At 44.3% G+C, this 241996-nt stretch overlaps 1 protein-coding gene, 1 non-coding gene and 1 pseudogene across 6 annotated transcripts; all 3 read right to left on the bottom strand.

Annotated features, from left to right (window-relative positions):
* Window positions 1–58580: 58580 nt before the first annotated feature.
* LOC134362139 (cytochrome c-like) lies at window positions 58581–59206 on the bottom strand (annotated as a pseudogene).
* A 14034-nt stretch (window positions 59207–73240) lies between these two features.
* On the bottom strand, window positions 73241–190813 carry MTCL1 (microtubule crosslinking factor 1). 5 transcript variants are annotated; one of them, XM_063077036.1, is made up of 16 exons: window positions 189824–190813; window positions 180143–180367; window positions 178666–178824; window positions 125861–125920; window positions 119411–120706; window positions 118129–118284; window positions 109585–109707; window positions 106271–106501; window positions 104891–105088; window positions 97669–97836; window positions 92145–92399; window positions 87057–87353; window positions 85386–85417; window positions 80464–82039; window positions 77798–77853; window positions 75491–75563 (listed from the first exon to the last, which is right to left on the bottom strand). In XM_063077036.1, the coding sequence occupies exons 1-15, from the start codon at window positions 190811–190813 to the stop codon at window positions 77815–77817; spliced, it is 5805 nt and encodes a 1934-aa protein (XP_062933106.1). In that variant the 3' UTR covers window positions 75491–75563; window positions 77798–77814. The 5 variants fall into 5 exon arrangements, with proteins under 5 accessions (XP_062933103.1, XP_062933105.1, XP_062933108.1 ...); XM_063077033.1 differs by lacking the exon at window positions 77798–77853 and having other exon boundaries at window positions 73241–75563; XM_063077037.1 differs by lacking the exon at window positions 109585–109707.
* Window positions 190814–237802: 46989 nt separating this feature from the next.
* LOC134362320 (small nucleolar RNA SNORD37) lies at window positions 237803–237867 on the bottom strand. Its single transcript, XR_010021596.1, has one exon. It is a non-coding gene; the product is annotated as a small nucleolar RNA SNORD37 (small nucleolar RNA).
* Window positions 237868–241996: the final 4129 nt, after the last annotated feature.

The raw sequence follows: 241996 nt of genomic DNA, 5'->3' as shown, positions 1-241996 counted from the left end.
AATCCAAATTAGCAGGACAACATCCCTCATTTACATAAGAGGACCTGAATGGGAACTTGGGCGGGGAAAAGGGCGGGAATTTAGGCTATATAAGGGGGTCTTTTCCTTTGTTCTGGGAGACACCGGTTTAGGGGTTTTTGCTCCCCAGTGCTCTCCTTGCTTGCAAGCAAAAAGAGGCCTTGGAACACTGGACAAAGATCTGCAACACTAAAATAAAGAGCTATAAAACCACAACACTGATGACGGTCTTGGATTCCTCTGTACATTTGCCCCACAACATCTCGGGGCTCATCTGGGATCTCTTTGCTCAGGGGAACCGTTTAAACCCACAGCTACGGACAGCAGGCAACGTGCCAAGAATTCCTCTAGGGGAATCCACCGAGAAGACTTTCCTTGGCCTCAAAGCTGATCTCCTGCAGACTCTAGGGGAAATTACCGACGTTCCTTGGCCCCAGGGTCCTTTTGGCCCCCTTCCCAGGAGCTTCAATTGCTTCATTTAGCATCAGAATCTTTGTTCAGTCATTCATTTTAGTAAACCTCCTGAGGTAAGATTTGGTTTGAGATCTCAATAACTTATTTTGCATTTGGGTATCACAGTTTTGATTTAGGGACTTTGTGGCAGGCTGGACGCAACACTACTTCCCAAGTCCAGGACTCCCACGAGACGTCATTGGGTCCTTTGGTTTGGAATTATTTGGAAATTTGTTGTGGCCACTTGTCTGTCTTTTGTGTGTTGCTGGGTGTGCATATGTGTTTTGTAGCTTGGTATGTCTTTAACTGTGGTCATATGTAATGTAATAGTGAGGCATGACAAGTATACGCCATCCTGTGTCTCTGACTTTTATTGTGCTAGTTATCCATTTCTATGACTTTGGAATCTGAGAGCCTAATTTAATCACTGGCAAAAATTGGAAAGCTTTGGGCACCGGAGAGGACTCTTAACTGCAAGAGGCAAGTGGCCACTGGGACTATTTTGCTACCATGTCTCTGCTTCTGGTAGATCTCTCCTGGAGTCCCTGACCTAAATTCTGACAAGGCAGTGCTTTATTCTCTTTACCTTTCTCTGATTTTCTGAGCCTTCTTCTGAGCCTTCTGTTTGGTTGGATTGTATCCACTTCTGTATAAGGGCACCCTGGAGGGCTCCTGGCTATGCTTTGTTTTCCTGATTTAAATCTAGTTGGTACTTTTCTTTATGCTGAAAACAGTGGGGACAACTGCTTTTATCCATTACTGTTAATGGAATAAGTTGGCTCAGCTGATTGGGACTAAGCTGAACTGGACCCCACTGCTCCTCTTTTCTCTGTTTGTTTGCTTGGTTAGACATTTAGTTGAGTACTGGCAATCTGAATAAACCTTCCAATCTTGTTGGCATGCATGCCACAGATGCCCCTCTATTCCATGCTGTTGATTGGTACCATAGGTGTCGAGTATGACAAGTTACAACTGAGACCAACTAATTTGGTTGAGATGTCTCGTTGGGATGTATGTGTGTGCATATGCATGAGTGTTTTGTCTGTATATGTGGCAACTATTTCTACCTGCTTTTCAAGCTACTACTTAGGGGTCACAAGATCCAATTTGTGCCTTTTGGCCTTAAGATCACTGGGAAAAGGCAATGTCAAGGTGCAACAAATCAAATGCCCAGCTAAATAACAGCAAAATATTTGGGAAGATTTGCTCTATTTGATCTGGCTAGAGAAGGAACTATATAAAGTGGTAAATTGGTTTTTTCCTCAATGCTTTAAATCCCTCCTTGGGTATATTTTAGGTAACTGGAAGGACTTTAAATTGAATAAACTAACGCAACCTGTTTAACTACAAGGTCTCAAGCTTTCTGGCATCCAGCTGGTTATTTTGGACAGACTTCTAAATTTTCTCCTAGGCTCATCTATGTATTTCTTCACAAAATCCTATGGTAGAGTCCTATGCCACTTTTTAAGAAGAAAACTTTCTCTGCATTTCTTTGAAAAGGCTTGCATACTTTGCCTTGCAATGTAAATTTGTCTCCTTGAAAAGTCCTACAAACTTTGCTTTGCAATGTAAATTTGTTACCTTGCTTTCTCTAAAAGAGATAAACTTTGGCATTTTTTAGAAATGCAATTTAAAATTAACTGTCCTTTTTAAATTAGTAAGTTTTCTATTTTATCTGTCTCATTAACATTGTAAACAAAACCTATATTAATTAATGAAGGTGTAGCTTGATGTAAGAAAAATATTAGACAAATGTAAATGGGTTAAATGTTTATAAAATCATAATTTCAAAATTGCTTCTCAGTAATTTGAAATCTTAAAGTTGTGTTATATTAATAAAATACTAAAACATTCGTTATTATATAAGTTTATGTTTATATTTTAATGTTTTGTTTATACAATACAAAAAAACTAAATATATTTGAATCTGTTAAAATTAAAAACGTCTCTAAAGAAGTTAGAAATAGTTTTTTTATCTATAAATATTAATATAAAACAATTCAAAATTGCTTGCTTCATAGGTTTGTTACTGGAAAATTGGAGCAAATAAGTCAATTATAGTCAATACACAATTCAAACTGCTAGGTATAAAAACTTTTTTTTTACCAAAATGTTTTTTTTTGAAGTATGTAAAAACAAAAGTGTTTTTTTTAAAAAAGCTGTAAATATAAAGATGTAGGTATGGTTTAAAAGGCTAATAAGGAAAAAAATATGTAAGAAAGCATCTTGTACAGTGTATTTTTGTCCTAGAGTAAAATGGCTGGCTGTTTAAAAAGTAAAAAATATAGGACAAAAACAGAAAGTCTGAATAAGTCATAATAATGGTTTGTATGGGTTAAATTTATAAAAGAAACTTTTAAAATTGGCTAAAATTAAAAGCAAATCATGTATAAGTTTTTCTAAAAATTAAACATTAATGTCAAAAGTATTCTGATGCAGGGTTAGAGTTTGTCCTCCTGCATTGGGACAACCAGATTTCCTTAAAGCACTTAACTGCTCTTAATAGAAAATTGTAAAAAGTTTCTTTATCTTTTAGGTAACTGGCCTGGGAAACTTATTTCATGTTTTATCATGATAATTTCTTGTGCTCTCTGCCTCTGTAATCCTTTGTCACTTTGGTTTTATTTTTATAATAGTTTGTGATCCAATCTAATTGAATGTTTCAAACCTTTGGTTGACAAACTTCCCCCCCACAAAATTCTAAAATTAAGTCTTTTTTGACTTAAACTAGCTTTGAGATGTTCCAAGGACCCTGGAACTTCTCAATGGATCTATACAAAAAAGATATCAAAACTAACTGAACTTGTCTAATAAACTGAATTAAGTGGGAAATATTGTCAAAACAAAAAACAAAGTTTAACCTCTTATATATAGATACATTATATAGCTACATTAATATATCTTCCAAAATTGTGTAAAGTTCCTTGAAATCTGTGTCTTAATATAAATGCTATCAGTCATAATCTTAATTCAATTATAAAATTTATTGTGTCTTCAGAAAAATTCATGGAGAAACTGACAAGTACAGGTTTCTGACAACTTTAAGTTCATACCATTGGACTGAATTTCCAAAATTTTAATGAAAAAACTGATGGGTTTATAAAATTGTTAACTGAGGTAAAAAAAAAAAGGGGGGGGGGTTTAATTACATAAAACTGAATTAACTGATAAAAAGTTATAGGTTTTTACAATTTCTTTATTTTAAAGCACTACTGGTTCTCTTAATGTTTTGTTTTCCAGATTTAAAAAATCTTTTAAGGTATAACAGCTTGCTGAAGTATATGTTTATAAACAAAAATTAAAACATTTACCTTTCTCTCTACTTGATCCCTCCAAGATTTTAAAACTATTCACAAGTTATTTTTATGACAATACAGTTATTTGCATAAGTTCAATAAGAATCTGTTCTTCTTGTAACAGGACACAATTGAAAACACTGGTTATTTTACCAAAGCTTTGACTGGAATATCATGTTTTCAGACATGACCAGACTGCCTTAAAGAATTAAGGTTGACCCTTTTATGGAGCCAATAAAAAGCCCTTTGGAGAGACTGGCCTGATACCTTGTCCACATGATTACAAGGTTCCTGGCCTTCTGGTAAGTAAAGAATGTAACTTTCTAACAGGCCGGAACCTTGATATTTTGGGGACCTTCAGAAGAGAGGAATTCACCCAACTCACACAGGTAATCAGAGAGTAAGTCAAATCCTTGGTTTGGCTTCCTAAGACCCAAAAGGCTTTTGAAGGTCTGACCTGAGATTCCTTATAAATGTCCCAGCAAAGCCAACTCAAAAAGAGCTTATATGATAAGCCATTACTCTTGCTGCACTTTATGCAATAATCTGGCCAAAAACTAAACTTATTCTGCAAATAAATTAGTCTTGTCATAGATATCTTTGGTAAATTTGGGAAACTTGGAGAAAAAAAATTATTTTTCAGAAGGAAACACTAACACACCTGTTATTTGATTCTAGCCCTGGGTTTTTAATCTGTGTGTAAAGCTTGTATCTTCCAGGCTACAGTTCCACGTCAAGATGGTGATCACCCAAGGATTCCAACCCAACCTCTCCTAAGAGGAACTAAGTCCCTATGAATCACTAGATCAGCCAATGAGAGATTTTGTACCTCCAAAATGCAGGCAGGGACTCTGAAGAAGAAAGAGACCTCCAGCCCCCTTCACCTTAAGAATAAGGAGGATAAAATCTCTCAGGGGGGAATGAAACAATAAGGCTAGGCCTGTGAACCAAACTGTTAGGTCTCTGAATCTGATTGAAATCACCGAGGACAGACTGCCCATGGGGATGAAAGCCCAAACATACGCTTGGTGGTGTGCAAAACCAAGGACTTTATATAAAAACTAATCATTATCACCCTAAAATGTCCCCCTATAAGACCGCATGTACATATGCAGTAACCATTAATAGTACAACCCACGGGTCACAAGCTTCTAACTACCTTGTCACCCCTACTTATGCTTGGTTTGCTTGTTTGACAGGGTTGACTCCATGCATAGCTATTCAATATTTCCTTACACCTAATAGGACTGAATTTTGTGTACTTGTCTATTGTTCCCCAAATTTATTACTATGAAGGAGCAGCAGGAAGGCAACACCTCCTTGAGAAACAAGCAGTTCCTGTCTTGATTCCTCTGTTTATAGGTCTTGGCATTGCAGGCTCTGCAGCTATTAGCACCACAGCTCTCATAATGAGCAACCAACATTTTAAAGCCCTAAGTCAACAAATTGATCTAGACCTAGGGGGAAAAAATCTGTTAGCCAATTAGAAACTTCCTTAGATTCCCTAGCGGAGGTAGTGCTACAAAATAGGAGGGGCCTTGATCTTTTATTCCTAAAACAAGGTGGTCTATGTGTAGCTCTAGGAGAAAATTGTTGCTTTAATGCAAATCATTCAGAAATAATAAAGGATAGCCTCTCCCTAGTTAAAAAAAGGGTTAAAAAAAGGGAAGAAATAATAAACAAAAACCACAATTGGTATGACGATTTATTCTCCTGGTCTCCCTGGTTAATAGCTCTCCTCACTGCTTTAACGGGTCCCCTACTCATAATCCTATTACTCTTTACTATAGGCCCCTGTATACTCACCGGCCTCACAAGATACATTAGGAAAAGGGTACAATCAATAAAGTTTATGGTTTTAAGAACCCATTATGCCAGACAAAACGTTAATGATGAGTCTAGGATTTGACTCATGTATGTAAAACCAGTGGGGAATGTTGCAGGGAACCCTGAGCATTTTCTGTTAAGCTTTCCCTTTTCCACTTGAGAAACTGTTTCAGAAACTCTATGTTCCACTGTAGACTCTGGCCCCTGCCATTTACCCCGCTTGCTTCCTGGGCCCACCCTCTAGGAGGTAACAGCAGTCTCACACCCCTCAGGGGCCAGAGGCAAATTAGGCTCCTAAAGTGACCAACAAACTGTGTCCCATAATCAGCCAATCCAAATTAGCAGGATAGCATCCCTCACTTACATAAGAGGACCTGAATGGGAACCTGTGATGGAAAAGGGCGGGAATTCAGGCTATATAAGGGGGTCTTTTCCTTTGTTCTGGGAGACACTGGCTAGGCATTCTTGCTCCCCAGTGCTCTCCTTGCTTGCAAGCAAAAAGAGGCCTTGGAACACTGGACAAAGAGCACCAAAAACCGCAACACTGATGGTGGTCTTGGATTCCTCTGTGCACTTGCCCCACAACAATATCCCTCATATCCGGCTGGGTATGATTTAGCAGATCCGTTGTAAACAAGTGACGTAAGAGTAGAGTGAGTGTGCATGCACCCGTGTACCCCTGACTTGTCTGCCATTGTGCACTTCAGTATGGAAGGAGCGGCTCTGAAGCCCTGGTTGGTGGAGCTCACGTCTGAAGAATAAAGCATGTCCACTTTGCCTTGGGCTGCTCTGTTTTTCTTTCACTTACTTGACTCAGGACCTGTACAGGAGGAGGTAGAGGGGTCTGTGATCCAGCCTGACACCTTGCCACGTGTCTACAGGAGATTCTGATTTCGCCCATTGGATGCCCTCTGCAAGACTTGTCATTTGAGACAGGGACAGGGGCAGTGTGGCCCTGAAGCCTGCCAGCACCATCCTCCCATTGCCCAGCCCTGAGGATGGCACAGGCAGGCTGCTCAGGAGTCATTCCCAGAGGCTCAGCCTGGCGTCTGTTTCCTTGCCTTTCCTAACAATTCCGTAAGTTGCTAATGGCTCTTAATAAATGTCTCATTAAATTAGCTAGAGTGGATTCTGTCATTTGAGACTAAGAACACTGAGCCAAACTGACCACAACACACACTATCTGGCTTTCCTTGTGCCGCATGGCTCCTCCTCCTGTTCCTTCTGTGGCTTTCCATTGGGCCGTCAAACGCAGCACCCCTGGCTCAGTCCGATCTCCTGCATCTTCCTGCCCTTCCCCCTCTCGTGATGCTCTTCCATGTCCATGGCTGCGGCCAGCTCCTTGACAAAGTGAGGCACAGGTGGTATGCCCAGCCAATCCACCCTTCTGTGTATCATCAATAGATTAGTTTTCTGTTGCCACAAATTTAGTGGCTTAAACAATATCCATTTATTATCTCACAGCTCTATAGGTGAAAAGTGTGTTGCTATGGTTCCAATGTGGAAGCTTAATCTCTGATGTGGCCGTGTTGAGAGGTGGGGTCTTTAGGAGGTGACTGGATCCTGAGGGCCCTGCCCTCATGAGTGAATTAGTGGGCTGTCATAGTGGGAGTGGAATTGGTGACTTTGTAAGAAAAGGAAGAGACCTGAGCTAGCAAGTGAGCCCACTCAGACCCCTCACCATGTGATGCCCTGTGTGCCTCAGGACTCTGCAGAGTCTCCACCAAGAAGGCCCTCACCAGATGCGCCACCTCAACCTTGGGCTTCCCAGCCTCCAGAGTTGTAAGAAATAAATTTTTTTTCTTTCTAAATTACCCAGTTTCAGGTATTCTGTTACAAGTGACAGAAAATGAACATGTGGGCCCAGTGTGGCTCAGCCAGTTCCTCTGCTCCAAGTCTGAGGAAGCTGAAATCCAGGTCTCACAGAGCAGCTTTCCATTTGGAGGCACCGGGGATGAATCCACTCCCAAGCTCATTCAGGTTGTTGGTAGAATTGAGTTCCTGTGGCTGCAGGACCGAGGGCCCTGTTGCCTTGCAGGACGTCAGCTGGGAGCCTCTCTGATCCTCCTTACCTTGCCCGCTTCCTCTTCAGGCCAACAAGGGTGTGGTCAGCACTTTCTCATGCTGCCAATCTTTGGCTTCTCCTACAACCTCATTTTTTCTGATTGCACTCAGGAAAGTTTTCTGATTTTTTTGTTTTTGTTTGTGAAAATTTTTTATTGAGATAAAATTCACATAACATAAAATTCACCACAATAAAGTTTCTAATTCAGTAGCTTTTGGCATATTCACAATGCCATGCAACTATCACCACCAGCTATGTCCAAACCGTTCCCATCACCCCAGAAGGGAGCCAGGGACCTGTTAGCAGTCACTTCCCGTTCTTCCCCTTCCGTAGCCCTGGCAACCACTGACCTCTTTTCTGTCTGTATGGATTTGTCTGTTTTGGACATTTTATATGAATGGAACCATATACTATGAGATCTCTTGTGCCTGGTTTCTCTCACTCAGCACAATGTTTTCAAGGTCCATCCACGTTGTAGCATGTCTCAGTACTTCAATCCTTTTTATGGCTGAATAACACTCCATTGTATGGTTGTACCACATCTGTATCCATTCATTGGCTGATGGATATTTGGGTTGTTTATACTTTTGGCTATTGCAAATAATGCTGCTATGAACATTCGTGTACAGAGTTTTGTGTGAACAGATGTTTTCAGTCGTTTGGATTATATACTTAGGAGGTAACTGGGTGATATGGTAACTCCATGTTTAACTTTTTGAGGAGCTGCCAGACTGTTTCTCACAGCAGCTGTACCATTACTCACTCTTATCAGCAATGTATGAGAGTGCCACTTTCTCCACATCCTTGCAAATATTTGTTACTTTCCTTTAAAAAAAATTATGGTCATTCTAGTGGCATCTTATTGTGGTTTTAATTTGCATTTCCCTAAGACTAATTAAGTGAACATCTTTTTCTGTACTTATTGACCATTTTGTTTAGCTTCTTTGGAGAAACATCTACTCAAGTCTTTTGTCCTGTTTTTATTTACATTTTTGTCTTTTTGTTGTTGATATGTAAGAATTCTTTATATACTCAGGATACCAGATGTATGATTAGCAGATATTTTCTCTCACACTGTGGGTTGTCTTTGCACTTTCTTGATAGAATCCTATGCACAAAAGCTGTCAACTTTGATTAAGTCCATTTAATCTATTTTTGCTTTGGTTCCTTGTGTTTTTGGTGTTATATTTAAGAAAAGCTCTCTGCTTTTTAAGGGCTCATGTGATTATACTGGTCCCATTTAGAAAATCCAGGAATGTCTCTTAAGGCTCTTAACCTTAACCACAGCTGCAAAGTCCCTTTTAACACGTAAGGTTCATTTAGTCCACTTTTGTGTTGCCATGACAAAATACCTGAGACTGGGTAATTTATAAAGAATAGAGGTTTAATTGGTGTATGATTCTGGGACAGCTGCATCTGGCGTTGGCCTCAGGCTGTATCTACTCATGGCAGGCAGCTGGTAGGTACAAGGAGATCACATGGTGACAGAAAGCACGAGAGAGAGAGAGAGAGAGAGAGAGAGAGAGAGAGAGAGAGAGAGGAAGTGCCAGGCTCCTTCTAACAATCAGCTCTTGTGGGAACTAACAGAGCGAGAACTCACTCACTCACCCTCTCCCCGCTAGGGAGAGCTTTAATCTATTCATGAGGCATCTGCCCCATGACACAAACCCCTCTCATCACTGGCACATTAGGGATCAGATTTCGACATGAACTTTGGGGAGACAGACATACCCAAACATGTCAGCAACATATCCACAGGACTCAGAATGAGGATGTGGACATCTTTGGCAGGCCATTCTGCCTACCAAAACCAACTTACAGTCTGACATCTCCTTTGGGTGCCTCACGCTTTTTTGATTCAACGTACCTGCATATGTTCTCTTCTGATGTTCATGATTCTAATGAAGTATATCATCTATTCATTTCAAAAGCCAAAAATTTCAGTCGTCCTTGAAATCTCCTTTCTCACTTTCTACACCCTACTCATTGCCAAGTCCTCTGATTTTTACCTTCTAAATTTCACACCTGCTGTCCACTTTCTTCCACTTCCACCAATCTTTTCCACCTCTTATTAGTTTTTTAAAATTTTTAATAATTAACAGATTCACTGTGACTTTAACATATTTCTAAATTCTTCATAAGTGTGCCCGATGCACAGTTAGCCTTCAGGAAATGTTAGCTGTTATATTGCTGTTGTTAGTTTTGGATAGAAACAAAATTCCTTAACTATGCCTATGAGACCCTACAAGGCTGGTCCCTTGCTCTCTCTCTCCAGCTTCATCTGTCACTGTCCCCTTGTTCTGTGAGCTCCACCCAGGCTGGCCTTCCTCTAGCTCCTCGTGCTCTCTGTACTTCCTCCCACCCCATGACCATGGTCTGGACCTCATTTCTCTTTCCTCGTTTTCACCTATAAATGCTCATCACTGTCCAGCTGTCAGTGTTAGTGCCACTTCCTCCCTGGCCTCTTTGGCTAGACCAGCTACTTTGGCCTCTGCTAACATAGAGCATGGCTTCTTGTCACAGTTGCAATTTTATGTTTGTTTGTGCATTTATTTGATGTATGACATTCTCCCTCACTAGACTGGAAGCTCACCAAATGTCTCTAGCATCTAGCACAGTGATTGGCATTAACTGGTTGCTCAGTAAATACTAGTTGGATAAATGTAAATCTTTATAGAATCAAACATTAGGGCCATAGATTGATCATCTGGTTTACCCCTTTCTCATGTGGAAATAAATGAAGACCACCCAAATGAAAACAAGCAAAGGCTCTTTAGTCAGAGCTTGCAAGAAAGTCAGATATCACTTGCATCTTGGCAGAGACTCAAAGACAGAGGTGGAAAAGCTCATTAGTGGAAAAGGGAAGGCTTCAGATAGGCTCTGACTGACGGATGTTGCATGGGGAAGCTGTAAAAGCAGCTCACTAGAAACAAGGCAGCCTATATGATTAGTTAGGGGGTATATTTTGCTTCCTCTATTTGGTCCTAAATTGCAAGCAGGGACAAAAATTAGGGAAGGTGTCATTTATTAATCAAGTTTTGGATGTTTGGCGTCGATTGTTACAAGAGTTATTGTTTGGCTTCCTGGGCTGGTTACTGTAGATAAGGGGTTGGCTTCCTGGGCTGGTGCTGCAGGCTGTGGGTCAGAGTTCTGTTTTTATACATGGTCTGGCCATTGTCCATTTGTAATTCAGTCTCTCACTCAATATACAGGAAAGGGGATCCAGGAGCGTTGTGACTAGTCCAAGTTCACACAGCTTGCTAAGGATCAGTTTGGGACTTCTATCTAGTGGTGTATTCCTTACCTCACCGACCCCTCCCACGCACCGAGAAAGCAGTCTGTGCCTGTGACGCAAGTAATGAAGTTCTGTCCTGTAATCTGTGAACCAAGGGCTGAGAGTCTTTCACAGTAGCCTTAAGGAGATTGACGAGAGACTATAAAATAAGAATTTTCAAGTTGAGGTTGATAATGTAGTTCTACTGTTATGAAAAGCTCTGTCTTCTCTTGACAAGTGAGCTGGGGTTCGCTTTCCCCTGGTGTGGTAGGAAGGTGCAGGCCACCTCTTCCATGCACTCTTTTCCTTAAAGCATTTACAGCCTGAGCTGGCTGGTGCAGAGGGCACGTGGGGCACGTGTACCACTTAGGAATGTGATTGCATCAGACGCAGGAACAGAGAACTGTAATTTCTCAGACCCAGGAAAGGATCATGTTTAGCTTCAGGGCATTTGTCAAGGAAGCTCTTGTCTGGAATTAGGCTGACTGAAAGATGAGTATTTGAAAATCTGCATCCCCATCAGTTATCATCAGAATACAAGTGTCTCAGCAGTAGTCCCCATGGAGTGGGTCCCCTATGTGAATCACATCACTGAACGCATCCTTGGGCCGTGTTACGGAGCTCAGGGAGGAACAGGAAGGTGTCAAGGGAAGAGGCCCTCCAGGACCCGCACAGCTCACTAGAAAGAGTGTGCCCAGGACCGTCCAGCTTTGGTGGCAACTTCAGCCCAGTTTGGCTTGCACTAAGGTCTAATAGAGATAAAACACCTCCAGAATTATCGATATTCTTATTAAAAAAAAAATCCTGTAGAATTTCATTTTAAATTATAACTTAATTTATTATATATTATATAAATACATAAACACATAATATATAAATCTAAAATATTTTAAGTAAAAATACTATTGTTGTGAGACACCCTCCCACAAGAAATGCACTTACACGCCACTCGTGCAGAAAAGGGCAGTTTATTCACTCCAGCTGGCCAGCGTCCGTCTCCCAAGGAGCAACCAAGGAAGAGCGGCATTGGGCCTTGGTCTTGTGGGGGTTTTAAAGGCAAAAACTACATCCCGTTGGCACACGGGTTTGTCCAGGTGCACAAAGCAAGCTAGGGAGCTAGGTCACAGAAGCCAAGAACGAGCCATTCCAGCAATGAAGCATAAACTTTTCATTGTGTATGGGTCCTGTTTCCATGTGATAGATCACTGTGCATGGCTCATGCAACGGCTTTTGTTTTTATGAAAAGGTCAACGGTTTCTCATGCAGAAGTGGGGGGTAGTCTGCAGGTCAGGGGGTGAAGTGGAGTTAATTAGGTTAAGCAAGCAATTCTATAGAAGCAGATAGCGTACATTATGAGGGTGTGGGGAGCTTTATTTCACTATCAGCTAACCTATTAATATATTTAAATAAATTGTGCTATTTAAGAGTTTTCCAGCACAAAAAAAGTAGTTGGTAATATTGCAGGGGGGTTGATCTGTAGCAGTTTTGGGGTAGCAAAGACAACAGAGGAGAAAAGAAACCAAATTCTACTTTGAATGATAATGGGTTCGCAGAGGCTTAGGTGAGGGTAGATGCTGTTTTTTTAAACCATTTATTGTGGAAAATTTTCAAAAGTGCACATTCTTTAGCATATATTTGAGAAACTGCAAAAATCATGTCTTTTCATCTGTATGTCATTGTGCACAGCGAGCGGCAGGCCCGCGGAGCAGAGCACGCCCCTGACAGCCGCCTGGACTGCGGGGCCCCGGCCGTGGGTCGTGCTTTTTGCATGAAACTACTTGGAGTTTTGTTGTTACTGGTCTCAGAAGTACACTTTACCAAATTGTTACAAAGCTATAAATAGCCCACAAAAAGGAAAAAAAAAATTTTTTTTAATCTGGAAAATAAAACATAAAAAGAACAGCAATGTTTCAAACAAAAAGCCAAAAAAAGAAAGAAAGAAAAAAAAAGAACCCCCATTTCAATCCTTCATTAGTTCAATCCCATGTGATTGCTGTTCTTCTTGATGTTAGGTTAGCAATTTTGAGTCTAGTTTCTCCATTCGAGTTTTGAATTTTTTACCCGATACAATTGGAGAATCTCAAAGTCATTAGCAGAGATCTGTTTTTCAGCATACCTGTTAGAGTCTTTTTCATCCTTTCCATGAACCTCCTTGAAGACACAACAATTGAGGACTTGCAAAGAGTTTTCAGAAAGAAAAGTGTCAAAATAAAGCAATTTACTGTGGACAATTCAGACATAATTGACAAAGAAATTTTGTTATTTCTATGGTCCACAACAACTTTGCATAACAGCCATAATTATGACTGATAACATATACTTAGACATATCAGAATTTTAGGAATTTCATGCAATTTTGGAACATATATTAACATATTTGTACAAATATAAAGTTACATATTTTTGAAAGAAATCTTACATCTTTAACTCAGTTTTCCTAAGTAATCAAAAAGATCTAAAAATGACACAGAATTTGTTATTCATTCTCTCCCCCCTTTTTTTCAATTACTCAAAAGGTAAACATAAATTTTTACCATCTTTTGTCAATACTACATGAAAAACCTTGTTTAAAAGGGAAACCCAAATCTTATTTTTGTAGCAGTCTACTCTAAATACTAAAGCTAATTTTAATAAACCCTTATAAATAAATTTATTCACTTTTAGTTAGTTTTGACCACACGAGACAAGATTTTCATAAACATTTTATGAACTCTTACACGTTTTTAAAAAAACTATATCCATTTAGTTTTGTCTATAACATTTTTAAGTTCGAAACTACCTTTGAATACCCTTTAAATTAGACAAGTTTTTTCAATAAAAATCATATTCTCAATGTTTATGACTTTTTAAAATTAAAAATACACTTTTCTTATATTCTACTTTTTAAATGCATTCTGTATATAGAATTTTTTAAAATACCTGGTAGACTTAATCACATATATTAACTACAATTTTAAGTCTTCATAACCCTAATCTCCACTGAAAAACCTAGGAAACAAGCCATTTTGAACTTTTTGGAAGACAAAGTTAGCCATGAAAATTATTTGATACTAGTTTGTTGTAGTAAAAACAGACCCCTCGGTTGCTTGGGGCAGTTTGTCTTCTTTTGAAAGATCTGGTTTGACCAGTTAGCTGCTAAAACTCATGACTTTAGAGGACTTGGGGTTTTTTGTTTGTTTGTTTGGTTTTTTGTTGAGTTTTAGAGAGCCCATTAGCCCAACAAACAAGATCTTCTGAGCAGTTGTCCGATTAATCTGTAACCAAGGCCTTTGAGATATTGCATATAGGTACCATGTTTCTCCCTTTGGCCATTCCGGTCCCAAGTACCTAGTGGCATCCAGGGCTGCTATGAATGGCAGGGCCCATTTGGGTCTCTTGGATTTATATAACTGGAGCAGATGTCAGGACAGACGGCAGAACTACAAAGATAATGTATTATTCCAGCATGGCCCAACAGTCAGTTTTTACAGCTTTAGCTTACAAATAAATCAAGTCAGCATGAAAAATATAATAGAAGCAACAGTTTTGTGATTTTTAAAATATCTAGCAGGGACAGCATAAAATTTTATCTGACCGATAGGGCTAGGCAAAAGTGTATAAATTAAATTTGAAAACATTTTTATTTATTTTATTAACAACCTTAAAACTAACTTTATTTACCAAAGATTATTAAAGTCTTGTGAACTTGAAAAGCATTTAAGCTTATCTACTTAATTTATGAGTGTGCATTATTTATAAGCCAATGTGTTACCATGTAGACAATGTACAAACACAAGTATAGACATATAAATGTAGACACAACATACCACAAACGTATACATACATGTACACATGAAAATATGGACAGAAACCAATAAATATCCTATAGCTCACATTAAGATTTTTGGTTAGTTCTTTTTTCCCTCTCAGACTATCCATATTTAATACCTGTTTTATTGTCCTAAGCAATTGTTAATTAGGCCACCCTAAATTTGTATTTCCAGTGCTGGCCAGTTAGCTCAGTTGGTTGGAGTGCAGCCTTATAATACCAAGGTCATGGGTTTGGATCCCATACCAGCCAGCTGCCAGAAACAAGCAAACAACCCCCCCTCCCCCCATAAATTTATATTTCCAAAGGGAATAACTCCTAGGTTGGACAAGGTAAAAGGTCTATATCTCAAGGCACAGAGAAGGAATATAAGTTCTTCCAAGAAAAAGCTAAAGGTATATTGTCTTTTAGGACTGGATATTTTCAAAGCTCATTTGGATGGACAAAACATCCATTTCTTTTAAAGCTGGATTTGCTGTATTTTTTTTTTTTAAACTGGTCTTGAGGATTCTGTCTGGAAGTGGCTATAAACTCTAGTTTGGGCCTGACAGGTGTATCAGCCATTCTCTAGGAGTGCCCTGATGGGAGCACAATTAGGTTTAGGTATGTTATTTAGATAAGACACAGAGAAGGATTTTAAGATAGATGTTTAGGCAGCATAAAATCACAAGAATTTACTACAGGATTTTACAAGGGAATACACAGAAGCTTTAGAATTCTGTTCAGAGTAACCAGTTGAATACCAGAAAGTCCTATTTTTGGAGGCTAATCCAGTTAGGTGACTTTTTCAACTTAGTTTTTTGTTCCTTAACTAAATTACTGAGATAAGAGTGAAACCCATTAATGAAGAGAAAGACAAAAAAAGGTTTAGCTGACTAAAAAAATAATAATAAATATAGCTTGAATTATTAGCTTTTAATTAAGCCCAACTTAATCATAGAGCTCTGAAATGTCTTTTAAAATATTGACTTATCTAATATTTTTAAGGCCAGAAATGGTAAATGTTTTTGGCTTTTAAATTTTAAGGTTATTACCATGAAACTCAAACAAAGCCAAGGGGTTGTACAAAAGCCCTGTCAGCATTCAGCACCATTCCCAAATACAAAGCGCCCAAAGGCCTGAGGGCTAGCAGCAGTCAGTACGCTAGCTGCAATGTGCCTATTTACCTGGCTTAGGAGAGAAATTAAACAAACAACAAAGGTGGCTAACTATTATAAACCAAATTTTAAATTAAAAACATATCTGAACAGATGACTCAAAAATCCTAAACAAATAAGAATTTTGTACCCTTTCACGATCTAGACTCTTTCCAATGACAAAGAGAAAAGTTTACAAGTTTTATGGGCTATAAATGGGTGCAACCCACACTTTTGTTTGGCAGTAGTTTCTAGGTTCTCACCTTCTTAGCTGACTGACTGTACCAGGATTCCTGTGTGTCTCACAGACAGAAAATCAAAACCATTGGTGAGATAAACAGAAAATCAAAACTGTTTGTGGGGGTAGAAGGATCACAAATGTGTACCACAAAAGGTTAAAAGTCATAAGTTGAAAACAACGATTTAAATTAATTTTCATAAATATTTCTTTACTAAGTTAAGGGAATTTTGTGGTAGGTCTGAAGAACTTTAAGTCTAATCTCTGTTTAAAAGGCAGTTAATTAACTTTTTCCTAAACATAGATTTATTTTAAAGGCTCTATGTTTGATCGTTGTAATTTTGAGGTCATCTTGAGTTATATGAGCCCCTTTTTAAGTATTTGCAAAATGAAGTACCATAAGAAGCCGCTTATTTCAAAACATGCTGTGTAATTTTCCCTCGGCCAAAAAACAAAAGTGGAAGTCACCAGCACTGTATCTGTCATTACTGTGACCCAGCAGACACACCTCACAGCAGAAATAGGAATGACAGAATTCCCCTTATCCTTGACCTCCTAACCAAAAGTGGAGACAGCTCCCAAACCATAACCTAGAATCTTCCACCATTCAGGGGGAGTGGAAATTAGCAGTATTTTTATCTGAAACTCCCATGGATAGAGTCAGAAACCCTCATTCTCCAAGGGAAAAGAGGTTAGCAAAAAACCCCAGCGCAATAGATCTGATCTTAACCAAAAGAGGGAGATCTGGAATCCAGGAGAAACTTACCTTTTCCACACCAACAAAGACCCTGGAGTCAGAGGGCACAATGGGCCCCTCTTTTTGCCAGTACCAAAAGCTAAAACTTAAGACGAAATACTGGGTGGTTAGGGAAGTTGCTCTGGAGTCCTTGTTTGTGGTTACCAAAATGTTGACCTAAAAAAGAAACTGAGGCAAAATACATATAGCAAGGATTTATTGAACCAATATGATGATTGCAACTGGGGCGACACATAGATCAGGTGGCCCTGAAAATTGTGTTCCTAAGAGGGCCAGCAGAGCTTAGCATTTTATAATCACAAGAAGAGGGAAGGGTCAAAGGAGAGAGAGAGGACAGCCCTGCCTAACCACTTCATCAGGCTTTCTATTTATAGTACATGACATACAGATTTGGAATTGTCACTTGTTGCTTTGTGTTGCTTCGCCCCCCATGGATTGGTCACCCCACTTCCCCTGGGTGATGGAGATGAAAGGATTACTCAAAGCCCATCTCTACTGAGCAGTGAGAGGCCCCGAAGTGGTTAATATCCCTTTGGGATGCTCAAGCGAGAGCCATCCCTTCCTTGGGAAATTAACACCGAATTGGGGTTTTCTTCCTGCATTTATTTTCCAGACCAGGAAGTTACAGGAAGAGAACATAGGTGGGGTTATAGTTTAACAGTATAGGCTGGTAACTTTCAGTGAAACAAGCCAGATGACATTCCAGTAAGGAAACTAAGTGGTCCTATCAACAACAGTTTGATCTTAGCAAACATTCCTTCTTAACAGCAATTTCTCAGTATCTTTACATAACAATCAATAACTAGTCTGTCTTTGAGCCAGAAACCTGCTGTGCCACAATCCTTATCTTGCAACAGAGACTTATAGCCTGAGGGAAATTTCCTGTCCTTGCAAGGTCAATATTTGAAACTGCAAGGCTTTGGAAAACCAGGCCCTGTGAAGTACATATGCTTTTTAGTATATTCCACAGTCACTAAGTTACATCCTACATGTAGGGATCTAGGGGAAGGGTAATAAGAATTCTAAGTTATTCTATGGCTCTCTGGTGCTTTTTTGGCAGCTTCTAAGTAAAATGGTCTTATGATAACGTTTTCCAGGATAGGTGGATGTGATTATTGACTTATCCCAGATCCCCCAAGACACTATAATTCAGCTGACTTGGTCAGAGCAGACTCGTTTGGTAATCAAAATAAATTTCTTTGCTCTAATCCTTTCCACTCAAAATGTGTCCATAAACTAGACGCATTGGCGGGCCTAACCCAGGAGCTTATCAGAAATACCAAGACTCAAACTCCGCTCTAAGACCTACAGAATCGGAATCTACATTTGAACAGGATCCCAGGTGGTCATATGCACATTAAATCTGGAGGAAGTCTGCACTAAACAACCAGATGAGATGATGTTTTTGATGACGGGACAGAGAAGCAAGGCAGGTAAGAAATTAAGAGAATTTTGCAGCCTTTTAGGAAGCTGCCCCAATCCTCCTCATCCTGAATTGCACTAGCCCTTTAGCAAGTGATATCTCAGCAAAGCCATGGATTTCAAAGTCTCACATATCCAGGCCCAGCTTTGGGGTTGTGGGTTTTGCTGGATGGGACAAGAGCAGACTTCAATACTCTCATGTTGAAAATTTTCTTTGAATTAGTTCTTAATCCTCAAATGACTCTAAACTGACCTTGATGGAGCAAATATTTAATTCTGACAACATCAGTATTTTGCCCTACATTGCCCATAGAACACGCTCCTGTGTGATTCTGGTTCTTTGGGAGCTATTTTACAGTTCTGTGCACTGTAGAGATGCAAATTATGTCCTGTCTGGTAGAGGTTCAATCTACTTCCCTCCCCCACTATGGGAAACCAGTTTGCTTTGATTTGCATATTAATTTCAACACACCTGATCTATAAATTTGTCCTTTGGATTCTGTTTTGAACTGTCTATTCTAGTTGCCTAATTCCCTCATGAGTTAAATAAAATCTTTACCATGGGTTCATTTTTATATCTGTATGACATGATTTTATCATTTCTTGAAATTATCTTTTAACAGCGACTACCTTTCTTCTCTTACTTTGGTTTATTGCAGGGTTCCTCAACGTTGGCACTACTGACATTTTGAGCAGATAACTCTTCACTGGGGAGCTGTGCTATGCACTATGGCGTGCTTAGCAGCCTCCCCGGTGTCTACCCACGAGAGGCTTTGAGCACTCTCCTAATTCCCCAGTGTCTCTAGACATTATTAAATGTCCCTTGGGGGCAAAATCATCCACCCACTCCCCCGGTGAGAACCACTGTTTTATAATTAATAAACGAGAGAACATGTCTTACCACTATTGAACTGACAGAGAAAGCGCAGTTACAGTAGAAGTAGCACATTCTTCTTTTGGTATTTTCCTAAAAGTAGGAGGGATGAGCAAATCTGCTGGGAATATCACATTTCAGGCTTTATGAAAAGTCGTGAGTGCTTCGGGAAAAAACAAACATCACTGAAATCCAAAACATAAGCCAAGAGATGTCTTTTTTTTTGGCAGAGAGCCTTTGGCTTAAGATGACTTGGGAGGTTTCAGCACCCTGAAGTCCCCAGGAACTGGCTTTGGGAGGCTCCTGGCTGCCAAGAGATGGTGAGTGTTTGCTTTGCAATTAAGGACACTGAACAGCTGAGGTTGGGGCGGTGGGTGATCTACCCAAGCTCTCTGTGGCCATCCCTACTCTAGGAGGACCTTGACAACAGGTCAATTTAACATGCATTCATTCATTCACACATTTGCTCACTCATTCATTCACCGATACTCTACCATGAGCCAGGAGCTGTGCGTCCTGGGTGAGGTGAGATGGGGTTAATGAGAGAGGGGCAAACATGCTGAGATACATTCCCTCCAGGGAGGATTCAGTCTACTTCTAGTAGAGTAAAGACGTGGTCGTCACAGCCACAATAACAGCATCTATTTATTAAGTGCTTTGTGCTCATTGTGTACACCCTGTTTTATAATGCTCATGGCACGTCTAAGAGGTAGGAATGACTGCTCTGCTTTCCAAGTGAGGAAACTCGGAAAGGCTAAGTATCACACAGCCTTGTCCAGAATCACATAGCTTATGGCAGAGCAGGGACTGAGAATCCAGCCCGTTCCTGGTCCACTGTAAGACCATGCTGCCTCCCCTACCCCATCCTCCGCTAAGTACAGGAATAGACGTGCAGTCATACACAGGGCAGGCAGGCTGAGAGAGGATGTCTTCTCAAAGGAGGTGACGTGGAGCTGGCCTCGAAGCATTAGTTGCGTGCTTGTACCCATTCATTGAACAGCTATGGGGCATCTGCATGGGCTCAAGGACCCTGCACTGTGAATTTAAATCTAGGCTTCACCTCTTTCAGATTTTTGCCATTTAAGAGTCTATTTTTTTGTCCTTCTCCATTTTATGTGTAATTTGTATAACTCAAAGTTCTCGGCGGTAGAATGGGTGCTATCGTGAGTCATGCTGCGGTGGACATCAATGTACAGGTGTCTGTCTGAGTTCCTGCACCCAGGCCTTCTGGGTGTTCCTCAAGAGTTGAATTGCTGGATCATCTGGAATTTCTATGTTTAGCCTTTTGAGTAACCACCAAACAGCTTTCTTCCACAGCAGCTGCACCGTTTTACATTTTCACCAGCAATGCACTTGGGTTCCAGTTTCTCTACATCCTAGCCAACACCTGTTTCCCACGTTTTTTATAATAGCTACTCTAACGGGTGTGAACTGGTATCTCATAGTAGTTTTGATTTGCATTTCCCTAGTGATTAGTGGTGTTGAACATCTTCTCATGTGCTTCTTGGCCATCTGTATATCTTTGGAGAAATGTCCAGTCAATCCTTTGCCTACTTTTTAATTGAGTTTATTTATTTTTTTGTTATTGTTCAGTTGTAGGAGTACTTTATATATTCTAGATATTAATCCCTTATTGGCTAGATGATTTGCAGATATTTTCCCTCATTCTGTGGGTTGTGTTTTCACTCTTTTTGATAGTGTTCTTCGATGCACAAAAGTTTTTAATTTTGATGTAGTTCTATTTGTTATTTTTCTTTTGTTGCCTGTGCTTTTGGAATCACATCCATCAAATCACTGCCAAATCTAATGTCATGAAGATTTTCCCCAATGTTTTTTCTAAGAGTTTTATAGTTTTAGCTCATATGTTTAGGTCTTTAATCCACTTTTAGTTATTTTTTGTTTTTATTTTTATTTTGTGTGTGTGTGTGTGTGTGTGTGTGTGTGTGTGTGTGTGTGTGTGTGTGTTTGGCAACTAGCCAGTTTGGGGATTGGAATCCTTAACTGTGGTGTTACAAGGCAGTACCCTAACCTTTAGTTAGTTTTTATGTATGGTATAAAGTAAGGGTCCAACTTCATTCTTTTTAGTGTAAATGCTGTAGGGGAGAAAAAAAATCTTCCTCAACCTATTTTAGGTCCTCTAGCTGGGGCCCTGCAGATTAGACTGGCCAAAGATGGATAAACAAGAGAAAAGCAAACAGAGGTTTATTAACCTGTGCATCGTGCAGGTACACACGGGAGCACCCAGAAGTGAATAACCCAAAGCTGTGATCCGAACTTGGGTTCGTGTATCATCTTAGGCTAAAACAAAGCAAAAGGGGGTTGGGGCTTCTGGGTTGGGGAGGCAAGTTATGAAAAGATGACCAGGAAACATATGGTAAATAAGGGTTGCTTAGTAAGGGTCGTTATGCAGATTTAAGCCATTTCCTTCTCCGTTTATACGAGTTGTTAAGAGTCTTCCTGTTCCTGGTATGGAAAAGAGAGACATCTCTACAAATGAAAATTTCCTTTATAAAAGGAAAACTTGTCCTCTGTTTTTAGAGCTTTTCCTGTGTCTGCTTGTTCTCAATGGCTTTAGTTCAAAGTAATCCATGGGCCAAAAAGGCACATTTTGTGGGGACATCTTCTATACTCTCCAATATCCAGTTTTCCCAGCACCATTTGCGGAAAAGATTGTCCTCCCTCCATTGAATGATCTTTGCGTCCTTGTCAAGAGTCGGTTGACCGTGGGTTTGTTTCTGGGCTCTCATTTCTGTTCCATTGGTCTGTGTGTCTGTCTTTATGCCAGTATCATACTGTTTTAAAACGGTAATCACTGTAGATTCGTAACAAATTTTGAAATCGGGAATTGTGAGACCTCCAACTTTTTCCTGCTTTTTTGAGATTGTTTTGGCTATTTGGGGTCTCTTGGGATTCCATCTGAATTTTAGGATGGGTGCCAATATTGGCTTTAATGGCACAATTCCTTGTGTACTTTCTAGTTTTCAAAAGTTCAATTTCCATTTGATATTTTGAATTCTCTTTACTAAATTATTGTCAGGGCTTAGAAAACACTACCCCAAAGTACTTTGAACTGAAGGAGATTGGAACGGCCTCAGATGCAAGCAGTGACCTTCACCTGCATTTCTGTGGGAGAGCTGGCCACAAAGGAATGCTCTGACCTACCTCTCTGAGAATCTCATAAGATTCTCCTGTGATAGGGGTCCTGCCCTATACCCGGAGGGAAGGAATACTACACAGAGAAGCCAATGAAAACCTGAACACACAGGCCTTGCTGCCTTCCTCCTGGTCTATTAACATTAGGCCATTGCCCCTTTTGCCCTTTCATTCAGTCACATTTCTACAGGGATGTCTACTTCTCAAAGAAGCAAGTTGTCCCTGGGTCTTTGGGAAGGCTCTCGTGTCACATAAAACACTGTTAAGTGAATTTGTTATGCTTTTCTCTTGTTCATCTGTCTTTTGTTACAAGAGCATCAGCCATAATCTTGAAACGGGTGGAGAAAGGTGCTGCTTTCCCTCCCTGCGTTGTGTGAGTAGCATCCCGCCTCCTGGCTCCTGCTTCCTCGCCCTTCTGAGTGACACGGAAATTCCCAGGCCCCAGACATCACGCCGTGCCCTCCTGACTGACAGTCGTTGTGTCTGCATATCTCTAGAACCGGGAAGGTTTTTGTGGATTTTTTCTTTTATCCCTATCTTGAAAATACTTTTCTGATTTCTAAATAGAAAACTATGTTACAATAATGAATAGGTTTTTAAAAACAACATCCCTTCGGTTCTGACTCTGTGAGACAGTGACTCAGTGACTCTCTGGCCGGCGTAGGCTGGCTTGAGGCCCTTCCATCTGTCCCAGCACCAGGGCAAGCTGTGCCTCCTGTGAGTATCTGGTCTGCTTTAGCTTCTGGAAGAAATAATTATCTTGCAGTGTGGCTTTTTTTCCCACAGCGAGTGCACAGAACGATATGGCTCACACATCTTTGTGCTGTTTACATCGTGGTTTTATTCTTCCCTTACCCTTTGTTTTTCTGCCATTAATCCCTTGACTACTTATTCATCTTTCAATATTATATGGTTTTTTTTTTTTTTTTTTTATTGTATGCTGCCTCAAACCTGTATGGAAAAAAGTTAATATAAGTAGAAGTCAAAAAATGGGTTGAGATGCTCACTTCTGCCCTCCTGAGTCAACCCATCCAGTCCTGCGTAGGTTTGGGAGCTGGCTACACACTGACCCTAAGCTTCCTGGGATGAATCTTGATGAGTAAAAAACCTTTAATATATAAATGGGAAAAGCTGAGCTTCCAAAAATAACCCCCTATTGATCTACTTGGCAGAGGGGTGGATAGAGAGGCCTGTTAAGTATTTCTCATTGTAAGTGTAAAAGTGGCCTGTTCTCCCTGGTACATATGTTTAAACACTAATTTGGTTAATGCCCCTGGGCCTGCCTTTTATTTCCACAGAAGAGTGTTTGTTTATAGAGAATTTAGAGGCATCTGAGCTCTTACAATAAAATGTGAAAACCAAGTGTTCTTAAGCCTGTCAGTGTTTTAAAAAAGAAACAACCAAACACAACTGTGGTCTTTGGCTAACTTTCTAGAGGGAAGAAAACAAGCCATCTGCCGGTGACAGGCTGCTCTGGGGACGGCTGCTCACAGGCCGAATGAAACAGTCACAGTAATTGGCGGCGGGGCACCACAACAAAGACCTGAGCGATGCTTTTCCTGTTGTGATGGTGACAGCCCCAGCAGCCCACCTCCTCCCTGCCACAGGCGCTCACTGGCACTTTCTGTGGACTTCCATCTGCTGTGCTTTCTGTCGAAGGCAGTGAAATTGAACTGACTGCTCATTTGTTGGTGTGTGCTGGGGTGGGGGAGAAGGGCGTGGATTGGAAGGAGAGCTGGGCGAAGGCCGTGCCCTGTGCTCAGCAAGACAGTCAAGAGAGCAGCTGGCACATCGGTCCAGGTCACCAGACAAGAGCTGTCAAGGGGCCGAAAACTCACTGATGACAGGGGATGGCGCCTGGGCGGTGATGGGTGAGAACTGGCCTTGTGACAAGCAGGTTCTTAACCTGCAAGGAGGAATGTGCTCCCCAGGCCCTTGATCTACTGAGACATGCTCCATGTTCACCCTCTGTTTCTAGGTTGTTGAATAATTTCCATGGGCTCTTTATAAGTTAAATGTTGAAATTCTTGTTGCTCTGCTAAATATCTAAGGATTTGGCCAGAAAGCCTGGTTTGCTCCTGTTCAAAGATTGAAGAAGTAGAAATTGGGCTGCTTATTTTCCTTAGGGTCTTGTTCATTTGGGGCCTCAATGTTAGAAACATGGACTTGAGCACCACCGTTGTGTGCCCTCGTCAACAACACTGTCTCTCCAGAAGCCCCAGGGACTGCAAATGACATGGCTGCTTAGATGTATCTTTTCCATCATGGCATCAGGAATTATGGAAATGGCACATGGAGTGCTTTGGAAAAAATGTGTGCTGCATTCAGGAAAAGGGTTTGATTTGTTCGTGGTTTGTAGTTTTTGGATATTTACTTCCTTAATAAATCCTCCTTATCTTTTGCTGCCCTGTGGACTGGAGTATTTGTGTAATGGCTAGAGTCGGCATTATTTGTCTGCTGCTTATACAAGAGACCTCCTGAGATTTCTGGGTGGAAGCTGGGCCGATAAAAGCGGGACTGCTGGTAGGGCACACATGCTGTCATGTCATATCCGAGAGCCAGACTCTGCCATTCATCACACACCCGACCCCATTCCTAGAAACTGCAGCCCCAGGATCAGCTTTTGCCATGTTTGTGTGGGGGCCAAGGGAAGGCTTCCCCTTCAACCCCCTGAAGGGTCAATGAAAAGTCAGCTGTCAAGATTCAATTAATATGAAGAAAAGGCATAAAAGGTTTCATTTTAACGTGCTGGGGAGGAGCAATGCATCGGGGAATTGCAAGACAGTGATTTCCCAGTAACCCCTTGGGTTGCAGATGCTTTTACCCCTGTCCTCATGGGGGAGGGGGAGGGGTGCAGGAGCAAATGGTTCTCAGGGGCTCAGTGGCCTGGAGAACACGCAATGGCCTGGGACAGTCCGTTGGGCCCACAGAGCAGACAGTTACTGGTAAATGATTCTCTTCAAAATGCTGAATGGGACCAAAATAGAAGACAATGGTTTGTGACCAAAGTCTGTACTGGGCTGTTGACAGACTCCAGTCTTTCTTCCTGTGGTATGAGTTGCATTAATGAAAACTCAGGGAAAGGAGCAGAGGTCATTGTCTTCTTTGGTGGGTTGAGTCTGGACTTCAGAGTAAAGGAACAGCCTCATTGGAAGGAGATAGATTGAGAGATGGGGGGTGGGGGTGGGAAGGTCAGAGAGACTTGGAGGCTGCTTCTTTATTCCAGCCTGTCACAGCTCTGTGTTTTTGAGGTAACGGTCTCTGAACCCCAACACTGGTATCCTTTGAGGATACGTTGAGGTTCCCTCGACGTAGCCATGTTTGTTTAATATTTCCATATCTGAGAGCCAGACTCTGCCATTCATCACACACGCTTATTTCCAGGGACACCTTTCTAGCACGTGGAGTTGATCATTTCCACGTAGGCTGGATACAGTCCTGTGAGATGGAATCATTTGGGGTAGCAATTTGCTGAATCAGGCTGTTAGAAGCACTTAGGGGTCCATCTAGCCACATTTGGCAGAAAAACAAGCTCAGGTCAGCTCGGGTCAGCCGCCGCTTAGTGGGAGAGCTCGGCCTGGAGTGCTGGTAGCATCTTCTGTCCCAAAGCCCTCTATAGTCTAATTTGATTAGAGATGTTTGCACATGTACAGTGTGTTGGCAGGGGGTTGGGGTGGGGCGGCTAAAAAGAGAGAAGGTGTGGCAGCTTCTGATCTAGTTGGAAGGATGAGACGCAGGATTATGTCTCCACTGGGAGCTTCTGAGGCTGCTGAGAAGCGCCTGTGACACGTGTGCCCCCCTCTCTGGGTGGTAGGGGGAGCTGAAGGGGAAAAGTTATAACCTTCCTCCTAGGTTCTTAGTTGGAACAGACAACTAAGAACTGTTTCAAAAGACAGATTAACAAGAAAAAAACAGAAGTTGTGTCCTTCGTTTATGCCTGGGAGACACGCAGATGAGTAGTTCTCAAAGAGGTGGCTTTGAATTCCAGCGTGTATAGACTCTTCATCAAGAATAGTAAATCTTTAGAGACAAGACAAAGGAAGAGGACTTTGGGTCTCTATAGGCGGCAACTTGAGGGGAGGCAAATAACCGGCAGATGAAGGCTGCTTAGCAAAGCTTGTTTGTGCAGGTTCCTCTGGTGCCATCTCCAGTCCCTGAGGGGTCCAATGTTGTCTTCAGAGGTTAAGCTTTGTTCTCCCTGGTGTGGAAGGGCTGGATACCTTTTGTCTTTGTAAATCTATGTCCTGCTTTTAGGCAAATAGAAGGAGGGCAGAGAGTGTTCCTGCTTCTTATCAATTGCCTTCAGCAACACTCCCTCCAGCTTTGGGGTGGCACATTCTGTTCTCCCACGGTGTGCAGTCAGACTGCACGGGTCCAAATCCCCATCCCACCTCTTGCTAGCTCTATGACCCTGGGAAAGTACCTTGAGTTCTCTGTGACTTTCATTTTCTCAGTTGTAAATTGGGATTGGTAAGAGATTTGGAGAGCTGCTTTGAAGATTCAATGAGGTCCTGCATAGAGAGTCTGCCACGCTGCCTGGCACAGAGTACACGCGCAGCAGCCTTAGTTATTCTCGTTACAAGCAAATCCCTGCTGCTCTTCCCACCCGGCTTTCTACCCGTCATTTCTCAGACCTGAAGCTTCCCCTCCCAGCTGTCAGTAGAAGATGGCAGCATCTCCCTGCCAGGCAGCTGTTCAGTTCCACTGGCAGATGGCCAGCGTCCTCCTGTCATTAACATCTGATGGGTTTTGTGAACGGCAGTGGCTCAGGCCTGTCTTGATCAGCATGATACACAGCATCAGCCCAGGGTTTCTGTCGGTGGCTCCTGCACTATGGGCGGCCCAGTTGTGCATTACTGGGGAGGAGAAGGCTTGAGGCGACAGGGCCATGACGACTTTCCAGAGCCTTGTTCTCTATTCTGTCTGCCAGCCCTTCCAGAGGCTCCTAGCCTGGATCCTGCCTTACCTCTATCTTTCAGGACAAATTCAGTCAACAACATGTTTGAGCACCTGCCACGTGCCCTGCACTATGCTTGGTGCTAAAGACAGAAACTGAAAAAGATAGCGTCCCTGTCCTCGAGTTGCTCGTAGTCTAATGAGCTGGATGCCTGGACAGTGAGACTGGGAAGACCATCATTGGTGGAAATATGGTGGTACAGGTGTTGTCACAGAGGGGATGGGAATATCTGCCACTTCCAGCACCGTTCCTGGAAGATCTTTTGTCATCGAGCCCTCCCCACATGGCTCTGATGTGGGTGTCAGTATCCTCGCTGTGCTGATGGGGATGCCTAGGCCTGGAGGGGTTAACTGCCTGATCAAGGTCACCCAGCCTGCATGTGTGTAGTGGGAGTGAAATTTACACACCACACTCAGATGTGTAAAACCAACACACCTCTGTCATCCATGACTGCGCTCATCTGGTACTGGATGAGATTCCCACTGACTGTAGCACAGACTTGAATATGTCCCTTAAATATATCTCTACTTCTTCTAGCCCTTTGCAGATTAAAATAGTCCATCTGATGTGTGAGTCCCTACATTGGCTCTTTTCCCCATCCTCCTCCTCCTTCCTAAGACGTGTCTGAGTTCAGCAAAGAGTTTGCGCTTCCTCCTGCCTGTAGGCTCTTCCCCTCTTCTCTGCTGGCCCCGCTGGCCCTGGCATTGGGTGATGGCCCGCCATCTCTGTCTGTGTGCGGGTGGCTCCACTTGATTCTTTTTGGTAGCTGCTGAGGCCCTGGGTACTGACATGTCTGAAGCTGATCTAATTTGAGGTCTCCTTTCTCAGCAGGGTCTGGGGACTCTAATACTCACCCCCCCCCATGACATGGCTGACTTTATCCCACCTCAGCTCTGGGGATGCCTTTGCTCTGACCTCCACCTGGCCCTGGGGGTGCTCACCATCCTGTCCTGCTCTGGGTTAGCTCCCCAGGGAGCCCCATGGAAGGCCAGTGGTTCCGAATTCCTGCTCCCTGGGATGATCTCCCACAAGCCACTAGGACTATATGGACCCCAGATTGTCTAGTTCAAGTCAGCCACGTACGACTATTGATCCACAAGGGGAGTTTTGGGACCTTAGGAAACTCTCCACAAGTCTGAATTGTTTGGCTGTAATCACATGACTGCTACGGCCTCCAGAAAGTCAGCCTAGAGGCTCGAAGCAGATCGGGGACTTCTTTGTTCCAGGCAGTAGCTGCTCGTTCTGCTTAGCTGGGTGACAACCCTTGCAGCTGAGCTTCAATGGTGGGAAGCCTGCAGGGGAACAATCCTGCTGGTGACGAGGGAGAGAAACTCCAGGAGGCACACCAGAGACACTGCTCCCCGTGACCCAGCAGAGACAGGGCTTGCATCTGGGTTTTATGGGTTTTACATGCTGCTTTGAAGTGCTGGAGCCCCTGTGTGTATACATGACTCCTCTGGGAACACAGGGGATAGGTGGAGGTGGGGAAGACGCCCAGAAAAGGGGACCTCTAGTTCAGCCTTAAAGGTCAAGAGCTAAGCTAATCAATTACGAGTGGGCTAGTGTTGAGGGTAGAAGAGGCAGAGTGGAAAATGGAAATGTGAGAACACAGAACAATTTGTATCTATTCGTATATTCATTCAACAAGTGGTTTTTGAGCAGGCACGATTGCCAGGCCTGAGCTGAGTACTGGGGATGGAAGACAAACCTAATGAGTCTCCTCTTTGCCACCCCAGGGGCCACTGGACAACTCTGTGGGTGGCGGTGTAGTCACTGCTGTGAGGAACACAGGAGGAAAGAGGGCTTGGGGGAAGGTGGTTAGTCCTGTTGTAGACAAACTGAATCTGTCATGATAGTGGGCAGGAAGGCAGACATGCCTAGTACATTGCTGAGCAATTGGTCTGGATCAGTGTCTCGGTTGTCTATTGCTGGGTAACAAACCACCCCACAACTCAATGGTTTAAAATAACCACTATTTATTATCTCCCGTGATCCTGACGGGGCTCAGCTGGATGCTTCTTCTGCTCCATGTGAGGTCAGCTGGGGCAGTGGTCATCCAGGGCTTGCTTGGGTTGCAGAGACCCAAGACGGTTCACTCACATGCACCCTTGGAGGAAACAGCTAGAAGTCTGAGCTCAGCCAGGACCCTGGAGCAGCCAGGACCTCCTGTCTCTGTCTCTCTGTCTCCGCCTCTGTCTCTGTCTCCCCCCACCACCTCCCAGTCTTGGGGCTTCTCTCTTTTAACACAGCATTACCACATAGTCTCTCCATGTCTCTTCAACAAGGCAGCCAGCTTTCTCATGTGGCAGTTCAAGGTGCCTGAAGGCATGTGATTCAAGAAATGAGTAGCATACACTGCCAGTCCTCTTAAGGCTAGGCCTGAACTTGGCACGGTGTCATTTCTAGCACATTCTTTTGGTTGGTGTGAGTCACAGTCCAGCCCAGATTTAATGACTGAAGGGACTCTCCAAGATGTGAATATCAGAAAGCATGGTTCATTGGGGGTCATCTTTGTGGACTAGCTATGCTGTCAGTTACTGTGGAAATGCACAGAAAACGTGGATCAGGTTGTTATAATATTTTATTTTCAGGGTTAGCTATATACACACACACATATCATATTGAAGGTCTTGGGGTCACATTATGCCTACTGCTTTGTAACCATTTTTCTTTCATTCAACAATATATCCCAAACATTTCTCACAAGTAATTCAGTATTCTTCTACAAAAACACTGAAAAATGTTTTACATATACTATACATACAGTAAAGTCAGAGATCTTAATTGTATCGCTCAGTACATTTTACGTAAGTGTCCACCTGTGATACTGGGGGCTCTCATATGTATTATCCCATTTTGAACTTACAGCAACTTTGTGAGAAAGATAGGAAAGCTTTCACAGATGTGGAAACTCAGGCTCAATGAAATTAAGTGAATTGTAGAGTATAACATGTTAGGCGTCAAATGTGTCAAAATGTCCTTATTCTTGGCCCATCCCGTTGCCTCTTTTAGGCTGACCAGAGTTAGTAATGTATACATACACATACACTCACATGCACCTGCTCACATACAGAAAGAGGGTGGGGAGAGATTGAGAATATTTGGCAAGAGCTTTATATGCAGGATCGTATTGAGCATTGTAACAGCCCTATGGGAGTAAATAATATTATATCACCATTTTACTAATGAGGAAACTGAGGTACAGGGAGGTGATATAACTTTTTTCAAGACCACGCAGGTCATATGTGGCAAGTCAGTCTGACTCTGGAGATAGAGCTTTCCCTATTATCTTACTGCCTTACCATGTAATAATTTTCACTGGTTGTCAATATATATATGTTGAAGAGTTGAATAAATCCATGTTATTAAAATCCTTCAGATACTTTAATCAATGGGTAAGTTCATCAATGTCATTTCCAAAATAAATTACCATAATGCTATATTTGTTATTGACAAGCAAAATGAGGCATAAGTTTAGGACCAAAAACTGAACACACACACACACAGTATCTTAAAAACTCAAAGAGTTCCCTCACTTCCACTGGCAGTCAATTCTCACTCCCTTCCCCAGCCCCTGTAAACCACTGGTTCACTTCCTGTTACTACAGTTTTGCCTTTTGTAGAAATTTTATATAAATGAGATCATATAAACTACAAAAACAAACAAAAAAGCCCAACTCCACTTTCCTGGTATTCAGAAAAGTGTCATCATGTCTGGGTATTAATCATGACTTTCTAGCATGGAAAATAAGATAATCTAAGTAGGTGTGCTCCAGGGTATCTTCTGCTGGCTCTCAGAGATTTGGAGGCTACACAGGAGCTCTTAGAGAAAAGATCAAAGCCATCCACTACTTCAGAGCTTGCATTTGGGCCACGCCTGGAAGTAGAGTTGCTTTGGCTAGTTGATTATGTCCCGAACAGGCTCCTTATCTCTGTCTAGTCCACAGACAACTCAAGTGAATTCCTGCTGGTACAATTACAATCAGATCTTTAAACTGGAACCAAAACAAAAAAAGGGAATATTCTCAATCTGCAAATCCATTTGTTATATTGTGCTAGGGGTACGGGGGGTGAGGACCATGTCAGGTCCTCAGAACCATGGACAGAGGCTGTTCTGACTTCCAGCACTCCACAGAGCTAATCACTGGATAGCTAACTTTTGGGGAAAAAGAAGATCCTTTTCTTGTTTACTCACTATTTGCATTGGTGTTCCATCACATACTTCAATTTTTTGCTTTTTAGGGTATTAGGGTCATCTGTGGATATGTATTGAAGTATTCATAGCATAGGCAGAGAGTAACCCAAGTTTTATATTATTAAAGACATGTTATTAACATACTGCTTCTTTGAGAGTTTGTGGTAATAAGAATCATTCTATGTATTTCTCATGGTAAGGATAAAATGAAATGAGGTATGTGAAAAAGCTTTGCATATTGTGATTGTCACTAACGATCACTCAATAGATAAGTGACCGTGTACTGTGCAGGAAGGCTTGTCTTCTCTTGTGTGTTTTAACTCCAAGTTTAATTCCTGAATCACATCTCTTGGTACTTGGGCAGACCCACTGGCTAATTTGAATATGGTTCGATCTCTGTAATTTGGCATTATTTCTAGGTACAAATACCACACAAACAACCTTTGATTGCATGAGGACTCAGAATTGATGCTGGCCATTTTCCTGCTATACTGCCTCGCATTCTGTCATCTATAAAATATAAGTCAAAACTTACGCTTCAAAGAGTATGTGCAAGGAATAAATGAGCTATGTGTAAAAGCACTTTGCAAATATATAGCAGAAAACAATTGCATCATTTACTAGTTACCATTATTATCCATCAAAATATTCTGAGGTATAGCATTACTAGTCCTATTGTCTTTACTCCACATCTTTTAACTTTTCAAGAGGTATTGGGAAATTCATTCTTAACACTGAGGTTTATTAAGGCACAGCGATTATTTCCCCATCTTGTGGCAATAAAGGACATATGTCATCTATAGCTAACTTATAAAAATGTCAAATTACACATATCTTAGCCTAAGTGAACATACATCCTTATGCTACATTCTTTATTATTTGTAAGATAATTGTCAGCTACAAATACATTATCCTATACATTAGAGTTAGTGATGGGAAAATGCTGTTGTCATAAAAACATGGATTCTGAAAATAGATAAATGACCAGATGCTTATTGTCAAAACAGGAAGCATTCATCTTGTGACAGCATTAGCTTCCAGTAGCTCTGTTTCTGTTACATAAATGCCAGGTAAGCAATTATTGTCCTTGAAGAATGTAAGGACTAGTTACATCATCAGCAGCTAAACTGTCTTCCCGTTAAATGCCAGATGTGATCTAAAGCCCTGAACTCAAATTTAACTTCTTGATTAAAATTTTTTTAATTTGTATGTTTTTAAATGCATAATATAAATAATGATACAAAATTTAAAAGATCCAAAAGGGTATATAATGAAATGTCCTCCTTTCCTTCCTATCCTTAAGCCACACAGTTGCCCTCTTTGGAGGCAAATGGTGTTATTTCTTGGGTATATTCCATAGATATTTTATGCATATATAGACATTATCTATATCTATACCTACCTTCCTTTTTTGACATCTGTCGTAGACTGAATTTGTGTCCCTCTCCCCCAGTTTTATATGCTGAAGTCTTAACCCTCAGTAATCGTAATCGTATTTGGAGATAGGGTCTTTAAAGAGAAAACTAAGGTAAAATGAGGTCCTATGTGTGGGCCCTAATCCATTAGGACTGGTGTCCTTATAAGAAGAGATTAGGACACAGACATGCACAGAGAAGACGAAGATGACCACCTACAAGCCAAGGAAAGAGGTTCAGAAGAAATCAATCTTGCTGATACTTTGATCTTGGATTTCTAGAGATCAGAATGGTGAGAAAATAAATTTCTGTTGTTTAAGCCACCTGATCTGTGGTATTTGCTATGGCAGCTCTAGCAAACCAATACGTCCCCCCTCCTTTTACAAACTGGTAGCATGCCATGCCCACATCACAGCACCCCTCTTTTTCTCTTACTGTATTTTCAAGAAGTACATAAAAGCTTCTACTTCATTTTATTGATATGGATATATAGATTCTTTTTATTGTATGAATGTAGCATAATTTATTTGACCATTCTGCTATTGATGAACATTCAGATTATTTTCAATATCTTACTATTAAAAACAACACTGTAATAAATAAATAATCTCGTACATAAGTAATTTTACAGGATATTTATAAGATCAATTTACAAATGTGGTATCATTGGGCTTAAGAGCATGTGTGGTAAAATTTTGACAGTCATTGCCAAGTTGCTCTTCCTGGAGGTTAAACAGATTTATAGTTCCACCAGAAAGAATGAGGGTACTTACTACCCACTTCTCTCACGAACTGTGTATTATCAAACCTTTTGATTTTTACCAGCCCAGTGGGTAAAAAGATCGTGTTTCAGGAAGTATCATTTTGCATTTCTGTCACTATGAGTGATGTTGAACATATTTTCATAAATTTTAAAAAAAATTGTATTTCATTTTTCGGTTGTTTCTTTTTCTACTGGGTCTCAATCTTTTTCTTATTGTAGGTATTCTTTATTTGTTAGAAAAAGTAGTATTCAGTGACATGAGTTGCAAACATTTCCCTCAGTTTCTACTGGTCTTTTTACATTGCTTCTGAGGAGGTCGTGGGGAAAATTTTGAGTGTAATTTAATCAATCTTTAAAAAAAAAAATTTTTTTTTTAAATGGTGCAATGGCTTCTGACTAAGTTTGGCCAAACTTCACAGGGAGGGGAATAGTCCTCCACAAGACTGCCCTCACTGCAGACACCAGCTGCAAGTTCAGGGGTCCCCAGGTCACCACACTTCTGACCAACCGGTCATAAGTTCAGGGGTTGCCATGATCCCCTCAGTTTCAAAAATTCATTGGAATGACTCACAGAAATCAGGAAAGTTCTGTACAGTTTTTTAAATTTCAGTTTTATTATAGCAAAAAGGGTACAAATCAAAACTAACTAAAAGAGACACATACGGTGAGGTCCGGAGGGTCCAAATGCAAAGTTTCCAGTGTCTGCTCTCTGTGGAGTTAGGATGCATCACTGCTGGCACCTTGAGGTGTAACAATATGTAGAGTATTGTCAACCAGGGATGCATGTCTGAGCTTCAATGTCCAGAGTTCTTATCAGGGTTTCATTACGTGGGCATGACTGATTGGAACATTGGTCATGTGCTGAACTCAATCTCCAGTTCCCTGCCTCCCCTCCCTGGAGGTCAGGCTCATATCACCTGGCTCAAAGCCCCAATTTTAGGATTGAATGGCCGGTCTTTCTGTCATGCCCAGCCCCTATCCTGAGTCATCTCCTTAGTGTACCCTGTCTAGGGGCCCACCATGAGTCACCTCATTAGCATAAACTATCAGGGCCCACCATGAATGACAAAGACATTCCTATCACCTGGGAAATTCCAAGGATTTAGAGCTTGCCTCCCAGGAACTAGGACAAAGGCCAGCCAAATTCTTTATTCCATAGGATATAGATTCAGGATTTTGAATCATACATGGGAAGTTCTTCCCTTTTCTAAGATTACTACAAAAACAGATTTCCCCACGATTTCTTCTAGTACCTGAATGATTCCATTTTTTTCTAACATATATTTCCAATCCATCTGGAACTTATTCTAGATTAAAATGTAAATACACTGGTTTGGGCCAGCTACCAAAAAAGAAAACAAAAAAATCCTGTAAATACAGATTTTTTAAAATCTCAATAGTTGTCCCCAAAAGCCCAGCTTCCTCATCTCATTTGGGCTAACTCTGAAGAGCCATCCCAGCTCCCCTTAGGACTGGCTGAAGTTGCCATTTCCAACCCATTGGGGGTCAGCTTCTCTTTCAGCCTTCAGGTCTGACTTCCTCACTTCTGGAGGTTAGGCTGGGGGAGAGAGAGAGAGAAAGAATGAGAGAGATTCTGTGCCAAGGCCAAAGACCTGCCCAGGACTCAAGGCAGGACAGTAGATCCACCCTCAGAAGATAGAGCGGCATGGACAGTGGCAGATGCAGCTGCGTATCCTGGAGGGTGTCATAGGCAGAGTTCTGAGGTGCCCCCTCCCCCAGCCCTGATTCCTGGTCCCTGGTGCACCTTCTCTCAGTTATTCAAGCAAACACCCATATCTAGGAAGTGCTGTGATGGCATTTTGCAGATGTAACCAAGTTTCCCTATCAGTTAGTGTGAAGACAGGGAGCTTATATGGGGGAGGGGCTAACTTAATCACACAAGCCCTGTAAAAGCAGAGTTTTCTCCATGTGGAAGTCTGAAGTTTGCAGCACATGGAGGATTTGATGCCCCTTGCTGGTTTGAAGATGGAGGGGCCACGTGGCAAGGAGGCGGTGACCCCTGGATGCTGAGAGCCACACCCAGCTAACAGCCAGCAAGGAAAATAGGACCTCAGTCCCACAACCAAAGGGAAATGAATTTTGCCAACAACAAGAATGAGCTTGAAGGTGGACTTTTCCCCAGAGCCTCCAGAGAACTTCGCCTGGATGGCACTTGATTTCAGCCCACAGATCAGGGAACTCAGCCACCCATGCTGGACTTCTAGCATATAGAATTATGCACAAATAAATGAGTGTTGTTTGGGGCTGCTACGTTTGTGGTAGTTTATTATGCAGCAATGGAAAAGTAATGAATAAATTTTCATTAAAAAAAAGAAAAGAAACCCACTTTGGTTCCTTTCTGGTTCTGATGACTGAAGCTGCAGCCAGGCCATGTCCTGCTGGACACAAAGCTCCTCTGCGGGCCCTCCTCCCCCAGAACAGTGTGGTTCAAAGTACTAGAGGCCTTTCCCTCAGTTCCCTTCGATCCTGTGAAGGTTTCTTGGCAAAATTCTCACTGTTCTTCTTTTATGTCATCCCTCTTTTCTATTTCTGAACTCCATTTTATGCTTTTTCTAATTATTCCTAAGAGAAGAACCTTGCAATTCACATACGTTGCAACTGCAAATCTTGTTACTGAAAGGGCCTACAAAAATAACCCAAGGAGTAAAATTCTTCTCAAGGAAAGCAGGACTTCTGCCTTATTTTTCTTTAAAATAAGGTTATTTAACACAGGTCTGAGGAAAGTGTAGGGAGCACATTTCATTTTCCTGTTAATTGCACCTGAGCTGAGAAACGGAAATAAAAAAGCATTTTCTCAAATAAAAAATAAACCCCTTGAAAGTGTAAATTTAATTCGTTAGACTTTATTAGACCAGGACAAAGGAAGATCTTTATTTCCAGTTGATTGTGAAAAAGCTAGGACTTAACCAGAGGAGTACAAACTCCCAGGTAACTGAAATACCTGAGTAAGGTGGAGCTCTTGGCAAGAAAGGGCTTCTGAGTACAGCAAAAAAGAGCAAGAACTTTTCATTACAATAGCATCAGAAAGAATAAGACAGTTGGGTATAAATATAACAAAGGAAGTGCAAAACGTGTACTCTGAAAACTATAAAATGTTGTTGGAAGAAATTAAAGAAGACCTAAATAAATGGAAAGACAGCTCATGTTCAAGGATCAGAAGACTTAATATTCTTAGGATGGCAATACTCTCTAAAGTGATCAACAGAGTCATTCAGTATAATCCCCCCAAAATTCCAGCTGGGTTCTTTGCAGACATTGACAGATCATCCTAAAATTCATACAGAAATATAAAGGACTCTGAGTAGCCAAAATAATCTTGAAAAGGAAGAACAAAGTTGGAGGACTCAATTTCCTGATATCGAAAATTTCCTCTCTATAAAGCTATAGCAATCAAGATAGTGTGTTATTGCCATAAGGATGGATATATATAGATCAATGGAATAGAACTGAGAGTCCAGAAATAAACCCTCACATTTGCAATCAATTGATTTTCAACAAGGGTGCTTAGACCACTCAATAGAGAAAAGAATAGTCTTTTTAACAAATGGTTCTGGGACAACTGTACATTCACATGTAAAAGAATGAAACTGAATGCCCTACCTCACACCATATACTAAAATTAACTCAAAATGGATCAAAACCTAATTGTAAAAGCTAAAACTATAACACTCTTAGAAAAAAAAAAAGATGTAAATCTTCATGACCTTGGATTAGGCAATAGTTTCTTAGAGATGACACCAAAAGCACAAGTAACTGAAGAAAACATAGATAAATTGGACATCATCAAAATTCAAACTTTTGAGGTTCAAAGGACACCATCAAGAAAGTAAAAAAAGGACAACCCACAGAGTGGGAGAAAAGATTTGCAAACCATATATCTGATAAAGGATTGATATCTAGAATATATGAAGAATTGCTACCACTCAATAATAAAAATACGTATAACTCAATTAAAAAATGGGCAAAGGATCTGAATAGACATTTATGACAGAAAGTATGCAAATGGCTAATAAGCACATGAAAAGACGCTCAACATCATTATCCATCAGCGAAATGCAAATCTAAATCACAATGAGAGGGCCGAGCCCATGGCGCACTCGGGAGAGTGTGGTGCTGGAAGCGCGGCGACGCTCCCACCGCAGGTTCGGATCCTATATAGGAATGGCCAGTGCACTCACTGGCTGAGTACCGGTCATGAAAAAGACAAAAATAAAATAAAATAAATAAATAAATAAATAAATCACAATGAGATACCACTTCACACACACTAGGATAGCTGTAATCACAAAAACGGATAGTAGAAGTCTCGTCTAGGATATGGAGAACTAGAATCCTCATACACTGTTAGTGGGAATGTAAAACAGTAGCAGCCACTGTAGCAAACAGGTTGGCAGTTCCTCAAATGGGCAAACACAGACTTACCATATGACTCAGCATTTCCACTCCTAGGAATATACCCAAAAGAAATGAAAACGTATGTCTATACTTGTACATGAATGTTCACAGCAGCATTCGTAGTAGCCCAGGGGCTGGCTGACCACTGCTCAAATGGTTCACTTGCAGGGCTGGCCCATTGGTGCTGGATACTGGCGGGGAGCTCAGCTGGGTCTGAGGGCCTGAGCACCTGGGTCCCCTCTCCATGAGTTATTGAGTTTCCTCACAGCATGGTTGGTAACTGAGTTCTGAGAGGGAGAAGAAACATCCCAAGAGACAGGAAGTAGAAGCTGCTAGTTTCTCAGGGTCGGGTCTGAGTCTGGAAGCTGGCACCAATACTTCTGTGTTGTATTTTATTGGTCAAGTGGTCACAGAGCCCAGATCCAAATGTAGGGACCTAGACCCCCAACTGTTGATGGAAGGAGCATTAAAATTTTGATGACACGTTTTACAACTGCCACATCCTGTAGTAATTTTCAGAGCTGGGATTGAATTAGGGTATAACTGGTTCTAGAATTCAAAGTCTTCAGAATTCTGCTTTGTGATTCAAGTAGGAGTGAGAGACCCTGGGATGGAATAGAGTGGAAAAGCTATTTCGAATATAATTAGCTGGTATTGGAAGGGGTGGGTGTTGCTGCTATATTACCCTGCTCATAATCCAGATCATTTTGAAACAATATTTGCACTATTTATGGTAAAGTTCAGTGATGCCACTTTAATGCTGTTTCTGGAGGTGGGAAGACCAAGTATATTAGAGATGAGGCTATTAAAGAACAAACAGAAGAAAGGGCTTGTTTCTCTTTTAGCAACAGCTCTGTGGGTAGGAACAACCATGAGCAGAAAGAGCTCTGTCCTTGCATTAATTGAGAGAGAAAAGTGCAGTCTCTTTATTGTGGGCATGCCTTAACTCAATAGCAAGTTACTCACTGGGCTTTAATCCTTGGGCTACAATAGAACCACTCACAATCCCATTATTATACCTGACAGGTGAGGCACGTGGCAGCCTGATTCAAACCTGGTGGCACATGAGAATGGGAAGTCAGGACTTCCCTCAGCCATTGGTTTTCAGATGCAGATAGAATCCAGCCTGTTTTCTTTTCTGCTCTGTCATCGTTCCCCGAAGTTGCTGCCCACAGGATGGAGAAATTCCAGCCACTGCCCACATTTGGTTTAGGGATTTTGGATTTTAATACCACTAGAGATGAAGATTTGCATAAATCACAGCTGCTAATGGTGGGCTTAAGTGAATACAGCATGGTAAATAGGACCTTGCTGTCTGGATAATACGGGGTACTCCTGAGTGAAACTCTGCTGCAGGACTGGAGCCTCACTGTGGAGATGACCCGGCGAGTAGGTCCTGGGATACATTATCTTCCAGTGGTACCCGTTAACAAGGAGAAAATAGTCCTCTTTGCTAACCAGAGGGTTTATTTTCCTTACTTGGATTCCCAAGAGCCACGATCCCAGAGCCATACTGGATGACCCTGTCCACACAGCACAACACAGCTGTGTCTACCCGTGTGCTTCCTCCTGGTCCTCGCCCTTGGAGTGGCCTGGGTTCAAGTGCTCTGTGGAGATGACTCATGGAGCAGCCTGCAGTCTTTGGGAGAAGGACGACTGTCTGCACAGACTGTTCTACTGCAGGAACAGCCAAGAAAGCCGCTTCGTGGGTGGCTCTGTGCAAGGGGTTGTCACCTTAGGATCAAGAAGGACCAGGAACCTGGCATAGGACAGAGCTGTCCGTCAGGGGCCCAGTGACAAGATTTTTCTTTCTACCTTGCCCTGTCCTGAGTGCTCAGGAATCTAATAAGGAGCATTCCCAGAATCTTTGCCCAGCAGGGCCAATAAACAATGCTCTGCTGCCTTGCACAGGCTGGAGCCCTTCTGCCGCTAATGCACCAGAAGCCATTAGCACCATCGATCTCCGGCCAGGATGCAGACTGAACCCCTCCTGGGATGATCGATGAGAAGGGTGCCGAGACGGGAGCACCTGGGGCTGGCTCCCGAGGAGTGGTCCAGACTGTAGATCCTTTCATCAGGAGGGGAGAACTAAGGAGTGAACGAGAAATGGCAGGGAAGACGTTGAGGCTGGTGATTTGGTATCAGTCGAAGGTCTGAGGCAAAATACCTGGAAAAGCTGTCTAGAGGTTTGGAGAACAAGGCTGGTGGAATGAATGGGGGCCATCAGAAGAGCAAGTGTTCAGCTGAGCAGCTCGTCTCTAGAGAAATCAGGACCAGGAGAAAAGCCTCCAGGCTTCCTGTCCCCTCTGCCTTCCTGCTGCTCTGGATGAGGCCTGGCCGGTCACCTCTGAGCCAGCCCTGTGGAGTTCCTCACCAGTCCCCACTGAGCAGACTGCATTTCTGCAGCAGCCTTAGCCCCGGGGCCAATGCGCTTTAGCATTAAGTCCCTGACCTGGGATGCGGAGGCCTCAGCACAAGGGCCGGTTCCTGAGGGCCTCGCCGGCTGCCTCCTTCTCTTGGCTGCGACTCTGCTGCTGTCTTGGGTTCTGCAGTGCCAGCATGAGCCCCAGCCGAGGCACGCTTTGTGCTGCTGGATGGGCCCTATCCCTCACCTTGCGCCTTCCTCCGAATGCCTCGGTATGTTACCCCAGGCCTCAGAATCCTGCCCCACCTGCTAGCTCCTATAAGCCTTCCCTCTCTGGGTGCAAGCCTGCCCTGTGATGCCTGGGTAGCCAGAGGTGGAGGTGGCAGTGGTGTACGCTTGCCCCTGATGGTTTCCTAATTTGATCACCATGTGAAATTTTCAGCTGCCAGCTGAATTAGACCTATGGATAATGCCTGAAGCCCCGAGCTTGTGCTGCCCCAGGGGACCTATGCCCCTGGCTGTTCTGCAGACCCTTCTGAGGCCTGGTTTTGCCACCAGGCCAGTTTCTCCAGTCTCTCATCAATGGCCCTGGGTGACCGAGCTCCCCACAGGCTCCAAACCCAAGGCTGCCTAGGCTCAGCAGAATCTAGTTGGAACTGTCCTTTTGAACAAAGATGCGCCGACCCCTACGGAGTGCAGGTGTGGGTGACTTTCGTTAGGCCTGGAGAAGGAGGGTGACAGGTATTCTGAAGCCACTGCCACAGGCCAACCTTGTCTGGGTGTTTTGACTCCGCACAGCTGGGGTCATGCGCAGCTTCAGCTTCAGCTCAGATATGAGCACCAGACAGACCTCGGGCCACAGAGATTTAAGCAGTGTTGGTCCTACCCTGTGGGACTCAATATCCTGGTCATCTCCTCTCTACTCCTGTCCCCTGCCCTGTTCAAATAACTGGGCCTTTACTAGGGCTCGCAGTGGCTGGCTGTGCCCAGAGCCTGGCCTGACCAGCTGCTCTTGTCAACCTGCCCCACTCTGGGGGCTGATGTCCTCCTCCAGCCTGAGGCATCCTCCTCCAGCCTGATGGCTGCCCACCTGCCCCCCTGCCCACCTCTGTGCAGCACCTGCCTGCAGACATCTCATCTCCCACTCCCCCTCTGTGGCCGGCAGAGTTCCAGTCTGGCCCCCAAGGTTCCTGCCCCTGATGTGTTAGTCCTGGACAAACCCCTCTCCTGAGTGTGGTGGGACCTGCGAATAAGATGGGAGGTCACACTGTGATTACCTTACATTGTATGGCCAAAGAGAAGGAATTTGGCAGAAGTCATCAAGGTACAGAATAAGTTCATTGTGAGTTCGTCAAAAGGAAGATTATCCCCACTAGGCCTGACCTAGGCAGGTGAGCCCCTGAAAAGAGGGTGCAGAGGTTAGAGGTGGAAGTTGGAGGGACTGGAAGCAGCAGCAGTGGATGCTGTCCCATTGGCCTTGAAGCAGCCACCATGTGGCGGGCTATGGCGGCAAGGCAGGTGGCCCTGAGCTGAGGGCCTCAGTCTTGCGACCGCAAGGAGCCGAGTTCTGCCAACAGCTGGTGAGCAGCAAGAGGGCCCAGAGCTCCTGATGGACACGCTGCAGGCTGGCTGGCAGCGATTGCATCTGTGATACCCTAAGCCCAGGAACAGGTAAGACAAGTCCCGATTCCCCAGCCATGGGAGCGGCGAGAGGGTAAATGTAGGTGGCTGTGTGTTGCAAGGTCTGTGTCATTTGTGACACAGCAATAGAAAGCTAATCCACCATGTTTGGACTTTCTGTTGCCTCCTCCTGGCCAGGCTGTCCTGTTTGCATGTGGCCCGGCCCCCCCCCATATTGTGTTCTATCCTTCCAGGGCTGAACATGCTACCAGCAGCTACTGCTGAATCTGGGCCGTGGGACTCGCTTTCCTGTTTCTGACACAGGACCCTGCTTCCCAGGCTGCCGCACCCTCGGTCGAGATGTGTCCTTGGGGAATGTGGCAACTCACACCTGTGTGGTGGAAGGGACGCAATAGTGGTTGCCTGGCGATGCTTGGATCTCTGCACCTCCCTCCGCTAGTGTTCTCTCCAGCTACCTGAGTTCTAAGCCAATGGAACAAAGACAAGTGGTTGGCAGGTAGAGACTGACTTTGCACCTTTCTTACTAATGACGTTAGAGAATGAGGCTTAGATCTACAGGCGGGGGCTTCCTAATGCCACAGCCCAGCAGCAGGTATGCAGCAGCCCTGCCCTGCAGGAGTGGAAGGTGGCCTTGGGGTCTTTCCTGGATTAACTGCTCCTGGTGATTTGGCTTCTGGGTGATTGACACTCTTTAGCTCTTGCCTTATTATCTTTTGATGCTTGATTTGCTCTTGGATTAACTTCTTAGCTTGGACCGCTGGACTTTGGGGCTCAGTTCAGCTCAGTGCCTGTCCTGCCCGGGCCCCTGCACATGCCAGGCCTCCTGCTAGCAGGGGCTGTTATTATCCACCCTCACCCTCTCCATTGGAAAGCCCTCCTTCTTTTGGAATCTGCCTCCTAGTTTGGTCCTGGATATTGGTTGGAATCCTGAGTCTGGGGCTGGGCTGCTCTTTCTCTGGGACATCCTGGTCCCTTCTGAGCAAGGAAGGAAATTTTCCATATCATGCTGTAATGTATTCTGAAATCTAGGTTGTCAAGCGTGGATGCTGAAGCATCTCCTTGACTCATCTGCGGATGCTTCATCACTCTTGAGTCCCTGAAAACTATTCTTAATTCTATTTCCCTTTGTTCTTAATTTACCTCAAGTTGTGCTCAAGTTAAGCATTATACTTGGCTCTTCAGGGAAGACTCTTGGGCCTGAACCCAGTAAATGATTAGTCTTTCCCAGCTCTGTCTTGAGGTTCTCTAGGTTGACTGGCATCTTGCTCAGGTAACTCCTAGGGAGAGATTGTCTATGGTCCTATTGCCCCCAGTTTATAATAAGAAATCAGACCAAAAAGATTGAGCCATAATAATGCTTTCCATGCTGAGAGGTCATAATTATTTTTTACCAATGCTAAGAGACTGGACCTTCCATAACATATATTGTCCACTTCTGGAGCTGGTGGGGAGGTCAAAGACACAGCTGGCTGAAACAGGGACTCCTGCCCCAGGGGCTCCAGAGAGAGTCAGGACATCTGTCATCCTTCTCCGTTTCCAGCATCTGCAGACCTGCTGGAGCTTTCAAACAGCGCGCAAGGTGCCATGACTTGAATGCCCGCCTCCACGTCTCGTCACTGTGCTAAAGGCTGTACCTGCCCGGTGGAGGACAGCTCCTCTTCACAGCCCCGGAGGGCAGGCATTAGTCTTCCATCTGTGGTCAGGGGAAACAGAGATCCAGAGAGTTCCAGCAGCTTGCCCTGGGGCAAACCCTGTTCTGCCTGATTCCAAAATTCATATTCTTAACACTCCACCACCTAAGTGCCCAACAAAATTCCAACATAGGTAATCTCATCTTGGCCGCTTTCAGCATCTTTCATCCCTCGAGTGTAGCGTGTACATCGTGAAGCCACAGTTCATTACAGAACCACATTTTGTCCTGGGCTCTTGGGAGGAATCCTAAACTGTAGTTTATTCCTGATTTTTCTTCTCTTTCTCAAATAATTTGCCACGGGGCCATCCCAACCCACTTGGCACTGGGCTGTGTGATTCACAAGGCAGAATGGCTGTGGTGTTAATAGGAGATAATGACTCCATAGTTTTTCTCTTTCATTAAAGATGTTTTACCTCTACAAAACTCTAGGTCACAGGACCAATGGCAGGAATCTGAAGCACGTAGCAACCCTGGAATGGAAAATATTTTTGGATAGGTGTTATGGGCTGACTATTATGCCTCCAAAATTCATATGTTGAGATCCCAAGCCCCAGCACCTCAGAATGTGACTAGACAGACTGTCCCCAACTTGCAATGATTTGCCTTAAGATGTTTTGACTTTACAATGGGTTTGTTGGGGCATTACATGCATTTTCAACTTATGATACTTTCAACTCATGATAGGTGCATCGGGATATAGCCCCATTGTAAGGTGAGCAGCGTCCGTGTTTGTATTTAAAGAGGTAATTAAGACAAGACTCATTACAGCAGGCCGTAATCCAATATGATTTATAAGAAGAGGAGATCAGGACACAGCCTGGCACAGAGGGAAAACCATGTGAAGAAACAGGGAGGAGACAAGCCAAGAAGAGAGGCCTCAGAAGAAACCAGCCCTGCTGACCCCTTGATCTTGAACTTCCTGCCTCTACAACAGTGGGAAAATAAATTTCTGTTTTAAGCTGCCCAGTCTGTGGTACTTTGTTATGATAGCCCCAGGAAACGAATATAATAGGCCTTGTCAATGTACCGCAAATCTCAAATCACACACAGAGGCCAGCACATATGGGCATGGGCCAGAGTCCCCCAGCCCCTAGTGGGGAGGGGAAAGGTACCTCCCCCTTCCCGGCTCCCTTTCAGTATGTGCCGGAAGGAGCCTGCCAGGGCTCTGTGGTCAGCACTTTGAGCACTTTGCTGGGTATGCGAGAGAGGCATTGATCAAGGAGCCAGACAGAAAGGCAGGGTGAGGAGCAGTAAGAGCAGCCTTGAGCCGGGCATATTTAAATCCAGGACCTGCCATCTGTGCTGTGCAACCCCAGGCAAGTCATTGTCCTCTCTGGGCTGTGGTTTTGTGAGACTGGAACAATGCTGCCTGGCTCACAGGGCTGCAAGGATTAAGGGAATGCTTCGTGCTGTTAGCAACTCATGTTTTTGAGGAGCACTCAGAAAATGACATCTCAGAAGGTGCAAAATGACCTGACGCTGATGCTCTGGCTGCCTTTCCTTGTTCTTCCCAGGTTGACATATTTCCCTGGGGTGGCATCTGTCCTTCCTGCACATCCTAGCCACATGTTCAGGGTCGGGGGTTTAGGCCTGTAGGGTCTCCTTTCCTGGAGCAGCAGCTTAGGACTTGTCCAGTCTGGGCCTCATTCTAGTCCCAGCCCATGGAGGCTGGAGGGGCAGCTCTGCTGGGACAGTGGCAGAGTTAATAAAAGGGGTGAAAGTGAGCCTTGCATGGCCCACAGGACAGGGAGGAAGCAGTGCCTGCTCTTGTCAGTCCAGACACCACGAGACCCAGGCGGCCAGTCTGTGAGCTGCCACAGCTGGGCTGCCAGCCGGGGGAGCAGGCCGACTCCTCATCAGGTGAGGTCAGGTGAGCGTCCCCAGGAGACAGCAGATGGGAGAGCACACCAGGGCCAGCAGTCTTCCCATGCTGGCGGCTCTGCTCACACTTGCCTCCTGGTGAAGAATTGACACAAGCCACAGCAGGAGGTGGTACAGAGGCTCCTGGAAAAGAGTTGTGGGGCTCTGATTGAGCCTCAGTGGATGACCCATCCCCAGCCTCAAAGAAGAAAAGCTAATTTGCTGAGGAAGAGTGGAGATCACATCTTCTCCCACAGACGGAGGCCTCGCTGGGATCACAGGACCCTGGCGCCCGACAGCAAGGTCTTAGACAGCAGGGAAAGCAGCCAGGAGACAGAGCTCCTTGCTGAAGCGCCAGCAGAGTGAGAGCAACAGGGCTTTGAGGGACTTTAGGGATTCTGTGAACAATTTGACAGCAGGCAGGAAGCAAGCACAGAAGGTCCGAAGTGCCCTTGAATTCAGGAGAGTCTGCAGGCCAGTTGGATTGCAGTAAAGCAGGGCTTCCATCCCCACCATCAGGGAATTCTTTAAGCTACTGTATGTCCAACATGTGGCAACATGGACATTATGGTGAGTGGAAGAAGCTAGACTAAAGAGAACATTTGAATAATTCCACTTAAATAAAGTTCAAGAAGAGACAAAACCAGTCTGTGGTGGTAGAAATCTGGACATTTATTCTCTGGCTGCTGAGGGGAGCTGTTGTTGGAGGGGATGGGCTGGAAAGACAAATAGAGAGTGTTCTCGGGTGATGGAAATGTTCTCTATCCTGACTGGGTGGTGCTTACCTGGGTACAAAGCTCAATGCACAGTACACTTAAAATCTATGCATTTCACTGATTTAAATTTTATCCCAATAAAGTTCACTGACACACACACGTGCTTACTTCCAAGTGCCTGCCACATGCAAGCTTGGTGATAGGTGTCTACAAGCCACAAGCACAAATCAAACCAGACCCTGCCCTAAGGAAGTATAGAAAGGATAACAGAATAGACAAAACACATGGTCCCGTAGTCATAGCTCGAGATAGATAGTGACAATGTCCCTAAGAGAGGTAGGTACAAAGTGACAGCAGAGGCCAGGGGAAGGAAGATGACTTCTGGCTGGAAGAACTAGTTAAGCTTCATAGAGGAGGCAGTGCTTGGGCTGGACTTTGAAAAGAGTTGGGCAGGAACATTCCCAATAGAAGTAACAGCAGAATGAAGGCAGAGCAGCAACATGTCTGGGACACAGCAAATAGTTCAATTTGGTTGAGCTGCAGATCATGAGAAAAAAGCAAGGAAAAATGAAAAGATTAGAAAGCAAGTAGGACCAGTCTGCACGGGGCCTTGAATGCCAGGCAAAAGAGCCTGGGTTTTATTAGCAGGCAATTGTGGGCTTTTGAGCAGGGACGTGATTTTGCTGTAACGTGCAGGTTAGACTCCAGGAGGCAGACTCTGGAGGGTGGGGCCTGGTTTTTATAGCCGTCTAGTGTCTTGCTATCCAAAGAGTGATCCATGGACGAGGAGCACTGGTGTCACCAGGAGCTTGCTAGAAAGAAAGACTATCGAATCAATCAAACCTAGAGAATCAGAATCTGCACTTGAACAAGATCCCTGGACTATTCTTATGCACATCAAGGTTTAAAAAGCACTGGTCTGGTCTGAAAGTTGGATAACGGAGAGTGGTCTCATGTATGGGCGGCGTTTCTGAATCAACGCTTTGTCATCTGAGACCCTGAGTGCTGCAGGGATCACGTGTGGACGGCGGTCTTGCATTGCTGTTTGGCATGACTGGAAGGACAGTGCACTTCTGGAGGCCTCCTGAAGAGCACACGATATCTTAGGGTAAGGAAGAGGCAGAAACACCAAAGCAGAAACTCTGTCGCTCCTGTATTTCACTGTGGCCCCTCACAGTGAAGGCCTCTGTGGCTTAGTAGCGGCAGAATCAATACTCTTGTGCTATGGTGAGTGGAAGCCGAGATTATTTCGTTTGAATAATTGATCATCCCCCAGCATCAGAAGCTGAAGGCTTTCCAATTACTGCTGAGTTCTTTGAGAGGTTATGGTTCCTTTCTATCATTTCCTGGCTGCCGTTTTAGGCCAGCTCTCCGTATGCTTTGCCAGATTTTGTCGGGATAATTCCAGTTAAAAAAAGAAATAAAAACTGCTTTCGTCTGAACTCTCTGTGAGTTCTCCTGATTTGGGTCTCCACTTGGCCAGCACCATAATCCTGGCTTGTCAATGATGAAGAAGAGGCGAGCAAAGCGTGGGCCTCTCCCGCTCAGAGGTGGGCTCCTTCTGCCCTGGTCTGGGAGCTCAGCTTTGCTGTAATCTCACATCATCTTCCCAAAGAGTGGTGGAGAGACGGCAGATGGGATGGAAGAGTGGACCGTTCTGAATATACTAAAAGCTTAGGGAACATGCAGAATCTATAACTTCTATCCCACCCAGACTCCCAGGGAATATTCAGGAGATAGGTCATGGTTGTCCTTAACCAAAATCTGATATCAGATTTCAAGGAATGCCTGATAGTTCCAAAATAAGTCATGAATCTCAATAGCAACCAGCTAAGATGCTGAGTGCAGACTCCAAGGAGTGCTTCATGGTCGGCACCTGGGTAAAGCAGAAGCCTGAGCACTGTGGCAGGAAGACCACGCTGACATCTACTATACGTAACTACTAGGGCCAGGGATATAATGGCAAATGAGGCAGATGTCGTCCCTCCCCTCATGGAGTGTCATAGGAGAAACAAATGCATATAAAGGAAAAGGAATGTCCACTCACTAGTATCTGCAAATAGCTGAATGGTGGAATTGAACTTCTTACGTCAGTCATTTTTGTTGCCATTTGTAGACTACAAAACATAGTGCTGGTCTCAGAGTTTAATGTTTGCTAATGAGTACACTCTGCTAGGGATAGATCTTGTTTTTATGCAGTATAGAGAAGTTAGGTGAATTTGTACAGGCTAGTAAACACGAAAAAGTTCCTATTATGAGAAAACATGCTTCTAAAAATTTAGATGCTACTCATCTACAAAACACTGATATCAAACAGCTCAAAATTGCCTACTTGGTAGGTTTTCACTGGAAATTAAGTTTACTAAGAATAATAATAATCAAAACTAGAAATAATAACTATGCAAGGAAAGTAAGACATGTTCAGTATGAAAGATGTGTTTTTGTTAAGAAAAAGAATAATTTTGTCTAGTTTTGAGGTTGTTTAAAGGTTATTTCAGAATGAATGAATGCAAGAAGGAATGATAGATAAAGAGAAAGTTGTGGAAGGTTAATGGAAGATGGACTATGTAAAGGGAATTTTGTGTGTGATTAAATTGGCTAAAATTAGAAGGGAACTATTTTTTTCTAAGAATTGGGAATATCAAAAGTGTAACTATGAAAAGTTAGAATTTGGTTTCCTGTATTAAAACAAAGGAGTCTTCTTGGTGAACTGATATGCTCTTAATAAAGTATCTTTAACCTTTATTTTTGACAAACTTCCCAAAATCAAGTTCTAAAATTAAGTCTTTTTGACCCAGAATTGACTTTGGGATTTTCCCATTGGGCCCCCGAAGAGCCTCAAAGGATTCATTCCTCATCTTCTAGAGATGTTAAGCTAATTAGGCTTGTTTGATGTGCTGAATTGTATGAGAGGCATTGTCAAATAATAAAGTGATGTTAAATCTATTTGAGTTGTATTTTTATGGATGTGTTTCAGAAATGGTATGAAACCATTCATAGACATGGTATTCATAGAAATCTAATAATTCTGGTATATCACTGTAAATTCCTTAACACCCCTGCCATTTTTGCCCTTGACGTAAATAGCAAAACTGCTGAGAGTTTAGCTCTTTTAAAAGAAGTTCTTGAGGAACTTTGGACTAAACCCACAACAGACAGTGGATGAATCCATTAGGCTCCTCTGATAAAGATTCAAATGGCCCAAACAAGCCCTTTGCTAGTATCAGACGGTGTCCCTTTGGTTGAGTATTGGTATTCCTTTGGTTAAGGTTGACACTTTTATTTGGAAATTGGGGGAGCATTGTCCCATTTGTGCTGGCGAAGGCTTGTAGCCTGTGTAGGAGTTTTCTATTGGTAAAGAGTTTTCCTATGGTGAGCATTATTATTATTACAGTTACATGATTCTTTAATTCTAAAACTTGTCATGTTTGTTCCCCTTCTGGGACTCCAGCTGGTTATACGCTCGAGAATTATAGGCCTTCCACCTGTATTTATCTGGAAAGTTAGACCTTCTACACCAAAGATACTTTAGGATTACCGTGTCCAAATTGGGTTCCTTTGATGTACCCAGACTAGGGCTGTCAGCAGCCCTGCTTGCTCAATCATAATTCTAGTTACTGTCTTAAAATGTTGTATGCAGTAGAGATAACCAAGTTTCTTTGTCAGTTGCTGGTTATAAGGTTTTAGCATGGCTATTCTATGTCTTTGTCATTGAGTAATTATTTTAATTTTCCTCTAAAAGCATGTGCAATCAGCTATAGTCCAAAAAGTATTTTGTCTTTTAGAAGGTACATGGAAAGGACTTTGACAAGCACAGGTTTTTGATAACTTTAAAATTATACCATTGGATGGGGTGGGAATTCCTTTAATTCTTACCAATTGGTTCATTAAACTAATCCAACATCAAGTAGAATAAGAATTAATTGAATAGCAAGGAAGGGGTTCGGCAGATTTTCATGCTAGGTCAGCCAGTGCTGAAATTATTAATATGTACAATTTGAATGAATTCCTTAAGACTGACCCAAGTCAACTTCCATATATTGATTTATTTAGTGAATAGTGTAATGCACCTGATTTGGAAAAGCAAAATTGTTATCTGAAATGGTGTAAACTCAATGTTAAGCATAGACTCACAAAGGGCCCAGATGGCTGCCTTGGTCCTCCCTGAGTGCTTGAAGCTTCTGTTGTTGGGATCCTTTCATTCATCATGAAACAGGCTAAATGATCCAAAATCTTAGCAAATATCGGTGGGGTGACTATTCTGAACTTGCTAAATTGCTTATGGTCAATGTTTGGTTTGTCAGGCCCATGATCCTGGGAGGACAACCAAACTTCAGGAGGTGCATTTCTGCTACCTGATGGGACCATTTGAACATTTACAAAGGTATTTCATCCAACTGCCACCTTCGATGGGATATAAGTAAGTTCTTCTAATAGTCTATGTTCTGTGGTTGTACAGAAGCTTTCCAGGTAGGAAGGACAATGTTAAAACAGTGGTTAAAATGTTATTGGAAAATGTGTTTTCCTTATGGAACATCTCTGCAGAGATCTTCAACAACAAAGGAACCCATTTTATTGAGCAAATTATAAAATAACAAAACAAGGTGCTACAAACACAATGGCATTGGCACTGTTCCTATCATCTTCAGTCTTTTGGAAAAGTTGAAAAGATAAACAGCATTGTAAAATTAAAATTGGTAAGGTCAACTGGATTGCCTTGGCCAAGGGTACTATCATTAGCTTAACGAATAAAATAGTTACTGGAAGGCCTACGCCTTTAACAATGGAATCTCATGTTTCTCCTGTTTTCCTAAATGCAGGGGGGCTTTGATGTGTCATGCCAGGGTGTGTTTTCACTGGATGAAGGAAGCTTTTTGTGATCCACCAACTGAAAAAACCAGACCTTTTATGATTTAGAAACCAGAGATTGAGTCTTCTGGAAATGATATTTGGAGAACTGCACTTAAACCACATTGGAAAGGGCCAAACCAGGTTCTTTTCACCACCTACACTTCAGTAAACCTTCAGGGCCTTGAACTTTGGGTCCACATTTACAACTTAAAAGTCCTCCCCCACCCCCCACCCCTGATTTTTGGAACTGTAAACCTGTTGGAGACTTTAAGGTAAAAGCTGACCAGGAAAGTTTTTTCCCCCAGAATCAGATGACGTCTTAGATGTTGAACAGTTTTCCCCAAGACGTGGGAACAAGACTCATCATAACGAAACTCTTATTCCTCTTAATTTTTCCGTGTTCATGCCTGGTTTTTTGTTTGACAGCGTAATGTTGTAGCTAGACTTGTGGACCCACTTGTTCTCACTCTATTTGAATTTAACTTGTTTGTGAGGTCTAGATTACTTACTAACTAAACAGGGAGGAGTTTGTGCAGTGCAATACTTTTATTGCACATGGATAAACACATAGGATATTGTAGACACTCAGTACCAAAAAACTAACAAAATAGCTGTTTGGTTCCTGAGGACCCTGGCTAAGGGGCATACTCCAAATTCTTGGTATTATTCTCCTAGAAGTCACAATATAGTCTCCCTGGTGCACTGTATTCTCTCAAAAAGTCTTAAATGTCTGTGTGTGCCCATCTGCTAAATGCTAAACAGTCTCTCTTCGGCTGGAATGGTGAGAATTCAAAGGAATAGGTGATTGGAGGGAACCATAATCTATGAATGATGTGTTGAGACTGCTAATCCAGGGTGATGGTGACTGAGAGTAGTGCTGATGCCCTGACAAGTCTCAAGTAGGTGAGTGTGAGACCAAAAGGGGAAATATGTTAAATAAAATGGTAGGAGGCCATTAATTTGTAGTAGGCTCCTGCACTAAGCCTAACAGACCAAACTGGTATGGAGTTTAACATACTACAGCTGAGCTTTAGTTGCAGGAAGATCTGTAACCAATTAACTAATTAAACTATAACCAATTAAGGTGTCTGTACACTGCACTTCTGTTTCTTGTAAATGCTGTCAGATCCTGTTATTGGTTGGAGTTTTCCGAACCTGCTCTGGTTTGGAGGGCTGCCTGATTCGTGAATAGTTTTTCTGCTTTGCTTTGCTCTATTTTGTTTTTCTCTGCCCAGATAAATTCGGTTAAAATTTAAATTTGTCCATTTAATGTATTTCACTTGGATAAAAGCCTAGAATGAAATTGCTGGACCATAGGTAGGTGGATGTTTAGTCTTACAAAAGATTGCTAGATACCACTGTACACCCACCAACCATGTATGAGTTCCAGTTGCTCCACTTCCTCACCAGCATGTAGTGTTGTCAGTGTTTGTAATCTTAGCCATTTTGGTGGCTGTGTAGTGGTTATGTCTTTTGGTTTTAATTATTTGAATCTCTCTGATGATTAATGACATTGAGCGATGTTTTATGTGCTTATAGGCTGTTTGTATACCTTCTTTGTAAAGTATCTGATCGTACCCTTTGAACATTTTTTAATCGGGTTTTCTTTTTACTGAGTTGTAGGTCTTGTGCATCCTAGGTAAGTCTTCAGCTTTGTGCATGTTTGTCTAAGCCTGTAGCTTGCCTATGTGTTTTTTTAACAGCCACTTGATAAATAAACGCTTTCAGTTTTGATGAAATCTAATTTAGCAATTTTATCCTCTAATGCTTATTTTCTGTTTCCTAAGAAAGGTTTTCCTACTCAAGTCATAAAGATATAGGTTTTCTCTTAAAAGCTTTATTATGTTACATTCACTGTTTAGGTCTATGCCCCATCTCGAGTAACATTTTCTGTATGATGACAGGTAAACGTTGAGGTTTATTTTCTCCATGTGAGAATCCAGTTGTTTCTACACCATCTGTTGAAAAGGCTTTTCTTTTTTTCTGTATTGCTTTGGCACCTTTGCTGAACATCAGATTTTTGCTTCGGCCAAGATGGTATAACAAGGACCAGATTTAGCACTGAGCCTTAAAACATTAAAAACCTGGAGAAAAGCTATAAAGCAATGGTTCCCACACTGAACAACAACAGGAAAGTCATCCCTGTGGGAGGAGTGCCAAGCGAGGAGCCCTTTGATGTCCCCAGCCGACCCTGGAGCGTCTCCGAGCTGCAGCACTGGGAAAGGAGAGCCACACCGAGTCTTGCGGCCTCGCCAGGCGAAGAGTCCGACTGGAACATGGAGGTGGCCACGGCAGGCAGAACTTCCGAGGCACGAGGGACCCGAAAGCGGCCGGAAGCGCATGCGCCGCTTCAGTCAGGCCGTGCGGGGGGCGGATCCGCGCAGCCGCGGTGGGTAGTTTGGGCGGCTGCTCGGCGGCCCTCAGGCGCCCGCGCGTTCCCGTTCCCTCCAGCGTGGGCTGCTGTTCCCCACGCCTCCTGGGGGCCGAGCTGCTGGAGGGGCTTTACCAGTCTTCGTTCGCCACCTTGGCCTCCAGCAGGGCCTGCAGGCCGCAGGGGTGCCTCTCCTGTCTGTGCTGCCTGACACTCTGCTCGTGGTGGCAGTCGGGCGCGGAGGGCCTCCGGTCTTCTGACCCTGCCTCGGTGTCAGTCCCCTGCCGGGCCCCCGTCTTCTCGTGAGTGCCCGATGGAGCCCCTCAGAGAACTTGCCTGTGAGTATAGACCCCCCCACCCCGTGTCTGGGGCTTCTAGTTACTCCGTATTGTTATGCTTTGGCCCTTAAGAATTTTTAAATTTTAGCTGTTTTCTTCCTTCCCCCTGCCTTGGGCAGCCATGTCTTTCTGCACCTCCGCCAAAGGCGAGACAACGGTGTGTGTCCCGTCTTTCCTCAGTGGGGCTTGTCACTCTTTGGAATTACATGCACTTCATTGTCTCACGGGTCACCTCTGAGATAGGCTCTAGAAAGTTAGAATTTTTTAGAACGTTGGGCTTTTGCTGCTGTTACGGTGGAAGCCACGTTCTCTCGCTAAGCAAAGCACAGCTCTGCCTCATTCATTTCAACAAACATTTGCTGAGCGCCTTGCTTGTCAGACTCTGTACACACAGAGATGACAAAACACGGCCTCTGCCGTCTGCTAGCTGAGTATCTAGTGAACCAGACAAGGAGAGATTGCGGAAGGATGTTATGTTTGCTGTTATGGAGGACAATCAGGCCACCTGAGTCTTCTGGGGCGGCCAAGGGAGGCTTCACCTGGGAAGTAAACCTTGCGCCGATGTCTCGCAGAGGAATAAGGATTTCCAGGCAGATGCAGGAAGTGAGGACATCCTAGGCAGAGAAAGCACCATGAGCCTAGACACAGTGGGATGAAAGAGCAAAGCTGTCCTCGTGGGGTCCAGGCCTGGACCCCAAGTTTGCTGCTGGCAGCTAGAGCCCCCTGACAGTCATGAGGTGTCTCAGAGCCTCTTTAGGATGCCCTCCAGTTTTCCAGATTTTCTACCGGACAACTTCCCCTACAAACACAAGCCTAGGCAAGTGGGCCTCCCAGGCTCCCATTGTCCTTGTCATAGCTCTGTGAGGCGTAATCAATCCCTGTGTCTTTCTCAACCCCACAGACTGCGAGCTCCTCAAGGTAGTGATGATTTTCTGCATCTCTGTATTCCCAGCACCCAGCCCAGGGCCTGGATTGGTAGAATTTCAGTAAGATGTATATATCTGAAATCCAATAATGTTCCTGTAGGCCCTGTCAGAGTAGTTAGTCTACTTCCTGGCTGCTGCCTCTCTGGTCTGAATATTCTCCAGCAAAAAAAGTGGGGTGTCTGGGAGGTCAGCTACAGTTCAGCTACAGTCAGTTTGTTTGCTTGATTTTAATTGAATAGAGGGGACCATCTTGTTCCAGGCTGTCACTACCCCCTGGAATTTGCAAGTCTGGTCTTTTCTAAATGTTAACTTTTAGTGAGCTAAATTATTCATTCATTCCTCTAACCCAGTGATATTTTGATTGCTGCATTCACAGTAAGTTTTGAATGATCTTAGATTCTATTTGAGCCTGCCTCGGACATAGTACTAACTGCAACGGAGGATAAGGAATCGCTTGCTCTGCAACACTGATTTCAATGTAATTTCACAGAACAAGGGACTTCCGCTTAAACCAAGGAAACAACAGAGGCATCTGTTTTCAGACGTGACATTCTTTCCCATGGGAAGTGCTTTCACGTGTGTTCTGGTTCTGCCTTTTGCTTTTGCCTGCCTCCTTGCCTCTCACCAGCAGAACAATGTCGCATTTTCCCAGAAAATAGCTCAATCGTGGGTATGTGGGATAAAAGGAAGACTTGAAATATAAAACTGTAAAATTTTCTATCTAGTAGTTAATTGTGGGAAAGTTAAGGTTGTTAGATGAAAATATGAAGTATAGTTTATATATGTATAATTCAGCAATTACTCAGGTGTTTAAAAAGTAAAACACCACACACTTGTGGTTATATTTAGAGTTTTGCTTGAAGAGCAGAGGGAGAAATGAAATCTGGGGATTTGGGGGGCATGGCTTGGGAGCAGCATAAGAGGGGTCACAGTGGAGCTGGCTCTTGAAGGATGAGAGCTACGGGGGAAGGCTTTCCAGGGAAAATGGCACATGCTAGGGTGTCTCACATTTAATCCCCACAGTTGTAACTAAATACATATTTTCTTCATATTTCTCTTTTTATGTACTCTGTATTTTCCCCTTTGTTTCTTAATGAACCACCACCCCACCCAAAGCATGAACTCTTTCCAGATCGTGGATCCCTGTTACTGTCTCCCTCCCTGTTTAAACTGTCAGCCTCATTTCTATTTGTCTTCCATTCCTTCTGTGACATTTGCTTCACTTCCCTTCTCAGAAGCCTCCTGAAATCCTCTTTCCTCTCTGCTGTCATCTGGCCCCTCGGGCTTTCCTTGTCTGCTAATGTGCAGCAAGCTAGCAGTTTGAAGACGGGAGGTGTCCAGGTCTGACAATGGCAGGACAATTAGCAAATAAATGTGCAAACCTGTTTATGTTTTCATTACTAGTACTAGTACACGTTTAGCAAATATTTGTTGACTACTATTGAGACAGACATATGAACAGAAATTCTGGAATGTCTTATGGGACCTCGAGGGGCTTCCCTTTAGGGAGGTCATGGAAAGCTTCACAGGAGTGGTCATTGGGGCAGGACCACAGTCTGAAGGTTACTGAAGGTATTACTGAAACCCCTCCTGTGGTCTTAGTAGTGGCCTGTGCAAATGAGAGGTCTGAAGCTTAAATTTCATCGGCTTCACAGTAAATCAGCCTGTAGAGAAGACATTTGAGTTGGGGTTTGAAGGTTGTCTAGGAGTTTGCCAGACAAAGAAAGAAGGGAATAACCCAGCTGGCAAAGTTGCTAGTATTCAGGAGCCAAAGGCATGAAAAGGATGTGGATCACAGCACTGATTGCATGGGGATGAGTAGTGGAACATGATGTCAGAGAAATGGTCCTGGGGTCAGATTGAAGATGACATTGATGTACTGAGGGGTTCTGATTGCATTCTGCATCCTATTCCATTTAACAAAGGAACAACCAGATTTGTGTAAGATAACTATTCTGGATAAAGTATAGCTTCTCACTGGAGGTGCTTAAACCCCTGATGTCTGATCTCATCTCATGGCAGAGTCTGGAAATACTATACTCCAGTGTCAGTGTATGATTTGGGTCTACATGTTTCAATGTAAATTGATCTTGAAAACATAAAATTAAGTGAATAAAGCAAGTTGCAAAACAGTGGAACAGTATGATATTATTTATGTAAATCATTTATAAACCCTGCAGAACCATGCCACATTCTGTTCATGGATACATACACCAGAGGCTCCCAGGGAGCTAACCCTGTATTTCTCTTAGGAGCAGTGATTTGGTATTTGCTAATTTAGTATTTGAGGCAACCCTAAGAACATAAATATTGCAAGTAATAAGAATCTACTGTAATTTAGTTAACACTTGTTAACATTTATATATTATATATTCATTGTTAGCTTAGGATAACTTAAAGAATTTTTTTCAATTCTCACCAAAAAAAGGGGGGGGGATGGGGGCAGGGGATTCAGAGTCTCGAGGGAGATCACTACGGTGGTTATCTTCAGCACCATATGAACATTGAATGGCTTCTTTAAAATCTCTGTGTTAGCCTCATTAAACCTGGACCTCACTTGCTTTAGGATATGTGTTTAGATTCGTGTGAGGCCATTTCAGTATTCTGACTTTGTCTTGGCTGGCCAAACCTCACCTGCTTGTCTTCCATGCCCTGACACTGAGCATGTAAAAGCCGCTTGGAGTGAGGGGAGAAAGTGTTTAGCTGTTGGAGGGAGGAAGACAAAAGCCAGTCAGAGTGAGCCCCCACCTGTGCACAAGACTCAGCCTGTGGGTCAGTACCCCCCTGCCATTCCCCTGGCAGCCAGGCAAGGGGCCCTCAGTCCCTCTGAGCTGCTGAGATGGGTGCCTTTTATTTTTATTTATTTTTTCATGATCTGTGATTTCGTTTTTAATTATCTTAAGTTTTATACACAAATTTGTAAATTATGTGATTATATCTCCTTTAATCCTTCTAACAAGTTGGCAAAAGCACCGTTACCAATCACACATAGACAGTAGTTCTACAATTTTATGTGTTTTTGAATGCCTGTTTAAAGACAATTCTAAATTATAACTGAGCTTGACTTAATAAAGAATCCAAAGTAAAGTTTAACTTGGTATTATATTTTGCCACCCTGACTTTGAAAAGCATTTGGCCTCATATATCATCTATAAAATGTGAGAAGTGTTAAATATTCTTTATTTGATATTATACATAAACCGCATTAAAATGCCTTTCGATAAGTGAAAAGCATTTTAGATACAAGGAATTCTAATTAGATTGGTGTAGTTAAGACCAAAAATATGAAGCAGACATGAACAGACTTTATCTTCAGCCCTTGCCTTCAATAGGCTAATGAGCACAAGTTAAAACACAGGTGAGTCTCCCTCGGTTTTGAGACAGTGAAGGGATTTCCCCAGGATTCAAATTTATTAGTATAATCAGTTGTATAAATCTAGATATAAACCAATCTCCAATAGGTTTGGAGATAGCATTCCCCATCTTTGTGAAAGGGTGAAGACTACTGATCAAGTCCAATCACATCGTTAGAAGGGAAAACAGTGATAGTATTTACTGAACTGGAATTACTATCAAAATTCAAAAACCCTGTCTTATTCATTTAACCACAGACCAGTCTTCCTTAAATCAGGACTGTCACAACAAAAATATTCTGTGACTCATGATCTGAATTCTAGTGTATGGGATAAATTATGGTACACATAGGAAGTCATGAGACATTTCTCTTTTGTAATAAATAAGGCAGTGGCCAACTACTGCTCATTAGTAGCTTTTTTGAGATCAGCTGTCAAGTCTGCCCTGTCTGCCTTCTTAACGCTAGTGAAGATCATTTTTGTTCCAGGGATGTACTTCTTGGGATTCTCCAAACACTCCGTCAGCATCTCCTCTCCCCAGGTGGTGCCTTTGTTCTTGTTGGTATGTGTGACAGAATCCAGTGGTGACCTGTCTTCTGCCCTCATGAACTGTGGAGCTTGCTCCCGTCTTTTGCTTGCCTCCTTTTCCACAGCGTGGCACTAGGCACACTTCTGAACAAAATCTTCTTGCCTTTCTCAACATCATCCAGTTTTAATACTGTCTTTCATTACTTGCTCTATGAAGTTACTGCTTGGAAGGAAACCAGACGTCCCTCTCCCTGAGTCCGAGGACATGCCTGTCAGCACCTATGTGACGTACCTTTTAAGTGCACTGCTCCTACATGGAGCCTTTCATCTTCACAGGAAGAAGGAGGCAGTTGCTCCGTCCCTCTCTCTGCAAATCAGCGCTTTTCTCCTGGTGTCTAGTAAGGAGCGTGGGAAGAATCCCCCTTCTGTTTGGCTACTTGGGAAACACATGCTGCACTCTAACTCTTGGGCCTACTCTCAATCTGCTGTAGCAACATGGCATACATGAAACTTCCTTTTCCCCTTTTGTTTTATGTATTTTTTTTCCCCTAGACTGTTTTTAGTCTTCCAAAACAGGTAGCACATTTCAGATGGGCTTCCTCTTAAGCTGGAAAGTTCGCCAAAAGGCTGCAGCACACAGAAAGAGTATTTGTCATTTTTCTAATGCTGAGTCAGCAAGAGGTTTGGGGAAGAGCACGGATTTGGTTGTCTTCTGGGATCTAGTGAGTGCTTGTAATTCATTCGCTCAACTTGTATTTTGTGTGTTCAATGTCTCCAGTACTGTGGGAAGTCAAAAGGGATATAGCAGAGAAGGTTCCTGATTCCTTAAGCTGAAATCATCACAGAGTAAACTTAAGTCAGTGGTACACATGGCTGCAAGGTCTACCATGCAGCTACGATTTCATCAGAGGCTCAGAATCTGCTCCTCACCCTAATTCTTCAGTCAACGTGTGCAGCTGCATCTTCTACGTTGTTAATGATCATCCAGTAGATACGCCTCACTGTCCCTTGACTTCAATATGTCAGTGACCTTCACTTTGTCTGCCTTTCAACGACTTATTTCTGGGGTCATAATTGTCACTGTGGCATCACCCAGAAGTGCTCTGTCTCTAAGATCTTAAACTCCAATGTTTTACTCAGGCCATTTTCAGAGTGCTAGAAAACCTTCAATTGCCATTGAAGGGCACAGATTGTTCAGAAGAAAGCCTGTAGTTTTCAGCCTCCTTTCCAGATGGATGTGGTGATGTGACTAAGTTCTAGTTCAATGGGATGTAAACAGGGGTGGTATATGCAGCTTCTGAAAACTGTCTCGATAGGACGGGGGCAATCCATTCTTTACCCCTTCCTCCCTCTTGCTGGGTGGAATAAGGATGTGATGACCAGGGCTTGAGCAGCCGTTTTGGACCGCGAATTAGATGCTGTCATGTTGCGGGTGATGGAGCTGCATTAGTGAAGGAACCTGGGTTCTTTACAATCATGGCACTGCATATAGCCCTGCACTGCCTGCATTCTTGTGAGAGAAAAATAAGCCTCAGTCTTGTTTAAAGCACTGTTCTTCTGGGGTTTCTGTCTCAGCCAATCATGATTCTAATATTTACAGCCACAGCCTCCTATCAAACTCTTTTTCCCATTTTGATTGTATTTCAACCTCATTGAGAGGTTTCTTCCAGATTTTCTTAGTATTTCCTTCTTTATCCCTACTTTTTCCCCAGCCTCTGTGGCTCATGAAATACACATTATGAAGTGATTCAGAGTCACATGGTGACCTGTTATTCTCCAGGGTACACAGAAATTGTTTTGCTGTCCTGTATCTATATATACAATGGGACATCTGTTTGCAGATCAGATTCCAAAGGGACTGCAGCAACAGCCCAGTGGACACTGATTTTACCAAGACCACTGGCTCTGCAGAAGGAGGATGACACTGAGGTCACTTGGGTTTAAGAGAGAGGGGCTGCAGCTTTGTAGGCAGTTCCTAGTACAGCCCCCGAAGGGACACACGCCAGTTCAAATGATGTCTTTGTGGAGTTCCCTTTTGTTTGAGTTTGCTGCCCCTGAGGTAGAATTAGGCCCACCCCCTCTGTGCACCTGCAGTCCCCTGTGAGGTAGAATTATGCCTTTCTCTTCCACTGGACTCTGAGGAGCCCCTTGCAACAGGGTCTCTACTTACACATCGCTACATCCCTGGAACCAAGACTGGGATGTGAGAGAGGGTTAATAGATATTTGTTGATTGACTGATCTTGACTACAGTATGGATTTGTCATTAGACTTTAAACTGAAAGCATAGTCACATAATAATGAGTTGACATGACTGACTGAGAAGGCAGACTATGCAGGTATGATGTGGGCCCAGCATGCACTGCCAGCTCCCTGCGGTGGTTTAGCCGCAGCACGTGATCAGATGTCGGAAGGGAGGTGGGGCTGCTGTTGGCTGTGTGTCCTGTGTAGAACAGATGGCTACATGCGCAATGCGCGTGACCCCCTCTCTTGTGCTTCATGCACAGGAGAAAGAGCATGTAGTATGAAACAGCGGCACTCCTTGCCTGGGAGAGCTTGGAGTCTAGCAATGATTGGGAGGGGACTTGGAGGGAAGAGGAAGTTTTTCCCTAGCTGCTCAGTGAAGGGTAGCTACCTGGCCCAGAGCTATGACTCCTCTGAGGTGGGGCTGGCCCACTTGGGAGAGAAGTGTGACTTTTGGGTGACACAGTTCCTGGGGGACATTTTGGGTGGGGGATGTCTGCTAATGCCCACGGGGAGGTTTACCAAGTGGCTCTTCCTTTGTGGGAGCCATGGATTTATTAGGGCTGTGCAGAAAATGTCCCCTCGCAAGCCATATCACTATTCTTTAGTTACTCATGCAAGCGTCTTCACTACAACCTTTTTTTTTTCTTTGCACAATCATCTCTTATTCTGAGCTGGGAGGATGCCCTGGGGATCTCTTAATAGCCAATGCCCCAGTGTGCACCAGAGAGTGAACACATGGAGGGCTGGGGGAGGCGGGGGACAGAGACAACTGGTCAAGCAGGAGGAACGGAGTAGTCATGGATGAGATTAGCCAGCGGCTGAAGCCGAGGCATTGAATATCTCTTTGCCGTGTGGCAAGGCTAGCAGGATGGGCACCTAGAAGTCCTACAGTAGCTTAAATGTCATGCAGTGTTCTCAGCACTCCCTAGTCCAACCCCTGTAAACTCTTTATGATGGCTTACCCCATGCAATTAATAGTGAGTGGATATTGGAGGGTAGTGATGAGGACAGGAATGAAATATGTGTGTATTATATTTCCTGGGAGATGTTGAGATGCAGGCTTCTTCACATGAATCACCGATTTTTAACACTACTTGGCAAATATCAGCACGGTGACACTCTTGCCTGGGCCACTGCAGACACCTGCCTTGCCTCTGTCCTCACACCACCTTGGCATTGGTGCAACAGTTCTGGTTTAAACCAGCTTTGTTTGCAATGATGCATGTGCCAGCATTTTCAAATTACACCACAATAAATCCCAGTAAAAGCTGATACTGTAGCAAATGCCTGGGTGGGCAGCTTTTGTTGTGTGGCAGAGCTGGTGACAAAGCTGTTGGCTCTTTGAGGGCAGGAGCCTGGTCTCTTCTGGTTCCTGCAGTGTGCCCAGCCCCTAGATGAGCACTGGGCAAGGCAGAGCTCAAATATCTGCTGAATGACTGGATGAAGGGACCACGGTGTGGGGACTGGGATGGGATTTGTCTTTCCAGGACTAAGGGAGGTGTGTGTTTATAAGGTCTCTGGGTGTGAACCCTGACATACCACGCATGGTGCTTGCTCAGGCTTACTTGAAGATGACGACAGAATGTGAATGTCTCATCTTCTCGTGATGCCATTGCTGAACCACCAGCAGAGCAGTCACACCTTTGTCAGAGCCCTGCGCCCTCGACCAGTCCTGTCTTGTCTAATGTGCTCTTCTGCTAGTCAGAATGGATCTGCTGTGTGTGTCTCCTCCTCTTGAGGGTGGGAAGCATGTTCCTCTGCCCAGAGAATAACAGAACGGTCAGCAGGGGCGCGTCCTCACCATGTGCTTGACAAGCGAATGGACACAAGGACACAAAACTCACCACTACCTTTCACAGGTGGCCCCTGAGTGGGGCATGGGAAAGGAATAGAATGCTGAAGATGTGTTTCTGGAGATATTCAGAAATGCTACTGGAGGTTTCTGCATGGAGTCAGGGACAGAGAGGCTAAAGAGGGCAGAAGGAGCGCATGCTAGCTGTGTGCACGGGCTTTGCGGTCTGATGATCCAGGATCTGAGCCTCTGGTTCCACTCTCACTGCCCATAAATGACCTACCTTTTGAGCCTCTGTTTCCTCACCTGTGACATGCCTAGGATGTTGTATTAAATGAGATAGTACCTGGTATATTAAAATACTTGGACATATTAGATCCAGCCAATAATCCTGGGGAACTAGGAGGAGAAAGGTTTACTGGAGACAGAGGGGAGGTTTCTGACACCTCCTCTTTCTGTTACTCCTTCTTTCTGTCACCCTCTTTTTCTGAGCCTGAAATAACTCAAGACCTGCTTCAGTGTCTCCTGGAGGTCCTTCAAGGAAAATCTGAAGGGGGTAGGGGCCTCTGAGAGCCTCCGAGGGAGAGCAGGGAGTTGTGTGGGGAGCACTCAAGTGACTGAAGACCTGTGCAAGGGAGAGCTGTAGAAGGGCTGAGAAAATGACTGACAGAAATACATTCAGACCCCCAAGTCCTAAATACAGTAAAGGAATGATGTGTGTAAAAGCACTCTGTGAAACCATCAGTTAGCAAGTGAACTGCAGCTGTTAGCATTACGTTATGCTTATTATGATGTGTGTGTTTATGTGAGGCAATGAGTCAGGTTATAAGGCTCAGGCTATATTCCTTAGTTTTACTTATTAATTATTTTTGTAATTGACAAATCAAAATTGTATATATTTATGGTCTATAACATGACGTTTTGATACGTACATACATTGTGGAATGACTAAATCAAGCTGACTAACATACCTGTTACCTCACATACTTATCTTTTTTTTTGGTGGTGAGAACATTTAAAATCTACTCTCTCAGCAATTTTCAATTATACAAAAATTGTTATTGACTATAATCACCATGTTAGACAGTAGATCTCCTGAAGTTATTCTTGTCTAACTGAAATTATCTTTTGGCTAACACCTCCCCAAACCCCAGCCCCTGGTAACCATCATTCTGCTCTCTGCTTCTGTGAGTCCAACTATTTAGGATTCCACATGTGAGTGAGATCATGTGGTATTTATCTTTATGATTTGTTGGAAAAATACAAAATTAATTCTTTTAGTAGCTTGTTTTGCCTTTAGAACAGAACTTGCTTATTGTATCAGCTTTACTGATAATCAACTGCTCTACTCCCACTTTTGTAAACGCACTTGCTTATTGCAATGACTACTGTACTGGCTATATGAATGCTGAGAAAACAAAACTTAAAAGAGCTTGGGAAGAGTCCGCCTGTATAAGCCCTGTAAGACCTAAGCTTGAGGCTCAGATTTTGAAGTGCTAGCTCATCTGGGCCCACCAGTGTAATAATATTCTGACTCTCCAACCCTCTGAGTGCCTACTGCTTCTCTGTCAAAGTCCATTCTGTAACAGTTCCTGGTTTATTTCACTTTGTATAATGTCTGCCAGCTTCATCCACGTTGTCAAAAATGACAGGATTTCTTTCTTTTTTTACATATTCCTTAAATTTTAATGCTCCCCCCCACCAAAAAAAAAAAAAAAAAAAAAAATGGAAATGAGAGTACTGGACCCAAAGCATTTATTGAGGGTCTACTCAATTTGTGTAGAGCACTGTGAGGGTACAAGGAAGAGCCCCTTGCTTTCATGGGGCTCACAACCCATTGTAGCTGCAAAGCCATCATTCATTCATTCATGCTTCCAACCCAGCCAGTGAGTCGTCTCGCTTTCCTCTCACTGCCTGAGGCAGAGCAGAATTAGGCTGACGCACAGGGGACCTAGAGAGCAGCCTTCCCTGGCGAGGGTGGAGCAGCCTGCTGACTGCACCATCTGCCAGGACACGCCACGGTGCACTTCTGCCCGGGAAGGGGACACTGCCATTTTACAAGTTCAGGCAGAGGTAGGGGTCCCACCTCCCATGCACATGCCCCATCCGCTGTGTTTTACCTCCCACCTGGGGCAGTGATTTAAAACCCATGTTACATTTTGTTGAAATGCCAGAATAATGTGCTAACCAGTTGCAGTTACTGATGCACCTAAGAGTGATGTTCACATCTGCCTCCCCAGGCAACGAGGTGGGCCCCCCACACCCCCCACCCTGCGCATCACCCTGACTGCAGTGCCCCTGCGCAGACTCTGCACTCAGGTGCAGTCAGCAGCCTTCGCCTTGACTGCCACAGACGCACTCTGCTGCCCATCTGATCCCATGGGCAACAACTTAATATCAGATTGAACCTCAAAACTGGTCATTTGGCTAATGTATGGGGCATCCGTGCCTTGAGCGCAGCATCCCAAATGTCATACGCTTTGTTGTGGCTCCTCCCTTAAGTTGGTCAGAGTAAATTTAGACAACATCTTTAGTGGCTCTGAGAATGCAATTCAATTTGGACTTGATTTTTAAGGACTCAGTATTCTCAAGGGGAACACTCTCCTGCCTTGTTATTTTGAGCTTCTGCTTTAACTAGTGTGGTCTGGAAATGACCTCGTTCAAGTTTGAAGTGGAGCCAACAAGGCAAGAAGTGTCTGGTGAGGTCCCTTCTGTGGCCAGCAGAATAGTGGCTTTTCACAGCAGAAATCCCTTCTGAAGTCTTGGGGGCATCAAAATTGCCTGCACAGGCAGTCGGTCCTATAGCCCCACAGCACATGGCCTCTGCAGGGGAGATTCTTCCTTAGCGAAGTTGTGGCTACTCCAAAATTTCTATGTAGGAGCAATTGGATAGGGACCAGAAAACTTCTGGAAATGGTCAGGTCACTTTACACAGCAGTGTAAAGTCAGTTGTTCGTATCCCAATATGGAAGAGAGAGGATAGTGGAGATGAGAGCAGGGGAGCTGAATGCCTGTGTCCCACCTCCCCAGCCCTCCCAGACCACTCTGGTGCTGCTCCTGTCACCAGTCAGTTTCTGCCAGCACATGGGGCAGGTTGGGGGAACGGGTGCCTGGGGCAGTGCACTGGGCCCCTCCTTAGTGCTGAACACACATTTTAAATAAAGTAAACCTGCAGTCCTATCTGAGGGTGCTGAGTGCCCAGCTAGTCCTATGTTTGTATACTTTTTTCACATGCTGGGTCAAAGGGTTATTAAACTTCAGGCTGTAAAGTGCCTTAGGCACATTCCCTGTCTTCTCCATAATCCATTCAGGAAATAAAAACAACGTGTCACCAGTGCTTGAGTTCATCCTTCTGTGTCAGGAGTTATGTGAGGATTTAACAGGCCATGATCCCTTTAAAATGATACCATATTAATAAAAGAAACGGTGGTAGCTATTGCTTTTCTAAAAGACATCGAGAAAAGGATTCTGCTCAAATAGGTCATTTGAAGCTATTTTACAACCTTGAAAAAGAATGAAATGAAGTCAATGAAATTCAAGACCCAATTGAGTCTGTGCAGTTCCAGGGCAGAAGCAGGTGAGCTGAGCTGGGCCCAGCTCCACCACAACAGCCTATAGGTGTCCCTTAGTGGGGTCAATCCAACAGCTTGGGGCCTGGCTCCATTTGTTCACCAGGGACTCGGTTAATGGAGAGGGTTTGGGGACAGCTGCAAGTGCCTGGTAAGTACAGCCTTGGTGTGAATCGCCACCTTGCCAATTATTACTAGGTAATCTTGAGACAGCCAACAACCTTTCTGATCCTCAGTTCCTTTCACTAGAAAATTAGGAAGGAAATTCAATGAGGTGATAATAACTTATGTTTATTGAGCAATTATACAACAGGCAGTGTGCTAACTCACTATTTCATTCATCCCTACAGGCCACCTTGTGAAGTGTAGGTACTGTCATGTTACAGAATGAGAGAACTGGACTCTAGTGAGGGTGAGGAACATGCCTGGGGTCACACAGTGTGGTAGAGTCAGGATTTGCACCCGTGTCTGTCTGACCACACTTGTAGCTCTTAAGTCTGCTTACTACCATGGCTCCCAAACGTCGCTGCAAAATAGAATCACCTGGGGAGCTTTAAAAAAGTTCAATGTCCAGTCTCACCCCAGACCATTACATCAGAAGGTCTGGGGTAGGAACCAAGCATTTGGGGTTTTTAAAGCTTCCCCAGGTGATTCCAGTGTGCAGTACAATTTGGGAACCACTAGCTTGAGGAATTCTGCTCTACTGGTGGTTCTCAATCCTGGCTGCTCGTTAGAATGACCATGGAAAACATTTAAAATATACTGATGGCTACACCCAAGAGATTCTGATGTATTTGGTCTGGGGTAGGACCTTAAGTCAGTGTAGGGAAAGTGCCAGCAGTAGTGAGCACTTAGAAAACAGTTTGAGGGCTTGGTAAGGGTTCTTAAGGTCCCTTCCGACTTGCCTTTGCAATCCCTGGGAAAATGACTGTCCACCTTTTCTCAGTTTGCTGGCACCAGGGAGGATCTCAATCTGCACTTCCCAACAGGTGTGCAGAAGGAGGAGGAACAAGGTGGGGACAGCATCACTGGGATGTTTGGCCCAGTCAATTGTGTTTCCCACATGTTGTCAGTTAGTTCAGTCACAAGCACAGTTCTTTCATCTACCTTCTTAGCCAAAGGAACTGGAAGTTTCTTTTATTATGAAGTCAAAGAATTCAGTAAGGAAAGAAAATAAATGTTTGCATAGCTTGAATTCTCTTATCTCTTAATATGAAATGGTGTTTTTCTATGCTGTGAAAATTCCATCTTCTGTTTTGATTTCTTTCCTTGATATTATTTACAGATGCATCTCATTTTTTTGAACAGTTACTCTGTTCAAGATGAGCTAAGTTGTGCGGCATTAATGAACAATTCCCAAATCTCAGTAGGGTAAAACAAAGCTCAGTCTTTGCTAATGCTACATATTTAAAATGAGTCTGTAAAGCCCCATCGTTCGAAAACTCATGTTGTGACACTTCCACGGTTTCTGGGGCAGAAAAAGGAACCTGGTAACTGGGCACTGGCTCTTAAAACTTCTAGAAGTGACACACATGGCTATTGTTCCCATTTCATTGGCCTGACTTCAGAGGGGGGCAAGAAAGTGTGATTTTATTGTGTGCTCAAAGGGAGTAAATAGAATATTCTAATGATCAACACAGCAAAATCCATATATATATCATTTTTATTAGCACTATGCTGAGAACTCCAGCACCTGAACATAGTGTCAGTCACAAGTAAACAGGTGCAAACACAATAAGATAGTGCAGATGTGGCTGCTGGTGTCCCTAGGACACACTAGCAATGAACTAGAGGAAGCTAACATGAATTGATGAGGGGGATCTTTTATGGGATAAGATGAAAAATGACTCTTCCTGCAGAATGCCACAGAAGACTGTGTGCCCAGGAAGGAGTAGACTAGTGTTCTGCTGGGGCATCTGCTGCATGGCGTCAGCCATTATTAAGGGGCTATTAAGGGGCTACTATGTTAGGACAAACTGCGGGGTCCTGCTGCCAGGATGAGCTCCTTTTCCTCCCTTTGGTTTTCTTTCCAATAAAGCTTAGCAAGTTGTCACATTTGATAAAAACACCAGTCCAATAGCTAAAAGTAATTGATAAGAACTTTGAATCTATCTTGGAAAATTCCAAAGGAGCATTATATGCATATCCTATGCAGTACTTCCTGAAATTGTCTTTCCCACTCATTCTCTTCCCTCCCCATGTCTATCAGAGAAATCTTATGCATTGGAGACTTACCAAGCAGGTCAGTGTGAGGTCTTCCTAGACCACACCCCTGGCAGAATGAAGTGCTCGTTCTGCACTTTCATATGCTACTACAGCCCTTATCACATTGTATTATAATTTGCCATTTATACAATCATTTTATTTAACAAAACCTAGATAGTACCAGGTACTATTCCTAGTGCTTAACCAGTATTGTCTCCAATCCTCGTAACAGGCCTGTTAGGTGATTACTATTATTATTTCTATTTTGCATATGAGACAACTCAGGTTCAGAGGGTGTAGGTACTTTCCCCTCGGTTATTGAACAAGAATGCTTCGGGGCAGGATCTGAACCCAGATGTTTGGATTCCCTTGAGTCAGTCAGAGCCTCTGGGGAGCAGGTAGGTCATGTTTATCCTTGCATTCCCACAGGTCTAACTCAGTGTCCAGTAATTAGCAATGTTTATTGGGTGAATGAGCACAATATTTAGCTCTGTTGATGGACCAGAACTTGATTAGCCTGTTTCCAAATTTCACTGTATGGTTTGTGCTGCTAGGAATCTGTTTTGCAAATTGATTTCATTGAAGTTATTTGGGGGTAAATCCCCCAAAATGAAATGACTCAAGAAGTATAAATAGTTTTACACATAATTCCTTAATCATTCTCTAGTAATTTGGAATTTATGCCAACAGCAATCATTAATCATTCTCTAGAAATTTGGAATTTATGATTTATAATGCCAACAGCAATTTTTAGGTGTACCTATTCCATCATCATATCCTCAGTGGTTTGTTTTGATTGTAATCAATTTAGAATGATATTTATAGGGACTGAAGTGGGCCGGGGTTGGCCTGTAGACCTGGGGCCATTGGTGAGTGAAGAATTCATTATAGGATTACCAGGAGGATTATGAGGTTTTATTTGGATTCTTGGAGCCCTGCTGGTTTACAGCTCACTGTGAAGTGATAGAAGCTTCTGCCTTTGCAATGGAGTGGGTTCTTTCAATCCAATGGACAGAACTGGTCCTAGGAAAAATAAAGCCAGCACTCTGTGTTCCTGTCCCACCCTGTCAGCTTAGCTGGGCGGCATGAGCCCTGTGCCACCCCAGCTGCCCCTCACCCACACACTGCAGCTGTTTCCTTATGAAAACATTTTAAAGAGCTGAAACTCACTTTTACTAATTGACCCATATTAGCTTATGAGGGCCAACTGCCTTTTGGCAAGGGCCACCTTAAGAAAACAAAGCAAAAAAGGCCTGAGAACCTTGCTGGGTAATCTTGTGTCCTGGAGGGAATGGGGCTCAGAGGGGAACAGGTTCTTCTTGGCCCAAGACCATTGGCAGGAAGGCGGCTGGCCCAAGAGGCAACAGAAGAGTAAGTAAAGGCTTCCTTCAGCTTTTAACTGAGCGGTTGGGGCAGATTCTGGAGTTTGGCAGTGGGGCCTGGGAGTCCTCAGCAGCAGATTCTAATTGTGCAGTTCTGGATGGACAGCCTGGTGGTGGGAAGCCTGGTGACAGCAGCAGCAAACCTGTCCAAGCCACCATGTGCACTTCCTTGGGTCATCAGGACTGCCTTTGTTCCAGAAGCTTTCCAATCTTCCCTTCTTCTCATCCTTACAACAGGGTATTCTTCTAAAAAATGCAAATCACATTATGAAACTCTGTTGCTTATTATCTTCCCATGGCTTTTTTTCCCAACCTAGAATAAAATCCAAACCCTTTACTGTGGACCATTAGGCCTCTCCCAAGCCCCCTGAACTCTCCTCTTGCCCTCTCCAGAGCCCATACCCACCTCGTCTGACCACAATGGCCTTCTTTCACTTCTTAGAACACACCTAGCTCATGTCTGCTTCTCCACCCCAACTCTGCACCAGCGATTACCTCTGCCTGGCCAACAGCGGCTTCCTGTTCAGGCCTCAGAGCAAATGGTATCTCTGTAGGGAAGCCTCTTGGTCTTTTTCAACCTGACTCAGCCCTGTTTGTATGAGTTTCCCATCACTGCTATATAAGCTCCATGAAAGCAGGGAGTGTGTCTTTTCTGTTCATCTGTGGTGTTGGCAACTCTTAGCATAGTTTCGTGCACACTATAGTTACACAACAAACCTTAGTCCTCACAATAGCCCTGGGAAGTAGGTATTATTGCTGCTATTTTCCTAACGAGTCTTGAAAAGATGGCCTGAGGTTGCATTACTTTAAGTGTTTGAACCAGGATTCAAATTCAGATTTTCACTCTCAGTGCCCAGAGTGTATTGAGACCCAGGGTCACCAAATTCATTCAAACAGCCAGCGTGTTTACAACTCAGAGCTCGAGTTCTTGCTGTACTGGATTCTGATGGCACTGCATGCAAAGAATGGTGCTGAAAGGATGAAATGTGACCAAAGAAAAGCATGACAAGTATATCTGCCGATGGCCTCTTGAAACACTAAGATTACGGATTTAAGATTACAGACCCCAAAGTGTCCCAGTCATGTAAACTGATGAGTGTCCTGATTATTCATTGTGAATTGCCTCCTTTGGGGGGAATGCTCAAGGCTGTTCAGAGTAAGGTGATCGAAGATTTTCTTTTGTTTTAAAAATAGACACATACATCAAATGATGACTGGATAAACAAAAGTTGGTGTATCTACACTGTAGAATATTATCCAGCCATAGAAAGGAATGAAGTACGTATACCTGCTCCAACAGGGAGGAACCTTGAAAACACTATGCTGAGTGAAAGAGGCCAGACACAAAAGGCCACGTAGTATATGATTCTATTACATGAAATATTCTGAGTAGGCAAATCCATGGACACAGAAAGTAGATTAGTGGGTACTGGGGGCTGGGGGGGTAGTGACGCTTAACGCTTATGGGGTTTCTCCTTTAGTGTGGTGACAATGTCTTGGAAGCAGACAGAGGTGGTGGTTGTACAACATTGTGAATATACGAAAATGCCATTAACCATTTTGAAATGATTAAAATGCTATTGTAACACCAAGGTCAATGGTTCAGATCCCCATACTGGCCAGCAGCCCAAAACAAAAAAAGGTTAAAACGTTAAATTTTATGTTATTTTATCACAGTTTTAAAAAAATCAATGAATTAGCAAATAGAAAATGGTAATTGTACTTAGTTGCTTTTTGAACAAAAGGAATACGTATAAAATCTGTCAAGCTTAATAAATGTTAAAGATTTTAATGTACAACATGAGGACTGTAGTTAATAATGCATTATGTTTGGGATTGTTGCTAAAAGAGTAGATTTTAGCTCTTCGTGCCACAAGAAAGGGAGTAACTGTGTGAGATGATGGATACATTACTTGGCTTGACTGCAGTAACCATTTCATTATGCATTACACCTTAAATATATACAATAAAAATAAATTTAAAAATAAAATTAGTATTTGTCAACCTCACAGGTCATTCTACTATGGGAAAGGAGTGAAGCAAATGTATTAGATGAGAACTAGAATTACCATGTACACAAATGTATTGAAAACCTCAGCATGTTAGCTCCTGGTAAGCAGGAAAAGGAGTGGCCAGAACGTGGCAGCCACCGCCCCTGACACTGCAGTTTGGTGAGAACCGTCTCCCGGCTCTGGTGCTGGCCTTCACTGGTGAGCAGGGCATGCCTGGTGGGCAAGGGCTGTTAGCTGTATTTAAGGAGTCTGCTGCCTCCTTCTTTAGCCCATAAAAGCACCTGGCACACGAAGGGCAGTTGGTGGCGACAGGGCAGATGCCTGCCATGGGCGCTCCCATGGCAGCTACCCTCCTTCTGCGGTGTGGTACCCATGTGGCTTTCCTCTGGATGCAAGTGTAGGAGACGGTCTCACCTGACTGTCTCCACTTGCCTTTCAAAGGCAGAGGGGGTTCTACGATGAACCCACCTGGGAATGCATATGCTCAACTGTGAGGAAATGGGATGTTGGAAGCGTTCCAAACCGGCCTTCAAGGCACTGGCACCACCTGATGCGGCTCTGCTCTTGGCCCAGTTACTGTGTCCCTGCCGATGGGACCCATGTCTGTCACCTCCTCCCCACACCTCTGCCCGTCCAGCCCTCCCTCCTTCACCTGAAATCCTGCTCATTCCGCCAGGGTCAACTCAACAGGGCCAATCCTTTACTTAGGATTTCCACCACACCAGTTTTGCATTTCCTCGTTTTTGTGCTTGGGAATTTGATCTCTTCTAGCCAGACGGCAACTTCTCTGATGGTGGGGGCCTCCCACAGTGGTACACAGCCTCTACTGCCTTCCAGGCACCCTCTCCCCTCCATTCTAAGGGCACCCTCGTTATTCTTTGCTGGGCCAACCTGTCACTGTGATTGGCTCAGGGTCAGAGGTGAGAATTAATTCAGACCAATGAGAATCACCAGCCCTGGGTTTTTGCTGGAGCTCCTGGAAAGAGACCCTCTTTCTCTAGGAGCTGATAAACTAATAGGAGCTGCCAACCCTTGGGATGCTTGTCTGAGAATAAAGCCACCCAGTCAGGAGACAGAGCAGAGTCCTGATGGCATGGTTTAAGGCTTGAGAAGTCACGAGAGCCAACAACTTCTGTTCTGGTTGCTGGTTGGTTGCTTCCCCAAAAGAATGCTAATGCAGCATTTACCACAGGCACAGAGTAGGCACAAAATAAAGACTTATTGACTTCTTGATAGTTTGTTTGCAGCATGTCTAGGGAGGTTAAGTGAAAGGTTTTTTGTATTAAAAAATTTTTATTGTAAAATATGCGTAGCATTTACCATTTTAACCATTTTTAAGTGTACAACTCATCACAACCATCCATCTCCAGGTCTTTTTCATCTTCCCAAACTGAAACTGCGTTCCCATTACACACCAATTCACCATTCCTTCCTCCCTCGACTCCTGGGAACCATTGTTTTACCTTCTGTCTCTATGAATTTGGCTATTCCAGATGTATAAATGGGATCATACAATAATTGTTTTCATGACTAGCTTATTTCACTTAGAATAACATCCTGAAGGTTCATTCATCCATGTTGTAGCATGTGTCAGAATTTCATTCCTTTTTAAGGCTGAATAATATTCCATTATATGTATATACTACATTTTGTTTACCTGTTGATCTGTCGATGGACATTTGAGGTGTTTCTACCTTTTGGTTTTTATGAATAACGCTGCTATGAACATGGGCGTAGAAATGTCTGTATGAGTCCCTGATTGCAATTCTTTGCGGTATGTACCCAGAAGTGGGATTGCTGAATCATGTGGTAGTCCTATGTCTAACTTGTGAGGAACCGCCACACTGTCCTCCGCAGTGGCCACTCCATTTGACATTCCCACCAGCCGTGCACAAGGGTCCCAATTTCTCCACATCTTCACCAACCCTTGTTTTCTGGTTTTTAAAAATATTTAAGTTTAAAGATGGAACTGTCGTAATGCTGGGAACAGAACTAGATAAGAAGAAAATTGTTGGGTGAGACATTAAAGCCAGAAGCTTTGGCCTAAGATAGTCTTGTGGTCTTCAGCAGCACCACTCCCATGTAAGCTCCATCAGACACTAACCGGTCAGGCTACATCCACATCAGAGATGCAAAGGCCTCTTCTGGAGTTACAGGCCACTCCCTCCTTCCTAATGGTAAACTTTGACTTGTAGGTACCAGTTTCCTCACACCCTGCCCACAGCCCAGTTTTGGCTTTTTCAACATGAACAAAGCTGCCTCTTTTATCCCAGGACCCTTACAGAGCACAGCACCCCTGCAATGTGATCATGGACTCAAGCGTGCGTTCTCCTGAGATAAGCTGGTGGCTGTGACCTTTTTACACGATCTGCCCCTTCCTCCTTCCCCTGGCCATGGGAAACTTTCCGTTTGAGTCCTCTGGAGAAGACGGAGGGCACGTGACACGTGAGATCCGAGGACACGCTGCCGTCTTGTAGAGGTTTTATTTCTACTTCATCATGATCTCACACAGACTCAGAGGCACTGTCTTTTGTTTCAGTTTGGTATCCTTGTGGCTTTCTGTAGTGCTTTTCTTTAAATAAGAACAGTTTGAGTAAACTCTGTACATTGCCAGTTAGTCTTTTAACAATAATTTAAAAATGTTGTTGCTGTAGTATCATCAATGCAAGAGGACTGACAATAAAAGTACAGTACAAGGAAATTCACGACATGTTACAGTGGAACAGACTGACTCACATTTAGGTGACGGCGAGGACACAGTAGCAGTATGTACGTGCACCAAAGATGTGCAAGTCAAGTAGAATAATATGTGGATTACACAGAGAATTTTCTAAGTCCATCTGAGGACTCTGTACCTTTTCAAAAATGTTGACCTGTATCCCCTCCAATTTGTAGAATATCTGTCTTATCTACTGGCTTCATGGCTTTTTTACTATAAAAAGGTCACTGAATCCGACAGTCTAAAGCATTTAAAAATTTCTTTGAAAGTAGTACATAATACTGACAAAATAAAATTAACTTAAAACACTCTAATTCAACATGGAAATAAACCAAACCAAAATGTAACAGTGCAAATTTAACAGAGAGGCAGTCAGTATTGACAGCAGTGGTGTTCAGAATCTCTTAAAATGTACATTTTTAAAACTTTTATTTTTTATCTTTTTATACCTTATTTACCTCTTTTGTTTAATATACTGTGTGTAAAAAAGATGGAGACAAAAATAGTTTTCTGAGCTATGAAAAAAATTAAGTTATTACAGGCACATTTACTGTTTCATTCTAGAAACATCTCAGTTTCACAGGTTGAACATTCAGCAGCTGTGTGTTTTTAAAAAACATTCTTTGACCTTGAGAAAACTAGATCTCTTCTTGTGGGCAGAGTCTGGTTGGTGAAGATGGTGTGGTTATGCAGATTACAGTGAATTATTCGGTGACAATCCATGCAAGCTGGCATCATGGGTGTAGCTTCTCCTCTGGTGGTTCCTCGTCACCATGCTCCTCCAAGGACGTCGGGTCTCCAGGTGACTGAGACTGTGAGGCAGTCGGGGACTGTGGGGCCCACCGGGATGGAGGGCGACGGTTTGCTGGTCTCTCGGGCCTAGAGAAGCAGGACTCTAGGGGCGGAGCAAGTGCAGAACAAGGTAGTTCCTTCAGAGTCGAGAGAGGAAGACAGGGTTACTCAGACTGGCATGTCACCATAGGGCCATTCCCCCAACACACTTCTCAACAGACTCAAGGCAAATGGAATAGACCACGGCAACTTTTGAATATTAATACTTTGCTCATGGAAAATAACTTAAATGATAAGTAAATTCAACATAAATGACCAATGACATGAATGGGATGGTATCAAGCTATGAACAAAGTATGATAATCTCGTGAGATGAACCTGCTCACAGAGCTCCTTCAGTGTTGGGCTGGAACACACGAGGGTGCTGCAAAAAGTTCATGGAAACATGGAATTAAAACGTAGTACAAACCTTCCCATGAACTTTCTGAAGACCCCTCGTATAGACTGGACAGAGTGACTGAACATAGCGCCATAGGCTATAGCATCATATTCCAACCCAGCTTAATCACTTGGCCCTCTTGAATGATCTATTTAGCTTCAGTGAACCCTGGAACTGATCCTACAGGTCCTTGATGTGCTGGGGCCCGTGATTTCATCCAGCTGTGTCAGCAATGAGACTCCTCTTAAAATGAACTCAGCTCCTGTTTATTGCTAACCAACTGGCAGTATGTTAAACTTCCACGATATGGAAAAAATGCTGCAGGCAGAAATTGTAATTTAGGCTTCATTTTCTTTAATAATACTTCATCGTAGCAGCATTTTACTGAGTAGAATCAGAGTGCACGTGTGATTTTATGTTACGGGCGTCTTATTGTTCTAAGAACAGGTAATGTGGGACTCTCTCGACATGGTGTCAATATCCTGTAATCCTTATTCTTAGGGTTCTTTTTGTTTTTTAAGACTGTTGAACTACTTGTCCTTAGACTGCAAGTCAGGGAACAAGGACTCCCACACTTGGAATTCGCTGATTCACAGAAATGTAAAAGCTGTGGCATGAGTGGACCCCGTCTGCCCAAATGACATTCAAACATTGAAAGCCAAGATGGTGAGCCACATCAGTGGAAGGAACAGGATGAATGACATTGAACCAGGACCCACAAAGTGAGTCGGAGGATTTAAAGAGATATGATGAGCAACCGAAAAGACCAGAATGAGAGATTAGCCATTGGAGTAGGGGAATGACAGTGGGGGAAGAGAGAAGGCTGTGTTGAGTGGGCAATGACAGTGGGATGAGAAGCTGGGACACCGCGGGGATGTGTGGAGGTGGGCCATGAGGTGGCATGGCCCGATGGTGGCATAGGACCCACAGGCTTCTGGAAGAGCTATGGGCCAGAGTGGCTCCCTGCCTCCCTGTGGGGTGAGTGGAAAGGAGCATCAGTGCTGGAGGGACTTCTTCCTGCTCCCTGCCTCTTTAGTGGCTGGCACTTTGTATGGCCAGGGCAGAAGCCTCTACTAGAAAGCACTATGCTAATGGTCACCATGACAACCAGAAATACCTGTCCAGCGCCACCATGGCAGGCTATGTGGACATTTTGTCTTGGGATGCTACCCTGTAGCACCTGTCTTGGAAATGACCTTCTCCCTTTGTTGTCATTTTTTCATGGGGACACATCTTTTGTCTTTGACAGCTCGTTATATTTTGCACTTAACACTTCCAAGTTAAGGCTGGTGGTGAATGGGATACTATATCCTTGCTCAAAATCAAAGCACACATTCTCTCGTGTGCCTCAGTTCAGGCTCTGAAGACAATGTTGAGAGAAATTCTCAGTATCTGGGTGGATTTGCTGTCTATTCATTCACTAAATTTTCATCGAGCACTTTGTCACCTACAGTGCTCACCTGGAAGGACAAGATGCATTTAGGTTTATTCCTTCTGGTATGGTTGTTGAAATGGTGAGAAAAGCCTGATCATATTATGGTCACACCTCATCCAGCATGTGGCAATGCACACATGGGACCAAAATACTGGTGAGTAGGAGTGGGTAGCTGGGGACACAGGGCTGATGGAGGCTGGGCTCAGGCAAGACCCTTCCTGGCCAATATCCCTTCACCCTTCTGAAAGCACACTGGCTGCAGACTGCACAAGACGGAAATCTCAGCAGGATCTCTGTAACTAAAGACCTTTCCATGCACTGAGGGGTCAACCCTTGAGTGTCTGGGCTGTCAATCTGTTCCTGGAGATGAGCTAACCCCCTCCAGACCCCGGGGCAAGCATGGGGCACCTGCACTGAGCGGATCTCCCTCAGATGATGACTGTCAGACACAACACGCCCTCTCCAGACAGGTGGGAAATGAGAAAGAAGGCACTTACAGCGTGAGGCAGCAGGGCTAGAGTCCCCAGGGGGCAGTTAGTAAGACAGTTTGGTTCTGGACAGAACAGACAGAGAAAGAAAAGAAAAGCAAGTAGGTTGGAAAGTATTTTGCAAACAGGAGAACAGTAAAGGTTTAAAGGTTTAAAGTCAACAGGCTGGTGGCAGAGGAGTGTCACTGCCACCTGGGAACAGCCACTGGGACAGACTGGAGGTCCCTTAGATGTGGCACATTCACTCCGAGGCAGGCGTGGGGAAGCCGCTGGAGCTCAGCATGTAGGCCTGTCCTCGGCGATTGGCACAGAGCCAAGAAGTGACTGCCTTGGCAGGGCAACACAGACCTTCTGGTGTTCGTGCCTCCCGAGCTGCCCTTTGGCATTTAACCTTGCAAACAGCACTTCGGGAGCTGGAAATCGCATGGCTGCTGTAACTGAAACAGAGGCCACTGTGCGGCCGGGTCATCTGGCCACAGCGATCAAGCTCCCGTTGCTCACACCAGAACTTCCCCTCACACTTTCCGTGTGGATGCGGGAGGGAGGGACAGCGTTCCACCTTCAGATCATCCTCTTTCCCCCAGAACTCCTACTCCCCGCCTCTCTCTGTACTGGTGAGCTGGTGCCACGGCTTCACCAGAAAGAGGCCCCTGCTGCTGGTGGGGTGAGACTGAGGTGGGAAAGGGAGGATTCTTGTTGCTAAGTCGCCCTCTGTCTAGATATCTGTAGATATCTGAGTGCCATCCAGGTTGCTCAGAGTCAGCTGGGAAGTCAGAAGTAGTTCTGGTGATTCTGGAATGAAAATCTAGAATCATTTATGGAGAGATGGGAAGGGGTCTCCAATGGGCCTAATTAATTAAGTCAACTCAAACAAGGAATAATTCCACAGGAATCTAGAACAAGCAGAATTCCAAGAGAGAAGGAGAAAAGAACCCATGGCATTTACATGCTGCCAGTGAATGCTCCAGGCAGGTTCTGAGTCACTGAGACTTCCTTCATTACTCCCTTCCAGTCATCTCTCTGGGGAGCAAACACATGGAGTAAGGAGAAAATCTAAATCCATACTCTGCAGAGGACAAAGCACAGGGCACAGCTTTGTCCTGATAAAACCATTTCATGCCATAGTGCTGTGATACTGTCATGAAACTATTTTCTTTATATTATTACACATTGCTTGCTAACTCAAGACATTTTTTGGTTCCTAAAAATTAATTTCTATTTAGTCTCTAATATAAACAGACACTGTAGACACAGCCAGTTAATGGTTTAGGACAAAGCTCTAATTTCTGTTGATTTCTCCAGAGCCCCAAGGCAGGTCATGTGATCAGCGAGTACTTACCTGAGGGTCTGAGGGCCCCAGAGGGATGGGGATGGGGGATGGGGGTGTAACAGAAGGCCTAGAAGATAACATTTGTTACCCAACCAGCAGTGTCTGTCCTTCTCAGAGCATGTGAACAACTCCATCACAAAGACTCAGCTCTTTGGGATGTGTAGGCTATGTGCTATCAATATCTGTATTAGGTTAAGCCATGTGGAATTGCCATTTCTGCATGTAGGTCTTTGACAATTCCAAATGGTTTGGCCTATTTCAGATTTAAACTCTATTTTGAGTTAAATATTCCTTGGTGGGTCAGACCAGGAACCGAACCACCGTTTCTCCCCCTGTGGAGACGTGGGTCAGGTGACACAGGAGGCAGGCCGTCCTCCTCGCCTCACCTGGGAGGCAGGAAGGGCAGCAGGCACCCAGCCTGTAGCACACTACGGGGTCTGGTGTTTGCAGTGAGGAGTCTGCCCATCCCAGCTCCTGCGAGTCGGGATCACTCGCTGGCCAGATGTGTCCTCTCTGTGCTGCGCAAACCGTGAAGGCGGCAGCACCACAGCTGTCACCACCAGCGTCACCATTGGGCTCTGTTTCACTTTGCTCATTCTTGGAGCGGGAGTGGGATTGTTTCTGACAGTGGTGTGGTACACATATACCACGTGCAGACATGTATCAGGACAGAATTCAAGGTTGGCTGATTTGTGACTAATGTCAGGGGGGATGATTGTCATTGTATCGCTTAGGGCAGGATTTTGACTTGACCTGTTTGTTTCACCTGGTTTTACTGCTGGGGGGGCGGTCCATGGGCACAAAGAGGGTGAAGATGTGTGTGATGCCAGGCTGCTGCTCTGCAGTGAAGCCACCCTGGAATGCACACGTCCTTCTTGTAGTCCCTGCCGGGATGTGCTTCTGCCCACGAGGCCCAAACCGAGACTCTCCCCTTGATGCTGTCACATGTGAAGCTCTGTAGCCTGCAGAAAGCCCAGTCTCAACTCTTAGTCCCCCCCACCCCCCCCACACAGATTCACACAGAAAGAGGGCAAACTATGATCCCAAATTAAAAGGCCAGATAAACAAAGAAGGATCTACCACTTGGACAAGAAGACAGAACCTGAATCAAAACCGTGTCCTCAGTGATTTTCTGCAAACACTAAAGTGAAATCTTCTTTAAGAGGTCACTCTGGGTTTGTGTTTCTGCCTATTCCATTCTGCCATAATCGCAGTGCCTCCCAGCTCACAATCAATCACAGATGATTCCTGAAATCAAATGGCTGAGGGCAACCTGGCCTTGGACACGGGACAGCTAAGTGGAGGTAACTGGAGGGGAGGGTGTGGGATGCTCAGCATTCATTACCTCCATGGTCCCTGGTTCAGTTATGCCCATTTCTCCTGAGTGGCTGTCACCGTTAAGACTTGGGGGGCCGTGGGAGGCCTGCCTCCTCTCCTCCTTTAAGGCATGTTCCAGCAGCTTCTTGTGGAGAATCCGGGCCACATTCTTGGTGAGCGTGTAACCAGGGGGTGCAGATAGATCCTGTTTCACTGGTGTGCCCTCTCCCCCGTCTTCCCTGCATGTCTCTGAGCCCACCCCAATGGGGCTGGGTGACCTTCCTCGGGAGCTGGTGCCTGTCTCCTGGCCCAGGCCCAGCTCTGGCTGGGGCTCTGCCGAACGAGACCGACTTCCAGCCCACGGCCCCTTCTGGAAGGGGTCCTGCACCACAGGGCTGTGGTCAATGATATTGAAGAGGCTGGAGAGCCCATCGTTGATGGTGGTGAGCACAGGACTCTCCCGCGTGGTGGTAGACCGGGCCCAGGCTGACTCACTGTACCCTCTCGGGGCTGTCCCTGGTGCGGTCCTGTTATTGGGCTGGTCAGCTTTGGGGAGAGGTTTCCTCTGTAGCTTGGGAGACCCGTACTTCGGGGAGCAGCATGTGCGTTCAAACTTGGCCTGCACCTTCTCGATGGCAGGGGCCACCTGCCTGCTCCTAAGGCTGCGGGAAGGGGATGACACGGGTGTGGTGCTGCCCCCGGCCTTTGGCGTGAGACACTTATGGGGGCTGCTGGTGACGCCACTGCCACGTAGGGCTTCGGTCTGCAGGCCCACAGTGATGGTCTGGATGGTCTGCGTCCCCATCGTCCGGGACCCATTGGTCTGGCAGGCTGTATCCTTGACTTGTGGCTGGGTGGGACCAGAGCAGATGGCATTCCTGACAGAGAAGGCCACCTCCTTCATGTCATCACTCATGTTCTTGGACATCTCTAGGCTGTGCAGTGGGGAGGCAAAACCTAGGGGGGTGCAAAGGGGACTGTCGAGGGGACAGAGCGCCCCCTCCACAAAGTCTCGAGGGTGTCTGGAGGGAGCACAAGGCCACCTGCTGAGCACGGAGTCCGGAGGATCCCCCTTGGCGTCTGCCAGGCTCCCTCGGGCTCTGCTCATGGGAAAGGGGCCTTCAGGGTCCAGCCGGCCCCTAGCCTCACCACCCGCCGCCGCGATGCTGTCAACCCTGTGGACGGTGGGAGGGCTATGCAGCATGCGCACCCCCAACTGCTCAGCGACCACATGGCTCCTCCGTGGCTGCTTCTGGCAGTGCTCTGGGCTGGTCATGGTGTCTGTGGTCATGGTAACACTTGTGGTCAGATACCAGGAGGAGTTGGGGAAAGGCTCAGCGGTGGCCTCGCGCCCGGCCTGCCCCACCTCAGTCCTGTCTGTCCAGATGTCTGGGGGCCGCTTGGTCCCAGCCCCGCCATGGCCCCTGGTGGGCGCATAGTCCCAACTGTTGCTGTTGAATTCCTCGATGTACTTGAGGTCGTCAGGAGACAGGGGTGGAGTGATGTCCTCCTTGCTGCTGGCACATGGTAGGCCCTTCTCAGGCAGGAAGGGGGAGCCATCCATCAGGCTCTGGAACTCGGACATGGAGGACACAGACACCACCCTGGAAAAGGAGGGAAAGAAGAGGACATCAGCACCACCAGAGAACCCTGACACTATGCACCTGTGCCTGGCCCTGTGTGCAGGGGACCCCTGCAGGTGCCACCTCCCCCGAGACTGTGAATGCTGTCAGCTGCCTGACATTCCATCCATGAGCTGAGCCACGGGAGCCTGTGGGACTTCTTATGGCTCTGGAATTTTTCCTGGAGCCGTGGGCTGGTCAGAATTGAATACAGAGCACCTTAAGGATGTGGAAATGGTGGAAGTGGGCTACATGGCAGTCTCAGATCAACTCCAAACCATGGCTGGGCATCTCCCACCACCAAGGGGCACCTCCAGTGACAGCCCCATGTGGGCTTACTGAGGTCCAGGCATCAGGCAGGTGCTCACCCCATGCAGTGACATCTCACAGTCCCATCTACTGTCACTAATGGCATCTGGGGAGAGACCCCAGCAAAATAGCTACAATCCAAAGTGTACTTTCACCCAATCAGCCTCATCCTCTATTGGCTCAAAGCATTAACAACCTCCAAAGGCCACTTGGAAGATGCAGAAAGGAGGACAGAAGTGGAAACATAACCAGATTGGTGCATAATTCCCAAACACTATTTCAAACAAAAATTCCATCTGGCTCTGCCCAGATTCACCAACGGGGCTCAGTTCTCCCCTCCTCCTCTGCTCCCTTCTTTATGGCCAAGTCTGCTTTTTGCCTGTGATCCTCCTTTGTTCCAAGGTAAGAGAAAAACTCCCTCAGACACAGGAGCACACGGCTGAAGACAGGAGCTCTGAAGCAACAGCCAGAGTCTGGTACGCTGCCACCAGAGACACAGATCTGGGTGCAGATGCCTCAGCACGTTAGTGCTTTAATTCAACACACAGCTGTCCCTCTCCCATGGGAGACTGGGAACACTTTAAATCACCTCTAGATTACTCATAATACCTAATACAGGGTAAATGCCATGTAAATAGTTATATGGTACTGTTTAAGGAATAATAACTTAAGAACAAAAAGTCTGTAAATGTTCAGTACAGTATTTCCCCCAAATATTTTCAATCTGCAATTGGTTGAATCCACCGATGTGGAACCCATGAATATGCAGGGCTGACTGTACTTCGGTTTGATGTGAATTTCCTGAATGCCTCCTCTACGCCTGGGCAGGCGCTGTAGAGGTGCTGAGAGCACAGGCATACTAAGACAGGAGGTAGCCAGGGTGCCCACCCAGCCAGGGCACAGAACTGGTGGTCAGGGAGGAGGCTGGGGGCTGGCTGTGCCCGCCGGCTCAGGCAACAGAACCTGTTTGGCCTGGAATCCCTCTTCTCTTGCTGGGCTGGGGCAGGAAGGTCAGGTATATGTAGACTCACTTCTCTGCAACTGGACTAGCTTCTCACAGGACATATTAACATTCCCCTCCACCTCCCCCAAACAGAGGTTTAAATGCCTAGGGTCCTTCTTAAACCAGCCTGGCCCTGCCAAAGGGGTCCCAGGCAGGATCCATTATGGCGGTGAGGCCAGCAGTGGGTGCTGCTGAGCCAGTCCACGTGCTGCACAGCCACACTCTGGGCAGCTTTGCTGACAGCTGTTTGACCCGGGGCAAGGCACGCACTCTGTGGTAACCACTGTGGGCTAAAAGTGACAGTGTTAGGTTAGAAATAATCTACCAGCAGTTCCATGGCCCTCTGAATAACAGCAAGCTGCTGTAACCTGTGCTAGGAATGAAAGGAAATGGAAGAACAGGTGTATTTGTGGCTAGGTCTTGAGATTTCCAGCAAGTATGATTTCATCTCCTTCCTTCTGGCCAATTCAAGGAATTGCTGAACTTATGATGAGCTGCAGAGCTCTCATCACTGAGGGCTGTTAGCTCTCAACAGCCACCAGACCCTGACCCTTTCTGCGTTTCTGCGGACACTGCTCATTTACATCTCACTTTAGACCACCAGAGAATAGCTCTCAGATTTAAATCGGTGGCACCTGCATGGGTGGAACTTTGTGCCTCTGGGGCTTGGATGGATAGGGTGGAGCAGAGGTGATGAGGACAGAGAAAGGACAGGTGTTGCTTAGCAGTGGTCACCGCAACAGCAGCTACTACAAAACCAGGCTGCACCTGGAGCAGGTGCAGATGTGCAGAGGAGAGCACAGAGGATGCACGCTGAATGGTTACGAGCGAGAGGGAAAGGGGCAGGTGGGGCGGGCACACCATCTTTTTACTTTGGACATTTTGATACTGTTTACATTTTACAACAAGCATGGATTACTTTTGAGATTAACAGAAGCAAGTAAAATAGGTAAATACTCATAGCTAGTGTGCAGGCAGGAGAGAGAAAAGTCGATGGCTTGGGCAGGAGAGGAGGGTGGTTATGACCCTGCCTTGGTATGCTGTGTGGTGCTGCTGGGGAAGGGGGTAGGGGCAGTGATAGCCAAAACTTGTTTACTGTTTATTCCATGCCAGGAGCTGCTTTGTTTCATGTGTATTAACACATTACCTCCAGTTTATACATGGGGAAACTGAGGCACAAAGCAGGTAAATAACCTGCCCAAGGTTAAGTGGCTAGTGAGAAGCAGAGTGATTAGAACCCAGGTTGTTTGGCTCTAGAGCACGCGCTCACAGGCTGCCTGGTACTGCCTGAAATGACCAGAAAAGACAGAATGTGAAGGACAGAGATGTGCCCAGGCAGCCCTGAGCTGCATGGATCTGATGGTGCAGAATGGGGAGAAGACAGTATTTCCAGACTTGAGGTGCTCAGGAAAATCGAGGAGGAAGAAGTCAGCAAATGGCGAACTGCCTGAGAAGAAATTCCTTATAGTGGAAATGGTATGTATTCATCTATAGAATAAAGAAAAAGTAAAACCAGAGGAAACTGGTTTGGGAAGGAAAAAATTGGTACATAAATAACATCAACCACTATATACTTTCTTCAAGGATTACTGCCAGGAAAAATTAATAAATCCTCATAGTAGAGCTTTTAAATATACAGTATATAAAATGTCTCATAGCATATCAAGAGGGATTTTTTTCCAGACTTTAAAATGAGAAGAAAGAGGTTTCCATGGACTTCTCAAAAACCACTGAACTGAACATAAGCATCCCTCTGGATATGTGACATGACTATAATTAAAAAGTCTTTACCATAAAACAATACATGCACAAACATGGCATGTCTGGCTTTTTTGTTGCTAATAATAAACAATGCCATATTTATGAAATAAATCGTAATAAAGCAGCTACTAATTCAGAAGTCTTAATTTTAACTTGTTTTGAAGAGAGTGCTAAAATATTGCTTTGACAAGACAGAATTTTAAGATCAAGAGATTTTTATTTCAGTAATCTATTATTTTCATCAATCTCACTTACCTCTGAAGATTCCCCTTGTGACTTTCTTCTTCCTATAAAGGAGAAATAACATTGTCTGAGTCAGGTCACCTGCGCTGACTGGGAGCCTCACGCGTGCTTAAGTGATCTGTTTCACTTCGGTCTCTTAGAATAGTGCGTGTTTAAGTTGTACACTGAGGCCAAGCTGTGGTCAGGAGAGCTGCTGCCCCTGTGTTCTCTGAAGTATGACAGGAAAAGTAGAATCCACAGTATGATGAGGGGGTGGGAGCTCCTGCAGTCCATGGGGAGCCCACAGGAGTGAAAGCTCTGGCTAGAAACTGTCACGGAGGAAGCTGCTCTTCTGGGCCCCCTCAAAGGACCTCACCAATTACCCAAATCCCAAAGCCAGCTCCTGTAATGACCTATGTAAGTCTGGGTATGAGTGTGTAAGACACAAAGAGAGAAGAGAGAGGAAGGGAGATGATAGAGTCAGTTAGGAAATTCGGTCCCTTGGTCCGAATCTTGCTACAGAAGTTGTGACAGCCTTAGGCTTGGGCCCTTGCTTGGTTTTAAACATTCCCATTTCAAGTCAGAGAAGTTACAGTAACTTCCCCTTAAGGAGGAGGAGGACAGTGGTGCCAACAAATAGCAACATTAATGTAAGGCTGTCTATTGAGAAAACACCCTGGTGCTGACCTGGTTTGAAGAAGGCAGCCTTTGACAGCGATGGAAACATATTCCCGGAAACAGTAACCAGTACGGGGTGCACGTCCCTGTCGCTGCCGTGCAGAGGAGTATGGCATCCCAGCCACTACAGAGCTGAAACTCAGACAGAGCCTCCCGCCCCCTGTCCCATGTTCTCTCTGCTATGAAATTGGACCATACGAGATGGCCAATAGATCAAACAGGTGGAACTGCTACATATTGCTATGTGACATGTCCTACAACCTGCTACATATTGCTGACATGATACACATCACGCTTGACCTCACTGACGTGTGACCGAAGTATGATTTCCCCATATTTCAACAACAGGATTTGACATGAACTCTTCTAATTACCAAGTGTTTGGAAGACCAAATGACAGATACAGCAACTGCTAAGCTGATTCACTAGCTAATGATTCATAATTAATACTATGCCGTGGAAGTTTCAGTACATAGCTTAGCTCACCCATTTGGAAATAATCTAATTTCTGTAAGATTTCTAAGTGTTGGATTTTTTTCCCTTTGCCCAGAATAAAGATATTTATAGTATGTCATTCAGTAATACTTGCTACTTCCAAATGCTAGGAAATTGCTTTAAAACAGAATATTTTCAGTTATTAGTTTTCTGGAATCAGAAGACTGTATGGTGATTTCAAGAAAAGTTAAAAATACACACTTCCCAGAATTATTTACTTCCTCTGTGTGTTTTGTTGGGCACGCTCATTTGTGAGACCTTTCCTTCTACACAGGACACTAGTCCAATATTTCTGAGCCCGAAGCAAGGTGGCAAAGTTAAACTGACCACAGAGCACACTAGGAGTTTAGGGTCAGGGCCACCATGCAAATCCTTAGCACTGTGAAGTTTCCATCTTTACTCCATTCAGAGGCTGCCATATGTTAAAGCCACTGGAACCTGCCAGCAGGGGAATCTGACAGACGCCGGTGGGGTGCAAGGGCAGCTCCCTCGTTCTGCATAGTTAACCAGAGTGGACAACATCAGGCTGACCTCGGGGAGGCGGTTCCTGAACTCCCTCTCGGGCCTGCGGGGCAGCGGCTCCTCCGGCTCATCGTCTAGGCACAAGGCATCCAGGTAGAGGTCCTCACTGGCCGAGCACCTGTCTGATTCCTTTAGCTTCGACAATGGCAGGTCTTCAAATTGGGTGGAGTCAGCATCTGTGCAGGGCCATATTGACACAGGTCGGGACACATGGAGGCTGCCCTGGTGGGAGAAGGGGCGGATGCCGCTTTCTTTCTGATCACATAGGAAACTGCCACTTCTCCGGGGACTGTTCTCTTTCTGCAACTTGAGAGTTTAGAAAATGAAAATAATTAGCCTCACTTTTCTGTCTTATGGTCTCCCTAAGACCATCTTTTCTCCACAATTTTGAATTTCTTCACAGTTTTGAAAGATTTTGTGAGAAGCAAATATTCTTACAGTTCTGACATTAACTTCAAAATGTAACACAATATCATACATGCTTTTAGAAAAAATCACAATTTTATCTGGACTAGAAAATGTGCACTAACCACACACAGGTATGACCAATCCTTTCAGATACAAATACACATTATTGTATATAACTTTGAGTACTGTACCCGTGGGAAATTACACATTTATTTTTAAAAAACCTAATATTGTTAAACATGTTAAAAACTCTCTTTTGGAATTACCTTCAGAACTCAAGCCATACTCAGTGTAACACTATCAGTGAGAGAAAACTTCTGAGGGTGAATTCGATTTTCCTACCTAGACCCAAATCATTTGGAACAGGTCTTATATAGGACCGCGTCATCAAACTGGGCTGTAACCATTGGTATTAAAAACAACTTACACTTTGCTAGAGAGGACTGACCTTAGCTGTAGAGGTAAGCAAAAGTCTGCTATGACTGAGGAGAAGCACATACTTCGTAGTTACACTTGTTTTGCCTGACTTGGTAACTCCAAAAGCAGTAATGGGAAAACAGGACCCCTTGCAGTTGGAAGACCTGAGTTGGAACTGTGATCTGTGGCTTGCTGGTGGGCTGGCAGGTGCAAGTTTCCTCATCTGTGAAATGGGACTACACACCCAGGCACCAGCAGGCCCCATGCCACTCTGCAGGGTCCCGGCCCATGTGAAGCTCACTGGGCCTGGGGCACACAGGAACATGCCTTCCTTGCTCCCTTTACAGCACAAGACTGAGATCTTGCAGAGGCCGTTTGGAAGGCAGCCTCTGCGAAATCACGGGACTGCTGGCATTGCTGGCATGGCTGGCATGGCTGGCAAACGGCTCGTGGGGCTCATGCTCTTGCTCCCCTGAGAAGCCCTCACCTGATTCCCCTCCATTCTCCTGATAGTCCCTCACTGCCTCCCCTTCTAAACATGCACAAAAGCACAATCGAGACCAGGAACTATTTCCACCTACGAATCTTTAACAATGTCTTTATGGGATGGCAAGCTCACATATGCTACTGGCTTGACGGCTCTTTTGAATAAGTAAATTATCTGAATGATGAAAGTGACATTGGATTTGACCTGAAGGAAGATTTTTGGTCTTCAAACACTGAGATGAAGCCAGAAAATTCTAACACTCCTTTGAATGCATCTTTGTGTCCTAACCTGAGGTTCATCCACAAGGTGGATGCAGGTACGGTGTGTGTACTGTCAGGAGGAAAGTCATGGGAGAGAGGGGAGAAAAGGACTTTCACTCATTTTTAGTAATTTCTGAACGGTGGAACAAAGGTTCCAGACTATCATCTTTATTTTATGAGAAAGACGGAGATTTAAGCATCCAGAGCTTAAACGTTGGAGTCTGAGGTGGGTTCGTGGTCAAACCAGGCAACAAGTACATCACTCCACTGGCAGCGCAGCCCCTCGCGCTCCCCTCCCTTCCCTGATGGCACAGTTCTTGGCAGTTCTCTTAAAGATGCTAAATCCTTTCCTTGAAAAAATAAAAAGGAAAACTTTTTTATTATGTTCATCTAATGCATGTCAGCACAATTTAGTTTTAACACATGATCATCTCTCCAAGCTATTTTGGGTGAGGAATTAAAATGCAAGAATCGCACTTGAAGCTGTAAATGTGCGCTGAGGGTGCTAGTGAAGAGGGAACAAAAATGACGAACAAGAAGAGCTATGAGCAAGCTTGTTCTAGCTCAGTAAAGTGGGATTTCAGAAATAAACCCAGGCAGCCAAGAGCAGCTTGCACTAAAGCTGGTAAGTGTTAGGTTTCCTAAAAATGAATTGGAGTGGTTGAGCTGGTGGTATCTGCTGCTAAGATGCCTCTGGGGTGTTGTAAAAGAATCACAGGTCCTTAAAAGGACAGGGTTTCCTAGGGGAGTCATTTCAAATCAGGCTTCAGCACCTATTGTACTTGCCATTTTGCAGAAGAACAACTTTTAATGCAAATAGAAATTTAAAAGATTTGCATTTCAAATAATACAGGAAATAATAAACCCTCAAGAGTGTCACCTTACCCAACTGCCCAAAAGAAAAAAGGTCATTTTGTAACAGGTTTAAAAGCATGGCCTTTCATGTCGTGAAGACAGCTGACTGAAGAAAGTTATTAGAAGGAGAATGGATAACACAAGCTTTCCTTTTCAGCTGAGTCAGTACAGTGAGTATGGTGGCAAGTCCTGCGTTATCTGCGTGCTGAGACTGTAATTCTAAGAAGTGTAGTGTGACGCCATAAAAATTAACCACCCCCAATCAAACTTGGATTGAGACAAGAGATGCTGACAAGATAGATGAAATGTGTTACATGACCTTAACCACAGTCCCACAGTCAGTCATCACACAGAATGCCTCACATGGCACAGAAATTACGTAGGAATTTAATGACACCGGGCAAGTATGAAGCATGTGTTCTGAAAGTGGAAAATGGATTTAGTGCTCCTTGTCTCACCATCTGTATTAGTGTATCACAGTCAAAGTTACATGGCTTGCCAAGGAGTCAAATGTCTAGCATACATTGTGAAGAACGTTATTACATTTCCTCTACATCTATGAAAATGTGTGGCTAAAAGTTAAATGAATGAGCAACCCATTAACTAATAAACAAAATCTATCCAAACCCATACACGCCAAGCCAATTTCCTCTTTTACAGAGAATGCCTATAACTGCTTTACTTAATTTTCAGGACTGGGCCCCGGGATTTATGAAATCTTCTTTCAAAGTGTTGACTATTTGGGGAAAAAGGCCAGATTTATTTTTGAAAGCCACAGTTGCATATCTAAAGCATCAGTTCACTGTTAACGAATCCTCTTCTAAAAACAGCTATGAAATCATTATACAAAAACTGTGGGATCCACCACACAGATGAGTGCCTGAAACTCCTGTGCTGCAGATCCTCAGTGCTCACTTTGAGGTCTGGAGTTCTGAGGCTGTCAGGTGGGTAGAAATGCTGCATTACTGACCACCTAGAAATGGAGTTCAGCTCCTGACCCCTCTTATCTTTCCAAAATTTAGGCACTCTCTCATCCGTAGGTCATTAATGTTTCAAAAGTCCACTATCATCAGATGTGTCTTACTAATTTTTCCTTTGCTAGAAATTCCTCATTCTCAAAAGTAAAATAAAAACCTGAAAAACTTGCCTAACATATCCAAGGTGTAACTTTCAAAACAAATGAAGACTATGACAAGACCAATAAGCCACTATGTCTAACAGGCAAAGGGGATGCTAAGGACCACAATGGCTTTGTTGGGGTATGGGAGGGACATAGAGCAAAGGCTAAGAAGGAAGCCCCTTGTAGCAGTTGCTTGGAGTTACTGTGACACAGGCCAACTAAAGTTGGATATGACAGATTTGTAACCATGCAACTTTTATCCCTAAAATTTCCACCTAACTACTGACCCATTCAATAGAGCACAGACAAGGGATTTAATACAGGAGACTCTTCACAAGTGCTGCATTTCCAAGCCAAACAGGAAATGGCCAACTTTCCTCTTGATAGGATTTGGGGAATTTTGAAACGGAGCCATATCAACTATCAGTAAGGTGACTCATTTGTATGAGTTATCAAATCTAGGAAGAACATCAGCTCCTTTCTATCTGCAGTGAATCTTTTTCTTCTCAATGATTTCTAAGCTAAAGGCTTTTTTTTTTAAAAAAAAAACCACTTAGTTCATTCTCCCTCCCTCCCTATCCGATGCTATGCTTAAGCTGATATTTGTCCTTGTACCTGCATAACACAGACACTGTGTCTGTGGATAATGGAGCACATTTTTAAAGATGCTCCTGACATAAATGCAGACAGCATGGATATTTATAATAAAGTAATGAGGTAATTTTTCCTGAACTCAGTTTTTTATTGATTAATAAATTCTCTTGAGGCCCCATGAATTTATAAGTGTGACAGACTGAAATAAACAAAATGTATACTATGTAAAAATGCAGACGGGTACGAATTCCAAATCTTCATCAATTTAATGTGAAAATTTAATTTGTGCATCACTCAGGAACTACCACAACTATGCAAACTATTCAAAGTCTTGATGCAATGCAGAGTGATTATCTGGGCACTAGAAAAACAACTCCATCCTGTCCCCCCAAATCCACCTGAATTTCTGAATTGTTTAGTTGAAGATGCTGAGGTACCATTACCTCTCTTGACTATGGTCCTCTCTAATCACAGCTCAGCACTATCCACAGCAGGTGCAATCACCAGCAAACAGCCTGACTTCCAACTTAATTCAGCAATTTCTTTACTAATGACAGCAATTCCATTCAAGCTGGAGCAGTCACCATTAGTGGCAAACTTAAAAGTTAGTGTGCTTTTTGGCAGAAATCACTGAATAAGACCTGAAATAACCTCCGCTTTCAAATTTAGTCTTTAAATTCCTTTTAAAAGTTACCACCCCCCACACTCAACAACATACACACATAGGAAAGTTACCTACAGATTTTATAATGAAATATTTGTGTGATGGAAGAGCATGAGCCTAGGTCTCCAGCACTAGAAATTCCAGCATTTCTCTCTCTTCCTTTGGAAGCCAATGCAATATCTTGATGTGCCAGTACCATGAAGCAGCCTGTTTTGTTTTTTTTTTAATCTAAGTGATCTTGGTGTCCAGGTCCATTTAACAGCCTCCCCTCTCTGCTAGTGGGCTTCCTTACCTGCTCTATCCTCCATAAGAGCTCTTTCTTCTGCCGTTCCCACTCTTGCCGCTCTCTGTCCAGGCGCTCAAGAAGCTCCACTTTCTCCCGGTTCCAATTCTTCTCACTGTGATGGATCTGCCAGCGCAGTTCCATGACCAGGCTGTGACTGTCAGCCAGGAGCTTCTGGTGCACCTCTCTCTCCTTCTTCAAGGCCCCTTTGCTCTCGGCAGAGGAGCCTAGTTCTCCCAAGTTTTTCTCGGTCTTCTCTTCCAGCTGTCAAGGAGAAGAAAAGACTTAGCAACTCCCTTCCTGACAAGTCTTACATTAAAGAATGAAGAAAATCTCAGTATATTTACATACAGTCCCTGGAAACTTGTTTAAACCATGAGTTAACCAATTCCATGGAAGAAACAAATTTTATTTTTAAAGTCCTAAGAACATTTGACATTCAGTCATATTTGTCAAACACTCAGGAGGTTAAATACCAAAAACAAACAAAACCCCCAAGTCTTACATCTTATATATCCAAACTGGTAAAAACCAAAGAGAAAATCTGGATGGCAGACAGAGAAAAAAGACATACTTCAAAGAGAGTCACAAAGATGAGAATTACAGAAGACTTCTCATTGAAAACTATGCAAGTCAGAAGATAATGGAGTGACATCTAAGGGGCTGAAAGAAAAAAGATGTCAACCTATGTAGAATTCTATACCCAGCAACGTCTTTCAAAAATGAAGAAATAATACTTTTCAACAAACAAAAACAAAAAATCCCTGATAGCAGACCTCCTGCATTTCAAGAAATGATAGGGGGAAAAAAGGGGTGGGGTGGCTGTTTAGCTCACTTCGATAGTTTGGTGCTGATAACACTGTCAAGGGTTCAGATCCCTATACCAGCCAGCCACCAAAAAAAAAAAAGTTCTTCAGACAGAAGGAATATGATACCAATAGACACTTGGATTTACACAAAAAATGAACACTGGAAATGGTATAAATATATGTAAATATAAAACTCATTTTTTCCTATTTTTAATTGCTTGTAAACATTACTGACTGTCCAAAGCAAAAACAGTTGCAATGTATTGTGTGTTCATAGAATATGTGGAAGTAACTATGACAGCAATGGCACAAAGGATGGGAAGAAAACTGGGGATATACCGTGGTAACATATACGCGGCATGAGGAAGTAGTCCAACACCATTTCAAGATAGACTCATTAATAAAATATGTATATCATAAACCCTAGGACAAACACTAAAATTACAAAAACAGCTTGCTATTTTATGCCCTGTTTTTATCCTAATAAGCAAACTGTCATATTTGTTAAGTGCAGAAGTTTAAAGAATTTTGTTTCTATAGTTTTCAAAGAATGGCCTTTCACATATATTACGTCATTTGGTCTCTTCAGCAATACTTTAAGTACAGATATCCTCATTCCCAATTCATTGATAAAGAAATGGCAGCTCAGAGTGCTTAAGGGATTTGCCTGAGGACATGGTCAGTAATAGTTGGGAATAGAAACCATGTGCGTCTTCTTTAACTACCATTAATCACTAATTAATGTCACCAGTAAACACCCTGCAAATTATACCAACTTCCTTTCATTATTCATATCTAGAGATTAGTTAACTTTCTTAAAATGAGTTATTCAAAGACCTGCTAAAATCATTCATAGTTGGTTATCCATGTCTAATAGATACTTTTAACTTTTTGAAACCAGTTGCTCAAAGACTTAAGCCAGGTGATAGTATTCTATAGTCTGTCTAAATCAGGGAGACTGAAAGTTCCTGCCCATTAGGGACTCATGGGGAGAGAACTCCTGCTGAATCTCACCTCTACAATGAAGTGAAACACTTTTTCAGTGGGAAACTGTTTTGCCCCTGAATCTGGGTGGAACATGGGCCTTCTTGAAGAGGAAGCAGAGGTGATGGCCTGGCTCCAGGGCTGGACTGGGTTATGTGGACACTGAGATTTCAAAATACAGGGCAATACAGGGTGGGGTACTGACATATGGAGGTGAGGAGCAGAACCAGTGGCAACTCTGGATCACTTATATTTTTCTTGAAGTGGAAAGATAATGCAGAGTCTGGGAGACATATCCAGCGTTAACCAGAAAACTAAAATGGCTCCTGGCAATCCATAAAACCCAGAGTGAAGGACATGGTGCTGAGCCTCTTGTGGGCAATCTGTCCACCTGGGGATGCTTTCCAGCAACCAGGACCTCCCTCTCTAGAGTCTCCTCAAACAGCTCATCTGCTGCTGGCTTCTGCTGGCCTGCTTTGTATAGACAGGGATGGCGAATGGTGAATTCCTTCTCCTACCCACAAACTCCTCTGCATCCACAGCTCTTGCTGCCCCTCTAGACTTCCACAATCAGGGACAACCCCCCACCCCATCCCCATGCTTGGAGCTGAACCCCTCCATCTGCCTACTCAGAAATCCTGTGTCAACAGTGACCCCACACGGTCACATCTCACTTATTTCTAAGACAGGACAGAACCCTCCCATGGCCCTGGTGTCCTTTTACTGTGGTGTCTGCATTCTTCTTTCCTTTCCTGATCCAACTCACTTCTTTCACTCTTGGCACATCAGTTTGCTTTAGCTCACAGCCCAATGAAAACTGTTCTTGTCTAGTTTTCCAGGGACTTCCTGATTGCTAAGTGCAACAAAACTTTTTAACCCCTCTCCATCTTGACCTCCGAAGCATCTGATAGTGTTGAACTCCACTTGGAATTCTGTGGTGCCTCTCCCTTTGGCTTCTGAGACAACACAGGCCCTGGATTTTCATTAATTTCTTTTGCTGCTCCTTTTCAATCTCTTCTTCCTCTATTAGTTTCTTGAAAATGAGTATTTCAAGTTCCTTCTTTGAACTCCTCTTATTCTATGCACAGTTCTGGAGATCCCACCCACGGCCCTGGCTTCCACCCCCACCTTCTTGTTCACACTCAGATATATATGTCCTCAGCCCAGCTCTCTATGTCCCCAGGACCTATGATGACAGACACCTAAAACCCAACCCGTTCCTCCTCCATCCTGACGTCTGTGTCTTGGTGAGTGGCACCATCACCCTGGCATCCATTCTAGAAACTAGAGAGTCATGCTAGAGACTTGTCATTCCACAGCACCTAATTATCTGTCATCAGGTCCTACCACTTTCTACCTTTTATGTTTTTTTAGATTTGTACTCTCCTCTCCGTTTCCACTGTTACTGCTTCGCTCAGTAACACCATTTCCAACTTCTTTTCTCCACAATCCAGGGTTCCTAAACCTTTTTACTGTGGACCCCTTGGCTGTCTGGTGAAGCCAGAGTTCTTCTGAGTGTTAATTTTGGGATATCCACAATGATGGCCATGTAAAATGAAAAGATCTGTGATTTCTCCTGGGCTTGTTGCCTACATTTATAATGTGTGCTACATTTTAGTGAAAGGTTAGTGAACATAAACATGCATGTTTTTCTTATTCTAGTTTAGTGCTTCCCTGAGTTCCAGCTATAGACCCCATTCAATTGTAAAGTTTTCCAGTCCATTCTCTACCTTGAAGCCAGAGTCATCTTATAAAAAAGGAATCTGGACTTCCACGATCAAATCAAGACTGAAGCATCAATTCTTTAGACACTCTTCTCCCCCACACCTGAGCTCCTCCAATGCCCTATGTTCCTTCTTTCATGATGTTCCTTTTTCACCTGAAACATCCTGCTCTCTTTCCCCATGTGTCAACTCCTATCCACCCTTTGAAAGTCATTCTCAGCAGGACATTCACAACCAACCTTCCTTGAGCTGTCCAGCTGAGGAGTGTATCCTGCATGCCCTGTGCCCTGAGAGCCCTGTGTGCAAGCCTGGTGGGCACTTTCCACACTAGTATGAATGATAGCCCTGTCTGCATCACCTGTGCACAAAAGCCCCTTCAAGGAATATCTTCTTTGTTGCTGGATCCTCAGCATTTAGAACAAGGTCTGACTTAGGGGTCAGTTGAGCAAATCATAGATTTGGGGAGTGACACAACATGGGCTCCACTAAGAGAAAATATTTATCTTTTAGTAGAATTAACCTGTTTTGCATTTAAGTAGAAAAGGGTAAAGATGGTTCTATCACACATGGACTAGCATCAGCCCAGTTCATTGCTTCCCAAGCTACAAATGTTTAAGAAACTTCCTGAATGATTGGGCAGATGAACTCTTTACCTGTAACTTCTAGGTTTGAAGTCCTAGCTTTATATCTTGTTTAGCGACTCTCCCTGAGGCTTTATTTGTAGCAAACATGGGTGGATACCAGGATCCTCTAAAAGATGAAATGTTTTGTAACTGGCTCCCATCAAAGATTATGCCTTCTTTCTTTAGCTAGTTATGTCTTTGAAAATATTTAACATCTCCTCCTCATAAACATATTACTAATAGAGTTAAAAGTAGCTCACCAGAGACATCCTTACTCCCTTCTCCATGCTGACTTTGCAGGCTGTGTTTCTAGATAAACACAAAATCTAGTTATAACCTCCCCACCAGGCAGGAGAGGTGGGATTCACAACCAGGTCAGCAGTTCTGTCACTTGATGGCCCTGGCCTAGAATGTCCCTGCTTTACCCAGGGCTGTTGTCCTGCCCCCACCCACTGCCCGCTAGGGTCATGTGGCAGTGCAGGTGAAAGCTGTGGGTACCAGAAAGCTGGTTTCTTTGGAGAGGACAGACCCTTTCCATCTTTTATCAAGACCATTTGGAAGATGTCTCTTTTCTGGGCAATTTCTTTTATGGCTGAGCCAATTCATTAAATTTTTATATTACTTTATGGTTTGCCTCAAAATAGAGCCTAGAAATTAGATCATCAAAATACACAGACCTTCCCTCCCTCTACACGACCAAGGGGATGGAAGAAACCTTGAGAGATGATCTGAGCAGCAGACGCTGTGTAGGAAGTCACATTACTTTTAGGGATTCCTGAGGAAAAACACTTAGAAAAGGGTGCTCTGGCTACATCAGATCTGTACTGCTGTGGTGGGCTGCGGGGGGGTGAGTAGGAACCCCGGGTACTCCTCCCACTCTGGCCTAAGTGGCTCTGGGATCTGAGACCAGCAGCTGCTTCTGGGCCTCAGTCTCCTTTGGTGTAAATAAGTAGACTGAAATTGATTGGACTTCTAAGGCATGCGGTGGAGGGTCGACAAGTTCTTTTCAATATTTTGGAAAATCCAGAGAAAAGCTGCGTTTGCCTTTTTCAGAGATCACTGGACCACAGCTGCATCTGCTCTGCTCCCTTCTAGAACTATGTCAGACAAGTAAGATGGGAACCTCACACGGGCCATTCTCGCATGGGGCTCAGTACAACCTCACTTAAAATGAGGAATGGGGACGTAAATACTACTTTTAAATTGCTGCCTGGTGGAGGCGTGATTCAGACTCAGGACAAGAAATACAAGGGTCTGTGGAGAGGTTGGGCGCTTTAAGAAGAGACACAAGGGGCCGCCCCCTCCTTTCTCCTGGACCAGGGCACCGTGGACCTAGATTTAAGTGCGCTGCTCCCCACCTATCCTGGGTGCAGAGAGCCCGTGGGGCAGGTACCTGTTCCAGGCGGCACTTGAGCATGGCCCACTCCACGTCCCAGGTGGCCTTGTCACTGGCATACTGCTGCTGCAGCCGCCGCCGGGCCAACTGGTCTTCCCGCAGCTCCGCGTGCAGGTTCTCCAGCAGGGCCCTGAGGGCAGCGAACAGCTGCTGGTTTTCCACCACCTGCAGGAACACTGAGTCAGGCACTGCCACCGCCTTTTCGGGTATTCTTTGGGTTGGAAGAGGAGGGTCTGGCCATCAAGGTGGTGCCATGCTGTTTCCCAGGTGCCAATGGCAGTGGGGACAGGGCAGGTGGGGGTCTGCAGTTAGTGGGAGAGAGCGAGAGGGTCCCCATTTCTGGCCCTTAGTCACCTGGGGCTGAGACTGAGGGCCTGTCTGATCAGGAGGAATCCACCCTCTCTGCCTCCGCCCCAACACTATAAGTATCCAGGGACAGACAAGCCTGACCCGGCCTCACATTTCCATGTCCGGCACAATCCTTGGCTCATGGTAAGCACGCAACATGTCTGGCAAATGAAGAATGGATTTTTATTACTAATCCTCCTATACTTAAAAGATTTTATATTTTTAAAAACTTGCCCAGCCCTTTGAAGGCAAATTTCAAAACCATGATTTCTATCTTAGTATGTTTCAGCAAGGGAATAATATCAGAAAGATTTGTCCAGATGAATGACACACACTGGATCAATGATGGACCTAGGTAAATGGCTCTCAGGGCATGCCTGTTGTGCATCGATGAAGCAGGAGGAATAAAGGCTCTCTAAGTCATGCTGGATGCAGATAAACTCTACTATGGGAAGACAAAGCCCCCCCACTTGGCAAATGTCTCCTGCCTGGCTCAGTGACCACACTGGGCCTCGGCTCATGTTCCATGCAATCAGTCTTCACTCAGTCACGCTTCTGAAGCCACCTAGTCAACCCACTAACATACACGAATGGTATGTTTATGCATACAGGAAGAATCTAGGATACTGTGGGTATATGTTCGGATATAAATAAAGTTGGATAGAAAAGAAAAGTCTTTAACATGAGCAGATTTGTTATACACCGTCGTTATCCTCATAATTTAAATGTTATAATATTAGATACAGTAGACTTTGGATGGAATAGAAAGTCCTATTTGTTAGCATTTATTGCTCTTTGGTTTCGCTCACCTTGAATACCAATTTTTATTTTAACAACACTGGGACAAAAGGTATTAAGGGTACAATTCTGCTAACATTTTAAAAACTCAGCAGATAACCTATTGTCTACAAATCTTACACATTCTTCACCATTATACTCAAGGAGATGCCCATGAAATGTATGAAGCTGTAGCAAATGCAGAAGTATCTAAAAACTATATAAGTGCAGCTGAGTGAGAAGAGGTGCCACACACTCTTTAGAAATGCACATCTTCATACAGAATATGTTTGCTAAGAAATTACACATATTTTATGGTAATATATTTGGTATTTTCATCTTTGGATTTTAAATGAAAAAAAATCACCACTTTTGAGTCAAGAGTATTTCAAGCATAAAATAACAGTAATACTTTTTGCCCAGTCTTTGGAATACTCATCTAATTTTCACTGAAGAGAAAGCAGAAAACCACATAATGCATTCTATGTGTGATCAACAGCTGTCTCTGAATCCTGTGCTGCTCTTAGCCCATATACCACACAACTGCTAATAATATTAGAGTCAGAATTCTAATTTAGAGTCTCTTTGCAAATTGGAAATTTGGTTTCTCTGGAAGCAAGTACTTTTAGGCATTAGCAGATATCAGATTCAATAAAATTAAGCCTTAATGTTTTTATGCACATTTGGGTCACAGTAATCAACATGATATTCTGTTATACCAGGATAGTATTAATCATCATGAAATGAGCTCCAAAACTGCTTTGGGGTGAAGGTGGCCAGTGGGAGCAAGAGAATCCGGACAGCCACTGCTACTGGTACCAGTTGTCAGAATCACCCAAGAGCAGTGTGTGTGTGGCAGGAAGCCAGAGCAACTTCTGCCATTAGGGCACAACCACCAGAATGAATGTCTGTGTCAGAATTTCTAAAGACCCAGAATGAGCCATAGACTGACATGATTCTTCTATATGACTTTTGTACATATGCAAAAAAAATAGAAACAATAATAACCAGTATTGTTTCCTATGGGCCAGGGGTGTACTAAATTACTCATCTACATGACCATTTGTATTCCACATCAATCCTGTGTTCCCCATTTCCCAGAGGAGGACTACAGCTTGAAGGCAGCTGAGGGGCTGCTGGGGTACTTACTGCCATTAAGGAAGTGAGAGCCCAGACTGCAATCCAGGTCTGTCCCCCTCTCAGGCCAGACAAACCAAGCCAGGAATATTTGAATTCTGACATTGTACCCTGCTGAAGCTTTTTTATAAAACCTTGCCTTTGAGAAGCCATCTAATCTCTTTGAAACTTATTTTGTCTCCTGTATCAAGGTTAGTAAGTCATCCTGAAAGAATGCCTAAAAGTTACTTTTCTCACTTTTTCTACTGGCGGTGGCCCTTGCTGGGCTATGTTCTGGGTAAAAAGATGACCCAAATCAAGAATGAAATTAAGATTCTGGTCCATTTAGAGGTCTTTATGCTACAAGTCTTCTTGGATACAAAGCTTTCTGAACTTTTCATGCCAGAAGCCCAGCTTACAACATTTTAGCTTAGGTCAGTTTCAACTCAAAAACTCAACTTATCAATTTCTTGAGAGATGAGCTGGTTGGTTTTCTAGCAAAGATGCAGGATAAAAATTGCTCCCCTATTTTCTTCTCCTCAGTCTGTTGGCATGTCAGCCCTTCCAAAATTGAGATCTGGAGCTTTTTTGTGCTATAAAGTGTCAAACTTTAAAGCAGGTTCAAGATGATGATCCTTCAGCCAATCAGACTGCTATCCAAGTATACACTAAATAGTATTAACAGAAAATTAAAAGGAAGTTTATGGAAAACATATCAAGATATTTGTGATGTGATGTCAGCTATTTTTCAAAATAATTCTTGCCTAAAAATATTTCTAAGACATGTGCATCAAGGTGAAATCACAACTCTGTGAAAGAGCTAAACCACCATCAACTACTTGGCTTGCATCAGAGCCATTAACTTTGGAGACAGGTTTAATCTAGTCTAAAGCTGGAACAGATATATAGACCTGCTGCTATAGGATGACTTACAGAAAGCCAGCCACAAAATAGAGGTGATGGCTTCCACCTCCTATCTATTCAGGCTGTTTGACATAGGCAGAGAATTCCAGAATGCTCTAGCAGGGGCCCCTGACCCCCAACACATGCAGGCACAGTTCCTGTTTGATACGCATAGGAGGGGCCTCCTGCAGCATTTAATGAAAGTAGCTTTACTTTGAGACAAGTGCTTTACTGTGAGATCAGCCAGAAATGATACATTCACACATCCAGCAACATTTTTCTAAGCCATCTGTCATTCTTCATTGTTACATTCAGATTAATTTTAAGATTCTTTTCTAGAACCATTACCTTCCCTACAGATAAAAGAGAATGTGCCATTGAAGTCTGGCCCTGAAAATATAATCTATGATGGATGTTTATGGGAATGACAGATTCACTTACATACAGAAGTCATTTGCCCTCTGGCTGAGAGTGCGCCAGGTGGTCTGTCCAGGAGGGCTCTGTGCCTTCCGTCTCCATAATTTTCACTGAGAGCTTTCCAAGAACAAATACAATTGTGTGAAAGCATTAATGAGGTATGTATTTAATAAGTTATAAACAGAGTTATCAGCCCAAAGGCTTAAGAAACCAGGGCAGGTCCAATGAAATCAGGCGGCCATTCAGGAAGCAGTCACTCATCAGCGGGGCTGACAGCTGCTTTATGCACTCTGGAAGGGACGTGGAAAACTGCTGTGGTTAACTCTGGGAGGCAGGCTGGGGTGTGGAGAGTCCCTTCATTAAACACCCTCCGATACATGTGAGTTTTTACCTCACACATTTGCTATTTTCAGAATAACCCAAACAACAACAACAAAAACGCAGCAGAGACAAAATGTTTCACAGTCAGAAGCTCTGGTCTGGTTCCTTTTATATTGAGTTGAGTGTCTCAGTTGAGGCTGTAAAGCTGCCAAACCTAAAGCATAAGCCATGGTACGACACACAGATCTAAAATGTCCAAGCTCTGCAGGCTCAGGAGAAGAGCTTTCTTGTTATAGAAAACAATACAAAAAGCCAAGTGGCTTTTTTTCACAGTTTTGATGTGCAAGCCTCATCTGGCCAAGGTGTTCTTTCTAGAAGTGTTTTCATCTTGGGCAAAGCAGAAAGGTGGGCAGCCTGGAAAGCCAGAAAGTAAGACTACTATCCCCTAGGTGAGTCAAAGCCCAGAAAGTCCAGGGAGCCAAAGGCTCTTTAGAGAAGAAAGGCTGACTTGTAGGGCAGCCCCTGAAGCCCCTAATGCTACAGATGAACCCTAGACAAGGGACAAAGGTCTAGGGGAGTAGATAGTCCTGAGACTCCTCAGTGACTGGCAGCAGGTGAAGACTTAAAGACAAATATGACATATCCTTTAGCCCTTGCTATGAATTTTCTAATAGGGTCTTGACACTTATACTCATTTGTTTTAATAAAGAGTATTAGCTTACATCCCTGAATGAAGAAGTACCTTCTCTTTTAGTAATTAATTGAATGCCAGGAAGACTAGCTAATGGAACCACAGGGTCATAATTCCGGCACTGTTAATCACTTGTATTAAAAAAACCTGATGTCGGGTATTACTAATAAGTATAAAATGCTTAAGCAGCCTTAGGAATGCTGGCCTCAAATGCTCACATGGCACTGAGTGTCTTGAAACTGCAGGAGAAGCAGGCAACTCACCAGCCAGCTGGGCAGAATACAAGCACAGGCCATGCTCAAGAATAGCCAGGTCGCTGTCACCAGGTCACATAACTAACAATCAGGAGACAGGGAATGGGGCAGAGCCAAACGTTTGCCAACCTGAAGAGTTTTTATGAACTATCCCCAAGGTTAGTTGGTACATTTTTTTTTTTACCTCTTTGGACATGACACATGTTGCCATCTACTGTGTTTAACTGTGAGAATGTCTAATACGACACAAAACAAAGACCAAGGCCTGAGACACTTTGTTGCTTGAGAATTTATCCTTTGGAAAGCAGTCTGGCCACATTTTGCTGCCACTTATCAGCTGGTGAGGTTCTCAGGGTTTCTGGCAAGGCCCTGGCTCTGAGCACCAGCTCTGGAAGAAACATGCCCTGGCTTTTGCAGCCAGGCTGCCTTGCTAATACCCACACCACTAAAGGAGAGGGGAATCTAATGGAGAATGTCTACTCAGTGAGCCAGCTGTCACTTACAGTAGAGCTCAATCTCTCCTCGGACGGATGACATTGTGCCTACAGAGCTCCACCTTAACTCCTGTGGACACACAGGTGCAGTGAAAGGCTGACCCGGTTCTGTCTGTCTGGACCCTACCCTGTTCCCCCCATGTGCTTCTACTACTCACTGGATGGAGTGGAAACTTACGAAGCCATCTCCACTTTTAAGGGAATCGCTAAAAATTAGTGTTGGAAGGACTGAGAGGCAAAGGAAAATGACATTAGAATATGCTGAATGTGAGGCTGCAGCTGAGGGACTTCACATTAATTCCACCCCAAGGGTAGTATTTTCCATAACTGTTGTTTAGAAAACCAGATGTATTACATTTTTTTCCTTTTCTGAAGCTCTTGGATGCACACATAGGAAACACCCAACACGTGGTCTTATATACAGCATGTTTATGGCTAAATGGCAATCAAGGAATACTATTTTATTTAATCATGGATAGTTTATAGGATTGATTAACATCATCTCTTTTAAAAATAATATATATAATTTATTATAATATAATATTATAAATTTACTAACTTGTAGATTTTAAAGTATTATTGGCAAAGGAACATTTTAGTTTCTAACTAGATTATTGCTGGAAAACTCATTCCATGACTTAAAATCTCCCCATGGACAATAGCCTAATGACACACTTCCTAATGACTGTGAGGAAGAGTTCCTTTGGAAGTATAATCTCCTTCTTGAGTCATACCATTCAGGGAAAATGAAGGATGGATGGATGTACGTAGAAAACAGCTGCTTAGATGTGAAAATCTGATTCATATATATAGAGAAAGCAGCTGGCAGAGGACGCACATCTCCCCTCAGCCGCGCTCGGAATATTGCCACTTCTCTCACCTGGATCTGAGCCAAAGCTCTGATGACAGCCTCTCCCACTTGTGGGGCTGGGCTGAGGCAAGCTGGCAGCTGCAGCGTCCAGCACACAGGGAGTGCCCACAAGTGTCTATGACTGAGAGGCTGGCGCCGCGCCCAGAGGACTGCTGTGCCCGTGTCCACCAGCCCTGTGCCCTCTCCCCAGAGCACAGGCATCCAGCCGGAGGCCTCCGAGAAGTGGAGTGGGGTTAGAAGGGACGCAGAAGGCTAGGAGAGGGAAAGATTTTATTCAGGGTCCCTCTCAGGACCTCAATACTCCAAAATCCACTGTAGCTGCCAATTTGTATAAAAATGCAAAAAAATTGGATGCTATCAGTAGTATATTTTGGTTTATAAAGCAGGACTATTTCTGTGGTGTCTCCCACCTCTCTTCATACATGCTTTCATTTTTTCAAAGTGTCATCCAATATTTTTATTTGAGGCATTATGTTCCAAGTGGGCCAAAGAGAACATAAAATACTTTATATGTGTTTGGGGATTTACAAAAATACTTGTTCTTTTCTCCTTATATATCATGTGGTCAAACTACTGATGGTTGCCTATGGCTATTTGGCTAAACATCACAAAAAAGCCCCAAAGTTCTTTTCCTAGCTCTGATGAGAGCACTGCACTCATTACTCCATCTTCCTTGGACCAATGGTCAACCTTTAAAAGACCACAGATGAGTCTACAGGATACTTTCCTTTTTCCTTCTGAGGTAAACGCACTGGCTCCGAGGGGACACGCTCAATTGATCTGATCCCACTATGGTCCTTACTTAAGTGGCCAAGACAAATGAATTAATGGGCTGACAGTGAAATGAAAAGCTTAATGATGGGATTTCTAGCAAAAATCCAGCATCATAAACAGTAACAGGTGCCCATAGTTAGGCAGAAGGGTTTTCTGCTACCTGGACCACCTGCACTTGAAAGATGACATAAAGGTGGATCGGGAGTCTCCTCTCCCAGGTGTGGGTAGAACGGGCTTGGATCTAGGCACCCACCTGCTTGTGGAGCTGTCCCCCGTCCACAGTCTGCAGCCGTGAGCCGTGGTCGCCGACCTGCACCAAGGAGTGTGGGGAATGCTCCCCCATCAGAAAGCCACAGCCTCGATCACCATCATTTTGGTCTGGTCTGTCCACCTGGTAGCCCCCCTGGACACCAAGCTCACCAAGCCCAGGGGCGGTCTCTGGATGCTCAGCCTGAAACCAGCAGGAGATGAAGGTCACAGCTTCGCCAAATCATTTTGCTGCACAGCCTGATATTTATCGTTTGAGGATAACTACCTGCTCTGTGGATTATCAAGTCCTTTACCTCTCAGTCCTTTCCTCTAATATGCTCATTCTGCCACTTCACTCACTGGTATTTGCTCCATTTAATTAGCAAAGGGTAGATGCTCAATCAATTAAAATGGATTAGTGGGAAATTTTACTATGAATGAACTAGTATTGCTTACTGTGGATTTATAAATTGGAGGTGGAAGAACACCAGAGTATTAATCAACAGGAAACTTTGTAACTATTTCTTGGCTTTGCCTAACAATGGTTTTCTATGTCATGGATAGTTGGAAGCTGGTTGAATGAATTTTTGAAGACTTTCTTTACTCTGAGGAAAGAGAATTACCATATCTTCCTATTCATAGGATGACTTAAAATTACATACACAGTTCAATAGAGTGAAAAGCAGACAAGAGGTCTTTGAGGGCTAAAAGAAAATCAACTATTCACAATGCCTTGAAGCAGTCGACCAGGTAGCCAGGGGTGTGATGTATACCAGTGGCTCCAGCCCTATGCTCCTCAGAAAGCAAGGCCAGGAAGGAGGCTGCAAAGCTAGAGGTCACTCTGACTTAATCAATAAAAACCAATCAGAAAGCAAATAATTCTATCTTGGTTATGAATCTGGGAATTGAGACATAAGAGGAAAAACATATGCAAGTTTCAGAGGTGGCAAAGTGACCCATCCGAAACTTAGGAGAGACCCTTCTAGGACTGTATGAGGAGAACGGGCTCCAGCATCTAGGATCACAAACTAAAATGGAAGGAAGAGCAAAGATTTTAGAAGCAGCTTTTACAAACCAGCAAGGCTAAATGAGATGGTAAAGGACCTCAGTATGATCACTTTAATGAACCAGTAAATCAGCAACAAAGGAGATGGCAGCAAAGCTTTGCTACAGAATTGAGCTGCAGACCAGGATACTCTTCAAGGTCAAGGGACAAGGAACTCTTGGTTTTGTATGTAACTGGACAAGCCATTACATTTCCATTGCTTGGACTGAAACTGATGAAATAATCTAAAATAATAGAACATGACTGTGTGCAGGATTGGGGGGAAAGCAGTGTCTGAACATCAAGAGCAAAACGGATACAAATGAAATGTGTATGTACCTCAGTGAAATCCTCTCCTTCCTCCTCCATCTGCTTCCCTTGCCGCCAGTGTTTCAGCAGCCACCTGAGTTTGACGTAGAAGAGGAAGATGTTCTGCTTCAAGGACCGGAGCTCCTGCTGCATCAGATTCTTCTCATCACTCCAGGTTCGCTCATGGAGGGTGTTTTGCAAAGCCAGGCTGTGCATTTCCAGTTCTTTCCACCTCAAGGCATAGAGGTGCTCCTCCTCCATCTTAAGCAGGATAAAAGAGAAAGTGTGACAAGCAGCAATCCAAATTTGCCACCTAAACCAAACCGAGTCTCTGCAAAATGCCACTTAATCTATAGCACATTGCATGTGGGATGTGAAACGCAGAAGACCCCAAGTTTAGTTTGATTAACAACTTGAGATGTTTACTATTTACAAAACCTCACGAGTTTTGTGCTTCAGAAGCAAGTACTATTTCAAAGTGAGGTATTATAATAACTTTTCATGGTTCAGACTGTCATGGTGTTTTGAGATGTCTCTAAACTTCAGGAAAATTGTTTCTTGGATGTATGGTTTACAGCTGACTTGAATTTCATTTAAGTAAATTCCATTTCCCCCTGTACATGGGCTTGGCACATGACAACTGTAAAGAAAAAATAAGTGGAAATCCTTCCCCTTTACTGCCTGAATCCCCTAGTGCCCCCCATCCCCTGACTGGAAGTGGACCCCAAACTGATGGAGAGTGAGCAGTCGGGCAGAAGGAATTCTTTTCCGATGTGCAGGACTTGGCTGCACACAACGGTAGGTAGTTTGATAACCCATTTCCACCCTGAAGACTGAAAACATTCCTATTAGATATGTGTATCTTTTAGGGAAATAAAAGTGTTGCTGAAAAAGAAATGTCTTCCCTCTTGACATTATGTTTCTGTTATTTAAACACTCGTATAGGCACTATTCCAAGCAACAATTATCATCAATACTAACTAAGCAAAAGAGTGTGAATAAGATCTTATTTTGCAGTTAAGGGCACAAGAATAAAACCTACAGTAGCTAATGAGATATATGGGATCAAAGCTCTGTCTTCCATAGAACAAAAAAAGGGTCAGAATGCCAGCCTCACCGATTCCAACTGAACTCTCCTAATTTAATGCTCCCTCATATGCCAAAAGCCAAGGCAGTAATTTTTTTTTTACCCCTAAAGAACTAGATTAATTCTCAGAAACCATAACAATAGGACCATGGCTGCCTGAGGGCAGTACCAACACGGCCGATGTCCTTGCTAAAGGCCAGTGAAAGGTGCCAGGTGGCTCTGGAGAGGCCTGCGGATCTGAGCAACACCTTGCGTGGCCGCTGTCATGATACCTGATCTGCTTGGACGTCAGGCTGAAATAACAGAACAACAACAGTTTTATTCCTCATCTCAGTGGCCCCAGAGTCCCACCACTGGTTCTCCCCCATGGACACAAGCATGGGACAAGCGGGACAGGGCAGCCTGGCGACTGCAAATCTGACCTCTGTGAGTTGCAGGCAGTGCTGTCTTAGCCAAATGCCGCATGAAGAGACCACGCGGCCCTTGCTGGGCTGCTGCGGATGTGCGACAAGGCACAATGTGCACGCGGGGAGGGGTGTTCTCTTGTCTCTTCATCTGCAGCACCGTGCAGGCCCTCCTGGAAATGCTCCCTCCCGGCTGGCTCTCTGACTTCCCTCCACTGCCTTCTCTGCTTCTTTCTGGTCCATGGCTCCAAGCGCTTCCCAAAGTCTCAGAGCTCAGTCCTCTGCCCTCGGGGGACACGTTCCCTTCCCCTCTGACCAAGCCTGGGGGAATCTCCCCACCTCCAAAGCTTCTTTAACACACTCCTTTCTGTGAGTCCATGTATGAAGACCGTGGAACCCTGCCATTTTGTTATCAGCATCTCCAGCAATGAATTCACTTTTCAAACAATTTTAGGTGTAATGCAAAAATAATTTTTTAATTACTTAGGAATTTATCTTTCAAGTAATATGAAATTATTTTCATTTGGTAATGGCATGTAAAACTAGACCTATAAATGAAACATTTAAGCAGGGTGTGCATCTAGTGGTAGAGGTCAGCAGAGAATAGTTAGGCCCTTGCTTCCAGCTGTGACCTCCCTAAGCTGCAGTGTGCAGAAGGCACGTCCTTAATCAGTTTGTGACCCAGTTAGAGCACATGGCCACAGTCAACATGGGGGCTTATGTACAGCACACACTGCTTGCCCAAAATAAGTCTTGGATATACCCAATATCTTATTTTATCTTATTTTAATATCATGCACTTAAAAATACCATGGTGCCCTATTCAAGGTCAACTGCTTTGTTTGGTTTTAAAGATCCAGCTACCTTCAAGAACAAATATAAGGGGGTTCTATCAGCGATGGCAATTCTGAACCCAGATATCTGTTTGCAACTTAATTAGATGCCTGGTGGCAGGGCCTGGACTGTCCTCAGGGGGCCTGGGGCAAGAAGTGCCTGCATCTGCAAATCCCTTCTACTAGCAACTCTGGGAAAGAATTCTGTGGATAAAAGACAATTAGCCAGTAATAGGTTATGCTAAAATACAGTCCGTGGGTTCCGCATCCATGGATTCAACCAACCGCAGATCAAAAGTACTTGGGGAAAAGAAAGAAGGATGGTTGCGTCCGCATTGAACACATATAGACTTTTTTTCTTGTTACTATGCCCTAAAACAATACAGATTAAAAACTATTTGCATAACATTTACATTGTATTAGGTATTAGAAGCAATCTAGAGATGATTTAAAGTATATGGGACGATGTGGTGGGTTATAGGCAAATACTAGCCATTTATGTCAGGGACTTGAGCATCTGCTGGTTTTGGTATCTGCAGGGGGTCCTGGAACCAATCCCTCTAGATACCGAGGGACGACTGTAACTAGCAGTTAATCAAGCTACAGCTCAATTAGTGGCAGTTTTTTGAAGATAACCGTTTTGACTAAGTTGATGTTTCTATCAGAAAATTCACCTGACATTGACAAAAGTGACCTGCACTTTCCTGTGCAGCTGCATTTAAGGCCTGTATTTTACGTTAGTGTGCTGGTTGGAATGGCTGCAGGAAAGTTCAGATCAGACATGAGGAAGACCTTCCTGAGACCCCAATGCAGATATTGAAAAGCATGCTACAGAGCAGAAAGGCAGACCTCTATCTTTACGGGGCATCTGAGAGGGGCAGCTTGACTGGGGGACTTGCCACATGCCTGTGAATCCAGCCACCTGTACACATACGGAGTTCTTGTCAAACGCATCCTGACATTCTCCTCACAGGCTCTCAGCCCAAGAAGCAGTCGTGGTGAAATCTGTTGAATATTTACCTTACGGATCTTGTCTGTAAAGGTCTCTGTCTCCTCTTGACGCAGTCTGGCCGCCTGCGCGAGCTGACCCTGTAGCTCTTCTATCGATACACTCTGCTCAGGTAAAACGGGGGGGCCCCTGAGCTGATCAGTGGGATAAAGGAAGGGGTTTAGTGGAAATAAGACTTCTGCCTGAGGTGGCAACGCAGGACAGACATCCGCACAAGCCAGGACACACAAGGAGTGACAGAGCACGTGCGGCGGCTGCAGCTGTGGAGACTGTGGCCCTGGGACTCCTGGTAAGGGGAGGCTCACCACCTGAGCCCGGGCTTCTGGGCTCCACAGCTCCCACGCTACCCGGTGAAGGACAGCTCCACCTGCCCTTCCTCTCAGCTAGGAGGCCAGGTGGGGAAGCGAGTGCCAGTCACTGGAACTTCACCCACCACGACGACCACACAGCAGGCTGAGAGAAGGAAGCCAGGGAACACCAGAGCTGGTTTTGCTACCACAGCAGCTTCTGGATGGTTTCAAAATGCACCAGGGGCGACCAGAGCTTGGCGATTACATCTGGGTTGGGCATGATCACCTATCACACCTATCACACAGTGGGCATCTTGGACTCAAACTCTGAGTCATATAGGGTCTTTCTCGGTTGTATAATTAATTGGTTCATATGCTTTCTTATTATGGTTTTTCCTGCCCACCCGAGGGTGCCTCTCTTTTATCCTGGTAGTCTGACCCTGGGTGCTTTGGGAGCCTGGGGTGGAGCCCCTTCAATTAGACCGATGGTTTCAACTGTCTGTGTTGCCTAAGGGGACTCATTCGAAGGCCTACTTATTACACTTTAGGTTAAAAAATAGGTAAAGGAATCCGTATTATTATTTTTATTGGTAAAGTCTATCTTTTATGTCTTTTATGTCCAAATGGCAATGATAGAGGGCTCAGAGTCACTATTTTTGAAGTAAAATGTATTTTTTAGAGATGGAAACGCTGTTATACTAAAAATCTCAGGCATTATTACAATTTAAGCATGGCATTTTACCCACTGGTTTATGCTACTTGAGCATAAGTGATTTATAAAACTGGGAATTAGAGTGGATTTCTGTAATAAAAAATGTGCCATTTCCCTAGTTCATTCTGATGACCTTTGACTAGCTGTTACTTCTTACTGAGAATACTGTTTGTCCTAATCTGAAGTTACCTGCGTTGTCTCATGAGTGAAGATCATACCCCACAACAGGAAATGCAGAAAATAACAGAGCGGAGCCCTTTCCTCGGCATAGGGGATAACAGAGAGAGTTTACAGAAAAATGGAGATAGAGAAAACTAGAGACACTGGGGATTCGCCAACTTTGGTATAACATTTTGAAAACTAGAGATTTAAACTCACCCTTCTTTCAAGAAACTCAAGAACTTCTGGAACATTAAACGCTTCTGTGATTTGCTAGTTCTTAGACACTGTTAACATTATAGGTTTTTTTTTTTTATATGTATTAAGCAGTATTTCAGGCTTACTTTGAAAAGAGGCGTTTCTCTACAAGTTCAATTTACCCAATTTTTCATTTCTGCAAGTTTTAATTTCATTGTTTTTTAAATAAGCATGGTCTTTTACAGTAGCAACTTACTATTTTCTCATGTTTGCTTGCTTTTAATAGTTTTTTTGAACACTTATTTTATAGTGTCTACCTGATATTATCTGAAGGTCCTGGAGTTCAAAACTGCAATTTGCTGTGTCTGCCAACTATTGCTTCTGGTGGATGTTTTTTACTTGTGTTTGAGGTTTTGCACTGTGAATTCATCTTCAAGGGGTGGCTATCAGATCTCTTGTGTGACCTGGGTTGAAAATGTGCCTCCAGATTGGTTCTGTGTTTGCAGAAGCCAGCAACATCACATACATTCCTTTCCTTGAGGATTCCTGGACCAAATAGGTAACATCAATTCAAAAGCCTGCTCTGGTGAGAGGAACAGCTGTAGCTCCTCCTCCTGGACCAGGGCCCATGCTGGGGGGACAAGTATCCTTGTTGCCTCCCTCCCCGCAGGACCAGTAGGCAGATGTTTTTCCTGCTTGTTAATTTCTTTCCCTGCCGGGGTTGGCCCCAAGGCCCTGTCTCCTGTTCCCGTGGAGCTGTTGAAACTCAAGTCTCCTTGAGTTTTGGCAACTATCCCCGTAATCCACCCAACTGAAGGCCACAGATAGTGCTCTGATTTTCAATTCTGAAGTCAATTCCAACCCTTGAAGATTTCCCTAACTTTCTTGGATTCAGCTATATGTTTAAAAGGATATTTTATATTTGATGCAGCATTCTATTCAACAAATATTTATGGAGCACCTACAGTGCTAGGCATAGGCACTGTCCAGAACACTGAGGATATAGCAGTAAATAAAGCTGCCAAAACCCCTGCCCTCAGGGGCTTCCCTTCTGGCGTTTTAGGTGTTTTGTACAGGAATGTTTGCAAGTCACCTAGGCCACTCTACTGCTAGCTTTGCTTTATAGATACACATTACTCTATACACTTAAAATGTGAAAATCTTCCCATATTTTAATTAGGTACTAATTGGATGCTAGCCAAAAGCTTTGTATTATTAGATGTTAAAATGGATGTCCTGATCAAGCTTATATTTAAGAAGAGCGAAGATCTACTTTGGCTTCTATATATTACACTATTTAGTTTGATTTTAATCTTACTAAATTATGTATATATACACACACGTCATTTTTATTGTAAACAAATATATGCGCCTCATACTCCAGCATCATTTGATTAAAAATGTGCTCTTCTGTTTGAACCACACCTTTGAAGTGTCACAGAAAAGGATGCTTGAGGTCCCATGAGTTTGTTCATCTGGGGCTTTGATCTCCTACAGGTGCTCCAGTGTCATCTGCATAGACTATTGCCTGGTCAACAGCAGAAACTTCTAGATCCTCCTGATCTATTAGAAGTTTCGTTTTCTTCTATTGTACATTTTTGCTAATAGAATATTAAAACTCCTACAGACAACTAACTGCTCCTAGCCGGGATGCCAACGTCACTCCAGTGTCACAAAGAACAAAATACACTCTATGGCAAAAGTTTTAGTCTAGAATCATTAGAAGTACTGCCACACAACTGCATACAATCACAGACATTTGGAGAAAGTTGTCACATGACACATACATTTCCTCCAGAAAAATAAGTACTTTCGTTTATCACCAAATCCCCAAAGATTTGACTCTAAAAACCATCCTTTGCTCACTTATCTAAGATTCTTATTATACATCAAACAACTTCATCTTGCTCTCTGTTAAGGCAATTTATTTAAACAAATTCCATCCTCACTGTTTCTGAGGCTGTGGAGACATTCATTTTCACACCTCCACCAACCTTCCCCTGTGTTATTTTTCTGGAGCCATTGCCATGTCTTCCCCCACAGAGTTGTGTCCCATGCTGATTTACGCTGCTAATTTCCTGAATACCTCCAGAGAAAGTAGCTGATAAATTACCTTCCACACCTAAAGAAGATAACTTCACTACCTCAACAAACAAAAAAAGAAATGCTGTTCATCAGACTCACTATACTGCCTAGCAGTGCTTCTTACTCTAGGACTCGATTCTGTCTCCACTATCATGACTCCATTTTCTGGTGAGTTCCATTTGGTCCTGGTCAGTTTTGTCACCACTTCTTTCAAAAGTGGTATAGGACGTCAATACATTGTGTACAAATACTTGGCATAAAACCCCATGTAATTTTATTGTGGCAGTATGTCACAGCTGAGACATAAGGGATCACAAATGCTTTGTGTGCTTCCTTGATTAAAGGATAAGAGGAGGAGCCAGGAAGAAGAGCTCTTTGAGATTTCTGACCCAGAAACTCAATCCTCTGGGCACAGGCTTGGTTTCATTTATATCTGAAATCTGACCGGTGTCCTTGCTTGGCTACTTCTCATTCAGAACTATTTTTAAAGTGCCTTGCACATTCCAAACCAAACATCCTACACGGTGTCCTCTCTTAAATGTGAACCTCTCATTAGATCTGCTGGGAACTCTAAAAGCAGAGTCAGAGGAGGATCCCATGCACAGTGTAAGAATCCTGCTGGCATCTACTGACATGAACAGACAACAAGGATAGTTGTCCTTCTGAAGTCTGTTTTGTAAAGCAGTTAGTTTTTGTGTGGTTGCATTAATGGGTTAGTGGATGTTGGTGGGTTCTAACTTCAGCTTGCTCTGGCTCTGGCTGTTTTTTAAAATGCTGGGCTCAGATATACCATTCCTTTCCTAGGTTTACTGAATGGGGGCATCTGAGCAGCAAGCCTCCTATACTACACAGATTTGTTGTCTGGTGAAAATGCATAACGAGGATGCACTGTTTCTTTTTCTCCTTCTTGTTATTACTGCTGCTGCTGGTACTACAATTACTAGTAATCATAGTTTTTAACCTGACCAAAATACCCCAATATTCAAAAATAACAACTTATCTTCCTTTCCCCAAATATGAAAATCCATAAGGCAAGAAACACAAAAGGCATTCCACAAATGCAACTTGAGAAATTGATCCTTTTGAAACATTTTTGCTTAAATTCAGAAAGCTGTTTCTTCTTTGATGCCACTGATACTAGGTGTCCTATCAGGCTCCCCTCCCGTACTCCAGAGGAAGGAAGGTCAAACATCTAAAGGAGAGTCACATGTGTACAGCAGTAGTTGGCTTGAAGACAAAATTAGTGGGTATTTAAAGGCCAACGTAAGAGGGAGCAAAGAAAACTGCTAGCAGCACATCAACCCCCTCCTTGGCCTCATTCTAGGTATGTGTCCATGTTTTTCTCTTCCCCAGTCCTTCTGCAGAGTCTGTGAGCTTCGGCACAGAGCAGCTTCCTGGTTGGGCTGCCCTGCTAACTTAGGGGAGCTTTGGGTTGTTTCCATTCTGGCCTCATAGGAAAGCAATTGTTGGCAGTAAATTCAGGGACATTTCCATTAAAAGGCTGTTAAGAGTTCTGCTCCCTAGATTGTCCATTGTACAATTCTGTAACACAATGTGACAGTCAAAGACCAAACCAACGAGGTGGTCAGAGTGACATCTGCACCTGGGACAGAGCAGCCTCCCCACCCAGGCTCTATGAGGGATGTACATTCAGCTCCTCTAATAGAAGGAAACACTATGGAGGTATTACAGTGGCTCCAGAACATGCTTTCTTTATATTTTAAAATAGAATGTGTTTGCATAATTCAGTTTTCTCTTCTGTGTGAAATGCCTTCATGAATAAAAACGTTAGAACAAAGAATGTTGAACTCCTGATTAACATTATTTTCCCTTCTAGGAAATAATGTTCCCTAGACCTTGCCCTTCACTATTGAGTTTTTTAGTTTCTCATTAAAATATATGAAATTAAAGGAAACTAGACAGACGTTTACAAGAAGAACCATCCAAGTCAGGCTGATTGTACAACTTGAGTGATGTGTTTCAAAATACATCCCAACAGGAGCCACAGGGTCGGCACTGACCCCCTGCTGCTCAGTGCTGCAGCCCCCAGGGACATGGTGGGGATGTGATGGGAGAGAGGACTGGAGCAGGCTCAGGGAGACTGTTCTAGATGCCATGCTGCCACCAACCAGCTGCAGGTACTGGCAAGCCATGTCACTCCTCGGGCCTCATTTTTTCCATTTGCAGAATGAAAGAATTACTGCCAGCCCTCCGTGTCCATGGTTTCCACACCCATGGATTAAACCAACCTCAGGTTGAAAATATTTGAAAAAAATTATTGTGTCTTTCCTGACCATGTATAGACTTTATTTTCTTGTCATTATTCCCTGAACAATACAGTATAACAACTATTTGCCTGCCATCTACACTATACTAGGTATTTTAAGCAATCAAGAGATGACTTAACGTATACGGAGGATGTGCCTAGGTGATGTGCAGCACTTCACCATTTCATATTAGGGACTTGAGCATTGCGGAATTTGGTAGCTGCAGGAGGTCCTGGAACCAATCCCCCACAGATATGGAGGGATGACTAGTCAGAAGATCTGATGTTCCCTTCTGAGCTGTGTTGTTCCTGTGTGGTCACATGCACCAACTAACTCTGCTAATCTACCTCTTGTGGAGGTTTGTGTCCCTCAATATTCAGTTTGATTCAACTAAGTATTTTTCTTTCTCCATATTACTGCCAGTTCCTGAAGCTATACAATGCTCTCATGAATGTGGCGACTTATCCTAGCTCCAGCATTGTACAGTAAGGACCCAGGAAGAATCTAGAAAGAGAATGCTCTCTGACACAGAGTTTAACTAAACGAGGTTATGTGTGACATGCTTCGAACCATGGAGCCCCTGTGAAGGGAGCTGCCCCTGGGAAGGGAGCAGTGGCTCTGGTAAAACAGTCCATCAAAGGGAAGAGGGCTGCCGTGTGCAGCGGAATTATGCTTCTGGCCCAGGACGGGGGACAGCCAGTAGAAAATAAGAAAGGGCTATAGTGGTCCCAAAGAAACTGGTCCCATGACTAGGCAGCTGCGGTGCCCCTCCCCTCCTGGCACACACTGCCTCTCTTTACTATCTATCCTACTTTACATTGGCACAGCACTTGGCACTTTTTAAGGTACTTCATTCAGCAGCTCATTTACTCTGAGAACATAAGGCAGGCAGGGCAGTATTTTTGCTCCCGTTTTACAGATGAGAAAACAGGCCCAGAGACTTAGCTGAAAAACTGAGCTAGTAATGGCCACAGCTGGGCTAGAGCCCAGGGTCCCCGATGCCTAGGCAGGGCCAATTCCAGAGCAGCATGACCTCCCTGCTAGAAACTGCTTGGTGGTGCGAGTTAACCGCAGGCTGGGAAATGTGTCTTCCAGAGGTTTCCATCCTGCAGGGGGACCACTCAAGCCACTGGTGATATGCATGATTGTGTGTCTGTTGCTGGCCAAGCAATCAGCATGCTCAGATGAAAAGCCCTGTGCCACATGGGCTGACAATGTGCTTCCATGAAAGTTCCACAGTCCTGAGACACTAAATCACTACCTCCATGGGAAACATGGGAGTGCCCTCATCCCTGGCTATTCTGTTTTAGTTTTGATGTAAAACCTAGGAATATCTTATTTGCAATTCTGGAAAGAGAATACTCTGAAGGTGATATGCTGTAATACATATACAACTCTGTCCAAAGATGGTGTTCAGAAAATCTTAAAAAAAAAAAAAAAAAAAAAATGCTTATTCTGGGTACTCTAACTGGCAGGGCCCCAGGCACCATCCTGCTCCCTAGACTGCCCAGCGCTCCACACAGCATGCTGGGATTCAGCTTGCTTTCTAGGAGATTGGCACCAACGTGTGCTTGGTGCTTTGGCATGAAGAATGTGTCCTTGTTACTCCTCCATGTGATCCACATTTCCTTTCCTGTGGGGCATGAACCTGATGCTACCTTCTCAGGTGGCCCGGCCTCTGCCCAGGTCACATAAGGATGGTGGGATTGCACAGGATGTTTCAGAAACCTTTTTTTTGTTTCTATTTAAGCTTTTTAGGGGCTGTTTTCATATTGTGTGCCCAATCTCGAGGGTAGAGATATGACCCACTCTCATACAAGGCAAGGAAAAAAGCCCCAAACTAAAGGTATTTGAACTCATATGGATAAGGGGCAATCTCACTGCACCTCATCTGACAATGGGACCCGCAGCCTAACTGAGTCAGCAGCAGCAGATGGAGCTGCAAGCCCCAGCCTGCCCCAGCCTGCCCCAGCCCGCGTGCTCTGTTCACTTCATTTCCTGGCTTTGCTGCTGCGGGAGCTTGTTTGCTTCTGGCTGTTAGTCCTCCCCACCTCGCTCATTCCTGCCCTGTGGGAGCCTCTCCCATGCCTCGGAGCTAAGGGCTAACAGCCCCACGGGGACTGGGACATTAAGAATCTTCATCAATATCTGGGAGAAATTATAGTCCTTTTATAATGAAGAATATGTGGCTCCAGCCCTGCCAATACCCTTACTTGACCAGAAGGTCAGAGCTTTCACTCTTACAGAGCTTTCACTCTTACAGGACTGCTGACAACTGTGGCAGGGACTAGAGCTCTGTGTACATGGGTTACTATGGCAACAGAGACTGCTGAGGACCCACAGGTCAGGACTGGACTTCCCTGATTCCATCAAATGGCTGGAACAATGTCACCAGAAACCATGGGTCACACAAGACACAGGCAATGAAGAACTAGAAAGGGAAACCTGAAGGAGTTTCCTCCAGACTAGGAAAGATCATGCTTGGTTTTCATCCCTACTTGCCCAGCTACTGGACAAGATGCCATTGAATGTTCACAAATGTCACACCTCTAGGTGCCCATGGGCCCCTGGGGAAACAGGCCTACAGGGGATGGTGCCTGCGGTAAGCCATGACTCCTGTCAGACAAGTGCGGCAGTTCACCTGCACACAGCTGAGTACACCCTCCAGGAATTCCAGTTCCATGCAACGGATGTGACTCTGGGTAAGTTCCAGCCAGTTCCACATCTCTCTGCTGTGTTCCCTAAGAGCCTTGTCCCAGGTAGGAAACATCACACAGCCACACAGCCATAGAGTGGTGGGAGGGTGGGGGTGGGTATAGTAGTGGGGCCCACCAGCTTGCTAACCTCTAGATGGAAGCAGCTCTGGCCTCCCGGCTTGCGGCTCCCGGTGTCCCCATCAGCCCGGCGGTGCAGCTCCTGTGTGGCTCGGAGGCTCAGGCTGTCCCACTCGTCCCCGCCGTCCTGACCCAGCTGCCACTCCAGCTGGTCTCTCAGTTTGGACTGTTAGGTGCACGGGAGGGATTTGTTTTTGGTTTTTGTTTTTAATTTTAAGCAGAAAACAAAGGATACGGTGGTAGGAGTGGAGGGGGGACAAAGAAAACAAAAATGGGTAAAGTGGACGACTGAAAAAACTACCAGACAAAGAAAAGCGTGAATAGAAAAGCCAACTTAACTACAGTGACATAAGAGAGTGAAGCAAAGAGAACCAAGATGAGGATGAGCAAAAGGATGGGCTGAAACATCTGGAAAGCAAAACGAGGAAGGGGAGAGAACGCAAATACTGGTTATGAGGCACATGCGATGGGGATGCGGGAACAAGACTCGACTGCAAGCACGCCACCCATGAAGGATACAGACACAAGGCTCTTCCTTCCTTACTTGTGGGTTGGCAGCAAAAGCCATGATCCAGGGCAGCAGCTGGGCCATGTGCCCATGGGGAAACGCAGGGGACGCATCCTCGAAGGGCCTCCACTCTGCCCTCACTCTGCTGGGGAGGGCGGCAGGAGCCCACAGCCACGACATTTTCCATCACAACATCCTTCTCTCCCAAGTGCTCTCTCCCCATTCTGGCTACTCTTCCAGCGGGAGTGGGTGAGCCTGGGCTGCCTAGGGCTTTGCAGAACTGCCCTGGGTCCCTCTGGTAATCAACCCAAGTAGGGATGCGGACGCTTGTTAGCAAGTCTGCTAATTATCCTGACTGTCCCGTGTTTGTCTGACACTCGTCTTTGCTTCTTCATCAGGGCAGCTGGTTGTTTGAAACACCAAGGGAAGTGCACGGATGGGCTGCGTCACCCCTATGGCTGCACGGATGGGCTGCGTCACCCCTATGGCTGCCACTGGGCTTAGCCTTGTGTCATGAGAGGACCTCTAAGCCACAAGCAGAGGCGCAGTTAAAAATAAGAGAGAAAAAAGGGCAAAGAAATGAGGAAACAAAAGAGAACTTTAAAACAAAGCAAAAAAAGAAACCCAACCAATAGAAAGGGTTTGGCTGACCCTCGAGGCTTTAGTGTAAGGCAGGAGTGAAATCGCAGCCAAGCAGCCTGAGCAGCACGAGCCCCAGCGCAGCACCGCCAGCGAGCAGGAGCAGTGAGACGCAGCAGGGACGTGGGGCCGCCAGCCCCCTTACCTGCAAGTCCAGGCCCAGCTCCTTCCCCAGGGTCCCGATGGGAGAGTCCCGGGATGCGGAGGTGGCAGTGGACAGGAAGCTGGAGGACTCCGTGAGGTGGGGCAAGGGCGACAAGCCGTCGCCCACCCGGGTCACCTGCTCCAGGAAGGCCTGCAGCTCCTTCCTGAAGGCCTTCATCTTGGCGTTGACGGTCTCCAGCAGGGTGGGCTCACTCTGGCACCCCTCGCCCCGCTCCCCTTTGCCCTGGACACCAGGCCCTGGTGGCAAGGTGTCCCGGATGAAGCGGTCGGTGTCCGCGAGGAGGCGCTCCACGGTCCGCTCCAGCCGCTGGGCCTCGTGCCTTATGGTCACCAGGCAGTCCAGGTCCTCCCGCGCCCGCAGGAGCTCCGCTGTGCTTGGCTCGCTGGCCTCCGATGGCTTCCCGCTCCCAAAGCCCGACGTCTTCTCAAACATCTCCTCCGAGTCACTCTCCCCACCCACGGGGCCCTCCCGCTTGGGCTGGGGCGGGCGGCCCTCCTCGCTGTCACTCTCCTTCTTGCCCACGTCGCTGTCAGCGTCGCTGTCCCGGGGGCTTGGGGCCCGCAGCCCCAGGTGAGCGGCCAGATCGCAGCGCTGGACGCTGGACAGCAGCACGCGATTCTCATACTGCAGCTTGAGCACCTTCCCGCTGAGCTCGCTGATCTGCAGCCTGGCTGCCTGCAGCTCCTCCTGCAGGGGGGGCCCGCCGCCGGCGCCCCGACCCACGCTGTCCCCAAGCCACGCCGGCTCCAGGCGGGGCTCGAACTTGAACTTGCTCAGCTCACGGGTCAGCTGCCGGTTGTGGTCTTCGATCTCGGATATGGACCTCCGGAGCAGCTCCGCTTCCTCTTCTACAAACTGCAGGTGCCGGCGCAGCTCCGCCGAGGAGTCTGGGGAGTCGCCGAAGGGTGAGGTCGGGATGCTTGGCACCGGGTCCCGGCCAGCGCCCTCGCGCTCCTGTGGGCCCCTCATGTCCTCCATCTCCGCCTTGAGGCCTCGGTTCTCCACCTCTAGCTCCACGATCTTCCTGCCCAGGATGTTGGCTTCCTCCTCCACCAACTTCAGCCGCAGCTTCAGCTCCGCCTCCCGGGTGCTGGGGGGCCCGCCGGCCTCCCTGGTCGGGAGGGGGCTGTCCACGTCGCCGTAGAGGGACTTGTACTTCTGCAGCTCCTGTTCCAGTTCGTCTTTCTCCCTTCCTAGTTTGGCCATCTTTTTGCGCATCAGGGAGGCTTCCTCTTTGGCAAACTGAAGCTGGCACTTCAAATCCGCACTGTCATCCTGCCAGGAAAGAACAGCCAGAGAGGAAGGTTATTAGAAAATACCAAATGTTCTGTTTGTGATGACCCCCCCTCACGCCTCATCCCCAGCACACACGCAAACACAAACACCAGTGTTCTGTCAGTGCTGTGGGGTCACATTGAGAGGAGCCAAGACAAAGCACAGGTGGGCCCAGGGGCTTCACGAGGGGACCAGGGAAAGGCCTATGGTTTGTTGCTTTATCACAGAAACGGAAGAAACCAAAAAAACTAGTTTGGAAAGACGTGCACAGGAAAACCATAATATGATCATGATGAAGGAGAAAATCAAATGAAACCAACACCCACCAGCTGGGTGACCTCTCCTTCACGTGTGGATCCAGTCTGGTTAATCACCAGCCCCTCGCTGCAGCCTGGTGAAGGCAGGCAGGGTTCAAGGGCACTTCCACCATGTCGCCACTCACTCCCTCATTCAGGCAGCCGGCAATCCACAAGGTACTAACAGCAGCCCAGCTTTCCACTGATTTGCAGAGGTACCTGAGATGGGGCAATTCACCTCTCCCCCTCTGTTTCCTCATCCTCAGTGTACCACAAGAATGACATGAGGACAAAATAACGAGATGACGGGCATGAGGGTGCTTTGGAAGTCGAGATGCTGAGTTGGTACCACGCTCTGATGATGAGTGTACACTGGTTACTGCAAACCGAGACACCTAGGCTACTCACTCCCTCTCACTTGCAAGCGCAGTGTCAGAACCTTTGGCTATGTTCCTTTCCCTTTAGCTGCTGTAACACAGCAGGAAATGAAACTCACAGACCCAAGGCAAGGAGTTGTGTTGGATGGAATCAAGTGTTTCAAAACCTGAGAACTGGTTGTGATTGGAATACCAGAGGACTCTGGAGGTTCCCACAGCAAACTATGCTGCTCACAGCCCACAATGCTTGGTTGAGGTCAAGAATGCACTTTTCGGACCAACCAGAAAGTAGACTTTGCTTTGCTAGTGTAGGTCTCTATGCTCTGAAGCTCCGTGATGCTCTGTCTTGGTCTTACAAAAATGTTTTACTAGTCACACTAAGCAATGGAAAAAATGACCAATTTCATGAACAATTCCTCTTTGATTGGCTATCAGATGTCCCAAAAGGCTGAAGAGGACAAAAACTTCAGCAAAGGCTTCCCCATCACACAGAGACACTGTCCACAGAGCTCCGACAGTCAAACCCAGTTGGCCTCAGGGTCATCAAACTGCCCTCCAGGTTGTCCACCATTCTCTGGAACAAGTAAACCGTCTGAAAGGGAATTAACTCTTTCAGATCATCTCTTGTACTCAAAGGGTCTGGTAGAGTCAATGCAGCTCTCATGCTTGCAGAGCAGGGCTTTCTCTGACTTATTCTTGCTGCACACTCACCATTTGGTAGAAAGATAAAAATATCTCCCTTGGTGCCTCCCAGTTTTCCTCCTCCCACCCTGCCTTGACTACTCCCTCACCACAAACCCCACGGAAAGGGACAAAAGTGACATGACAAGGAAGACCCAGGAAAAATCCATGGCAAAGTGTACAGCCAGTACCACAAGGAAAGCACACCCTGATGCTGTCTGTGCGCATGCAGACGGATGACGTTCCCACTGTCATCCTCCTAGCTGAGGATGAAACCAGTCCTGCTGGACTTGGGGTCAAACATGCTGCCCAGAGCCCCAGCTCTGTCTCCACTACTGCCCAGGAGACTTGGGCTGATCACAGAGAGCTGGTGAACCTGTCTCCTTATGTCTAAAGCAGGATGCCCTATCAAGCACAAGGTCATTGTGAAGTCAGCTGAAATAATGTACAGCAAAGTGGTTTGTAGTTAGTAAATCACCATATTCTAGCTCCCTGAAATTAACTTTCTTCTTTGTCTAAAACGTAATTAATGTTGGGGAACTATGCTTCTTTCCCCCTCTTTGCGCATTAGGAGAATGATATATAAATGTCACATGGTCTTTGAGTTCTGAGAACTTATCACATTAAGGATTTGATTTGGTTTGGTTTTGGTTAGGTAGACAGAGAAAGCATTTCTGTGACTAACTCGAACTTAGGCTGTCTTCCCCACTCACAGCTACTGAGCAAAATGGGTTATCATTTCTGCTGGGGTAATGTTATTTTTTTTAAAAGAGGGCCTACATCAAATACCTGGGCTATACAAGACATACATTGTGTTTAATCCTAGTACTAAAGGAAAAGCATGCTTATTTATTTGTTCATTCATTCTTTCTGCAAATATTTATTGAGTACCTACTATGTACCAGAAATTGGCATGTTACTTTTGAACACCAGCCTCTTAGAACTTTCAAAAACAGAACAATAAAAACACCTTTTCAATTTTTCTTTAAACATAGATTTGCAAGAATCTAAATACTGCATACATACAGGTCTTTGTTGTTCATATGAAGGAATGAAGTTTAAATTAAGCTAAAAACATAACCAGTGGAGATAGATTATAAATACTTCATAAATGAATTAGTTTGGGAGTTAAAACCTTGGAACAGGAAGACAGGAGAGCATCCTCAGCCCCATCATTAACTTGATAGTCAGTGTCTGTTCATTGTCCAAAATCACCTAAACGATTCCATCCCTGCCTTTGAAGCAGAGAAATCCACTGCAGCAGAGATCATTGAAGAGATCAAGTCATCCAACTACAGGGAAACTTGGCTCCACCCTCTGCCCACTTCAAGTCTGGGACTCAAGACTGGGCCAAACCAAGGGATGGGCAGGGCCACCTGTTGTGACCAATGTCCTGACCCTACTTCCACGGAAACCTGCAGCTGGTGAGGCCTTGATGTGGTGGAGGTCAGGCCAGGGAGAGACCGAGGAGGAGCTAGGGAGGGGCGGACAAGGGGCAGAGTTGCCTGCTTAGTTCGGGGAGCTTTTGTCTTGAACCGAGAGCCTAGATCAGGGACTCTTACGCCCTCTCTCCTGAGGGTCTTACCCCACAAAGTGAACTAAGAAGTTGGGTGGGGGGAGGCAGGATCTCTGAGAAGGGTTCTGAAGTACTCTCTGGAGGTTATAAGGGCTTAACTTATGCATATAGAAGATCCCACAGAGTCTGCAAATCACCTTGATTTCTGGCAACCTTGAAACTTTCACTGTCCCCTCCCACTGTCTTCACCAGAACAGTTCTCCTCAGTCTCCTTGAACCTGAACCCAGGTCTGTTAAAGCTGTAAGGTTCTACGACATACCCAACGAGCGTCTGACTTGTAGATTACCTGTGGACTGATCAAAGGCCCCGAAAGTCTTCTTGTTCCTTAAAGAAAGAACTGCACCGGCACCAGGAGTCCTGGAGTATGATGAAAGCCTGTGTCATCTCCATGCCACACCTATGCCTGCCCTACGGGCCTGCCACCATGCCTGCTGCCATTTTGAAAGACAATCCTTGAAGCCAAAGGTGTGTGTGTATTGAATGAGGGGTTGGACTTCCTCCTAGAGGTCGAGGCCCTGCAGGAGTCCGTGGGGGGGCGCCCTGGGAAGCTGAGCCCAGCCTGCTCTGAGTGGAGAAAGCCACTCCTTCTAAGATGGGGAATCACAGCCTCAGCTCAAACAGCAGTAACCATAGACTTTCTAGAACTCTGCCAAGACTTGAGGGGAGGGGTCCAGGCTGAATCCTAAGCTTAAGGACGTCAAGCTCTGGTTTCAAGAGACCATCAGAAGGCTCCAGGAATGCAATATGAAAGCAGAAGGTCCAGTCAAACTTTCCACACAGAACTGTTCCTGTTGCAGCAAAGAAGGCAAACGTGGCATGGGGGGACACTCACAGGACCACCACCATCACCACTAGCTGGAGAGGCCTTGCCAAACAACAGAAATACACCGCTCTCCGTGTATATTCTTTGGCTGGCAAGACTGCCGTCTGGCCAGCGCCCGCTCCAGCAGCGATGCCCATGTGCCTACCTTGCACCGGGGCGCCGGCTTCCTTTGAGTTTTGGCTGCGAGCCTGCAGTTCCCAAGGTGCTCCACTCCACCATTCTGCTGAACAGAAACTCCTTTCTCAAAATGCCCACAGGCTCAGGGGCAACGCACACATTCCCAGGGCTGGGGTTGCTCCCCAGGCCGTGGAGCTGCAGCTCCTGTTCTGGGCCTGTGGTTATCCACAGGTGAATGGAATTCCATGCTGTTCATCTCATAACGGGGCAGAAATTCCCCTTTTAAGGAAAAGATCTTCCCTGGGGGAGAGTCAGTACATTGAAAACATACTCTCAGCCCAGGAGGGCGTAAGAACCAGCAGTGGGCCGACGGCCTTCAATTTCCCTGTTAGTGGGTTCCAAAGTGAGATTCACGGGGGTTTTGAAGGGGTGAAAGAGAAGGGTTAATTTTCAGCATTCCTGCTGCTCACAGGAGCCTGGCTCTCCTGAATGACATTCTGGGGATCAGTGAGTTTGGAGAATGGGAAATTCCAGAGGGAATAAATAGGAGGAGAGTTCGCAGGGTCAGGGCAGCACCCAGGCCTTTGAATCCTTAGTTACTACACTTCTTGGGTCTCTCTGATTACTACTTGCTCCCAGAGTTCAGTGAGCTGATCCCCCCAACACCTTTGTTCTCTCCAACACCTAATATGTGCAGCAATTTAAAAAAAAAGAAAAAGAATCCAATAATATGACTTTTCAGAAAAGCTAAGAAAGTTTTGAAGAACACATACTGTGCACATATGAAGGGCTGAGTGTTCACCGTTTTTCAGCTAGAATGTTTTCCTTTCAATTAGTACAATTTAAGATATTGTCCAGCTTGTATATTAAAAAAAAAAACAAAACACCTCAAAACAATGGCTTATTAGCGACCCAACACTACAGTAGAGGTTCTATTTTACTGTGTGAAGGACTTTGAAATACAAAACACTTTTTTTTTTTTACCAGTTCTGAGTACTGCCAGACCCCTAAACTACACCTATTGATGTTTCACACAAAGCTAGTCTGTTCTCTTTCCAGAAGAAATCACCAGCTTATCAGTGCAAAAGAGAAATAAAAGGGAGGAGCTGTGCATTTGGAAAAGAAATTTTCATGCCATGGAGGTTTTGAATGAGTCCAAATGTTTTGGAAAGTAATGTTTCCTTGAGTGTTTTAAAGGCAAAGCTAATACTTTTTGAGAAAATTAAAAATGAGGTGATTTCCTCTTTAGGAGATGTAACATTAGAATGAAAAGCTCTGCTTACCTGGTTAAACGTTTTCTTCTCTTTGTACATTTCCCGACTGCCTCTTCGTTTTAGAGAACTCTGAAATAGATCCAAGTGACATTCTGTTACTGAGGGGTCCCACATGACAGCCAGCACCAGGCAGCCACTGTTCCCACTGGTGGGGACACACACAATGGATTGAGGTTGTTTTCCACTAGAAACAACTTAGAGTCAACATTTAAAGAGTTAAATAAGGTTTTTGAGGTCTTAGAATCCTACGGTACTTTAAATCCTAATTATTGTATTTGGGGTATTCCTCAATTATTCACTTTAATGTAAAGACGAGTGATTTGGATAATTTATGACAGTGGAGAAAAGGAGAAAGGTATGAAGTTTTGGAAACAGATGTGTAGTATTTCTGGAGCTGGCTTAACTTCCTAATTATGTTTTATTTGGGCTAATCACAAAATTAATTGGTGTTTCTTGAGTGGCCAGATAAAAAAGTGGTAGAAAGGGAGAAAAGGGTGGCCCTAGTTTACGGAGAAAACCTAATCTGGGTTGCAAAATTCTCGAAAACCCAATTCTAATTCATAATTAAGCCTGTTTTTTAAAGAACTTAGAGTTCATAATTACTCCCGTGAGCAGTGGCTTGGCCGTGTCCTGCAGCAGACGGCCCCCCACCCGGTGTTACACAGGCTGCAGGCACAGCTTTGCCTGCTCTAGGCAAGAAACTGCAAATGTGTCTGAAATACAAATATGAGTCTGAATAAAAGGGCCAAGAAATGTCTGCAATAGACCAGCTTGGCACCAGGGCAGCTGCTGCCCAGGTAAACTATGAAGACAGAAAGAAATGATCAGAAGAGCCAGAGGCACCGGGGAGGAATGCCAGCTGCTGCCCAGGTAAACTATGAAGACAGAAAGAAATGATCAGAAGAGCCAGAGGCACCGGGGAGGAATGCGACAGGACTTGAAACCTGAGACGTTAAGTTAACCCTGAGGAAAGTTGGGGAAGCTCTGGTGGCCATCCTGCAAATGCTGGCAAGCCCTGAAATGGGAAGAGGGTCTCCCTGATGCCCACCTCGCTCTGCAGCTCTGCTCTCGCTGAGGCCTGGGCTTCTGGGCCTCATCTTCAGGTGGGCTCAGAGCCTGACTCCTGGCTTCACTGCTTTGCTGCGAGCCCATCCAAAACAGTTTGGAAAGGAGGCCCTCATGCAAGTCACTTACATTGTGCTCAGAACTTAAGCTCAGTGACTCAGTACTGTTCACATTTTAAGTGTCTCACTCTCAGAATCCCAGGCCTGGCCATTTATTGGCAGAATTTTAGGTTGAGGAATAATTAAAATTCTAGTTTCCCTTTAGCCTTTAGGAGGCTGGAGACCTGGAGCAGGGGGAGTTAATTGAGAGAAGACTCTCGGGGCGAAGGGATGGAGAAGGCTACAGAATCAGCATGGAGTACAGACAGGGCTTCCAGGTTAACAAAGGAGGTTGGAGGAAGCTCCACTCTAAACTCAGTCTCCGCTAACAGGTAAAGTTAAGCCTGTCTAAGGAATGGCTTGTTTTTGTTCATCCATAATATAATAGAGGTTTTCCAAGATTTTCGCCTCCATACTGTAGGGGAGGAGTTTCTTTTATTTGAACGAGCTGAGTGAAATAAACATTCCTGATGGTTCTCTACAGAGAAGAGCTGCAGAGAGCCTGTTCCCAGGCTCCACCCTCAGGGATCTGATTTGGGGACTGCAGTGAGTGTTGAGCCTGCTGTCTGAGCTCACATTCTCCCTGTAAATAAAGCGTAGATTCTGCATGGGCTAAAAGAAAACTGAGGATCTAGAGGTGAATGGAAAGCTAGATGTGGAGACAAAAGTGTTTTTAAATCTATGCACAATCAGGATACTGCATTTGACACCAGAGACAGAAGCACATTTTGGGTGGGGCTCATGGTGGGAGGAAGAGAAAGCAGAGGTCTGTGTGGGGAATCTAGCCCTGCCTGCTGTGTCTTTTCCCCTTGCTGATGGGCTGGCAACTGTAGCCCTGAGTCCAGTGATCCTCCTAGTGAATCACAGAACAGGTTGGGAGTCCTGGGACACATACAGCATTCACAATGGCACATAGAATGAAAAACACTGCAAAGATTAAAGAGTAAATGTGCAGAGCCTGTATGAAGGAAACCATAAGACTTTGGTGACTGACATAAAATAATGACTGCTGCAGCCTGTTGGGGAGACTATGTTATAAAGCAATATCATGTTTATCCCAAATAATTTTATAATGTCAAATATAAATATAAAATAAAATATACTGTATAAATAAAATATTAATAGTAATCATCTTCACGTGATGGAATTATGGGTGATTTTAATTTACTTTTTTGAGGCTTTTTATAGTCCCCAAATTATCTACAGTGAGTACTATTTCCTTCAAAATGGAAAGGGCTGGCTGGTTAGTTCACTTGGTTAGTGTGGTGCTGATAACACCAAGGACAAGGGTTCAGATCCCCTTACCGGCCAGCCACCAAAAAACAAGATGAAAAGAAAAAGCCAGGAAATTAAAGTCTGCATTTTGAAGATGTCAGAGAAAAGAGACTGTCACTGACTCCTATGCAGGACTGCAGTGGCACTTCACTGGATGTTATTCACCAATTTCCTGGGTCTCTTCCCCAAAACTGATATTGGTTTTATTAGCTGGTCCTTCAGGTATGATCTATATGTGGTTGGTTAGAAAGACTGCGAGCCCCCTGAGGGCTGGAGAAAGTGTGCTGCAGGTCCCGGGGCACATGGTAGCCTGGCCAGTGCCCTCACATGGCTCGCCCATGCAGAGCCTTGCCAAGGGCAGGGTGCTGAGTGCCAGAGCACCGTGGGTGTGAGGTCCTAGGTGCAGGACAGTTTGTGTGCACATTGTTCATGCCCATTTTATTCCTGTGGGTGATTAGAGATCCAGTGGAGAGTCCCTTCCAAGGGACAATGAAGGGAAAGGGTAAATGCAGACTGTCAAATAACTGGACTCAGGATGGGGTCTGGCCTGCTGATTAATTCCACTCTTTCGCTTTAATCTGGTCAACTGCTGGCAAATCAACTCTACATTCCTACTGAAAAACAAAAAAGTTTGTGAATCCAAATTGAATCCATCTAAGGCTGATGCATTTGCCGAATATCGAACATGATTAAGTAAAATGTGAAGTTAGGCAATTATTTGGACTTTCACGTCAATTCTTAATGCTTCCTATTTTAAGTTAGCCCATCTCTTCCACATAATTTTGGAAAAACTGACAAGCTACCAATTGCTAAAGTGTCTCGGAGACAGACTTTGGGCTTTAAATTTAGATTGGTAATAAAAGGAGGCAAATAAAAATTAGAATACTGTAAATTACGAGTAGTATGGAAAAGAGGGTATAGATGTAGGCTGATGATTTTCAGACTCTTACAGATTTTTATTTAGAAAGTCTGTTGGGTTTTTTTGGCTGATTTAGAGCACATACAGATATAAAATCAGATTAAGAAAATGAAGGTAGACAGGTCTTCTCCTTTTCAGAAGGAAGTGATGAGGATTCTCTTGCCCATTTTAAAGTTCTCATTTAAAATGCTGTGAAGTGTGAAGGGTAAGAATTCCTAGCTTCTCCCTCAGCAAAGGCCTCTGGGAGATTAGCTCCCTTCCCCCCAGGACTCCCTGCACCTCATGCTGCAGTCGCACTGCAGGCCTGATAAACATAAATCCCCCCTTGGATAGAGGGGGGAAACCCGCCACAGCCACAGTGCTAAGGAGACCCTTTCTCTTGGGCCCTGTTAAGAGAACAAAGATGATACTGACAATTGCCACTTGCTGGGCACTTGCTCATGCCAGGCATAATACTAAACTCTTTCTTTACTCATCTATTATGGACTAAATGTGTATGTCTCCCCCAAATTCAAAATTCGAAACGCTAATGCCCAATATAATGGTATTAGGAGGTGAGGCCTTTGGGAGATAAACAGGTTTGGATGACGTCATGAAGGTGGGACCCCCACGATAAGATTAGTGTCCTCATGGAAGATATGGAGCTTCCTCTCTCTGCCATGGGAGAATTCAGCAAGAGGGCGGCTTTCTGCAAGCCAGGAAGAGGGTCCTCACCAGAACCCGACCAGGCTGGCAACCTGACCTTGGACTCTGCAGCATCCAGAACTGTGAGAAACCAATGTCTGTTGTTTAAGTTCCCAGTCTATGGTATTTTGTTACAGCAGCCCAAGCTGACATAGACAATATCTAGTCTAATTCTTACACAAGCCTTGAGAAGTATATATTATCACTGATTAACACACAAGAAAATTAAAACAAAGGCAAAAGTCAGGTAATGTTTAAAATCCCCCAAACCTGGAGGAAGGACACCAACTTGAGCTGAACTCCAAGCCTGTGCTTTTGGTCACAGACCTCAGACCCTCAGAGCTAACTTCCAGGGCACTCATAGCCCAATCTCCCAAATTTGGCCTGTTTTTCTTTTTGTTTTCTCATCAAAAAATTCTCCCTTTCTTTAGCAAATACACAAAGAACTATTATAAGAAAAGGTTGCAAATTGCTATGTTCGTAAGTCACCTCATGGCTATGAAATACTATTGCTGGCACGCTGATGATTTCTGAAAGGATCTGAGCTGGAGACAGCAGAAGTCCTTATTTGGAAAAGACAGAAAACTGTTACCAGAGGACAAAATACCACAAAGTAAATGTGGAAAAGAGGAGGAAAATTATATTGAGACACTTTGGCTGAAGAAAGGTACAGCTATAAAAGTCAGAGTGTGGCACTGGATTCCCAACAGCCAAGACAAAGAGAAGAAAGGCCCCAGCCACACTGTCCCACCTGGAACGGACAGAGACTCCCCCAGCACATCCAGTCTATCAAAAGCCACTCTCCCCTGGGAAAAGAACAGGATGATCAAAATGACAGGTCACGCACACGCAAATTTGGGGAATATGACATACAAGTGCTTTGCAATATGGGCTGGTCAATTCACTTTAAAATGTCACTGTACCAATCAGCCACCAATCAATCAATCAATCAATAAATGAATAAATAAAACTTAAAAGACATATATCTTGAAGCCTAGTTATTGGAAAATTGCTGGCTAAAACATATTACCACATAGTAGTCTGAGCCAAACATCACAAAATCAACTAAATTCAAGATGACAAAATAAAACAGTAAGTCATAATTAATACGCAAAGAAAAATTGAAACTCATGATCACTGCAAAACCATAATGATATGATCACACCAGAAACGAAGTATCCTTCCCCCCCAAATTGTGAGAATCCCAACTCTGAATGTGCACATACATCAGCACTCAACACCACCACCAAGCATTATATGACATATCGATTGGAATCCACATTTCAGGAGCCCGACTGATTTAAGTGGCCCTTGAGCACTCACTAAAGTTGAAAATCTATAGAAACGTATGTTCCATTTGCCTGTCAACTTGTGTCTTTTTTATAATAATCTGTTCCTGGTCCCCCACTGGTCTAATGGAAGGAAATACAGCAGTCTTTCAAGAGAGGCAAATTATTTACTAGTCTAATGAAATAATACAAAAGGGTTAGAAGTAATTTGAAAATGAGGCCTAAAAATCATACAAATAAATGATATATTAAAATGTTGCCCTCTTTTCATAGAAAATTCATCACTCATTTGTTTCAGGTATATGTAATATGAAAAAGTATTTAGTACTTTTGTTTAACTTTCAAAGAAAAGAGCATATAAAAAAGTTCTGAGTTACTTCTGATACTATTTTATAACAATCCACCATTGCACTCTGCAGACCCTCTAATTTGAGCATTGTTCTAATAACAGAGTGCACTGTTATACTAGTAAAACTTTATGCACACATTTGTCAAAACTCAGCAAATGTAAACTGAAGATCTGTGCATTTCAGCATATGTAAATTAACTCAAAGTGTAAACAAAAATCGAGCTCTAGTTAACAATGGGTATTTACAGGAAAGTGAATAGGTATATTTAAAAAAAAAAGCTGTGTGAATAGATAAATAGATGATTAGATGAATAGATAATGTGATAAATCAATTATAGTAAAATGTTAACATAGAATGTAGGTGTTCAATATAAAATTATTTAAGCTTTGCTATACGTTTGAAAATTTTCATAATAAATGTTGGGAAGAAAAATATTAGGCACATAAGTGTTCACTTGCACTGAAAATAAATAATATAATATTGTACCGCCATTAAAAATTATGATTACTAAAAATTTTTAGTGACATGGGAAATTTTTCATAGAATGCCAATCTTTTAAATGTAGGGTAAAAAACATATACTTAATATAATCTCAGCAAGATTAAATATTTTTGTCTTGGAAATATTTGGGAGCAAATACACTAAAATGCTACAGATCTTATCAATGGGTAGAATTATGGGTGACTTTAAGTTTTTCTTTACAGATTTTTTTTATTCACCCAAACAGTCAAAATTAACACATTATTTTTCAAATCAGAAAAGATGTTTTTAAGGACAATAGAATTGACCTTAATGCAAACATCTCCACACCCCATTAAACCTTTGCTCCGCCTCACCTGGAAGTGATGGACAAGACTGATGGAGCCCAGGGACTCAAGCCAGACAGAAAGGAAGAGGAAATTAAGCTGGAGGATTAACCCCTAGGCAGGATTAGTTCTGTGCTACTGGGGAAAATCAAATCCATTTTTGCACAGAGAACAAAATAGGGCCTAATGGACATTTGGGGACAGCAAATGGAACTCTGAAACTCTAATTGCCTTCCCACGCTAACAGCTTCCTATCTGAGAGGCTCTCCCACTAGGCGAGGTCTAATTATAATACTCCATCTCACTGACTGACCTGCATCTGCCTAGGATCCTGGTTATCTGAAGCCACTGCCTGGTTCCCTTAATCATCTGCCAAGCTGCTCTGAAATATCAGAATTGTTCCTGGCTAGCATTCTGTATAAAAGCCATTCATGTTCCTCGGGTAAATCTTCAGCAATTTTCATCTCCAAGCAGTGCAGCTTGGATTCCTACTTCTAAGCACCTACCAGGACAGGCTCTTTAAGTGATTTAAGGGGAGGGCAGGGATTTATGCCCCATGGTTGCATGATTCTTAGGGAGCAAAAGCTCTCTCTATTCTCTATTAGCCTCCATCACTGTCTTGGTAATTGCAGACGATTCAGTCAGGCAAGAGCAATAACTGAGCTGCAGGGCAAGGAGCAGGACAGGACGCTACCTGTTCCAAGCAGCACGGAGAATCCCCTGGAATCTGAAGAGTTGTCCTGGCCTGGTGGAAGGGCCTTCCGGCTGGGTTGGCCAGTGAGAGCTGGGAAATAAACATGCTTCCAATAAAAGGTAATCTCGGAGCAAAAGAACGCCACTGAAGAACAATTCCCAGCCCTGGGGCTAAGGATGGGCCCAAGGCAGAACAAAAGCGGGGGCTTCCCCTCACTGAGGAAGGCTGTGGGGCAGGGCCGTGGCTAGGAGCAGACATTCTGCAGAAGAATGAAAACAGCCCTGGTTTTGTGTGATGGAAACCAATTAAGCTGGTTTTATTATCTCTGCTGCTGTCTTCTTTAGTGAGTACACTGGCTAAGAAGCTTGACATTCCAAACCATGAATATTTCTGCTAGTACACTATAAGACAGAACATTGCAGACAGTATTTAAAGGTACGACCAGTTGCCAGAGCCAGTGTTTCCACAGCAGCTAAAGCAGATGGCCATGATTAAAGCCACCATCACCTCCAAGTCCCAAACTGGGCCCCCCAGACCTGGGCCTCTGGTGCAGACAGTGCCCACGGCACAAAGTCTGTGAGGCGGCCCCCCAGCAGCCCAGCAGCATGCTCCCCACATGGGAGAGTTGCTCCGCTCCCCCAAAGAGCTACAACAGCTTGTGTCCTGCTGAGGACAAAGCATGGTGGATTGGCTCACGGGACAAAATTTCATGGAGAATGCTGGAGGTGGCCCCATCAGGCATGACTCCGCGGAGTGCCCCTGCTGAAATGCAGGGCTGGACTGCTCATTAAAGATGCCTTTCTCGTGTGCAGATCTGCTTTGTGCTTTTATAACCACATCAGTCTAGTTTTTTTTTTTTTTTTTTTTTTTTTGTCTTCTAAACGACACCTAATCTATAACCAGTTTCTGTGGTGAAAGACTGGCTTGAGAAAATCCAGATGTTGCTAGATCTTCATCTGCAAGCTATAAAAGTCTGGAAGACCTCGCACAGGTATAGAAGGGCGAGAGTGTGCATTATTTAGACTGGAGGCAGGATTTTGTTAGGATGGCTCCTCCTGGGACTCTGTGTAAATCCATTTGTGCAATCAAGATGGATCCTAATGGCTTCTGAGTTGACAGGAGGAAGAGGTTTAATCAGGAAGAACCGTCTGCCTGAAAGCCTGGCCTGCTTCCTTCTCTGATGTAGCTGATGGGGCCATTCCCTGCTGGGACAGATCGCATTGTCTGATCTCTCTGAGAAGCCTGCGTGCCTACTTTGGAGCTATCACCTGGCCAAGGAAGAAAGCACATATCCTAAGTCCTCCTAACCCTTGGATTCTGATTTTACTACTCAACAAAGTCACTATGAGGCTTCCCCTGGAGGGGGTGGGGGTCGTGCACGCAGCACCTTTCCCTTGTCACTTCACGTCGTTCGGGCCGCTTACCCATGTTTCCATCCTTTTACGCCTCCACCCTCTTCCCGGCTGTCAGGGCGGGCTGTGCTCAGCTGCCACCTCCCCCATTTCAACTTTCTGTGGGCGCATCTGCTTGGTTGCTGCAGTGTGCAAATGTGCTTCAGAAAACTGACTGATGTTCTGAGAAAGAGCCCTTTGGAGATTTAAGAAGCAAATGGCCTGCACATAGGAAGATGCCAGGGAAAAGGCTTTTTTTCACCCCCCGATGTCAATTCCCTTTTTCTTCTCGCCGCATGGCTCAGGCTTCATGCCAGCACCGCGCTTCACTCACACACCTCTGCACGCCACTGTCTGGCTGTGGCTCTTCTCCTGAGCATCTGATTTCTTCTCTGCTTATCGCCTGGAGTAACGGCACCTGCCATCTCAGTCGTGAATGTGTAATTTCGACTGATTTTTTAAAACCTCCAAAGTATACCTTTAGAAAAACTTCGAAAATTCAAATTACAGTTCGTTTTGCCCTGGATAGTAAACTCTATTCCAAAAGTGTCCAAACATCTTCTCAAAGTTTTCAGTTTTCCAGCAAGCACGTGAAAGTGTGTAAGCCATGTAGGCAAAAGCGAGTTAGGAACGTAAGCGATCGTCTCCAAATCCAGGCACGTCACTCGACTGCAGCGTTGGGCTAGTCCCTTGAGCTTCTGGTGCCTCGATTTCCTTATTTAAAAGCAGGAATTATAGTAATACCTTCCTTATATAAAAGGTTCTTGTAAGGATTAAATGAAATAATACACTGAATAAGTGATAACCATAAAGCAAACATTAGTCTGTCAAACAATAATGATTCTTTTCTTGGTTAATATTTTCAAGAGCTAATCAGGCTTTTTTTCTTGCAAAGTGGAGAAAAAGAGCCATTATTAATCATTCCAGCTTTCTTCTCTCTCTAGGAGAAAACCAGTGTTCAGAAAAAAGTATTTTTCACTCTACACAGGAATTGTGGAGTATAAACTTTTTCAGCTATGTAGTTTCTGTATATTCTTTTTTGTATATGGAACAATATTTAGGTAAGTTAGAATCCTAATTTCACATCACAGGTCATATAAAGTCTGTCATGAAAATGGTTTACTACTGTCTGTTAATAATTCATAGGAGAAATTTTAACATAACAACAACAAAATTCCCTCCTATAATGAGAAGGCATTATTTCTGTCCTTTCAGGGAGAGAAGTAGGTCAGATTTTCCACAATGCAATTAAGTATGCCAAGAGCCAAAGGCAAAAATGGCTTCACACACAATTTATAGGCTGAGTCAAACCACCGGTAGAAAACAATGATGCGACCCAATATTAGATCCTAATTTTCAAAGGGGAGACACTCCTCTGTGCTACCGGCAAGGCTTTCCTTCAATGTTCAAATAAAATGCACAGTGAGGCTGCGAGAGTTTGGCTGAAGTGAAGGATAAGTAACAGCATGAAGCAGAGGGAAGGGAAATAAAGAGAAAAGAGCCTCGGAAGGAAGCCTCTCCCACTCAGCAGCTCTGCCTTTGCTTTAGATGCAGACTGAGAAGCAGAGCGTGGCAGGAAACGGGCCGGGAGGTCTCCTCTGGCTGTGGCATCAGCCAGATGCACAAATCCCAGAAACCTTGTCTTGATGTGACCCGGCATTCAGCTGGAAAAATGAGGGAAGACTTAGAACACGTCCTAGGTGGGGCTTTAGGACCACTTAGACTTGGTGTCCTGGGTAGCCCCACAGGAGGAGCCCCTGCCAGCCCACCTTGTGGCAGTCCCAGAGGACCCCTCCTGGCGCTGCTCCTTCGGTGGACATTTTTCTCCTCCTCCTTTACTTCTGACCCCCTGGTAACTCCCGGGCTTCAGTTCTGCTTTCTTCCACACAGCTGGAAACAGACAGGAACAACTCAGCCCCTCCTGTCCAAGGCCTCCTTCACTCTGGGCAGATACCAGATGTGTCGCTATTGACGAGGACATTTTGAACGGGCGTAGTTGTGACTTATCATTTGAGGGTGCAGACTTTCTTTGGGCAATTAGCAGATTACCTCAGGCTACAGAATATACAGAAGACTTTGAGCCACCAAAAGATAATTAAGAATGAAATTAATAGAGAGGAGAAAGAATACACAGAAAGTGAAATGTAACCCAGCCCAGAAGCAGCTGCTGCAATGACAGGTGGGCACAGAGACAGCCGCCGAGCTAGACCACAGACATCCCAGCTCCCTCCCTGGCGCTGCTCTCTGGTGTTCGTCCCCCTCCTCCCGCCTGGCTCCTGTGCAGCCTCAGATCTCATGCTTCCTACGTCCCCACACAGTCCCCACATCGGGAGGGTCCCCATGTGCTTCCTTCCTCTCTGCACGTGGGCTGCCGTAGACATTGCTCCTGTCCCATCCCGTGGGAGTTCCTGGCAGCCTGCCATCTGTCCCCAAGGACAGAAGCCACACAGCCATCTTTGCTCCTCTCCCTCATTCTACTTTTGTCACCTATCGTCCACCGCACGCCACCTTTGCTGTCTGTCCCTCTCCTCAGGCCCGCAGTCAAGGGAAGACTGTTCTATGGAGAGACTCCTTAGTGGTAGTCCACCTCCCTCCCCCCAGAGTTACTCTCCCAATCAATCCTGGACAAGCTAATAATGTTTGGGGGCGCGGGGAGAGCCACGGTGGCATCTCCATCTAGTTTACATGTCACTCATGCATGTGCAACGTGACTATCCCCGCAGCTGCTATACGACGTGCTCTGCATGCTGCAGCGCTCACAGGCACGTGGTCAGTTTTAACCAGAGACCACACAACACAATGCCAGGCACCTGTTTCCATGACAGCAAGTGGACGCTGTTCATCCATGTGTCCTTAACACCTCCTCCAAAAATCCCAACCTATAGAAAGCTACCTTTTTAAAACATTAATTACCAGAGACACAAACAGATACTTGCACACCAGTGTCCACAGCAGCATTATTCACAAAATGATGTGATTTGGGTGGCAACAACCCAAATGTCCATGGACAGCTGAATGTGTAAACAAAATGTGGTCTACACATACAATGAAATTATATTCAGACATATGAAGGGATGAAATTCTGACAAGTGGATTAACCTTGAAAACACTATGCTTGAGTGCAATAAGGCAGACCAAACAAGGACAGATACTGTACGGTTCCACTTACACAAGATACCGAGAACAGACAAATTCATAAAGACAGAAGGTAGAACGGCAGTTCCCAGGGGTTTGGGGGAGAAGAAAGAATGCGGAGTTATTGTCTAATGGGACAGAGCTTCTGTTCGGGCTGATGGAAAAGTTCCTGAATGAGATGATGGTGATGGCCAGCCAGTGTTAAGGGTGTGCTTGATGTCACTCGGTTTATGCTTTTTTAAAAGGGTTAAAATGGTAACTTTATGTTATATATGTTTATCACAATAAAAGAAAAAAATCCACTAATTATATCCAAAATAGTCTATTTTAAGAGTCATAAAAAGCACCCCAAACCAAACTCCACGTGTGGATACTGCAGCTTACGTTTCGGGTGTCGCTACGTGACCTGTGATTTATTGCACTTTCCACGCATGCAGGACTATACGTTGTCTTTTCTCTCCTTTTATGGCCAAGAAGCTAGGAGTAGCTCGTACTGTTTTTAATCTGTAAAATACACATTCAGACCAACTCATACTGTTTATAAATGTTTTGAAGGCAACTTTTAAACAGTGACCAAAGCTTTAGCAAGTTATTTCTCCAAAGTCCTTACTTTTTTTTTTAATGATGGCACACATTTTAAAATTTTATTTTATTACACCTCTATAGGTTGTTTCTCCTCTATTGACATTTCAAGTCAGTATATTTCAATCAACTATTACATGCATGGTTTCTTCATAAGAAGTAAATAATTTCTCATTCCTTAATTTATTTGTGAAAAAATATTTTTAAAATTTACCAGAAAATACTAGAGGGAGAAATTTTGATTTCTCATAGAGTTATGAAATCTTAAAACTTGGAAGTCATGAAGGAGTACCTTCTGCTCTGTGTACACACACACATGCACTGCTTCTCATGGAAATATGGGAAGAAAAAGAATGAAAGGAGCAAAGGAAGTTGGAAAGAGAGAAGTAAAAGAGGATAAATACCAAGCATTATGTTTATTCCAGCCATAGCTCTGGCTGACCATGTACTCCAGCCTCTGTATCAACTGACAAGTGCGAATTCCACCGGCTGCTTTCTTGTGGGTCAATGGGACAAAACTGATGAGATACCACCAAAGGACGACAGAAAGAATGTCAGGTAAGCTAGCCCATACTTTGCGTGCATTTTGCATCTAATAACTTGCTCCATGATGGCCAAACACTCTCTGTTCACAATCTCCTGTCCTGACGCCACTCTGAGGTGCGTGCTGTCGTTCCGTTTCACGTGCGAGGGAGCAGGTTCAGAGCGAGGCACTTGCCTGCCACCACAGCCGGGATTTGAACCCGCGTCTCTCCACGGTGCTGTGCTGAGAGGAAACCAGGTCAGCATCACGAAGGGCTGTTCACCTCCGTGCTGACAGCTCTCACGTTCCAGACACGTGTGAGGTTAGCCCCCGACCCAGAAGAGCACACGACAAGGAACAGCACTCCCAGCACAGCCGGGCTTGCTTCATAATGCTGCAAGAGTGCAACCCTGGACCCACTGCATGGCACTGGCACTGATGTGCTGGGCTGGAGCAGCCCTAACCCTCCAGGACACTGAGGCCCTAGGAACACATGCCTGTGGGTCCCCCAGAGAAGCCGAGCATACAGAGCCACGCCACCTTCCTCTCAGTCAGGACACACGCTCACCACCCTCTTCAAGCTCTGGGGGCCCCGGAGACCCGGGTCTAGTGTTTTCTAGGTTTCCAGTAGAAATGGAAAACCAATTATAATAATATTTTATTTGTGGCCACTGCACTCTTCTCTAGAAATTTGTGCCAATTACATGCTTCCCTAAAAATCCTGGGCTTGGGAAGGCAACTCCCTTGTAATAAGGGCCTCATTATGGCCTTCTACTTTTTCAAATATGTTTTCTTCCCATGGGATTGTTTTTATGTTGTTTGTGACACATGAGAACCTCTTCAACGCCCCTGCTAGAAGGGTCTCGGCATCCCGTGGGGGAAAGCAGGGTCAAAGGGAAGCAAGGACTGAGAGAAGGTTTAAGCGTGTGTATTCCTAGCTCTATGGAGAAATCTCCAACCTCAGAGCCGATGTTCCAGCACAGTCTTTGAAATTAACAGTTTTCTTTCCAAATTCCACCTGAACTTGGCTCCTCTGTACAGCTAGACAGCAGCTGGGGTCTAAGAACGAGTAAGAGCTCCAGGAAAGATGCTGAAGATATGCCACGATTTTCTTCTGCTTTGAGAAGAACAAGCTGTACTTTATACATGAAGCCATCCAGATGCGCTTTGCCAAAGAACATGCTTGGTGGCCAGTGAAGACACTATCGATGAGTTTAAAAGCATTCAGTGTCACTGTATGTGTGATCTGCTATTTGTCTTCCCACTCAAAGGCTATTTTCCTCAAAAAGTGACCCCAAGTGCAGAATTAAAGAACAGCACCTCCCCCTTTCCCCAACAACACAGTCCTGTCACCCGCTGCTGTCCTCTGTTCTGTCCCTGTACCATCACTGTCCTGCACAGGCACTGCGGAGGAGGTATTTCAACTGTATTTTACTAGCTGCAATAAGGGAGGGAAAAAAGGAGGAAATTTTTAGACAAATCCACAACTTTGATATATTCAGTCCTCTTCTCCTCTACTGTGAAAATCTTGTCTCTGGTTTCCCTGGGTGTCAGCACAATTTGCAACAATATGGTTTTGTTTCCTTGTGGCACCCATTACTGTCTGATCACAAACGCCCGACAACCAACGATTTGCAATTCATTGAGGTCCCCCGCCCTGGAGAGATGAGAGGGTGCCCAAGTATGTACTAAGCACTAACAATTCTCAGGAAAACTTCAACAGCAGAAAGGAACATGCCCACAGCTTATGCAAGACGTGACTTTCACAGATTTATCAAGTCCTATAAGCTTAACTAGAATCCTAAAGCAGAGCACCACACGTATCACAGATGAGATTAGTCAACCTGAAAAATGTATCCATTGTCTTTAATTACCCCAAATCCTACGGATGAAGAAACCCCCAGGCAAAGGGCACTGCTATAATCTATATAAAATGTCACATAAAATTATTTCCACCTAGGAAGTGTGAAGTGAACCACAGTTAGGTAAGTGGAAAAATCTCACGGTGGTACGTCTGGCATAATTCCTGAGGGGCTGGAAGAGTGTGCTACCCTTCAGCTTTGTGAGTCATTCCTGAAAACACTCCACAGAAGAGCACTTGTGCCCGTCCTTTTATCTTTCTTGGATAAAAAGCTGACAATCCAGTCTTTAAAACCTTTGTTAGCCAAATCCATAGTTCTAAAACCAGTTAAAGGAAGAAACATTTATCTATGTCAAAAGAACATGAACATTTTATTAATGATATCAACAACAATAAAAGAAGACAATGACGGTATTTAACACCCACAGTAAAAACCTATTGCTTTTAAAGATCTACAAAATTTTATCAGACCACCTTTATCAGAAGATAATATTCCTCAAAAAAAAAATTTCAAAAATGCAAATGACCTCCTTCTCTATCTGTATCTCCAAACATACCCTGCAATTGCTGTAGACATGCTTCTGCAAGGTGACACGGCTTAGCACACGTGCCCCCTTCCCATCCTAGATCCCTGCTGGGATGCCAAGAGCCTCCTCATCGCGTGTGACCCATCTTCAGTGGGTAGCAAATACTCACGCTTTACCTTTCCACAGGCCTCCCTGCTCCCTAAGCCTTCTCTATTTTTGATTCTGACCTGTATGCTCTATAAAATGTATTATGGGAAATTTCTTAAAAGAAGAACCCTTTCGTAGGTGAACTGCCTGTTAGAGAGCCTGTGAGGGACTTTCTTGGTTGCCAGGACATGCATCTTTAGTCCCTAAATGACTGTTCACTGACCTGGCATCCTCAGGGAAAGAGGAAGTCCACTCAAATTTCCAGGGAAATAAAACTTCTCCCCTGTAGAAGCTAAAATTTAGAAAAACAAATAAATAGAGTCAACTATTATAGATGGCTGTGAGGTTCTAGACTCCTGGAAGTTCTGAACCTACGATGAGGGCACTGTGGTAGCCCACGGCACTCAGCAGTGGGAGAACCAGTACTTCTAACCCCCAGTTACTCTTTCAGAAAAGACATTGTGCTGTTTCCTGCCTTTTTAAATGGAATCTATAGAATCTTTTCATCATGTCTGAAGCTCCCATTACCAGCCTTCGGGGACTCTACCATGGGGCTCTCCAGCTGACTATTCCACGGTGCCTATGCTGTTCCCTTCACCCACCATTAGGGTGTCAGCAGTGCTTCCCCTTTGCCCTGCTAGTGTCAGATCGGTTAGGGGCTGGGGTACTAGACAACCACAGCCATTAGAAGCAGATAAAAAGCCCAGCTACCTTCACGTAGAAGGGCTCTAAGAGGAGACCTCACTCACTAAATACTTCACTTGGGACTCAGTACAGTTCCCTGGGGAATTCAGAGCTTTTTAAAGAAGCACTCTGGGGTTTGTGACCAAACTACAGATGCTTGAAGCTGACAATGCCTGAATTCTGGATAAGAGGGATGTCACCATGCAAAGAGACAAGACACACTCTCATATTCCATACTTACCTTCTCTTTCTCCCTCCTCTGTAAAGTCTCTACATTTCTTTTCTCCAAAAAGTTTGCCTCTATCCTTCAATATTTCTGAAACTCCATCCAAGTGAGAATTTGAACTTCTTACCTTTGATATGCACAGCTGTTTTTTATGGCTAGCTGATGCTAAAATCTTGCACTGTTGCACAGTGGAACTGTGACAAGAGCCAGCAGTCGCCACAGTGTCTGACAACCTCCAAACAGGCTTGGACCCTACAAGAGATCCCAGCCCTCATGCCCCAAAGCTCAAGCGCTTTCCTCCCAGGAGAGAGCCTCTGCCTCCCATCCTGCATAGTAATTCTTACTGGAATACAAACCTAACAAAATAGATCAAAACAATCCTATCAGTATCATGTTTTATAACTTACTGTGGAAACTCCACAACAAAGTCCTGCTCTATGCCCACCTCCCTGTGAACCAGTCATTCTGTTGACTTTACAGGGCTGCATTCTCACAAAGAGGATGATGGTTTGTCTTTTAAAGGTGGCTTAGACATTAAAAATAGTCATGAGCCGTCACAAAATAGGTCAGGTTATCCTGGGGCTCCTGAGAGGTGTCCTGGAAGTCTCAGAAGCTGCACTGGCTTCAGGAAGGTTTTCTGGGACAGGAGTGGTCCCAGTGACAGCGACAAGAGCATGAGATGTCCCTGAAGTGTCCTTGGCAGAAACATTTGGTTCACCACTCTTTCATAAAGAGTAACAACAGCACACGCTGCAAGGCCAGGGCTAGAGAATGACCTCAGCACGGCGCCCGATAGCTGAGCTTCTTGAGGGGAGGGAGTCAAGGACTGAACACTCGTGGTTTGGGCTGATGTGCCCATTTTCATCTCAAATAAATCCTGGTTTAAAAAAAACCAAAAAACAAAACCCAAAAGAGCACTTGCGACCTTGGCGTCAGAAGGCCCAAGTCCTGGCCCTCGCCCCTGCCCCTGTGTGACCTCAGGCAAGTCCCTGAGCCACAGTCATCCCATGCATAGAGAAGTTACCACTTAACTCCCAGAGGGGAGGGGAGGAGTGATCGTGCCTCGAGAGCCTTTGACGAAACGTGCAGCATTGCTCAAATGTGCTGTATCATTCGCACAGCCTTCTGCACCCAAAGCAGTTACTGAGGGACTCCAAAGTCATGTTTTCAGTGATTCGGGTTAAGTACCCCATCCTCCCACCCCCAAAAGGAGCAAATATGAACTAGTTAATGCCAGCAGGGGTGCTCTTTGATACTGTAATGTGGAAAGGATCAAAGAGTTGGTGCAGAATTAGGGAGACTTTTCAGGTGTACCCCACCTGCAAGCTATTTTCTTCCCACCAAAAATCCTGAAGAGCTAAACCCTCTTTCCACTAGTACTCTTGCACTTCACCTATCAGGGTGACAGAGGCTGAGAAGTGGAGAACAAGAGAGAATACAAGACACAGAGAGTTGCAGGGGTGGGGAGCAATATCAGGGAGCAGGCATTTTGCAAAACTGCATATTTCTGTACCACTGCTGTTAGGAACCAGGGTGGCTATGGCATAAAAATACAGACAAATTAAAAAATACACAACCATCCCTTATATAAATCTTATGAAATGACTTGGTTGACTTTTCTCTCTGACATGACTGGTATTTCATTATGAAGCACTTGATGGGTTTACTTTGTTTCATGTAAGGCTGTCTCATCACTCTCACATGTTATAAAGCTAAGGTCAAGGACGGAATCATTGGCTTCTTGCATATTTCCAGTAGCACCTGGTGCAATATTATGCATAGAGGGATTACTTTATAGATGCTTGTTTAAAAATAAGGGAGAGAGAAAGAAAGTGAGGAAGAAAAAATTTTCTAGCAGTTGCTTATCATGTAAGTCTGCAGGAAAAGCAATAGGATTTTTAAATAGTCTGAAATAAGAATTAACATATGTTTTACATTTGAAATATATAACCACATTATATGCTATGAAATGGTCCTGTGTTAAATAGCCAAAAATTTTAACACTCCTCTCAGATTTTTACCTACAATATCGTGATTTTCATATTTTTATGTCATTAGGAGACAGTCTCAAGGGTCTCATGCTTGGGCCTATATATTTCGCTGGGTGTGGCATAAACTCAGGGTTTGGACCCGTCTTTCCCTGGACCATTTCTCGGTACCGTGTTTGCAGTGAGCAACCTTAAGGGAAGAGGTGACGTTTCCCTCTGCAACAAAGAGCAGGCTTGCTTACTGTAAGACAGTATACGATGGCTTTAAGACGGTGGGTTCCTCAGCTGCGACAGCCCACTGTGTGCACAGCATCCGCCTGCGCCCGCTGGGTCATGCTCGTTAGACCTGGGGACAAGTGGAGCTGGCTGTGCAGATGCTGCCTGCTGTGCCTCAGTAATGAAGTCCTTGGTCTCTGATCCAGCAAATGTAGTGGGGAACCCTCAGCATTTTCTGATTGTTAGGCCTGACTCCTTCCCCTGGAGAAACTGTTTTAGAAATTTTATGATCGGCTGTCTTAATTGCAAACTCTGGCTTACCTGTTTCCTGCACCCGCCTGTATCCATGTGCTAATAGGAGACAACAGCAGTCTCACACCGCCCTATGGTCTGGATACAAATTAGGCTCCGGAGCTGACCAGTGGACTGTGTCCCATAATCAGCCAATGTGAATTAGCAGGGCTGCATCCCTCATTTACATAAGAGGACCTGAATGGGAACTTGGGCAGGAAGTTACGGTGGATATTTTGGCTATAAAGACTGCCTCTTTCCTTTGTTCAGGGAGACACTGGTCTAGGAGTCTTTACTCCCCAGTGCTCCCCTTGCTTGCAAGCAATGAAGCTCTGTAACATCAAAAAGAGCCGTAACACCAAAGAGAGCTGTTAACTATTAAAAGAGCTATAAAACCAACGCTGGTCTTGGATTCCTCTGTGCGAGCGCCTCACAACACAATCTCAGGTCTTCTGCCAGCATCCATGGACTAGGAACAGGCTAGCTTATTAGCTTGTAAGGAGGGTGAAATCACATCCCAGACCTGTCAATATCTTTATCTTAAATAATGAGTGTCTCTAATTAAAAAGAAAAAGGAAAAATTGACTTTATAGTTGAGTCAAAGGAAAACAACTAGATAAGAAAGCCATGCCACTAACAATAATATTCAGCACTTGATATTTTTAAGAGTAATTTTAACGCTTTATGAGAACTCCCTTGCTCACGTTGAGCTCCTCTACATGCAGATGTGAGTGTGCACGAAGACTTCTACCTGACGAGCACAGACCCAGCCAGGCAACCCCACAGCCTGACCAGGAATTTAGCTTATTTGTTCTACTCCCATCCCTTTTCCAGGGCTCCCATGGCTCTGCTGAAGGCAACCAGTGTTAGAGCCCTGGGATCAGTAGTAAAAATGAGCCTCTGACTTGGGCCAGCTCTGCCCCGTCTCTCTGCAGTAGGGGGGTCAGAGGGCCATGCTCCACGTGGCGACATGCAGGCACATCTGGCAGTTTGCCCACCACAGGCTCTGAGGCTTCTGGCGTCCAGTTGTCTGTGGCCGTCCCTGTGCTCACTTACAGTTTACTATGCACTGCGCGAAGCTTGCAGCCCTCATCTCATCTGTCCTGGAGGGAGAACAGCCTATGTGCCCAGCAGCAGGGTGCCTGCACCCAAGGAGTGACTCCACAATGCTGGACACGTGGATGAGTTAAGGCATCATCACTTCTAGACCTTATTTGTGACAGTATTTTTCAATATTATTCTATTGGGCTTAACAACTGGGACAGTAACAAGTAAGATTTTTAAATGGTTACCCCCAAGAACCCCGGAAGTACTCTGTGTGTCTGTGGCATAAAAACCACAGAGCGTTTAAGACTAGAAACATCTCACTCTTGTTTAACTTGCCGTTCCCTGGGTGTCCTCTGAGACAAAGAGCCAGAGCCGGTCTTGCTTAAACTTTCCTCCAAATCAAACATGGAAAAACAAGTCACAGTTGCTAAAGAAAGCCATAAAACTTAAAAAAAATTCTATTTAAAGGTTATGTTCATGATTATCAGCTATCTTTCAGGCATTACGCAACCAGTATGTGGAGGTTTAAGTATTTAAAAAGAAAACTTTAACAAGTTTTACAAAACTATTATTCAGAACTTCTAATATGCAGATGACTTTTATAAATAGTCATGATACTCAAAATAAAACTATTTAGTGTTCTCACTCAAAACATTAGATGATGTTTAATTTAATCTACACTCAACAAGCCAACCCTGCCCATGTTCCTCTTCTCCCCAAAGCATCCTTCTGAGTTTCTGTCATTAGGATGTCCCGAGTCCGTGCTCTGGAGTGCTCTCCATCCCTTCCCTCCCCTGCAGCCTCACAGATCCATCGGCTCTCAAGATGCCTTTGCGTTGATCTTCCCTCCTTATTTCTGGCATCACCACTCTATCTAGGTCTTCAAAACCTCGTGCCCAGGACAATGAACAACTTTCAAAAGAGAATCACACTGACTTCATCTGACCCAACTCAGAGCATTTCTAATCTAATCTAGTCTTCATAATGACAATAACAAAACCTTATTTTTCATTACGATGCATCCCCTTTCCAGAAGAGCAGCCGACCTCACTTTAGCTGTACCTCCATATCTGCCCCAACATTTACCCATCCTGCATGGACCCGTGGGATTCAGAGCAGTGAGGAAGTTCATCTCGTGTTTCTGTGACTATTGAAGGGCATGGAGCTAAAACCCCCAAGAACAGAAAGTGATTGTTTTTAGAGTGTTGATATATAGAAAATGGGTGTCAAAAATAGCATCCCAGTGAGAAATTATAGCACAAAACTTAAGTTATCTTGTTCCAAAACAACACCAATCTATTCTGGAAGAATCTGGACAGGCTCGTTTGAGCATGGCCCAGAACAGTAGTAGCCTTACTTACATCCCCAGGAGCACAGAAAAAATATCACGTTACACTCCTGGGTGGTTGCTCAAAGAGGCATGTTTAATGTCTATGCATGCAAAACTTAAAGCAGACAATCAAGTGCCTGTTGAAATACCCTTCTGGAGCCTTCTTTTGACAGAAAACACACAGACTATGTCCAAACATGTCTAAAATTCTGTATAAACATTCACGTGAAAGTGCTAAGTCATCAGCAGCCTGAGCCTTACAAAACTCTTTTTTGCGCAAATATTTTCTTCTCAATAGAATCCAGACACATACAGTCTGTGTGCTGCTGGAGATATGTGCACACAGCTCATGAACACGAGACCCACCCATCTTGCTGGGGACCTGTGCCTGGAGCACCCGCCCGCCTCTCGCCCTCTTCCTCCGGGCACGTGAGGGCCAGGCCCTGCCTGGCCAGGGTGCACACTGTGCAAAGTCTGCCCCCAGCAACTGCCAGTCACTTCATCAGCATATAGCAGAAGGCAACTCTGCAGGCCTCGATCCCAGCAAAGCAAAAGGGGCCCATCTCGTGACTCCCTGAAATAAATTCAGTTTTATCAGCAAGTCACTTCCCTATAATGAAGATAAAGCACTCTCATAAGCCAAGACTCCCTTAAGTCAGACGAATAATCTGATTATAACTGCAATGCATTCAAGTTAATAATCTTGTTACAGCTCTTCCTATGCCTAGAAAAATGTTCTCAAGACCTTTGCAGAGAAGCGTCCTCTGCATGTAGGCATTTGGGGTCTAAATGTGTAACCCCAAGAAAGAGCTGGGAGCATTCAACCGTTCCTCCCTGCCCTCCATCTCACTGGAAGACAGACGTACCCTCCCTCCCTCCTGGTCTAGGCTGTCTCCAGGCCAGGCTTTGGCAGTCACACCCAAGAAACATAAAATGACATTTAGAAGTCCCTGTGGCACCCATTGCCTTCAGAATGCATCACATGCCCTGAACCAGGACTCCTTATGCCTATGGTCTGTCCCTAGCCAGCTCGGCCTCTCCTGACCTACCTTTGACCACTCCACATTCTGTGACACTTGTTGTAGCAACACAGCTTGCAGCCCAGACTGCCTGATCCTAACTTGTCACCACAGTCCTCCCTGACTCTGATATAACGTAACTTCTGGTAGGCCTGAGGCGTGGGCAGCTGCATTTGAGTGTGCTACAGTACATCTGTTATTTTCCAACTGCTCTTCCACGCCTTTATGAGATGAGCTTGGAAGAATGTCCCAGGAACTGACAATGCTGCCAGGGGGGATTGAAAGTGCCACCTTTTACTGCTGCCACTCCAACTAGGTAAGTGATCAAACATCTCATGAGGTCATCTGAGGCAAGTCCAGGGTCTCCACTTATAACAGAACTAAAAATAGAGACAATGCCACTTTGAGGGTGCAACATGTGCTAGTGGAGCTAACAGAGGACACCCCGTTTGTCCCTGTGCATGAGAAACTGCTTTCAAAGGATCTTCAAAGTATTAAAACCTCTTAGGTGACTATGGACCCCTGAGAAAGAGCCGTGAGCACCTGGCTATAAGGTACAAGGATCCCGGGTCAGTCCCATTTTACAAACCATGTGAAGTTTTGCCTCAATTCAGTGACTCAACCCCAAAGACGGAAGTGCTTGAGCTCCTGAACTAAGGTTAGAAAAAATTCTGAACAACCTACTAATATATCAGTAGATTCCCCTAGCTCCAACAGAAATACATATACATCTCATACATCAGCTCCTGCAAATATGAATCTGGGCCATTTTTCTGTAGTTCTGAATTTTCATTTCTCCTCAGTTATAGAATATGTCTCTATCAACTATTTCAGTCTTCTTCCTCTTGGTTATAAATGTTTGGTTTTATTTAGTTTGTTGGGATTTTTGCTTAATATTTTCTCCAAATGGGAGTCTCTTTGCTCATATTTATTATACTACAGTCCTAAATATTTCACTGTCAATAAAAAGCAACCAGGATAATTGAAGGGAGGAGCCTTGAAGAGGTGATTGGATTGTAGGACCATGCAATAGTGAACGGATTAAAACAGGTGGTCAGGGGCGTGGTTCTGAGGGCTTTAACAGAAGAAGAGAGTCTGTCTCGTCTCTCTGCTCTCTCTGCTTCCGCCATCTTGCAACGTGAGACCTCTGGGTCACTGTCACCACCACCAGATGGACTTTGGACTTCCCAGCCTCAGAAACTGTAAGCAACAAATTTTGTTTTCTTTATTAAAAAAAAAAAAAAAAGCAACAAGGAACTATGGGGAATTTTAAGATTGGAGTAGAAATGTTTACAGTCATGAGCATTATTCTTGCTCAACTTTGTGTTTTTGCCAGCAGCTAATCTACTGGTGATGCCATGAAGGCCCTGCATTCTCAGCCAAAGAGGAAGAGAGGCCATGACCCTGCTTGAGGACGTGCATGCCAAGGGCCCCATCTTCCACATGGCTGGTCTCAGCAGTTTGGCTTTAGGTGCATACAGCTGGTCTCTCATTCATTCATTCACTCATTCATGCCTTCAACTAACACTCAGTAGTTCACTGTGTCCAGTACTACGCACCGTGACAGAGGTAAACAGAAGACAGTTCCTGCCTTCACAGAGCTGAGGGTCTAGCAGAGATGTCAAGACCGTGACCCAAATCACAACAAAACAAGGCCAAATGTGACAAGTGCTTGCACTTCCAGCTGTGTTCCCGAGGGACATGGGAGCCTCCGCAGCAGAGGCCAGAGGGGAGGGGACGCTGCACAATAAGCTGAGCACACGAGCGGCCACCTGAGGCCACAGCATGCAGGGCAAGTCTGGCAGGTTGCCAGGGTGGTTGCTAGGGCTCTTGGGGACAGGATGGAAGACAAGGGTGGAAAGAGGCTTGGGCAAGGAGGTAGGGGGCCTAGTGCCAGGCTAAGAAGTTTAACTTCACTCACCAGAAAGCGAGTCCTCAGGGAGTGACCACTGTGGGGCCTCTTCAAGAAGACCCCTGGCAGCTTTGTGCAGAACTGAATAGAGAGGAAGGACCAAGACAGAGATGAGACAGGGGACCATTGCGATGTCCCGGGGTGAGGTTCTGGACGCCTTGGCTCAGTGGAGGCAGAGTGAACGGAAAGAAAGCAGCAGACTCTGATGGCTCTGATAACAGCCGTGACAGCCCCCATTTGTGTGTCCTCAGCATTTAGGTATTTCACCTCAATAATTTCACAACAGCCTGGCTAGGCAGGCAATGACCCCAATTTGACAAGAAGAGGCAGGACTCCCAGAAAAGTTTTCTAGTCTAGACAAGACATGGGGGAAACTGGTTAAGAAAACACTTGGCAGATGGGAGAAAAGGGCTCTGTCACCTCCTGGTTACACACAGCAAGCTGCTTTCCTTATACTTGATGTCATATACCCTGTAATAAATTTGCCAGCCACCTCTCTTTATTCCTTCAGAACACAGAATGCATACAATACAAGATCAGGTTGCCAGATCTGACCCTGAGAGGGCTGCCAGTTAGCTCTGAAAGAGTTAAGAAGAGGTTTGGCTAACAGAACAACATCCTACAGCAGTCCTTTGCAATGTATAAACATACAAAATATTCGCCCTCCATGGCAGGGCTACAGTTTACAAAATCTCTCTGATAATTCAGGGATATATCCCACTCCAAGTTGAGAGTGACTACTCTAAAAAAGAATCAGTGAAAGTTGCTAGAACAATCAGTCATCCATATGGGGGGAAAAATGAATTTGCCTCTCTGCTCACACTCAATAAATATAAATCCCATTAAGCTCAAGAACTTAATCATGAGAGGCAAACATATTAAATTATAGGATATTATGTTTTTGACCTTGGGGTATATATCATAAAGGGAAAGACTGACAAATTTAAGCATGTAAAAATTTAAATTTCTGTTCATCAAAAGATATCACAAAAAGGTGAAAAAGATAAGCCACAAACTGGAAAAAGACAGTTTGCAGCACATATAACTGATAAAGGGCTAGTATCCAGAACTTGTTCACAAGGACAAGTAAAACATCCCAATTTAAAAAAAAAAAAAAGTGGGCAAAAAATGCCAATAGGCACTTCACAGAGGAAACATAATTAGACAAAAATATATGAAAGTGCTCTCCATTTCACAAGCCAACAGGGAAATGCAAACTAAAATCATAAGCATATATCATTTCATTCAGCAGACCAGCAAAAATTTAAAAGTGTGACTATACTAAAGTTGACATGAATGTGAAATAAATAAAATTCTCATGAACAGCTGATGATATACAAGCTGTTACAACCACTTTGAAAAATAATTTGTATTACCTAGTAAAACTGAACACATGCAACTGACTTGAACAGACATTTTTCAAAAAATATATTTAAATGGCCAACAAGCACATGAAAAGATGCTTGACACTGCTAGTTATAAGAGAAATGCAAATCAAAATCACTATGCGATACCACTTCACACCCACTAGGATGGCCAGTATCAGAATAACAGAAAATAACAAGTTTTGGCAAGGATGTGGAGAAATTAGACCTTTGTGCATTGCTGGTGGGAACATAAAATCGTACTGCCACTGTGTAAAACAGAATGGCAGTTCCTCAAAAAATTACAAGTAGAGCTACCATATGATCCAGCAATCCCACTTCTGGAAACACACCCCAAAAAACTCAAAGTGGGGCTGGAACAGACATTTGTACACCCATGTTTGTAGCAGCATTATTCACAGTAGCCAAAGAAGGAAACAGCCCTAGAATCCACCGATGGATGAATAAACAAAATGTGGTACTTACATAGAATGTAGTATTACTCAGCCTTAAAAGGGATGGAAATTCTGACACATGCTACAACATGGATTGAGCATGGATTGAGGGTATCACACTAGCTTAAAGAAGCCAAACACAAAAGGACAAATGCTGTGTGAGTCCAATTACAAGAGGTACCTAGAGTAGCAAAATTCAGAGTCAGAAAGAATGGCGGTTGCCAGGGGCTAAGAGGACGGGAGAGTGTAGAAATGTTTAATGGGTACAAATTTCAGTTTTGCAAGATTAAAAGAGTTCTAGGGATGGATGGTAGTGATATAGCATAAAAATGTGAATGTAGTTAATGCCACTTAACTATACACTTAAAAATGGTTAAAATGGTAAATTTTATGTTATACATATTTTATCACAATTAAAAAATTAAAAAAATAAAAACTGAACACATGCATACTTCATGCCCCAGCACATCTACTCCCAGGAACGTATGTTAGAGAAATTATTGTACACAGGTACCAGGATACAGTGAAGCATGTTCCCAGAAACATGTTTTTAATAACAAAAACCTGGAAGCAAACAAACAATCCAAAAGATAGCAAAGAGATAAATAATTTGTGGTGTATCCTGACAATGGAATAATAGAGAGAAGAAAGAATGAATGAGCTACAGCTTCCATACATCAGCACGGAGGTGTGGAGTATGCATAAAGCAAATGTACTTCACAGGCCCTGGTTTTCCAAAGCCTTGCAGTTTCAAATATTGACCTTGCAAAGGACAGGAAATTTTCCCCAGGCTATATAGTCTCTGTTGTAAGATAAAGAATTGTAACACAGCAAGATTGCTGGCTCAAAGACAGACAGGTTACTGATTGATATGTAAAGATACTGGGAAGCTGCTGTGGGGAGAAGGAATGTTTGCTAAGATCAAGCTTTTGTTGGTGGATCCACTTAACTTCTTGAAAATTGCATTATGGAATGTCTATTGTTAAACTTGTTAAACTGTACTTAGAAAAAACCCCCACCTATGTTCTCTTCCTGTAACTTCCTGGTCTAGAGAATAAATGTGGGAACAGAACCCCAATTCGTGGTTAATTCCCAAATGAAAGGAATGCCTCACTCTTGAGGGTTCCGGGAGATTAACCCCTTTTGGGGGCTTCTCACTGCTTAGAAGAGATGGGCTTTGAGTAATCTTTGGTGGCTTCATCACCCAGGGGGAAAGGGGTGATGATGGAGTTTGTAAGTGTTGTCCCCTCCAGAACTCATGTGGAAATTTGATCTCCAATGTGGCAGTGTTGGAGGCTGATTGAGTCATGGGGGTGGATCCCTCATGAATGGATTAATGCTCTCCCTGGGGGAGGAGGGGTAGTGAGTGAATTCTCGCTCTATTAGTTCCCGTGAGAACTGATTGTTTGGGGGACCCTGGCACCTCCTCTCTCTCTCTTGCCTCTTTCTTGCCTCCTCTCGCCATGTGATCTGCTTGTACCCGCTGGCTGCCTGCCACTTTTCCGCCATGAGTAGAAGCAGCCTGAGGCCTATGCCAGATGCAGCTGTCCTAGAATCATAAGCCAAATAAACCTCTCTTCTTCATAAATTACCCAGTCTCAGGTATTGTTATAACAACACAAAATGGACTAAAACAGGTGACAAATCCGTGGGAGGCAAAGCAACACAGAGGAATTTCAAAAACATACTATCAAGTGAGGTAAGTATGCCACACAAGAATATCTACAGCATGAATCTATTCCTTTGCTCATTCAAAAATAAGCAAAACTCAACAATATACATCTTAGCGATATATACATATTTGGCAAACTATAAAGAAAAGCAAGAAAGAAAAGTAACTTGAAGGTGGGGGACAGACATACGTGGATCTTCCCACCAACTGATAATGTTCTATTTCCTAAGATGGATATTCTTTTTACTAATGTTCGTATATGTACATCTTAGTCTGTTTTTTGCTGCTGTAACTGAATACCCGACACTAGGTAATTTATAAAGAAAAACTTATTTCTTATAGTTCTGGAGGCTGGGAAGTCCAAGGTCAAGGGGCTGCATCTGGTGAGGACTTTCTTGCTGGTGGGGACTCTCTGTAGAGTCAGAGGGAGCTTGGAGCATCACATGACAAGAAGAGAGTGCCAAACTGGCTTTTATAACAAACTCACCAGCATGATTACCCCCACAATAACCCATTAACCCATTAAGCCATGCATTCGTGAGGGTAGAACCCTCATGATTCAATCATCTCTTAAAGGACCCCCGTTAATACTATTACATTGGGGACCAAGTTTCAACATGAGTTTCAGAGGGGATAAACATTCAAACCATAGCATGTATACATAAAATATACATTCTTTTTATATATAATGTAGTTCATAATTTTTTAAATCATAAAAAATATTAAAGTCACAAACTTTGTTTATAACTGAGAATCTCCAAATCTTAAGCCCTCTCAAATATCAGGAGGTAGAAGGTGAATTCATTCCTCTGATTCTCCATTTGCAGCAGCAGCCCAGGCCACTCCCCAGCTGTGATCTCCTTGTGGACTGTGGGATTTTGTGGAGATCACAGAAAACCACAGCCAGACAACTCCAGTGGGGCTGGCAGCCTGGCTCTGGGCTACCCACTCCCAGACATTCCCTGCACAGGCCTCCAATTATCCCCAGAGCAAGGGAACTTCTAGGGTGGGATGGGGGCATGAGGGCCTCTTAGTGAGCTTCAGTGTAGCCCAGATCTTTGCAACAAATATAAGAAACAGAAGAAAACACCAGGTGAGTGCAGTAACCTTTACTGAAGGGGCTGCTGTGGCTTTTCACAAAACTTGACAAACATGAGACAGTTACAAATGAAGTTTAAGAATCTAAAAAAAAGTATCTAAACTTTTTAAAGGAAAAAATGAAAACAGACAGAAGGAATGAAGACAAAAAGAGAACAAAATATGGGATTCAGTCATAAGCAGCAGCTGGAGGCAGGGTGAGGAATGAAAATCAGGTGGAGTTTTTATCTTAGAATTCCCACATAAATCCCCTGATGCGTTTGAACTGGACAACTTACAATAAAATCATGCTCCAAGAGGATGGAAAAAAATAGTGTCCCTTAAAGAAGGAAATCAGGAGTTGCAAAAATTAAAAAGGTTTGATAACACCATTGACACTTAAATCTTTCAAAGAAGTAGTTCTGGAAAATGCATTATTACTCATGTCACTGGAGGAAAATGTGAGCTGGCAGAATGGTTGAACAGAAAAATAGCAGACAGGACACTGGAGCCCTGACAGCTAACTACATGCCCATAGCAAGTGTGGACACAGCATGGTGGGTGTGGGCAGGGGGCGGTCCCGGGTGTGAGGCTCAGCTGTTTGTTGCTTCCCAGCTTTGTGACCTAGCAGGTTGTTAACCACTTCCAGGCTCGTTTCCTTATCTTTTAAGTAGGAATATAAAAATGCCCACTTCAAAGGGTTGTCATGAAGTTTAGATGAAGATCTGGAAGTATCTAGCACCCAGTGGTGCACAATGTCATGCCTCAGGCCTCCGTTCCCCAACTACACAAGTGTAAGAAGGAATAAAGAAGCTCTCATCTCACCAGCTCTGAAATTTTTTTTCCTACTGTGGTAGGAGAATAATGCCCCCCACCCCAAATGTCCACGTCTTTAACCCACAAAATATGTGACAGTGTCATGCTATATGGCAAAGGGAATTTAGGTTGCTAATCAGCTAACCTTAAAATAGGGAGATTATCACGGATTATCCAGGTGTGCCCAATGTAATTACAGGATTCTTAAAAATGGAAGAGGGAGTCAGGAGAGAGAACCAGAGAAAGAGCAGTGAGCCTGTCACTGCTGACTTTGAAAATGGAGGAAGAGGTCCAGCCACGCAATGGAAATGGCCTCTGGAAGCTGCAGATGGATTCTTCCCTAGAGCTTCCAGAGAGGAACACGGTCCTGCTGAAACCTTCCTTTTAGCCCGGTAAGACATGGGGTCAGATTTTTGCACTACTGCAGTACCTGCGTCCCTCTGTATCTGTGGGAAACTGGTTCTAGGACTCCCACCCTCACACCAAAATTCGTGGATGCTCAAGTCCTGCCGGGTCCCACTGACATGAAAAGTCGTCCGTCCATATATGCAGGTCCCACATTGCACGAAAACTGTATTTGCCATCCGTGGTTGGTTGAAAAAAATCCACGTGTAAGTAGACCTGGGAAGTTCAAACCCATGTTGCTCAAGGGTCAACTGCACTGTGAGATGGTAAGTTTGTGTTGCTGTGAGTTTGTGTAATTTCAACAGCATCCGTAGATAACTAATACTGTGGTACGAAGACCTGCTATGCTTAGAACTGGATCTATACTGTACTGGGGAAGAGAGAGCTATGCAAAAAAAAAGAAAGGAAAAATGACTCTAAAACATAATACACCAGTGATGTGCGATTACATTTATCAATTCACTTCTGTATGTTATATATTTGCATGTAGATATATATATTAAAATACTGTTTAAGCCTTGCTAAACTGCTAGAGCAATGTTCTGTACTAAGGAACAGGAAAATATCAATGGATCAAGGTTAGAGTAACTTCTCCAGCTTTGGGCTCCACACAAAGCAGTTAAAAGTAACTTTTTCAATTTTCCCAAATGGTTAAAGTAACTCATTCAAATTTCCCAAATTGTCTTAACTTAAAGCAATTGTTAACACAGTTTTAATTGTGTTAAAAATAACACTAATAACTTCTAGTGCCAATCTCAAAGTAAAAGTCAGAGCCTGCAGGTAAGTGAGTGGTGTGTGCACTTTAGAACCCAGGCTATCCTTGCCTCTGTCCATGTCCCCCCTGTAAAGCCGAGGTTTTGTGAGCTTTGTTAAGGGAAACTATAAATTATGGACTCCTTCAGCTTGTTAGTGTATACTCTACATTTTCCGTTTGAAAAATAAGGAATTCAGAAGTACTAAATAACGTGTGTGTGAATACTTGAGATTTTCTTTAAAATGGTCAGTGTAAAGGAAGGGAGAATGAGACAGGAAGAGAACAGACAGGACCGGCAAAATGCCGGCAGTGGCTGGGGCGGGGTGATGGCTATTTGGAGGTTCATTCTACTACTCTCTCAAATGCTGCACAAGTTTGAAAGTCTCCATGATAAAAAAAAATTTTAATCAAATATGCTTCCCATCTGCTTAAATACTCCCGCCAAACTGGGATTGTTTGTCCTGTTTAGAAATGGCTCTGCCTCTATGAAGATCATTGGGCTTGGTTCGTAGCAAAGCGTGGTGTCGCTGCACTGCCCTAGGGCTCCTGAGAAAACAAAGGCCACTCTGCACAGGCTTGAGGGAAGCTGGCACTCCCCAGAAGACACAGGTAACCGTTTTTGAACAGCTGCCCCTTAGACCTACTCTTCCCTACAAACAATGAGGTCTCCTGCCACAGAAGGCCCGCCCATGGCCAGGCCAAGCCAGGCACACACAGGCCCTGGCTTCCAGCTGCCTCAAGCCAGCTTGTTTCGAGAGCCATTTAACTCTCCATTAACTTGATTTGATGAGCTCCTGGACAGCCACCAAGTGCACTGAGAATACACTCCCAAACAGCAAGCACATGGTGATTTACCATATCCATTAACTGATAAGCAAGTCTAGTGCTTGGCACAAAAGTAAATCGTTTCTGTTTCCTTACTCCACTCACGTCCTTCCTGGCTTGTGTGTGCGTGAGCTGGCACTTAGCTGCAGTTTCCTATTTAGCAGTTATTCCACTTATTGTCCATCCCGTAATCTTTTACTTAGTTGCACAGTTTGCTGTTGCCATTCATATAATTTTTGCCCTGAAAAAGCAGCTAGTTCCTTCTATTAATGAATCCAATTGAAACACATCCTTTGAAATTTCTCAAGTGTTATTAACAATGGAAATAAAAGGTACTTGCTATTATAAGCAGTTCATTTGCAGTTAGGAAAGCAGAAGCCGAAACAAAAACATTGACGAACAACTGAAAGAAGAATGTTTTCATTAATTCTACATGGAAGGCAGGGGAAGGGACAGCCAAGCACAAGTATTCCTGGGTAATCAGCACCACTGTAATTAACCAGAGCCCTGTAGTCCAGACCTCAGACTTCATGCACACAACCCTTGAACCCCTTCCGTTCATCCCACCTCAAAATGTTCACCACGACGAAGTATCTGCCTGCATGAAGTGGGTCAGTTAAGAACATTTGACGGGAACTCAAGAAAACCTTGGCCAGGTCACTTAACCATCTGAGCTCTGGTGCTGTCCAGTGTAAAAGGAGATGGTTTAGGGTTGTTTTGTGGAACGAACACCAAATCTGTGGTAAGAAGACCCACGAGGAAAATGATCTGGTTTGATGTTCGCTTTTCAATTCTATTCAACAAATACAAGAGCAACTACCTCATCCCAGGTACTATGCTGGGAGATATGGATACAGCAGTGAGGAACATGCAGTCCCTGCAGTCCAGTGGCTACATCCTCCTGATGGGAAGTATCTGAGACTAAGTTCCTCAAACTCCTCGGGCTATCTGCACCTCATGGGCTGTAAGTACAAATAAAACCAGTGCGTGCACATGATGTGGCTTACTCAGGTTCTTGCTTCTCTAAACCCATGTGCGTAAGAGAGTTCTCAAGACTGGACTTTGGTTAGTGGAAAAACAACCCAGATAAAGAGAAGTGAGTAAAAACAGAAATATACAACTATTTCTTTACTAACCAGTTCCTAAGACTTTTGCCTCCAACCTCACTCAGCAGAAGAGGCTGGAGGAGACATTAACATGTTTTACCGGGAGAAAGTTGCTCTAGTTATCGTGAGAGAAGAAATGTTACTCTTGAGGGAGTTGGGGAGGGTTTGGGTGGGGGACATGGGGAATAATGGCAATTTGTGGTAATGGGCATGCTGACAGTATCCATCTGATCATCACATCTTGGACACAGATGTTGACAGTCAGCTTTGTACTCCATGAATATGCATAATCAATTAAAAATAAAAATAAAGGGCCGGCCCCGTGGCTCACTCGGTAGAGTGCGGAGCTGGTAGTGCCGAGGCCGCGGGTTCGGATCCTAAATAGGGATGGCCGGTGCGCTCACTGGCTGAGCGTGGTGCAGACAACACCGTGCCGAGGGTTGTGATCCCCTTACCGGTCAAAATAAAATAAAATAAAATAAAATAAAAATAAAAGTATTACTCTTATTTCCTCTCCACAATCCCTTTAACACAGATACTTGTGGCAACTGTCTTTGTGTTAGCACGTAGACACACAGAGGGTTGTGGTGATCGGTCAGTGCTGTTTTGATGTTCTCCCTAAACTTGTCAGTTCTTGAATCACTGTGACTTCAAAGAATGTAAGACAGACATGTTGAGGCTGAGCTCTGAAAAACGCTTTCTTAATAACATGGAAAAAAACATCCCAGGCAGTGTAAGACCTCTTATAAACACCGTGGATATAAGTAGGAAATCTTAGGGGAAAGCACTAATATTCTAGCCGAACACCTTCTGCACTGCCTCTCACCCACCGCACACACATGCACACACACACACGTACACCCCAATCATGTTTGGAGGACGTGCTTTCTGGTGGAGTGGCCCCCTGCCTGCTCCTTGTTAGTGCCCTCACCCCTGAGCTCCCCAAGTCTCAGGGTATGTTTTCTAGATGAACGTGGGACATGCACCAAATCACAGTGGCTCCAGACTTATGTGGTGTCTTCTACGAGTTCCGTGGACTCTTGCTCCAACACAGTATCTGCTGCTTAGGGTTTTAATTTGTGGTCCTTCACTCTGTGGAGCCTAGTGTGCGCATATATGTTATAGATGCTGCAGGGTGGAAGTTAGCCAAGAACCCCGTGAGCCTCCCTTACAGCTCTCAAAGCAATGCCTTATAAATGCAGCAGATAGGTCTAGCTTCATTTTAAAAGGCAGTGCTTGTCCAAAACTGTGTACCGTGTGGAGAAAAGGGAGGAAACTCTGAAAAAAAAGCAGCTTTACCTTCTATTCTAAAAGCCAGAAAAAAAGCCATGCCTTCATTCTCTGCTAATTACATGGGATCTACCAGACCTCCAAATCTCCCCGTCGATAGTTTTTTAATTATTTGCATTTAATGGCCAACACGTCTCAAAATATCAAAGAACACCACCTCAAAGATCATGCTATAAACCCAAAGGGCTTCACGTTTTTAAAAATACCTATAAAAAGTGATTTTGCAAGAGAAGACAGAAATTACAAGTTTATACATCCTTTGCATGTCCTACTATATGTAAACTGGGAATAAAATACATCTGTAATACCCATAAATCCAAAGAATTATTATTAATATATAGAGTAACTTTACAATAAGGCTATTGCCTTATAGTATATGGTTAATGCATAAGTTATCTTTTAAAAACTGCACTAGTAAGCTCAGAGCCTAGGTAGAAACAGGCTCCTAAGCTTTCCAGTGACTTGACACCCACTACGCTGTGCAGCTACCAAGAGGAAGGGAAGCCTTTTTGGTGTGGAAATGGAGACCAGGCAAAACATTTTCAGAGGGAAATGATGTTAGCCACAAAACTTTTGACTAAACTGTTGTTTCTTCAATAGTATTGAAGAAGAAATAGGAAAAATGAAAAAATATGTTTATTCTTTTAGACCAACTTGCTCCAGGAAGATTTATATGATGGCCACCAAACCACTCACTTTTCCTTTATCATGCTGAAATGGCCCAAAAAAGCAACAGACCAAAAAGCAAGCCATGGTCAGGTGGAGCCAGGGATCAGATGGGCTGTGGCCTCCTTGATTTAGTGGCAGTGTGTCCTGCAGTTGGTTATGGAGCCTAGCGTGGTCCCCTGTCCTTGAGCAGCTCTGGAATATCGAGTGCTCTTCTCTCGGCTGCGTGTGTCGTGGGGCTCGAGGGCAGTGCTCACGTTTGGCCCTCCTCATTTAGTATCTGACCCCCTCAGTCACCCTCTCAGTGCTGAGGAAATTGAAGGAGACGCCCCAGAAGCTCACTAGTCCCCAGCGTGGTGTCTTCAGTGGCTTCCCTTCACCTGCCGTCAGGTAGGTTCTGCTGAGCTCTGGCAACATCCGCCCTGCCTGCCAGCCCTGGTTCCCCTCATGCTGCCAACACAGTGGTGGTGAACATTCCAGAAGCCGTTTAAACCAGCCCCAACCTTCAAATACAGGCACAGCATGACATCACCATAGGAAGCTTAGTGCTTTCTCCAAACCCATCCTTCAACTTCTCTGTTCTCTTTACTAAATGTCAAAATACAGCCTAGTGCAAGAACCCAACAAGACAGTGTATAATGGACATCAGCCACCCCACTAAGTTTAGTTTGTTGTTTTTAAGATGAAAGGACAGCCCCAGCCTCTCATATGGGAATGTCCTGCCTCCCAGGACTTCACCACCGGTAGAAGAGAGTACAAAGAGTTACAACAAACACAGGCCACGTTCAGGACAGCCTACAGGAATATTCCAGAACGGTGCTAGAGGAAGTCATCTTCAGTCTGACATGGCAACAAATCACTCTAGGAACGTTTCAAACCCCTCAGGCTTCCTCGGTTCCCACTCAGGGAGAAAGTACTGTGGGCATGAGACATAACAGGGCTTGCCCAAGGAAACTTTTAAAATACATACATACCATATTTTATTGATTTTAAGATATATGTTGTCGCACTTTAACATCTCTTAAGTCAGATTGCGTGTTATGATCTATGGCATCTCATAATTTAATTGGCAGCATGTTTTATTTTCTCTTAATGGTGTACCTTTTAATCGATGGCAGAGTAGGTGAAATATGGTTTGTCCAAGGAAGTAGCTGTGGCCAGACTGCTTATGGGACACACAATTAAAAAATGAGGAGGATTCAATTCTTTATCTTCTTTGTTTCTTTATTTTGTACACAAGCAGCCTTAATATATAATAGTAGGCACATTTATACATTTCACACATATACCCCTGAACTTCCCCATTTCTCTTCTGGAAAGGGAAAGGGATTTTGGTTAAAATAAAGTACTTGCTCAGTCAATGTTACCTGCTGGTACAAGGTCCTGTCTGCCATTTACAAGTAGTGTGACCTGGGGCAAATGACTTATTCTCCCTGAGATTCAATTTTCTCAGCTAGAAGTAGGTCTGCCCCACCCAGCTCTCTGGGTTACTTCGAGGTGACACAGCTCAGGCACTGGGAGCGCTGGGTGCCACCCGGCACCCAGGAGACCCTCTGCCAGTAGCTGTGAGCCGGCCCTTCAATTGATCAGTTCCCCAGGCTTCATCCTCTGCTTTCTTTCAATTCCCACCCCTACCCCACTAGAGGAATCATCAGAGATAACGCACACTTGAACAAAACAAAACCCTGGCCCTTGAACGGGATGGCTCCAAAGAGGAAGGCAGGAGGGACGGTGCAGACAGACCACATGCTAACAAGGGCCCCTGACCCATTGGATTCCGTCTGCCAGTTGCCTGGAAGAACAGCCACACAGAATCAGCATGATCTCCCACGACAGCTAGGAAAGGGTGCTCTTTAGGTGACCAAAAGGGAAAACGGACAAAAGAGGAAAACACTGAGGTGGCAGAGAGGAGGAGAGTCATCTTTGATGAGTGGAAGGTTCACGTTAACCGTAGACAAAGGCCACCTTCATGCGTGTGCTAGGGCCTGGCCTCTGCTTTGTTTTAGGGAAACTATAATTAATGGACAGGAAGCCATATGGTTACTGTCCTTTACAACTTCTGTAGTCATAGAAATATAAAACTGGAGACTTGGAATTCACGAACTCACTAGAGTAATTATATATTGTAGCTAAATTGCCTGGGGCCTGAGCTTTGATGGAAAGAGGTCATTTGTCCAAACAAGTTACTCTGAGGCCTCATCTTCACAAAACACCAGTTTGGGAAACTCTTATTTTCCCTTCATTAAGCTAACCACCCCCGCACCTCTCCTGGGCAGGAGATGCTGCAAAGACATCACCTCATAGCAGGAGACCACCGCAGGCTATTGCTGAACTAAAATCACCTGGGAAGTTACAGAACCCAGGCAGGTTCGGATGTGATGGCCTGGGCGTGGACAGGGCACGGGAATCTTAAGAGGCTCCCCAGGGTCCTGATGGGCAGCCAGGGTAGAGCCTTGCTGGGCTGAAGGGTCAGATCCTTGGCATGCCCTCGTATGATGCCTTTCATCACCGCCGTGAGAGCGGCTGGACAAGATGCAACTTGTCGGAAAGCTGCTCCAAGCACTGCAGGACTCCTGCAGAGAAGGATTCGAATGTCTACATTTTAAATGGCACTTTTAAGGGCATTCGCCAGAGGATGAGAGCCAAGGTGAACACACAGCACCACCTTCTCCTCTTTGCTGATCTAGAAAATGCAGCCCAGCCTACCCTTCAGAAAGCAGGAAATCAGCAAAGCTCTAGACTTCATGATGGCTGAGGCATAAGATGTGAACTCAGATGTGCTAAGAAGGGAGACAAGAGTTTTCCCGAGGTGCTACAACAAACCTTGTACAGCCACCTCACAATCGCATCAAACAAACCCTTCAAGAGCAAAGAACTAACAGTGCTGTCAATGGCCAGTGCATGTCAACAACACCACGTGCTTGTCTGGGTCCGACCACAGCTCTTCCCTCCAAAGCACCAGTGGACTTGGAAGGAGAGATTTCCTTCTCAGCTTCTGTATCTGCTTATCTGTCGAAGCCCACAGTTCTCAACTGGGAGCAATTTTGCCCCCTCCCCCCAAAGACATTGGACAGTGTCTGGAGACATTTTTGATTGTCACAAATGGTGGTGGGCGGGGGAGAAGCTAGGGATGCTGTTACACATCTTACAAGGCACAGGACAGCCCCTCCACAGAGAACCATCCAGCCTAAAATGTCAATGGAGAAACCCTGCTCTAAGCAGATACTCAGGAGCGATTTCTCCAGCAAGCCCACCTGTGCTGCTTCCATGGGGTTAGATGACATCCAGACCTCTTTACTTAGGTAACCCAGAGAGTGACTTTGTTTAATAAACCCAAAATAACATTATGGCTCTTTCCCAAGGGAAAATAAAGATGACAAATCCAAACCCAAATTCCTACACATGAGAACCCTCAGAAACAAACAAGAAACTCACAGTGTTACTCCAAAATTGAAAAGGAAAGGAAGGGCCAGCCCCACCCTGCACGGACTCAGCCAGTTCACTGGAGAGAGTGTTCCCACAGTGCTCCTCCAGGAGGAATGCTTGAAGCTCTTGATCATTAAAAGTATGTTTCATGCACATACTAGACTGAAGCAGACAGGTATTTATTGCATGGAGCTGTATCATCTTGAAATTTTAATGTTTTCTATGATTTACAAAAATAATACACGGAGGAATTTTCAGCAATGATTTTGTTTCTCTCATTTAGAAAAAACAATTGTAGCTATCCTCGTGAATAAGCACAGAGGATCAAACACTCACAACCCAGTCTCATGCCTACCCCCACCACGGTCATGTGACAGACAGTCCCACGAGAAATGCCTGATGCCCTGACATGCCTCTACCTGTTCCCCCAAACTGCACCCTCAGCTCTCCCAGTCAGCTCGCTCCTCACCTCCCACCAGGGAGATGCAGCCACGTATGATGGAAAACAACTGACGAGGGTCTACCCCAACTGTTTAGAATTAAATGATCGACACAAATACGTGTTTGATAAACATGGCTTTGCCTGTGTTTGGGAGCTCACCTCACACCCAAAGATAAAGAGCGTCTGTATTCAAGCACCAGCTGTCTGATGAACGGCCCACAGCCTAGGGCCCCTCGTCCAGTAAAACTGCTGCAGGTCACGAGAAAGATGTGCAATGTGAGGGAACGCATGAGAACCAGCCAACCCCCACAATTGTTCTTTCAGTAAAAGAATTAGCCAACCTGGACAAACGGACCACGAGGACAGGTGTCCTGGGAGGGCTCAGGGTCTCTCCTGTCTCTGGGGCTCATCCTTAGGTCAGAAATTCAAGTGCTGCTTGACAGACTGCTCAAAAGCAGACCTTCTGTTGGGCTGTGTAACTATACATGGAACATATATATATATATATAAAACTTGGTGTCTTTTCAATGCCAAATAACTTTTGACTGCTAAGGGAAAAAACCAACAAAACTGCTTATTTGGCTCATAATCACACCACTCAATGTGTGAGAGGTAGGCTCAGTGTACACTCGCTTGAGTCAGAGAAATACCAAGAAAGTATCCTCAGGAAACAGATAATACCAGCAGTATTTTCTAAGCATTTTCATTTCTCTGACTCTTGATTCTGCATTTGAGGATAAAAGTAAACCTAAATCATATTACATCAATAGCATGACTTATAGCATATGAATTTGACATATCCCCAAAATCAAATGTAAATTTTGAAAAGAGAAGTCTTTTCTATTTATTCCATACCATAAACAATGCTACAAACTTGATGCAGTTAATTGCCTAGTGAAATTCTAAATTATTCAGAAATATGTGCTGTCTATAGTATAATTATTCTTAAGAGAAGCAACTTGAACGGTGTCCATTTCACTAAAATTCACATTCAAATGCTTGTGGAGACCACATGGCAGTGCTGCCCTCCGCATTAGGAAAGACTCCCACCCTCCAGGGAAGGCTGCGTCGGGGAGGGGGAGAAATGATTGGATCTTGCAAACCGACTGGGCACTCATACAGCACCCTGGTCACCCCAAAAGCCACAATGGAGGGCAACCCCTACCCTGAGAGGCCACCTAGCACCATAGTGCCATGGGTGAGACCCCATGGGAAACAAGGAAAGAGGAGGCAGCGTTCAGTTTGCAGGGGCAGCGGTGTTGCACAGCCTGGCGAGGAACCTGGCTGAAGTCCAGGAAGTTGAGGAACAGAAGCAGCTTTGCATATCACTAATCAAACAGGGTGACTTTATGACCCACAGTCATCAAGAAAACTTGACATAGAGTGGAATGACTGGTTTGTATTCTCTGTCCCATAATCATTTACAGAGTTGGAAATTCCTCACCCAGAGATTTTTAAATAATGCTCTGGTTCTTTCTCAAGGGAAAATAAAGGTGACACAGCCTTCACTCACGCAGCGAGTACTTACTGAGTGCTCGACAAGGGTGGGGCTGTGCAGACACACACAGACACAGGAAGGCAAGGAAGTGAGTGCTCCAAAATGCCACAGAGAAGTCAAATGAGACCCTCAAGCTGCTGGCATGGACTCCACACCAAGAAAGCACATCAAGGCTTATCTCACAGCTGGGAACCAAGGCTGTGTTGCACCGGCAGAGATCGATGGAACAGAACACCCAGAAGCAGGCCCACACAAATGCACCCACCTGATTTCTGACAAAGATGCAAAAGTAATTCCATGGAGGAAAGGCAGCTTTTTCAATGTGGTGCTGAAGCAGCTAGACATCCATAGGCAAAAAAATGAACCTCGACCTAAAAATCAACTCACAGCGGATCCTGGACTTATGAGTAAAACGTAAAACTGTAAAACTTTTAGAAATAATATAGAAGAAAATATTCAGGACCTACGGCTAGGCAAACTTAGCTGTTAAAATTGGTACCATAAAAGGAAATACTCATAAGTTGGACTCCACCAAAACAAAAAATTTCTGCCCTGAGAAAGACCCTATTGAGAGGACGAAGAAACAAGCTGCAGAGCGGGAGAGTACACCTGCAAACCACATATCTGACAAGGACTGGTCGCCAGAGTAGACAAAGAACTCTCAAAATGCAATAGTAAACAAACAAACAAACAAAATCCCCGTAAAATAAACAAGCAATCCAATTAGAAAACGGGAAAAGGCATGAAGAGACATTTTACCAAAAAAGGCTATACAGATGGTAAATAGCATCATTCGCCATCAGGGAAATGCAACTGCAACCACAGTGAGGAGCAACTATGAAAATGGCTGAAGTGAAAACACTGACAGCACTGAGTGCTGGCAAGGATGCAGAGAAAGTGCAGTGCTCGCACATTACTGGTGGCAATGCTGATGGTACAGCCACCTGGAAGACAGTTTGGCACTTTCTTTAAAAACTAATGGAAATTATCATGTCGAGGGGATACCTGCACTCCCATGTTCATCGCAGCTCTGTTTACAAAGGCCAAGAGTTGGAACCAACCTAAATGTCCATCAGTAGATGACGGGATAAGGAAACCGTGGTATATATACACCATGGAATACTACTCTGCCATAAAAAAGAATGAAATAATCCCATTTGCAACAACATGGATGAACCTGGAGAAACTTATGTTGAGTGAATCAAGCAAAGCACAGAGGGATAAATACCACATGTGCTCACTCATATGTGGGAGCTAAGAGAGGAAGGAAGGCAGGAAAGAAAGACCAGAGTAGTGCTGTGATCCAACAGAGGGAGGGGACATTCCTAGGGCTACAAAAGGAGTGGGCAGGAGAGGGGGGAGGGGGAGGGAGGTTGGGGGATAATTGGGAGGGGACAAAGGGTACAAAAGTAGTTTCTGGTAATGGGTATACCCCCAGTATGAATCTGGCCCTCACATCATGGGCAGGAGGGGGGACAATTAGCTTTGTATCTCATGAATATTCTTAATAAAATATAATAAAAACTAAACATGCAACTGCCACATGGCCCAGGAGCCACACTCCTGGACATTTATCCAAGAGAAATGAAAACTATGTTCCCACAAAAACGTGCACACAAACTGTATTTGTAATAGCCTGTGAGATAAGAAAGCAGCTGCTTTTCTTTCTCTTACTCACACTCAAGACAGAATATTTCTATGACCCAGTGTGTGAGGGTTTCTCGCATGGAGCCATCTCCAACACCAGCTGGGTGTCCTACAGTGCAGTTCCATCCTGACATTATCTATCCAGAGACAGCATCAGATCCCAGAGGCTAGCGACTCAGTCCCACAAGACTGCCCCCAACCTCAGATGCTGATTGCAAGTCGTGGGCCCCCACGTTACCCAAAACTTCTGTCCAACTTGTCTACCAATCAGAGGTTCCCACAACCCCTCTCAGGGTTCAATCATTTGCTAGAGTGGCTCACAGAACTCAGGGAAACACTTTACTTATTTACCCATTTATTATAGAAGGAAACAACTCAGAAACGAACAGATGGAAAAGATTCACAGGGCAAGGTATGGGAAGGGACTTGGAGCTCACATGTCGTCTCTGGGCCATGTCACCCTCCCAGGACCTCCAGGGTTCAGTAACCTGGAAGCTCTCTGAACTCTGTCCTTTTGGGTTCTATGGAGGCTTCATTACACCGTTGCATGGTTGGTTGTAACACTGGCCATTGGTGATCAATTCAACATTCAGCCCCTCTCTCCTCCCCAGGGGTCAAGGCAGGGGTGGGGCTGGAGGTTCCCACCCTCTAATCACATGGGTTGTTCTCCTGTCAACCAGCCCCATTCCTGAGGCTCCCCAGGAGCCCCCAACCATCAGTCATCTCATTAGCATACAGAAAAACACACTTTCTGAGATTCCAAGAGTTTTAGGAGCTATGTGCCAAGAAAGGGGTGGGAGGGAGAGACCAAGTATATATTTCTTATTATGTCACACAGCCCCAAAATGGAAACAGTCCAGATGTCCTTCAATGAATGAATGGTTAAATACCTGTGGTCTATCCGTACCATGGAATTCTACGTAGCAATAAAAAGGAGCAAACTATGGATACACATAACACTCTGGATGAATCTCCATAAAAGTGCTGAGTGAAAAAACCAATTCCAAAAGGTTACATACTGTGTGATTCCATCTATACAACACTCTTGAAATGACAAAATAATAGAAATGAAGTACAGGGTAGTTGTCACCAGGGGTCAGGGATGGGACAGGGTGAGAGGGGAGTGGCTGAAGCCATAAAAGGACATCGGAGGAGTCCTTGTGGTGGTGGAAATGCTTTGTCTCTTCACCGAGTCACCCTCAGTATCCTGGTCATGACAACGCACTAGAGTTTTACGGGATGATGCCATTGGGGAAAAATGAATAAAGGGTACTGGGGATCTCTCTATATTATTTCTTACAACTGCACATGACTCTATGAGAACAGCCGTGCATCACGACAGGGACATGTTCCAAGAAATGTGCCATTAGGCAATCTCGTTGTTGTGTGAACATCACAATGTACTTACACAAAGACGGTACAGCCTGCTACACACCTATAACCTTTTGGGACCACCATGGTGTATGCTGAACAAAATGTTATTATGCAGTGCATGAGTGTACCTCAGAACAGAAAGTTTAATTAAAAGTGAAAAATAATATGCTAAGAAGTACACATGTGTCATGTAGCTTTGGATTGCACACACTTGCGTGGTTTGCTTCATTAGTAACATATGTTTTGCTGTGACCAGAACTTACAGTAAACTGCCCCTTCCCTAGGGAATGTGATGTCATACCTCGTCAGACCCCATGTGTGAGCTACTGACCTCAACTACTGGGCTTCAAACTACGTATAAACCCAAGAGTTTGGCAGACACAGAGCCCAGGCTAAGGCAGGCTGCACTCTGCAGCTTCCCTGAAGAGCAAAGACAGAGAACTCAGGCAACGGGACATTAGCCTGGAGCTAATCTCCAAAGCCAGCGCCGCCCTCAAGCCTCGAGGGACCTGAGGTGACGTCATGCCCTCCCCTGCGCTGGTCAAGCCAGCTTCTCGAGCACCGCTCGTGTAAAGGCGCACCTCAGGCTTCAATGGCGCCTTCCTTTGGGCAGAGGCCTGCCTCCGTGCTAACCGAGCGGCTTCACACGAGTGCTTCTGAACTGCGTGGTTACAGCAGCTGTACCCTGCGAGGATCGCTCTTGTTATCCTGCCCCTCTTTACGCACTGTAAGCCTAAGAAAAAGCATCCTCTGTGTATGATACTAAACCATGTGATTTGTGAAATCACACATTGACCATCTCCCTGTTTACCCTGTACAGAACAATATGACAGTTTCCAATTTCATACGAAAAATCAGACACATCTCTGGATTGAATTATGAAATTACAGACTTACATAATTCTACTATGCTAGAGCTATGAAATCTTTCTCCCTCTACAGTTTCATCTTTCATGCTCTCCACAGTAGCCATGTAAAAGTTTAATTACACGAAAACGCTTGTTCAGAGTTGGGGGAAGAGCTCTCCGGAAGGTTTCAATAAGGAGGCGGCACTTCTGGGAGAATCTTAAAGAACACGCGGGACCTCAGTAGGTAGAGGTAGGAATCAGGCAACAAGCCTGGGGAAAGAATGGCACAGGCCGTGGTGCGGCTGGGACAGAGGCACAGATGGGAGGGAGAGAGGTTTCTGGAAAGAGCTGGGGGAGCAGGTGGTAAGGCAGGCAGGGCGGGCCTGACGCGCTCTGTGCAAACGTCAACCCAACCTGCCTTCCTCCTATAATTTTCTCAATGAAGGTGAAAGAAGAAACTTAATAAATGCTTCTAAGAGTAGAAAGTTAGAGAGATGCAGGTGCCCTTCCTCCCACCCACCAGAACCAGGCAGGGCTCGGGTCCCCACCTCAGACACCGGCAGCCCCCGCTGAAGGACAGCACACTCCAGTCCTCACAGCCGTCCCCTCGAGTCCTGACCCTACTGAGCAGCCTCTTCTTTCCAAGTGCATGGGTCTGGAGGCCACAGTGAGTCACAGCTGCCCGGCTGATGGCATCACAGCTCCCCCGCCCCGGGCTGCGGCTTGTGGCTCCAGCGCTCTGAGAGCCTGAGGTCCTGGCACGGGCCTGGCCTTGCTCACTGCCTCCAGCACACTCCTGCTCCTCCCGCCTCCTTTCTCCCCACCCCCATGGCCTTTTATCCCAGCACAACAACAGCCACAGACAGCAGAATTTAATGAAGGAACTGGCATAACCTGAGACACTCGAGCATTTCAAATACTCAAGCCTCCCAAGCCTTAGCCTCAGCTGGCTGAGAAGAAGCAGACGCCCGCCCATCCCGTGCACTGCGCGAGGCCACCGCCAGGCATGCACAGGCAGCCCCGAGGACAGCACTTGCACCTGCCGGAAAGAGGGCTGCAGGATTTTGACCAGCCTAGTGGAAGTCCTTACTATGATTCTCTCTCAATTTTGACAAGAACTGGCTCTGAGGGAACGGGTGCTGAGTGACCAAAACAGACGGTGACATGCTCTCGCTCTTCCTCTGCAGCTGCAGTATGAATCAGCTATTAGCACTATTTATGGCTGTTTAACTGAACACACACCCCCTTCTTCTCAGCCACCAAAACTGTTTCATCCACAGTGCAAGCATTCAAAAATATTTATGCCACATCTTTCTGCACTGGCTGGCCTGTTTCTAATCCTTTTCCTCCATGGACCTCTGACTCTGGACTTTGCAGCCTGGTTTTGGTTCCCTTGCTTGCCTCAGGTCTAAGCCAGTCCCTGCCCTCTAGTCTGGACAAAAGACAGCACAACTCACACTAGCAGCAACAAAGAAGGTGGCTTCTCTCCAGAACACAGTCACTGCATGCACATTGCACACATGCACATGTACACACACACAGACATACACCAAGAACTCGAGATGACGGAACAGACTGAAAGAGAGTATCACCTTAAAATGTTTAAAGACTAAAAAGAAATACCAATGATAAGTAAGAAAATACGATGAAAAAGAACAAGGAAATGTTTTAAAATCCTAGAAATGAAAGGTAAACTCACTGAAATAAAACACTTAATAGATGACCAAAACAGTAACTGTCTTCATTACAAAAGAAGAGAATCAGGGCTGTCCAATTAGCTCAGCCACAGGTTCAATTCTGTGTACCAGCCAGCCACCAAAAAAAATAAATAAATAAAAAATAAAAAGGAGAGAGAGAGAGAATTAGTAACAGATTAAAAACTGCAGAAATTACCCAGAAAGCAGCACAGAGAAATAAAAAGATTTTAAAAAAGATAAAGAGAACAGTTAAGTGACATGGAGGATGGAATAAGAAAGTCCCATATAAGACTAATGGGAATTGTAGAAGAAATACAGAAAATGGGGAAGAAACACAATTCAAAAGGATAATTTCACTATTGAACACTATTCAAAGACTGAGAATTTTCTAGATTTCATGAAAGACATAAACACTCAGATTGACAATGAATGCTGAGCAAAATAAGAATAAATCTAAATACACTTATTGAAACTACAGAACATCAAACAAAAAGAAAAGCATAAAAGTCATTAGGAAGTAAAGAGAGATTATCTACAAAAATTATATTGACAGAAGACTTTTCTATAGAAAAACAAGCCAAAAGATAATATTTTCTTCAAAGTGTTAGAATTCTATGCCTAATTAAATATCTTTCAAGACTGAGTATAAAATAAAATCATTTTCAGACAATACCACTTACTGGAAAAAACTACTAAAGGATATATTAATAGATCAGTGAGAAGGAAACTGAACTCAGAAGGAAAAAGTAACATTTGAGAAGCAATAATAAGTAAACAAACTGGCAAACCTGTAAGTAAATCTAAATAAGTATTAACTATCAAATCAATCTACTGGAGTGGGGGAATGATTTTAAAAAGATAAAACTAAAATAATACTAGATAACAATGTGAAAGATAGGAGTTGACTGGAGTTGAAGTTTCTAAGATGCTTATATTATTCAGAAGGAGAATAGAGATAATAATTTGTTTTAAACTTCAAGTCAAACACATGTTAAATATGTAAGAGTAATCATTAAAATAACAGAAATAGAATGTGTAACTTTCAAACCAAGAGAGAAAACACAAAAATTAAATACTCAATCAAAGAGAACTCAACATAAAAAAATAGAAAAGAGAAACAAAGAAAAAGCATGGAAAATAAAGAACATAAAACACAATATTCTAAAATAAATACATTCAAACACATCAATAACCACAGTAAATGTAAATGGATTAAATTCACCAGTTTAAAAAAAGGGAGAGAGGCTTCCGGTAAAGATGGCAGAATAGACGGTCCCCAGTGTCACTCTCTCCCACAAGTCAACCAATTTTACACCTATGAGAAAGCAACAACAGTCAAGCTGGGGCCACTAGAGCTCAGGGGAGTGGAGGAGAGACCTAAGGTGGGAAAAGCCACGATGAGAGAAAGAAAAAACCACTCTGACTGTTTTGAGCCTCGGCCGTGTCCAGGCTGGAGCTGCTGAGTACACAGAGCACAAAGCAGCAGAAGCCATGGCTGTGCTCTTCAGATGAAGTTGCTTGGAGGCAGCAGGGGAGAAGAGTGCCAAGGTGGCCCACAGGCCAGCAAGACCACTAATAGGGTTCCCATGGACCCACATAGGAGGGAGGAGCCACAACAACTGAAGAAAAGGAGCCATTCAGAAGCTGGTGAGTCATTGTAAGGTACCGATGCATGGCCCATACTATGGGAAGTGTTTGCAACATGGGTGGTGGGGTAGATGGGCTCACCAGGAGAACACTGGGACGCAGCAAGGACAGCTGATCTGCACCCCAATCAGTGAAGGACCACTCAGAGGATACTGGTCAGGAATATAGAACTGCATGCGGTGCATTTTGATGAAAAGACCCAGGCCCAGACCACAGTTTCTACACAACCCAGGTGCACCGGATCTCTTGAGAACCAGAAGTACCTATAAAGTCAACCATTAAAACCTGAGCTGAACAAAAAGCCTTCCACAGAGAATCAGCCACAAAACAGTAATTTACCTCAACTACAGAGCTCAAGTACTGGTCCCCACAGGAAGTTCCCCCATTTTAGAAGTAAGCAAAGGACAACAAATTAGTTCCAGTCCAGAGTTTAAATGATGGGAACAGCAAATAATCTAACATGGAACTGAAAGAAAAAACAAAGTACCTGCAACCAGAGACAGAGTTTCATATTAACTAGTAAAGGTCTCATTTCACCAAAGAACACCTATAACACCTAGAAGGAATGGAAGTCCCCTGGGCTACCAATCCAGAAAGGGTGTAGGGCTGGGGCCCTAAGCAACGCCCTCAACCCCCAACCAATTCTGACACCCACAACCAATCCTGAGGGTGGGGGATGAGGACCTTGGCCATGCTACCCTGACACTGCAGCCAGCCCAGCGGTGACCACTGAACCACCACAGGAAGCTCCCCTGGCCTCCCAAGCCAGGGCAGTGCAGGGCCTCAGGCCTCAGCCACACCTCCCTGATACCTGCAGCCAGCCCAGTAGTGACCACCAAGCGACTGCAGAAAGCGCCCTGGGCTCTCCTGAGCTGGGGCGGTGGGTGGCCAAGGGCCTCGGCCATGCCCCCCGAACACCCGCAGCCAGCCCAGAGACAACCGCCAAGCCACAGCAAGAAGGGCCCCAGGTTCCCGAGCTGGGATGGTGGGGAGCGAGGGCTTTTGCCACACCCCCCTGACATCTGCACCCAGGCTGGCAATGACCAAGCCACCGCTGGAAGCCCCCTGGTCTCCCCTGTGGGAATCAGGGGGTGCCACAGGCCTCAATCCCACCCCTCCTCCTTCCTCCTTCCATCCCATTTCCTTCCCCTTTCCACTTCCCCTCCCTCCCAATTGCTCCGCAACAACATCCTAGAATGTAAAAAATATTAATAAAATTACATTTTCTTTTAAAAATAAAATAAAATAAAATGTAAATAAATAAATAGAGAGAAATTCTCAGATTCCATTTTTAAAAATTTAAGTATATTCTGTTCATAAGAAATATACATAAAACATAATGACAGAAAAATAGAAACTAAAGAAATCACAGAAAAGCTATCCCAGACAAATACTAACCAAAAGAAATTTGGTATAGATGATAAAAGCAGACAAAGTAGACTTTATAGCAAAAAGCAATAAATTAGAATAAAGAGGTCATTACCAAATGATATAGGGAAAAATTCATCACAAAGAACAGTCCTAAATCTTGTTTGCATTTAAAAATATAGCCTCAAAATATATAAAGCAAAATTTCACAAATTACAAGAAGAAAACTAAAATGCACAATTATAGTGGGACAAACAAAACTATATACGATAAAGAAAATCTGAACACCACAATTAACAAATGACCTGACACATTTTTCAAAATTGCAGCAATCCACTAATAAACTATAAATCAACCTTACAAGCACCATTAAAAAATAAATAAAACTGAACAGAATTGAAAGTGTACCCCATGTGACAAAAATAAGCATTACTCTGTAAAACCTTTTTATTGGTATATTGACTGATGATGAATAATGTACTTCTTGCTGTGGGTTACAGTTAAAGTTTGAAAGTCTTTAATCTAATGGATTTAAATGAAAGCCTTTGACTGAAAATTGCAGCATGCACATTCTCCTCAGGCACACAAGAAACATTTACAAAATCCGACCATTTACTAGGCACAAAAAAGTCTCAACCAAACCCAGAGAATCATTATCATATCCTGAAAGCTGATGAAAGGCATCCCACAAGAGCCATCTGACTGCCAGTTGGTTCCCTATCACTCCTTTCAACAGCCCTAATTCACTGGCGTGATCTATAACGTGTCTCTGTCCCTTGCAAGTGTCGGCTAACTTGGCTGATTATTACTTGTGGGGTAGAATAAAACACTGCCGAGTGAAAGCATTTGAGCAATCTTTAAGAAGTGGAAGCTAAGCTAAGGTTAAGCACTTTCAACCTTTTGGAATATTCCATTCTATACAGAGTTGAATACTAGAAGAAATAGACACCCCTCCCCCCCAAAAGGCAAAATTCTTTGAGCTTGCGCAGTGGAGGGGTACGCATGGGGTACACACAGTGAACAGGCACAGGAAGTGAGCAGGCTGCCAGCGAGAAGGGGCAATTCTAGACAGGTCAGTCCTCTTTAGTCGAAGGAGCAAGTGACTTTTCCAAGACACACCTGCATTAGTTCAAAGAGGGCCCAAGGCACAGACCCTTGTTATCCTTCTGAACTGTTCTTTCATTTCATCCAGAGTTTACAGCCCCGGGGTAGAAAACCCAGCAGAGAGACAGGGATGGGCCAGGTAGTAAAGTCCTCTGTGTCATCCTAGAGTTAGACAGTTGGGGGACAAGGCAAGTTAGCTTGTTTAAACAGAGTGACACGGTCAGAATTTCAGGATGTAGAGGAAAGAATAGAAAGGGGAAAGACTAGAAACAGTGCATACTTTAATGCATTGTTGACCCTCAAATATTTGTTTGAGGGGGACTGGTGAAAGTATGGATCGAATAAAGAAAAACTTTTTCATTGAAATTAAAATTCACATTATATGAGTTAACCATTCTAATGGATACAATTCAGGGTCATTTAGTACATTCACAACTTTGTGCAATCACCACTTCCATCTAGTTCCCAAACATTTTCAGCACCCCAAAACGAAACCCTACACCCATTAAATAGTAGGGCCCCTATTCCCCTCTCCCCAGCCCCTAGAAACAACTAATCTGTTCTGTCTGTATGAATTTATCTATTCTGGATACTTCCTGTAAATAGAGTCACAGAATATGTCTGTCTTTTTTAGTTAGCATGTTTTCAAGGTTCATCCATGTTGCATCATGTAACACTGAGGAAGAACATTTTTAAGACTGCAAAAGAGAATTACTTAAAGCACTTAGCCAGCGACTGAAGATGAGGAGCAAGAGAGTTAATAAAAGTGCCTTCCTCAGACTTTGTGACTAAAAGGACGGTGGTACCATCACATGAAGACAGAAGGCAGTGCAGGTGGGGAGAGGGCTGATAAGTTTGTTCTGGACACAATAAGTCTGACGTGCTAGGAAAGATTCATACTGGAGATGTGCACCAGGCAGCTGAGACAGGGAGCCGAAGAGAGAAGCCCTGGGGAAGGGAGAGGAAGAGCCATCGAGGTGCTTTGTCTCCTGACCTCTGTGGCTGAGGGGGTGCACGTGCATCTGGAATGACGTGTTATTCAGAGACACACACAACACACAGACGTCCTTGCCTTTCTCGGATGTCGCACATCCACTTACACACTTCAGAGGTGAGCCACAAAGAGCAAGGGTCAGGACAGGGAAATATCCCCACGCTGAAGCAAAACTCACAGCGCATTTGTTCTAGCTTTTGTGAGAAGAACCCAGTCACGGGGACAACAGCTGGCATTTCCCAATCAACGCCTCCTTTACCACCTTTGAACCTTGCATTGCTAGGTTCCGCCGTTCTCTGCTTGCAGCATAATCTTCCAGCGTCTGGCCCTCCGGAGGCTCCTGCCAGTTTTACGATTCACTTAGAAGTCTGGTGCAAATATGTTGTCCCACCAGTCTGACTGCAACTCTGAAGGTGAAAAACGTATTTCATCCCAACTGAGCAGTCCCCCCGGGTAATTTTAACCCACAAAGGGAGGGGCTGGTCCCTCTGCCTTCTGTCCTCACACCCACCCTGAGCCAAGAGCAGGCTCTCTGGAGGTCCTGGCCTGGCTTTGAATGTCAAGAGTAATCATTTCTTCCTCCACAGAGATGCCAAGTCCTACACAAATCCATTTAAATAAATAAAAGAATCTTTGCTTGCTTAAAAAACATATATATATGTACTTCATATGTCCATTTATATATTTAGACACGAACATACATACATATCAAATTTTCTAAACTATACTTCTAAATTGTTTCCTCTATCCCCAATGTCATGCTCACATGGAAATTGTCAGAAAGGGAACCATTATGCCCCACCTTTGCAAAAACTTAGACCCAGGGAAAAGCTGGGGCGTACAGTGCCGGGAACTGTTAGTGCAGAGGCAAGAGATCTTCAGTTAGAGGGCAAGTTCCTTTGGTGTGTAAGCTGAGCGACAAGGGTTACCAATGACAAAAATCAAGTTCTCACAAGCACACTCTTCCTGCGCAAAGCCCCGCCACGCCCCCTGGGCCAGCTCTGATCCCCACAGCTCTGTCTTCTCACCCCTTCATTCATTCCCCACCTTGGTACGTGTCAGGCCACCGTTCCAGGCTCAAGGATACAGACAGGCAAAACCCCTGTCCTGCAAAGCTCACCCTGCAGAGGTGCTTAGTGAGAGGGGATGGATGGAAGACAAAGAAAGAAAGCACACAGCATTTTCAGGAGGCTGTGCATGGCTGTAAGCAGAGGGAGTGGGGAGGATCACAGGCAGCAGCTCTTACTGCTTGGCCATCTTTGCTTCCCCGTCTGCAGGGCCTGGCACTCCCATACCCAGTGGATGGCTGGACGGATGGGGCACGGCTGGGTGAATCAGGAAACGCATCCAAAGAAAGTATCAACTGCTAAGTGAGGCTGTCAGCAGGTAAAATGCCGGCTTTAACCAGCATCTTCAAGCCACCAACAGTTTTTTTTTTTTTGTCTTTTTCGTGACCGGCCCTCAGCCAGTGAGTGCACTGGCCATTCCTATATAGGATCCGAACCCGCGGCCGGAGCGTCGCTGCGCTCCCAGCGCCGCACTCTCCCGAGTGCGCCACGGGCTTGGCCCCCGTTTTTAATTTTATCAGTATGCAGGATGTTTTCCCAGAAAACACTCAGCTTTAATCTTATAATGAAAGTCAACAATAAAACAGGATTTGCATTGCTATATGCAAATGAAAAAATACATATATTCACTTTCTAAACCACTTGGCTAGAATAATCACTTCCTAAAATTAAAAAAAGTCTGTATTTAAATCATATTGACTGGTGATTATATATAGGTAGCATACATACATTATCTGTTTATACAGCTTTAAAAGACAACCATAACATACTTTCCAGCTCATTGGAAGAGAAGACTCTCGAGAAAAAAGCTACTGCTTAATTCTGTATTCTAGCAATAATACACCCCATTTGGACACATCAAAGGACTTAATGGCCAGCTCATCTGAACGGAAAATATAAAACATAGCTTTAGACCATGGCTCAAAAGCCTTTTCTGTAAAGGGTCAAACAGTAAATATTTTAGGGTTTGCAAGCAACATACAGTCTTTATTCTGTAGTCTTCTTTGCTTTGGGGGAGTTTCTTTTGTGTGGTTTTGTTTATTTGTTTCCAATGCTAGAAAAAATGTAAAAACCATTCTTAGCTCCTGAGCCAAACAGACAGGCCAGGGTTCGCCAACCCCTGCTTTCCAACCACAACAGGAATGGGGCACTTGGAGTCCCGAGTTCCTAATGATTAAACCCAATGGGAAAATGCCCACACATTTCTGGATTACCTCCTTCAGCCTCTCCAGCTCATTCTGCAGGGCCTGTTTGGATACTTCCACTTCAATCATCTGCTGTCGGAGAGTTTCATTTTCCTCCTCAGCTTTAGCACGCTTTTCCTCCACCGTCTCAAGTTCATGGTGCAATCTGACAGATACATCTTTGGCTACCTGCATCAATCCAGAGTAATCATCAGGATGGGAAGTTTTTTGTGTACTAAAGGTATATTCAGACAACTTCAGAAGCAGAATCATTAAATAATATGGTATTATACCAAGTAGCAAAGAACCTGGCAATATTTAACAGACCTATGTTTAAAGGCGGAGGATATTATTTTAAAACATGAAATCAATATTATGAGAGAGAATATGACTTTCATCTGGAATAAAAGGCCACTTTGGATAGTCCTACACCCTCATAGAATATCACCGAGAATGCCCATTCTGCCCGGGCTCACATGCTTCAAGTGATAAATTAAAAATAATAATAATAAACAAATAAACATTTCTGTTTGCTAAAGTAATAGTGAACCTGTCTGCTAAAAAAAAAAAAAAAAAAAAAAAGAATAATTCTGTATGCAGAAATGCAGTAGGTGTTCAATGTAGTCAAGTTTTTGACTATCTCCTGTGGCTCTAGTAAATGTTTGAATGTTCAAAGCAGCTAAACATTTGTACTTTCTAAAAGCAAGCAAGGAAAGAGACTTTGTTAGAGAAATATGTCACCCTTTATCACCTCAAATGACATTTTGCTAGTGTTTCATAACTTTGACAGAATTACAAAGATTCTTTTCTTGCTATCATACAGAGAGGCTAGAGAAGATTTTACAAGTACTCCCATAATAAGGAGAACACTGTGCATAATTCACCTCTAGATAAATGATTTGACAATCAGGTCACGTGAGAAGCTTTGCTGCCTGTGGAGAGAGTAAGTGGTATAAAGTCTGGGATTTTTCCTTCTCATTCCAATTTCTGCCAGTGGTTCTCAAAGACAGTTTAGATAATTAATTACTATCCTATTTCTCTTCCAATGATATCACCACTACCCGAGTCTCACTTAGGTTATGAGAATTTCAGGTTTTTTGCATCCTAGAAACCTAAATTACCTTACAATATTAAGAGTGGTCCTTGGTTGAATTGATTTTAATAGATTTTTTAAAAAATATTTCAGATCTTTAGAAGTTTCTGCACAATTTCTATCTAATTGTTAGACCAATTGGTAGATATCAATTCTTTCTTATTTGAAATCCATATGATTTTTTTTAACAGATTTAAATCTTGGGCCAAAGTCATATGACTACACATATTCTATAAGCCAAACAGTAAACCAAGAATGTTTATGCTGAAATCTGAGACAGATATAAGCAGGAAAGGAACATCAAGTCACTATGTACAGCGGGGAGCAGGGTCTGGGGTTACGTTTTCAGATCAGTGACCCCGTCCACGGCAGCCCTCCTGGGAATGCACCTGCCTAGTCTACCCCCTCACTCACCTTCAAGTCCTGCTCCAGGCTTCTGATAAGCTCACCATCCACCTGACCCGTCTCCGCAACTTTCAGGCTCTTCTGCTCGGCTTTCCTGAGGCGATACTGCAGGATTCGGCAGTTTTTATTAGCACGGTCCAGTTCTCGCCGAAGTTCCTGCAGCTGGTAAACATCTTCCTCCAAGTAACTGTCTCTCATCTCTTCCATCTCAGCACGGAGTTCATCTAACTCATCCTATGCAAACCAGACAGAGCAGATGGAGAAACCAAGCCCATAAAAAAAAGAAGGCATCTCTTTCTTCCATCCCTCCACTCCTCAATACTAAATACCAAATACTTGCACCTTTACCCATCGGCCTGTGGCCCATGTGATACAGCAGAAGGACCTCTAGAAATTCTCACATGAGATAATACAACCAAATGCCTGTTCAAATCTTATAGATCCAGAAACTAGAAACCAGCCTGGACTAATTGTTGCAGCCTCTAGGAACTTATTCCACTACCAATATCTCCTTACATACCATAAACGAAATCTACTCTACAGATAATTAAACCTTTGGATTCAAGCCAAACATTGACCTAAACCTGTATTTCTAAGGCACAATCTAGGCAGTAAGATGAATCAGACAGACCCTGCCTTCAAAGAACATAAACTTTCATGGGATAACTGTTAATTGCCCTGCAATTATACATGCCTGAAAATGTCCCTAAAATTGTTCCACAATACAAATCCCAAGATTGACTAAGCAACTCTGTCGAAAAATGAAATGTTTTCCATTATTTCAAACACACACTGGGTTTGCTTTTTTCCATTCACCTGTCCTTTATTTCCCACACCTCCATCCTTCCTTCCCATCAGCAATCAGACACTCTGGATACAGGAAAACTCAAGGAGTCATCCCTGGCTCCCTCTTCTTTCCCTCCCATGCCACAGCCAGTCCATCAACTGGGGTTGTTCTCTTGCCCAGGGCTCCAGTACCAGCTCCCTAGTCCAAGCCTCCACCCCTAGGGGTGGGGGGCAGCTGCACAGAGACGTAAGCACAGACATATGGGGCTCCCGGCTTCCCTTTGAGCCCTCTAATCCTCCTAGGGTCTATTCCCCATTTAGCAGAGTTATCCTTTAATATGTAAACTGGATCACCTCACCCCCTACTCAAGCCCTCCAGGGCCTTCTGGTGATGCCAAGAAAACGCACGTCCTCCTGGTGCCTCCATGCGCTACCCCCACCCCAGCCCCACAGCTGGCCTCAACGGCTCAGGGCCTCAAGGGTTCTTCCCTCTCCTGAAAATGCTCCTCCCCAGATCTCTGTGGAGCATATCCAGTCACACAACTTACAAGTCAGTAAGGTCTTCCCTGACCACCCTCCACCCCACTGTCTCTAGTCTCTCGCTTGCTCGGTTTTCTTCCCACCTCTTATGGCCATCTAGTATTATTTGTGTGTTTTTCCTATTTATTGTCTGACTTCTTCCCTAAACCATAGATGTAGCTGTAGGTACAGAGACATACATTCTACTGAAGGGTTAAAGAAGATTTTAATGAGGAGTCATTTGGAAGGAGGGAGATTGAGGGAAGCAGTCCAGGAATTTTCTTGATTAGTGTGATAATTGATGGTTTAAAGGCCTCCAGAGCAGAATGCACTCAGCCATTCCCATTTATTTTGTTCAATTAATATTGAGGCTCAAGGAAAAATACTCTTCCAAACTTGGACACCGTAAGTTGTCAGCTCTCATCCTGCTATGCAGTTTGTTTCTGGATTCTGGCCACTCCTGCTAATCCTGCATTTGTTCTTAAAACCAGGGATTTACTTACAATAAAGAACAAGAGTTTCCCAACCTTAGAGCTTCAGGTAGACAAGAAACTGAACAGAAAGAAATCTCCTGAAGATTACTTTATCCTGGATAAAATTACGAACAAGAAAAATAAATAAACTGGGAATCCTTGTGGAAAAATACAGGTTGGCGCAAAATGGGGTGCTGACGATTCTCCAGACAACCTCAGCTGTATGCAACAATTTCCCATATGAAATGGAAAAGAGCACAAATATGTCAGCTCGTTCCCCAAATCCAGCTTGTAGGTTCTCTACACTGTGTTCACACTTTCTAATTAGGAGAATGACCTTCATAAAGTGGCCATGGCTCCAAATGGAGCCTGTTCCAATTGACTTCCAAGGAGAACAGATGTTAAAGAAGAAAACTTCACCAACTTCCTGGTAGTCAAATGAATATAATGTTTTTCTACTTGGCTTCTAAGTGTTCTTACACAATTCTTACACTAATGATAAAAACATCATTAAAAATGTATATGTTCTTTTTTTTTTTTTTTTTTTTGTGACCGGTAAGGGGATCGCAACCCTTGGTGTGGTGTCGCCCGCACCACGCTCAGCCAGTGAGTGCACCGGCCATTCCTATATAGGATCCGAACCCGCCGCGGGAGCGCTGCTGCACTCCCAAGCGCCACACTCTACCGAGTGAGCCACGGGGCCGGCCCAAAATGTATGTGTTCTAATGTTTTTTTTCTATTTGTTTGTTTTGTTTTGGTTTTGGCCACTGGCTGGTATAGGGATTGAACCCTGGACCCTGGTGTTATTAGCACCATGCTCTAACCAACTGAGCTAACCGGCCAGCCTTAATGTGTCTTAAGAAAGGTCAATTTTAACATAGAAAATGTTGTAAAGTGTAACGAAGTTTCATTTCTTTCTTCCTTCATGGAGATCTCTCCCTATAAATCTTGTTCCTCGTAGGAAAATCTACTGGGACAGGGAGTTACTGAACCAAGCATAAAAGCTGGTCACTTGAACACACAGGAATAGAATGAGCAGGGTGGGCTCTTTAGGGGACCGGGAAACACAGCTCCTTCAGGAAGGGGCTTGCCAACCTTCAGAAAAAAGGAGGTTGTCACCGATGCCCCGGTCCCCACACCAAGGCTTTGATGACACCAAGTGGGGGAGCTGTGCCCCTCCCGACCCATGCTGGAGGAACACAACAGCAGACCACTAGCTAAACAGGCTTTGTGGTCGTCATTTTTCTGATAAAAAGTAGAAAGTTAGGGGTGGCAGGTAAGCTCACTTGGTTAGAGCCTGGTGCTGATAACACCAAGGTCATGGGTTCAAGATCCCCATGCCAAAAAGCTGCCAAACAAAATAAAACAAAGCAAGTAGAAAGTTAGTCCTAAATCTTCAAAACTCAAGGTCAAGTTTTACTCATGTCCTATCCATGAATCTTATGAGAAAAAGCCTAATCTCAAATGCTTGTTTCTGAGTATAGTCAAAAGGCAATTGTTTCACTAGGTAATTAATAAAAATATTTTGATACAAGTAATAATCACTATATGTGTACTACTAAATACACACACACACACAAATATACAGTAACTTTGGCCATTCTGTTCATGGAAGAAATTGTTTGTGACTGATTTTCCATCTGACAGCTTGTCTATAAAAACTAAAGTCATTAATACCTACAATTACCTGTAACTCAAACAAGTTTTTATAATACTAATATGATATAGCCATAAGAAGATGTAAGGTACAGCTTCCAGGTAGAAAAATGTTCTCTAGTTTTCAGACTCTGCAACAGTAGGGCCCTCATCTACCCTAATGTTAAATGATAGATATGTTATATAGACGTGTAAACCATTATAGACAAAAAAAAAAAAGTTTAAGGGCTAGCTGCACCCACATCTCCAAACCACTGAGCAGGCCAGATGTAAACACCTAATATTTTTTGGCATAAATCATCACAAACATTAGTTGCACTGAAAAGAAAATTGGGGAGAGACCATAATTGCATGTACTTGAATAACTGCTTTTATAACTCATATTTTATCTAAATTTATAGAACATAACACAACTTTTATTAAGCACTTTACCCTCAATACTAACCCTATAATAACCCTGTCAAGAACATATTACCCCATCTTATAGATAAGGAAACCCAACTGCGGCAGATGAATGCTTCACTAGCCTCACAGCCAGTAAATGGAAACCAGGCTACAAACCCAGGGCTGTCTGCTTCCAAATGCAATGCTCTTTTCAGTAAACACTACAAATTATCTGCCACAACCAGGACAAACTATAACAGACCTTCAATTGTACTTTTAAAAGCCCACTCTCAGCATAAACTAATAAAAGCAGCCTAACATTTAGAGCTTGAAAATTGTCAATGTACAAGTATATCCATTAGATTAATTAGGCCTCAGGAAAACATTGCTATGTGCAGCAAAGGTATTAATATACCCATTTTACAAATGAAAAAATTGAGATTTCCACCACTAGTCTTGCAGAGATAGGACCAAGGCCAGTGTTTCAACTCTTTCATAAAGCCTGGAAAAAAAATCAATTTTGGGGTTCAGCAAAAAAAATTACAAGGAAAGCAAATTATAAACCATGTAAGCTGGCAGCAGCCATTTGAAAAGCAAAAAACTGATTACTCAAATTAGGGTCATGACGAATAGTGATTCTCAAAACTAACATGACATTAGTTTTCTGATGCTCTTGTTTAGAAAACACTGTATTCCAGAACCTTAAAGGTATCTGCCATTTGAATGTTTAAGAAAACCAAACCAAGCAGAATATATAATGTTTCTGGCAGATATAATTCAGAGATAGTAAATAAAAGTGAAAAATTAATGTTGTCTTTTTGTTTACAGAAATTAATTTTTTAAAAAGCTATCCTTAAAATGAACAATTTTATACTGAATTAACTTCAGGTCTGTTGGACACATAGGTGTTAGATCATTTTCTCATTAAAAAGCTGATTTAGTTTTAATTAAACATATTTTTCAAATTTTTTTTATATAAAATGAAATCTTGAAGAAGTGTAAGCTATCCAACTACTCCCCTCTGCCCACAGATAACAGAGTGACCATGTGTGCACTACAGTAAACCAAGATTAAAATTAAATGTTTCAATAAAAACCTCTAAGGGCATAGTTTTATCCAGAAATATAAAGTAAAAACCGAATCCATGGTTTCTTACTATAAGTGATGAAAACTTTTGATCATTCTGATAATGGTATCCAAATCTTAACTTCTTTTAAACAACCCAAAATCAATAACTATTTCTATTTTAATAACTCTTCTTTAAATAGAACAATTTGGACAGTAGGAGCAGTCATCTGGCTACTGCTGCAACACTTCCATTTTCTGGGAGTTGCAGACAGAATCTATTGTCTTTTGTAGTTTATGAATAATCCACCTCATTTCCCTCTGGACAATGGAAATGGTCTCCACAGGGTCCCAGCTGTAGCTCAGGAGGCACAGGGGCCACCACCATTGTTTACCAGGGGACAGTCCAGCCAGCAGCTGATGGCTGTTGGCTCAGGTCTACAATACCTTGCCACCTACGATTATTACAGCTGCTTTTCCATGGGCTGAATAAAGAGTAGGTATGGAAAGCGGAATGTCAGGAAAGAATTGGGGATACTGTCCACGTTGAGCCTCCCAGAAGAGAGGGAAGGGGGTAGGGGAAGAAGGAGGAGCTGAACCACTTCAGCTGCTGAGAACTGCTTATTCTCGCCCCAGTGGCCCCTCCAGGCCACGCTGAGCACCCAGCATCCACGCAGCCAAATGTAGCAAACCATGGCAGAGCTTGAAACTCAAAAGACTCCCTCAAGTGAGAAACAGGATGGTAAGGCTGGAATGGCAGTGAGACACTGCAACCTGTGAAACAAATCCTCGATGATCTCCATTAGGAAATCATTCCCCTCCAAGAAGCCAATTGTACCAGCCCTTGTAGCAAGCACTGACTTGTTTTCTTTTAAGCCCCTCCCACCCCAATCCTTGCCCATCCTGCAGGATACCAGCACTTTTAGAGGACACCATCTGGGGGCAGGGGAGGGGTGCGTTGTGAACACATCACCAGTAAAGTTGCTAAAAGCATTTTCAAAATAGGCCAATGAACTCAAAGTGATTCAATCCTCCTGAAAAGCCTGTGGAAACAGAACATAATTAATATGTTGACAATGAGCACTACAGCCTGTCTGATTGTCTCAGAGCACTCGAGCAAAACACAGTCCTGGCAGCCTGGCAGGCAGGAAACACACCAGCAGATTGTAGTAGTCCTCAGCATTAAGCAACATGCGTGGGTTTCGCCTGAGAAACAAGCAAAGGCCTTTGGATATATGAATACTTCCACATAAATTTGAGTTCATCAGAGGTCAAAAGACAGCAAAAGTGCTTTTCTGTCTGTGTTTTCATGCAAAAGCCAGCCCCCCACCCCAATTTTTCTGCATTTTTCACCTGGTCACCTGGTGCCCTCTGATGAAGGTAGAGCAGGCATAGAAACCAGTCAGGGATGACCCCTGTGCTCCACAGAGCACACAGAAGGTGCATTTCTCTGTTGACATTTGCTATTTTTAAAAATACAGCAGTCTGGCTAAAAACCAAGAGAATTCTACTCAAATTTCCTAATCAATAAGACATCCTCCTATGGCTTTGCTGGCCTTATTTTTCCATTCAGTTACACTTTGGTCACTCTAGCATAGAAATTGTGACAGTCTTGTACAGCAAGGGTGACAGCACTGAACTGGGAAAGAACACAGTACTTTATGTTGTCATAATCCTCCAGAATATATCAAAGCAGAATTTCTGGGCTGAGTCTCTTCTTGTCAGGTAACATTTGAAGAGACGGATGCTGTACCTAATCACAAGCGTTTTGTGTAGCATTCCCTAAGAAAGTATTAGGCCAAGGATGCGTTTACCTACCATCTAAAAAAGTACCCCAAACGGTGACAACAAAAACAGAAGTTTCGGTGTGTCGTGTGCACACTCCAAACACCAAGTGCAAAGGCGTGACTACTTCTCTGCCCCGTGAGGTCACTGATGCACTGAGCCCAGTTTCGTACAAGTGGACAGGCTCACTGACCTGGAGAAAAGTCTACCAGGATTCTTCTGTTTCTTTCCCGAACTGAGTTACTGTAATTTAAGCTTCTGAATGATCAGCGTGTACCTCACACACACACAGACTTCCTCCACCCAATTCTCTCTCCTGCTGTCAGAGGAAGGGCTGGGGGCAGAATCAGGCATAGAAAACGGATGCCGGTGACACTTTCTCCACAGGAAATGGCAACTGAACATTTCCCACAAATTAAACACTGCCCGTGGGATTTATATGACTCAGGCTAGTACTCAGGCTAGTGGAGAGCTGTTCATTATGGCCTCTTCACCTGAAAAGAAAACAGAGGTCCCCTAGGAGAGCTAAACACTGGGAACATTTTGAGCTAATAAAACAACTCTGAAGTAGTGCATCGTGAGCAAAGCAGCCTTGCTGGAAGTGGGGATGCAGCCCTGTGCAGGGAAAAGACCAGAGGCTACAGACGCAGGGAAAAGAGAAGCTGCCCCACAAACTAGCTGTGTGATGCAGGGCAAGTCGTTGGTTTCCTGGTTCTCAGCATCCTTGTCTGTGAAACTCAAGTTACAATAAATATAACAACACCACCCTATGCTGTTGTCACGATCTGCTGAAATGCCAATTACACTAGATCAGACTCCGGGGTCAGACACCTGCTTCATTCACTAAGAATTTAACAACCTGAAAAGATAAGGCAAATAACCAGTGATCCAAGAATGAACTTTGAAATTATGTCAGGTCGCCTACCTTAAAATCAAAATGTAATGAGAAACATCTTTATTTTGAAGAAACCCAGTTTTCTGTTGCTCAGTATTCATGATGTGGATATATGTCATTCAATCAGAAATCAGGGATTATGCTAAGAGCTGGGGCTACAGAAATGAACAAGATTATCTATTTCAACCTCAGGGAGCTTACATTTGTTTAAGATTTACAAAAGTGCTGCTTTCATGAAAGCCCTGCAAACAACATAGCTGTCCTTTCTCTTTGCGGGAGAGTGAAAAATGGCTTTCCTCCACCCTTCTAGGTTCTGCCGCTGGGCCATGAATTAAACTGACATAAAACAGATTAACAGGGGAAAACCCATATTTAATTATGTACCTACTCACAGGAGTCCCACAAAATATGAGACTGAGAAGGATCAAGTGACTGAAGCTTATGTAGGTGACTGAGCTACAGAAAAGCAAAGGGGGCTTGGGGATTTCCGGGAAGGGGGCAACACAAGTTACGGGAGGGAGAAGGGAGTCGTGGTGTGGTGAATAAATGTGGTCTTGTTATGCAGATAAGGTCTCTCAAGCAATACGAGTTGTCTGGAGCAGCCCTCTTCCTGATACAGTTACTTTACTAATGTAGATTTTCTTTACAGATGTAAATTTCTTTTGCAAAAGGACAGCTTTTTAGAGCCACTCCTGTTAACAGTTTCTCAGAATAACCAGCTCAAAATATGCCAAAGAAATATATTTTGGGGTGGCATATTCTGGTCTCCTACAGTCATATTTTGGGGTGATGTGTCCTAAGTCTCAACATCTTCAACACGTTTGAATTTCACTCTGTTCCCTATTACACAAGTGGAGGGCAAAAGCAAATGTACTATTTGAAACATCTCGCCCCCAAGTCCCAGTCTGCTCTTTTTTCACCTCTCTCTTCCTCTGCCTTAGTCACCTCTCTGCAGAAGGCAGAATAAATACTGGGCTCAGTGGGCTGGAGCAGCTTCCTGATAAAGGCTTGGGTTAGGACCACCCAGCAGTCAGCGTGCTCGGATTCCAGTTTGAACTCACACTTCACCATCATTCACTTAAAAAAAACCCAATCCTCGGTCCCACTGGCCAAAAACTGGGCCTCCATCGGGTAGGTTCATTTGCTGAGAAAACAGCTCAAATCACAATCACATTACCCACTGATAAAGGCAGGGCCACCGGCTGGTTTGGGAAGATTTCCACGAAGACCTTAAGGCCAGAGTTACATACTAATCCGAGGATTACGATCAATTAAAACCGTTGCCTTCAATACAACCCTCTTTATTGAATCTCAAGTCACCTCGATTGTCTTGAGTCCCCAACACTGTCTAAACCCTCTATTCTGCGGGGCCAGCCCTCCTCCTCCACGAGGAAAAGATGGAGGTGGATTAAGCGACCCACAGCTAAGACCAAGAGGCCACCACCGCTAGCAGGCCCCGCCGGAAAATACTCGGGATAGTGCGGCAGAGGCTGCGGTTCCTTAGAAAGTGCTGGCCTGGCCTCTCCTGACACAGAAACCGGCTCGTGGACGCTCAGAAAGCACCGGCCAGCGCAACAGTGCCGTCCTCGACCCAGGCCACACTCAAGGGACCCCTCCTGAACTTAAGCTTTACCACCGACACCGGCGGGGCCCGCTCTGCCAGTGCTGTCGGAATCCAGAGGGGTCACCGAGGGCCCCGGGCTCTTCCTGCAGCCGCAGGAGAAGCGGCAGGCGCCTCCGCAGCCCGGGCCACCCGCCGCACGTTCCCGAACGACACACACCCGCACGTGGCCGGGCCAGGGCCCCTCGGTGGCGGATAACCCGCCCCCACACGTGCTAAGGGGGGAGAAGAGGCCGACCGAGGTGTCCAAGCGACGCTCGCCCCCTGCCCAGCACGTCAGCCAGAGCACAAGGCGTCAGCGAAGAGAAGCAACAAGCACGGAGGGGGCTGAGAACCGGCCGGGACCCGCAGGGCGTGCTGCGCCTTCCAGAAGTTGTGGCTGAAGTTCGCAACGCCTAATGCGAGCGGGCGGAACGTGGACGGCACGAGGGAGAAAGGGCTCGTCCCCGCCACAGCCAGACCGTCCGGGGGCGCCCGTGACACCTGCCGCCGAGCCGGCAGCTCACCTTGAGATAGTCGTTCTCCGAGCGCAGTTCCTCCATCTCCCGCAGCAGCTCCGCATCCTCCGCCGCCTGCACGAGCCGGGGCTGCTCGCCCGGGCTGGAGTCCTTAGGGGTCCCGGGGGCCCCGCCCGGGCTGCTCCGGCCCCCGAAACAGGCGCCGGCAACGGGAGGCGCGGCGAGGAGCGCGGGGGGTTCGGGGCTGCCCGGCGGCGCCCCCCGGGCCGCGGGGCTCGGCGTGGGCGCTCCTCGCGGGGGCTCTCGGTCGCTGGAGCCGGTGCCGGACTCGGCGTCGCTGCTGGCGGCGGGGAGCAGGCGCTGCTCGTCCGACAGGGGCTCAGAGGGGCAGTCGGAGAGGTCGGAGCTGCTGTCCGTGTGGCTGATGCGCGAGCCGGGAGCCGGGGAGCCGGCCGCCGAGGTCACGGCGAGGGTCACGGTGGGGACCGGGGCGGCCGGGGGGACGACGGTGCGGGCGGGGAGCGCCCCGGAGCCGCGCTTGGCTTTGCGGCCCTTGGCAGCGGCGGGCGGCGGCTCGACCCCGGGCGGCTTCCCGACCCTGGGCAGCGCCTCGGCGGGTGCCGCGCGCGCCGCCCTCCTGGTTCCTGGGGCGGCCTTGGTACCGACCCCTGCCCTAGTCCCGGCGCCCGGCGGCGGCTTGTCCTTCGCGCCGGGGACGCCGCCACTGCGCCGGGAGAGGCGTCCAGGCGCGGCCAGGGGCCCCGGCGAGGGCGGCGCCTTGCCCATGAGACTGGGTGAGCGCGGGGCGCCGGGCGCCGGGGCTCGGCCCGAGGAGGGGACGGCCGGGGCCGGGGCCGGGCCGGGCGCGGAGGGCCGGGCGTGCAGGTCCTTGAGGAAGGGTCTGGCGGGCGAGGGCGCGCGGTGGAGCCGCTTCCTCTCGGCCAGCGGGTGGAGGTGGTGGTGGCGGTGGTGCTGCCCGGCCGGCTGCGGCTTCGCGTCCGGGGCGCCGCCGCCCGCGGGGCCGTTCAGCGTCTCCATGGCCGGAGCCGGGGCCGCGAGCAGCAGCTCGCGCGGCAGATGCTCCGGGCGGCGGCGGCGGCGTGCAGCCTCCCCGCGCGCTCGCTCATCACTGTCCCCCAGCCCCGCCCGGTCTGCGCCCCGCGCTCCCGCCGTCCCCGCCCCCTCGCACTCTGGCCCCGAGGATCCCCGCGGGGCTCGCAGCCGCCTCGCCCGCTCCTGGCTGAGGTCACCGCCGCTCGAGCTCTCCGAGCACAGCAGCACGGCGGCGCCCTGCCGCTCGAGGCCCCGCAGCGCGCGCTCCGGGCTCGCGGGTCCGCCACCGCGGCCTGGCACAGCGCACTAGGCCGGCTGCGGCGCTGGCGGCGCGCGCCCGGCGGAGAGAAGCTGCACGCGCGCCCCCCGCGCCCGCGGCCGCGCGCAGGTCCCGCCTCCCGCCAGCCGGCGCCGCGCGGGGGCACGGGGCGGGGCCTGGGCTCCCCTGGGCGCGGGCGCCCGCTGTGCCCGCGCGCCCTCACCTTCTTGGGACCCCCTCCCTTGCTTTTTGAGGCCCTAGAGACAGTGCCAGGAGCTGGGGCAGCAGGAGGAAGCGGGGGGGAAGGGAGTGGACAGCAGCCACTTGGGGAGACGGAAGGTCCGGGAGGTGTGGGTGGGCCCCCCGCTGTGTACCGTGGGGCGCCAGCTTTCCCTCGGCCGACCAACGCCCCCCCACCGGCCCCTCCACCCAGCCCCTGCCTCCCAGGGCCCCTCGGTTCCCTCCCCGCCTCTGCCACTGTCCTCTCCAGGCCGTGCCCGTAGTCGCCGCGCTGCTTTAAGGACCGCTGGTACCCGATGCCGACATCGCGTCAGAACGGGCACAGCGCTCCACAGTTGGCACCCCCGTGGCCTCGGGGACTCAGAGAGGGAGGAGCTGCTGTAGAAATAGGAGAAGCAGCTCGCCAGGATTGGAGTCAGAAAGGGGACTCACATTTATAGTCCCGGCTGCGAACCAGACACTGGCAGACACGTAATAGGTGTTGTTTTGTTTAATCCTCACAGCAGGCCCGAACTGGAATTAGTGTCGTCTTAAGGACGAGGACACAGGCGCGGGGAGGTGAAATCGCTTGCCCGGGGTGCCTTAGCCCGTCCGCGGAGGAGCCGGGATTCGAACCCATGTGTGCAGGGTTCTCAGCCCTGCGCCCTCTCCCCTCAGAGAGCCCGCCGCTTGACAGTGCTGGGAGACGCGGAGCGGCGGGGAGCGATTGCACGTGCTCGGGTGGGCACCGCACCCAGCCGGGGAGGCTTGCATTGTCCTGCAGGGACTGTGCCCAGGACGTACCGGGGCGTGGGAGAAGAGGGGCCACAGGTAGGAGGGCAGGTAGGGTGAGGTTTAGAGATGAGACATGATCCTGCGAGCCGTTCGGACGTTATCCCAGAGGCTGGGGGAACCATTGGAGGATTCCGAGCATGGCTGATCTTCATGGCTTCGGAGTTCCCACTGGCAGCAGCGTGGAGGTGAGGGAGGCCTCAGGGACCCGGGTAGTGGCTGTGCCAGTAAGCGCGGACGAGGGGGCAATGGCAGTAAGGATGGAGAAAAGGGGGCGGACTTACAAAAATAAAAGGAAAAATAGACTCCAAAGTCTGTGATCTTAACCACAGGATAACCCTACTTAGCCTAAAAAATGCAGGAATAACTGATTAAAAAAAAAAAAATCCTCAAGTCAGATTCTGGGCTGAGCTTGAGGCACTAACACCCGCCGGCTCTGCCGCTGTCTCACGTCTTTGTGAGTCGTTTTTCTGGGAATTCCTCTGAATGTGAGACAACACACACAAAATATAATCTGTACTGAATCTCCTTTGACGCAATATCTAGTAAGACTTAGGCCACATCTCCTCGAGTGTTTGGAGAAAAGGGACGTTAGTGGCTCTGTCGTGGGCGTGAAAGACTTGAGAGGTGTCGGCCACCGCGCCTCTTGCCAGCTCTCCCCTAGAGGGCGCTCTAATGCTCCCCTTTAATCAGAAAGTGGCAGCTGTCAGTCCCCAGAGGACGACGGGCTGAAACTCCCCCCAGAGTCCCAGACGCCTCCAACACCCTCACCAGCACTCTTAGCACAAGCTGGCCAGCTCCTCATACCATATACAGTCGTGAAAAGGCCACCCCAAAAGTGTTTCGGTAAGTTAGTCTTCCAAAATATTAGCCAGATGACCATGCAATTTGCAGCTAGCTTCACTTTCCTTCGGGTGACTCGTCTCCTCGTTATTGGCCTGGCAGATGTGATTACTGGCCCTTGGCAAGGGGTGTTCAATAATGTTCTCTTTGTTTTCCAATATTCGGAGAGTTACAGGTATAAAGAGATACCTGCTTGCATAACAGATGTTTTTAAAGTCAGGTATGATTTTTTTTTTTTTTTTTACAAAAACCCTTTATTTGTGAATCAAATTAATCTAAAGGCAAGAAGAGGTTTGCTGTGTAAAGGAGCCTTAAAATGCTTATTCTGTAAAAGAACAACAGAATCCAGTGTGGATGTACCTGTTTCGGTCTGTTTGCTCTCAGAGCCAGTCCTCGCCCCGCCCCCACTCTGCTCTGTTCAGAAGGGGGAACATCCGGCAAAGATGGTTTCCCAGGCTTCTGGGTTTGCTGATTGGGTTTGGCCCATGGGAGGCACTGTCAGCAGACCGGTGTGAACCAGGAAGGGAGAAACCAGGGTGTCTCTCTCTGCCTCAGGTCGCTTCTCCAGCAGTGGCCGGGTCCCCTTTGTGGAGTGGCTCTCTGAGGTTCCAGCTTTCACCGATGCTCTGCTCCCTGTGGTAATTTTTCGTCCTCCCATTTCCTCGCAGTGAAGGGTGGTTGTAAATCTCTAAGTTGCTTCACTGTCCCCTGTTGGTCTGCTGACTCCTGTGCCGCCTTGGTGACTGACTGCCTGCAACGCAACCTGTGCCTTGAATACTTGCGCTGTACTCCAGGGCTCCAGGTTTGCCATTCTTCTGCAGAGTCCTGAAGACGTGCCTAGGGAACTGCATGACGCACTGGTGTGATAAGTAATGTTCCTGTGACTGTGTTCATGACTTCTTTGTCAAAGAGCAGCATGAGCTGAGGCTTTGACGCCAGGTATATCTGGGTTCAAATGCTGCCTAAGACACTTGCTGTCTGTGTAGCCTTGGGTGAGGTATTATTATCAATATCATCATCATCATCATCATTATTTAATACCAGAGGAATAATCTTCAATTCTCTTTAGAATGCGGCCAAACCAGACTTTGAGTGAGAGTTAGTAATCTATTCTGCATCTATACAGTTATATAAAGAGAAATGAATTTTCATTTTACTTTGACTCATGGAGGAAAAATGTATGGCTTGCTCAAGACTACATGTCACTTAATGCTCTATACTCACAGGAAGAATTATATGCAGAATTTCTGTACCCCCAAACCTTGTCCAAACCTAGGCACATATCTGTTTTCCAGTTTTTTTTCCCTTAATTTCCTTAACAGAGGCACATTTAGAATATGAAATCATTCCTGGTTTAAATCACGATCCTCTTTGAAAAGAATGGAAAGGAGGAAATTTTTAACAGAGTGGGCAATTTTTTGGCACTACAGGAAAGTTATGGTTAAAAAGGAACAACCTGAAGTCAGGGACCCCTAAGGCTGAAACTGAGGCACGTTTCTAACACCAGAGGGTGTGGGTCTCCCCAGCTCCCCTTGTAGGGTTACGGCCAAAATGCTACATGAGGCCTGAAGCAGGCCAGTCCTTCAGGGACCCACTGACCACTGTGTATGGACCAGACTGGCCACTGTGTATGGTTTGGTGGCGATGAGGATGGCTTCAGAGGCTCTTGAAACTTGGGGACATTAAAATCTACTGGCAAGGGTCTTAAAAATGAAGATTCTCTGGCCCATCCCCCAGAGAGCTGATTTAAAAGGTGGAAGCCCTGGAATCTGTATTTTTGACAAATACTTTGAATGCAGATAATCTGACCTCATCTTGAGAAACACTGAGCCAGTGTTTCTAATACAGCTGTGAGCGTCACCTGCCTGTCATTTGCTTTTCCTCCGGTTTCTCTTCAAAACTCTTTCTGACGCTGGGAGGGAGTGACCCACCTTTATGGATATGGGAAATGCTGGGTGATGGAGATTTAGTCAGTTAAATCCACACTGGAGACGAAGTCCCACCTGAGGCAGCTCCTACAGTCTGCTTTGGGAGAGGAGGTGATTCTCCGTCTGATCTGAGAACTGAGAGGAAGGAAATCGGTGAGGGTGGAAGGGAGGCCCTTTTGCTCTGGGCCAGTTATTCTTCGTGAGGGCAGCAGCACCCACGAGGGAGCATTTGGAAGTGTGTTGTGGTGTTTGTTGTCACAATTAGTTTGGGGGGCACACTAGCATTTAAGTGAGGGGAAGAGGAAGCCAGGGTTGCTAGATGTCTTGCAATGTGCCCAGAGAAGAATTGTCCCACATACCACAAGACTTCCAAATTTCCACTGAAACATTGGCATAGGTAAAAATTCTGTTTACCGCTGTCTGATCCTAGAATGCAGCCATGGCACACGGAGACACTTAGTGCCACTCAAGGTATCGCAGTCGTTGACACAACATACCTGTCTTTGTCTACATTTTAGCAATTGCCTCTATGTAAAGAAACTGACTACTTCCTTAAATATGAGAGGTCTTCAAAATGCTCAGGGGAAGATTTATATTATCTTTCAACTCTTCTTCCATGAACTTTTTGAAGTACCCTCGTATTTTGTAGTATATTCGTACCTCAGCTGTATATGGTGAAATTCATATTTTGTTATAAATTCCTTTCTTATTCTTTCTTTTGTTGTGAGTGGGAGGCAGCTGACCAGTAAGGGGGTGGGAACTCTTGCCTAAGATGGCGGTGGCGGCGGTGGTTGTCGCAGAGTAGCTGAGGTGGAAAAGGTGGCCACTGGGCCTCAGGCAGCTGGGAAACTTGTGGACCTTCCTCTTGCCGTCTCTAAAGGGAGGACCGCTGCTGGTGGCCAGTCGTGGGGGCTGACCGCCACTTTGCCCTTGGCAGGAGAGGCTGCCTCGTTTACAGGCAACAGCTTTGAAGTGTGGAGCAGGAAAAGAACTGTTTCTTAGCTGCAAAAGCGAGTCTCTAAACAGGGAACATGGCGCCAGGGCCGCTGTCACCGCTGCCAGGATCCCGGAGGCCAGGGCTGCGCTGAAGGTGGCCAGCTGCCCTATTCAGGATTCGAGGTTTCAGGATGGCATAAAAGAAGATTCTTGGGAGCGCCCAAGCTGCGCCGTGGGACCGACTGAGCAGCCCGAGGCGGCGGCAGTGGCCGAGGATTGGGACAGCGACGACACGGAGGCAGAGAGGGAGCCGCCCGGCCTGGCCCTGCTCGGGGGGGCGGATGCCCACCCGGCTTCCGCCTGTCCCACCCGGCCACTCACCGGCCCGGGGCTGCCTCCATTTTCTCAGGTGGTGGCAGCTCCGGCCCAGCTCAGACAAGCCTATCCTCCTCACCTGGCTCGGCTCCTCACTGAGCCTTCCCATTTGCTTGCCCCGGCGCAGGGGGGCCTGCGGGCCACCTCTCCTCCCACTCCCTCCGTGGTTCTCTGGCAGGGCTGGTGGCATGGGGCGTCCCCAGCCAGTGTCGGGAGGGCAAGGAAGTATGGGTGGGGCCGACTGTCACTCCACCACACCCTGGGCTCCGGCCCCTGGTAAACTTCCTGTTACTGGGAGACAGATACCATCTCTGCAGCACCAGTTCAGAAAAATGCCTAACTGATTTCTGGCTAGGAATACTGTGGTTGGAGCATTCCCGACTTCGCTTGAACCTGCTGGAGAGCTGACTGCCGGCAGGCACCAGAGTTGGTCCGTGCCGGGGGGGTTCAAAGGTGAACTGTGTGCTGTGGGCTCCTCCCCTGAGGAGCTCACGCTCTGGTGTGGAAGATAAGACAAGCACACAAATAACTGCGATACCAGGAGGAAGGTGATAAGACCCAAGAAAGATCTACACAGTGGTACAAAGGCACCCAGAGCGACCGGTTGTCTGCGCCTAGCAGAAACCTGGTAGACCTCCTGGGTGAGGCGGTGCCGAGCAGGGTATTGAAGGCCCGGCTGATAGACAAGGGTTGCAGAAGACACGTCCCAGCCCAGCCTAGTGCACACAGCGTGGGGAGACGTCCGGCTAGGGAGGCGGACACTCGACAGAAACCACACACCCTGTGGGGCAGCGACTGCATGGTCCAGCAGCCCAGTCCAGAGCACACGGAACAGGGAGAAGTCCTGCACAGGAAGTGAAAGCTCAGCAGAGATCACACACCCTGTGGTACGTGATCCAGGAGCCCAGCAGAGTCCAAGCTGACCAGAGAGGTGGCTCCCCGGAGAGGCCCAAGGCCCGAGGCAACCATACACACAAGGCACTAGAGGCCAACTGAGCAGTCACGGAGGTAGCCATACCAAATTGGCAACCACAGCAACATCTTAGTTAGTCAATAGTCTCAAACCGGTGGACTGTGAAACCCCCTGCCACAATGAATAAACATCAAAAAAAAGATACCAGAAATACAAAAAATCAAGAAAGTACACCACCAAAAGTTAATAAATCTCAAACTCTAGATCCTATAGAACAAGAAGCCCTTGAAATGATTGACAAGGAATTTCGAGTGATAATTCTAAGGAAACTGAATGAGATACAAGAAAACTCAGCTAGACATCATGATGAAATGAGGAAAAGTATACAGGACCTGAAAGAGGAAATGTACAAGGAAATCAATGTCCTGAAAAAAACTGTAGCAGAACTTGCTGAACTGAAGAAGTTATTCAGCGAAATAAAAAACACAACGGAGAGTTTAACCAGCAGGCTTGTGGAAGTTGAAGAGAGAACCTCTGAACTTGAAGATGGGCTGTTTGAAATAACACAAGCAGACAAAAAGAAAGAAAAAAGAATCAAAGACATTGAAGAAAATCTGAGAGAGATATCAGACAACCTTAAGCGCTCAAATATCCGAGTCAAGGGTATTCCAGAAGGGGAGGAAAACGGAGATTGCATTGAAAACATATTCAACAAAATAGTGGCAGAAAACTTCCCAGGTATGGGAAAAACCACAGATCTTCAGATCCAGGAAGCTCAACGATCTCCAAATGTATTCAACCCAAAAAGGCCTTCTCCAAGACATGTTATAGTCAAATTGGCAAAACTCAGAGACAAAGAGAGAATCTTAAAAGCTGCAAGAGAGAAGCGTCAAATCACCTATAAGGGAGCCCCAATCAGGCTAACTTCAGACTTTTCATAACAAACCCTAAAAGCTAGAAAGGAAAGGAATGATATATTCAAAATACTAAAAGACAAAGATTGCCAGCCAAGAATACTCTACCCTGCAAGGCTATCCTTCCGAAATGAAGGGCAAATAGTATATTTCTCAGACAAACAAAAACTGTGGGAGTTCACTACCACACGACCACTCTTACAAGAAATCCTCAAGGGAGTACTGGGTTTGGTTCCGGAAAAATAACTACCACTGCCATAAACACCCAAGAAATATCAAAACCCACTAGTATAATAAAAATGGCATTCATGAAGAGAAAACAAACAAAAATGCTATCTACAACCAAAGGAACCAACAAACACAGAAACCAAACAGTAAATCAGAAAGCAAGGAACAAAAGACACCTCAGACAACCAAACAACCAATAAAATGCTAGGAATAAATCAACACCTTTCAATAACAACCATTAATGTAAAAGGCTTAAATTCCCCAATCAAAAGACACAGACTGGCTGACTGGATCAAAAAGCAGGACCCAACTATATGCTGCCTACAAGAGACCCACCTCACCCATAAAGATTCACATAGACTAACAGTGAAAGCATGGAAAAAGATTTACCATGCAAACAGAAAAGAAAAACGAGCTGGAGTAGCTATTCTTATATCTGACAAAATAGACTTTAAACTAAAAACCATAAAAAGAGACAATGAGGGACACTACTTAATGATAAAAGGACTGATCCATCAAGAAGACATAACAATCATAAATATGTACGCACCCAGTGTTGGAGCAGCCAGATTTATAAAGCAAACTCTATTAGACCTAAAGAAGGAAATAGACACTAATACAATAATAGCAGCTGACCTGAACACCCCACTGTCAATATTAGACAGATCATTTGGCAAAGAATCAGCAGAGAAACACAAGACCTAAACAATACTCTAGACAAATTGGACTTGGCAGATATCTACAGAACATTCCATCCAACAACCTCAGAATATTCATTCTTCTCATCAGCACATGGATCATTCTCCAGGATAGATGACATATTAGGTCACAAATCAAGTCTCAATAAATTCAAAACCAACAACCTCAGAATATTCATTCTTCTCATCAGCACATGGATCATTCTCCAGGATAGATCACATATTAGGTCACAAATCAAGTCTCAATAAATTCAAAAAAATTGGAATTATCCCATGTATTTTCTCAGACCACAATGGATTAAAACTAGAAATTAATAACAAACAAAACTCTGGAAACTATACAAACTCATGGAAATTAAACAGCATTCTACTTAATGACATATGGGTCCAAGAAGAAATCAAGCAGGAAATCAAAAAATTTATTGAAACTAATGAAAATAATGATACATCATACCAAAACCTGTGGGATACTGCAAAAGCAGTATTAAGGGGGAAATTTATTGCATTAAATGCTCACCTCAGAAGAATGGAAAGATGGCAAGTGAACAACCTAACACTTCACCTTAAAGAACTAGAAAAACAAAAACAATCCAAACCTAAAGTTAGCAGATGGAAAGAAATCATTAAGATCAGAGCAGAACTGAATGAAATTGAAAACCAAAAAACAATTCAAAAGATCAACGAATCAAAAAGTTGGTTTTTTGAAAAGATAAATAAAATTGACAAACCATTAGCATGGCTAACAAAAAAAAAGAAGAGAGAAGACTCAAATAACAAAAATTAGAAATGAAAAAGGCGATATTACAACTGATTCATCTGAAATACAAGGAATCATTCGAGACTACTATAAACAACTATACGCCAACAAATTTGAAAATATGGAGGAAATGGATAAATTTCTGGACACACACAAGCTCCCAAAACTGAACCATGAAGATGTAGAAAATTTGAACAGACCAATAACAATAAAGGAGATTGAAGCTGTTATCAGAAGGCTCCCAAGAAAGAAAAGCACAGGACCAGATGGATTCACAGCAGAATTTTACCAAACATTCAAAGAGGAATTGACACCGATTCTTTACAAACTATTCCAAAAGATTGAAACAGACGCAAATCTCCCAAACTCATTCTATGAAGCAAACATCATCCTGATACCAAAACCAGGTAAAGATATAACCAAAAAAGAAAACTACAGGCCAATATCCTTGATGAATATAGATGCAAAAATCCTCACTAAAATACTAGCAAACAGAATACAGCAACACATATGTAAAATTATTCACCATGATCAAGTGGGATTCATCCCAGGGATGCAAGGTTGGTTCAACATAAGCAAATCAATAAATGTGATACACCATATTAATAAAGTCAAACACAAGGACCATATGATCATCTCTATAGATGCTGAAAAAGCATTTGATAAAATTCAGCACTCATTCATGACAAAGACCCTCTATAAGTTAGGTATAGAGGGAAAGTATCTCAACATAATTAAAGCCATATATGACAAACCCACAGCCAGTATCATCCTGAATGGGGAAAAGCTGAAAGCTTTTCCTTTAAGAACAGGAACGAGGCAAGGATGCCCACTCTCACCACTCCTATTCAACATAGTGTTGGAAGTACTAGCCAGAGCAATCAGAGAAGAGAAGGAAATAAAGGGCATCCAGATTGGAAAAGATGAAGTCAAACTGTCCCTGTTTGCAGATGACATGATCCTATATATCGAACAGCCTAAAACCTCTACAAAAAAACTCTTGGAATTGATAAATGATTTCAGCACAGTAGCAGGATACAAAATCAACACACAAAAATCAGTAGCATTTCTTTCTCCAATAGTGAACATGCAGAACAAGAAATCAAGAAAGCGTGCCCATTTACAATAGCCACCAAAAAAATAAAATACTTAGGAATTGAGTTAACCAAGGATGTGAAAAATCTCTATAATGAGAACTATAAACCACTGCTGAGAGAAATTAGAGAGGATACAAGAAGATGGAAAGATATCCCATGCTCTTGGATTGGAAGAATCAACATAGTGAAAATGTCCATACTACCCAAAGTGATATACAAATTCAATGCAATCTGCATCAAAATTCCAAAGACATTTTTCTCAGAAATGGAAAGTACTATCCAGACATTTATATGGAATAATAAAAGACCACGTGTAGCCAAAGCAATGCTGAGCAAAAAAAATAAAGCTGGAGGCATAACACTACCTGACTTTAAGCTAAACTACAAAGCTATAATAACCAAAACAGTATGGTACTGACATAAAAACAGACACACCAATCAATGGAATAGAATAGAGAATCCAGAAATCAACTCACACACTTACTGCCATCTGATCTTTGACAAAGGCACCAAGCCTATTCATTTGCCTCTTCAGCAAATGGTGCTGGGATAACTGGATATCCATATGCAGGAGAATGAAACTAGACCCATACCTCTCACCATATACTAAAGTCAACTCAAAATGGATTAAGGATTTAAATATACACCCTGAAACAATAAAACTTCTTAAAGAAAACATAGGAGAAACACTTCAGGAAGCAGGACTGGACACAGACTTCATGAATACGACCCCAAAAGCACGGGCAACCAAAGGAAAAATAAACAAATAGGATTATATCAAACTAAAAAGCTTCTGCACAGCAAAAGAAACAATTAACAGAGTTAAAAGACAACCAACAGAGTGGGAGAAAATATTTGCAAAATATACATCTGACAAAGGATTAATATCCAGAATATATAAGGAACTCAAACAACTTTACAAGAAAAAAACAAGCAACCCAATTAAAAAATGGGCAAAAGAGCTAAGTAGGCATTTCTCTAAGGAAGATATACAAATGGCCAACAGACATATGAAAAAATGCTCAACATCACTCAGCATCCGGGAAATGCAAATTAAAACCACACTGAGATACCATCTAACCCCAGTTAGGATGGCTAAAATCCAAAAGTCTCTGAACGATAAATGCTGGTGAGGCTGCGGAGGAAAAGGAACTCTCATACATTGTTGGTGGGACTGCAAAATGGTGCAGCCTCCATGGAAAATGGTATGGAGGTTCCTCAAACAATTGCAGGTAGATCTACCATATGACCCAGCTATCCCACTGCTGGGAATATACCCAGAGGAATGGAAATCATCAAGTCGAAGGTATACCTGTTCTCCAGTGTTCATTGCAGCACTCTTTACAATAGCCAAGAGTTGGAACCAGCCCAAATGTCCATCATCGGATGAGTGGATACGGAAAATGTGGTACATCTACACAATGGAATACTACTCAGCTATAAAAACGAATGAAATACTGCCATTTGCAAGGACATGGATGGACCTAGAGAGAATTATATTAAGTGAAAAGAGTTAGGCACCGAAAGAGAAATACCACATGTTCTCACTTATTGGTGGGAGCTAAAAATTAATATATAAATTCACACACACACACACACACACACACACACACACACACACACACACACACAAAATTAAAAACGAGGGGCAGGGGGAAGAAGATATAACAACTACAATTCCTTGAAGTTGATACAACAAGCAAACAGAAAGGACATTGTTGAGGGGGAGGGAGGAGAGGGAGGAGGGAGGGAGGTTTTGGTGATGGGGAGCAATAATCAGCCACAATGTATATCGACATAATAAAATTTAAAAGAAAAAAAAATTGGGTTTTTAAAAAGTGTTGTTAGCAATAGGTTACTTTTTATCCTTACTATATTTTTCTAAAAAAAAAATACATGACTCTTAAAAAAAAAAAATTAAAAAAAAAAAAAAAATATATATATATATATATAAATATGTGAAGCTCTTTGTATAAAAAAAAAAAAATGGGTGTGGGAACTCTTGACCTTGATGTTATCAGCACCATGCCGTCCCAAGTGAGCTAACCAGCCAGCCACTTTCTTATTATTTCTTTTTTATATTACCATTAGAGCAGTATATTGATTTTAAAAGTACATGTTCATGGGAGTGATACACACATTATGATTCTTATTTGAAGTAGAGGGCATTTGTAAGAAAAGGCAGACTTTGGGTCCAGAAAAATGTCTTGAAGAATGCCCCTAAGTCGTGGGTGTTGGGACGGCACTACTCTTCCCCACAGGAAGAAAATAGAGTCCAGAAATGTCAACCCCAGGAGGGTGGGAGTGGAGACAGTGCATATTAATTAATTGTGTAATTAACAATAGCTTCCAGGTGATTTGAAGAGTCTTCTTGCAACAAATGACGCAGTACTCCCTTATACAAGCTTTTGGCATGTTTGCTAACCTTGAAATTAAACATTTGGACTGCATTCCTCACAACATAACTGCTAAAATTTTTAAAATTATTATGATTATTATTTTGGTGGCTGGCTGGTATGGGGATCCTAACTCTTTGGCCTTGCTGTTACAGCATCATGCTCTAACCAACTGAACCAACCGGCCAGTCATTAAAATTATTTTTAAAAACTATTTTGGGATTCTAAGCTTAGTGCACAGGGAAAATAAATTGTTAAATAAGGAAAACTAATCAAAGTTCTCTATCTTTCCTAGCAGGAGCATTTGTATTCTGAAAAATTAAGGGAAAATAAAGGGTTATACTGTCACCCCTTTAAAACATTACTAATTTCACCATGTAGATTCTGACATGCATGGCCTGTCTTGTGTTTGCTTTTATTGTAATTTATCATTACTTATTTCTCTTCCTACAGAGTTACTACCCTTCAAAACAGAAATAGAAGATGCCAGTGACCACTTCTGTGTGCTGAGTCTGAAATCAGGCTCAGTTAAATGGGAAGCAAAAACAGAATGATGGTTTTATAGAAGGTTCCACAGCCAATGGTGCCAATGAAATAAGCTTCCTGATTAATTCAAGAGATAGGACACTGTATAAGGTCACATGTCAAAATATATTTTAATTATTACTTCTGTATAAAATTACCGTCAGGCAAATTTTGCCAATGAAGAGATAGAACAATGTGGGTTCTATGCCTGGACACAATGATTTGTTCAATTACCTTGGACAAAATCTCTGGGTCTTAGAGGCCTCATCTATAAAATTAGGGAATTGAACTTATAAATAAATTTTAATATGCTTCCCAGCTTTATGAATCTGAGAGTCGAGCTGTACTTATCAGTGCTCTTTTAATGATCCACAAAGAATGATCCATAGTAAATTGCAGGTCACTTCTGTTCATTCTCAGACAAAATGTACTCAAAAAATGTAAACTAATTTTAACAAGAATAGTGTAAAAAGGTCAATATGATGGAATAAATATAACGGATGTTAGTTATACATATTCCTGATTACCCTGTTGGGGCAGAATATTCAGAGTTAACCATGTTTTTAAGTGTTTTTCGATATTATGGACTTAGAATAAGTAAATTTCATATTTGCCTCTTTAAATATTGCCTGCAGGATCTAAGAATCTGGGAGCAGCAAGAGGCCTTAGGAAGCGTGTGCAGTGGTCTTGCGAGTCACCTCCTTTCTTTAGGAAATCCTGCCTGGTATCCTCTGGTTATTGTTCTGAAGCAGTCCTCTCTGCTGAAATCAGGGTGATCGTATGACTCACCATCTAGACCACAGAACGTGTGAGAGTGAAAGGGCGTGCTCCGTGACTACAGGGACAGCAGGCATACACTGGACCTGGCCGGGCCGCTCAGGCTACATGGTCACCCCGTGATTAATGTACATTCCTCAGGGTTAGGGTCGTCTCAAGTTGAATTGGACTAACTCATCTGTACATCTGCCCGCACTAAGAAGACACAAACACTTGTCACTTTGTTTAACCCTTCCAGACATAATCGGGATAGAAGACTATTAAAGACTCCCCGAAGTCTGTTCATCCACTCACTCATTTATGCACTCAGTCATTTGAAGATTATTTATCAAACATCTTCCAAAATGCTAGTTTACATATAGATGTTGGGAACAGCAGGGATGAAAAAACTACAGTACCTGCCTGTGTGGGGCTCATCATCTCACACAGAATATTCTGAGAAAGAAAACAACTGCCGCTGGGATCCAGAGCTCACCTCAACAGTCCCCCTGGTCTCCGTGTTGGGATCTGGCCTGGCTCCCAAGCTAGACCCCGTGTTCTCCTGTTCAACATAAACCACCTCACAGAACCTTGGCATCACATAGGGCTTCTGGACTCTGGCACCGTGATGGATCAAGACCATAAGTCTTTATGTTGTGCGATGCCACTTTTAAATGCAAAAACATGAGCCTTTAGCTCACATGTTGGATCACAGAAATTGCACAATTTATATTTCAAATCTCACATACTTATATGTATTTTGTTCTTACTAGAGCAGTGGAAATGCTGCCCCAAGCTAACTCGGCTATTTTTATTTTGCTTCTTGATATTCATATGTTTTACCAACACCCTGCCTCTGGCTTACTGAGGAGGCAGGAAGGACCCAAAGGAAAAGGAACGGGGGGTGTCCTTTCTTCCCCTCCATGTCCTAATTTTCAGTGCCATGGGTTGGCTAATACAGGGGAGGAACACAAGTAAGAAAGGGAGTGATCGGTCCCTTGGCCATCTGTGTTTTTTTGCCCACCACTGCCTTCTTTCTGCATTCAAAGCAAGTTCTGCTCAAAGCAGCTTCTGGTTCCCAAGGGAAACATGGCCTCTCAGAGCTACCCCTACCCCTGCTTACTCAGCCCACAGACCTTGTATTCGCGTTGGGGCTCACCCAGCCCTGTGCGTCATGGTCCACTACGGTGCTGTGCTCGGGGGTCATAAGAATGCAGATGAAACTCAGGTGGCAAGGAGCAGCAGCCATGCTTTATTGTGCGCACCCGTGTGCCCCACTGTCCCATTGGACTTCCCTTAGAAAACACAGGATCAGACATGCATGTATTAGGAATTTCCATTTTAATGCAACAGCAGAGCGTTAAACCAAGGATGGAGCCCTTCTAAGCATGGCTCCTGTGGGACTGCACAGGCCATGTGCCGCACGTGTGCACACGTGTGGAGCCAGCCTAGCAGTGTGCTGCACCTGATAAAAGGCCCTGTAGAAGCAGTATGGAGTCCACATCGCTGACTTCTCCTCATCCAGATAGCCGCACACTGAGAGCTTGTGCTCTTGTGCAGACTCCAGCATCACCAACTGCGCATCCTTGGATGAGTTCCTCTCTCTGAGCCTCAGTTTTCTTGCTTGTCAAATGGGGATAATATGGTACCTGGCTCATCGAGTTATTGTGAGGGTTAAATTTTAATACGTGTAAACATTTAGAATCATATTACTTTGCATCTAGCAAGACCTGAACAAAGACTAGCTGTTTCTAGTGGACTTGACTGTATGAGGCTATCATTGCTTCATGATACCAGCTCCTCTGAGGCCATGCTCACCCCCCAACTTCCTACAACAATGTAGCTTCCTATAGCCATGTGCGTACAAGCAAAGAATGTGCTTGACAGTCCCATTTCTCACTGGAAAATAATAAATACGTATTCTGGTTTGCAAATTTCAAAAATAAGACCAAAAACCTACCTAGAGAGAAGTAATTAGGTTTGGCAAGGTTTTAGGGCTGGAGGCAGCAAATGAGACTTACCAAATGGAATATGACTCCTAGGGTTGGGTCAGCAGATACTATTGTTCTCTCAGTTTTGCAGATGAAGAAACCAAGGCACAAGGAAAACATGTCATTCACTGAACACCACAGTGTTGTTAAGTGGCAGAGCCAGGCCTTGAACTTGGAGGGGCTGGAGCAGTGCCACACTCCTGCTGTTCTCTGCTCTACCTCCCCACGTGTACTGCTGCTCAGCGTGGCTGCCTGGCAGCTGCCCAGCAGCGCTGCCGTGGATCTCTCCTCAGGGTGCAACGGAGCCCACTTCACAGGATGCACGGAGGAGAGAGACACTGCAGAGCAGCCTGGAAGGGAAAACTCGTGGTCATCAGACACCCGAAGATGTTTTGCTTCTTCTTGGGAATGCTAATGCTAGATGTCTGCTTTCTGGGTTCTAAAAGCCAGGAGCAGTTCTGGAATTTCCATTTATACGTGAGATGATGGTGGAAGGACAGCTTTATATTGATAAGGAATCAGAGGCCTTTGGGAGTGCGTGGAGTTCGTACAGGAAGGGTGAGTTCTGCTCAAACTAATTCTATTTAAGTTAAAAATGGAGATAGTGGGGTAGCGGTTTTTTAATTAAAAATTCAAATGGGGCCATTGAGTTGGAGCAGCACAGGCCCCACGTGTTGATCCGGGGAAGGGCTGGCCTGAAGCTCCTGGGTTCACTGGTGTCTTTGGATCCTCCGGAAGAGTAAATGGGGTCCTAGGAAAACATGTTTGAGACGAGTAAAGGAGGAAGCGGTTCAATTTTTTGAGACTTTGGGAAAACAAAAACACTAGGGCTTGAGAGAATCTACTTGTGATTTTTCAGCTTCCATTCAGCAGTACTGCTGTGTTTGGACCCATGCTGCTCTGTGCTGCTTGAGGAAATCAACAGTCGACAAGGGTCAGCAGCCAGGAATGCTCTTGGGGTGTACTTATGTGCATGGGGCGATAAGAAGCAAAGCCTTGATCCACACCTTCGAGACCCGTGTCTCAGTCTCAGACACAGCTTTGAGCACAGAGACAGCGAGATTGATGAAATGCTGATTTAACAAGATGTTTAGGAAAGTCCCTGATAATAATATCATCACGGATGCAAAAATCACATCACCGGGGTCCATGATGTCTTCGATGATTGTGCGTCTGTGTGTGTGTGTGTGTGTGAGACTGACTTAGCTTGTTAGGTCACAGACGGAGACATTTTCAGCACCTCATCTTCCATGGCAGTTTTTCTATATTAATGAGCAGGGAGAGAGTTGCCACGATCCCGTCTTTTCTCTGTTTTGTCTGTTTTGGAGGATGTTGAGGTCTCCCTGGAGCTATGTGCTGTCTGAAGCTTGATCGAAGGAGGAAGACAGGATGGCCAGGAGCGTGCCCCTGAAATTCTAGTGGGAAGGAAGGCACTTCTGGAGGACAGAGGAGCAGGCAGGTGCTCAAGGAGAGAAGCCCCCTTCTCTGTGCTGCTTCTCTGCTCCTGTACGTTGCTAATGGCTCCGAATTTTTGTTTTTGTGCTCCTCCTTCCTGGGCCTTCCAAGCCATCCGTCGGGAATACACTTCTGCTGAGCACCTGCTATCTGCCAGGCCCAGCCAGCACGTCTCCTTCGTAGTGCCCCTTCCTAGGCCCACAGGTCCACCCTGCACTCCCACGCACTCTCTCTTCAGGCCTCTGGGAGATGAACCACCCTCCGTTTCCTGGGGTGGCACACGTTCCAGCCTCGGGCGCAGGATGGGAGGGAGATGCCATATGAGCCACAGCATTTCCACACTTGTCCTGCACAAATAGCCAGGCAAGCGTGGTACGTGTGCAGGTGACTGTGAGAGGCACCGCCAGTTGCTGAGAAATTTCTTGAATAAAGAAGTGCGTGTAGATTTGTTTTTGCCATTCAAAAGCGTAATTACTCCTCTCCAAATACGTTAACCCGAATGTTTACTTTTTCTAATTTTTAAAATTAAGGATAGAGAATTTACCAATTGCCATTAGATCTCACATGAAAGGGGAGATGGAAAAAGGACACAGGTACATGTTTTGCTCCTGATTCCCAATGTTAATCCTAGCTTTGTTGCTATTTGGACGGCTTGTGAATGTGCTAGAGTGAGCAGGACTGAAGCCATGTTGGGAGCTAAAACCACACAGGCTCTAAAAGATTTTTAAAGGACACAGTTCTTTTTTCTTGGCATGCATTTCTCCAAGCTCCCTCTTTTCCCACGGTTATTTGATATTTTGAAACCTGGTTATGGGGCAAGATGACATTATTTACATGAATGTAAAGTTGTTTTCCAGTCAGCCTGGAGCTGCAGACTTGCACGTAGTATCCAGACCCTGGGAAACCAAGGAAGACATCAGTGAAGCTATGATTCCACCCTCCACAGGACCCTGAGACAACAGCAAGGACAGGAGCAGAAACCAGATGGAGCCATGGCCTTGGCCTTGAACTTGGCTCCTTGCATGAAGTTCCTGCAGCTCACATCCCCCTCCCTCCTGCTTTTCATTTCCCACGTTCCGTTCCCTCAGTCACCTCTTTAAAAACCCCTCAGTAAATCTGAGTCAGGGAGATGGCTTTAGTCTGGCCATTTTCTTTCAGTTTTCCTGGAGAGATGGGTTAGCCCAGCATCTCTCCTCAGGTCGCCAGTATTCCTGAATAAAAGCTGACTTTTTTTGCACATTCGAAACACTCAGCAAATTTCTCATTCATTAGCTGAGGTGAGACGTTTGTACAAGTCACTTATCCTCATTGGGTTACAGTTCTCTCCAATTCTAAGTTCTCTTTCCAAACAGCCTTCAGAGGTTGCAAAGAATCATAACTAGCATATTAAGCACCAGCCTAATGCATGCCATCCTGCTCTCCTGCAATTACACTGTTTATATGTAAATGTCTAAGTCCCTGAATGGCGCCGCCTCCGCTTGACTAAGAAAACAGTGTCTGTGGTCCTTGTTGACACCCCTCATTTCCTTAGCAAATCCTCAGTCACTGGGAACATAAAGGTGCACTTCTCACCAGCCCCCAAGGAACTGACAAGGTTGACAAAATGCAGTTTGAATTCTCAAGATTTTTCTTTGCCTTCAGTGATGGGAACAGAAATGACCTTACGCATGAGTGGTACTGCACCTCCCTGAGAGGTGTGTGGTGTTTCGGACTAAGGCAGTGGAAGTTAATTCTATTTGGATGGACTGTTGCAATTAGCCATGATAGCCATTTGAAGCTTTAGCACTGAAAGGAAATGTTAACTGACCTGAAATCGCCATCCGGTGTGTGTGTGTGTCCAGTAGGTCTCACGAATGGGTCTTAGGATCTGCCAGCTGATTCTGTTAGCCCCCCAAACACCCACATCTGTCCTAGTTAAGGCTCATTCATTCAGCAAGCACAGAAACACAAGGATGGCTAAGTCTCCTTACGGAGCCAATCTGCAAGCAAGGATGACAGTGCTGTGCTGTGCTGCGTCAAGGGAGCTGGGGCTGCAGTGGCACAAAGGAAAGAGAAAACAGTTTTCCCGTGGTGAAGGTAGGAGGGGCTAGTGAGGAATGGCCTAGAAAGGAGGTGACCATTTTTGTCTTTTCCAAATTTGTGTTCCCCAATGATTAGGCCTTCTTTCCTGCTGCTCATTCTAAAGAAGGATGCTAGTTCTTGCCATTTGTCAAGTTTTGAGACCTCCTGTTTGGGGACATGACACTGTCCACAGGCATGGCTAACAACTGCAAGCAAATCAGAGTGTGGCTGACCTGCCTGGGCACGTTCCCTGTGAGGAGGCTCTTGTGGGCCTCCTGCTGAGTGGGGAAGCCAGGGCTGGCCAGCAGCTCGGGGGTACTGTGGGGCCAGGTGAAGCAGCAGCTGGTCATGGTCCCTGAACTAAGCTCCACGGTCTACAGTGAAACAACAGGTGGGCTTAAGCCCCTGTCATCAGGATAATTTATCTGTTGGAATGAAGCCAGTTTGAGCCAAGAAGAGTGTGGAAGACTGGCCTGTGGATATGTCCCCTTCACTTCTATACAACCCACCCAATGTTGGTCCTTCAAGGTAACCACAACTATCCTTATGGGCTTCTGTGTCCACAGGGCAGGGGTTCTTAAATTTAGCATGTGTCAGCATCTCTGGAGTGCCTATTGCTGGGTCGCACCCCCAGAGTATCCTATTCCAAGGTCTGCAAGTTCCCAGATAAGGCTCGTGCTGAAGAGTACATTTGACAGTGCTGCCTCAGAGCATGACTGACTGTCCTTGCTAAAGCAAACTTTTCAGACAACTTATGTGTGAAATTTAGCATAATCTTGTACCCAAAGGAAAAGGCCCCCAGTAGAACAATGCAACTTATTCCTGGTAGGGACATTTTACACGAAGAGAAAAAGGTTATTAGATGATCGTTGTGAAGCCAGATCCATTGAGAAAAAGATATTGATTAAAGATCACCTTTGTCTTGCTTACCTGGGTGGAGGAAGGTGGGGGATGGGTGGGTGACAGGTTTCTCAGAACAGGTCTTAATCCCATTAAAGTTGATCATTAAATTGCCTTTAAGTTTTTAAAATCAGGGATGTTAATTTCTTCCTAGAAGAAGATTGGGAATTACATCACACAAAATTAGATTCTGTCCCAGATTAGCTTTGGAACATGCATTCTTTTACACCAAGAACACAAGCCCATTTAAGTTAACTTTAAGGAGAAGACAGTTTTATTAAGGTACACATTGCTCCCTCGGGCCTCTAGGAAATGCGATGGTGTGTGGCCATGTGGCACTAGAAGCTCGGAGCCTGCCGTGCTCTGTGCGGCAGTGGACTTCTCCACCTCTGCTCCTGCCTGCAAACTCCAGGTCCTGGTCCACTCACGGCCCTTCCTCCCTCCTGTGCTTTCTCTGCACGTGGCTTTGGTCCCAGCAGTGACGCCTTAAGCTGCAACCGTACATCACCATGTGGCTCCTCTTCTCAGTATGTAGCTTCCAAAATCCTCAGGACAGAAAATCTGATGGACCCACCTCAGGCAAAGTGTCTGCCCCTGGCCCAGCCAGCAGGGGAGGGGCAATAGTAGCCGTGTCCCTCAGCCTTTGACACACAGAGGACTCTGTGTGTAAGACACCGAGCACACTGTGGGACACACGGTGGACTCTCGGTGGAGATTAGTTTCGTCTCCACTTCATTCTTCCAGAAAATTCATCTGGTCTGTGGCAGATGCTCTTCTGAGCTGCTTTCCACATCCACCTCTCAGGACAGGTGGGATCTTCACACCTGCCAGCTCAGGTAACCAGGGAATAGTCGCTCACCTCTCCATCTTCACACACCTCAGAAGTGTGACCATTTTGACAAAGATTTTCTTTTTGCAGAGAAAGTGACAGAAAAGTTATGGATATGTGAAATTGTACCTTGATCTCAAAGGTCTTGTTACCCTTCTCACTGTGTAACAGAGACGGAAAAAAAGGGTTACTCAAAGCACCATGAACGCAATGAGAGGCCAGAAGGGACTGCACCTCAGCCACTCCTCTGTTAGGAGGAGAAAACTGGGCACAGCCCTGATTCAAAGTTAGCTTCTGCTTTTTTATTGTAAAGACAAGGAAGTTTTACAAGAAAAATCAGTTGATTCAATCATTTCAAAAGGACACAAAGACATGGGCAGTGTGACAAAAGTTATCTATGGCTATGTATAGCTTAAAGAATGGAAACTAGTAAAATGAACAACATGACATTTCAAAATACAATTTGTGAAAAGGTAAGTTGGTCAAACTGTGATCATTATCTAAAATATAACCTCTCCTCAAATGATTTAAGCAAAAGTTACATTCTTGTGATTAAATCTAAGTATAATGTCTCTAAATATTCCACCAACAGACAGCTTGCCCTTAGCAAACATTTTTTCACATCTTTCCCTTCAGCAATTCTTAAAATCTCTTAACAGGATCAATACGACAACCACCTATTAGCTCTCAAATCATTAAAGTATACAGTCCCATACCTAAGCAGTGATTAGAGTTGATCAGATGGGCTGTTGCCCCCTGGCCAGAGACCGTTGCCTCATACATGCATTTACCTAAAAGCCCTGTTCTAAAAATCAAACGAGAATCAAGATTTCTAACCCTCTACAGGTCTAAACCATATTGTTAACTGCAATCCAAATTTTTAAATGCATGGATTTAATAGCATGTTTGTTATTTTGTGCCAGTTTGTGAAAAAAGAAACTTTTGTAATCCCAACAGAGACAATGGCATTTAAAACTTAGCATGAAGGGTTTACAAAGATGCCATTTTTAATTTGATCCTTGTTTAGGCATTTCCACTTTAGGGAGATTTCTTTCCTCCACGTCTCCTCCCTCCTTCCTTCTTTTGTTTGTTTGCTTTTGAATTTAAATTTTGCCAATATTTCTAGGACTTTCTGTCAATAGAAGTCACATTTTTATTGGTTGCATATTTGACTCGGTGTGATGTTACACTGAAAGACAGGATGGGAACAAGGGTCACAGTGAAAGGTCTCGCAGGATGTTCCTGTCCTTCTGCGTGCATGACAGCCCCTCACTCGAGTCTGCAGGAAGACAGGACCCTGTGGGTTCAGGTGCACCCCAGCTCCACCATGGCAGGGCCAGTCTCTGTGGAAAGAGGCCACCTGCTTAGTTCCATTTCAAACTACTTGCATTTCTATCTGGAGCGCAGGGGGCCATATATCAGGTTAATGTTTATTTCCCAAAGGTCAAAAAGAAAACACTTCTTCCTCAACTTTTTAGCTATGAGTAAGCTGCTATGATTTGCCATATGTCAAATCAACCATTGACTAATTAGACGCTGTAAGTAAGAGCATATTGAAGTTATCTTCTTTGGGAATTCTGACTATTGTTTTTAATCATTTTCACATCAGGAGGAAAGAAAATTCTGAAGATGTATTTCACTATGTTTATACTTATTAGATAGTTTCTTATCTTTACACCAGTGATTCCTAGAAGAATTTAGACAAGGAAACTGCAAAGTGAAAAATTCTAACTAAAAAGTAGCACTTTCTCTTTCGGATTAGCTATAATTTTTCGAATCATTTACAAATTATGGGAAATAATATTTTAATCACCTGTTACAATTAACATTTGTGCACTTGCTGTGACCTCCTCTCCCATGTATCAACTCTCATATATTTTAGGAAGAAAAGCTCTTATCCAGCGTTACTCCCTATTATGTTTTGTTTTCCTGCTTTTAAAGGCACCTGAAGCTTTTCATAGAGTCATCTGAATTTGAAAAGAAAATTTTCTTTGGAATTTAGGAACATTCTCAAATGTATGCATTCTCAAACGTATGCATCAGAGTCATCCAGAGGGTTTGGCTAAACACTGGTCCCACGGGCCTGTCCCCAGAGTTTCTGATTCAGTAGGTCTGGGGAGAACTTGCGTTTCTAACAAGATCTCAGGTTCCACTGCCGCTGCTGTCCGAGCATCGCACCGTGAGAACCACTGGTCCAGGTCAAGAGGAGGTGGCCGCTGAGTGGCAGCCCCCCCACGCGGCCCCCCGTCCTGTCTTGGGAGTCTTCCCCCTCCCAGGACTTGACTCTGCGGGACTCTGGAGACAATGAGGAGGAGCCTCAAATCTGACATCCTGAAAGGGAAACAAATCTCATATGTAAACCCACCGTGGTTTGCAAACATTCTTATTCAATTATGGAAAAAAAGAAAGAAGACTTTGCACGTCATATTGTGCTCCATGCGTGGGTTTAATTATTCATACACCTCACTGCAAGTCTCCCAGGCCATGAGTACTTTTCTTTTCACTCCATCTTGTTATCTCCTGTTAATTTATAAAAATAAGTTGTCTTGTTTTAAGGAGTTCTCTTTTCTAAGCATTGAGAGAAATTCCTGAAGAAATAATGAAGCATTAGCTATTGAGTTCCGCTGATGGTGCCACTTAAAGGCCATGTCACCCCAGGGGAGGATTTCACGGAAGAATGAAAACTAGAGGTCTGGCCTCCAGAACGGAGATAATTTTCATACATTTTCCCTTCCATCCTAACGGGAAAATGGTATTCGTTCAAATGAAGGACTAAAAAATTTCAGAAGTTAAATATTTTCTTAACCAAACGAAGTTTTAGCAGCTACTGATTTAAGGAAACATTTCACATTCCTATTTTATATCAGCTGCGGAAACTGGTAACACACTCATTTTTCATTTCTAAGTGCAAGAACTCACTCTTTTCTCAACCTTATTAAAATCGAGAACTTCATCACTAACACTTTCTGGATTAAAGCTGTAACCACCCAAAGATGAGACAATTAATTAACCAGTGAAAATTTACAGCTTTACAAATTTCTTTAACTCAGAAATGGAAGATAAAACACTGTGAGCTGAGAAACCTTTTCTAACATGGATGACAAATGCATAGCAGAAAAGTCAGTTGAGGGACACAGGAGTAAAAAATGCCTCTATTCAGTTTGATTAGACAAAAATAAAAGACGAATATTTATAATTTATTTTTAAAATTAAAAATAGAGAAAATTCTAGGAAAAAAACCAGAAAAACTTCTTTCCAGAGATTGCTTATGTTCCAGGGTGATAAAGACAGTGTCTGTCACTGGAGGGGAGAATGTGTAGGTGCCAGCAGCCCGCTCTGAGACCGGGAGTCTCCCAAGCGCAGGGTTCCTCAGCTGTGGCACAGATCCGCTGTCCGAGCAGCCTCCCCCATGCCTGCCTCCAGAAAGCTCCCATGGGATTTGGAGGCTAAGAGAAATGAATTCAAAATAAGCTGTCTAAATCCATACAGAGCATTGTTTTCTCACTGACCAGATCTGTGGAAGGATAGCAAGCCAGCCCAGCCGCTCCCACTATGTTGCTGTTTAAGAACTGCTCTTTTGTGAAACCCACTTTCATTTATTTTGCCAGTTTTCTATGTTTTATATTTCTATGCTTTACATATTGTGCATACTTTGTCATTTTAATGTAATGCACTATGTATGTTTGCAAATAAGCAGAAATTTTTTTTATTAGATTATGCTATTTAAAGATAAAAATACACAACCATAAGTGTACAGCTTGATGAATGATCATAAAGTCAACGTACCCAAGTACCCACCAAGCCAAAGAACATTACTGGTATCCAGAAGCCTCCTGTGCCCCTACTAGAGGTGGCCACTCTCCTGGCTTCTAATGCCATAGGTTAGGTTTGCCTGTTTTGAACTGTATATAAATGGAAGCATTCAGTGTGTTTTCTTTGGTGTACTGTTTCTTTTGTCCAACATTATGTTTGAGTTTCATACATGAATATTGTTCTATATAGTTGGATTTCATTCATTCTCAACACTGCACAGCATTCCATTTTATGACTGCCACAACTTATTTATCCATTCCACTGTTTGCATTTTGGGGTTATTAAGAATAATGCTGCTCCCATAAATACACACAGTTATTATTTATCAATAAAAAAAATAATGCTGCTATGAGCATTCTTTGGTGCACAAATTAGTTTCCCAAAATGATGGCTGTCCCAAATTATATTCCTGCCAAATTGTGTGAGAGTTACTGTTCTCCAACAAATGGTATTATTTATTCTTCCATATAATTTTTTTTTTCTTTTCTTTTTTTTTTTTTCAATTTTATTTTGTCGATATACATTGTGGCTGATTATTGCTCCCCATCACCAAAACCTCCCTCCCTTCTCCCTCCCCCCCTCCCCCCCAACAATGTCCTTTCTGTTTGCTTGTCGTATCAACTTCAAGTAGTTGTGGTTGTTATATCTTCTCCCCCCCCCCCCGGTTTGTGTGTGTGTGTGTGTGTGTGTGTGTGTGTGTGTGAATTTATATATTAATTTTTAGCTCCCACCAATAACTGAGAACATGTGGTATTTCTCTTTCTGTGCCTGACTTGTTTCACTTAATATAATTCTCTCAAGGTCCATCCATGTTGTTGCAAATGGCAGTATTTCATTCGTTTTTATAGCTGAGTAGTATTCCATTGTGTAGATACACCACATTTTCCGTATCCACTCATCTGATGATGGACATTTGGGCTGGTTCCAACTCTTGGCTATTGTAAAGAGTGCTGTGATGAACATTGGGGAACAGGTATACCTTCGACTTGATGATTTCCATTCCTCTGGGTATATTCCCAACAGTGGGATAGCTGGGTCGTATGGTAGATCTATCTGCAATTGTTTGAGGAACCTCCATACCATTTTCCATGGAGGCTGCACCATTTTGCAGTCCCATCAACAATGTATGAGAGTTCCTTTTTCTCCGCAACCTCGCCAGCATTTATCGTTCAGAGTCTTTTGGATTTTAGCCATCCTAACTGGGGTTAGATGGTATCTCAGTGTGGTTTTGATTTGCATTTCCCGGATGCTGAGTGATGTTGAGCATTTTTTCATATGTCTGTTGGCCATTTGTATATCTTCCTTAGAGAAATGCCTACTTAGCTCTTTTGCCCATTTTTAAATTGGGTTGCTTGTTTTCTTCTTGTAAAGTTGTTTGAGTTCCTTATATATTCTGGATATTAATCCTTTGTCAGATGTGTATTTTGCAAATATTTTCTCCCACTCTGTTGGTTGTCTTTTAACTCTGTTAATTGTTTCTTTTGCTGTGCAGAAGCTTTTTAGTTTGATATAATCCCATTTGTTTATTTTTCATTTGGTTGCCCGTGCTTTTGGGGTCGTATTCATGAAGTCTGTGTCCAATCCTATTTCCTGAAGTGTTTCTCCTATGTTTTCTTTAAGAAGTTTTATTGTTTCAGGGTGTATATTTAAATCTTTAATCCATTTTGAGTTGACTTTAGTGTATGGTGAGAGGTATGGGTCTAGTTTCATTCTCCTGCATATAGATATCCAGTTCTCCCAGCACCATTTGCTGAAGAGGCAGTCCCTTCCCCAGTGAATAGGCTTGGTGCCTTTGTCAAAGATCAGATGGCAGCAAGTGTGTGGGTTGATTTCTGGATTCTCTATTCTATTCCATTGGTCAGTGTGTCTGTTTTTTTCCATATAAATTTTAAAAGCAGCCTAAGTTCCAATAAACACACACACACAGATAATATACACACGTCGTTTAAAATTTGCACTGAACACGCTGATCTCTCTCTCTCTCTGTAGGGTTAACATAGTCAGTATTATTTTTTAAAATTTAAATTCCTACCTGCATTTGGAAGAATAGGTGTTGTTGAATCTTTCTGTTCTCCTAGAGCAATTGTTTTTAATTGTTAGGTTCATGGACCCCTTTAAGAATAAAACTTATAGACTTTCTCCTGTATGAAATGCACTTATGCACAAATGCCCATAAACTTCTACCTGAGCTGCTGGGGAGGCTCACAACCCGCAGCTCACAACCCGCAGCAGCCCATCGGTTCAAGGACCGCGGGTCAAGGATTCCCTCGTGAGCCACACCTGTAGTGGAGTCACTACCCAGCGGATCTTCCAGTCCTTTTGATTTCCTGCTTTTTGGTTTTCCTCCTATTGTCAATGGAGAAAAGTTCCAACATCAGACTTTGAAAAAGTTACAGTCATTTTGCGGAGAAATGGAAGGCATTTCTGCAAAATCTAGAAAATACTCGTTTGCAGTGGTCCATTAAGTTTAGAGCACTTGGAGCAATTAAGCTCTTCCCACATTCCGTCCAAACTCCCCTCCAGGCAGGAATTAGAAGTCCTCACCCTCTCACTGGTGTGTTTATTTTTTCCTTTAAAAAAAAAAAATGAAATCTTTAGTGTTTATGTTTTTGTCATTAAAATAATGCATACTCAGCAAAGAGCAACTTTTTGAATATACATTACTCATGTAACTTAAAAGAACCAGTTAAAAGAAACTGGAAGATTTGCCAAAAGAAAAGCTATTGTTAAGCACGGTCCCCTTCAATTTTTCTCTACTCATGTGACTTTTTCTTTAATGTAGTCATTATCACATTATATTAAGTTTTCCGCTTTTTCTCTTAAATCCTAACATACGTGGTATTCCTGGCTATTATGCAACCTGAAAATATTATTTTAAATTGTGTTTAAAATTTAAATGCATACACCCAGATACGATCACCACAAACAAGGTAATAAACACATCTGTCACCTCCAAGACTTCTTGTGTCCTATTGCTTCCTTCCCTGCTTCCTTCCTTTTTTTTTTGGTGGAAAGAACACTTAGCGTGAGATCTACCCTCTTAATAAAGCGTGTGCACCACCACATTGTTGACTACAGGCACTATGTTATACTCACTTTCTAATTTTCTTTATCTTCTCCCATTTTCTTAGCATAGGCTAGGGCTATACTACTTGCCTCTGTCTCTTACTGGCGTGAACTTTTGGGCAACCCATCAACCCTCTCTGTGCCTCAGTGCCTGAGTTCTCCCACAGTACCCACCGCTTCTCCACTCACATGTCTACTTAACAAGCAATCACGTAGCACTCAGGATTGCCTGACACTGTTGTTGACACTATGAATATCAGCGTGTTTAATCCCGACAGGGCTGCGAGGACTAAATGAATCAAGTGGACAGCACGGCGCTCTGTGCTCAGGCCCAGACAGGGCCGCGAGTATCCGCCAGCATCATTACTCCCCACCGAGGGCTGGCTCTCAAGGATGGGGTGGGAGTCTCCTTCTGGGGAACACAGAAATAAAGGCATGGACACTGGAGATGGCATATGTCATGCTCCAGGGGTGGTGAGAACACCAGAGTGACCAGAGCCTAGAGTCCAGGGGCTGAAATTAGAGGTGACTATGGCTTGCAGAGATGGCGAGTCTGCAGAGACGGGGTGGGGAGCTTGCTGGGATGACCTTGCCCAGGAGAGCCCTCGGCTGCACTCTGAGGAGTTTGCACTTCACTCTCTTTCTTCCCCAAAGCTTCCTTTCCCTGGGACTTTCTACCTTTTTAAAATACAGCTTTATTGGGATATAATCCACATACCCCCAATTTCCCCATTTAAAGTACACAATCCAGCGTTTTAAGTATATTCACAGAGTTGTGTAACCATCATCACAACCTCACGTTTAGAATATTTTCTTGCAACCCCTGCCCCCCTGCAAATAACCCCTGTGCCATTAGCAACGCCCCCCATCCTTCATCCTCACCCTCAGCCCCCGGCAGCCACCAATCTACTTTCTGTCTCTGTAGATTGGCCTGTTCTAGACGTTCTTGGGATGGAATCGCTCAGCATGTGGTCTTCTGTGACTGGCTTCTTTCACTTAGCACACATAATGCTTTCAAGGCTCATACGTGTCGTAGCATGTGTTCTTTGTATGGCAGAGTAATATTTCATCGTATGTATGGAGCACATTTTGCTTATCCATTCATCAGTTCATAGACATTTGAGTTGTTTTGGGTTTTTTTGGGGGGGGGCTATTATGCATAGTGCTGCTGTGAACACCCATGTACAAGTTTTACGTGGACATGTGTTTTCATTACTCTTGGATACATACCCAAGAGAGTAGAAATGCTGAGTTATATGATAACTCCCTGTTTAACTTTTTTGAAGAACTACCAAATTTTTCCCAAAGTGGCTGCACCATTTGATGTTCCCACCATCAATGTTAAGAGGCTTCCTATTTTACCATATCCTCCCCAGCACCTGGTATTGTGTGTGTTTTTGACAGTAGCCGTCCTCATGGGTGTAAAGTGGTATCTCACTGCGGTTTTGATTTGCATTGTCATCATGGCTAATGATGGCGAACATCTTTTCATGTGCTTATTGGCCATTTATATATCTGCTTTGGATAAAAACAGTTGTCCATTCAAATCATTTCCCCATTTTTAAATTGGGTTGTCTGTTCATTATTGCATTGCAAAAGTTCTTTACATATTCTGGATATAAGACCCTTATTAGACATATGATTTGCAAATATTTTGATACAGACAACCTCATTTTGTGGGGTTTTTATTTATTTTTTCAGTTTCTTGATGGTATTGTTTGCAGCACAAAAAAATTTAATTTTGATGAAATCTAATTTATCTTTTTTTTTCTTTTGTTGCTTGTGCAGTTGGTGCCATATCTAAGAAACCATTACCCAAAGTCATGAAAATTTACTTCTAAGTTTTATTCTAACAGTTTTTTAGTTTTGGTTCTTACGTTTAGGTCTATGGTCCATTTTGAGTTAATTTTCATGTATGGTGGGCAGTAGGGGGTTCAACATCATTGCAGATATTCCTCTTTATCAAAGACTTGAGTATCTATTACCAAAGGGAAAATGTTTTAGATTTTTGACAACTGTGCTTGGATTTCAGAGCAGAAACGTGGGCTCTTTGAGAAAGGTAACAAAAGCTAACAAATTATGACTCTTCACAATAAAAACTCTAATCTCAATTTGTTGAATATTTTCTTCTTTTCTATCTTTAGTTCTCTCTGTCTCTCTCTGTCAAAATACTTAACTGTCCAAATCCTTACCTTTTCTTTATTCTCTCTTCTTTTCCACTGTATATTAACTATAATGTTGCAAGCACATTCAGATATTAGCTCATGCACACACGCGCGCGCGCGCGCGCACACACACACACACACACACACACACACACACACACACACACACACACACACACGACCCCGTTTCTTGCATTTTCTTTTTCTATCCTGTCCTTTTCTTACCACATTTTAGGTTGGCCCACGGCCCTAGTCAGCATATGGGCCTAATGCCATCACTGTGTCATTCACCACACAGATCTGTTCATCAAACTGGACACGCCCCAGATTAGCTGACTTCAAGTTCAGGCTCTGCCATGTGCTAAATACGTAGCTCTGGGGAAGTAACATCCACGTCAGTTCTCATGTACAAAAGAGGGGATTGGACAAGATCAATCACGTATATTGGAATGACTATCAAGTTTAATGCAAATTCAAATACAGCACTCTTCAAATCACTCACGGACGGTATCTGTTCACCTAAGACATGTGGTGATTTGCCACCCTTAGCAACGCCCGGCTCATGGGGAACAGTCAGTACCTGCTAACTGCCCTCACTATTGCCGCCTGCTGTGAGAAGACCACTGATCCTGCTGTGGGCCTGGGTGACTTCCTTGCTCTGCCAGCCCAGCACATGGGTGCAGGGGGCTGGGCGTCTCAGGAGGTGATGCAGATGAGACTTACTCAGTGACTGTACCACCATTTTTGAATTCGTTGCTGTATGTCAGCACATGTACACGCACAATCTCATCTAAACCTTATGACAAACCACCTGTCACCACCCTGGGCTGCCTGCCTTTCTCTGAGGTGAACAATTGCAGGTAGAATAAAGTGCGGATCCCTCTCCAAGGCCGTTTACTGCACCTCCTGCCACTGTCCTCTGCTTGCTCAGAACATTCTGTCCCAGCTGTCCTGGAGGCAGCTCCTGTCCCTTGCATCTCAGCCAGCACATCCCTCCCTCTGGGAGGCATCCTCTGAGCACCCCTCCCCTCCCCTCTTCACTTCTACACCCCCCCCCCCCCCCCCCCCCCGCCACGTGCGCTTCCCTCAGGCCTTGCTGCTCCTTTGTCCCTCCTGTGTTTGTTTCCTGCCATGGGCAGTGACCCTGCTAGCTTCGATGTCAATGCAGAACCCGGTTCCCAGCTGGACGTGGTGCTTGGAAAGTGCCATTTGCAATCGTTAGCTCATTAGTCATTTTCCTGGGAATTAGATATCTGTACAGCCTCTCTTTGCCTTTCCTTTCCTTTTTTTAAATTTTATTTTATTTTATTTTGTCGATATACAATGTGGTTGGTTATTGTGGCCCATTACCGAAACCTCCCTTCCCCCTCCCTCTCCCCCCTCCCTCTCAACAATGTCCTTTCTGTTTGCTTGTGTATCAACTTCAAGTAATTGTGATTGTTATATCTTCTTCCCCCCCGCCCCCCGGTTTTTGTGTGTGTGTGTGTGAATTTATGTATTAATTTTTAGCTCCCACCAATAAGTGAGAACATGTGGTATTTCTCTTTCTGTGCCTGACTCGTTTCACTTAATGTAATTCTCTCTAGGTCCATCCATGTTGTTGCAAATGGCAGTATTTCATTCGATTTTATAGCTGAGTAGTATTCCATTGTGTAGATGTACCACATTTTCCGTATCCACTCATCTGATGATGGACATTTGGGCTGGTTCCAACTCTTGGCTATTGTAAAGAGTGCTGCGATGAACATTGGGGAACAGGTATACCTTCGACTTGATGATTTCCATTCCTCTGGGTATATTCCCAGCAGTGGGATGGCTGGGTCGTATGGTAGATCTATCTGCAATTGTTTGAGGAACCTCCATACCATTTTCCATAGAGGCTGCACCATTTTGCAGTCCCACCAACAATGTATGAGAGTTCCTTTTTCTCCGCAACCTCGCCAGTATTTATCGTTCAGAGTATTTTGGATTTTAGCCATCCTAACTGGGGGGAGATGGTATCTCAGTGTGGTTTTGATTTGTATTTCCCGAATACTGAGTGATGTTGAGCATTTTTTCATATGTCTGCTGGCCATTCGTATATCATCCTTAGAGGAATGCCTACTTAGCTCTTTTGCCCATTTTTTAATTGGGTTGCTTGTTTTTTTCTTGTAAAGTTGTTTGAGTTCCTTATATATTCTGGATATTAATCCTTTGTCAGATGTATATTTTGCAAATATTTTCTCCCACTCTGTTGGTTGTCTTTTAACTATGTTAATTGTTTCTTTTGCTGTGCAGAAGCTTTTTAGTTGGATATAATCCCATTTGTTTATTTTTCCTTTGGTTGCCTGTGCTTTTGGGGTCATATTCATGAAGTCTGTGTCCAGTCCTGCTTACTGAAGTGTTTCTCCTATGTTTTCTTTAAGAAGTTTTTTTGTTTCAGGGTGTATATTTAATTCTTTAATCCATTTTGAGTTGACTTTAGTGTATGGTGAATGGTGTGGGTTTCATTCTCCTGTGTACTGATATCCTCCTTTCCTTTGGATTCTGTCTGTCCCGCAGGGACTGCTCTGCATCGGTGCTGTCCTTGGCTTTGCAGATGGGCTTGCTCCAGGAGGGAGCATCTGAGGACAGGGAGCTCGGGGGAGGGGGAGCAGCTCCTTCAGGCCAGTTCTTCATTAAACAGGTGCCAGGCAGAGGCCCGGGAGCTGTCCTGCTAGACAGTAGGGGACAGATGGGCAGCTCACCATGGGCTTCCCAGCCCAGATAGCAAGTGAGGATGTTGGGCAACAGTCAGCATGGAAGGTCGCAGCCTCAGTTGGCATGTACTGTCCTGCTGGGCTGAATGTTGTCACCCGTGCTGCATGTATGGGCAAGTTGGGGGATGGCATGGTGCCGAGGGTCTCTGGAATCACACCGTGCCCTAGTTCTGCCAGTTACTAGCCATGGGGCCTAGGTAGATCGCTTCACTTCTCTACATCTGTGATTCCTCATTTCTTAAATCAGCAGAAAATTAGTGCCCATCTCACAGGCTATTGCAAGAATGAAGTTGTTTCATACATACAAAACACTTAGAATAGCTCTAATAACTAAAAGTGTTAGTTAGCTGTTATTATTAGTTAAAGAAAAGGAGGAAACTAGTGATATAGAAATCATGCATGCAATGCCCTTCTCCCCAGCACGCCCCCCCAACTCTGCACTTTGCATACAGCTGGAGCACAGTCCCCCTCTCAAAAGTCACGGAGCCAACTGGCGCACACTGTGACAAAGAAAGGAGTGTCTGTTGCCAATGGCCCAGAATAAAGACTTAGCTCCCGACAAATGCGTGGGAGCCCTGCTGTCCACACACACTTTCCTCACACTCTCCTCCCCCCCCTTTTTTATTTTTTATTTTAATTAACATAACTAAACTGGGAACCCAAAGTCTCTGTCCTCATCTCAGCCAGTCTCAAGTTCAGTACTAACCTGCAGCGTCTTTGGAAGCATGGTAAAAAGAAATGGGGGTCTAAGTTAGAAACCACAGGGTCTTGCACAACGTGACACTCCAGAGAACATCCTTTTTTTTTTCTTTTTTCTTTTTTTTTTCATTTTCAAAACAAAAGCACTTTCCAGCCTCCTTTTTCATGGAAGGAATGACAGCGTGTAAGGGCTCAAACAGCTTCCTCACAGAAGCAGAAGCTGCGGGCCAGGGTCAGCCCTGCTCTCAGCGTATCGGGTGGATTGGGCAGGGCCCCAGCACCCTCATTCATCAGCAGATCGGATTAGCTTTCTGTCCTTCTGCGAGGTCACCCGGAGTCCAGCTGCAAATGCAAATTCGTAATGAAAAAGGGTGCGGTTTCCAATCTCTACCAGCCAGCAGGAGAGCTAGTTACCTAGGCGACAGGCTGTGCTGTTTTCCTGGGTAAATTCACAAGGAGGAGAAGGAAGAGAAAAAATTAAAATGAGTCTGAGCAATAAAGTAAACCTCTTGCCAGGAAAGGCTGACCTCCGGCAGTCACTGAGAATTGTGGACTGTATTGTAACCTGTTCTCTAACTTCCTAATATTTCTTCCAATCAACGCCACCAATTGCAAGTTTGATTGTTCACCATTTATTATTCAATGTGTATTCATAGGCAAAAAAGCCAAAAAAAGTAATAATAATAATAATAAAGCAACAGTACAATTTGTGTTTCCACAAGTTAGTTATATTTGCCCCCTATGTAGCAATTCATGCCAAATTCTCGAGTTCCAATATGACAATGAAGGTTGTCTGAGTGTAAAGACTTCTCTTTCTCTCTTAGGGTTACAGAGAAGCAGCAATTCTTGAATAAGTCTGTGAGGTTGTGGATTACCTGCATCTATGTGTCCGTCCATGTACTTACATGCACACATCACGACTTTAGTCAATCAGCTTTTGTCTTAGTCCTTTTTCTGCTGCTATAACAGAATACCACAGACTGGGTAGTTTATAAAGAAAAGAGATGCATTTGACTCATGGTTCTGGAGGCTGGAAAGTCCAGGAGCAAGATGCCGGCATCTCTCCCAATGGGGGAGCAGGTGGGGGATGAACTCCAGCCTTTTATCAGGAACCCATTCCAGCCATGACTAACCCACTCCTGCTATAACGACACTGTTAACTCATTCAGGAGGGCCAAGTCCTTATGGCCTGATCACCTCTTAAATGTCCCACCTCTTAGTACCGTCATAATGGCAATTAAATTTTAACATGAGTTTCGAAGGAGACATTCATACTATGGCCCCCTTCCTCCCTCTCTCTTTCTGCCTTTCTTTCTTTCTTGGCAAACTCCTATGGGTTGTTTGTCCTCTTCAAAACTCATGTCGAAACTTAATTCCCAATATGGGATTTGAAAGATGGTGCCTTTAGTAGTAGATTGGATTGTGAGGGCTGTGCCCCCATGAAAGGACTAGTCTGTTCATGGATTAATGGGTTATCAAGGAGTAGGCTGGGGGCTTTATAAGGAGAGGAGGACAGTGTGTGGAAACGTGCTGTTGCTCAGCCCTCACCATATAAAGCCCATGTGAACCACCTCAGGACTCTGCAGAGAGTCCCCACCAAGGATAAGACCCTCACCGGATGTGCCCCTTGGGCCTTGGACTTCCCAGCCTCCAAAACTGTAAGAAATAAATGGTTTCTTTATAAATTATGCAGTTTCAGGTATTCTGTTATAAGCAACAGAAAACTGACTAGTACACAGACACATGTATTTGTCAACATTCATTCACTGAATGTTTGTTCTGGGTCAGATGCACATTTACAAAGACCGAATTGTCCCCTGCCCTCAAGCACTTCACAATCTAGTTGGGGAGACAGACTGAGAAATAATTCTATCTCAAGCAGCCTTCAACAGCCAATAGAGTCAAGAAAATCATGTAGCACTGACAGCCCATAGCTCCTGTTCCTGTCCCACCTTGCTCCCCAGCATTCCGACCCCTCCTGTGTGGCTGACAGCTAAGGCAGGATGGACAGATAAAGGACAAATACAGAAGCGGATGAAACATATACATGGTCCAATGAGGTACACCTTGATAGAGGTACAGATACATTCCTGAAAACTGGTTCAATTCATTTAGATCATTCATTAAAATACAGAAAGAAAGCTTACTATTTAAAGCAACCTAACACTGAATCATTCTGCAAAGCAAGGAAATTACCATGATTTTGTAGTGACCATGATTAACCAACTTTATTTGGTGTGGATTTTCCCATATGTATTTTTCTTAGAGTACACAGGTCTCCTAATATTCAAGAGAATCATCCAGGAAGCCATGTAGGAATCCAGACAGTTGGAAGCCAAGGTCATGGAGGCCACCTGGATGTGCCACAGTTCCTAATCAGGCATTTGGTAGCAGAGCTTTTTCTTTTTTTTCAAGGCTTCCATTTCCAGAGTTGGTCCTTCAGGAAGGCTGAGCTCTGTGAGTGGGCAGCTCAGGCCTCCAATACCAGAGCTGATAGAAACATAGCTGGTAAGTGTCTTGTAAAAGCCCAATAATAGGATACCTTGTGCGTCCATTTGTATAATACTCGAAAAGTGCAAAACCAGACTGTGGTGTTGCAAGTCAGGTGGTTTCTTTGGAAGGGAGGGAAGAGCTATTCAAAGGAGAACATGGTGAGCACTTTAACGGAAGTGCCGAGTGCTAAACCCAAGTCCAGGGGTGGAAAACAGTGGGTTAGATTAGAGAATGAGGAGAGCACGTCAGAGGTGCTCACACGGGAGCGGGGACTCCGAGCACCGTGGGAGCTTGCAGCTGGGACAGGCGCCCGGGCTCCTGTGGCCGGGAGGCCCTGGGCGAGTCTGTGTACCACCCCGAGTTCCCTTCTCTCTGAAGTGGGACTGGCGATGCCCCTACAGGCTCTCCTGATGGCTCAGTGGCCCTGCCTGTCAGGCTCACAGTGAGCTCTCAGGGGTGCTCACAGCCACGTTTGGGACTCCAGGTCCAATCCAACAAAGTCACATGTTGTTCCTCCTCTGACTCTTCAGTCAGCTTTGAAGAACTTCCAAATAGCCAATAACAAATCCTTGAAAGCCAAGGGCCTACTCAGATCCCTCTGAGAAGAGAGGCTTCTGGTCACCCGTGGAGGTGGGGGAGACACTGAATGAGGGGTGGGGTGTAGGAAGGGAACTGCAGGGGCAGCGGGACCTGACGGCTCTGCACGCGTGTCCTGGAGTTGGCCCGGCTCCCAGGGCACAGGCCCTTCTTTGCATCACCGCATGAGGGAAATTGGGACACTCAGCTAGCATTTGTCTTGGGGACTTTACAGACATACCGTATTAGTCCGTTTCTGCTGCTTATAACAAAGTACCGGGAACTGGGTAATTTATAAGAAAGTGAAAGTAATTGCTTACAGTTTCTGAGGCTTGGTAGTCCAAAGTCCAGGGAACACGTGTGTGTTGAAGGCCTTGAGAGAGAGAGAGAGAGAGAGAGAGAAAACCTCCTCTTTAACTCCCATTGTAAAGCCCTCAGAACCACACCCCCAACCACCATTTTTAATCCATTCCCCACTGCAAGGTCCTACAATCCAATCATCTCTTCAAGGCCCCACCTTTCAATTACCATTAAAAGATTTCCCACCCTCTTAACAGTCACAGTGGGGGCTAAGTTTCTAACACATAAAACTTGAGGGACACAATTCAAGTTTCAGGGAGTTTTGGAGGAACATAATTCAATCCACTACACCTGCTCTCTTATCCTCCTCACAATCTCATGTCATAGATTAGAAGAAATGGAGGCTTCAGGAAATCCAGAGAATGTTCTTTGTTAGTAAGGGGCAGATTTAAACCCAGGGCCTTTTCATGGTGGCAGTCAGTGGACCTTCCGGGCCGAGCCGGCCTTCCCCCTGCCCAGGCAGATGGGCTCATCAGGGGCCATTCTGTCTCCGGCTGTACCTTCTCCTTTCACTGACAGCCTGTGGGGAAACCGAGTATCAATCTGAGCATGGTTATTAATACCAGCATCGTGAGAAGTGAAGTTACATGAAGCAAAGAATACACCCTTTTAACTTCATAAACTGTAGGCCTCCAGACACGGATCGGTGGGCATTTTATCTCAGGGTCAGACTGGCGGCTGCTTCTGAAGCTGAGTCCTCCGGGCCCAACGCGGTTTGGCTGCTGGCGGGTCTCCCTGCCCCTGCCTTTCCTCCCTCTTCCCTCTCTGCTGATGCCACCTCTCCTGGTGGCTCGCGCCTGAGATCCTTTGTCAGGAAGTAGTTTATAAACGACTGCGGGTCAATCCATGTTGTGTTTGAGCTAGTTTATGGGGAAGCATTTGCACAGGGGCACCACGGGAATCTTCCCTAGGACGAGGAGCTACTCATACAGTTGAAGAACAGCAAGGTGTCGAAAATACAATGAAAACTGCCTTTGCAACTGAGATAGGAAATCTGTCTGGGTTCTCCCCCGCGGCTCCAATTTCTTACAGTCCTTCTCTCTTCCCTGCCCCCAGCAAATAAACCTACTCTGAGGCCAGAGGGATGGCTGATTTCTTTGCAGAGAAAATGCATAGAGCTTTCTGTTGACCCTCACCTGGCATGAGATTCATTCCAACAAATAAATATGTCAAGACAAGGGGGAACAGAGAAGAGCCAGCACGATCCTTCCAGGACCACGGGGGCACCGCGTGGGGGCATTTCACGTCACGCTCAGGGAGGTCGCTGGCTGCACTGACACCCAAGGCCCCAGCCAGCACACCCAGAGCTCACTGACTCGGCAGGTTGTGGGCTGCCACGGCGACACAAGAGCCACCAGAGACAGGCAGGATGGGCGGCTGAAGAGGAGGAAGGCCAGGCAGCTTCTAGGCTTGCATGGGGGGCACGGTGGGCTCAGGGATTCTGGAAAGAGCTTCAAGTATATGTTGAACTTACTGCATTTTTTTTTTTTTCTAATGAAGGAAAAAATAAAAAATGGTGATGAGGAAAATTGCATGATGGTGGGGAAAGGAATGGGGACCGTAAAAACCTGAGACCAGCCGTGGGCATCAAAGGTGAAGGTGTGGGACAATAAGAAAACAATATCCTGGTGGAGTTTAAAATCCTGCCCAAGGAGAGAAAACGAAGAAAGGAACAATTTGGATCTTTTGAGGCAAGGGAAAAAGGGAATGAAAGAGTCCAAAGTGACTCGCTGTGCCTGCAGCCTGGGGCAGTGAGTGACCAGGGAGGGGCAGGGAGTGACCTTGGCGACGACAAAGCCAGGCTTGTGTTGGAAATGGAATAGCTGCAGCCGCACGAGGCAGCCGGCAGCCAGAGCACACCAGCAGTTTCATATTCAGTGCTCACGCGTGGCTAGCCATTTTGCACCGCCTTGAATTTAGAGTATTTCTTCCTATGACATCAGACTTCTCTTGTCTTGTGAAAATAGATTTAATTTAAGTGGCAGTTTCCAGTAGTTGTCACAAATTATGCCAGGCACAAAATGCAAAAAAGTATTGGGCTAGTTTTGAGCGGGCATACTCTACTGTTAGGTCAGGCCAGTCAGCAGGTGTTCGTGTCTCCCGTGAAATCTGCTTCCAAGTGATCACTCCTACACACCCGGTGGAAGGTAAGATCTTCCAGGGGCCAGCAGGGGTGACTAATTGCCTGTCCTTAGCTCTCACCGTGGAATTAAGTAAGAGGACTCGTGGGACAGCCTGCCAGGACCTGCGGGCAGAGGCATCATAACCCAAGTCAGAGGGTGTCACCACTAAGAAAGTCGCCAGCCTTCTTGACTGTCTCAGGCTAAACTGAAAAGCCCCAGCTCTTGAGTAGTAATGGTCAGTGTTTACTTTCTCTATAAATTCATCTGAGTGAAAAGTGAGCAGAACCAATGTTTTTGTTTCCAATACAGTGAAGCAATGTCAAGATTCTGTTTAGTGCCAGCTTGGGCTCATTTTATAGCAAATCATTAGCCATATATAAACCTTTCTCACTATGCCAATAAATCATGTGGACCACAGTTTGAAGGAATGCCCCATTCTAGAACTTGCTCTCACTTTCTTTGGAAGATGCTATAAAAAGTTTTCCAGTAAAAACAGTCACATATTCTTTGGGTTGAGTTTGGAATTGATCTTAGCAATGATGTTGGCATCTGCTGCTCTTTTCAACCACAGTCCAGGGAAGCCCAGCTGCCACTGAGTAAAGGTTCTTCCTCTGTGACTTTTTCCCTGAGGCTCTGTCTGCTCAAAGACATTGGTTTCCCCTGGCATCATGAGTTAGCATTTATATTGCTATAAGAATACTTTGGGAGAGTATCCAATATATGTAAAGAGTTTCTACAAATCAATAAGAAAAAGGTAGACAACACAATAGAAAAATGGGCAAAGAATGGGAAAAAAACATTAAAACCACAATGAAAATACCACTATAATCCATCAGAATGGATAAAATAAAAAATATAGGCAGTTTCAAGTTGTTAAGAAGTTATATTAACATAATTATACCTAATAATTATATGTATTTGATTATTTAAATAAATAATTTAAATATTTATTTAATTATTCAAATAATTAAAATATTTTTATTATAAAATAATAAAATATTAGTATTTTAATAATATTAAATATCAGCTGCTTAATTGTAAAGCTGCTGATATACACGTATTCTGTAAATTGGTACCAATATTGTGGGAAACTTACCTGTCAGTATCCATTAAAGCTGAATATCCATACTGAATATCCATAGCCCAGAATTCTACTCCTAGGTATACTACACAGACATGCATACCTATGTTCACAGAAGAGAGAACAAAAATGTTCATATCAGCCTTATTTTTAATAAGCCCAAACTATCCAAATGTCCATCTGCATAGAATGGATAAATGACGGTTTATTCACGCAATGGTATGCGATACACGGTGAGGTTGAACATTCTGTGACTTCCTGCAACAACGTGGAGAAATCTCACAAACATCATGTTGAGTGAAAGAAGCTAGCACAGAAGAGCAGCTTCTGGATGATTCGCTTATATTAAGTTCAAAACCCAGGACACTAATCTATGAAGTTAGAAGTTGGGAGAATGGGCCAGAGGGGCTGTCCGAAGCTTGGATACTGCTCTTTCCTGTTTGCGGCATGGGTATAGTCACTTTGAGAAAAATCTATCAGCTGTACAACTCATGATTTATGTCCTTTTCTTCATGTATGTCACAGTGCAATAAAAGTTACCAAAACCAAACAGAGCAGAACCAAACCAGAAAACCTCCCGGAGAGCCCGCCCTGGAGAAGCCCTGTTCCCTCCAGTCCAGGGCCCCCGCACCTCTGGGAGCCACGGCTGGCCTCCTGTTGGTGATTCTCCACCTAACAGCCCAGACAGAATTACCTTTTTCTCACTGACTCCTGATTCTCACCTCTTGTTCTAAGTACCCCACGATGGCCTCTCGAAGCACTTTCTCTGCCTAACCCCAACTGCCCAGGAGAGAAACTGGAGTGAAGTTAGCATCCTCTTCTTACATCCTAAACCTAATCTTTACTTAACCATAATCATATATCAAGAAAAAGCACTCTTTACTTGTAGTTGGTGTAAGTCACACTCTTTATGGTATCCTTGCCCAGGTTACATAGTTACAAAATCCATAGCAGCCATCTCCCCCTCTTTCCTCCTTCTCAGAGAAGTATTTACACTTCCAGTCTCTTTCTTCCTCACTCTGTACCTGAGGGTGTTGTGTCCTCTTTAAACTCCTCTCCCAGGCTCTCAGGGATGGTGGCATTTGCTGGAAACTGGCCCCTCGGTTACCTCCCCTTCTTGCTTCTGTGGGTCCCTTACCCTCAAGCGCCTCGCTGTGCCACTATGCCCTGGGCATGAGTCACGATCTTGGAGAGTGGTCCATGAATAAAATTTAAAAAGCAGATGCCGAGTAGATTTAGTGAATAAAATACAGCTTTGTCTTTTTCAAATGACATCTTGAAAAAATAGCAAATTTTACGCAATTATCTCTAAAACTATTATTGTACTTTGTCCACTTCTAACACTTCTTTTTGGTTAACAATCTTCAGCCTTCTGTTTAGGAAAATTACCCTGGCTTCAAACCGAATTCGTTGCGTGTGTTCAAATTGCTGCCAATGTGTAGGGTGTCATTTCAACAATTTACGTTCCATTTTAAAATTAGACAAAAGATTCAAATGATACCTTTTAACTATGTATGCCTCATATATAATAAACACATTAAAATAATAAAGATTTTAACTTAGAAATAATTGTACAATTTATAAAGGATGTTAGTTTAACCTGCAGTATTTTTATCATTTGTGCTCTGGCTCCTCCTAGTGGAAAATTTGCATTATTTCAACAGCTCTTCAGATGTTTAGAGTCGGTATAGTTTCCAAACAGATTTGAGGTGGCTTTTAATAAATATACACTCTATAATAAAATTTTTTTTAAAAAAATGAAATTCAGGTTTACAGTGTATTCAATGATATTCCTTCACTGAAGATGATAATGGATTCCACAAGAGGTTTCCTAAGGTTGTGCCACGTTAAAGGTACAGTGAAGAAAATTCCCAGGAGTCACGGCCATGGGTTTCTTTACCCACCTCTCGTATGAGCTGTCTTGACCTGGGAATACTTTTTTTTTCTTTTCTCTCTCTCTCTCTCTCTCTCTCTCTCTCTCTCTCTCCCCCTTTTTAATTATTCCTGGGAAATAATACTAAAGAAAGAAACGCAGATTGTGACTTCTGAGCTATGCTCCACTGAGTTTTTGATAAAATTGAGCAGCAGATATTTGGAACTCATATGCAACTTCAGCAGCTCAGACTGTGGGCAAGTTGTGCAGCTGATTAAGAGCAATCCATATGTTTTAAAAGCACCAAACAGATGGCAGGGCTGCCTTCATTTCTGATGGAAAATAAAAAGCCTAATAAAATGATAGACCGAGCGGATGACTGCCCGGATCCTGGTACTCGGTTTACTCATAACCATGTAACACTTTCATTGGCGTTTGTAAAACAGGCTGTGGTAAGTTATTTTGGGATCAGTTATGGGGGAAAGGAGAAGACAGCTGACAAAAAAAACTGATATTTAAAAGAGCAGGGACCTTCGTCTTGCTGAGTGGGCTTTGTTCCTGTTGCCATTTTAGCTTCCTACAGTCCCCTTTTAAATATCCAGGCATTTTGCAATAAATGTGCGCTAGCTTTTGGCTTGTTCGGGGCATTTCCTTCCCTTTGTCATAAGGTTCAGTTTGACTGGTCAGCTGTTGAAGCTGGAGGCTCCTTATTTTTGCAGTCTTAGATTTTTCTCCCTTTTCCAGAGTTTTTGATAGTTGATCAGCGAGATTAACAAGGTCATGTATTTGGGTGGTTGCCTAGTGTAACCCAGTGTCTTTTGACTATAGTCATCAGGTCATCATCAAGCCCACCAAGGTGGAGAGAATTTAGAAGAGAATCATTTTGATGATCCCAAAGACTAGCATTGGACATACCTGAATATTGTTTGGCTGTCTTTTTGAATTGTTCAAACTGATCGGTCAGTTTCATTTGGGCCCTGTTTGCATTGTTAAATTTTATTTCTATCTACTTTTTGGGGAAAGATTTGTGGGATGGCATGAGGAAGGGTTCTAGCCAGTTGGTGAGCTCTGGTTTGTCCTGCTTCAGTCCGTCTCTCTTCCCTGCTTCATCAACCTTATTAAAATCCTGTAACGGACCATTCCAATTGGCCTTCTTAAGCCATTTGGTATCTCATCCCTCTGAGACTAACATATGGACTATGCTGTGGATTGACCGTCCCCCAAACTCATTGATGCTTGACTCCCGTTGTAACAGTGCTAAGAGACTGGGAAATCTGATCACAGTACTTGAAAGGTGGAGTGTGTAAGAGGTGATTAGATTGTGAGGACTGCGCCCTCATGAGTGGCTTGATCCATTCATGGAGAAATGGGAGGGTTCCGATGGCTTTATAAAGAGATCTACATCAGATTGTCCCAACACCTCCACGGAGTCTCCAGGGGCCTAGAGCATTCGTTGGGACTGGAGGGAGAAAGTGTCACTTGTCTTCGGAGTGGCAGATCCATTCTCATATAATCATAGAGGAATCTAAATGAATTGGTCATTCATCAAAAGGAAAAAAGTTCAAATTGATCTCCTTGCTGAAATGAATAGTGACATCAGTGGAGCTCCCATTTGTCAGTCCAAGGTGAAACATATATTTTATCTTTCCCTGCCTTCTAAAACTTCTACTGAAGACAGCAACTCTGATTCTGAGAGAGTCAAAATGATTAGCTCAAACAGAGTCCAGAACTGCAATCAAGATGGGCGGTTTGGATCCAGAAGGGCTTGTCTGTTTACACCCTATGGGTCCTCCAGAGTCGGATCAATGCAGTAGGTTTGTGGAGGTACCAACCTCCAAGTCTCTGAGGAAGTTCTGGGTTGTCAGGGACAGTTGCTCTGGATCCTGCCGGCTATGCCAAATGTTGACCTGGGTAGGATACTGAGGCCCAACATAAATAACATAGAGTGTTTATTTGAACCAACGTGAGTAACTGCAGTCCAGGAAAACACCTCCCAGTTACCTTGGGAAGTACTCGGAGGTACAAACAGAGCTTCAGTACTTTTATAATCACAAAAAGGAAGGCAAAAGCAGAGGAGAAGGGACAGCCCCCTCACCTGGGCTTTGCATCGGTCATCTAGCATGCCCTGAGTTAGTGATTGGTTAATGGTTGCCTCCTGCTACGTAAACAATTGCTAAATTCATAAGTAAGTGTTACCTCATCCATTTCAACATTATTTAGGTTAATTTATAGCTCTATGAAACACCATGTTTGGACTCTAGGCCTAAAGTAAACTGTTTAGCAATGTTCTAGGATGTGCAGGATGTGACGACTGCCACTTACCCGACCTCCCAGGGCCTTGGGGATTTAGCTGACCTCAGATATTGATGCTAGAGCAATTTTTAATTCACCATTGGTTAAGTCTTGAAATCAGATAGTGCGGCCGTCCCAACCTTGTTCTTCTTCAAAATCACTTTGGCTATTCTAGTTCATTTGCTTTTATGTATAATGTTTAAAATTAGCTTATTAATTTCTACAAAAATTCCTCAAGGGATTTTAATTAGATAAGTCTGGGGAGAACGGACATCTTAACAATCTTGAGTCCTCTAAATCATGAAAACAGTATATTTCTCCATTTATTATTTGGAATTTCTATTAATTAATTTATTTATAATTTCCTTTGTTAGAATTTTGTAGTTTTTAACATACAGATCTTGCATATATTTTGTTAGATTTTTACCTAAGAATTTTTTGGGGGGGGGGTGTGTGCATTTTTATGGTACTTTAAAAAATTCAATCTTCAAATGTTTATTGCTAGTAAAAAAAATTAATTTTTGTATACTGATCTTGTATCCTGTGACCCAGATAAACTCACTTATTAGTTCTAATAGCTTCATTGTAAATTCTCTGTGAATTTCTATGTAGACAATATACCACCTGTGAATAGAGTTTTATTTGGTTTATTTATTTCCCTTTATTTCTTTTTCTTGCCTTATTGCAGGCTATGACCTCTAGTGTGATGTTGAATAAATATATATATATACATATATATAAAATGCTGTATTCTTGCCTTGTTCCCAATCAGAATTTTATTTAAAAAAATGTCTTTCACCGTTAAGTATGAGGTAACTGTTGTTGTTTTGTAGATGACCTTTATCAGGTTGAGAAAGTTCCCTATCTACCTATTTTAGAAAGAGCTTTGGTAATTTGTGTTTTTCAGGGAATTTGTCCATTTTATCTAAGTTGTTAAATTTATGGACATAGAATAGTTTGCTCTGTTTCCTTTTTTGTTTAATATCCTTAGTATTTGTAATGATGATCTTTCATTCCAATTATAGGTAATGGTCTCTATTTCTTGGTTAGTGTGGCTAGAGATTTATCAATTTTGTTGATTTCTTAAATTTTTAATTTAGGTGAAATATTCATAACATAAAATTGAGCACTTTCACTATTTTTAAGGGTACCGTCCAGCAGCATTAAGTACATTCACATTGTTGTGCAGCCATCACCACCAACCATCTCCAGAGATTTTTCATCTTCCCCAACTGAAGCTCTGTACCTGTGAAACACTAACTTCCCATTCCCTTTCTCCCCAGCGCCTGGCAATTACCCTTCTATTTTCTGTCTCTATGAATTTGACTACTCTAGGTGTCTCATGAAGTGGAATCATATAGTATTTGTCTTTTTGTGACTGGCTTATTTCACTTAGCATGATGTCCTCAAGGATCATCCATGTTGTAGCATATGTCAGAATTTTCTATCTTTTTAAGACTGAATAATATTCCATTGTATGTCCATTCCACATTTTGTGTATTCATTCATCCATGAATGGACACCTGGGTTGCTTTCACCTTTTGGCTATTGTGTATAATGCTGCTATGAACATGGATGTACAAGTATCTGTTTGAGTCCCTGCTTTTAATTCTTTTGGTGGATATACCCAGAAATGGAATTACTGGATTATGGGGTAATTCTACGTTTAATTTTTTTGTGGAAAACAATACCATTTTCCACAGTGGCTGCACCATTTTACATTCCCACCAGCATGCATAAGTGTTCTAATTTCTCCACATCCTAACCAACAGTTCTTATTTTCTGTTTTTGTTTGTTTGTTTTCTAATAGCCCTCCTAATGTGTGCAAAATGGTATTTCATTGTGATTTTGATTTACATTTTGCTAATGACTAGTGATGTTGAGCATGTTTTCATGTGCTCATTGACCATTTGTATGTCTTCTTTGAAGAAATGTTTATTCAAGTCCTTTGCCCATTTGTTAATTGGAGTTTTATTGTTGTTGAGCTGTATGGATACAGTTTTTGGTTTATTGGCTTTTCTCTATTTTTTTTCTTAATTTCATTGATTTATGCTTCGTCTTTATCATTTCCTTCCTTCTGCTTGCATTGGGTTTAATTTACTCTTCTTTTCTTGGTTTCTTAAAGAGAATACTTGGATCAGTTATCCGAGACCTTTCCTTTTTTAATATAAGCACTTAGTGCTATAAATTTTCCTCTGTGCGCTACTTTAGCTATATCCCACAAACTTTGATATGTTGTATCTGCATTTTCATTCCATTCAAAACATTTTAAAATTTCCCTTATGCTTTCTCTTTAACACATGGGTTATTTAAAAGTATATTGTTTATTTTCCATATATTTACAGATTTGCCAGATATTTTTGTTATTATTTTAGTTTAATTCAGCTGTGGTGTAATAACATACCTTATATGATTTCACTTCTTTTAAATGTGTTAGTTTGTTTTACAGTCCATAATATGATCTATCTTGGTGAATGTTGCATTTGTATTTGAAAAGAACGTATATTCTACCTTTGGGTAGAATTCAGTTTGCTCAAGTTCAGTTAGGTCACCCAGGTCAATTAGGTCTTCTGTAGCCTAACCAATTTCGTATCTACTTGTCCTATTGATGGCTGAGAAAGGAGCATTGAAATCTCCAGCTATAATTGTGAGTTTATTTCTCTTTTCAGTTTTATCAATTTTTGCTTCATGTGTTTTGGAGCTTTGTTGTTGGGTGCATGCACAGTTAAGATTGTTGTCTTCTTAGTAAATTGATGCTTTTATAATTGTATAAAGCTCCTGTTTTTCCTGGTAATATTTCTTTCCATTGATTTATTTATTTTCTCTCAGATGCTGGATTTCTTCAATACATATCAGGTCAAAGCAAAGAAATTTTAGTCATTGTGTACTCCTGGAAATATTTCTTGTTCTGAAGTCTGCTTTGTTTGATAGTAATATAACCACTCCAGTTTCCTTTTGATTAGTATTTTCATGACATGTCTTTTTTCTTTTTTTTTTTGTCTTTTTCGTGACCAACACTCAGCCAGTGAGTGCACCGGCCATTCCTATATAGGATCCGAACCCGTGGCGGGAGCGTCGCCACATTCCCAGCGCCGCACTCTCCCAAGTGCGCCACGGGCTCGGCCCATGACATGTCTTTTTTCATCCATTTACTTTTAACTTTGTCCTTATGCTTAAAAAGTGTTTGTTGTAGATGGCATATAGTCAGGGTTTGCTATTTTATACAATATGACAATCTCTGTCTTTTTTTTTTTTTTTTTTTTTGGTGGCTGGCTAATATGGGGAACCAAATCCTTGACCTTGGTGTTACAGGGCCATGTTTTGACCAACTGAGATAACTGGCCAGCCCTCTATCTTTTAACTTATAAGTTTAACCTGCTTATAGTTAATGTAATTACTGATATGATTGGATTAAATTCACCATCTTGCTAGTTGTTTTCTGTTCATATTTGCTTTTTAAAAGACATTTAAAGGTAGTGCTGGTGCCATAATCACACCAGTAATTTTTAGCAAATTAAGGTGACAATAAGAACATAGCTTTTTGGGCAGTCTTCTAGTTGGCAGGAAGTCAATAGCCCATTGAATCATTATTAAAAACAAATAAGGAACATGCTACTACATATTTAAGCCAAAGGGTTAGTAAATCTTTTCAAAGAGTGTAAGAGAAGACAGCAAGGAGCCTAAAGACATGGGACTCTATCCTAGCTCTACCCCCTGCTAGCTGTGCAGATTTGAGCAAGTTACCTAATCTCTCTGAGATTTAGTTAAATAGATAAAATAACACCTCTACAAGCAATTAGAAGAGCTATCTCTGAATCTTGGGTAGTGTTGAGAGAAAATCTCTACAATTGGGGAAAGTGCTCCAGAGAAGACAGAATTCCTGAGTATGTTTGGATGATAAAGGGGGATTTAATAAATAGTCACAGTAAGTGTCGGAATATTTTTGTAGACTGAGAGAATAAGAATATATACACAAGTCAAGGACCGTTGCAGGAATGAAAATGAGGAACTATGGGACTTCAACTAATGCAGAAGGCTGGAGAGGGAAGAATTTAATTAAATGGGGTTTGAAGATCAATTGGATATAGATGATAGAAAAGGGAGCAGTCTAGGATCACTTTCAAGTTTCCAATTTGGGCAACTAGGTAGCTGGTGGTTGCTTTCACTGCAACACAGAATACAGCAGGACAAGTGGAGGGGCTGGCTCACAAACAACAGATGATATCAGTTTTAAATTAACATCAGTTAATTTTGAGGTGTCTGTGACAAACCAACGTGGAGATGTCAATAGGTAGCTTGGCCTATTTGGAGCTCAGGAGTGGTCTGCGCTACAGACTTGGAAGTCATCGGCATATGGGTGGAGGTCAGGCCATCGGTGTGGGTGAGTGTGTGCACTGACAATTAGGCTGAGGATGGAACCCTGGGATGCTGGTGAGGATGCTTTCAGATGTTAGTAAGGAAAATCCCAACTAGAAGTGGTATAAACTGCTATCTCACACAGCAAGGAAACCAAAGGCTCAGGACTGGTTAACCCAGTGGCTCTAAAATGGAAAAAGTTGAATTCGTCATTTTTCTCATCTGTCTTCCTCAATATTTTGACTGCCTTTTAAGGCAGAATTCCTTCACTGCTCCAAGATGGCAGCTACTGGAGTTCCAAGCATCCCCTGTGGACGATCAATTCCAGAGACAGCAAAGTGCCTGTGTATGTGTCTCTCAAGAGTAAAAGCCGTTTCCAGAAGCCCCCTAGCAGACTTTAACTCATGCTTGTTAGCAAGATGTGGTCACACTCACAGTGCCCAAACAATTACTGGCAAAGGGATGGCGTTACCATGGTGGGTGCACAGGAGCCAAGATTCACCCACAGGGGCAGAGAGGTGCAGCCTCCTGGCAGCACTTGGCCACCAATACCTGCGCAAAATGAAAGAAGTGAGGAAGCGACTATTTGTAGGACAGATGCCAGTAGGCCTCCCACTCCCTGGGAGCAAAATGCCTAAAAGACAAGCAGAGGAAGAGATGCTTAGAATAGGAAGAGATGCTTAGAATATTCGAAGGACATTGACATTAGGGGCCACAGAAGCCAAGGAAGAAAGATCTGGAAAGGGAGCCTGATTATTTCAAAAGAAAGGTTAACTAGTGAAATTGGAACAAGGTCTGGAGTACAGTTAATAGTCCTGTACCAATGTTAATTCCCTGGTTTTGATCACTGTACTATATAGTATAGTGTAACACCAGTGGTCTTCTTAAGCCACTGCCTCAGACGACCTGTCTCCTACCACAGGAACATTCCAGCATCTTAAGTGAGCACTGAATGGAAATCCCCTTTGCCACCTCTGGGGCCTGGTCCACCCAGTATCTCCCCTCTCCTGTATCTTCAAGTTCTCCCCTTCTGCTAACCCTTTCCCCTTGACCTAAGTTAGCCCAGGTTTCTACAGGCTGGAAAAGCTCTCCTGTCCCTAGCTGAAGCTCTCATCCCTCCTCAGCAGCCGGTCCTCTTGAAGGAGCCACTCACACGCACCACCTCTGCTCTCACACTCTCATCATTTGTCAGTTCACTGCAGTCTGACACCCAGACACAACCCTCTACAAAATTCTTCTGCCAAAGTCACCAACAACCTGTCTCTGCTAAACCCAGTGGACGAGCATTAACATGCTTCAAGTCTCTACAGCACAGAGCACCGGAAAGCTTTCTGGGCCTAGGGACCCCAAAATAAACTTCAGCTCCTAGCTGGCTCTTACAACAAGGCTATTTCATGAGCTATACTATAGCATCGTGGTCAGGGGTGTAGTTTTAAAGCCAGATTGCATGGGTTTGAATCTGGGCCACTTACTATCTTGTAATCTTTTGGCAGATTATTTAACTTCTGTGTCCCTCATCTGAGAAATGGGGATAATAATTAGATACCAGCTACCTCTTAGGGTGGTTGTGAGGATTAAATGAGTGAGTATCTGTAACTTCCTGTGATGATGCCTGGCACACAGCAAATACTCAGTAACTAGCTATTGTTATTACTTTTGTAACTTTAAAAACATTTAAAAATAATTTTAGACTGGCAGGAAATAGCAAAAATAGTGCAGAGCTGTCTTGTTCCCTTTCCCTAGTTTCTCCTAATGATAACATCTCATATAACTACAGCACAATGAGCAAAACCAGGAACTTGACATTTGTACAAGACTATAAACTACAGACCTTACTCCGATTTCACCATTTCCTGAGTCAAAGGGCACTTTGGCAAGTTGGGGTTGAGATCCTTAAGGGGCTGAGGTGTCCCTGAGATAAATGTAGGTTTACCTGGCTGACCCTGAAGGTACAGCTGATGGTGCCTTAGGACTGGAAGGGTCCGAGATAGACTTTGAAACCAGTCTCATGCCAGGAGAGCTTCAGAACTAGAAAGGGCCTGCCTAGGGTAGCAGCCCTTATTTCTGTCTTAAAAAAGTATATTCAGGGGCTGGCTCGTTAGCTTACTCGGTTAGAGTGCGGTGCTGACAACACCAAGGTCAAGGGTTCGGATCCTTCTTACCAGCTAGCCACCAAAAAAAAAAAAAGGTTTTTTTAAAAAGCATATTCTTCCATACAGTGAAATGCAGTTTAATCACAAGCAATTGTTGAATTGTATTTGGACTAACACCAGGAAGGTTTGTAATTTTTTAAAGAAAAAAATCTAGTAAGATTTAGGGACTTTTTGTTTGTCTTGCCCATCAGGATTTGAACAGCCTGTCCCTGCAGTCAGTCAGCAGGAGCGATTAGGTTCTCACTGCTTTGGGAGCTCTTGCTGTCTTTGCTAGAATGATGGTGCTGAGGAAATTTCCACCTCCCTGGACCCACACACTGAGTTGTTTTTGCCAAGAGCAATGAATTTGGGCTGGTTTACTTTCTTCTGTTTGTCTAAACAGGGTTATGATTTAAGCCTATGGAACAGAGTTGACGGGCCCACAAATGGAACAAACTCAGCTTGCCTCTGCTAGAGATACTAAGGCAGAATTTCAGAACCCTTCTTAGTAATGCTTATAAATTTTCTG

This window comes from Cynocephalus volans, chromosome 13 (assembly GCF_027409185.1).
Source record: "Cynocephalus volans isolate mCynVol1 chromosome 13, mCynVol1.pri, whole genome shotgun sequence".
In the NCBI taxonomy this organism is placed as follows: Eukaryota; Metazoa; Chordata; class Mammalia; order Dermoptera; family Cynocephalidae; genus Cynocephalus; species Cynocephalus volans.
This window is presented reverse-complemented; position numbering and strand designations above follow the sequence as displayed.

What these genes read in the sequence shown, in the direction of transcription:
- MTCL1 (XM_063077033.1), bottom strand. Translation starts at nt 190,813, where the DNA reads ATGGAGACGCTGAACGGCCCCGCGGGCGGCGGCGCCCCGGACGCGAAG. An exon ending in CGGAGAACGACTATCTCAAG is followed by an intron (nt 180,368 to 189,823) that starts GTGAGCTGCCGG and finishes TGGTTTGCATAG; the next exon opens with GATGAGTTAGATGAACTCCG. An exon ending in TCAGGAACCGCCTCCCCGAG is followed by an intron (nt 85,418 to 87,056) that starts GTCAGCCTGATG and finishes TCTCCTTTATAG; the next exon opens with GAAGAAGAAAGTCACAAGGG.